Here is a 262,563-nt window from a genome sequence, read left to right as displayed (position 1 = left end):
TGTTCGAGGTTCGAGGTTCGAGGTGTTCGAGGTTCGAGGTGTTCGAGGTTCGAGGTGTTCGAGGTTCGAGGTGTTCGAGGTTCGAGGTGTTCGAGGTTCGAGGTGTTCGAGGTTTGAGGTTCAAGGTGTTCGAGGTGTTCGAGGTTCGAGGTGTTCGAGGTTCGAGGTGTTCGAGGTTCGAGGTGCTCGAGGTTTGAGGTTCGAGGTGTTCGAGGTTCGAGGTGTTCGAGGTGTTCGAGGTTCGAGGTTCGAGGTTCGAGGTGTTCGAGGTTCGAGGTGTTCGAGGTTCGAGGTTCGAGGTGTTCGAGGTTCGAGGTGTTCGAGGTTCGAGGTGTTCGAGGTTCGAGGTGTTCGAGGTTTGAGGTTTGAGGTTCGAGGTGTTCGAGGTTCGAGGTTCGAGGTTCGAGGTGTTCGAGGTGTTCGAGGTTCGAGGTTCGAGGTTTGAGGTTCGAGGTGTTCGAGGTTCGAGGTTCGAGGTGTTCGAGGTTCGAGGTGTTCGAGGTTCGAGGTGTTCGAGGTTCGAGGTGTTCGAGGTTCGAGGTGTTCGAGGTTCGAGGTGTTCGAGGTTCGAGGTGCTCGAGGTTTGAGGTTCGAGGTGTTCGAGGTTCGAGGTGTTCGAGGTGTTCGAGGTTCGAGGTTCGAGGTTCGAGGTGTTCGAGGTTCGAGGTGTTCGAGGTTCGAGGTTCGAGGTGTTCGAGGTTCGAGGTGTTCGAGGTTCGAGGTGTTCGAGGTTCGAGGTGTTCGAGGTTTGAGGTTTGAGGTTCGAGGTGTTCGAGGTTCGAGGTTCGAGGTTCGAGGTGTTCGAGGTGTTCGAGGTTCGAGGTTCGAGGTTTGAGGTTCGAGGTGTTCGAGGTTCGAGGTTCGAGGTGTTCGAGGTTCGAGGTGTTCGAGGTTCGAGGTGTTCGAGGTTCGAGGTGTTCGAGGTTCGAGGTGTTCGAGGTTCGAGGTGTTCGAGGTTCGAGGTGTTCGAAGTTCGAGGTGTTCGAGGTTCGAGGTTCGAGGTGTTCGAGGTGTTCGAGGTTCGAGGTGTTCGAGGTTCGAGGTGTTCGAGGTTCGAGGTTCGAGGTGTTCGAGGTGTTCGAGGTTTGAGGTTCGAGGTGTTCGAGGTTCGAGGTTCGAGGTTCGAGGTGTTCGAGGTGTTCGAGGTGTTCGAGGTGTTCGAGGTTCGAGGTGTTCGAGGTTCGAGGTGTTCGAGGTTCGAGGTTCGAGGTTCGAGGTGTTCGAGGTTCGAGGTTCGAGGTTCGAGGTTCGAGGTGTTCGAGGTGTTCGAGGTTCGAGGTTCGAGGTTCGAGGTGTTCGAGGTTCGAGGTTCGAGGTGTTCGAGGTTCGAGGTGTTCGAGGTTTGAGGTTTGAGGTTTGAGGTTCGAGGTGTTCGAGGTTCGAGGTTCGAGGTTCGAGGTGTTCGAGGTTCGAGGTTCGAGGTTCGAGGTTTGAGGTGTTCGAGGTTCGAGGTGTTCGAGGTTCGAGGTGTTCGAGGTTCGAGGTGTTCGAGGTTCGAGGTGTTCGAGATTCGAGGTGTTCGAGGTTTGAGATTCGAGGTGTTCGAGGTTCGAGGTTCGAGGTGTTCGAGGTGTTCGAGGTGTTCGAGGTGTTCGAGGTTCGAGGTGTTCGAGGTTCGAGGTTCGAGGTTCGAGGTGTTCAAGGTTCGAGGTTCGAGGTTCGAGGTTCGAGGTGTTCGAGGTTCGAGGTGTTCGAGGTTTGAGGTTCGAGGTGTTCGAGGTTCGAGGTGTTCGAGGTTCGAGGTTCGAGGTCCGAGGTTCGAGGTTCGAGGTTCGAGGTGTTCGAGGTTCGAGGTTCGAGGTGTTCGAGGTTCGAGGTGTTCGAGGTTCGAGGTTCGAAGTTCGAGGTTTGAGGTTTGAGGTTCGAGGTGTTCGAGGTTCGAGGTTCGAGGTTCGAGGTGTTCGAGGTGTTCGAGGTGTTCGAGGTTCCAGGTTCGAGGTTCGAGGTTCGAGGTTTGAGGTTCGAGGTGTTCGAGGTTCGAGGTTCGAGGTGTTCGAGGTTCGAGGTGTTCGAGGTTCGAGGTGTTCGAGGTTCGAGGTGTTCGAGGTTCGAGGTGCTCGAGGTTTGAGGTTCGAGGTGTTCGAGGTTCGAGGTGTTCGAGGTGTTCGAGGTTCGAGGTTCGAGGTTCGAGGTGTTCGAGGTTCGAGGTGTTCGAGGTTCGAGGTTCGAGGTGTTCGAGGTTCGAGGTGTTCGAGGTTCGAGGTGTTCGAGGTTCGAGGTGTTCGAGGTTTGAGGTTTGAGGTTCGAGGTGTTCGAGGTTCGAGGTTCGAGGTTCGAGGTGTTCGAGGTGTTCGAGGTTCGAGGTTCGAGGTTTGAGGTTCGAGGTGTTCGAGGTTCGAGGTTCGAGGTGTTCGAGGTTCGAGGTGTTCGAGGTTCGAGGTGTTCGAGGTTCGAGGTGTTCGAGGTTCGAGGTGTTCGAGGTTCGAGGTGTTCGAGGTTTGAGGTTCGAGGTGTTCGAGGTTCGAGGTGTTCGAGGTTCGAGGTGTTCGAGGTTCGAGGTGTTCGAGGTTCGAGGTGTTCGAGGTGTTCGAGGTTCGAGGTGTTCGAGGTTCGAGGTGTTCGAGGTTCGAGGTGTTCGAGGTTCGAGGTTCGAGGTGTTCGAGGTTCGAGGTGTTCGAGGTTCGAGGTTCGAGGTGTTCGAGGTTCGAGGTGTTCGAGGTTCGAGGTGTTCGAGGTTCGAGGTGTTCGAGGTGTTCGAGGTTCGAGGTGTTCGAGGTTCGAGGTGTTCGAGGTTCGAGGTGTTCGAGGTTTGAGGTTCGAGGTGTTCGAGGTTCGAGGTGTTCGAGGTGTTCGAGGTTCGAGGTTCGAGGTTCGAGGTGTTCGAGGTTCGAGGTGTTCGAGGTTCGAGGTGTTCGAGGTTCGAGGTGTTCGAGGTTCGAGGTTCGAAGTGTTCGAGGTTCGAGGTGTGCGAGGTTCGAGGTGTTCGAGGTTTGAGGTTCGAGGTGTTCGAGGTTCGAGGTTCGAGGTGTTCGAGGTATTCGAGGTTCGAGGTGTTCGAGGTGTTCGAGGTTCGAGGTTCGAGGTTCGAGGTTCGAGGTTTTCGAGGTGTTCGAGGTTCGAGGTTCGAGGTGTTCGAGGTTCGAGGTTCGAGGTGTTCGAGGTTCGAGGTGTTCGAGGTTTGAGGTTTGAGGTTTGAGGTTCGAGGTTCGAGGTTCGAGGTGTTCGAGGTGTTCGAGGTGTTCGAGGTTCGAGGTTCGAGGTTCGAGGTTCGAGGTGTTCGAGGTTCGAGGTGTTCGAGGTTCGAGGTGTTCGAGGTTCGAGGTGTTCGAGGTTCGAGGTGTTCGAGGTGTTCGAGGTTCGAGGTGTTCGAGGTTCGAGGTGTTCGAGGTTCGAGGTGTTCGAGGTTTGAGGTTCGAGGTGTTCGAGGTTCGAGGTGTTCGAGGTGTTCGAGGTTCGAGGTTCGAGGTTCGAGGTGTTCGAGGTTCGAGGTGTTCGAGGTTCGAGGTGTTCGAGGTTCGAGGTGTTCGAGGTTCGAGGTTCGAAGTGTTCGAGGTTCGAGGTGTGCGAGGTTCGAGGTGTTCGAGGTTTGAGGTTCGAGGTGTTCGAGGTTCGAGGTTCGAGGTGTTCGAGGTATTCGAGGTTCGAGGTGTTCGAGGTGTTCGAGGTTCGAGGTTCGAGGTTCGAGGTTCGAGGTTTTCGAGGTGTTCGAGGTTCGAGGTTCGAGGTGTTCGAGGTTCGAGGTTCGAGGTGTTCGAGGTTCGAGGTGTTCGAGGTTTGAGGTTTGAGGTTTGAGGTTCGAGGTTCGAGGTTCGAGGTGTTCGAGGTGTTCGAGGTGTTCGAGGTTCGAGGTTCGAGGTTCGAGGTTCGAGGTGTTCGAGGTTCGAGGTGTTCGAGGTTCGAGGTGTTCGAGGTTCGAGGTGTTCGAGGTTCGAGGTGTTCGAGGTTCGAGGTTCGAGGTTCGAGGTGTTCGAGGTGTTCGAGGTGTTCGAGGTGTTCGAGGTTCGAGGTGTTCGAGGTTCGAGGTTCGAGGTGTTCGAGGTTCGAGGTTCGAGGTGTTCAAGGTGTTCGAGGTTCGAGGTGTTCGAGGTTCGAGGTGTTCGAGGTTCGAGGTGTTCGAGGTTTGAGGTTCGAGGTGTTCGAGGTTCGAGGTGTTCGAGGTTCGAGGTGTTCGAGGTTTGAGGTTCGAGGTGTTCGAGGTTCGAGGTGTTCGAGGTGTTCGAGGTTCGAGGTGTTCGAGGTTCGAGGTTCGAGGTGTTCGAGGTTCGAGGTTCGAGGTGTTCGAGGTTCGAGGTGTTCGAGGTTTGAGGTTTGAGGTTTGAGGTTCGAGGTGTTCGAGGTTCGAGGTTCGAGGTGTTCGAGGTGTTCGAGGTGTTCGAGGTTCGAGGTTCGAGGTTTGAGGTTTGAGGTTCGAGGTGTTCGAGGTTCGAGGTTCGAGGTTCGAGGTGTTCGAGGTTCGAGGTGTTCGAAGTTCGAGGTGTTCGAGGTTCGAGGTGTTCGAGGTTCGAGGTGTTCGAGGTTCGAGGTGTTCGAGGTTCGAGGTTCGAGGTGTTCGAGGTTCGAGGTGTTCGATGTGTTCGAGGTTCGAGGTGTTCGAGGTTCGAGGTGTTCGAGGTTCGAGGTGTTCGAGGTTCGAGGTGTTCGAGGTTCGAGGTGTTTGAGGTTCGAGGTGTTCGAGGTGTTCGAGGTTCGAGGTGTTCGAGGTTCGAGGTGTTCAAGGTTCGAGGTGTTCGAGGTGTTCGAGGTTCGAGGTGTTCGAGGTTCGAGGTGTTCGAGGTTCGAGGTGTTCGAGGTTCGAGGTGTTCGAGGTGTTCGAGGTTCGAGGTGTTCGAGGTGTTCGAGGTTCGAGGTGTTCGAGGTGTTCGAGGTTCGAGGTTCGAGGTATTCGAGGTTCGAGGTGTTCGAGGTTCGAGGTGTTCGAGGTTTGAGGTTCGAGGTGTTCGAGGTTCGAGGTTCGAGGTTCGAGGTGTTCGAGGTGTTCGAGGTGTTCGAGGTGTTCGAGGTTCGAGGTGTTCGAGGTTCGAGGTTCGAGGTTCGAGGTGTTCGAGGTTCGAGGTTCGAGGTTTTCGAGGTGTTCGAGGTGTTCGAGGTTCGAGGTTCGAGGTTCGAGGTTCGAGGTTCGAGGTTTGAGGTTTGAGGTTTGAGGTTCGAGGTGTTCGAGGTTCGAGGTTCGAGGTTCGAGGTTCGAGGTTCGAGGTGTTCGAGGTGTTCGAGGTGTTCGAGGTTCGAGGTTCGAGGTTCGAGGTTCGAGGTTTGAGGTTCGAGGTGTTCGAGGTTCGAGGTTCGAGGTTCGAGGTTCGAGGTGTTCGAGGTTCGAGGTGTTCGAGGTTCGAGGTGTTCGAGGTTCGAGGTGTTCGAGGTTCGAGGTTCGAGGTGTTCGAGGTTCGAGGTGTTCGAGGTTCGAGGTGTTCGAGGTTTGAGGTTCGAGGTGTTCGAGGTGTTCGAGGTTCGAGGTGTTCGAGGTTCGAGGTTCGAGGTTCGAGGTGTTCGAGGTTCGAGGTTCGAGGTTCGAGGTTCGAGGTGTTCGAGGTGTTCGAGGTTCGAGGTGTTCGAGGTTCGAGGTTCGAGGTGTTCAAGGTGTTCGAGGTTCGAGGTGTTCGAGGTTCGAGGTGTTCGAGGTTCGAGGTGTTCGAGGTTCGAGGTGTTCGAGGTTCGAGGTGTTCGAGGTGTTCGAGGTTCGAGGTGTTCGAGGTGTTCGAGGTTCGAGGTGTTCGAGGTGTTCGAGGTTCGAGGTTCGAGGTATTCGAGGTTCGAGGTGTTCGAGGTTCGAGGTGTTCGAGGTTTGAGGTTCGAGGTGTTCGAGGTTCGAGGTTCGAGGTTCGAGGTGTTCGAGGTGTTCGAGGTGTTCGAGGTTCGAGGTGTTCGAGGTTCGAGGTTCGAGGTTCGAGGTGTTCGAGGTTCGAGGTTCGAGGTTTTCGAGGTGTTCGAGGTGTTCGAGGTTCGAGGTTCGAGGTTCGAGGTTCGAGGTTCGAGGTTTGAGGTTTGAGGTTTGAGGTTCGAGGTGTTCGAGGTTCGAGGTTCGAGGTTCGAGGTTCGAGGTTCGAGGTGTTCGAGGTGTTCGAGGTGTTCGAGGTTCGAGGTTCGAGGTTCGAGGTTCGAGGTTTGAGGTTCGAGGTGTTCGAGGTTCGAGGTTCGAGGTTCGAGGTTCGAGGTGTTCGAGGTTCGAGGTGTTCGAGGTTCGAGGTGTTCGAGGTTCGAGGTGTTCGAGGTTCGAGGTTCGAGGTGTTCGAGGTTCGAGGTGTTCGAGGTTCGAGGTGTTCGAGGTTTGAGGTTCGAGGTGTTCGAGGTGTTCGAGGTTCGAGGTGTTCGAGGTTCGAGGTTCGAGGTTCGAGGTGTTCGAGGTTCGAGGTTCGAGGTTCGAGGTTCGAGGTGTTCGAGGTGTTCGAGGTTCGAGGTGTTCGAGGTTCGAGGTTCGAGGTGTTCAAGGTGTTCGAGGTTCGAGGTGTTCGAGGTTCGAGGTGTTCGAGGTTCGAGGTGTTCGAGGTTTGAGGTTCGAGGTGTTCGAGGTTCGAGGTGTTCGAGGTTCGAGGTGTTCGAGGTTTGAGGTTCGAGGTGTTCGAGGTTCGAGGTGTTCGAGGTGTTCGAGGTTCGAGGTGTTCGAGGTTCGAGGTTCGAGGTGTTCGAGGTTCGAGGTTCGAGGTGTTCGAGGTTCGAGGTGTTCGAGGTTTGAGGTTTGAGGTTTGAGGTTCGAGGTGTTCGAGGTTCGAGGTTCGAGGTGTTCGAGGTGTTCGAGGTGTTCGAGGTTCGAGGTTCGAGGTTTGAGGTTTGAGGTTCGAGGTGTTCGAGGTTCGAGGTTCGAGGTTCGAGGTGTTCGAGGTTCGAGGTGTTCGAAGTTCGAGGTGTTCGAGGTTCGAGGTGTTCGAGGTTCGAGGTGTTCGAGGTTCGAGGTGTTCGAGGTTCGAGGTTCGAGGTGTTCGAGGTTCGAGGTGTTCGATGTGTTCGAGGTTCGAGGTGTTCGAGGTTCGAGGTGTTCGAGGTTCGAGGTGTTCGAGGTTCGAGGTGTTCGAGGTTCGAGGTGTTTGAGGTTCGAGGTGTTCGAGGTGTTCGAGGTTCGAGGTGTTCGAGGTTCGAGGTGTTCAAGGTTCGAGGTGTTCGAGGTGTTCGAGGTTCGAGGTGTTCGAGGTTCGAGGTGTTCGAGGTTCGAGGTGTTCGAGGTTCGAGGTGTTCGAGGTGTTCGAGGTTCGAGGTGTTCGAGGTGTTCGAGGTTCGAGGTGTTCGAGGTGTTCGAGGTTCGAGGTTCGAGGTATTCGAGGTTCGAGGTGTTCGAGGTTCGAGGTGTTCGAGGTTTGAGGTTCGAGGTGTTCGAGGTTCGAGGTTCGAGGTTCGAGGTGTTCGAGGTGTTCGAGGTGTTCGAGGTTCGAGGTGTTCGAGGTTCGAGGTTCGAGGTTCGAGGTGTTCGAGGTTCGAGGTTCGAGGTTTTCGAGGTGTTCGAGGTGTTCGAGGTTCGAGGTTCGAGGTTCGAGGTTCGAGGTTCGAGGTTTGAGGTTTGAGGTTTGAGGTTCGAGGTGTTCGAGGTTCGAGGTTCGAGGTTCGAGGTTCGAGGTTCGAGGTGTTCGAGGTGTTCGAGGTGTTCGAGGTTCGAGGTTCGAGGTTCGAGGTTCGAGGTTTGAGGTTCGAGGTGTTCGAGGTTCGAGGTTCGAGGTTCGAGGTTCGAGGTGTTCGAGGTTCGAGGTGTTCGAGGTTCGAGGTGTTCGAGGTTCGAGGTGTTCGAGGTTCGAGGTTCGAGGTGTTCGAGGTTCGAGGTGTTCGAGGTTCGAGGTGTTCGAGGTTTGAGGTTCGAGGTGTTCGAGGTGTTCGAGGTTCGAGGTGTTCGAGGTTCGAGGTTCGAGGTTCGAGGTGTTCGAGGTTCGAGGTTCGAGGTTCGAGGTTCGAGGTGTTCGAGGTGTTCGAGGTTCGAGGTGTTCGAGGTTCGAGGTGTTCGAGGTTCGAGGTGTTCGAGGTTCGAGGTTCGAGGTTCGAGGTGTTCGAGGTTCGAGGTTCGAGGTGTTCGAGGTTCGAGGTGTTCGAGGTTCGAGGTTTGAGGTTTGAGGTTTGAGGTTTGAGGTTCGAGGTGTTCGAGGTTCGAGGTTTGAGGTTCGAGGTGTTCGAGGTGTTCGAGGTGTTCGAGGTGTTCGAGGTTCGAGGTTCGAGGTTCGAGGTTTGAGGTTCGAGGTGTTCGAGGTTCGAGGTGTTCGAGGTTCGAGGTTCGAGGTGTTCGAGGTGTTCGAGGTTCGAGGTGTTCGAGGTTCGAGGTGTTCGAGGTTCGAGGTGTTCGAGGTTCGAGGTTCGAGGTTTGAGGTTCGAGGTGTTCGAGGTTCGAGGTTTTCGAGGTGTTCGAGGTGTTCGAGGTGTTCGAGGTTCGAGGTGTTCGAGGTTCGAGGTTCGAGGTTCGAGGTGTTCGAGGTTCGAGGTTCGAGGTTCGAGGTTCGAGGTTCGAGGTGTTCGAGGTGTTCGAGGTTCGAGGTTCGAGGTTCGAGGTTCGAGGTGTTCGAGGTTCGAGGTTCGAGGTGTTCGAGGTTCGAGGTGTTCGAGGTTCGAGGTTCGAGGTTTGAGGTTCGAGGTGTTCGAGGTTTGAGGTTCGAGGTGTTCGAGGTTCGAGGTGTTCGAGGTGTTCGAGGTTCGAGGTTCGAGGTTCGAGGTGTTCGAGGTTCGAGGTGTTCGAGGTGTTCGAGGTTCGAGGTGTTCGAGGTTCGAGGTGTTCGAGGTTCGAGGTGTTCGAGGTTCGAGGTGTTCGAGGTTCGAGTGTTCGAGGTTTGAGGTTCGAGGTGTTCGAGGTTCGAGGTTCGAGGTTCGAGGTTCGAGGTGTTCGAGGTGTTCGAGGTGTTCGAGGTTCGAGGTGTTCGAGGTTCGAGGTTCGAGGTTCGAGGTTCGAGGTGTTCGAGGTTCGAGGTTCGAGGTTCGAGGTTTTCGAGGTGTTCGAGGTGTTCGAGGTTCGAGGTTCGAGGTTCGAGGTTCGAGGTGTTCGAGGTTCGAGGTGTTCGAGGTTCGAGGTGTTCGAGGTTTCGAGGTTGAGGTTTCGAGGTTCGAGGTTCGAGGTTCGAGGTTCGAGGTTCGAGGTGTTCGAGGTGTTCGAGGTGTTCGAGGTGTTCGAGGTTCGAGGTTCGAGGTTCGAGGTTTGAGGTTCGAGGTGTTCGAGGTTCGAGGTTCGAGGTGTTCGAGGTTCGAGGTGTTCGAGGTTCGAGGTGTTCGAGGTTCGAGGTGTTCGAGGTTCGAGGTGTTCGAGGTTCGAGGTGTTCGAGGTTCGAGGTTCGAGGTGTTCGAGGTTCGAGGTGTTCGAGGTTCGAGGTGTTCGAGGTTTGAGGTTCGAGGTGTTCGAGGTTCGAGGTTCGAGGTGTTCGAGGTGTTCGAGGTGTTCGAGGTTCGAGGTGTTCGAGGTTCGAGGTTCGAGGTTCGAGGTTAAGGTGTTCGAGGTTCGAGGTTCGAGGTTCGAGGTTCGAGGTGTTCGAGGTGTTCGAGGTTCGAGGTGTTCGAGGTTCAAGGTGTTCGAGGTTCGAGGTGTTCGAGGTTCGAGGTGTTCGAGGTTTGAGGTTCGAGGTGTTCGAGGTTCGAGGTGTTCGAGGTTCGAGGTTCGAGGTTCGAGGTTCGAGGTGTTCGAGGTTCGAGGTGTTCGAGGTTCGAGGTTTGAGGTTTGAGGTTGAGGTTTGAGGTTCGAGGTGTTCGAGGTTCGAGGTTCGAGGTGTTCGAGGTGTTCGAGGTTCGAGGTTCGAGGTTTGAGGTTCGAGGTGTTCGAGGTTCGAGGTTCGAGGTGTTCGAGGTTCGAGGTGTTCGAGGTTCGAGGTGTTCGAGGTTCGAGGTGTTCGAGGTTCGAGGTTCGAGGTGTTCGAGGTTCGAGGTGTTCGAGGTTTGAGGTTCGAGGTGTTCGAGGTTCGAGGTGTTCGAGGTTCGAGGTGTTCGAGGTTCGAGGTGTTCGAGGTTCGAGGTGTTCGAGGTGTTCGAGGTTCGAGGTGTTCGAGGTTCGAGGTGTTCGAGGTTCGAGGTGTTCGAGGTTCGAGGTTCGAGGTTCGAGGTGTTCGAGGTTCGAAGTTCGAGGTGTTCGATGTTCGAGGTGTTCGAGGTTCGAGGTGTTCGAGGTTCGAGGTGTTCGAGGTTCGAGGTGTTCGAGGTTCGAGGTTCGAGGTGTTCGAGGTTCGAGGTGTTCGAGGTTCGAGGTGTTCGAGGTTCGAGGTGTTCGAGGTTCGAGGTGTTCGAGGTTCGAGGTGTTCGAGGTTCGAGGTTCGAGGTGTTCGAGGTTCGAGGTGTTCGAGGTTTGAGGTTCGAGGTATTCGAGGTTCGAGGTGTTCGAGGTGTTCGAGGTTCGAGGTTCGAGGTTCGAGGTTCGAGGTTCGAGGTTCGAGGTGTTCGAGGTTCGAGGTGTTCGAGGTTCGAGGTGTTCGAGGTTCGAGGTGTTCGAGGTTCGAGGTGTTCGAGGTTTGAGGTTCGAGGTGTTCGAGGTTCGAGGTTCGAGGTGTTCGAGGTGTTCGAGGTGTTTGAGGTGTTCGAGGTTCGAGGTGTTCGAGGTTCGAGGTTCGAGGTTCGAGGTTCGAGGTTCGAGGTTCGAGGTGTTCGAGGTTCGAGGTGTTCGAGGTTCGAGGTGTTCGAGGTTCGAGGTGTTCGAGGTTCGAGGTGTTCGAGGTTCGAGGTTCGAGGTTCGAGGTGTTCGAGGTGTTCGAGGTGTTCGAGGTGTTCGAGGTTCGAGGTGTTCGAGGTTCGAGGTTCGAGGTGTTCGAGGTTCGAGGTTCGAGGTGTTCAAGGTGTTCGAGGTTCGAGGTGTTCGAGGTTCGAGGTGTTCGAGGTTCGAGGTGTTCGAGGTTTGAGGTTCGAGGTGTTCGAGGTTCGAGGTGTTCGAGGTTCGAGGTGTTCGAGGTTTGAGGTTCGAGGTGTTCGAGGTTCGAGGTGTTCGAGGTGTTCGAGGTTCGAGGTGTTCGAGGTTCGAGGTTCGAGGTGTTCGAGGTTCGAGGTTCGAGGTGTTCGAGGTTCGAGGTGTTCGAGGTTTGAGGTTTGAGGTTTGAGGTTCGAGGTGTTCGAGGTTCGAGGTTCGAGGTGTTCGAGGTGTTCGAGGTGTTCGAGGTTCGAGGTTCGAGGTTTGAGGTTTGAGGTTCGAGGTGTTCGAGGTTCGAGGTTCGAGGTTCGAGGTGTTCGAGGTTCGAGGTGTTCGAAGTTCGAGGTGTTCGAGGTTCGAGGTGTTCGAGGTTCGAGGTGTTCGAGGTTCGAGGTGTTCGAGGTTCGAGGTTCGAGGTGTTCGAGGTTCGAGGTGTTCGATGTGTTCGAGGTTCGAGGTGTTCGAGGTTCGAGGTGTTCGAGGTTCGAGGTGTTCGAGGTTCGAGGTGTTCGAGGTTCGAGGTGTTTGAGGTTCGAGGTGTTCGAGGTGTTCGAGGTTCGAGGTGTTCGAGGTTCGAGGTGTTCAAGGTTCGAGGTGTTCGAGGTGTTCGAGGTTCGAGGTGTTCGAGGTTCGAGGTGTTCGAGGTTCGAGGTGTTCGAGGTTCGAGGTGTTCGAGGTGTTCGAGGTTCGAGGTGTTCGAGGTGTTCGAGGTTCGAGGTGTTCGAGGTGTTCGAGGTTCGAGGTTCGAGGTATTCGAGGTTCGAGGTGTTCGAGGTTCGAGGTGTTCGAGGTTTGAGGTTCGAGGTGTTCGAGGTTCGAGGTTCGAGGTTCGAGGTGTTCGAGGTGTTCGAGGTGTTCGAGGTTCGAGGTGTTCGAGGTTCGAGGTTCGAGGTTCGAGGTGTTCGAGGTTCGAGGTTCGAGGTTTTCGAGGTGTTCGAGGTGTTCGAGGTTCGAGGTTCGAGGTTCGAGGTTCGAGGTTCGAGGTTTGAGGTTTGAGGTTTGAGGTTCGAGGTGTTCGAGGTTCGAGGTTCGAGGTTCGAGGTTCGAGGTTCGAGGTGTTCGAGGTGTTCGAGGTGTTCGAGGTTCGAGGTTCGAGGTTCGAGGTTCGAGGTTTGAGGTTCGAGGTGTTCGAGGTTCGAGGTTCGAGGTTCGAGGTTCGAGGTGTTCGAGGTTCGAGGTGTTCGAGGTTCGAGGTGTTCGAGGTTCGAGGTGTTCGAGGTTCGAGGTTCGAGGTGTTCGAGGTTCGAGGTGTTCGAGGTTCGAGGTGTTCGAGGTTTGAGGTTCGAGGTGTTCGAGGTGTTCGAGGTTCGAGGTGTTCGAGGTTCGAGGTTCGAGGTTCGAGGTGTTCGAGGTTCGAGGTTCGAGGTTCGAGGTTCGAGGTGTTCGAGGTGTTCGAGGTTCGAGGTGTTCGAGGTTCGAGGTTCGAGGTGTTCAAGGTGTTCGAGGTTCGAGGTGTTCGAGGTTCGAGGTGTTCGAGGTTCGAGGTGTTCGAGGTTTGAGGTTCGAGGTGTTCGAGGTTCGAGGTGTTCGAGGTTCGAGGTGTTCGAGGTTTGAGGTTCGAGGTGTTCGAGGTTCGAGGTGTTCGAGGTGTTCGAGGTTCGAGGTGTTCGAGGTTCGAGGTTCGAGGTGTTCGAGGTTCGAGGTTCGAGGTGTTCGAGGTTCGAGGTGTTCGAGGTTTGAGGTTTGAGGTTTGAGGTTCGAGGTGTTCGAGGTTCGAGGTTCGAGGTGTTCGAGGTGTTCGAGGTGTTCGAGGTTCGAGGTTCGAGGTTTGAGGTTTGAGGTTCGAGGTGTTCGAGGTTCGAGGTTCGAGGTTCGAGGTGTTCGAGGTTCGAGGTGTTCGAAGTTCGAGGTGTTCGAGGTTCGAGGTGTTCGAGGTTCGAGGTGTTCGAGGTTCGAGGTGTTCGAGGTTCGAGGTTCGAGGTGTTCGAGGTTCGAGGTGTTCGATGTGTTCGAGGTTCGAGGTGTTCGAGGTTCGAGGTGTTCGAGGTTCGAGGTGTTCGAGGTTCGAGGTGTTCGAGGTTCGAGGTGTTTGAGGTTCGAGGTGTTCGAGGTGTTCGAGGTTCGAGGTGTTCGAGGTTCGAGGTGTTCAAGGTTCGAGGTGTTCGAGGTGTTCGAGGTTCGAGGTGTTCGAGGTTCGAGGTGTTCGAGGTTCGAGGTGTTCGAGGTTCGAGGTGTTCGAGGTGTTCGAGGTTCGAGGTGTTCGAGGTGTTCGAGGTTCGAGGTGTTCGAGGTGTTCGAGGTTCGAGGTTCGAGGTATTCGAGGTTCGAGGTGTTCGAGGTTCGAGGTGTTCGAGGTTTGAGGTTCGAGGTGTTCGAGGTTCGAGGTTCGAGGTTCGAGGTGTTCGAGGTGTTCGAGGTGTTCGAGGTTCGAGGTGTTCGAGGTTCGAGGTTCGAGGTTCGAGGTGTTCGAGGTTCGAGGTTCGAGGTTTTCGAGGTGTTCGAGGTGTTCGAGGTTCGAGGTTCGAGGTTCGAGGTTCGAGGTTCGAGGTTTGAGGTTTGAGGTTTGAGGTTCGAGGTGTTCGAGGTTCGAGGTTCGAGGTTCGAGGTTCGAGGTGTTCGAGGTGTTCGAGGTGTTCGAGGTTCGAGGTTCGAGGTTCGAGGTTCGAGGTTTGAGGTTCGAGGTGTTCGAGGTTCGAGGTTCGAGGTTCGAGGTTCGAGGTGTTCGAGGTTCGAGGTGTTCGAGGTTCGAGGTGTTCGAGGTTCGAGGTGTTCGAGGTTCGAGGTTCGAGGTGTTCGAGGTTCGAGGTGTTCGAGGTTCGAGGTGTTCGAGGTTTGAGGTTCGAGGTGTTCGAGGTGTTCGAGGTTCGAGGTGTTCGAGGTTCGAGGTTCGAGGTTCGAGGTGTTCGAGGTTCGAGGTTCGAGGTTCGAGGTTCGAGGTGTTCGAGGTGTTCGAGGTTCGAGGTGTTCGAGGTTCGAGGTGTTCGAGGTTCGAGGTGTTCGAGGTTCGAGGTTCGAGGTTCGAGGTGTTCGAGGTTCGAGGTTCGAGGTGTTCGAGGTTCGAGGTGTTCGAGGTTCGAGGTTTGAGGTTTGAGGTTTGAGGTTTGAGGTTCGAGGTGTTCGAGGTTCGAGGTTTGAGGTTCGAGGTGTTCGAGGTGTTCGAGGTGTTCGAGGTGTTCGAGGTTCGAGGTTCGAGGTTCGAGGTTTGAGGTTCGAGGTGTTCGAGGTTCGAGGTGTTCGAGGTTCGAGGTTCGAGGTGTTCGAGGTGTTCGAGGTTCGAGGTGTTCGAGGTTCGAGGTGTTCGAGGTTCGAGGTGTTCGAGGTTCGAGGTTCGAGGTTTGAGGTTCGAGGTGTTCGAGGTTCGAGGTTCGAGGTTCGAGGTTCGAGGTGTTCGAGGTGTTCGAGGTGTTCGAGGTTCGAGGTGTTCGAGGTTCGAGGTTCGAGGTTCGAGGTGTTCGAGGTTCGAGGTTCGAGGTTCGAGGTTCGAGGTGTTCGAGGTGTTCGAGGTTCGAGGTTCGAGGTTCGAGGTTCGAGGTGTTCGAGGTTCGAGGTTCGAGGTGTTCGAGGTTCGAGGTGTTCGAGGTTTGAGGTTTGAGGTTTGAGGTTCGAGGTGTTCGAGGTTTGAGGTTCGAGGTGTTCGAGGTTCGAGGTGTTCGAGGTGTTCGAGGTTCGAGGTTCGAGGTTCGAGGTGTTCGAGGTTCGAGGTGTTCGAGGTGTTCGAGGTTCGAGGTGTTCGAGGTTCGAGGTGTTCGAGGTTCGAGGTGTTCGAGGTTCGAGGTGTTCGAGGTTCGACGTGTTCGAGGTTTGAGGTTCGAGGTGTTCGAGGTTCGAGGTTCGAGGTTCGAGGTTCGAGGTGTTCGAGGTGTTCGAGGTGTTCGAGGTTCGAGGTGTTCGAGGTTCGAGGTTCGAGGTTCGAGGTTCGAGGTGTTCGAGGTTCGAGGTTCGAGGTTCGAGGTTTTCGAGGTGTTCGAGGTGTTCGAGGTTCGAGGTTCGAGGTTCGAGGTTCGAGGTGTTCGAGGTTCGAGGTGTTCGAGGTTCGAGGTGTTCGAGGTTTGAGGTTTGAGGTTTGAGGTTTGAGGTTCGAGGTTCGAGGTTCGAGGTTCGAGGTGTTCGAGGTGTTCGAGGTGTTCGAGGTGTTCGAGGTTCGAGGTTCGAGGTTCGAGGTTTGAGGTTCGAGGTGTTCGAGGTTCGAGGTTCGAGGTGTTCGAGGTTCGAGGTGTTCGAGGTTCGAGGTGTTCGAGGTTCGAGGTGTTCGAGGTTCGAGGTGTTCGAGGTTCGAGGTGTTCGAGGTTCGAGGTTCGAGGTGTTCGAGGTTCGAGGTGTTCGAGGTTCGAGGTGTTCGAGGTTTGAGGTTCGAGGTGTTCGAGGTTCGAGGTTCGAGGTGTTCGAGGTGTTCGAGGTGTTCGAGGTTCGAGGTGTTCGAGGTTCGAGGTTCGAGGTTCGAGGTTAAAGGTGTTCGAGGTTCGAGGTTCGAGGTTCGAGGTTCGAGGTGTTCGAGGTGTTCGAGGTTCGAGGTGTTCGAGGTTCAAGGTGTTCGAGGTTCGAGGTGTTCGAGGTTCGAGGTGTTCGAGGTTTGAGGTTCGAGGTGTTCGAGGTTCGAGGTGTTCGAGGTTCGAGGTTCGAGGTTCGAGGTTCGAGGTGTTCGAGGTTCGAGGTGTTCGAGGTTCGAGGTTTGAGGTTTGAGGTTTGAGGTTTGAGGTTCGAGGTGTTCGAGGTTCGAGGTTCGAGGTGTTCGAGGTGTTCGAGGTTCGAGGTTCGAGGTTTGAGGTTCGAGGTGTTCGAGGTTCGAGGTTCGAGGTGTTCGAGGTTCGAGGTGTTCGAGGTTCGAGGTGTTCGAGGTTCGAGGTGTTCGAGGTTCGAGGTTCGAGGTGTTCGAGGTTCGAGGTGTTCGAGGTTTGAGGTTCGAGGTGTTCGAGGTTCGAGGTGTTCGAGGTTCGAGGTGTTCGAGGTTCGAGGTGTTCGAGGTTCGAGGTGTTCGAGGTGTTCGAGGTTCGAGGTGTTCGAGGTTCGAGGTGTTCGAGGTTCGAGGTGTTCGAGGTTCGAGGTGTTCGAGGTTCGAAGTTCGAGGTGTTCGATGTTCGAGGTGTTCGAGGTTCGAGGTGTTCGAGGTTCGAGGTGTTCGAGGTTCGAGGTGTTCGAGGTTCGAGGTTCGAGGTGTTCGAGGTTCGAGGTGTTCGAGGTTCGAGGTGTTCGAGGTTCGAGGTGTTCGAGGTTCGAGGTGTTCGAGGTTCGAGGTGTTCGAGGTTCGAGGTTCGAGGTGTTCGAGGTTCGAGGTGTTCGAGGTTTGAGGTTCGAGGTATTCGAGGTTCGAGGTGTTCGAGGTGTTCGAGGTTCGAGGTTCGAGGTTCGAGGTTCGAGGTTCGAGGTTCGAGGTGTTCGAGGTTCGAGGTGTTCGAGGTTCGAGGTGTTCGAGGTTCGAGGTGTTCGAGGTTCGAGGTGTTCGAGGTTTGAGGTTCGAGGTGTTCGAGGTTCGAGGTTCGAGGTGTTCGAGGTGTTCGAGGTGTTTGAGGTGTTCGAGGTTCGAGGTGTTCGAGGTTCGAGGTTCGAGGTTCGAGGTTCGAGGTTCGAGGTTCGAGGTGTTCGAGGTTCGAGGTGTTCGAGGTTCGAGGTGTTCGAGGTTCGAGGTGTTCGAGGTTCGAGGTGTTCGAGGTTCGAGGTTCGAGGTTCGAGGTGTTCGAGGTGTTCGAGGTGTTCGAGGTGTTCGAGGTTCGAGGTGTTCGAGGTTCGAGGTTCGAGGTGTTCGAGGTTCGAGGTTCGAGGTGTTCAAGGTGTTCGAGGTTCGAGGTGTTCGAGGTTCGAGGTGTTCGAGGTTCGAGGTGTTCGAGGTTTGAGGTTCGAGGTGTTCGAGGTTCGAGGTGTTCGAGGTTCGAGGTGTTCGAGGTTTGAGGTTCGAGGTGTTCGAGGTTCGAGGTGTTCGAGGTGTTCGAGGTTCGAGGTGTTCGAGGTTCGAGGTTCGAGGTGTTCGAGGTTCGAGGTTCGAGGTGTTCGAGGTTCGAGGTGTTCGAGGTTTGAGGTTTGAGGTTTGAGGTTCGAGGTGTTCGAGGTTCGAGGTTCGAGGTGTTCGAGGTGTTCGAGGTGTTCGAGGTTCGAGGTTCGAGGTTTGAGGTTTGAGGTTCGAGGTGTTCGAGGTTCGAGGTTCGAGGTTCGAGGTGTTCGAGGTTCGAGGTGTTCGAAGTTCGAGGTGTTCGAGGTTCGAGGTGTTCGAGGTTCGAGGTGTTCGAGGTTCGAGGTGTTCGAGGTTCGAGGTTCGAGGTGTTCGAGGTTCGAGGTGTTCGATGTGTTCGAGGTTCGAGGTGTTCGAGGTTCGAGGTGTTCGAGGTTCGAGGTGTTCGAGGTTCGAGGTGTTCGAGGTTCGAGGTGTTTGAGGTTCGAGGTGTTCGAGGTGTTCGAGGTTCGAGGTGTTCGAGGTTCGAGGTGTTCAAGGTTCGAGGTGTTCGAGGTGTTCGAGGTTCGAGGTGTTCGAGGTTCGAGGTGTTCGAGGTTCGAGGTGTTCGAGGTTCGAGGTGTTCGAGGTGTTCGAGGTTCGAGGTGTTCGAGGTGTTCGAGGTTCGAGGTGTTCGAGGTGTTCGAGGTTCGAGGTTCGAGGTATTCGAGGTTCGAGGTGTTCGAGGTTCGAGGTGTTCGAGGTTTGAGGTTCGAGGTGTTCGAGGTTCGAGGTTCGAGGTTCGAGGTGTTCGAGGTGTTCGAGGTGTTCGAGGTTCGAGGTGTTCGAGGTTCGAGGTTCGAGGTTCGAGGTGTTCGAGGTTCGAGGTTCGAGGTTTTCGAGGTGTTCGAGGTGTTCGAGGTTCGAGGTTCGAGGTTCGAGGTTCGAGGTTCGAGGTTTGAGGTTTGAGGTTTGAGGTTCGAGGTGTTCGAGGTTCGAGGTTCGAGGTTCGAGGTTCGAGGTTCGAGGTGTTCGAGGTGTTCGAGGTGTTCGAGGTTCGAGGTTCGAGGTTCGAGGTTCGAGGTTTGAGGTTCGAGGTGTTCGAGGTTCGAGGTTCGAGGTTCGAGGTTCGAGGTGTTCGAGGTTCGAGGTGTTCGAGGTTCGAGGTGTTCGAGGTTCGAGGTGTTCGAGGTTCGAGGTTCGAGGTGTTCGAGGTTCGAGGTGTTCGAGGTTCGAGGTGTTCGAGGTTTGAGGTTCGAGGTGTTCGAGGTGTTCGAGGTTCGAGGTGTTCGAGGTTCGAGGTTCGAGGTTCGAGGTGTTCGAGGTTCGAGGTTCGAGGTTCGAGGTTCGAGGTGTTCGAGGTGTTCGAGGTTCGAGGTGTTCGAGGTTCGAGGTTCGAGGTGTTCAAGGTGTTCGAGGTTCGAGGTGTTCGAGGTTCGAGGTGTTCGAGGTTCGAGGTGTTCGAGGTTTGAGGTTCGAGGTGTTCGAGGTTCGAGGTGTTCGAGGTTCGAGGTGTTCGAGGTTTGAGGTTCGAGGTGTTCGAGGTTCGAGGTGTTCGAGGTGTTCGAGGTTCGAGGTGTTCGAGGTTCGAGGTTCGAGGTGTTCGAGGTTCGAGGTTCGAGGTGTTCGAGGTTCGAGGTGTTCGAGGTTTGAGGTTTGAGGTTTGAGGTTCGAGGTGTTCGAGGTTCGAGGTTCGAGGTGTTCGAGGTGTTCGAGGTGTTCGAGGTTCGAGGTTCGAGGTTTGAGGTTTGAGGTTCGAGGTGTTCGAGGTTCGAGGTTCGAGGTTCGAGGTGTTCGAGGTTCGAGGTGTTCGAAGTTCGAGGTGTTCGAGGTTCGAGGTGTTCGAGGTTCGAGGTGTTCGAGGTTCGAGGTGTTCGAGGTTCGAGGTTCGAGGTGTTCGAGGTTCGAGGTGTTCGATGTGTTCGAGGTTCGAGGTGTTCGAGGTTCGAGGTGTTCGAGGTTCGAGGTGTTCGAGGTTCGAGGTGTTCGAGGTTCGAGGTGTTTGAGGTTCGAGGTGTTCGAGGTGTTCGAGGTTCGAGGTGTTCGAGGTTCGAGGTGTTCAAGGTTCGAGGTGTTCGAGGTGTTCGAGGTTCGAGGTGTTCGAGGTTCGAGGTGTTCGAGGTTCGAGGTGTTCGAGGTTCGAGGTGTTCGAGGTGTTCGAGGTTCGAGGTGTTCGAGGTGTTCGAGGTTCGAGGTGTTCGAGGTGTTCGAGGTTCGAGGTTCGAGGTATTCGAGGTTCGAGGTGTTCGAGGTTCGAGGTGTTCGAGGTTTGAGGTTCGAGGTGTTCGAGGTTCGAGGTTCGAGGTTCGAGGTGTTCGAGGTGTTCGAGGTGTTCGAGGTTCGAGGTGTTCGAGGTTCGAGGTTCGAGGTTCGAGGTGTTCGAGGTTCGAGGTTCGAGGTTTTCGAGGTGTTCGAGGTGTTCGAGGTTCGAGGTTCGAGGTTCGAGGTTCGAGGTTCGAGGTTTGAGGTTTGAGGTTTGAGGTTCGAGGTGTTCGAGGTTCGAGGTTCGAGGTTCGAGGTTCGAGGTGTTCGAGGTGTTCGAGGTGTTCGAGGTTCGAGGTTCGAGGTTCGAGGTTCGAGGTTTGAGGTTCGAGGTGTTCGAGGTTCGAGGTTCGAGGTTCGAGGTTCGAGGTGTTCGAGGTTCGAGGTGTTCGAGGTTCGAGGTGTTCGAGGTTCGAGGTGTTCGAGGTTCGAGGTTCGAGGTGTTCGAGGTTCGAGGTGTTCGAGGTTCGAGGTGTTCGAGGTTTGAGGTTCGAGGTGTTCGAGGTGTTCGAGGTTCGAGGTGTTCGAGGTTCGAGGTTCGAGGTTCGAGGTGTTCGAGGTTCGAGGTTCGAGGTTCGAGGTTCGAGGTGTTCGAGGTGTTCGAGGTTCGAGGTGTTCGAGGTTCGAGGTGTTCGAGGTTCGAGGTGTTCGAGGTTCGAGGTTCGAGGTTCGAGGTGTTCGAGGTTCGAGGTTCGAGGTGTTCGAGGTTCGAGGTGTTCGAGGTTCGAGGTTTGAGGTTTGAGGTTTGAGGTTTGAGGTTCGAGGTGTTCGAGGTTCGAGGTTTGAGGTTCGAGGTGTTCGAGGTGTTCGAGGTGTTCGAGGTGTTCGAGGTTCGAGGTTCGAGGTTCGAGGTTTGAGGTTCGAGGTGTTCGAGGTTCGAGGTGTTCGAGGTTCGAGGTTCGAGGTGTTCGAGGTGTTCGAGGTTCGAGGTGTTCGAGGTTCGAGGTGTTCGAGGTTCGAGGTGTTCGAGGTTCGAGGTTCGAGGTTTGAGGTTCGAGGTGTTCGAGGTTCGAGGTTCGAGGTTCGAGGTTCGAGGTGTTCGAGGTGTTCGAGGTGTTCGAGGTTCGAGGTGTTCGAGGTTCGAGGTTCGAGGTTCGAGGTGTTCGAGGTTCGAGGTTCGAGGTTCGAGGTTCGAGGTTCGAGGTGTTCGAGGTGTTCGAGGTTCGAGGTTCGAGGTTCGAGGTTCGAGGTGTTCGAGGTTCGAGGTTCGAGGTGTTCGAGGTTCGAGGTGTTCGAGGTTTGAGGTTTGAGGTTTGAGGTTCGAGGTGTTCGAGGTTTGAGGTTCGAGGTGTTCGAGGTTCGAGGTGTTCGAGGTGTTCGAGGTTCGAGGTTCGAGGTTCGAGGTGTTCGAGGTTCGAGGTGTTCGAGGTGTTCGAGGTTCGAGGTGTTCGAGGTTCGAGGTGTTCGAGGTTCGAGGTGTTCGAGGTTCGAGGTGTTCGAGGTTCGACGTGTTCGAGGTTTGAGGTTCGAGGTGTTCGAGGTTCGAGGTTCGAGGTTCGAGGTTCGAGGTGTTCGAGGTGTTCGAGGTGTTCGAGGTTCGAGGTGTTCGAGGTTCGAGGTTCGAGGTTCGAGGTTCGAGGTGTTCGAGGTTCGAGGTTCGAGGTTCGAGGTTTTCGAGGTGTTCGAGGTGTTCGAGGTTCGAGGTTCGAGGTTCGAGGTGTTCGAGGTTCGAGGTGTTCGAGGTTCGAGGTGTTCGAGGTTTGAGGTTTGAGGTTTGAGGTTTGAGGTTCGAGGTTCGAGGTTCGAGGTTCGAGGTTCGAGGTGTTCGAGGTGTTCGAGGTGTTCGAGGTGTTCGAGGTTCGAGGTTCGAGGTTCGAGGTTTGAGGTTCGAGGTGTTCGAGGTTCGAGGTTCGAGGTGTTCGAGGTTCGAGGTGTTCGAGGTTCGAGGTGTTCGAGGTTCGAGGTGTTCGAGGTTCGAGGTGTTCGAGGTTCGAGGTGTTCGAGGTTCGAGGTTCGAGGTGTTCGAGGTTCGAGGTGTTCGAGGTTCGAGGTGTTCGAGGTTTGAGGTTCGAGGTGTTCGAGGTTCGAGGTTCGAGGTGTTCGAGGTGTTCGAGGTGTTCGAGGTTCGAGGTGTTCGAGGTTCGAGGTTCGAGGTTCGAGGTTAAAGGTGTTCGAGGTTCGAGGTTCGAGGTTCGAGGTTCGAGGTGTTCGAGGTGTTCGAGGTTCGAGGTGTTCGAGGTTCGAGGTGTTCGAGGTTCGAGGTGTTCGAGGTTCGAGGTGTTCGAGGTTTGAGGTTCGAGGTGTTCGAGGTTCGAGGTGTTCGAGGTTCGAGGTTCGAGGTTCGAGGTTCGAGGTGTTCGAGGTTCGAGGTGTTCGAGGTTCGAGGTTTGAGGTTTGAGGTTTGAGGTTTGAGGTTCGAGGTGTTCGAGGTTCGAGGTTCGAGGTGTTCGAGGTGTTCGAGGTTCGAGGTTCGAGGTTTGAGGTTCGAGGTGTTCGAGGTTCGAGGTTCGAGGTGTTCGAGGTTCGAGGTGTTCGAGGTTCGAGGTGTTCGAGGTTCGAGGTGTTCGAGGTTCGAGGTTCGAGGTGTTCGAGGTTCGAGGTGTTCGAGGTTTGAGGTTCGAGGTGTTCGAGGTTCGAGGTGTTCGAGGTTCGAGGTGTTCGAGGTTCGAGGTGTTCGAGGTTCGAGGTGTTCGAGGTGTTCGAGGTTCGAGGTGTTCGAGGTTCGAGGTGTTCGAGGTTCGAGGTGTTCGAGGTTCGAGGTGTTCGAGGTTCGAAGTTCGAGGTGTTCGATGTTCGAGGTGTTCGAGGTTCGAGGTGTTCGAGGTTCGAGGTGTTCGAGGTTCGAGGTGTTCGAGGTTCGAGGTTCGAGGTGTTCGAGGTTCGAGGTGTTCGAGGTTCGAGGTGTTCGAGGTTCGAGGTGTTCGAGGTTCGAGGTGTTCGAGGTTCGAGGTGTTCGAGGTTCGAGGTTCGAGGTGTTCGAGGTTCGAGGTGTTCGAGGTTTGAGGTTCGAGGTATTCGAGGTTCGAGGTGTTCGAGGTGTTCGAGGTTCGAGGTTCGAGGTTCGAGGTTCGAGGTTCGAGGTTCGAGGTGTTCGAGGTTCGAGGTGTTCGAGGTTCGAGGTGTTCGAGGTTCGAGGTGTTCGAGGTTCGAGGTGTTCGAGGTTTGAGGTTCGAGGTGTTCGAGGTTCGAGGTTCGAGGTGTTCGAGGTGTTCGAGGTGTTTGAGGTGTTCGAGGTTCGAGGTGTTCGAGGTTCGAGGTTCGAGGTTCGAGGTTCGAGGTGTTCGAGGTTCGAGGTTCGAGGTTCGAGGTTCGAGGTTTTCGAGGTGTTCGAGGTTCGAGGTTCGAGGTGTTCGAGGTTCGAGGTTCGAGGCGTTCGAGGTTCGAGGTGTTCGAGGTTTGAGGTTTGAGGTTCGAGGTGTTCGAGGTTCGAGGTTCGAGGTTCGAGGTGTTCGAGGTGTTCGAGGTGTTCGAGGTTCCAGGTGTTCGAGGTTCGAGGTGTTCGAGGTTCGAGGTGTTCGAGGTTCGAGGTGTTCGAGGTTTGAGGTTCGAGGTGTTCGAGGTTCGAGGTGTTCGAGGTTCGAGGTGTTCGAGGTTTGAGGTTCGAGGTGTTCGAGGTGTTCGAGGTTCGAGGTTCGAGGTTCGAGGTGTTCGAGGTTCGAGGTGTTCGAGGTTCGAGGTGTTCGAGGTTCGAGGTGTTCGAGGTTCGAGGTGTTCGAGGTTCGAGGTTCGAGGTTTGAGGTTCGAGGTGTTCGAGGTTCGAGGTTCGAGGTTCGAGGTTCGAGGTGTTCGAGGTGTTCGAGGTGTTCGAGGTTCGAGGTGTTCGAGGTTCGAGGTTCGAGGTTCGAGGTGTTCGAGGTTCGAGGTTCGAGGTTCGAGGTTCGAGGTGTTCGAGGTGTTCGAGGTGTTCGAGGTTCGAGGTTCGAGGTTCGAGGTTCGAGGTGTTCGAGGTTCGAGGTTCGAGGTGTTCGAGGTTCGAGGTGTTCGAGGTTTGAGGTTTCAGGTTCGAGGTGTTCGAGGTTCGAGGTTCGAGGTTCGAGGTTCGAGGTGTTCGAGGTGTTCGAGGTGTTCGAGGTTCGAGGTTCGAGGTTCGAGGTTTGAGGTTCGAGGTTCGAGGTTCGAGGTTCGAGGTGTTCGAGGTTCGAGGTGTTCGAGGTTCGAGGTGTTCGAGGTTCGAGGTGTTCGAGGTTCGAGGTGTTCGAGGTTCGAGGTGTTCGAGGTTTGAGGTTTGAGGTGTTCGAGGTTTGAGGTTCGAGGTGTTCGAGGTGTTCGAGGTGTTCGAGGTGTTCGAGGTTCGAGTTGTTCGAGGTTCGAGGTTCGAGGTTCGAGGTGTTCGAGGTTCGAGGTTCGAGGTTCGAGGTGTTCGAGGTGTTCGAGGTTCGAGGTGTTCGAGATTCGAGGTGTTCGAGGTTCGAGGTGTTCGAGGTTTGAGGTGTTCGAGGTTTGAGGTTCGAGGTGTTCGAGGTTCGAGGTGTTCGAGGTTCGAGGTTCGAGGTTCGAGGTTCGAGGTTCGAGGTGTTCGAGGTTCGAGGTTCGAGGTGTTCGAGGTTCGAGGTGTTCGAGGTTCGAGGTTTGAGGTTTGAGGTTTGAGGTTTGAGGTTCGAGGTGTTCGAGGTTCGATGTTCGAGGTTCGAGGTTCGAGGTGTTCGAGGTGTTCGAGGTGTTCGAGGTTCGAGGTTCGAGGTTCGAGGTTTGAGGTTCGAGGTGTTCGAGGTTCGAGGTTCGAGGTTCGAGGTTTGAGGTGTTCGAGGTTCGAGGTGTTCGAGGTTCGAGGTGTTCGAGGTTCGAGGTGTTCGAGGTTCGAGGTGTTCGAGGTTCGAGGTTCGAGGTTCGAGGTGTTCGAGGTTCGAGGTGTTCGAGGTTTGAGGTTCGAGGTGTTCGAGGTTCGAGGTGTTCGAGGTTCGAGGTGTTCGAGGTTCGTGGTGTTCGAGGTTCGAGGTGTTTGAGGTGTTCGAGGTTCGAGGTGTTCGAGGTTCGAGGTGTTCGAGGTTCGAGGTGTTCGAGGTTCGAGGTGTTCGAGGTTCGAGGTTCGAGGTTAACCTTTGTAAAACAAAAAAAACAGACCAGCATGTCAGGTTTTGTCTTTAAAAAACATCATTGAGGACTGCCTGTTTTTTTTCCATTCATGAAGCATTTTAGTCACCTGCGCTTGCCACTGAAAATTGGTGAAGCTAGCTGGTTCCCGACCCAGAGAAAGCCGAGGCGCTAAACAGCAGCGCCTCCACGCTGGTCTGCGTGGTGTTAATGCACAATGTCAGCCGTCTGCTCCACTGAAGACGCAGAAAAAGGCAAGCGGGCCTGCAGGCGCCGAGGTCTTTCCTAACCTTTTCTCAGGAAACAAGCGTCTCCTTAGCTGATGTGCGCTTTGATGCCGGCTTTAGCCTTTGGAAAACGTCACCCCTAATTACCTGGGAAATCCATCTGCGCCCACCCCGACCCAGCGCCACCTACTGGAACTCCTCGTGTTTCGTCAAGTCCTGTTCTTCCTCTATCACGCTCAACTGGCTGCTCACATTCTTTGTGAGACGACGACGACGACGACGACGACAGTTCAAAGGACGTCATTGCGGCTAGCGAGTGAAGCTAACGTAGCAGTCTCCCTCGTCACTCCTTCCCACTGAAATATTCCCAAAGAGTAAATCTTTGCTTGCTGAAAAGAGTTCGCGGTCATATTAGTCCCCGCCCCCACCTTTAATTAAAACCAAGGCAATGAAACTTTATTCGTCAGGCTCTCATTTGCAAGAATTGAAAGTAATGAAAAATAAGATGTCTCCATTCCAGTCATTTGAAGTAAATTATCTTTTTTTTCCTTCCCACAATTTATGGGAGCAACTAATTAACATGTTTTAAAGGGATAAGGCATAAAAGCTTTCTTCATAATTAAAGGCAATGAAAAAAAACCCATAAACACTGACACTCAATTAAGCCTGAATTAAATTACATCAAGGTTATTTTGGCACATTTCACAACATCATATTTGTTCACAGCCACTTGCATTAAACTTGTCAAATTTCCATCCTGTGTATTGCCCAAAAAGATGCTTCAAAAGAAAGTTGGCCATTTTTGTCATTTTGGCCATTTCCAGTGAGAACAAGCTCATCCAAAATATTTGATCCAATTGCAACCAAATTTGAAACATGTATACCAGACAGAAGACTCATACTAAATAGGAAGAATTTCACCTTAATTTGGTTATCGCACGTTTGCAGAGCAAGACGTCACATTTTCATGATTCACCATATGACTCATTTGTTAATCATCTGCACGAGGTCAGAAGTTGAGCAAACGTCTTGGACCTGAACAGACATCAGCCTCTTGGGTCTGTCAATGGGAAGGCCCTGATTCCTCCTTGGGGTGGTCCAACAAGATGCCCAACTCTCCTTTTTCCGGACTTGTTTTTTTTTTAATCCAGGGTGGTTATCATGAGTCGACACAAAAAACACAAATTGGCCCATTGCTGCCGAATTAGAACCATGTATACTACAAAGAAGGTCAACATAAAACAGTGATTTTTTTGGGGGGGGTCATTGTGAGGGCGTAGCATAGTGGCAATGTTTGATGACTTGCCTTAAAGACACAAAAACCCCTCAGTGTCAGAGCTTGACAAAATGTCTGACCAGCCAAGGCAACATGAAATAAATAATACATTTATATCATGACTTGACCAGCAGTCCATTTATAAAAAGAAAAGGGTTTGGGGTTTGGGGTTTGGGGTTTGAGGTTTGAGGTTTGAGGTTTCGAGGGTTCGAGGTTTCGAGGTTTCGAGGTGTTCGAGGTTTCGAGGTGTTCGAGTTTCGAGGTGTTCGAGTTTCGAGGTGTTCGAGTTCCGAGGTGTTCGAGTTTCGAGGTGTTCGAGGTTCGAGGTGTTCGAGGTTCGAGGTGTTCGAGGTTCGAGGTGTTCGATTTTCGAGGTGTTCGAGGTTCGAGGTGTTCGAGGTTCGAGGTGTTCGAGGTTCGAGGTGTTCGAGTTTCGAGGTGTTCGAGTTTCGAGGTGTTCGAGGTTCGAGGTGTTCGAGGTTCGAGGTGTTCGAGGTGTTCGAGGTTCGAGGTGTTCGAGTTTCGAGGTGTTCGAGGTTCGAGGTGTTCGAGGTTCGAGGTGTTCGAGGTTCGAGGTGTTCGAGTTTCGAGGTGTTCGAGTTTCGAGGTGTTCGAGTTTCGAGGTGTTCGAGTTTCGAGGTGTTCGACTTTCGAGGTGTTCGAGTTTCGAGGTGTTCGAGTTTCGAGGTGTTCGAGTTTCGAGGTGTTCGAGTTTCGAGGTGTTCGAGTTTCGAGGTGTTCGAGGTTCGAGGTGTTCGAGGTTCGAGGTGTTCGAGTTTCGAGGTGTTCGAGTTTCGAGGTGTTCGAGTTTCGAGGTGTTCGCGGTTTGAGGTGTTCGAGTTTCGAGGTGTTCGAGTTTCGAGGTGTTCGAGTTTCGAGGTGTTCGAGGTTCGAGGTTCGAGGTGTTCGAGGTTCGAGGTGTTCGAGGTTCGAGGTGTTCGAGGTTTGAGGTTCGAGGTGTTCGAGGTTCGAGGTTCGAGGTTCGAGGTTCGAGGTGTTCGAGGTGTTCGAGGTGTTCGAGGTTCGAGGTGTTCGAGGTTCGAGGTTCGAGGTTCGAGGTGTTCGAGGTTCGAGGTTCGAGGTTTTCGAGGTGTTCGAGGTGTTCGAGGTTCGAGGTTCGAGGTTCGAGGTTCGAGGTGTTCGAGGTTCGAGGTTTGAGGTTTGAGGTTTGAGGTTCGAGGTGTTCGAGGTTCGAGGTTCGAGGTTCGAGGTTCGAGGTGTTCGAGGTGTTCGAGGTGTTCGAGGTGTTCGAGGTTCGAGGTTCGAGGTCCGAGGTTTGAGGTTCGAGGTGTTCGAGGTTCGAGGTTCGAGGTTCGAGGTTCGAGGTGTTCGAGGTTCGAGGTGTTCGAGGTTCGAGGTGTTCGAGGTTCGAGGTGTTCGAGGTTCGAGGTTCGAGGTGTTCGAGGTTCGAGGTGTTCGAGGTTCGAGGTGTTCGAGGTTTGAGGTTCGAGGTGTTCGAGGTGTTCGAGGTGTTCGAGGTTCGAGGTGTTCGAGGTTCGAGGTTCGAGGTTCGAGGTGTTCGAGGTTCGAGGTTCGAGGTTCGAGGTTCGAGGTGTTCGAGGTGTTCGAGGTTCGAGGTGTTCGAGGTTCGAGGTGTTCGAGGTTCGAGGTGTTCGGTGTTCGAGGTTCGAGGTTCGAGGTTCGAGGTGTTCGAGGTTCGAGGTGTTCGAGGTTCGAGGTGTTCGAGGTTCGAGGTTTGAGGTTTGAGGTTTGAGGTTTGAGGTTCGAGGTGTTCGAGGTTCGAGGTTCGAGGTTCGAGGTGTTCGAGGTGTTCGAGGTGTTCGAGGTGTTCGAGGTTCGAGGTTCGAGGTTCGAGGTTTGAGGTTCGAGGTGTTCGAGGTTCGAGGTGTTCGAGGTTCGAGGTGTTCGAGGTTCGAGGTGTTCGAGGTTCGAGGTGTTCGAGGTTCGAGGTTCGAGGTGTTCGAGGTTTGAGGTTCGAGGTGTTCGAGGTTTGAGGTTCGAGGTGTTCGAGGTTCGAGGTGTTCGAGGTTCGAGGTGTTCGAGGTTCGAGGTGTTCGAGGTGTTCGAGGTTCGAGGTGTTCGAGGTTCGAGGTGTTCGAGGTTCGAGGTGTTCGAGGTTCGAGGTGTTCGAGGTGTTCGAGGTTCGAGGTTCGAGGTGTTCGAGGTTCGAGGTGTTCGAGGTTCGAGGTGTTCGAGGTTCGAGGTGTTCGAGGTTCGAGGTTTGAGGTTTGAGGTTTGAGGTTCGAGGTGTTCGAGGTTCGAGGTTCGAGGTTCGAGGTTCGAGGTGTTCGAGGTGTTCGAGGTGTTCGAGGTGTTCGAGGTTCGAGGTTCGAGGTTCGAGGTTTGAGGTTCGAGGTGTTCGAGGTTCGAGGTTCGAGGTTCGAGGTTCGAGGTGTTCGAGGTTCGAGGTGTTCGAGGTTCGAGGTGTTCGAGGTTCGAGGTGTTCGAGGTTCGAGGTGTTCGAGGTTCGAGGTGTTCGAGGTTCGAGGTTCGAGGTGTTCGAGGTTCGAGGTGTTCGAGGTTCGAGGTGTTCGAGGTTTGAGGTTCGAGGTGTTCGAGGTGTTCGAGGTGTTCGAGGTTCGAGGTGTTCGAGGTTCGAGGTTCGAGGTGTTCGAGGTTCGAGGTTCGAGGCGTTCGAGGTTCGAGGTGTTCGAGGTTTGAGGTTTGAGGTTCGAGGTGTTCGAGGTTCGAGGTTCGAGGTTCGAGGTGTTCGAGGTGTTCGAGGTGTTCGAGGTTCCAGGTGTTCGAGGTTCGAGGTGTTCGAGGTTCGAGGTGTTCGAGGTTCGAGGTGTTCGAGGTTTGAGGTTCGAGGTGTTCGAGGTTCGAGGTGTTCGAGGTTCGAGGTGTTCGAGGTTTGAGGTTCGAGGTGTTCGAGGTGTTCGAGGTTCGAGGTTCGAGGTTCGAGGTGTTCGAGGTTCGAGGTGTTCGAGGTTCGAGGTGTTCGAGGTTCGAGGTGTTCGAGGTTCGAGGTGTTCGAGGTTCGAGGTTCGAGGTTTGAGGTTCGAGGTGTTCGAGGTTCGAGGTTCGAGGTTCGAGGTTCGAGGTGTTCGAGGTGTTCGAGGTGTTCGAGGTTCGAGGTGTTCGAGGTTCGAGGTTCGAGGTTCGAGGTGTTCGAGGTTCGAGGTTCGAGGTTCGAGGTTCGAGGTGTTCGAGGTGTTCGAGGTGTTCGAGGTTCGAGGTTCGAGGTTCGAGGTTCGAGGTGTTCGAGGTTCGAGGTTCGAGGTGTTCGAGGTTCGAGGTGTTCGAGGTTTGAGGTTTCAGGTTCGAGGTGTTCGAGGTTCGAGGTTCGAGGTTCGAGGTGTTCGAGGTGTTCGAGGTGTTCGAGGTTCGAGGTTCGAGGTTCGAGGTTTGAGGTTCGAGGTTCGAGGTTCGAGGTGTTCGAGGTTCGAGGTGTTCGAGGTTCGAGGTGTTCGAGGTTCGAGGTGTTCGAGGTTCGAGGTGTTCGAGGTTCGAGGTGTTCGAGGTTTGAGGTTCGAGGTGTTCGAGGTTTGAGGTTCGAGGTGTTCGAGGTGTTCGAGGTGTTCGAGGTGTTCGAGGTTCGAGTTGTTCGAGGTTCGAGGTTCGAGGTTCGAGGTGTTCGAGGTTCGAGGTTCGAGGTTCGAGGTGTTCGAGGTGTTCGAGGTTCGAGGTGTTCGAGATTCGAGGTGTTCGAGGTTCGAGGTGTTCGAGGTTTGAGGTGTTCGAGGTTTGAGGTTCGAGGTGTTCGAGGTTCGAGGTGTTCGAGGTTCGAGGTTCGAGGTTCGAGGTTCGAGGTTCGAGGTGTTCGAGGTTCGAGGTTCGAGGTGTTCGAGGTTCGAGGTGTTCGAGGTTCGAGGTTTGAGGTTTGAGGTTTGAGGTTTGAGGTTCGAGGTGTTCGAGGTTCGATGTTCGAGGTTCGAGGTTCGAGGTGTTCGAGGTGTTCGAGGTGTTCGAGGTTCGAGGTTCGAGGTTCGAGGTTTGAGGTTCGAGGTGTTCGAGGTTCGAGGTTCGAGGTTCGAGGTTTGAGGTGTTCGAGGTTCGAGGTGTTCGAGGTTCGAGGTGTTCGAGGTTCGAGGTGTTCGAGGTTCGAGGTGTTCGAGGTTCGAGGTTCGAGGTTCGAGGTGTTCGAGGTTCGAGGTGTTCGAGGTTTGAGGTTCGAGGTGTTCGAGGTTCGAGGTGTTCGAGGTTCGAGGTGTTCGAGGTTCGTGGTGTTCGAGGTTCGAGGTGTTTGAGGTGTTCGAGGTTCGAGGTGTTCGAGGTTCGAGGTGTTCGAGGTTCGAGGTGTTCGAGGTTCGAGGTGTTCGAGGTTCGAGGTTCGAGGTTAACCTTTGTAAAACAAAAAAAACAGACCAGCATGTCAGGTTTTGTCTTTAAAAAACATCATTGAGGACTGCCTGTTTTTTTTCCATTCATGAAGCATTTTAGTCACCTGCGCTTGCCACTGAAAATTGGTGAAGCTAGCTGGTTCCCGACCCAGAGAAAGCCGAGGCGCTAAACAGCAGCGCCTCCACGCTGGTCTGCGTGGTGTTAATGCACAATGTCAGCCGTCTGCTCCACTGAAGACGCAGAAAAAGGCAAGCGGGCCTGCAGGCGCCGAGGTCTTTCCTAACCTTTTCTCAGGAAACAAGCGTCTCCTTAGCTGATGTGCGCTTTGATGCCGGCTTTAGCCTTTGGAAAACGTCACCCCTAATTACCTGGGAAATCCATCTGCGCCCACCCCGACCCAGCGCCACCTACTGGAACTCCTCGTGTTTCGTCAAGTCCTGTTCTTCCTCTATCACGCTCAACTGGCTGCTCACATTCTTTGTGAGACGACGACGACGACGACGACGACAGTTCAAAGGACGTCATTGCGGCTAGCGAGTGAAGCTAACGTAGCAGTCTCCCTCGTCACTCCTTCCCACTGAAATATTCCCAAAGAGTAAATCTTTGCTTGCTGAAAAGAGTTCGCGGTCATATTAGTCCCCGCCCCCACCTTTAATTAAAACCAAGGCAATGAAACTTTATTCGTCAGGCTCTCATTTGCAAGAATTGAAAGTAATGAAAAATAAGATGTCTCCATTCCAGTCATTTGAAGTAAATTATCTTTTTTTTCCTTCCCACAATTTATGGGAGCAACTAATTAACATGTTTTAAAGGGATAAGGCATAAAAGCTTTCTTCATAATTAAAGGCAATGAAAAAAAACCCATAAACACTGACACTCAATTAAGCCTGAATTAAATTACATCAAGGTTATTTTGGCACATTTCACAACATCATATTTGTTCACAGCCACTTGCATTAAACTTGTCAAATTTCCATCCTGTGTATTGCCCAAAAAGATGCTTCAAAAGAAAGTTGGCCATTTTTGTCATTTTGGCCATTTCCAGTGAGAACAAGCTCATCCAAAATATTTGATCCAATTGCAACCAAATTTGAAACATGTATACCAGACAGAAGACTCATACTAAATAGGAAGAATTTCACCTTAATTTGGTTATCGCACGTTTGCAGAGCAAGACGTCACATTTTCATGATTCACCATATGACTCATTTGTTAATCATCTGCACGAGGTCAGAAGTTGAGCAAACGTCTTGGACCTGAACAGACATCAGCCTCTTGGGTCTGTCAATGGGAAGGCCCTGATTCCTCCTTGGGGTGGTCCAACAAGATGCCCAACTCTCCTTTTTCCGGACTTGTTTTTTTTTTAATCCAGGGTGGTTATCATGAGTCGACACAAAAAACACAAATTGGCCCATTGCTGCCGAATTAGAACCATGTATACTACAAAGAAGGTCAACATAAAACAGTGATTTTTTTGGGGGGGGTCATTGTGAGGGCGTAGCATAGTGGCAATGTTTGATGACTTGCCTTAAAGACACAAAAACCCCTCAGTGTCAGAGCTTGACAAAATGTCTGACCAGCCAAGGCAACATGAAATAAATAATACATTTATATCATGACTTGACCAGCAGTCCATTTATAAAAAGAAAAGGGTTTGGGGTTTGGGGTTTGGGGTTTGAGGTTTGAGGTTTGAGGTTTCGAGGGTTCGAGGTTTCGAGGTTTCGAGGTGTTCGAGGTTTCGAGGTGTTCGAGTTTCGAGGTGTTCGAGTTTCGAGGTGTTCGAGTTCCGAGGTGTTCGAGTTTCGAGGTGTTCGAGTTTCGAGGTGTTCGAGTTTCGAGGTGTTCGAGTTTCGAGGTGTTCGAGGTTCGAGGTGTTCGAGGTTCGAGGTGTTCGAGTTTCGAGGTGTTCGAGTTTCGAGGTGTTCGAGTTTCGAGGTGTTCGCGGTTTGAGGTGTTCGAGTTTCGAGGTGTTCGAGTTTCGAGGTGTTCGAGTTTCGAGGTGTTCGAGGTTCGAGGTTCGAGGTGTTCGAGGTTCGAGGTGTTCGAGGTTCGAGGTGTTCGAGGTTTGAGGTTCGAGGTGTTCGAGGTTCGAGGTTCGAGGTTCGAGGTTCGAGGTGTTCGAGGTGTTCGAGGTGTTCGAGGTTCGAGGTGTTCGAGGTTCGAGGTTCGAGGTTCGAGGTGTTCGAGGTTCGAGGTTCGAGGTTTTCGAGGTGTTCGAGGTGTTCGAGGTTCGAGGTTCGAGGTTCGAGGTTCGAGGTGTTCGAGGTTCGAGGTTTGAGGTTTGAGGTTTGAGGTTCGAGGTGTTCGAGGTTCGAGGTTCGAGGTTCGAGGTTCGAGGTGTTCGAGGTGTTCGAGGTGTTCGAGGTGTTCGAGGTTCGAGGTTCGAGGTCCGAGGTTTGAGGTTCGAGGTGTTCGAGGTTCGAGGTTCGAGGTTCGAGGTTCGAGGTGTTCGAGGTTCGAGGTGTTCGAGGTTCGAGGTGTTCGAGGTTCGAGGTGTTCGAGGTTCGAGGTGTTCGAGGTTCGAGGTGTTCGAGGTTCGAGGTGTTCGAGGTTTGAGGTTCGAGGTGTTCGAGGTGTTCGAGGTGTTCGAGGTTCGAGGTGTTCGAGGTTCGAGGTTCGAGGTTCGAGGTGTTCGAGGTTCGAGGTTCGAGGTTCGAGGTTCGAGGTGTTCGAGGTGTTCGAGGTTCGAGGTGTTCGAGGTTCGAGGTGTTCGAGGTTCGAGGTGTTCGGTGTTCGAGGTTCGAGGTTCGAGGTTCGAGGTGTTCGAGGTTCGAGGTGTTCGAGGTTCGAGGTGTTCGAGGTTCGAGGTTTGAGGTTTGAGGTTTGAGGTTTGAGGTTCGAGGTGTTCGAGGTTCGAGGTTCGAGGTTCGAGGTGTTCGAGGTGTTCGAGGTGTTCGAGGTGTTCGAGGTTCGAGGTTCGAGGTTCGAGGTTTGAGGTTCGAGGTGTTCGAGGTTCGAGGTGTTCGAGGTTCGAGGTGTTCGAGGTTCGAGGTGTTCGAGGTTCGAGGTGTTCGAGGTTCGAGGTTCGAGGTGTTCGAGGTTTGAGGTTCGAGGTGTTCGAGGTTTGAGGTTCGAGGTGTTCGAGGTTCGAGGTGTTCGAGGTTCGAGGTGTTCGAGGTTCGAGGTGTTCGAGGTGTTCGAGGTTCGAGGTGTTCGAGGTTCGAGGTGTTCGAGGTTCGAGGTGTTCGAGGTTCGAGGTGTTCGAGGTGTTCGAGGTTCGAGGTTCGAGGTGTTCGAGGTTCGAGGTGTTCGAGGTTCGAGGTGTTCGAGGTTCGAGGTGTTCGAGGTTCGAGGTTTGAGGTTTGAGGTTTGAGGTTCGAGGTGTTCGAGGTTCGAGGTTCGAGGTTCGAGGTTCGAGGTGTTCGAGGTGTTCGAGGTGTTCGAGGTGTTCGAGGTTCGAGGTTCGAGGTTCGAGGTTTGAGGTTCGAGGTGTTCGAGGTTCGAGGTTCGAGGTTCGAGGTTCGAGGTGTTCGAGGTTCGAGGTGTTCGAGGTTCGAGGTGTTCGAGGTTCGAGGTGTTCGAGGTTCGAGGTGTTCGAGGTTCGAGGTGTTCGAGGTTCGAGGTTCGAGGTGTTCGAGGTTCGAGGTGTTCGAGGTTCGAGGTGTTCGAGGTTTGAGGTTCGAGGTGTTCGAGGTGTTCGAGGTGTTCGAGGTTCGAGGTGTTCGAGGTTCGAGGTTCGAGGTTCGAGGTGTTCGAGGTTCGAGGTTCGAGGTTCGAGGTTCGAGGTGTTCGAGGTGTTCGAGGTTCGAGGTGTTCGAGGTTCGAGGTGTTCGAGGTTCGAGGTGTTCGGTGTTCGAGGTTCGAGGTTCGAGGTTCGAGGTTCGAGGTGTTCGAGGTTCGAGGTGTTCGAGGTTCGAGGTGTTCGAGGTTCGAGGTTTGAGGTTTGAGGTTTGAGGTTTGAGGTTCGAGGTGTTCGAGGTTCGAGGTTCGAGGTTCGAGGTGTTCGAGGTGTTCGAGGTGTTCGAGGTGTTCGAGGTTCGAGGTTCGAGGTTCGAGGTTTGAGGTTCGAGGTGTTCGAGGTTCGAGGTGTTCGAGGTTCGAGGTGTTCGAGGTTCGAGGTGTTCGAGGTTCGAGGTGTTCGAGGTTCGAGGTTCGAGGTGTTCGAGGTTTGAGGTTCGAGGTGTTCGAGGTTTGAGGTTCGAGGTGTTCGAGGTTCGAGGTGTTCGAGGTTCGAGGTGTTCGAGGTTCGAGGTGTTCGAGGTGTTCGAGGTTCGAGGTGTTCGAGGTTCGAGGTGTTCGAGGTTCGAGGTGTTCGAGGTTCGAGGTGTTCGAGGTGTTCGAGGTTCGAGGTTCGAGGTGTTCGAGGTTCGAGGTGTTCGAGGTTCGAGGTGTTCGAGGTTCGAGGTTCGAGGTGTTCGAGGTTCGAGGTGTTCGAGGTTCGAGGTGTTCGAGGTTTGAGGTTCGAGGTGTTCGAGGTTCGAGGTTCGAGGTTCGAGGTTCGAGGTGTTCGAGGTGTTCGAGGTGTTCGAGGTTCGAGGTGTTCGAGGTTCGAGGTTCGAGGTTCGAGGTTCGAGGTGTTCGAGGTTCGAGGTGTTCGAGGTTCGAGGTTTTCGAGGTGTTCGAGGTGTTCGAGGTTCGAGGTTCGAGGTTCGAGGTTCGAGGTGTTCGAGGTTCGAGGTTTGAGGTTTGAGGTTTGAGGTTCGAGGTGTTCGAGGTTCGAGGTTCGAGGTTCGAGGTGTTCGAGGTGTTCGAGGTGTTCGAGGTGTTCGAGGTTCGAGGTTCGAGGTTCGAGGTTTGAGGTTTGAGGTTCGAGGTGTTCGAGGTTCGAGGTTCGAGGTTCGAGGTTCGAGGTGTTCGAGGTGTTCGAGGTTCGAGGTGTTCGAGGTTCGAGGTGTTCGAGGTTCGAGGTGTTCGGTGTTCGAGGTTCGAGGTTCGAGGTTCGAGGTTCGAGGTGTTCGAGGTTCGAGGTGTTCGAGGTTCGAGGTGTTCGAGGTTCGAGGTTTGAGGTTTGAGGTTTGAGGTTCGAGGTGTTCGAGGTTCGAGGTTCGAGGTTCGAGGTGTTCGAGGTGTTCGAGGTGTTCGAGGTGTTCGAGGTTCGAGGTTCGAGGTTCGAGGTTTGAGGTTCGAGGTGTTCGAGGTTCGAGGTGTTCGAGGTTCGAGGTGTTCGAGGTTCGAGGTGTTCGAGGTTCGAGGTGTTCGAGGTTCGAGGTTCGAGGTGTTCGAGGTTCGAGGTGTTCGAGGTTTGAGGTTCGAGGTGTTCGAGGTTCGAGGTGTTCGAGGTTCGAGGTGTTCGAGGTTCGAGGTGTTCGAGGTGTTCGAGGTTCGAGGTGTTCGAGGTTCGAGGTGTTCGAGGTTCGAGGTGTTCGAGGTTCGAGGTGTTCGAGGTGTTCGAGGTTCGAGGTTCGAGGTGTTCGAGGTTCGAGGTGTTCGAGGTTCGAGGTGTTCGAGGTTCGAGGTGTTCGAGGTTCGAGGTTCGAGGTGTTCGAGGTTCGAGGTGTTCGAGGTTCGAGGTGTTCGAGGTTTGAGGTTCGAGGTGTTCGAGGTTCGAGGTTCGAGGTGTTCGAGGTGTTCGAGGTTCGAGGTGTTCGAGGTTCGAGGTTCGAGGTTCGAGGTTCGAGGTGTTCGAGGTTCGAGGTTCGAGGTTCGAGGTTTTCGAGGTGTTCGAGGTGTTCGAGGTTCGAGGTTCGAGGTTCGAGGTTCGAGGTGTTCGAGGTTCGAGGTTTGAGGTTTGAGGTTTGAGGTTCGAGGTGTTCGAGGTTCGAGGTTCGAGGTTCGAGGTTCGAGGTGTTCGAGGTGTTCGAGGTGTTCGAGGTGTTCGAGGTTCGAGGTTCGAGGTTCGAGGTTCGAGGTTTGAGGTTCGAGGTGTTCGAGGTTCGAGGTTCGAGGTTCGAGGTGTTCGAGGTTCGAGGTGTTCGAGGTTCGAGGTGTTCGAGGTTCGAGGTGTTCGAGGTTCGAGGTTCGAGGTGTTCGAGGTTCGAGGTGTTCGAGGTTCGAGGTGTTCGAGGTTTGAGGTTCGAGGTGTTCGAGGTGTTCGAGGTGTTCGAGGTTCGAGGTGTTCGAGGTTCGAGGTTCGAGGTTCGAGGTGTTCGAGGTTCGAGGTTCGAGGTTCGAGGTTCGAGGTGTTCGAGGTGTTCGAGGTTCGAGGTGTTCGAGGTTCGAGGTGTTCGAGGTTCGAGGTGTTCGAGTTTCGAGGTTCGAGGTTCGAGGTTCGAGGTGTTCGAGGTTCGAGGTTCGAGGTGTTCGAGGTTCGAGGTGTTCGAGGTTCGAGGTTTGAGGTTTGAGGTTTGAGGTTTGAGGTTCGAGGTGTTCGAGGTTCGAGGTTCGAGGTTCGAGGTTCGAGGTGTTCGAGGTGTTCGAGGTGTTCGAGGTTCGAGGTTCGAGGTTCGAGGTTTGAGGTTCGAGGTGTTCGAGGTTCGAGGTGTTCGAGGTTCGAGGTGTTCGAGGTTCGAGGTGTTCGAGGTTCGAGGTGTTCGAGGTTCGAGGTTCGAGGTGTTCGAGGTTCGAGGTGTTCGAGGTTTGAGGTTCGAGGTGTTCGAGGTTCGAGGTGTTCGAGGTTCGAGGTGTTCGAGGTTCGAGGTGTTCGAGGTGTTCGAGGTTCGAGGTGTTCGAGGTTCGAGGTGTTCGAGGTTCGAGGTGTTCGAGGTTCGAGGTGTTCGAGGTTCGAGGTGTTCGAGGTTCGAGGTGTTCGAGGTTCGAGGTTCGAGGTGTTCGAGGTTCGAGGTGTTCGAGGTTCGAGGTGTTCGAGGTTCGAGGTTCGAGGTGTTCGAGGTTCGAGGTGTTCGAGGTTTGAGGTGTTCGAGGTTCGAGGTGTTCGAGGTTCGAGGTGTTCGAGGTTTGAGTTTCGAGGTGTTCGAGGTTCGAGGTGTTCGAGGTTCGAGGTGTTCGAGGTTCGAGGTGTTCGAGGTGTTCGAGGTTCGAGGTGTTCGAGGTGTTCGAGGTTCGAGGTTCGAGGTTCGAGGTTCGAGGTGTTCGAGGTTCGAGGTGTTCGAGGTTCGAGGTGTTCGAGGTTCGAGGTGTTCGAGGTTCGAGGTTCGAGGTGTTCGAGGTTCGAGGTGTTCGAGGTTCGAGGTGTTCGAGGTTTGAGGTTCGAGGTGTTCGAGGTTCGAGGTGTTCGAGGTGTTCGAGGTGTTCGAGGTGTTCGAGGTGTTCGAGGTTCGAGGTGTTCGAGGTTCGAGGTGTTCGAGGTTCGAGGTTCGAGGTTCGAGGTTTTCGAGGTGTTCGAGGTTCGAGGTTCGAGGTTCGAGGTGTTCGAGGTTCGAGGTGTTCGAGGTTCGAGGTGTTCGAGGTTTGAGGTTTGAGGTTCGAGGTGTTCGAGGTTCGAGGTTCGAGGTTCGAGGTTCGAGGTGTTCGAGGTGTTCGAGGTGTTCGAGGTTCGAGGTGTTCGAGGTTCGAGGTGTTCGAGGTTCGAGGTGTTCGAGGTTTGAGGTTCGAGGTGTTCGAGGTTCGAGGTGTTCGAGGTTCGAGGTTCGAGGTTCGAGGTTCGAGGTGTTCGAGGTTCGAGGTTCGAGGTGTTCGAGGTTCGAGGTGTTCGAGGTTCGAGGTTCGAGGTTCGAGGTTTGAGGTTTGAGGTTCGAGGTGTTCGAGGTTCGAGGTTCGAGGTTCGAGGTGTTCGAGGTGTTCGAGGTTCGAGGTTCGAGGTTCGAGGTTTGAGGTTCGAGGTGTTCGAGGTTCGAGGTTCGAGGTTCGAGGTTTGAGGTGTTCGAGGTTCGAGGTGTTCGAGGTTCGAGGTGTTCGAGGTTCGAGGTGTTCGAGGTTCGAGGTTCGAGGTGTTCGAGGTTCGAGGTGTTCGAGGTTTGAGGTTCGAGGTGTTCGAGGTTCGAGGTGTTCGAGGTTCGAGGTGTTCGAGGTTCGAGGTGTTCGAGGTTCGAGGTGTTCGAGGTGTTCGAGGTTCGAGGTGTTCGAGGTTCGAGGTGTTCGAGGTTCGAGGTGTTCGAGGTTCGAGGTGTTCGAGGTTCGAGGTGTTCGAGGTTCGAGGTTCGAGGTGTTCGAGGTTCGAGGTGTTCGAGGTTTGAGGTTTGAGGTTCGAGGTGTTCGAGGTTCGAGTTTCGAGGTTCGAGGTTCGAGGTGTTCGAGGTGTTCGAGGTGTTCGAGGTTCGAGGTGTTCGAGGTTCGAGGTGTTCGAGGTTCGAGGTGTTCGAGGTTCGAGGTGTTCGAGGTTTGAGGTTCGAGGTGTTCGAGGTTCGAGGTGTTCGAGGTTCGAGGTGTTCGAGGTTCGAGGTGTTCGAGGTTTGAGGTTCGAGGTGTTCGAGGTGTTCGAGGTTCGAGGTTCGAGGTTCGAGGTTTGAGGTGTTCGAGGTTCGAGGTGTTCGAGGTTCGAGGTGTTCGAGGTTCGAGGTGTTCGAGGTTCGAGGTGTTCGAGGTTCGAGGTGTTCGAGGTTCGAGGTTCGAGGTGTTCGAGGTGTTCGAGGTTCGAGGTGTTCGAGGTTCGAGGTGTTCGAGGTTCGAGGTTCGAGGTGTTCGAGGTGTTCGAGGTTTGAGGTTCGAGGTGTTCGAGGTTCGAGGTTCGAGGTTTGAGGTGTTCGAGGTGTTCGAGGTGTTCGAGGTGTTCGAGGTTCGAGGTGTTCGAGGTTCGAGGTTCGAGGTTCGAGGTGTTCGAGGTTCGAGGTTCGAGGTTCGAGGTTCGAGGTGTTCGAGGTGTTCGAGGTGTTCGAGGTTCGAGGTTCGAGGTTCGAGGTGTTCGAGGTTCGAGGTTCGAGGTGTTCGAGGTTCGAGGTGTTCGAGGTTTGAGGTTTGAGGTTCGAGGTGTTCGAGGTTCGAGGTTCGAGGTTCGAGGTGTTCGAGGTTCGAGGTTCGAGGTTTGAGGTGTTCGAGGTTCGAGGTGTTCGAGGTTCGAGGTGTTCGAGGTTCGAGGTGTTCGAGGTTCGAGGTGTTCGAGATTCGAGGTGTTCGAGGTTTGAGATTCGAGGTGTTCGAGGTTCGAGGTGTTCGAGGTGTTCGAGGTGTTCGAGGTGTTCGAGGTTCGAGGTGTTCGAGGTTCGAGGTTCGAGGTTCGAGGTGTTCAAGGTTCGAGGTTCGAGGTTCGAGGTTCGAGGTGTTCGAGGTTCGAGGTGTTCGAGGTTTGAGGTTCGAGGTGTTCGAGGTTCGAGGTGTTCGAGGTTCGAGGTTCGAGGTCCGAGGTTCGAGGTTCGAGGTTCGAGGTGTTCGAGGTTCGAGGTTCGAGGTGTTCGAGGTTCGAGGTGTTCGAGGTTCGAGGTTCGAAGTTCGAGGTTTGAGGTTTGAGGTTCGAGGTGTTCGAGGTTCGAGGTTCGAGGTTCGAGGTGTTCGAGGTGTTCGAGGTGTTCGAGGTTCCAGGTTCCAGGTTCGAGGTTCGAGGTTTGAGGTTCGAGGTGTTCGAGGTTCGAGGTTCGAGGTGTTCGAGGTTCGAGGTGTTCGAGGTTCGAGGTGTTCGAGGTTCGAGGTGTTCGAGGTTCGAGGTGTTCGAGGTTCGAGGTGTTCGAGGTTCGAGGTTCGAGGTGTTCGAGGTTTGAGGTTCGAGGTGTTCGAGGTTCGAGGTGTTCGAGGTTCGAGGTGTTCGAGGTTCGAGGTGTTCGAGGTTCGAGGTGTTCGAGGTGTTCGAGGTTCGAGGTGTTCGAGGTTCGAGGTGTTCGAGGTTCGAGGTGTTCGAGGTTCGAGGAATCGAGGTATTCGAGGTTCGAGGTGTTCGAGGTTCGAGGTGTTCGAGGTTCGAGGTGTTCGAGGTTCGAGGTTCGAGGTGTTCGAGGTTCGAGGTGTTCGAGGTTCGAGGTGTTCGAGGTTCGAGGTTCGAGGTGTTCGAGGTTCGAGGTGTTCGAGGTTCGAGGTGTTCGAGGTTCGAGGTGTTCGAGGTTCGAGGTGTTCGAGGTTCGAGGTGTTCGAGGTTTGAGGTTCAAGGTGTTCGAGGTGTTCGAGGTTCGAGGTGTTCGAGGTTCGAGGTGTTCGAGGTTCGAGGTGCTCGAGGTTTGAGGTTCGAGGTGTTCGAGGTTCGAGGTGTTCGAGGTTCGAGGTTCGAAGTTCGAGGTGTTCGAGGTTCGAGGTGTTCGAGGTTCGAGGTTCGAGGTGTTCGAGGTTCGAGGTGTTCGAGGTTCGAGGTGTTCGAGGTTCGAGGTGTTCGAGGTTTGAGGTTTGAGGTTCGAGGTGTTCGAGGTTCGAGGTTCGAGGTTCGAGGTGTTCGAGGTGTTCGAGGTTCGAGGTTTGAGGTTCGAGGTGTTCGAGGTTCGAGGTTCGAGGTGTTCGAGGTTCGAGGTGTTCGAGGTTCGAGGTGTTCGAGGTTCGAGGTGTTCGAGGTTCGAGGTGTTCGAGGTTCGAGGTGTTCGAGGTTTGAGGTTCGAGGTGTTCGAGGTTCGAGGTGTTCGAGGTTCGAGGTGTTCGAGGTTCGAGGTGTTCGAGGTTCGAGGTGTTCGAGGTGTTCGAGGTTCGAGGTGTTCGAGGTTCGAGGTGTTCGAGGTTCGAGGTGTTCGAGGTTCGAGGTTCGAGGTGTTCGAGGTTCGAGGTGTTCGAGGTTCGAGGTGTTCGAGGTTCGAGGTGTTCGAGGTTCGAGGTGTTCGAGGTTCGAGGTTCGAGGTGTTCGAGGTTCGAGGTGTTCGAGGTTCGAGGTGTTCGAGGTTCGAGGTGTTCGAGGTGTTCGAGGTTCGAGGTGTTCGAGGTTCGAGGTGTTCGAGGTTCGAGGTGTTCGAGGTTTGAGGTTCGAGGTGTTCGAGGTTCGAGGTGTTCGAGGTGTTCGAGGTTCGAGGTTCGAGGTTCGAGGTGTTCGAGGTTCGAGGTGTTCGAGGTTCGAGGTGTTCGAGGTTCGAGGTGTTCGAGGTTCGAGGTTCGAGGTGTTCGAGGTTCGAGGTGTTCGAGGTTCGAGGTGTTCGAGGTTTGAGGTTCGAGGTGTTCGAGGTTCGAGGTTCGAGGTGTTCGAGGTATTCGAGGTTCGAGGTGTTCGAGGTGTTCGAGGTTCGAGGTTCGAGGTTCGAGGTTCGAGGTTTTCGAGGTGTTCGAGGTTCGAGGTTCGAGGTGTTCAAGGTTCGAGGTTCGAGGTGTTCGAGGTTCGAGGTGTTCGAGGTTTGAGGTTTGAGGTTTGAGGTTCGAGGTTCGAGGTTCGAGGTGTTCGAGGTGTTCGAGGTTCGAGGTTCGAGGTTCGAGGTGTTTGAGGTTCGAGGTGTTCGAGGTTCGAGGTGTTCGAGGTTCGAGGTGTTCGAGGTTCGAGGTGTTCGAGGTTCGAGGTTCGAGGTTCGAGGTGTTCGAGGTGTTCGAGGTGTTCGAGGTGTTCGAGGTTCGAGGTGTTCGAGGTTCGAGGTTCGAGGTGTTCGAGGTTCGAGGTTCGAGGTGTTCAAGGTGTTCGAGGTTCGAGGTGTTCGAGGTTCGAGGTGTTCGAGGTTCGAGGTGTTCGAGGTTTGAGGTTCGAGGTGTTCGAGGTTCGAGGTGTTCGAGGTTCGAGGTGTTCGAGGTTTGAGGTTCGAGGTGTTCGAGGTTCGAGGTGTTCGAGGTGTTCGAGGTTCGAGGTGTTCGAGGTTCGAGGTTCGAGGTGTTCGAGGTTCGAGGTTCGAGGTGTTCGAGGTTCGAGGTGTTCGAGGTTTGAGGTTTGAGGTTTGAGGTTCGAGGTGTTCGAGGTTCGAGGTTCGAGGTGTTCGAGGTGTTCGAGGTGTTCGAGGTTCGAGGTTCGAGGTTCGAGGTTTGAGGTTTGAGGTTCGAGGTGTTCGAGGTTCGAGGTTCGAGGTTCGAGGTGTTCGAGGTTCGAGGTGTTCGAAGTTCGAGGTGTTCGAGGTTCGAGGTGTTCGAGGTTCGAGGTGTTCGAGGTTCGAGGTGTTCGAGGTTCGAGGTTCGAGGTGTTCGAGGTTCGAGGTGTTCGATGTGTTCGAGGTTCGAGGTGTTCGAGGTTCGAGGTTCGAGGTGTTCGAGGTTCGAGGTGTTCGAGGTTCGAGGTGTTCGAGGTTCGAGGTGTTTGAGGTTCGAGGTGTTCGAGGTGTTCGAGGTTCGAGGTGTTCGAGGTTCGAGGTGTTCAAGGTTCGAGGTGTTCAAGGTGTTCGAGGTTCGAGGTGTTCGAGGTTCGAGGTGTTCGAGGTGTTCGAGGTTCGAGGTGTTCGAGGTGTTCGAGGTTCGAGGTGTTCGAGGTTCGAGGTGTTCGAGGTTCGAGGTGTTCGAGGTTCGAGGTGTTCGAGGTTCGAGGTGTTCGAGGTTCGAGGTGTTCGAGGTTTGAGGTTCGAGGTGTTCGAGGTTCGAGGTGTTCGAGGTGTTCGAGGTTCGAGGTGTTCGAGGTTCGAGGTGTTCGAGGTTCGAGGTGTTCGAGGTGTTCGAGGTTCGAGGTGTTCGAGGTTCGAGGTTCGAGGTGTTCGAGGTTCGAGGTGTTCGAGGTTCGAGGTGTTCGAGGTTTGAGGTTCGAGGTGTTCGAAGTTCGAGGTTCGAGGTTCGAGGTTCGAGGTGTTCGAGGTGTTCGAGGTGTTCGAGGTTCGAGGTGTTCGAGGTTCGAGGTTCGAGGTGTTCGAGGTTCGAGGTTCGAGGTTCGAGGTGTTCGAGGTTCGAGGTTCGAGGTTCGAGGTGTTCGAGGTTCGAGGTTCGAGGTGTTCGAGGTTCGAGGTTCGAGGTTCGAGGTGTTCGAGGTTCGAGGTGTTCGAGGTTCGAGGTGTTCGAGGTTCGAGGTGTTCGAGGTTCGAGGTGTTCGAGGTTCGAGGTTCGAGGTGTTCGAGGTTCGAGGTGTTCGAGGTTCGAGGTGTTCGAGGTTCGAGGTGTTCGAGGTTCGAGGTGTTCGAGGTTTGAGGTTCGAGGTGTTCGAGGTTCGAGGTGTTCGAGGTTCGAGGTGTTCGAGGTTCGAGGTGTTCGAGGTTTGAGGTTCGAGGTGTTCGAGGTTCGAGGTGTTCGAGGTGTTCGAGGTTCGAGGTTCGAGGTTCGAGGTGTTCGAGGTTCGAGGTGTTCGAGGTTCGAGGTGTTCGAGGTTCGAGGTGTTCGAGGTTCGAGGTTCGAGGTGTTCGAGGTTCGAGGTGTTCGAGGTTCGAGGTGTTCGAGGTTCGAGGTGTTCGAGGTTCGAGGTGTTCGAGGTTCGAGGTGTTCGAGGTTCGAGGTGTTCGAGGTTCGAGGTGTTCGAGGTTCGAGGTGTTCGAGGTGTTCGAGGTTCGAGGTTCGAGGTTCGAGGTGTTCGAGGTTCGAGGTGTTCGAGGTTCGAGGTGTTCGAGGTTCGAGGTGTTCGAGGTTCGAGGTGTTCGAGGTTCGAGGTTCGAGGTGTTCGAGGTTCGAGGTGTTCGAGGTTCGAGGTGTTCGAGGTTTGAGGTTCGAGGTGTTCGAGGTTCGAGGTTTGAGGTTCGAGGTGTTCGAGGTTCGAGGTTCGATGTTCGAGGTTCGAGGTGCTCGAGGTTCGAGGTTCGAGGTGTTCGAGGTTCGAGGTGTTCGAGGTTCGAGGTGTTCGAGGTTTGAGGTTCGAGGTGTTCGAGGTTCGAGGTTCGAGGTTCGAGGTGTTCGAGGTGTTCGAGGTTCGAGGTGTTCGAGGTTCGAGGTTCGAGGTTCGAGGTGTTCGAGGTGTTCGAGGTGTTCGAGGTGTTCGAGGTTCGAGGTTCGAGGTTCGAGGTTTGAGGTTCGAGGTGTTCGAGGTTCGAGGTTCGAGGTTCGAGGTGTTCGAGGTTCGAGGTGTTCGAGGTTCGAGGTGTTCGAGGTTCGAGGTGTTCGAGGTTCGAGGTGTTCGAGGTTCGAGGTTCGAGGTGTTCGAGGTTCGAGGTGTTCGAGGTTCGAGGTGTTCGAGGTTTGAGGTTCAAGGTGTTCGAGGTTCGAGGTTCGAGGTTCGAGGTGTTCGAGGTGTTCGAGGTGTTCGAGGTTCGAGGTTCGAGGTTCGACGTGTTCGAGGTTCGAGGTTCGAGGTTCGAGGTTCGAGGTTCGAGGTTCGAGGTGTTCGAGGTGTTCGAGGTTCGAGGTGTTCGAGGTTCGAGGTTCGAGGTTCGAGGTGTTCGAGGTTCGAGGTTCGAGGTGTTCGAGGTTCGAGGTGTTCGAGGTTTGAGGTTTGAGGTTCGAGGTGTTCGAGGTTCGAGGTTCGAGGTGTTCGAGGTTCGAGGTTCGAGGTTCGAGGTGTTCGAGGTTCGAGGTTCGAGGTTCGAGGTGTTCGAGGTTCGAGGTTCGAGGTTCGAGGTTCGAGGTTTGAGGTTCGAGGTGTTCGAGGTTCGAGGTTCGAGGTTCGAGGTTCGAGGTGTTCGAGGTTCGAGGTGTTCGAGGTTCGAGGTGTTCGAGGTTCGAGGTGTTTGAGGTTCGAGGTGTTCGAGGTGTTCGAGGTTCGAGGTGTTCGAGGTTCGAGGTGTTCGAGGTTCGAGGTGTTCGAGGTGTTCGAGGTTCGAGGTTCGAGGTTCGAGGTGTTCGAGGTGTTCGAGGTTCGAGGTTCGAGGTTCGAGGTGTTCGAGGTTCGAGGGTCGAGGTTCGAGGTGTTCGAGGTGTTCGAGGTGTTCGAAGTTCGAGGTGTTCGAGGTTCGAGGTTCGAGGTTCGAGGTTCGAGGTTCGAGGTTCGAGGTGTTCGAGGTTCGAGGTTCGAGGTTCGAGGTGTTCGAGGTTCGAGGTGTTCGAGGTTTGAGGTTTGAGGTTTGAGGTTCGAGGTGTTCGAGGTTCGAGGTGTTCGAGGTTCGAGGTTCGAGGTGTTCGAGGTTCGAGGTTCGAGGTTCGAGGTTCGAGGTTTGAGGTTTGAGGTTCGAGGTGTTTGAGGTTCGAGGTGTTCGAGGTTTGAGGTTCGAGGTGTTCGAGGTTCGAGGTTCGAGGTTCGAGGTTCGAGGTTCGAGGTTCGAGGTTCGGGTTAGGGTTAGGGTTAGGGTTAGGGTTAGGGACGACATTTAAGCTTGGACTACAAAAATGGCCGTTCCATGTCTCTTTGGTTTAGGACAGCATTCTGGGTTCGTACACAAGTCCATAAATAACTATAATATAATAAGTAGCAAGTGATTAAGTTTGAAAAACTCTTCTGGGCCATTAAGTTGAGTCAAATGAAAAACAGTCAGAATGGCGGTAACCAAGCGTGCCTTCTTGAGCTGCTCCCCGGCTACACAAATTAGTTCCAACAGCGGCATTGCACGGTGTTGATGGTGAGAACGCCAGATTAGAATTTAAGTCCTAAACACAATTTCCCCGACACGACCGGCGCTGTGGTTACGACGCAGATTTCCCCACATGCACTTGCTAACCATAATGCTATCACACCGTTTACTTTCATGTGAAATGAGCTGCTGACGCAGTTTTAAAAAAAAGCTCCTTTTGAACAACTTCTCACCGCCTGCGCCGCCTCCCCTCCGGGACCTGTTACAGAGTCGCATTCGAAGAATACTGCCGCACCATTAAGTCCGCCAAAAAACGAGAGGGTGTATTTTTAGCTATTAAAAAAAAGGGAAAACAAATTCTCTCTTCCTGTATTTTCCCTCCTCCTCACCTTCACCAAGCTCCATTAACTTCATATATACAGTATATGGATGAAGCGCACCGAGCCCAAGGAATTCCATCTCACGCCCTCGGCCGCAATTCTGAGGATTTGCATTCCGTGGACTCGTGAAACACGCTAGTGAAATATTCTCCCAGCTCCGCTATAAATATATTACGTCTGCACCAAGACGCTGGTTGAAAAAAAAGCATCTATAAAGGGCGCAAGGCTAGGACGTTTTCACTTTATTTGCGCTTTCTCCACGAGCAGAGGTGATAAGGTCGCGTTGTGACATTGTGAAAAGTTTAGCGTCACCTCGAAAAATAAATAAATAAATAAAAGGAGTTAAAGCAACACTTGGCAAAGTGGGCCGTTTTGTTGGGCGCTGCTAAATTAACAACTGGCACCCAACAGGGGACAAATGTGTCGTCGCTGGCACGACCGCTTGAAAATTTTAATCAGCTTCCCACTGAACTGACAATTAGCGGCTAATGCGCGTTTACTAATTTTTGGCTGGGAGGGAAAGGGGGCGGGGGGGGGGGGGGGAACCGCACTGAATGACGTTGCTAAAATACGCTCCAGTTGAGTTTGCTTTTAGGCACGCACAGACGTTCATTTCTGGTTACGGCTTTTTATTGCAGACGTTTACGTCATGCAGCTCGAGATGGATGTTGCGAATTAGAGCCCAGCCGTTTTCAACTTTAACACTTTGTTTCGTCATGTTGCGCAATTCACCTTAACCCATCTGTCTAATATTGCCGGCTCAAATTTGCCTCTCAAGGTCGAGTTCATCGAGGAAATGGGCACAATGAGCCTCTAATGGCTTTTTCAAAACTAATTATGAGACTTTCTGGGAACTTCTCGGGAATTGCTTCACTCTTTCCTTTTCGAGACCACTTTTTCTGTTCAGGTCAGGCGTGCGAAACCCTGGACTGGTCGCCTGTCAGTTGCAGGGCACATAAAGAGACGGCCAGCCCTGTGCACTCACTTTCACACCATCAACTATCAAATGTCATGTTTCTAAGTGAAAGGTTTGTGTTTCTGTCATTGAACTCCGCCGCATGCAATGACAAAAAAACATTACACAAGATAGCACTCACACGTGAATAGTGGAGTTGCATTGTATAGTTTTAAGTTGTAATATCACCATCCGCCACTAGGTGGCAAATACAGCTTACTTAATGGCTCTTGTCCCTGGTCTTACACTACACTACAACATTAGTGGCTCTAATAATTAGTTCGTTTTTTTGCAGATTTGGAATGACACGCAGGACAAACAGCAGCTCAACAATATTCAACTGCCATTGACGGGTAGAGAAGCCAAAAAGCGCATTCATTTTACCTGGGCTGGTAGTGAATGAGTTCACATTTTTAGTGAGTTGATTTTTGTGGAAAGAAAATGCACAAAAATGCTCATTTGCATGCTTGCAACCAAAAAGTAAATTTGTATCATACCCTCCAAAGTCAGAGTTGAATGAAATTGGTTGTTTGCTATGGCGTGAAAATAATGATTTTGAGTCACGTTTAAAGTAAGAAACAAATGTTCTTTACCGGAGGCAGATTATTTTGAAAGTTTGTGAACTGATTAATTGAAAAGTCACACACATCAATATCTTCCTTGTTGTTGGGGTGGCCAAAAAATAAACGGGGGTGGCCACGCCCCCGCCTTAATGACCAGTTATCTCCGACCCTGCTTATGGAAATTTCCTTTTTGAGTCTTTGTTGCATGATTGACATGCGCACCAATTTCCCTATTCTTCTTCTTAAGTGAAACAAGCTACGGGAGATGAATTTTCTCTAAAATTCCAGGAGGTGCTATTGAGACATTTTTTAGGAGGGTAATCACACTTTGAAGCACTGAAGTTGCTACAATCATTTGTAGCAAAGAACCATAATAGAGTTAAGTCAAGTGCAGAGACAAATAACATCTTAAGCAAACACTATTTTTAATGCATTAGCGTGTCAGCCAAATAAGTGCGCGAGCGAGCTCGTAAAGAAATAAGGTCTGACAGGCCCAATGAGCATTTGAATTGGTAAGAAAATCACTGGTGAGGACTACAAAATGTCAGCGGGAGGCAAAACAAGCCTGCAGTCATTTGTATTGATCAAGCACCTCGATCTGCTCCCACACATATCCAATTACGTTGCGTTCCGCTGTCTGCACTAGACGCCTCAAACCCAACGACTTCGCCTTTTAATAAAGACCAAAAAAAATGCACAGTTCTTCTACTGCTATTTGACTTAAGACTTATCAATAACCCTCGAAGGACTGCACCTCGGCCACACAAAAATAGATCGGTAGAAAATTATACGCTTCCACGCATACGCAAAGCACTGCCCCAAAGCAGTTCACTTGTATTTAACTTTTTAGTATGATAGATTTGCATTTCATTTGGATGATTTTTAAATTTCGGACTTATTTTAGAGGGGTCAACATCAATCAATTAATCAACGAATAACCGTTTAGGAAATTAACGGACAACTTTTGATGCGACGTAGTCCAACGATGTTCCTTAACGACCCAAGCGACGATGTAGCGCCATGATGTGGCGCAACAATGTTGAGACAGTAATGAGCAAATTTCATTGACATCGCACTCGTCGCAGGGTACTGAAAGAAAAGCTGCTCGATTGTGAAAAAAAATAACCACGATTATTTTTCTAATAATGGAAATCGCGATTATTCTAATGATTATTTTTGGGAGTACTAAACAAAAACAAAATGCACAAATAGAAGCAATATTAAGACATTACATTTATTTTATCTTAAAATTAAAAAAAAAAATGTGTGAATGTAGCATTTTTAGTATGGGTTCCTTGTATAAACAGACAAAGTGCATTGGAGTATACTTGCTAACATTTATAAATTGCCATAGAACAGTTGTAAGATCTAAATAAATAATTTCAATAGAAGGCTCAGATTTTGAACTCAAGTATACTCATTTTAGTTAGTATCTGACATTGTAAAATGAGGAATTTTAACGATGTTTTATGTATAATAATATATACTGTGTGTAATAATCGTTTCTTACAATTATGCCAATTCTGTAATCATTGTGAGTAATAATCATAATCTTTATTGAATTTTGATTAATTGCACAGTCCGAACACAATGCGTTGTTAATTAAAAATGAAAGAGACGTGATCAAGACTTTTTTCACAGTCATATTAGAATAGGAAGTATTTGTTCCCTCTCAGTAGATTGTGTGATTAAAAAAAAAAAATCCATGTGTTTGTCTGTCGCACGTAATTCTTGAAGGTTTATTGAAAGCAGACTCTGTGACCAGGCAACCGCTTCCCCGGGACACACTTTTTGACAAAGAAAAACGAGTCAATTAAAAAGCCACCGCTTGCCGCTTTGTAATGCCGTTAATGTGCGCTGACCTATGAATGTTTGCTGGGTTAAGTGAATATTTGCTCGAGAGGGACACAGGCCAGACGGGGAGTCTGAGTCGGTTGAAAACATGCAGCGTGCTCGTGGGTCGCACAACAACAGTTGAATGAAACGTAACCTTGAGTAACAGCTTTTTTTTTTTTTTTAAAACACATATGAGGGCATATTAACTAAAAACTAAAGATCCGAAAATCCCCATTACGAGGTGCATAAATTGACAATGTGGTTCAATGATTTAGTGGTCATCACAAAGTGAAAGGTTGGATTTGGTGACACTTTCAGGAAAGTCAAAGAAATGTTTTTTTTTCGATCATTACATTATCATATAAGAGTATTTTTTCTTGAGATTTGAGATGCGACTCAAATTGGTTCGTTATCAACTGATTTCAAAATAGTTATTTGTGGTCGCTACACGAGAGGTGGCATGATAGTTTCAATGGGACAACTTGTTCTTCAGTCAGTGTGGATATTGACTTAAAAGAGATAAATATCGTTTATTGGAGGTGAGACTTTGCATTTTTTGTTGTTGCCAATTGGTTTTAAAAGCCCGACGACTTTTAGCGAAATAACCGAGTCACAGTTTCAAGGGGATTTTATTTGATTCATTTTCTTAAAACATACAAACAGATGACCAAATTAGCTTGATTATAATGCGCAGCCCCAAAAGAACAAGTCTATTTTTGGAAGATTTTCACATATAGGGCGTACCGGATTATTTGACGCACTGGATTAGAAGGCTCATTGCTGCACATTAACAGAAACAAGCTAGTACAGCAAATAAGTCAAACTTTATTCCACTTCCATAAATAAAGTGCACCAGATTATAAGGCTCATTGTCGATTTTTGAGAAAATTTAATGTAGTCGGAAAAATACGGTATGTTAATTTGAGGAAAACAAAACAATTACAAACCGTAGTTAAGAAATGTTACAGTTCAAATGGTTGTAGATGTCTTGATAAAGACTTTCCATGAAGAAAAAACTAAATATTGTGCCCCATTTGTGCTTCGGCACAATATAACATTTGCAAATTTTTGCAGACACTTGACAACATAAACCCGAATGTTCTTATGGACAATTATTTATTAACACTTACATGAAGAGAAGCTTGAGTCCGTTATTTCATTGCGCTGAAACAAATATTGCAAACAAACAAAACCATAAAATGACATTTGGAGTCTTGCTTGCAAGATGATAATGTTCCATCGCTGAGTAGTGTCCGTACAATGCTCGCCATTCTTGTGGGCATATTTTATATTTATGAAACAAGTCACATTACGAATACAAATAGCAGAGGGACATACCGCGAGACCAACGACGTTTCCCCGGCGATGCTTATCTTTACGAGCTCATTATTACGACGTGCAAAGGCGGCAGGAGCTGATCCGCGGCATTTATCTGGCCGCGAATAAACAGCCAATTAGCGAGTGCTTATCTGGCAGTGGATACGGAGGTGCAATAAAGAATTAAACGGCTCCATAAATTTCATACGCTGACGCAGATGCAAATCAGATGACTAAATGTAAACAGTACGGCTGCGGTTCAGGGAAAATTTGGAACGCTACATAGATTGCGAGAACTGGATTTTTACCATGTTAGTGCGAATAGTGGCAGTCCGACTATTAGACTCCAAAATTAGACTGCGGGTCCATCATCATCCACTTAAGACAAATAAATGCCTCCTTCAAATAAACGTGTGCCGATCGGAATTAAACAAGAGAAGTCACTAATTTTAAGTTCACAATTCATGTTCAGGGCAAAAAGAGAACAAAATGCTTCAACTACATCTGTTCCCTTTTACATGAACTTAGCCATTTTATATTTAAAAGGTGTCTCCGGTTTCATTTAAAATCCACGTTCATTTCACAGGAGTTGTAAACTCCTGCTGAAATAGTTTAATATTCCAAAAACGTATAATGAAGGCCTCCCGCCATCTGCGCTCTGAGTTAATGAAAGTCCCCGGCCACTATTATTTTGTGTGTAACATTACATTCCCTCTCATCTCCATAACCGTTCTAATAATGAGCACTCGTCCATGAAGAAGCCATGATGGCACTCATAAAAATAAAGACACATTTAGTATCTCTTATTACAAGTATAGTTTAGTGCCTTTTGTGTTACATGTAAATAAAAACAAGGAATCTGTTCGGGCAAACTGGAGACAGAGTATTCCTGGAAGTAGCTTATTGTGGAATTTCACCATAAGATGAGGGGAAAATCTAAAATTCGGAGGTAGACTCCGCTGCTAGCGAGCAACTTCAGTGGGGTGACACAACATCTCCGTGGCCAAGGGTGCAAGGTGATCAGTGCATGTGCGAGCATGGAGGCGGATGTACCTGCAGGGCAAGATTGCGATATTTTATATTTTTATATTTAATTTCATCAAAGCATGACTGTAGGTGGTATGATTAACAATGACTTCTTTTTCGCTTCCTATGGTGCGAAAGTAATGATTTTGATATTGATTGTAAGAATGAAAAGATTTTTTTCTTAAAGGGGAAGTAAACCCCAAAACTTTTTTGGCGATAAAATGTTCTTTGCGGCTTCACTAGTCTAAAAGTTCAGCAAGAAAATACACCCCGTTTTTAGCAACCTCAGAGGGCGATATTGCATGTGCCGTTGCATGTTAATAAATATCTACTTTTTTGTTTAGGATTATGCTGCTCTAATATGTAACTTAAAAAAACTTTTTTTTTTTACCGCTCAGAAAGTTGGTAGTTGCGCCCCGGGCCAAAAAAAAAATTTTTTTTCCCAGCAGTTGTAATGTGTCAGCTCAACACATGATTCGGTGGAAAACCAAGGAGGGACAGTGAGAATATTAACTTTTGTTTTTATTTTAAAGGAACTAAACGGAGATAAGGAGTAAACGAATATGTAAAAAGTCGAAAATTTCTAAAGGATGCAAATTCTTATCATTTAGTCTAATTTTCAAAAGTAGGGGCAGGCAGCACATGGTGTTTTTCCAGTGTTCAAGTTTTATTTTAGATTAGAAATTTGGCAAACCTATTTGCTGGATTTACCCCAAAGGCATTTTAAACTTGGTTTTACAGACAATGGTGATTGTTATTTTAACTATAAAAGTTCTTCCAGTGCTAAAACAAAGACTACATACCGGCTTAAGGGTCTATTTTGTCGCTCGCTATTAACACGCTGAATTTCTGCGAATCCTCCAGGGCGAGTTTTTAATTATTCAGCGTCTCCTCATGTGTTAGGACTCGTCACGTCTGGGGACAAGGAGGGAGCCAGCAGCTGCTAATAGGTGATGTGATGAATTTCACAGTCTAGAACAGCTGGAAATTGAGACGGTGAGGCTGTTATAAAGTTTAAGGAGACATAATCCACTGTAAGATAAAATAAAATAAAACTACTCACTCATGACGAGAAACACAAAAAAGCCAGAGAAAAAGCAAAACATGTGCCATTCATAATTTGACTCAACCAACTTTATTAATACCAAAAATAAAGTAATTGATGGCATAACAAAAAGCTTATAATTGTCTATCGATATTAAAACACGGCGCCAAAGCACTACTTTTCTATTGGACAGAGCTTTGGTCTGTCTAATTGAAGCTCTCACCTCAACTTAATGTAGTTCATTGGTAACAAGATGCCACATACAGCAACTGCACCAAAGCACTATGTTTGTTCAAGCATCGTTTGTTCAAGCGTCCTCTCAGGACATTTCAGAGAGAGCACAGCAATAGCAAATCAGAAAATTTTGGAGTATATAACAGAGATTTGGATTGATGAATTCACAATTAGAAAAAAACTAAAAGGTAGGGGAGGTAACATGCTATATATATATATATATGTATATATATATATATATATATATATATATATATATATATGTATATATACACATTTATATAGCCGCAGTTATTATAATAGTGCTGTATAAATAAAGATTTATTGTACTTGAACATACTAGGAATGCACCTTATTTATTTTACCGGACATCAGGCCTATGGAGTTAAAAAAAAAAAAAAAAAAAAAAGAAAAATTACTTTAAAAAAAAAAAAAGATTTTTTTTCATTATGCATGATGTATTGTTTGCCCTTGCAGTTGAAAGCAGTAAAGAAATTAATGGCACCGAGGAGGAGAAAGGTAATGAGTGCTGTGCAAAATGTGTTGTAGTGTAGATGAATGCAAATGATGCTCTAATACCCGACTTGGCTTAATATGTAAATAAATCTCACTGTATGCAAATGTTTCCTGCCGTTCTGACTTTCAACACAATCAGATAGTTGGTGGACAAAAGCGACTCCAAGTCAATGTGAACTTGGAGACGCAATGTAGCTCATCAGAACAGCAATCACATACGTGATCCGTTCTTTTACGTCAAACAGGAAATGTTTTATTCGCATTTTAACTGTCATACATTTATAAAGACTATTTAACACAAATTAAGTCAAACTGGTCATCCCTTTTGACAATGTCCAAGAGGGAACAAGATGATGTTCGTATTAAATTTCAATTTGCAAAATTCCGAACGACACTGTTCTTTGTAAGCATCACTTTTGGAACTGCTCTAAAAATAGAGTGTCAGAAAAGCTCCAGGACTGATGTCACACAATTTCCAAATTTAACTACAATCTGCGAATTTCACCCTTCAAAGTGGGCCAGAAAATCTACAACGAGATGCTGCGGCAGGAAAATTCATGGTTGTGTCAGCCAATTCAGAATGTCCTGGAAACATTTTTGACACACCTTTTGTGCATTTAAAATAAAATGCATCACCGAGTCGGAAACGGAACATAAACGGCAGGTTGCAAAAGGCCCAAATTGTGGTGCTTTTTTTTCCCCCCAAAAATCTGATTTGAAGCCGATTTGATATTGTGAGATATATTGAAATTCTAAAGCGTTTTGAGCTACATGCAAATTATTTGCCTCTTTGCACTTTTAAGAGAGGAACCCAACCTCAGTTTTCTCGGCTATTTTACGTTCTCAGGCCAAATCCATGTTTAATATCAAAAATATTGCTTTGGCGCCATCTGCTGGCATTTAAAAGCAATTACAAATCCCACAGATTTTCACTAGTGGCTGCATTTTGAGCGGGTGAAGTCCATTTGTGAAATTGGTTCACTGTATGCTTCTATTGAAAGGGAAAAACAAACTCACCAAAAAAATAAATAGAAAAAGCGGCGTCATTTGTGGCAGGAAGTCGTCATCACTGTCAGCACGTGCAAAAGTCAATTTGATTTTCCCTGGATGAGCGTCATTCTGATTGGATCCAGCCCTCAGGCGGCGGCGCATCCTCTCCTATCTCAACCTCACGGGCGCGTGTGAAAATATTCGCTCCGAGAGGGGCCGGGGGGAAATCCCGCGGAATGATTTCTGAAGCGGCGGACGGACACCAATGAAAGCCTTTGCCATCTCATTCACATTCAGCCGCGATTCATTTAGCCGCGCTTTCATCACGGGGGTGTCTCACAAGGCTTTGAGAGGAGATAAAGAACAACGGAGGAAAATGAAGTGAGATGCTGCGTGTGCTCGGCTGATGAGGTGATAATTAACTGGCAGGGGGCTTCTTTGAGGGGAGACGCGATGTTATTCCCGCCAACTGCAACATCACCTTTGATAAGATGTCAACATGGGGTTCGGTGTTGGTGCGTGCGATAGGTGATGTTGCTCCCATTAACTCTCGGCCTGAAAGGGTCCTGAAGGTTGCATTCACACCGTTGGCACTCCAAGTGGCTTAACATTAATTGAATGCCGACCTAAGATTGACACGTAACAATTTAACACCGGAATTAAGTGCGTGAGTGATTGAGAACATTTTTCACAGACGTCTGGCTGGAACGTCATCAACTTTGAACAGCAAAATGGTAGGCAAATTAATAAATGTCTGGACTACGGAGAGAAAATCTACTCGGACAACCAGAACCAGATATTAATTATGAAAATGATCATTAGAATTTTTTTTAGCTAGAAAGACACAAGCCATTCAGTTTGAACTGAAATTTAGATGCCTTTGAAATTTCCAATCTGAAAATGTTTTTAGACAGAAAAAAAACAGTTAAAACAGTTGATTATGTACATTAAAAAAAACATTCATTTGTTGTATTTTTATTGTTTAATAAAACTTTTGTTTCAGGTCACTGAGATTAAGCGGCCCAAAAATTTGCTCTCAAAATTAGAAGGTTGTTCTTCAAATTAAATCATTGATTGCCAAAAGAAATAAAAATATATTTCACGCCGTGGTGTTCAACACACTTTTTTTTTTTTTTTAAATGTACTTCACTGATTTTCCAGTGACATTTTGAACTTTCGAGTAACTCCAATGAGAGGCCCTTTGAGGGTTAAAGTCAATCGAATTCTTGCTGTAAATGAGAGCGAATCCATCTTCCGCTCTGAGCCGCTCCGACACGGCGCTGACGGAGCGACCATCGGCGGCTTTAATTAAAGTTTAATTGGTATTAACAGCACAAGCGTTTGCAAGGTGGAGAGCGGCACGACTTATTCCAAGACACCTTTGAAGGAACCAAGCTCTCATGCGAGGAGAGAAAAAGGCAGCAAATTAGCAATTTTGGAGCCAATCTGTAAGAAAGCGGTGGGAAACTTATCCACACAGCGAGCCTAATTAGTTTCCCAAAACGATGAAAAAAAAAACTCATTTCAAAGAGGCTAATTAGTGCAGATCCAGCACGCAGGCCGATGCATGCTGTCCCAATCCGATAAATAACATGAGCCATAAAGCACGTCATGCATCGCCAATAAGCAGCAAAAGAGGTCATGATGTTCAGCTCCAAACAAAAATGCAGAATGATTGAAGTTATTTAAACTGATGATGTGAGGGGCGGGGGGTGTACTTGGAATTGTAGGTGGCAAAAATGGAGCAGGCAAAATGGTTGCTAACTGCCACACATTGAAACCTTTATTTCCCATCACTGCCACCAATGCAAGCGGACTGTAAAAAAAAAATGTAATTAAATCCCTCAGTTCACATCACTTCTGAGGTCCCAATTCAGATAAATTGTTGCCCGTATGGTTGACGTTAAAAACGGGCAAAATTTGATTTTCATGCCAGCGCAAGTGTAGTCAAGTGTGTTTGGGGCCGTCTTACGTTTGTCTGGGTGAGGCAGCACCTGATAATTTGGTGACAGAAAATAGTCTAGCAAAGACAGTAAAAACGGGAAAAACGGGAAAATTTGTGGTGGGCAGATTTTTGGATTGTTGGGCCACAATGGGTTCTAAAATTTGACAGAGGGGCCAGGCCAGGAGCAGATGGATCGGAGAAAAAAAATACATATACTATATAGAGAAAATATACGCTTTTGTATAAAAGGAAATGAACAAAAGCTTTACTACAAAATATCTGTCTTTGACACACCACAGTATTTAGACAATAAAACATTAACAAGATTTATTCTTTTCATTTTTTGCAAATTTGGCGGGCCGGATTAAAACATTTAACGGGGCCGCATGTGGCCCCCGGGCCGTAGTTTGCCCACGCCTGCATCATCCTATTCATGTCGGGGGAATGGTGTACTTCAGCGTTTTTGTGAATTCAGAAGACATGCGACGCCTCACTGGGCATTCTTGTCGCGCATCTCGCAGTGAGGTGAAAAAAAATGTAGACTACCTCAAAGGTGGTCTAAGCACTCTATTTGCTTAGAATCTTTGCTTTAACAATGGAAGCACAAAACTGGTTTTCAGCGTGTTTTTTTTTTTGCTGTAATTAAGATGATTTAATTTGCAGATCTGATCAATGATGTAGTTGATCAATCGGATCGCCAACCAATCATCGATTTTGCATAGAATGCAAATGATCTCACCAGTCGATTTGATTTGTGTTGTAATTAACAAGAAAGGATATCAAAGCTGCAAACATGTCAGTTGTGTCCTCTAAAAGTGCAGCGTCACTCCATCGTTGCCAACTCAATTGTTCCGTTTGGGACTGTTCAAACAGTTGAAGCCCCATCTGCCTCACATTGCGAGTATGCGCCCGCGAGGGTAATTAGAGAACAGGCCAAAGTCGAGCATCTCCCTCGAGGCCGCCGCGTCTGTGGCGGGCTGATAACATTGACGCGCGTCCTCGCGCACAGCGCCACAGACAATGGCGGGAGGACCGAGGATGGATGAAAAGAAGGGTTGACCTTCCTCAATCTGCAAACGTGGGTCACTCACATCGACACATACAAACTGACACTTCACAGTTACGTGACGTTTAGGTTGGTGGGTTTTCGGAGTGAGCGGGAGACCATTGCAGTTGACTTTGCCTGACTGGACAAAAATACTGTAGCGGCAAAAATGGAAAAATATTGAAAACAAATATCGATGTCATCGGATCCTTTTGATGATTTTGAGAAAAAAATTACATTAATGCAAATTACTGTACATGCTTTTCATCAGCAATGCCTTAATTGTTTTGATTTTACTTTTCCAGCTCCAAATACAATCTAGAGAAACTGGAGCGCCACGCCTTTTTGGGGATGGCAACATCTTTGATAGTCACAACATTTTCGGAGCTGTTAATGTTTGTTTTGATTTTGGAATTTGTTTAAAAGTCACAACATGTGGTGTTGCGCGTTTTTGGGGGGGACAGTAACAAAATGTTCCTGTCTCAGATCTGAGTTGGAAGGCGGTGCACATTGCCAGGAAGTGCAAAGAAGTGACACTCACTGACATCACCTCATCAAGTGACGCCGTCTGAACCTTTAGACTTCTCAACTTGAACTTTGGACTACCACAAACTTGAGCTACCCTTAAATGTGGTGAACCTTGGACTTTTTTTTTTTTTTTTGCTGAACTTTCCACCTCTTTTTCTTCTTCCAGTACACCTCCTACTAATGAGGCCCGACTGCGCTCCTTCATCTAGAGAAACATTCAGACATCCATACAGCCAGCGCCACGGGGGGGGGAAGCTGTCAGCCGGTCCAAGTCAAGTCAAAGCCAAGAAAAAAGGCAACGCAGCGCAAGAACTAACGGCCTCCATTACTCACACAAAAATAACATATAATGGAACGCCTTCGTAATGGCCTCAAACTGAGTGGAAAAAAAAAAAAAAAACGCTAGCAAATGTCCATCCAGTACTGTCCCTAACTTTGACGGAGCACTTTTAATGAGCCACCTCACATTACCAACAACCATTTAAATTATTTCTAAAAGTTGACAATTAAGAAAGTTAAACGTTCATTTGATCTGCGGGATGCAGGCACTGACTGCTATTAATTCCATTTTTCATTTACTCGGTATTCGTCTGAACAAGGAGCTGACAAAAGCATTGTGGGGGGGGTTCTTGATTTCTCAAAGAATAAACATAAAAAACAAAAAAATGCATTGCAAATTAAACACCCATTTAAGACCGCTGGGCTGCTTCAGAGTTACAAATTTGATTATGTCAGGTTAACAACCATGAGCAGTATTTCCTGTAATGAATCACAAAGAAAGTGAGAGAAATGGAAATGTTCCAATGAATATGGGTAACAACGCAACAAAAGCCCACCTTGATGTATGTAATTGCCGCATTGCCTCATGGGAGCACGCTGCAAGTGTGCAATAATTGAATGAAAATGCACACAATCCGTGTTGAAGTCAAGACAAACAACAACAGCGAGTCGCTGATTGCTCGCAAAATATGTCAACAATATGTCATCCTCCACCACATGAGCTTTGTAGAAGCACTTCAACTGAATAAATACACACATGTTATTAAATACACAACTTCTGGCACAGGTTGGTGTTATTAGTCACTCACCCCTGTGTTTTTCTACTTGCTTGTCAGCCACGCCCAACGATTGAAGGTCGTCTTGATTATTGGCAAGACTCGCCAGCGCGTCTGATCTTCGGCCAATTCCGCCTCCTGGACTCCCAAATCGTATAAAAATGAAAATGTCTGGACTGTGACATGCCCCGGGTGCCATATTGAAGCCAGGCTTGATATAGCGCATGTGTAAGGGATATAGTCCACAAGAACTTTATAATAAATATATTTTATGGCTGCTAATTTGACATTATCAACAGCTAGGTAGAAAACTGAAAGAGAAATAGGCTCGGATTTAAAAAAAAAAACGTTTTGTGTGTCAGGTGTTCCTCATTGGAAGAGTTTAGTTTAGACAGTTTAGTTTAGAGTTTAGACATTTAGTTCCCTGCTTCTTTTCCAGGTTTTGTTGGATCATGTTTTTTTGCGTCGTGCCTTTAGTTGTCACGTCATGTCAGTGTCTTAGTGAGATTAGTGTGATTGTTTGTTACTTTGTTGCTGCTTTTTGGACTCATGTTGATTTAGTAGTTTTGATTGATTCCAAGAGGGGTTTTTTTGCCTTTATTTATTTTTTTAATAAATACATTTTTTGACTGATTCCAAGTAACTTTTTTGCCTTTATTTTATCATTATTTTTTTTAAATAAATTGTTGTCGTTTTTTTTTACTGATTCCAAGTCCCTTTTTTGCCGTTATTTTAATATTTTTCAAAATTTTTTTTTTCACTGATTCCAAAAATCTTTTTTGACAATTTCTTTTAAAAATGAATTCTTTTTTGGACTGATTCTAAGTGTCTTTTTGGCTTTATTTTATTATTTTTTAAAAATACAATATTTTTTTGACAGCATCCTGCACTCCTATCACCTTGTTTTTCTGATTCCCTGCAATTGGGTCCTCAACCCCACGCTAATCCTAACAAATATTTGATTAATATTCGTGTTTACCTTCCACAGGCGCCGTCTTCCTGGGCTTCTTGTCTGAGATGAATCTGGACAGTCTATAGGCACACAGCAAACATTTCCAAAAAATCCACTTACAAAGAAAAAAAAACAAAAAAAAAACGTGTACTTTTCACTCACCTAATCAGTATTTGTTTGTCCGCCATCTTGTTGGTGGAGATCAGGAGCCTTCTCAGTTGAAAACTTCAACGAACACCAGAATAAAATAATGAGTCAACCTCCAATATAGCCGCAAGATAGAACATTAATAACAAAATGTATTTAAGTTTTGGTGACTTAGCACCAAAATGAACCTCCTCTTTGGTACAGTGGCCTCATTCATAGAATTGTTCAGAACTATTTGAATGAAGCCCAATATGTTGTCAGTCTCCATCACCCCTGCCCCCCAAAAAACGTTTAAAATGCATTAGCATGAATCCATAAAAAAACAAATCAAGTCTGAGGGAGTTAACGTGGACAGATTAGCTGTTAGTTTCGAACTACGGATGTGACTTACTAACAAAAGTTCCCTTTTTTCTGTAAAACATTGACAAATTGTTTAAACTAATAACCGTAATAGACGTATTATCAGACGAGCCGATAATCGGCACCAATGTTCTGCAATTTGATATAATCATCATATCAGTATCTGATTGTTTTTTTTTATAAATTATTGTTTATTGAAATGTGCTCTGAGATTCAGTGACTAGTCGAGGGTGTTAGCCGGAAGAGGCTCACCCGTCACCTTCATGAAAATATACGGCAGGAGCCTTCAATCCTGTTCCTCGAGAGCCGCTGTCCTGTTTTCCATCTCTCCTTGATTCAAACGATCTCGATCGTTAGCCATCTTCTGTAGACCTTGCTGATCATCAGATCATTTCAATCAGACGTTTTGCACCAGGGAAGCTAGAAAACAGGCAGGACAGCGGACCTCGAGGAACAGGATTGAAGACCCCAGGTACATGAGCGATGTAGAAAAGGTTAAGGTTTTCATTGGAAAGCAGTAAACTGTGCGCCTCAACATCACTTTGCTCTCTATCTTTTCTATTGGAATACCTTGATGAAAACTATTACTTCCTCTGAGGCTTCTCTCTTGACGGCAACCATCTAGTCAGCTCACTTCAGGTCCGGCAGGCCCAAGCTCACTCCCATTGAGAATGTCAGACCTTCAGACGGTTTGTAAAAAAAAAAAAAAAAAAAAAAAAAAAAAAAAAAAAGAATAATTTTTAAAAACCCACCATTTAATAAGCACACACATATATTTAGAACCCACGAAATAAACATTTAACACACACGCATTTAGCATACACACGAGTCGCGTGTGCGTGTCTTTACACATTCTTACAAACATTTAAAACATACAATTCCTATCACAAGCCTTTACGGGACTGCTAATGACATCGCAGACCCGCTCGCATCCAGATTTAACGTACGATCACGCACACCCGCCGCCTGTTGATAAGCATCACCTTTAATAATTATTTCGTGGATAATGGCGTCCCCTGGAGGCCGAGCAGGCACACGACACAATTTTTCCTCTAATTGGCCAGCAAAGTGTTGGTTTGCTCAGCCATGCCGGTGTCACCCACACTTATCAGTCCCGTGTAGGGACTAAGTGTGTTTAAGTCACTTTCTTTTTCAGACGATTTATCCCAATTAAAAGAAAAACTAAATGTGTCAATTTCTCTACACGGAAATTGGACCCAAGGGGGCATTCTATGAGAACGTTTCCGGTGTGACACCACAAGGATCAGGAATCAGACATTTTCCCAGAATATTTCTTGTAACGGTGAAATAGTCCGCTTTTCTGTCGTACTGGGATAATTGCTTTATTTTCCACGTCAACAAGATTGTTTTGTTAATTGCCACCATTTTGCCCAATCAAGTCAGCACATGCACAGAAAAAAAATGAATGGAATAGTTCATCGCATGAAGGGGGAAAGCGAGCTCTCAAAACGATCACGGCAGAGTTAGCATTTTTAAGCGTGTGATTCATTTTACAAATATTCATTGCATGAAAACAAAGAAAATGTTGATTGTCAGTCTCGGCAAGTTGACTCTTGTGAGCTTTTTTTCCCTCTGAAAATGTTCAAAAATAACTTGTGCATTTTTTTTCCAAGTTAATTTAACAATCAAAACAAACTCAGTGACTGTACTCTGTATGCAGTATTTATTGATTCCCAGCTTCATACAAACTGGATGTTGAGGCATAAACATAATACATTTGAACAAAAATAGAACCAATATTTACAATTATTGTATTAAAAATACAAAAAAAAGAAACAAAAAAAACGAACGACGTATACTCCACCGACTGTCTTTGTAAAAGACATACAAGTGCAAGTTGTAATAGAGGGAAGGAGAACATCACCGGCTAAAATGTACACAATGTCATCATCATGATCATCATCATCATCGTCATCATCACCACAACAGTAGCAGTTCTACCCACGACATCAAACCGACACGTTTTGTGCAACGTTACGTCTTCAAATGCGGCCCGTACAAAACTGAACAAAAATGTTTAGCACAATAATGAAAACAAAACAAAACTTTTTTTTTTTAGTGTTGTCGCAGTGGAAAACACTTTTCCCCTCTTCAGTCGAGTTTATTCTATTACCTTTTTTTTTTTTTTAACCAAACTGATCAATGTGATCAGCAGGATTCTGTGATTGGAGGACCAAAGAGAATACATCATTCGCCCGAGGAGTCTTAGCACAACACTCAAAAGAAAACTAAAGACAAATCTTTATTAGCATGGGAAGAAAAGTTAGGACATAATTTCATATTACCAGTTAAATTAGAATTTGACCAGAAAAGTAAAAATTCTCACAATATATATAATTTTCTCTTTTTTTTCTTGCATTATTCACATTTTTTTTCATTAAAAGTATTTTTTTTCTGGTAATATTCCGATTGTATTCTGGTAAGATGTTTCTTCACATTCTGGACTGTTTTTCTTCCTTAATTTACAACTTGTCGTAAAATGTCAACTTTATGCCTGTCGTAGAAACTGCAACTTAGTTTCCGGTAAGAGTTGGATTTTATCCTCAAATTAATATAACTATTGTGATCTATGTATTTGATCAAATTTAGAATGTATTCTCAAGTGATTGACTTTTTTCCCCTGAAAATATTCTGGGCTGTAAAACAACTCAAATTTCCCCATCTTCATCTTTAACTACGTCTGAAAAAAAAATCCAACTTATTTGTCCAACAATATTCACATTTTATCCTCAAAAGAAAGGATTTTTCTGGTAACATAACCAGTTTATGCTTGAAAGACGTTCTCCCTCAAATTTAGGATTGTGCAGTGGTCAAATATACACATTTATTTTCAGAAAATGTGCTGCTATTTTATGATATTACGACTTCATTTTTGTAAAATGATTCCGACTTGATTTAATTCAAATTTTGATTCAGACTTTTTTTTTTTCTTATTCGACCTAAATGTAAATATTTCCTCCCAAAACTTTTTTTCCTGGTATTATTCAGATTTTAGACTTGAAATGAATTTTCATTGTAACAACATCCTTACTATGGTAAGATTGCAACTTTAATTAATGAAAAATTTAACCTTTTTTGTTTTAATCTGATTCATTGATTAAATGACAGATTAATCGATGATTAAAATCGTTATTTGTAGCCCTACTTGATTTATTTAGGTTCTCATTCCTGTGTGGCTCTAACACTCCTCGGTGTCAACCCCTTTGGCAGTCTTATTTTACTTTTATTTTATTCCATTCCTTCGCCACCGAAGTCTACAAAAACAACAACAAAAAGTCCTTCAGTCAAGTCCAACTTTTACAGATCGCGGGGATGTTCACTTTAATGTGTGTGTGTGTGTGTGTGCGCGCGTTGGGTACAGGGCAGGGCCACGATGATGTAAAGGTAGCGTTGAGAAATAAGGCATTTGACTCTGTTTGTTGAAGTTGGGGTGCGCGTTGTGTGATGAATGTGCAGTCCTAAGGCGCTTTGGACATTCACACAAATTTGACTGGATGTCAACGAGGGCCGTGATTGACAGCTTGCCAGTCCTCAAGGCGCCACAAGCGGGCTTTTTTTTTTTTTTTTAACTTCCCCTCCACTTTTTGTTATTGTTGTTGTGCTTCTTGGATGCCAACTGGCGTCCCCGCAGAAGATGACACGATCCCGCCCCCTCGTCGTCATCGTTACCCTGGCGTCCACGAGCATGGCGTCCACTAGGATTTGTGCTGAAAGTGCTCGTCAAATGTGTGTGTGTGAAATGTTGTCCTTTTTGTGTGTGCACGTGTTTTAATACTGGCGTCATTGTTCCGATCTCCTGGAGCGGGTCAGGAGTGCAAAAGAGTTTTATTGAAAAGAGTCCCCAAAATGTCTGCTGCTTGTGTTTTTTTCTTCTTCTTTTTTAGTGCAGATGGATGTCAACATTGTTGTTAATATTTTCAAAAATGTCTTTATATCGTCCAAAAAGTGCCAGGCATGTCGTCTTTCACCTCATCATCGTCTTCACAGTATTGTTTTTTTTGCATGCAGGGTCCATCAACCCCCCATGATGCTTTAAGGCGGGGGGGTGGGGAGGAAGGGGAGGAGCCAACGGCAGGATTCCACCAATCAGGAGGCAGAGCAGGCACGTACGTAGCTTGATGATGAGAGTCTATTGGTCGTTTGGAGGGACGGCAAAGAGATTTTTTTTTTTCTTAGACCGCCGACACCTGCTCGTCATCTGCGGGGAGGACAAAACAGTCGAGAGGTTACGATCAGCTCATTTAACGTTTATATTCATTTCCATACTCTCGGACTCATTAACCAATTTTAACTTCTTCCACACGTATCAGTTGGAAAGTCATCTATTGACACAGAACCTGGCACAGGCGACATATGGCTTTTAATCTTTTGTTGTTTTTTTTATTTCTATTTTTTTGGGGGGTAATTGTCTCGTTTTACTCCTGTATCTATGAGATCTTTTTCCCCACTCACAAGATTTATGGATTTTTGGAGCGCAAAATTCTGATAACCAAATAATTTGCCAATTTATTAAAATTATTTCTTAAATATAACCTTTTTAGTTAACAATAATGTTCTATGCAGCCCCGCAAACGGCATTCTGAATTTACTTAATATTGCGTTTGTGGAAAATGATTTCCAATTATGCAGCATAAGCAGCAAAATCCAAGCATTTTCATCCATCCATCTTTTATTCGCCTCTTGCAGTCGACTAAAATTGACATCAAGTGGAATTGCCTACATTTTTTCCCACCCACTTGCTTATTAAAATACTTGAATAAAAATATACTGCAACCCAAATGATACAGAATAGGATATGTTGAGGTCATCCAGAAAAATCATTATTACCAATTTATATTTATTTGTGTTTTAATTTTTAATGCAATTATAAATATTCTCTACAAACATAATCGGACAGACTCCATCCACGATGCCATTGGGAGTGGGGGGTGGCAAACTGTGTGAGTGTGTGTTTGTGTGGGGAAGATGTCTTCTATTCCCATGCATTAAAGTCCAGCGCCTCACAAAAACAATCAATGATAAACCTGGAAGGTTCTGAAGGAATTGGGGGGTGGTGGCTCTAGGGTTGCGCTCCTCCAAAAATTAGCAGGAAGTAGTGAGTGGTGAGGTCTGAGTCCATGTGTGTTGGCATGCATTTAGGTGGGGACAGAGAGTGGGTGGCGCTATCTGATAAATCAGTCTTTACCTGCCATGGACTGGAGGGGGCGCCCCTCCTGCACACACATTGTCACGGCCGGGGGGGCCGGGGTGTACGCTGCGCCCTCGGCTTCCTCAGAGCGACAAGTTTAGGAGACTCACCCTCCTCCTCCTCCTCCTCTGCTGCCACCGCCTCGTCGTCATCGTCGTTGTCCTGGCTGTGCCGGAGGCCACTGCCCCTCTGCTTGGATGCCGCTTGGTGGGCCTGCGAGTCAGGGGACTGCGTGACCATGCGCGAGCGCTGCAGCGCCGTGGTGTAGTCGGGCGGACGCCGGCTCGACGGCGTCGTCGTCGTCGTTGCGGATGTGGCGGGATTGGGGCCGGGAAGGGGTGGCGACTGGCCGTCCGCCAAGTCGGAGATGGTCAGCGCAGTATAGCCGGGTGGCGTCGGGGGAGGCTCGCGATACCGCCCCTCTTTACGTGCTTCATGGACACAACACAATTAGGACTTTTTTCTGGTGATTAAATTCTCATCAAATGACACTTCTTTGTGGCGCTCACATATGAGTCCTTTACAGGCGGCAGTGACGGGTGACGGCGAGGGCCGCCCTGTCAGCTTGGCGTCCTCTGACCCGGTGGACGTGATGCTGCTGGTCTCGGCGTCGGCGTTGACATCCTTCCCACCGCGCCTCTTGATGGTGCCTGTGTCACCCTCCGAGTCCTCGCCCCAGTAGGCAGCGGACGACGATGATGAGGAGCCGGCCGACGCCCAGCTGCCCCGGGCCTGCGCCGCCCACAGCAGGGCCTCCGGACCGCCGGCGGCCGGCAGCCCCCCGCCGAAGGCCAGCGTCTCCCAGCTGCGGCCCTGCTGCATGGTTTGGATGTTGTCGTGGGAACCGGACGAGCAGGACGTCCAAGAGCCGCGCCCGCTGTCGGCCGCGTCCAGGGACACGCGGTCGCCCTGGTCCTGGGTCAGCTCCTCGGAGCTGGGGGACGAGAGAACGGTTGGGCAGCCTGCGTAGATCCCCCGGCAATCCTGCATCGACGAGTACGACCTGCCACCCAAATGACACACGTCACATCCTGTAGTGTAAGAACATCACCAGTATTGTAATTCACACACAGGTATGTCTTTGTTTGTTGTTTGATTTACTGTATTAGGCTTCTTCAATTTAGTTAACTGCTGATTGTGTTTTTTTTGGATGGCTAATAGCTGCTTAGTTAATTAGTCAGCTTGAATAAGTAAGTTGGATTCATGGTTTGTTGGCACATTAGTCGGTTGGTCAATTGGTTAGCTAAATAGGTTTTAGATAACTTGGTTGATCCCTTTATTAAGTTAGCTCATTAGTTAGTTGAATCGGTTGCTCATTGGGTAGTTCATTGCTCGGCTAATTGGTCACGTACCCGAGGCTGTACTGGTCGGGATCAGTGGCGGCCCGCCGTTCTAGGCGCGCTACACCCACATGAGACTCGCCAATACCACCCGAATGCCTCAACCGCCGCTCGTCCTCGAAGGACAAGTTGCTGAGAAGGCTGGAGCGAGACGACATCTCGCTTTGACTGCAGTCTGAGTATGAGTCGCCCATGCGGTTGTAACCTGAAACATGCATGTCAAAAAGTAAGTGACTTTGCTGGAATAATGACAAATTATTGTCATTAAAATAACAGAAATAAAAGTAAAAATGCATAACAATAATTTATCATTCCACATGAAATAAGTGCAACATACATCAATGGGAAAAAATATTAAAGCTAAGTAAAATAAAGTGGAAATGTAATGTATTATTTTATATTAAATAGTTCAGGGGAATAAATCCTTTCAGTAAATTGAAATATACATAAAGTAATCAGAGAGTTTACAAAGGAAAAAAAATACAATATAAATCAGGATTCTCATTGAAAAGTATTCAAATAAAACTAATAGCCGCGCCAAAGCTGACTAAAAATTTTAATAAAATAAAGACATAAATCTAAAATAACTCTTCACTAATTAAAATGAATGCCTGTAGAGGAAATAAACAAAAATCGAAATGACGCCAATGAAAAAAAATGGTGACATAATTCCCATTCTCACAAGGGCAAGAAATTAATGTAAATATCCAAAAGAACCAAGAGCATAAAAATGCTAAAATTATATAGAAGAAATGACAAGTTTACATAACTAATGAGTGGTGAGGATGTGTATTTCCAAGTAATTACATGAACTAAGCTCTATCATGTGAAGTGCACTAGCCAAGCAGCAGGGGGCAGGAGTGCACCACAGTGCCACATCGGTGTGTTTACCCTTCTTAGGGGAGCTCTGCGGGGAGCCCGGCGGTGAGGAGAGCTGCGAGGAGGCGTTGGACGCTGTGGAATCATCAGGATGCCTGCGATGGCGTTCGCTGGCCTCTTCAGACAGAGACAGGATCTTCTTCAGAGACTGCGGGGAGCTTGTGCCTGAAACAAAGATGCCGTTGTTTGTCCCAATACTTTTGTCCACATGCTGATATGCTGAGAATTGATATAGAAATAAACATTTTTACAACTACAAATACAAATAACAGTGATGCAATGCCTTACCAAAGGGAGGCAGGTCCTTGACGGGCACCTTTTTGCGTGATGGGTACAGGGCCACGGCGGGCACCTGCAGGGCGGCCTGGGAGCCTTTGGCCAGTTGCCCCCTCTGCTGGCTGGCCGCTCTGGACACCACGGGGGACGTGTCTGCTCGGCGGACTCCCGAGTTCTTGGGCACTGGATGCACAACAATGTGTGTGTGTTATATAACTATTTAATATTTTTTTTGTAAAATTTTTGAAAAATAATCTTTGAAATGTAATTATTGGGGGGGGTGATTTAGTCGGGGGTGTACGATTAGACTAGGCAGCGGTTTGAAAAGTGTGCATGGTGGTTGTACGCTGCATGACTCACGCGTGCTGACTGAGGGCTCGCACTGCAGTGAGAGCGTCTGCAAGCTTTCCTCGTTGGTCTCCAGGCTGAGGTTGGCCAGATACTGCTTGACCTTGCGCGCCATCTGGGCGTCCTCGTACAGCTTCTTGGCGTTGAGGAAGGAGCTGCGCCGCACGCGCTTCTTGTGGCCGCCCGTCTGGTTCACGTCCAGCACGGCCGCATTGGCGCTGCCTTGACTTAGGGAGCTACACAAAGGACAAACGCAAAAGAAATAGACCAAGTAGACATAACACATATTATTACAGTGCACTCTGGTGTTGCAAACATGCAGAAAAGCATTTTAGGACTTCCTAAGAGAATTCCACAGCATATCAGGCAGAAGAAGCAGCTATGAGTATAGTACTCAACTTCGTAGTTGACATTTTTGTGGTTCGTGTACATGGAATCTGTCTTATCGTGTAAGTACAACCCACATTCCACAAGATTACAAGATGATTATTAACAAGTAATGAGATTTGGATCTAGGGAGATTAAACCCCCTAATTAGAAAACATTCATCGTTACAACAACTTGCCTGACATTAAATGTTGAGTATGTGCTCCACAAAAATGTCAAGAATGATAAAAGGGAAGGTCATATGACAAAAGCCTTATGGAACGCTTAAATAATGAAAAATAGAAAGAAAAGAGGAAATATTTAGTAAGTACAAATTGCCATTTACTTAAAACCATGTTTCTAGAAAATGTAATAAGATTTAAAAAAAGTTCAAATGTGACTCTTTGCAGATACAAAACAAAACAAAACAAAAAAAAAAAAAGGGGGAGATGATATTGATGTTTATTGCGCCATTGTGCATGCACAATCCAGATGTAACCAAGGGGCAATTTTGCCTAAAACACTTATGCACAACAATAATAATAATAATAATAACAATAATAATGACGAATGTTTTTGCTGGTGACAAATGCCTAAAACACTTATGCACAACAATAATAATAATAATAATAACAAATGTAATAAAATATTAAAATGTTGGAACAATGGATTTACAATATTTTGAATTAACATTTTGTCAGCCAAGGTAATAGTGAGCAAAATGACCAATTAGTTGCTGAGAGGTAGTACAGTGAACCCCAGCTAGTCACGAGGATTACGAGCGTTGCCACAAATAGTGAAATAATAGATACTCCGCAAAATGGGATTGTAATTGAGTGTAGATGCCACAAGATGGGAGTAAAGCACTTCTCATGGAGAGTATCGCAACGCATCAACACTATGCATCTAGCATGTCCACACTCAGGAACTCATGGTACATAAACAACTGAAATTCAGTTGTCACCTCTGTCAGCATACCACCTTACCATGAGTCTCTAATTGATGAGGTCTCACAGGGGGCTAACACGTGCCAATTCAAGCAAATTGGCTAGGTTAAAAAATCTGTGACTATGCAAATTGTGAATACCAAACTCTGAATATGCGGAGGTTCACTGTATGTATTATTAGTAACCCGTTCAAAGGAAAGCCAGCAAAGAAATGTGGAAGCACATGTAAAACTTACCCTAAACTTCTCCACTTCTTCTTCCTAGAGGCCATGAACAGACAAGCGTGGGGGGCAGAGGGTGGATGAGCGAGAAGAAGACAAAACAAGCTTTTAAGGACAGGAAAGAGCACCAGAGACCACCAAAGAAAATCAATTGCCACCGCATGAAAAATAAAAGCCACAGGAGAGGAGCTTTAAAACCACTTCATGGAGACACTAGGACACCAGTTTTCACAACAGCAGAGGGCGCTAAGCTTCGTACAGAGCTACAATACATGATGAAAAATAATAGAATGTGGGTTTATTTATTTTATTTAGTATGTATAGTGTGTTTGGGGTTTCTCTAGAGGCTTCTGTACCTTGTCCTGAACATGAGGTTGGGGTCCATGTTGACCGAGGCCATGCGACCCACGTGGCGGATCTCTTTGGCGATCATTCGCAGCTTCTCAAAGTTCACCAGGCCCTCAACTTTGGAGTCGTTACCTGGCACCAGCACAAGACAAATTATTCTCACAAATAAAGAAAAACTATGCTATAAATCAATAAAATAGTTTATTTTTTAGTTCAATTGTGAGCACTTTGAAAACTTATATCTAAAAACTATCAATAAAATATTTTTGGGTGTATGATAAGAAAATGTGCTCCTCGCTTTCAATGGACATATTTACAGCCCATTTCTCTTCTGCCCTACCAAAAAAAATGTTAAAAATATTTTCCCATGTCGTACCTTCGTGCAGGAAGGTGAGGTCCTTCTTGATGACGGGGAAGAGAGGGATGATTGGCGGCTGCAGGTTCTGGTTGTTGAGGACGTTTCGATACTTGGCCATGTTCCTGGAGGGATCGAACAAGTCCTGCAGGTCGCTGAAGAGCTTCTCGTACTTGCCGGGCAGCTTCTCCCACGTTCCTCGAAGGCGAGAGACGGGAGCCAGGTTCAAACCGCTACACCAGAACAAAAAAATTAAATAAATCAGCCATATTAAAGCGGGAAGAAACGAAAGATGTGGCAGTCGAATAACTAAAACAACAAAGCAAACTAACAAAAAGTGACCTACCAACTACATACACAACTGATTGAGTAGCTAAATATTTAACCCTCCAAAAAAAAAAAACTACGGACCAAACAACCAATTACCTATTGACTGATTGACAACTCATCCAAGAACCAGGTAACTAAAAAGCCAGCAAACTAACTAAATTAACAATTAATTAGGTATGTGACCAAGAGACTAACTTAACCAAGTGACTAAATAACTGAAAAAACCTATCCAACCAACCATGAGATTAACTGATAAAATGGCCACCCGACTACATAGCTGATTAAATATTTACCCAACCAACCAACTACTTCGGTGATTAACTAAAAACTGATTGAGCAACTGAGTAACTAACCAACAACCTAGGAGACTGACCAAAACCAAATCAAAAAGACCTCAACAACTAGCTAACTAAGCAACTAGATACCAAAACCAGGCCACAGCGCGTTGTCTAACCTGATGATGGCAAACATGGAGTTGAAGTTCTTGCACTCGCGGCAATGCAGTGCGATCTTGATGAAGTGCTTGACGGTCTTCATGCGCTTGAGCTGGTTGGGCTCCCGCGTGACCTCGCTGGCCACCCAGAAGGTCTCGTGGTTGATGGCCTCCTCGAATCGCTTGAGGCTGGTGGCGGCGCTTGACCTGGGCCGGAGCTTGAACAGGTCGTCAATGTACTCGGTGGGCTCGATGGCGCAGAAGAGTTGGAAGGCGCGCATGGACAGCTGCGTGGCCACCTCCACCGTGCTCAGCTGCAGGAGCGAGATCTGGCCCTCGCGGAGGAGGTCCTGGGCGTCCTCGTCTGAGCACAGCGTCTCCGTCTCCATGTTGCTCTTCAGGTAGTACCTGATCGTTTGCGCAATAAAAAAATAAAAAAAATAACCGGTGAGATATTGTTTCAAACTATGTTACAATTCTGGAAAAAAAACTGAGTAGAAACACACTTTTTGTTTTTTGTATTTCATTTATTTATCCACTATTTTGTATTTCAAAAAATTAATTGTGTGGGGATCTAACTACCAAATAACAGAACATATACACAACGTGTTGCGAAAGTCTATACCTGCCGCTCAGCTGTATCCGGTCCGCCAGCTTGGAAAGCTGATCGGGCAACCGCCTCTGCTTAATGACGCCCTCAGGTGTGACCGACACCTCGCACAGCGAGTACGCCTCGGGCGCCGCGGTCAGCGCAAACTCCCGAATGGCCTGGGCTACCACCTCCTTGGCCGTGGTGTCCTTGCCAATCATGATGTAGCGCGACTGCTGGTCCGCCTTGAACACTCGCAGGACCTGGTCGGACATGTCTGCGAAGAGAGAGATTTGGATTTTTCATCGTCAAAACGCGATTGTTCTAAACACCATGGACGTACGTTAACAGCAGAAAATGAGGTTCATTTTGGCTAGTTGTCAAATGTAAACGGGCTATGGTAGAAATATAAACGTAACACAACATGGAGAAAAACAAAACAAAACAAAGCTGACAAATGTAATGTAAGTGCAATAAAACGTAGATACCAATGCTGCTTAAATGCAACAAAACAACAAAAAACTGTCTAAGGTTTGCCAGTGTAAACTAAAGAAATCCTCCATGAAAAGGTAACACATGACAAAATAGTAAACAAAAACAAAGTGGCGCCAAATAATGCATGAAACGTAACAAAATACGACAACGAGAATGTAGCATAAATATATCATACATTTAAATGTGACCCAATGCAAACATAAATCAAAAATTTTCACGGGGAGGAAAAAAAGAAATTCTCTACATCGCGTATTTAACCAATTGCGTGTGGATCTTGTGTGCGCAACTATCGAAATAAATGAAGACTTTTGGGATTTGTGCTTGTCATTACGACCATCCAAACATTTTTATCCTCCACGAGCATCCCGGCATTCCAAGTGATTCAATTGATTAGTGTGATTAAAAAGACGCAAACAAACACCCACGGGAGAAGGAGGAGGTTGGTGCTTGACTCGATTAGCCCCAGTGAACACGCAGGCTTTACTGTAAATTAGCAACAACCACAAATGGCCGTCAAAGGTGCAATTGTGCCCAAGGTAAAGGAAGGGATCACGGGGTTCACAAAGTACTTACTCAGGTTGACCAGCACTGGAAGAACACAAATAACGTGACGGTAAATATTAGCGCAGATTAGCTGTTTTTAAACGTGGAGCGGGATTAGGGACGATAAGGCTCACCAGGCTGGTTGTTGAAGTCCAGGATGCGGTGGTGCGACTGAAGCAAGTCGGGGTTGGACGATGATAGGTTGCTGCTGACGGGCAGCGCCGGCGGGATCTGCTTGGACTGCTTCATTCCCACGATGCTGTCGTCTTGCGACTGGCCCACGCACACGTCGCTAAGGGGATCAAACGCAAAGTTACATCATGAATTAAATGGTATATAACTTTTTTTTTTAATTGCTATTCTTCCCAACCATAACATAGCACAACCAAAACATCAAACAACAAAACAAATGAAATACAATGTAAACAAAATTTAGCATGACCAAAATGGAATGTAACAAACAACAGTGTAAACGAAAAACACAAAAGAAACGAACAAATTAACGGAATTAAAACATATGGTAAACAAAATGTAATAAATATGTAATAGCATCTGACTAAGACACAGGCTTTCGATTGAGTCTCATTTGTTCATAAAAGTCCACGGCCTGGAAACAAAAATGGCTAACTGGGTCAGTTCTTTTTGCTGTGTCATGTTATTGTAAACATTGGTTGCTGTTTTTGTGTTTTGGATGCTCGGGACACACCCTCAAAAATTCAACAAAAATAAAATAAAAACCCAGCACCATGCCCAACTTACTTGTAAGGTTTGGGGGGCAGGATGCTGGTGAGCGTCTTGTCAAAGATCTTCTTGAGCTTGTTGCGTCCGCCCACTGAGTTGCTCTTGACCTTCTTGCTGGCCTTCTCCAGGCCCATCACTTGCTCCACATCTACCGCCAGGTCGGGTATGGAGTAGCGGCTGGCTTTTTTTATGTCGCCGATCTTGGGCAGATGCGGCGCGCCGTTCTTTCGATCGTGCTCGTCCTCACCGTCCACGTCGCCGTGGAGCTCCTGCTCCGGCCTGGTTAGCAGCTCTTTAAACACTACGTGGGGGTGGGGAGGTCAAATACGTTGTGATTATGCAACTCACATGGCAGCCGGCGCCTAATTATGGGCATCCTGCGTTGGGTGTGTCAGCTGAAATTTTGGTATGCTTCTAGAATGTAGACAATTATGAACTCATGTATGATTTCTTTTTTGTTTTGACGGCATCCTCGAGTGTCTGATATCATAAAATTAGGACATTTTGGCCTGATACCGATACCCTGGTATCGATACTCACTCATCCCTAATAACAGCTATTCATTTAACACAACAGGTTACAGGGTGGGCCCAAAAAGGCTTACACTGGCAGGTTACATTTTATTACAGTAATACCTATGTTTTGGTTAATATAAACATTTTTTGGACAATTACATTTGTGAAGTAGTTAAAATGTCCTCCATGAACATTGCGACATTCCTCAAACCTCTTGAGAACAGTATAATTCACAACATGACCTGTCACCATACTTTTGGCCGGCCCTATTTTTAGCCTAATCATTTTTACTCTTTATTGTCAAAAAACATCCAGACTTTCTATATGGAGGCAGCAAAATGACAAAAGAGAAGAGGCCGAGATTTTACAACTATTCTCAGACAGTCGAGCATTTATGCGATTAAGAGAGTTGTTCCCACACACACTTTAAAATGGTTACTAATGCATTAAAACAACAGACTTAGTAGTAGTATCGATTTGTGAAAAAAAAAAATCTTAAATGGATCATAAATTTGGATGCACGGGGGTTTCCTCCTGAGATAATATGCATTGCAGCTGTCCACAAAGTAGAGGCTGGAAATTTTACAGATGACAGCTATGCAAAAGGCAACAGTAGAAAAAAAGCTAATTTATTCTGTGCGTGTGTTTTACCTAAAAGGTTGGTTTTCACAGTTATGGACAAGTGCGTGTTGTTCCTCAGAATCTCATTGGCTTTGCTGAGTTGGACATTCTCAAAGTTCTGCCCATTCACCTCCAAGATCTTCACATCGGGGAAAACAAGAGAGAGGAGCACTCAAGTTAACACCATGAACTCACAGATTGACATTTTTCTTCGTCTGAATTTAAAGCGCGACTTTCCTCTTGTCTTTCCTGTTACGCATCTGCATATATAAAAATGAAAGGTGACCTACTCCACCTAATTCCCATCAAAGAAGATCCGATGAATCCATTTTTTTTCTGCAACTGCAAACGTGTCTGAACATTCTAGTCTATGACTTGAGAAAAAATCAAAAGCTAAAAGTCATTAATTTATGCAAACGCTCCAGTCATTTATGCAGAGAGATTGGATTTGTGATGCAACAAAACTTTATATTTCATTGTATTTGATTTTTCAAGAACTAAGCGAGTTGGTGGCAGCAGGCGGTTTGTTGGCTTTCTCCTCAAAGCTGGACTTCACAAGCACTTTTCACACTTGCCGATGTTCTGAGCTTCCAGCTAAAGTCTCGTTAATCCTGGAAACCCATCTTGAGAGTGTCTGAATCCGCGTTAAGTCTGGTCCAATCCAAACATCCCCTGCAGCTCTTCTTTCCGTTCTCTCTATTTTTGCTCGCTAACTAACTAACACACTCCATCGGGAGTCGGTCCCGACGTTCTTATTAGTCGGAGGTGAAGTTTAGTCATCCGCTTCTGAGCCCTCGTCCTTGGGCAAGGAGCAGTTGCTGTGTCGGCTAGTTGGCTAATTGCCGTTGTTAGTGTGTTTAAAAAATTCTTTCTATGCTGCTGATATTAGTTCAGGATGTCTATATGTGGCTCAGCCTTTTACATTGTTTAGCGTGAGGGCGTGTGAGGCTGGCAAGCAGTAGAAAAGAAAAAAAAATGACTAGAAAAAAAGAAAGAAAATACTAATGATGTAAATTTAGTTTGTTTATACAAGAAGACTCATGAGTGAGTAGGCGTTTACCTGATCCCCTCTTTTGAGTCCCGCCTCCGCCGCCTTGCTCCCAGCCTCCACGGCATCGATGAAGACCCTGAAGCCTTTGTCTTGTCCTCCCAGAAGGCTGAAGGCGAGGTCAGCCTCCCTGGACGCTTTAGTCAGCGTCACCAAGCGAGGTTTGGCTTTGGCGGCGCACGCGATGTTCAACAGCCGCAGGTGGCCGCACATTTTCTGAAGACAAACGCGACAACGTCAATGACTCGCGCGAGGACAGCGCCTCTCATTTTTTATTATTTCTTTTTTGAAACATACTTCTCTCTCCAGGTTATTTTCAAACTCCTCGAGAAAGTGAGTCATGGCGGCGTCACCCTCAAAGTCGTTGAAGTGGTTGTTCACCCACAGCAAGACCACCCGTGTGACCTGAGCAAAAAAAGATTGCAATAGTTTAAAAACTACACTGCAATAAATAATTCACCAGCTCATTTTTTAAATATATAATTGCCTTTTTTCTGCACCAAAATCGGATTTTCTGGATTTTTGTCTTCAACATGCAGTTCCGCAATCTCCCCTTTTTTATTAACCAACCCAAAAATCTTTTATGCCTATTCATTTACTTTTTGTCGCCCAAAATTGTTGTTCAACTAAGGTCTAATTTAAAAAGAAAAAATTAGATATTCATTTTTCACATCTGGATTAAGTGAGTGTTTTTTGGTTCTGTTGTATATATTTGTATATATTGTATATATTTTTTGTTTAACTTACATTTAAGTACAACTGAAAATGTTTTTTTTTTGGTTCAACTGAACATGCCTTTTAAGATTTTAATTTCCCCCAAATTACTTTCTTCAAAATTTTATTTAAAACAGTATTCTTTTCAGAAATGTGTTTCTTCAACATAGAAAGAAACAATATAAAAGACTATCTCTGGTGCTTTTCCCATTGATATGAAAGGGAAATGCCCATAATCAGTTCCAGCATCCCCAAATAAAAAAAAATAAAAAACAATCACGTGCTTATAATAAGAAAAAAAACCTGATTTTGTATTCTATTAAAACACACTAATGACATAATTATATATAATATTCAACAGTTTGTGAATCTATTATTTCATACTTCAAATTAATTGCCATTGCGCTATTTTTGGTTTGCACACTTTGGCCACCAGGGGGCAGAACAATACATGCGAGCATCATACACGAAGAAGAGTTAGCAACTAGGTGGTACCTCAGTAAGCTGCATTAAGTCGCTTCAGAGGATAAAGCTGACATCTGTGAGTATTGATATATGGTCTCTCTACATGTGTTGCTACAATTTGTGTTCAAATTGCTGCTGCTTCAAAGATTTTGACTAGCTCGTCGTCCATTGCGATTTGCATCGTGTGTTACCATTAGGGTAGCGGACGTTGATCCTTTGGGCATTTTACCACTATATTAGTAGCCGCGAGAAGGCATTGAGATCTTTTGAGATTCCATACCTTGTCCCTGAGACTTGGGTCGTGGAACCACTCCAGCAGCTTCTTGCCCACCACCATGGGGCTGGACAAGAAGGTTCTGTACGTTAAAAGGAAGTCCTCGATGTAGGTAGGGTCCACTACCGAGTGCTCCTCTACCAGGTGCATGGTCAGACGCTCCGAAGTGCCCTGACCGGTGCGCAAGCAAAGTGGTGTTATAACAAAAAATAAATAAATAAAAACTAATCAACAACGAAAATGGTGGTGGCGGTGTTGCTTAGCAGTCACCTTGATGACAATGTGTCCTTTCCTGGTGCCCGTTCGGTCAAGTTCTCGGTGCTCCTTGACCATGACAATCTCGCCTTCTTCCTCCACCTTCTGCATGTTCTTCTCCACCTGGTTCAGGATGCAGCAGTAGTCTTGCTGGGCGATGCACACAAACTACAAAAAGGACATTTTTTTTTATTTTCAATTATGTTGAAGAGGCTGAAAATGGTTGAAAAAGGTGTTTTTTTTTTTTTTTTTTTTTTTACAACTCATCACTCCAAAACAAGTAAGAGGTCATCCCGACCATGCACGAAAACGCTGCCTGAAAACGGCCCATTAATTCAGCTCCCCTGAGAGCATCACAATTGTCAACACCAAGGCCCCTGGGGATGCCTTTATGAGACGCCGGGCCAGAACAATAGCTGCAAACGACCGCCGTCATTAAGCGCCTAACAGCCGTGTAACGGGCGTGTTTGGTGGCATGTGAAGGACACGTTACCTGGCAGTCGTCCACCTTGGTCTTCATGGCCCCCTTCATGTACTCCTTCTCCATCGTGGGCGACACCCCGAAACTGTTACCCATGCACAGGATCTCCGTGCGCCCCTCGGGGTACGTGACCTCCACCGAGCCATTCAAGATCACTGACCAAGAGTCAAGCTGGAGATGCAAACCCACATCACATGATTAGATGCTAAGGCATTGCTAATGTTACATGCTAACCCATTAAAGGAAAAACGTAGCTTTTTTTTTTTTTTATTTGCATCACATGAGACTGACAAGTGGAACGCGGCCTGCGTTGCTATTGAAGACCTTATCATGTTGGTAGTTTGCCCTGGTACGGATCATTTCTATTCTTTCCTATGGTTAAAGCATGTTCAGTGAACCCACTGATTAAAGCGCCCGGTTCTGTTGAGCGGCAAAACTGTGGCCATTGAAAGCCACGTCTCGCTTCAGCCGCCTGCGGAGGTCCACATGGGAGACGAGACGCTCTGCATTCAGCTTTAATAGAGCGTATAATACATAAAACGGGAGCCGAAGAAGAGTCACTTATTTATTTTTTTTTCCTTTTTAAAGCGAAGTCAACGCACCTCCTCGCCGTCATTGAGAACGATGGTACCCGCGCGCTCAACCACGGCGAACACCATGACGGCGCATAGTTCACGCCGTACCGACATGGTCATGTTGGCGAAGGCCGGCAGCTGATGCATGAACTCCAGTAATTGCTCTGTGGGAAGAGGGAGAAAAGAAAACAAAAGTGTTTACAGCAGGGGTTGTTATAACTTTTTAGCGTCAGGGAAAAATTATTCCAAAGACCCCGCTAGCTGCGCTAACTTAATGCTATCACATAAGGAAACTAGCAGCCGTCGTCATGTTATGAGCTTGAAGTGACGGATATTTAAACACAAACGCTGCTGCACCAAACATGGATATATAATATTACTTTGAAGCATATATTCGTTATCATCTGCAAAAACAAGTATTATTGCAGCTTGCTGAGCAGTTGTGACCGTCTTCTTCATGTGCATACACAAGACTATACAATACAATACAGACCCCAAAGTTATATGGCTCCGTTTGAGAACATGTGGTGTTGTGCTTGACATTCCTTCATTAACACAGCGGCTCTCACGTCCACCATCAATGCCATCGACTACTTGAGGTGGGGAGCAGAATAAGTGCTGACGTGTTACCCTCTGTGACCTCACTGCAGACTTCAAATCACCGCATCGTACCATCCACAGACCATCTTTTGGTTTTAAAACGTGGGCTCAGTATAATTACTATACGGAAAGGGTAGGGAACTTCAAAGGCGTTTGAGGGGCGCAAGCAAAAGAAAAAAAAACTCCACTTCAATTACTTTTGTCTTTAAATAAAATCATGTACCATGTCATCTTGGCAACCATGCAACGAGAAAATCCCCCAAAGATTTAACCCACAAATATTCAAAATTGGGAATATTTGTACACGTGGTGACCTGCGGTCGTCACGGCAACGAGCAGGTCTCACGTGTGTGGAAGGAAGCGTTTCAATGTTTGATGCGCTGGGCGAGGTGAGGCTGCACGATGTGCCAGGAGTGACCTAGAAAAAGCCTGCTGGCATGGAGGAGGGGAGGGGCTGGTGGGCAGGCTGCTGCGGGGGAGATTAAACGGTGGAGATGGAGGAGGAAGAGGAGGACGACGAAGAGGGCACTCGCTCTTCCTCTCACTACAACCGACGCATCCACCTCCTCCTATTGTCAACATTAAGCCTCTTCAAACATGGCTAACACAAATTGTGGCGCCCCAGCTTTGATGGCATGATACTGAAAAAGTTCTGTGAGGCTTTGAGATTATAAGGGTATTGGTACTAAAGCATTTTACACAATAATATGAAACGATACCTTATACATAGATTTGTATCAGAAAATGTGAAAATGCAACATCAATAGTTTTTGTCTTTTTTTTTGAACGAGTGACATTCAGTTTGTCTTCTTTTTAGGAAATGGAACATCGACATTCACCGCTTGTTTTTAAGTTAAGTGGAACATTAATAGTAGGGCTGCAACTAACGATTAATCTGTCAGCTATTTTATGATTAATCGATGAAGTGGGAAAATTATTAGTATTTTTTATTTATTTTCATACCTTAATCAAAAAATGGGGTATTATTTCAACTCAGCAATGCAGAAAAGTACACTCTACCAAAGCTCTTCAAGTAATACATTATGATAATATAAAAAAGGTAAAATTGAGCTACAATTACAATAGGCCATGAATCAAGACAAAAAAATATTCAACTGCATGTCAGTCTTACAATAGCCATAAAAAAACAACCTTTTTTTTTTATCATGCTCCGTCATTACACTGCCTGTCTCCTCAGTCACAACTCGCCCATCAAGATTTTGAGGCTTGCGCATAGCCTAAATGAAAACACATCAGATTTTCATGACCATAAGGTGCGCTTTTCATGCGCCACGCGCATTATATGCGCGCAAAGTTCCAAAATCTGTAAATGTGTGACTTAGATGAGCGCTCCACTTGACTGACGAGGAGCTTTTCCAGCCGACAGGCTGCGTATATAGGAAACGGGGGCGTGACTGAGGACACCATGCAGACGTTGAAGGGGGGAAAAGAACGCATGAAAGAGAAAATTCTGTTGAAAACTCTCCATTTGCCTAAGAAAACAGTAAATATATAATGAAAATAATGCAATCCTGTATAATCCTATAATCTTTTTGTCGTGCTGCATTAGCATTGGCGTAATAAAGTTTCAGACTCGTTAACAAGTTTGGCATGCAGTGAAAATGGCTGCTACATTTCCTGCCCATTACCTAGCGTGTTCTGGGTGGGACTAGGTGCCCTGTACTGCTTTGAAAAATATGAATGCATATAGCATTACGCCATTCTGTCAAGTCGTCGGAAACAGCACCGAACACATCTTTGGTTTCTTGGATTTTTTTTTTTTTCCAAACGAATAGCATTCAGTCCGCTTTGTTTGTAGCACAAACATCGGAGCACCGCCTCACCTATGTCGTCATCCGTCCTGTCCATGGGGTCCTTCTCCAGGCAGTCTCGGACGATGTCCCGGCTCATTAGGGGGTCCGACGCTCGTTCGATGTCCTCCTCGTCGTCGTCCTCCTCAGAGTCGACAGCCGTTTCAGGTAGGCCGCTCAGGTCCATGTCACCCGGTTCGTTCTCGGTGGCCTACAAAGGGGGAGAAATCGCCAATAGTTTTAAAGGTTATCTTGGATTTTGGACGAGTGGGCAGTAAATCGCTTTCCTTCCGTCACTACCCAGCAAGCTCACCCAATCTATCCAAAAGTAACAAAAAAATAACCAACAACGCTAAGCTATGACGTACAACCAACCAACAATCCAAGCCAAAGCTAAACTGAGACTGTCCAGAGTACAGCATACTTGAGGGAAAAAAAACACACAAATATTAGCTGAAAATTATTGAAATTGGACAAACATTTCCTTTAATGTTCTGAGCAACATGTTTAGAAAAACCAAAACAAAATAAATGCAAAAAAAAATTTTTAAAAATAAGATGAAGAAAACTGTTACATGAAAAGTGATATTTTAGAAAAAAAAAACATACTTTAGACAAAAATATACATACATTTAAAAAGCTGCTACAAAAACAAAAAATACTTTCACAAATATTAGACAAAAATGCTATTAGCAAAACATTGGACAGAAATCTTAAAAATAGAGAAAAATACAAATATTTGCAAAAATGCAACAATTAAAAAATACGAACATATGAAAAACAGACAAAAATCTAATCTTTGAATAGTCTAACAAATCATATAAAACCTTGGAAAAAATGTTACATTTAATAAGTAAATATTAGCAAGAACAATGGACAAAAGAAGACAATAATGTTGAATAATGCTGAAAAAAAACAAAACAAAAAGAAAAGACAAAAATACTAACTCCGAATCACAAAGCTACGCTCCAGCTTCCGACAAAGCAACAAATCTAAGCCAAAGCACAAGTGTTTTCAGAAACGTGCCCCGTTTCGACCACTTTGTCAGCACACAACCACACGCCGGCTCTAGTGCTGCATGACAAACAGGCTGCTGCGCATAGAAACAAGCTAATTAACTCCCAAGCATTTCCTGAGCCCCCAAGTCAGCGCAAAGCCTCCCGGCAACGTCCCGTTCTTTAAAAGCCCTCACCTCATACGCTAAGGGAGAAAAAGTGTTCTTGGCAAAATGCCTGCAAAATTCCAGCGCTAGACGCATCGTGGGCACAATTCACACTTTTAAAGGTGAAGACTAGCCAAGACCCAACTCATCTTCTCGTGTCATCTTCTCTTCAAATGCGAGCCAAGAGCGGAGCAGATCATTAAAGATTCATCAACACAGGGTTGGTGAGGACATTTGGGCGTGGACCCACCGGTGGGCGGGGCCGGCCCATGTGAGGAGTTTAAAGCGAGTGATTAAAGATAAAAATGTTATATCACGATTAAAGCAAGAACATTGGTTATGGTTGTAATGCGAGGGAATGGCACAAGTCAAAACATTAGGGTCAATAGTGAAAATATGACAAATATATTAAAAAATGAAACAAATATGAATAACAGGAAAAAAATTAAGTGGAAAATTATCCACTTATTACATTGCAATACATACAAAAAATGAAAAACTGTTAAAATATTAAATAATATTAGGAAACATGCTAAAAATGCAATTTCGTGCTAAAGATTAAGGAAAAAATTAGTTCTTAAAAAAAAGGTCAAGAACATTTGAAAAAAATTCTTCTATATTAAAATTCTATTCTAGGACATATGCAACTGCATGATGCAAAATTCAGACCATTTAAGCAAAAACAAAAGCGCAAAAAATACTCACGGGCGAAAAACAAGAAAATAAAAAATATTGTCAGCAAGGAGCACCCTAAGAAATCCGGACAAAAATTACGACAAATATTCTAAAATAATGCTACATAAATAAACAAAAATTACACATCTATTACACAGAAAATATAAAAAATATATGAACTGGAAAAAATTAAATTAGGAAAACAATATTCAAAGATTCGATAAAAAGGTAGAGAAATATTAAGAAAACTATATTTTAAGAGCCATGAAAATCCAACAGTCCAACAAAAGACACAAATCCAAATTAGAAGACGCACACTAAGGAGACAAAAGCGAAAAAGAACGTAAACACAACTTCTATCGGAAAAAAGTCATCTTACAATGCAGACAAATCAGAGCGTAAATGTCAAGTCATTGCTGTCGTTAAACAAAGGCCGCCCGTATTTTGTGTCATCCGAAATCCATACAAACGTGCAGCTGCCATTAAAAGTCAGTTGCTGTTAATATTTCATCATGGCTATTCTTGGATCAATGCTTTCAAAGGCCGCTTCAAGGGCCAGTGTCATCATTTATTCAGGCACACACACACGCAGACACACCAACACATGCACGCACAAAAAACACACAGTCCCGTCGTTTTGTTGATGGCGACCATGAGAATGTGCTCTGGTCGGTAATTAAGCTATTCGGCGCTTCCCATCCAAAAACTTCCAAAGTCAGCACTTCCTGACAAGCTAGGAAGAAAATCGCTTCATGAGCTCCCAAGAGAAACTATTAAAAACCACACTGCACCCAACACATCATTCCAAACGAGTCACGTTTTTATCCGAGGGGAGACTGCGGGCAGATTCATAATGAAAAATGATGCCAATTCTAAAAAGTTCTTAACTTAAGAACAGTATATGTAATGCACACAATTTTAATGTTTTAAAAATATTTTATTTGTATATTTTTTCTATTTCATTTCACATTTGATATTATTTTCAAATATTTCAGCTAACATATGGATATTAAAAAGTGTTTACATCCCCACTCAAACATCCGGTTTTTAAGATTTTTTTTTTTTTTACACCATTAATTTGACTGAGGGGTGAAAAATAATTATGACAATTCTTTTTATTTGCTTGCTATTGCTAACAAAAGCACCATCTTGACTTCTTAGGGGCAGTGGGGTGGATGCATGGAGACACTTGCACAAAGAAAAGTCGTGATTGACCTTAGAACTTGCTTTTCACAGATTAGGAAGAAAATAATTATATACATTTATTGTTTTACAACAAAGGAACTGGCAAATACGCGATGCCATTAGTTTGTCTTCGCTTTTACTATTTTTATCTTGAGAAGCCATAATCGAAATCACAATTAAATTTTGATAACTTCCGTGCCCCGTTATAACCTGTGCAACTCAATTTAAAATATAAAATAAAAAAACAGGGAAATATTTGAGAGGACTGTGCACACCCACTTATCACTGGAATGTGGCTATGTTCAGGATGAATCAATCAAATTCAAGTTCATGATAAATGTGAGTCAGCGCTAGACGGTGACACGGGAGGGATTTTTCTCTCCTGTCTCATCCCACTCCCACAGAAATAATCCTGTATCATCCAGTAGTAAAAAAAACAAAAAAAAAACTATCCTGTCCCGTCTAGTCCCGGTAATAATGGTTCCTATGCCGCCCTGCTCTTATTCAGAATGACTCCCCTCTTCCTCGTGGACTCTCTCACGCTACTGTGAAGTTTTTACCCTATATCGTGCAAGAGTTGACTGCCATGACTTGCGGGATTCAAGAAAAAAATGTCAACCTCTGGTTAGCGCACACCTGCCACCAATTAAAGTATCTGATTAAGTCCAAATAAAGTTCAGGTGTTGGAATGGACTTCCTGGGTGTGTAGTCTTTTCATAGCCGATGTTGCTGTAGACTGGCTGGCTGGCAAAAGTTAACTTGGGCTTATGTTCTTTAAACAACAAGCCGTTGCTTAATCGCGTTTGCTGTGCAAATGCGCAATGGAACCCCCGCCGTGGGCTCTTAAAATAAACCCACCGTGGGGTGAGGGGTCGATTAAGAGCAGCAATTACATGATGTCACCTTGCAATCATTTTTTCACGAAAATAATTTGTAAACTCATTCTCGATATGGTATGCAAAATATTAAGAGGTGAAAACGACACAAATTTTAAGGGCTACAGAAGTCAGGAAATTTTCGAGAAAAAAAAATACAAATATATGAAAGCTAAACAAATGTTCAAAAATATTTGGAATTATTGTACACAACTATAAGGGGGAAAAAAAGGACAGAAATCTTCAGATCTACAAAACTATTGAGAAGCTTGACCATTAAAAGCGTCAGGACATAAAAGGAACTGCAAACTTGTGTGTGTCCGTGTGTGTATGCCAGATGGCCTTAAGATCACCGTCACACACCGGCCTGTCAAAACACGCACACAAACACACACACACAAACATGCACAAGGTTGATGTCGAGTGATGGTGTGGACTCTGAATAGGAGCTCGCAAGGCATGTGACGGCGTTAAGATGCGTAGGCATTAAGAGGATTAGTCGCTGCAAGATTTTTGCGCTCTTTTAAGCTGTTTTATTTACGCCCACGGGGTGAGGATGCTATATTTTTTTGTTCTTTTATTAAAAATACCTTCCGTTAATCCGGCAATTTCAACTACCGCATCAGTTACGCTCACGATTGCCTTTGAAAGTTCACACGTTTGAATGAAGTGGGAAACCATCCATGGCCAAAAAAGCCACCAACAACCCTGGCGAAACTCAACTCCTCCGCAACAATCCTTGACAGCAATCATTACTTTCAAATGGTTTGAAAGTACCAACTTGTGGCTTCTTAGGGCATTATTAACCAAATAACAACACATAGGTGAATTCATTATGAGTGAATTGCAAATAAGCGTGGGTTCACTGTACTTACCGTCATGCCTAGCAATCGAAAAGAAACGACCAACGCATAGCAACATGGCACTTGGGGCCGCTGTCCGAGGGAGGACTTTTTTTTTTTTTTTTTTTGCCCCCGGTGCCTCACCTGATAGATATCGGATAGGCTGCTGCTCCCGGAGTCGCTGGTGATACTACATCCCGAGTGGCTGGAGGACACGTGCGTCACCTGTGGGTGCAAGCCGTCGGCCAGGTGAAGTCGGCTGAAGTCTGCGGGCAGCTGCACACACACACATACACTCGGTCAGTATGGCGACGCTACTGACCGCGAGGGACGCTATGGAGGGAGGGCCCGTGTTTTATAAACATGGTACTACTACTACGAACTGGAATAAAAAATTCAGACAAACACACAAACAGAACTAATCATCACATGAGAGCTGCAAGAGAAAGACGGTGGTCGACCTATTGGTGGTATTTTAGACGTACATGTTCGATAGAGAGTATGGTGAAGTATAAACTTATGTTCCTACCCCTTTATCTTCATTTCATATTTGTAAAAGCTGTGTATAATAACGTTTGATATACCAGCTATTAGTAATAAGGATAGTTAAGTTTTACATAAAAAGACTCAGTTGCTGTCCAAGAGAAGAATGAACATGGCTGGGGTTATTGGGTACATTTCTAAGGCGACGACGTGATGCAAACAATTGTACGCAAGTTGGACTGTGACGTTATTGTTAGAATCAAGTATTCCATTGATCATTCGGACACGACACAATGTATACATGTGAGGTGCGGTATCCACTTGCAGTCGCGATCCTCACATTCTACTGTAGTATCTGTGACTTTGACTGTGTGTGACTTTAAAAAGGTAGGCCCCAGCTTGGGTGAGTGACAAATAGTTCCAGCCTAAAATAATTCATTGCAAATCATGCGTCTCTAAATCATGTTGGATGATTGCTGAAAAAGAACTAAAGAAACATACTCTTTTAAGACAAACTGCAAAACCAAGCTGATTAAGCATGTACCGTAATTTCCGGACTACATTACGCATGTGATTAAAAGCACTAACAGCTAAATTTAGCCATAATAACTCATTTGTACAAACATTAGCCACTTCGGACTGATAGCCACGGGTCTCCACATTATTAAATGCAGTATTATTTCTATCATAAACACCTTTACAATATATTAAACTATTGACATTAAACACTTGACACCTTCCATCTGTTTGTGTGCAGTGACACAGAGGGAAAATTAATTTACAAGAAGTGTAAAAGGGGCTTTAGTACTCTCATGTGTCGTTTATAAAATCAATTGTTTTCAATTTCTCATGGTTTACAATATGACAGATAGTTCAACCCATGTAATAGACATTCCTCACACAAGCACAAAAGTGTCTGGGTGCTAATAACAATAACAACGGCACGCTCGGCCGGAGGCGGTCCGGGTGAAGTGGAGCGGACGAGGAAGATGGTGGCTTGAGGAAAGATTTTGGCCAAGGACGGACTCCTCTGCTCCACCAATTTGGTGAATGCAGTCAGCCAGAAAATGACACCGAGCAATCACACCCAACCTCCAGCGCACCGGAGATGACTCTCTTGATAGTATTCTCATTTTTACCTCGAACAAAAATGCGGGACGATGCTCGTGCCATGTGCACGGAAATGCCAAGTTTGACACATTTTCTGATTTCCCCCCCCCCCAAAAGACAAAGCCACCCTGTCAATTTTCACAGCCAAATAGCATGTTTATAATAAGTATTTACTTCGGGGACGTTCAGAAATTGGCAAAAGGGGGGCGACCTACTTCCTGGTGCGCCGCATTTGGAATGACGGGTGGTGCACAGATGTAATATTGATGGTGCGCCACACTGCAAGATGCGCAGCGGGCCTCCCTACTGGGTATCATCTATAAATCGGGTAAATAGAACATCGGGCAGTGTGAAATATTCATACGCATTGACCCGGTGAACCACTTTTCGACTGTTTGATCACATGATTCTCGTGAACAACATGGCAATTAGATAAACATGATTTATTTTTTTACTTTCAAGTATATAGATGAAATGGTATGGTGGTGTTTTAACCCAGCGTTTTAAATTTCCACAGCTGCGCGTTTTTTTTAAAAAAGTATTTTACATTTTGTAATCATCCTCTTGGGGAAAAAAAACTTGACTAATTAGAGCAGACTTTTTTCACGGCGATGATAGCGTATGTTAGCTTGTTAGCCGCCCGCTGGCTTTAATGAGGGAACGTCCCTAGTGGATGCACAGCGTTTGCAGTGTTGGTAAATTAAAATTCTGTCAAGTTAAGGTGGTATTAAAGTGGGTTTTACGCGCAAAAATGCTTGCAGTTGTGCAACATGAATGCAAAGCAAAGAGCAGCAAATGTTCGGTTCGAAGAATTGTACAGGACATCTGGTAGTCCCGTTGACACGGCCTGTATTACGCTGGTATGAGTATACACCGGGAGGGGAAAAAAATTAGGAAAACTATTGAGATACAATAAGTATCAGTTAAAAAAAAACAAAAAATGAAGCTCTAGAAGACTTCAGTTGGGGTTAGCTTGTGGTACAGGTGTTTAAAAAAGGAAAAAAAAAGTTTAAAATCCTTCAAATGAAACATAGCGATTCAAAGCGATGTCCTAATTAATTGTCGTAAAAAAATGTAACTTGATCTAAATTTAACACATTACTGTAATACAAAAAGTAGTTGTATGTACTTTCAAGTTCAAGCTTTAAAAGTCATAAGTTGGAGTGCCAGCTGCCTGAAATTTAGATGAAAACACAAATTGATGAAAACTCTTGTGGCACAGTACACAATACAAATTGTACGAAACAAAGTTTAACATTGTTTAAAGTAAAATAAATGAACAAGAGTTGAATCAATACTCCTTTTCTTGTGCTTTTTTTAACACAAGTATCTCCCTTCGTACTCTCCCAACTGAGTAGCATCCCTTCAAGTTGTTGGTCATTAGCGGCTAACATCACACAGGAAATAGACGTCTAAACTAGTTAGAAAGACCGGTCGCACGGAGCCTGTCGATTAGAGTTTGTCCGACTGACCAATAATCACATCCCCCTGTGTGGTTTTCACAATCAAAGTGAAAGCCCCACCAACCACGAGACCCTCCCCCCATTGCTTAAAGAGGATAATAAAACATTTAATCCTTTCCCTGCACTCATTTAGGTCATCCGTCTGTGGGTCAATAAGCCGGCGAACGATCGCTCTGTAAGCATGTGCTCCATTGACCTCCTCTCTTGGATGGCACGCGACGGAAACAACGCTGTTCTCGGACAATCGTTAGCCTCGATTGAGCTGAAGCTAACATACAGAAATGATACGAGATGGGCGCCGTACCTTCACGGAGGCTGAAGTGCGCTCTCATAGTTTGTCAGGCAAATGGAAGTGCATGTGTCTAATCAGATGTCACGGGGAGGTTTGGATTAAGACAGGCGCTAATGCTGGAGCCGCCGAGCTCACTCACTAGCTAGCTCGGCCTACATGTGAGCAGATGTGACGTTCCTTAAATCACACTGCAGACCTAATGACCTAGATCAGCGGGCTGGCAAGCACGGGACTGCCTCTCATCTATTTAGCGTACCAGAGAATCACTACGAGACGTCCATTACGGCAACGAGAGCCTAATGCGAGCATCCACTGATGTGTGAGGGCGAGGTGCGGCGAGACCCATTCCCACCAGGCGGGAGAGTACACAACATTATATTTTTATGGTTTGATTGTCAAATTAAAGCCGCAAACAGAAGGGTGGGTGATTTATGGTGAGTCATCAAACTTTGCTATTACACAATGACGGAAATTATGTTTTACAATTTACGTTGCCCATCTGTCAGGTAGATTATTTCCCAACCCATGGCACACATTTTTAGATCAGACCTCAAGGCACATTTCCACAAAAATGACTGAAATAATTAGAATCTTATTTTATTAATCTGGGCCCATTCAGTTGAACACCATTATTTTTGTGTTGTGTGAATGCGACAGGTGGATACACGGATTGCTCTCAGTGTCACTATAGTTCGCTGCAAAAGGATAGAAGAACAAAGATAAGTTAATAACAAATATCTTTTGTAATGAGATACACACGATGATCCCCTGTGGGAGATTATTGAGGTTGGGAATCATTCAAAATGCCAAGAAATGTTTATTGTTGAAGGGCCGCTGTAAAAACCAAAAGCAATCAAAGCTAGCCCGGCTTTAATATAAAATGGTTTATTTCTTGGTTACAGCAGACAAGTCATCAAATTCAGCCGCCAACTTACACTGGCATGCAATGACATACACTAAAACATTTTGCAATTGAACGTTGTCCATCTGTGTAGTGCATGTGGTCCAAATTTGGGAGCAAAGACAGAATCTATTGAACACGTTGAAGGGCCCTGGTTATTGGATAAAATGACCTTAAAATTGCCGCTTCACACCTACTATAAATGACAGGTTCATTTTGTGAATCTACATGGTTGCCTATTGAGACAACATCTCTTGGAAAAGTTTATCTTAGAAGGAACCTAGGAAATGTTGAATTGCTGAATGCAAAAGTTTCAGTGATGAAGGACGCCGGGGCCAGCCAGAGTTGTCTTGACCGTGTGGTCGGCTGTCTTGAGCCTCAGGGATCAAGAGATTAACGCCTCTTTTGGCAGTATGTCTGATTAAATAGGCCTGATATGCAAACAGGGCATCCTCCCTACGCGCTGGCTGGTCGGCAGGTAGTCAAAAAGTGACCTTATGTGTCAGCTACACTACACTATGCATGTTGCTAAAGTTTGCCTGACTAAACATGATGCCTTTAGTGGTCATACATACTTTTACTGTGTGGGGGAGGAAGGAGGGTGGCCCAACTCTATTTGCAATATTGAAGAAGGTGGCTGTTGGTTAAAGTCCGATTCACGATTAACTCATTCAATACCATTGACGGATAAATACGTCAAAATCCATTTTTTTTTACTGGGCTGGTTGTGAATGAGTTAAGCAGAATCCAACACAAAACCCACACAACAAGGCTTAAAGTACAAATCAGATTTTATGCATACTTGACCTCTTCGGACTAGGAGAATTAATACATAAACCTAACCCGTAACATAAACCTCAACGCGAAATCTAATTACATGAATCTTAAACTTAATCCATCTTCCAAGCTAAAATCAAAATACGAACCATCCCTGAATCTTTAACCTTACCTGTAACCACCAATCCAACCCTAAATCATCACCCCAAACCTAACTGTAAACCTACAAATAACCACCTCCACGCAAACCCTCAAAAAAGAGCCAACCCTAAAAACGCAACTCTAATGCTAATTACCAACCATAAAGACATTTTTAAATATCCCTAAAACCTAACAATAACCACTTTTAATCTAACTTCGTACCAAACCAACCCAGTTCGCAAAACAACAGTAAGCACCCGAAAGCCAAAGTCAACCGTAACTATAAAATTTGATCCCAACGCCTTACACTAACCAAATCCAAAAATGTAACACTAACCACCCAAACCCTGAATCCTAATCAGAACATTAACCATCCCAAACCTAAACTGTAACCCATCAAAACTGCAATATGTTGACACAGTTAGATTAAGAAAAGCTTCAATGTTTGCAGCTGTGCACCCCTTGGCCCAGCACCGTTCCTGCTGGGATGAGTGAATATTTACACACGGCGAAATAAATATGCTAACGACATAGGGAGACAATCAAATGAAGGGAGTGTGACAGCAGATAAGGGGGCAACCCAGTAAACAAGAGACGCAGAGAAGAAGCCATTACAAGTGTGCAGCCACTGTGCATTATGCGCCCAATATTGTTTTTACACCAAGATAAATGTTACGGCAGTGCACACTTTTACAGTTCCCCTGAAAAAGTGTCACGTCAGCATTCAAGAGTCCAGTAGAACAAAGGGAAATGACGCCAGACTTTGTCTTGTGGATCTAAAGCAGTCAATGTGTCCCCACTGGCTAGTAAAAGAAAAAAAAGTCACCCCTAAAATCCTACTATTAAAGCTAACCTTAACCTGCAAATCAAACCCTGAACCTAAATCCTAATGCTATCCTGCCCCAACCACAAAAACTAACATACTTCTAAACCTACCAGTCAACCATTTGGTCTAACCCTTAAACTAAACATAAGACCAAAACGCTAAATCCAAATCCTAATTCTAAATCTAACCCAACTCTAAACCTAAGACACTATTATACCCAAACCCTAAATACTAACTCTTACTCTTACCGTTCAAAACCCGAACATGTATAAGGCTCGGCAGCCTAAACATCACCATTAATACTAACCATAACCCACTTCATAACGCTCCGTCACCACCTAGTAGATTGCTCAGCTTGCCCTCAGTCATCAACAAGACAACATAACATTCACTGCAGATGATTAAAAACAGGTTATGTTCATACAAGACGTTTTTGTGGCGCCATAAAGCCTCTAAAACACACAAACTGCAGAGACGATGATGTGTCCGCCACCATTACAGTGATTTGTTGTCAATTGTGAGCATGAAAAAACGGAGGCGGGGTGCTTGATTTACGTGCCTGCGTGAGCACTTGGGTGTGAGGAATACCGGCCGTGTTGACGGGAGATCAATCCCGTCAAGTGTGCATGGTCTCATGGCTTGGGACCAGATAGTGTTCAGCACCAAGGATAGCGACAACACAGACCCTGATGGGAAGAAAACCGCGATCCACTGGAACCACTTTAAATCCGCATGAGTGTTAGGAAGAGATATCACCCTTATGTGTTGTAGCGTCAAAAAACACAACTCTATATTTTAACCCCAAATGTAAAACTAATCCTAATTTTTATCTTTAACGTAATTCCTTATAATTACCCTAATCTGGCTATGACCAGTCTACCCCTAAAACTGACGAACACTAACCTTCTATTGAAATTGTTTTAGATGTCACAACAGTTCTGTGGCAATACAAGTTTATATAGCAAGTAAACTCAATCCAGTTTGTTTATACATGGAAAATAATCGAGCAGCCCAACTATGAAACCCTAAATTAAACCCCAGACCCTCTCAATACAACCCTACCTAACGCTCAAAATCAAAAAGATAATACCAAAAGATAGATAGTTTGCTAAATTGGTTCGAAATGTCCATTTTAGGCTGACTTTTTCCACTCCTCCACAAGGACACAGTCAGTTTTACTTAATTTTTTGCAGTCAAGAGCAGACCTAGAAAAAAAAAAATCTCTAAACCCAGAAAAGGCATAGGAGGGTTTGCCATTTTGGTCACGTAAAGAGTCACTACTGCACTTATAGAGAAATAACTTATCACTTGCGGTAGTCTTTAACATTTCTGCTTTCTGACACCAGCCATACTGGCGAATCTAAAAACTGTTACCTTGGAGTAAAAACAATTAACCTTACCGTAGCTGTATTTACAACCTGTCAAAGTGAATGCCGCCAATACACGATCATAGCGTCTAAATTTAGCATGTCTACCGCCGGCACTTAGGTCAGCTACGTACGTTCCTTAAAACAGATGATGAGTGTATGTGCGCGGAGAAGAAAAAGCACATGGTGTCCATTTCTACTACAACACACTGACACACATCTCAGTCTACAACTGCCTCTACCTTTAAAATTGTGCCCCGGGAGCCAGTTTCACCAAGCAACATGATATTTGGTCGACATGTCTATTACGAGCAGACTTGCGAAGGAATGCCTGAAAAAACACAATGTCTGCTATTTTTGTTTGAATTGGCTGGTTTAGGGACTTTTTAGGCATATTTGGGAATCCCTCGAGACAAACTTGGAGAACACATTTTGTGCACTGCTACCAAAATGTAATCTAGTGGACAAATGGGTGACACCAAATTGTGAAGGATTTTAGTTGGCGTCGTTGCCTGTAGTGTGATGTCAAAATTTGATGCCTCACCATTAAACACAAAACAATAATGTAGCACTTGCAGGAATTTTTTTGGTCACTTAAAATGAGCAAAACTATTCTGGGTAGGCATGTCTATTATGAGTAGACCCTCCAAAAATGACACAAGGAAGTCTCAATTGAGTCTGCCATTTTAAGATTATTATATGTATTTCCAGGGGTAGTTCAATAATAAAATTGTCCAATAAATGTTGTCCTCTTACTAACAAATTGTATCCACTGTCACTTTGCTCTGTCACAAGTAGAGGGAGAATATATATTTTTTTTTTACCAAGATTAACAAGATTTTACCTTCAGGTGAGAAACGCCTTGTCACTTGGGGTGGCGTCTTTGAAGGTTGCTTTTTTTTTCCCCCCCTGCTGATTTTTCACACCTTAGCTACCTTCTTTGCGCTAGGTACCATATTAAGAGTGAAATAATTAGCTTTAATGGGTACGGACACTTACAGTAGATCTATTTATGACCTGACAAAATGTACATTACGAATACAGTATCATATCAGCATTTAGATTTAGCGTCTTGCATTCCTGCTACCTCCATTAAAAGCTGCTATGAATGACGTGTGTGGCCGCGTAACGGAAAAGCACATGGCGTCCGTTTCTACTACAACACACTGACACACATCCCAGGCTACACCGGCCTCGTCCCCAAACGAGGGGAGGGTCAAGGACGCGGCCGGACGTTGGCGACGCGCTGCTACTCACCGGTGTTTTATCCTGTTGGCTCGGGACTCCATTGCTGTCTACTGCTGCTGCCGCTAACGGTTTCATGGTGATAACAGTCCTCTCCGAGGCTCAGAATGAACCAAAATTTAACATCTTCCGTGTTTCCCAACCCCTCCTCCCTGAAGGGAGTATCCGCTAGGTTAGATGCTCCGAATTGACAGCTTAAGAATCCAGTCCAGAGAAAATGCCCCCCAAAAATTGAGGAGTGGGAAGCATTGAGAATAAAAAAATTAAAAAATGACTATTCAGTCACAGCTTCGCCTCCGCCACCTAACCTCCATGGCGTCGGGAGAGCGGAGCATCTTCTGAGAGAGAGAGAGAGTGAGAGAGAGAGAGAGAGAGAGAGAGAGAGAGGGAGAGAGAGAGAGGGAGCGGGGGGGAAAAAAAGCCAGCGGTTTGTTTGCCAGCGCGGGGGGTGGGTGGTTGGGTGGGTGCATGTGTGTCACGGGTGGAGGAGGGGATGGCGGCTGTGGTGAAGTGGGAAAGAGGAGGAGGGGTGTTGGGGTTAGTATTGTAAGCGCCTCCTTCCTTACGGACGCCCCCAGACAGAAGGGATGGAAAGAGGAGCCGATACGGAAGAAGGAGAAAGGCGAGAGGCTCCATTAAGTCTCCTGGCTGGAGACGGTTGTCATGGCAACAGTGACGGAGAGAGAGAAAAAAGTCGAGCTAAAAAGGACTTCGGTATAAAATAATTTTCACAAGGAGCAATGATGTCACTCTGCCTCTCAGCTGGGGTCGCCCTAGCAACCGGCCCCTCCCGTCACTGGTTTGCACACCCTGTGGGAGACATGTTGCCGTGGCGACGGAAACAGCCAAGTTGGGGGGGTGGGGGGGTCGGCTGAGAGAAAAGTGTCATCTTGCTTCTTCTGTTAGCAGCATCGCCGCCTCCTCTGACCCGGGACGCGATTGCTCCCCATCAACTTGTGCTACTGTAGAGATTTTGTGGGTACCAAATTGATGAGTATGAGTACTAGACAAATAGGTGTCAACAAATTGCAAAAATAGAAAGTTTTCATCATTGCGTATGGCAACAAAAATATAATACTCTAAACTCCGATTTAGCACTCTTTGGAATTTCGGATTTTTTGGGGGAAAATCCAGCTCCTAAAGCCAGTGTTAATGAAGAACATGAAATTTTGTAAACAGCGCTATCATAAATAGACTCACAGAAAACTTGCAAGAAACCATGTCTGAAAACACAGAAAATTTGCCATTTTTGTTTCAAGAGGCCATTTTAGGTTGCGTTAAGACTTTTGCATGGGTGCTTCCAAGACGTCCCAGAAATTCCAATAGCTTCCACATTCGAATTAAGCACACTCAACACATGAGTGATGCTACATTTACGTTGCCACATTTAGGCATTATATGGCGGTGACGTAAACAACCATAAAATTTGCAATTATAAATAAGTAACTCCAGCTTTTTGAAAATTCATGGCATACCTATCATGTATACGAAGACCCACTAAAGTCTCAAGTACCATTCTGCCACTTTTATTCAAAACGGCCATTTTAGAGTCCTTCAAAAACATGTCAAAACATTTTTCTTTTTGCCATCAAGTCAGAAAAAAGAGACATGAAGACAGACTACATGCACTCGACATATGCGCAACAATGTCTTTTTACGACATTGTGAATGATAACGAGCTCTTCGAGACGGCCACTCAGTAGAGCGCAGACCTCCGCCAAGGCCAAGCAATCCCAATTTGGATTGCCACCAAATTATTTTTTTAGCGAGTAAACAAGGCACATCTCTCAATGTTAACAAAAGTCAAAAACTTTCTGGATGTGCAACAAAATTGAATGGATTTTTCCTTGGCAGACGTCCCACCCATCCGTTTCATGGAAATGAGTTTTTTCACCAAACAAACAGCCACTGGCAGAGTAACAAAATGGTGGCAAGGCCAAACAAGACCGAGCAGACACTTCATCATAAGAGCAAGGATAAACATAAACCTCATGGATGCCAAACACCGAAGTTCGTAGCCTATTTTATTAACATCAAACGTGAAAGCTTTTTGAAAACGGGTCAGGATTAGTTTTCAAGAAGAATAAATCCCAATTTAAAAAAAAAAAGCCCATCTCGTCATAGTACAATGTCCAAAATGACAAGAATACAATGTGACAGAAAACCAGCCACGATCACGCAATGCCACATCAATTTAGCATATTTAGCATCAAAATCTGTCCCTTTAAAAAAACAAACCAAAAAAAATACAAGATTGTCACTATCAGCCTCAGAAAAGAAACAATGTAAGTTTTCAAGCACCGGAAAAACTGGTGAAAACGTATCCGAGAAAATGACGTTACGTAAAACCAGCCACATAAACGCAGCGTCACACAAACATTCCACATTTTGTATCCAACTAAATTGCAATTTTCAAAAATTTAATTGATCACTTTTTCAATTAATCACTGATCCCAGTCCAAGTGTCAAGCGTACGATGTGACGTGAACCAACCTCAGTCACTAGCCAGGATTGCGTAATACCTGCAACATTTGGCAAAAATTGGCAAAAACATTGACCATTGTTTTCCAAAGTAAAAGCAGATTATTCCAAATATATTTTAGAAAAACCACAAAAAACATTCTACTTTATTTACAGAAATATGAGAATATTTACTGCTGAGGTTTTTGACAAGTTCTCATTTGAGTGTTCGTTAGTTGTCAATTATTGCAATTCTCAGCACATTTAATTTTTTTAATAGGCAGTCTAAAAGGCTAGCTGCGTGTGTAACAATATATGCGACACAAAACAAGTAAAATTCTTTTTTGTAATACCAGGAAATCAAATTTAAAGGAATAACACATTCTGTAGGAACAGGTACAATATGTATAAGCAAACAATTAGAAAGACGTTGATCATTTTCATTCATTGCACTGTAAATGTTAATTACAATGAGCTGTCAATTGTATCAAATTGAAAACCTCTTCAGAAACAAAAAAAAAATGGCCTGCTCTGTGCTCTGTGTCTCTTCCAGTCAGAAAGACTGGAGCTTGTCATGGCAGACAAAGCCCCGCTAGCTGATAATTGGAGGTGGTTGGGGGGTAGGGACCCCTCGCCATCCTCCACATCCCCCCTACCCTGCCATGATGTCATGCTTCACAACCATAACAAAAAAGAGCTCAGGTGTTCAAATGTGTGTGTGTGTGTGTGTGGGGGTGGGCGTGTGTGTGTGAGGGGGGTTGCTAGCCAAGCATATCATTACATCACCACCACGACAACAACAAGGGGGGGGGGGGGTTGGAGGGGGGTCATGTCTAGGGAATATCAAAACCTCCTGCTGCTCCTCCCCCTCCATTTTTCCAATGCTAAATAAGCCAATTAATCATTTTTCCGTTGACTAACCACCAGTTAAATGTGAAGAGAGGCAAAGTGATGAAAAAAAAAAAATCTAATAAATTGACACTTGTGCTAATGTAGTCAGAGGTGTGATCATGCGTGGCTGTTTTTGTAGCGTTCTGGCCATGGTGTGCGAAATGATTTCATCACACTGACAGTCATGCAGGACAAAGACAATGCGAGAAAAGAAACAACAATTTTAGGTTGATTTGGGCAATTTCAAGGAGTTCTTGAAATTCACGATTTTTTTGGACCTTTTGATACCAAAATTTGAGCCAAGCATACTCTAGACATGTCAACAAGAAATTGTGACTGATTTGAGTTTTTGTCTTTGAATATGATTGGAGAATGGCAACAAAGATTGAGGACTTGCAATAAAAAAAAAGAGAGAAATTCCAATAAAACCACATTTGAGAGAATTCAGCGCCTGAAACCAGTTTTACTTAAATATGAAATTTGGTCAGTGTGTCTATCATGAGTAGACGCCCCGAGAAAAAGTCTTAATAAGCCACGCCGGAAAAAACACAAAAAGTGTGCCATTTTGTTTTGAAATCTTTTTGGCCATTTCCAAGGGTCCTTTCATTACTGCTGCTTGAGATTTTGTCTTTCAATGACGCATCTACTAAACAGATATTCAATCCTAAATTTGATGCTAAATATTTCAGCTCACAGCAGTGTGTTTGGGCAGATCAAACAAAAAAGTTTAATGACTCAAAATTAACCTTGAGACAAACTTTGGTAGGTATGCCTAACATTAGTACAGACCCCCCTTTTCATCATATAGTAATTAATATCGCCATACACCACGTGTCTGGTGTCTTTAAGCAGTGTTCTAGAGCATAAGCAGTGCAAGTGAGAAAGTGTCATTACCTCCAGATGCGGTTTATTGGTTTATACGGAATAAGACCCGAGTCCCAAAGCAGCGTCTGCGTAAAACGGGGTTTTAATTTTAATACAAAATCTAACCGAGACGCGTGAATCACTTTAATGTTTAGAAAGTAAAGAAATAATATTCCCACAAGCGCTAGTTTGCATTACATCTCTCTCCCTACCTTGAACGTTTACAGCTAGTTTTGTCTTTGTACATTACTTGACTTAGCGTAAGCTTCCTAACTGACGAATTAAGAAAATTCATTTTAGGATATTGAAGTCCAATTGGGGCTCATTTGGGTGAAATCCTTCAAAGGAGTTTATCATGTATTCTGTTGCAAGTAGCAACAACAATGACATCTATGACATGTCCACAAAAGAATTCTCAAGAAACCTTCCCAGAAAGTATGGCATTTTGCTTTGGCTTAATCACACAGTCGACAGCATGGGAAAATAATATTTGCAATTTAGCATGGCCAATTTGACAAGACGACCTATTTTGATTGGGTCTCATTCGGGTGAATTCCAGAGGAGGAGTCCATCAAAGCCCTGGAATTCACCCAAAGGGGCTGTTTCAAACCAAACTGGCCTGACTTCCTGTTCAATTTGCAGCACTGATTCCCCCCCCTCCCCCCTCGAACGTTCCAGAAAATCCAATTCTCACTAAAATACCTATGCCAATTTTACTCAGGATAAGCAAACATTCCAAACATTTATGGGCATTTTGAGGCCCCAAAAAGAAAATATTTGCGGTTATGTAACTCTTCCAAGTACACATCTAAATAGTGCCGTTAGCACAAGACAGACGACGTAATAACCAGGCTGCGTCCCGTCCTCCGGGGACCACTTCATTCATCACACTGCCATCGCCTGGAAATAATTCAGCACGTAGACAGCCAACCTTTTTTTCCCACCCCCTTCGCAAGTTGACGGCGGGGGCAAACGTGCGTCCCGACCCGCACACCCGCCGCCTGATATTATAAATCATCCACGCCGCAGTTAGTTCCAAGCCGCCGCGTTTGAGGTTAACGTGTAGCTAGCAGCTTCCGATTGGGGTTGTGGAACGAGGTGCGCTTAGGTCATTAAGCGGATGTCGTTTAGCTTTGCTACGGGCCAAAATGTTCCGGCCTTAACTGAGACGTCTTTTAACTATTGGGGTTAAACATATGCGGCGGGCTAAATGAAGCACAACAACCCAAGACAACATGCTAACAATAGAAATGTGCACAAACTCATGAATATGCTGTAACCTGCTCGAGTTTATTTAAATCTCGACTCTTTATCTATAGACTACTTATTGGTAAATTCAATTTTATCTTTTAATGCATGTTTATCAATGACTACACCGCTGAGACTGCTCTATGTATCGAAATAGTCGATACATGTACAGGTTTTATGCTGCCGATTATTCTTGCTACTGTTCACATTCACAGCTCTTTATACAGTTTAATACTGCTGGCGTTCATTTCTTTCTCAATCGTCTCGAGACTATTTATTGATACATTTATAGTTTTATGAGCACATATATTACACGCTGCTGACTATTCTTGCCCCATGTGTCGTTGTCACTGCACTGCTGATAGCACAGCTGGTGTTAAAAAAATTCAATAAATTCTCAATTTGATAGACTATTGATATGTGACAGGTATTATTTTTAGCTACATACAATCCTGCTGACTACTCCTCCTGGAGTTTGAATACATGGTGCCCTGCTAATACAGTATGCATAGTGTTTCACTACATCTATTCTCATTCACCACCGTATATATTGTAACTATTTATTCACATAGTTTGTCGCTATCATCTAACATTCATGAATGGTTGCCACATGCACTGCAGCTCAGTGCCTGATGATGGAAATACATTTTTTAATGTTCTTATTCCGTGAGCAATATGACACAGTTTCTGTCCAAACGTACCTAACAATTGAAAACAGTGTGATTGTTACCCATCCCCCCAACACTGAGCCGACTCAATAAATGACATCCGTCAAGCCTTTTGAAAATACATCGCTGTATTAAAAAAAACATACAAAACAAACTGCTGAATGTCAACGGCAACATGAAACACATCAAATGTCAGGCCGGCGCGGCAGGATAAGAAATGGGCACTGAATCACAGTTGCACACCGTGTCCTCATTTGCATTTTTGGCACTCATCCAAAAATAGCTGTTCTATTTCTATCCTGGCGTTAACGTTTGATCATGTGCTATAAATAAGCACAAATGGAGGTAAGGGTGTGGAGCAGCATCTGCATAGTTTAGTGAGTTTTACATGAAGAAATATGGATACTACAGTACAGAAGGCACCCGTTATATTTTTAGCCTGACGAAAAGCACAAATCAATCACTCTGCTTTTCACAGCCAAGCACTTTGTCCGTCGTTCATCCAGACCTGCGGCGGCTTTTGTATGCGAGCCATGCCCACGTTGGTCACAAAGGACGGCTCTAAAAATAGAGCGGCGGTGGATTTGTCGTCGGCTGTCTCGCGGCAGGTGTAAGACACCTCTTGAAACGACGGCGTGAGACGTGATAGCGATGTATTTATAGAAGTCATAATCATGGGTTTTGGGCAATTTAGCCTTGAACATCTGTCGAGGATGCTTCTGATTGGGGCTGAGTTCAGAAAAGGCCAGAAAATGTGCCCAAAATGGCAGCTTCAAACTAAAATGGCAGATCTGTTCAATTTCAGGCATGGTTCCGTGAGACAATTTTGTTCATCCTATAATTGCCCAATTTTGAGTGGGACTAGAGTGGGTGCTTTTTTTTGTAGAATACTCAAAATGATCATCAAACTTTGGCACCAAGAAACCAAATCGGACGGTTTAGGCCAAAAAAAAAAATAAAAATCTTTTGATACTTTCTTCAGACTTGGGTGACTTCCAAAGTCTGACTTTATCAACAGGTCATTTGAAATTCCAGAAATTTGCTCAAAATAGCTAGCATAAACCTAGATGACTGATTACTTGTTCATTTTCAGGCATCGGTACTTCAGACTTCTTCACATCCTGTTAGGATCAATGTTTCCACAAATGTTTGAGTCGGTGTGTAAAACTTGTCACAATGATAGGAACTCGGCAACACACTACAACGGCCAACTTCCTGTTCCATTTTATGCATTGGTCCTATCTTACTATCATGACAGCCGTGACTCAAAACCAATCAATTTTGCGTCAGTCCTGAGTCTGTGTCAGTTCATCTGTCGTGAGCTAATTTTGCTTACCTTTTTAACTAATCGTCAAAATGAACCAACATCCTAAAGTACTTGAGTTTTGGGGGTGGGCCCGTATTCGTGACGTCTAAAACACAAACATTTTCACACTTGAGTGTTTTCCGACATTAAAAACCAACCATAAAAGCGACCATGAAACAGCTGCGTCAAGTATGGATCCCCACCATTACCCGCCATGGATAACCACACCCACACACGGCAAACAACACTAACAGCCTGAAGACATCAAAAACAATTGAGACGTATTCCAATCAGCTAAACGGCCGCCATTATCTCCCCGTTAGAAGGCCTTCACGAGCCATACAGGCATATCGTTGCCATCCGTTCTCATAGTCGAACCATCGGTGCGGATGAAAAAGCGGCAAAGACAAATGGGCACAATAGAAGCCAAGTGCTGGCTTACCTTGCTGGATGGAATGGAAGGCATTTAATAAAGGTGCTATAGGTGCTAAGAACACACAGCTAAGAAACACACACAGGGCATGATTAATAGTGACATGTGTGGGTACCTTATTGCATTCCTGGGAGCCATGAAAAGAAGAGAGGGGAGATCAAAGTTATCAAAACGTTCCAAGTGAGCTCAAGCTTTGGAAGCAGCGTCAACAGAAAACTATGCATGGAAGAATAGGAAAATGTGGAATTTTATGATTCAATCACCAAGAAAAAAAATCACATTGGAAAACGCAAAAGTCTCTCAGGTTATTCTCTTATTTATTTTTTTATGAAGTAATGTTTTCCCTTATATTTATAAATAAATAGATAAATAAATAAATAAAGGAAATGAAAACAAATAATATAATCGAGCTAAAGCAAAGATATTAATCTATAAACTTGGTCGTCACAGTCTCAGCTGCCTTTTTTTCATTTTAGTCAGAATGCTTAGCTGAAGCAGTAGCGTTGATGCTAATACTAAATTATAACTGAAGGTTAGCATTAAAAATTAGAATAAAATACAAATATACAAACAAACGTAATGCAAATTTAAAAAAAAAAGTCTAAGGAAAATTACATTACGATTATCATCTGCCTTCAGCAGATTTTTTATACTTAAAAAAAAAAACGACAGAATAAAAGTGACAAAATTATAGGTAGCACAATTTAAAGGTGAACTGAAAAATATACTAGATTCAAAGTAAAAAAAAAAATAATAATAAAAAATGTATATTAAAAAAATCTATAAAAATCCTCAAACGACAGCGGCAATTCATCACAACGTATTGCTGCTGCATTTTTTTTTTTAAGTGAGACCATTATGTAATTTTAAGGCGCACTTAACTAGACATTTCATTTTAGGGGGGTTAAGCACATTGTGGATTCCCAGCTGCCTACTTTGAACGACACCACTAAGACTTCTGAGCTTGCATTCCAAAACGCCGCAGATTAGCCGGCAACGTCAGATTAGCGTCCGCCGAGTTTTCTCCCTGTCATCGTTTGGTTGCCATGGCGCCCTCCCTCCTTCCATCCCTCTCCTCCCTCGAGTGCAGTGCGCGACGGTTGACAAGTGACCATGAGAAAGTTGAGTGCAGACCTTTTTCAGGACCAAAAATGCTGCTCTAAATTTAGGAAGCAGGGCGCGGCCTCCCAGCCCTTTGCCGCATTCTTTGCTTTTTTTTTTCCCTGAGTTTCACAGCGTTCCAGGGGGATCGGGTACACGCCGGGAATGTACGGAATGCAGTGAAATTGTGCAGAACAGGAAAGGCACTGTGCACAGGCCTAACACTGTGAGAACACTTCACTTCCCATTCCCAAGAAGGAAAGACGGCTCTTCAAAACAATGTTTTCGCCACACAGCACTGCACAGTAAAATGCAGATTGCTGTGTGAATATGTTGACAGATGAATAAGCAACATTTCCACAGGTCCTGTGGCATATACGGATAAACGGTGGGCTTCAAAAGGCTTGAAAAAGTGGTTGGAATAGTGAAGAAAATACAATCACTAAAATTTCTGACTCTGCCTGAAAAATACACCGAAATCAAAATATTACGGATGGATGGATTAGGAAAGTATTTATTTAGATTTTCAGTGAAGGCAACTCAGAAATGACTATTTGGCAAATCAACTAGTCACCAATAGTAGTCACGATTAATTGAACAACACGATTATAGGCAAATGACAGCATACAGTTGCTTTTTTTTATAACCATCATGAGCTTACATCTTGAATACGGGAAGGTATGTGCTACTTAGAAATAACAACAATTAGGATAATACCACATTCAAATTTTATTAATTTTTGCAGCTTGAGCCAACATTCTTCACATGTAAATGAGGGTGCGGCTCAAACTAAAGGAGTTACTGAGTTTGGAATTTACAATTTTAATTGTACATGTTTAGTGTATTATAAAATGGGACCACAAACTATACACTGTGCAGAGTTGCAATTTGAATACTATGTAAATGTAAATATACATAAATAGTTTCAAAGAATATTGTAAATAAAGTATTTCATTCTTGTCAAGCATAGAAAAGCACTTGAATGTAGAAGATAAATAAAACAACTACATTAGAATAAAAAAGATGAAAGTTTTTATTTCAGATTGTAGCTGAAGGCAACATCCGGCATTTTGGGATAGGTGGTTAGATGAAGAGACAGATGTACAGGATATTCTATCATGGATGTTGAGGAAAGATATGGTTCAAACTGACCCTGAAAGCAATACTCAACTCGATTAGATTCTATGGATAGATGGATGGGTGTGTAAGTAGGAGATAGGTTAGAAAAGATAGATTAATTCTTGTAAGGAAAGCTATGATTCCAGATTTTCCCTGAAGGCACCACCTAACCATTTCATTCTACAGACAGACAGATGAGTAAGTTTTAAGGAGGAAGGCAGGTTATTATTTACGTCTATGTAGCGTGTATTTCAAGTGCTCAATAACCGTAAACCCAGTGATAGCAGATAAGGTGCACTTGAAAAGACATGACAGCAGACATTCATTTAGACTGCTCATTCACTATATATAGCAACAACAAGACATGATGACATAGTCGCACAATCTTAGACAAACACACTTCAGAACAAAAACTACAGGGAAAGCTGACAACACGGATAGTTAAGACACTTGAAACAACCACACGGATCATCTGGCAAGGAAGACCAAACAACTACGACAACAAACTACTAGGGTGAGCTGAGCTACTTCCAAAAACCTCCACAACAGCACAAACAACAACAGAGCAACAGCAGCGGTGATCCAGCAAAGCGTGGGTTAAAAGCGGATAACAACCAGCAGCGCAACACCCTCCCCAAACTCACCGTGTGGTACCCCCGGGCTATGGGCGGTTTCCCAGCAGGGTATGGATCCACCGTGTCGATGATGGTCTGCCGCTCCCCTTTCTGGTTGATCTTCCGGAAGCGGCGGCGGGACTGGCGGTGCGAGGCTTGTCTCTGGAAATACTCTTCATTCTCATCCATATAGTCCACCTGGGAAACATGCAGAGGAGAGGGTTAAGGGAGACGCCAGGGTGGGGGTCGAGGATGTCACACACAAAAACATGTCCCCTGCTATTTTCTTTCTGTCATTTTTGCGGAAAGTGCTCAACAAAATGTCAACGATAATTTTGAGTTTTCAATGTCCATTTTTTTGGAAAATGACCTTCAAAGAAATTTATTAAAACTCCATCCACTATAACAATTTTGGCCAATCTTTTTGTGACACGCATGCGCACACACAAAACATGGCATCACGTGGCGCCGGCTGTTTATGTGAATTAAACATATCCTGAGCAAAATTGTTCAGTTCACTTTGACATAAAATATAGGCACAACTGACATGCAAAATGAACCTGTCCTATTTTTGAACGACTAGCATACACTTTAGTAAACATAAAAAACAATTAGAACAAAGGCGGTTCAGATAATGGATGATGGATCGATTACAACTTAATTGTCATCTGTCATAGAGATCAGTCAGAAAATCAATATATTCTTCAATGAAGATGAATAGTATTCCATTATTCCATACGTATAAAGACAAGGCAGGCCGTGAAGATTAAAAACTGAAGACAGTGACTGTAGTTGCAAGTGGCAAATTGTAAAAGGTTAAGAGAGAAAATTCTGACTATAAAAGTGAGCCAGTCATCTTCTCGTCATGTTTTCTGTCTTCTTTTTGCGTTTTTCTTTTGATTCCTTGCCACTTCAAATTCCGACAGCGACCGGGATTACGCCACTGAAATCTCCCTCTTCCGCTACCATGACAACCGTCTCCGGTTGCAAATCTCCATGCATGCAAATCGAGAGCATTTTTTTCCCTGGTTTTTGCGCGCACATTCCAAAGTTAGGGATCATCTGTAGCTTTTGCAGTAGCATAGCACACGCGTCCTGCAACAGTAATTGTAGGGCTGGACGGCACCGATTGCAGAAAATGGCAGAGTCTGCAGCAGTGAGTGTTATTTTTACAAGAGCGGGGGAGGGGGAGGTACGCTTGGTGTGGGGGTGCGCTCAGTCAGTGTGAATGCTCAGTCAACACACATGCCGCACAGCAATTACGGCATGTGAAAGGGAGATTAGCGGGATCCGCTGCAATCTGACTCGCTGCCGGGCAGCTGTTATTCGGTAGCATTGCACGCCAATGCTTGGAGGGAAGCAACTCGACCGACTCCCATGACATGAATATGACAACAACAAGTAAGGAGAAGAACGTTGGTTTGGAAAAGTCATGCAAACTCAATGTACAGTCGAAGCTTTGGTATTTTCAAGTCTTACATAACTCATAATTACTTTCTTGTAAAGAGCAAAGATAATTTATCATCTCACGCAAGCCTCATGAACAATTGGGTAAAAGCACGTGTGCCAGTGTCTTCAACAAACCTAGCGTACACCTTTGTCAACTTCGACCAGACAGGTTTTTTTCTTTCCAAAAGACAATTTTGAGTTTTCAATGAACCTACCGTCATTTTTTTGTAAAAAAAAAAAAAAAAAAAAAAAAAAAAAAAAAAAGCCAATTTCATCTTCACTCTAATAAACATGTTTTGCAAACATCTTCAATGAACTAACATGTATTTTGTAAACATTAAAGAACGTTTCATTTTCAAAGACCGACATTTTTTTTTTCTCAGACAATAGAATGTTTCAGTTCAGCAATTGTAGTAAAGATTTTCTCAACATCAACAATTCCTTTTCAGTAACCAAAACAAAAGCATCGGTAAACAAATTGTTTAATCTTCACCAAAGGTAACGAACTTATTTTTTTTTTAGTAAACAGCAAGAACAAGGATGATTTCTTACACATACTAAAAAACAAACAAACATATATTTTACTCTCTTGTAACTTCCCACCCAAGTAAAGACAGAAAGAAATAACCTAGCAAACAAAAAGAGTCTTTCTACCTAACAAAGTCACATGAGTATCTTAGTATAGAACCTGAGTGACCACAAACAGCAAACGCATTCCAGCATATATAGCGTTGAATTTGTTTTGACCACAGACATTTTGGGTCAGGGAGACTCACCACAATCATCTCTGAGGGTTCCAGGACGATGCACTCACATCCACGCCTCAGGCTGCCTGCCGATCTCTTGCCAAAACTGCCCAAAAAAAAATAAATAAACAACAACATGAAATGATTAATGACTCTTCTTATTTGGGATTTGCTTGGCTAAAAAGACTTGACTTGAATTTACTTTTTTTCAAATTACAAAAACATTTCACAGTAATAGATTATAGAGCTGTAATCGCAATACTGTCGTACTCCAATATTTTTGTTCACAGTAAACCCACGCCTATGTGTGTTATGAATTGCGATGAAGCAAGATTGTACGACTTGACTTGTGACTTGCATCACCAAATTAATGACTTGTGGTAACTCTCTCCTTGGCTAATTTTTACCACAGTAATTTGCGACTTGCTTGAAACTTGAAGGTTAAGACTTCCTTATTACTTGCACATGTTACTCCCACCTGTGGAAATGTTGAGGCCGACTTTCCCTTCTCACTTTTTAGAGATTTGCTACGGAATTTCTGTATCAAGACACTCAAAGAGCAGCATTGAAGTCGGAGATCATTCCCCCAAATGGGAACACCCGCCTCTGGAAAAGTCCACTCATGCAACGTCACAATCTGTACTCACAGCCCATAACGTATAAGAAGACCCAAAAATATCCCAAAGCAGAGCAGCAGCGCTGGCTGTGGAAATTCTGGGGTGGGTTTGAGGAAGAAGGCAGCCTTTGTCAGGACACAAGGACGTCCTTGTTTGCCGCTTTTAAGATGCGTCTTCATCAAGAATGTGAGCAGCGTATCGTCAATTAGCCGATCGCCTCGTTAGATAAACTTGAGCGACTCAATTACTGATGAATCCATTTTTCTCCTTAACTTGCATCCACTTACAATGTATCCCAGCCTATATTGAGGCGGGGTACATATTTTAGGTGAAAATTTACAGTGCACCACCAATCAAAAATATCAACATGACAAATATCTCAAGGGAAACCACCAATAAGAATGTCACAAAAGTATATAACCAAAGAATAATGGAATTCAGGAGATAGCAGGGCTGGTTAAAAGGTTATTTAGCAGGAATTGTACAATTAGATAAAATGGGGCAGCATACTTCAGAAAAAACATGGCTTGTGGTGTACCCCAGGGCACTGTGTTGAGCCCACAATTTATATATATATATATATATATATATATATATATATATATATATATATATATATATATATATACACATACATATATATATATATATATATATATATTCTATCTTCAGTGAATCGCAACGATTAAAATTAATACTTTTTGCTGACGATACAACTATATTCCATCATAATGATAATTATAAAGACCTAGTAAATACTCTGAATAATGAATGGAAACTAAAAGAATGGATGGACATTAATAAATTATCTAAACCCAAAGCAATGATTTTCATTATGAACAGTCAAAATTATTGATGGTATTCAAATTAAAAATTTAAACGAGAACAAGCTCTTGGGAGTTAGATTTGATAGCAAATAGACATGGAAGGCTCATGCCAGACACATAAAACGAAAATCTCTATAGACAAAGTCAAACAAAACCTTGATAAAGACTGGACTGCATACTTTATGCTCTATCTTGGTACTCCCGTACCACAGGTATTGTGTTGGAATTGTGTCTCAACACTTAACTGTGCACAACAGCATTAGTTATGTCACAGAAACGAGCCACACGTACAATTCGCAAGGTAGGATATGTCAAATATTCTCACAATCTTTTTATCCACTCAGAGCTGTTAAAATTCAATGATCTTGTAAAATACAACCAAACATCAAATGCTGGCATGTTATCATCTATCAATTGTATAAGTAGTACCTAAGGAGATTTAAAACCGCATTAATCTACCTTGGTGTTTTTTGACTCAGGTTGCCATCCTACTAGTTCATAGCACAAAGATTTTACATTTTAGTAATTCTAATTGGAAATGAAGTACCTGAGTACAATACCAGATGTAATGCCATTATGAATCCGTTTTTAATCTGGTTGCTACCTTGCTATATGTTAGAATTCAATCAGTCATCAAATACAGGGCATACTGCCTCAGCACTTTTTGTACTCAGGCAACCTTGCTGCGTTGGTATACAATTTATTGGCATCTTATCTTTTTAGCAGTTCAGAATATACCCGGAATCTCCTCAGAAGTCATTCTCTGGTTTCTGCAGCGAGCACAACATACGTAATAATATTTTTTTTTTTCGGTTTATGACACCATTTGCATTTATTTGCCACGTATCGGTATGTTCTGCACCGATGCGAGAGCGGATAAGAGGATGACAACAATAAGTAAGGTGCCAGATGCTGGTGCGGATCATAACTCTTTGAGAAGCGTGCAATACTGTGCAAAAAGATTAAACCGCTATTGTCACGCATCACCAGCCGACATTCAGATGCAAAACTTCCTTAACCCCAACAACATTATGTGTTTTACGCCATGGGAATAGCGCCAGTGGCAGCACAGATGGACAAAAAAATAATATCTCACCACATTGGGAATTAAGGTTTTTTTTGTCCTTGGTAGATTGCAGATTTAAATCTTATAAGTGCAGGAAACTTTAAAACAATGACCTTGGCTGTCTTTGCACGTGCTCAGCGTCGACATTCAAATCAGACCTGGAAACTCTTGAGAAAGTGACTCCGTTGTAGAAGTCCTGAATATCGTGAATATAATTTAGTCACTGTTACGTACCAAAAAAGTACTTTATTGTACTTTAGTATATTTTTCCTCAGGGTTGAGATGGTAACATCATTAAGTTTTATTTACATTAACAGTGATCACAATGCAATCTCACTAATACTATACTGCAAGACGACCAATATAAACAAACCAAAACCTCAACCCCTAACCTGACCTTAATTCCAAACACCTAACCGCAAATGCCTAAATCGAACCCTGACCTTCCCCCCAAACCACAACCCTGAGGCTAAATGCCGAGCAACCCCAAAGCTCTTAAACCTATTCAAAGCCTTACACCAACCACTCCACCAAATGTCACAACAACTATGAATATTATTGATTATCTTGTATCAATATAGTTCAAAAACAAAAAACAAAACCAAACATCTTGGTATGAAATCTGGTCCTGTTGAGCTGACCACAAAACTATTATTATGCTGTGCGACCGGTATATAACCAGTTTATTGTACATTCTGCCATCAATTGAAAGATCATTTAATAGCTCTGCTTGTCACCGTAAGTCACTGGCATAGTTGAACTGAGCTAGTCGTGGAAAAAAATAAAATAAAATAAACTAATCATTTCAGATATGGAAAAATTAAGGGAAATTTAATTTCCTGTGGCTCCTCCGATGATCTCTCACGGGACACTATTGTGACACAGCACCCTGGCTGGGAATCACTGATCTAGGGCATGAGCAAGGAGTAATACAGAACCTTCATCTGTTTCCTCACTATCATCAGACTGCGTCATTCCTGTCGACACATCCGGCATCGTATCTGTATACGAGTTCACGGCTCGATCAGGTGACCGGCACCCCTTTGGCGGCCTTGTACCCCCACCGACCTTCTGTTATACAACACGCCTGGGGTGTCTGGAATGTCACAGCACATACATCAGCCGTCTTTTCAGTCTGTGAGCCCGGCGGCCCACCGCCAAAGCCTCAAATCCATTCTGCTGTCGGCGACTCGACCAGTGCACCGCCTAATCCCGGCTGGAAGAGGTCGGACGGAAAGGGAGGAGTGAGGGTCTAGGCTTTTCCACAAAGCTGTTTAGCTGTGCAGTGAGAGGGTACGCCAGCTTTTTTTAACCCACCCTGTCCTTTAAGAAGGACAAAGATTAATCCCTGTTGGGTTATGCAAGATGAAGAGGAGAATAAAAACTCAGATTGCATACCACTGCAACCCCCTCCCTCCCTCAGTTTAGCAGCTGACCACCTAACTGCCTTTCAGCTTTGTAAACAATTCCTCCAGGCACGTGGATGCAGATAACTCACGCTTTGTACCATCGGGAATAGATGCTGACACCCCACTGGCGAGAATTTACAACGGATGTGTGACTACTTTCAGCTCCTCAAAATGGGCCAGTAACAAAGATTATTTAAGATGCTTTTGCTTTTTGCTCCCTTACTGTACTAAATGCAAATCGTCATACTGTTAAACATCCTTATTCATTTTAGTATTTTTAAAAAAATAAGTAGTGATGGTCCACTTAGCTGCAACATCTTATTAAATTAATTTTTGTTTTACCTGATTTGTATTATTGTTCCTCCAAAGACTCAACTCTGCTGTATTAAGAAAGCACTTAATGACAACTAGACAAAGTAGTAATGATGCGCTTTCACAAAAAGAAGACAAACTACTGATGTTGCACTGTCCTAAAATTTTAAGCAAGGTAATGATGATGATGCAGTCATTAATGCTGCACTTTGTTAAAAAGAAGAAAAATTCATGTTATACTTTTCGGAAAAGAAAACAAAAAAGGCAAATTATTGAAATTAAAATATTTCCAATGATTTTATATTTATTCACAATTAATGATGCAATTTCCCTTAAAAGGATACAAATTAAACTGAAAAAATAAATGAATAAGATGCATGCCAGTTTTTTTGTATTGTATGTGCACAATTTGTGTATGTGTGACTCAAGTCAGGTACGAGCTGTGAATTTTCTTATGCGGAAAAAAACCCCGTGAATTTTAGGATTATAGAAAAAAAAAAATCAATCAAAAACAAAAGACAGAAAAAGAGTTTAGAAACTTTTCTAGACACTATCAGTCAACCGTCACTGCACCTTGAATTCCCCGCAGCAAGGAACCCCGTCTTCTGACGTTTGGCTTCAAAAGTGCGCTCGATTCCAGATCCAAAATAGCTCCCGCTGCGCATTCCACACCCTTGAAGACTTTACCCGCTCTCGGCTCACATTTTAACATCACAACCAAAACAAGCCACTTTTTCCGCGGCATGGGGGACTTAATTGACGCTTACCCACCCGCCACCACTCTGCTGCTGTAGTGACGCCGACACCTGATAAGATTAGACGATCCACCTTCCTCCTCCGGAAATATCCCGCAAGATTAGCCGCTCAGTTAAGTCCGGCGAGCATGTTCCAGGTCTGGAGATTGCGGCGTATATCCCACTGCGCGCACTGTCGCCACTACTGTGAGAATGAGAGTGTGTGGCTGGTGGATCAGCCCCCGTCCAATGGCTCGGCCCCCTTTACGCCACCCCCCCTTCACCCTTGTAATGCGCTACGCAGCCGGCATTCCAGCATACTACTCACTTCCTGCTATGAAGGAGTCAAGAGGGTGGAGTGTGTAAAATGTGAACGGGGTGGGTGGACGAGGGAGTTAGGCGGGTAGGAATTCTCCCGCTATTCCGCAGAAGTTACTCATGAATACGATGTTGTAAAAACAGTCAATCACCCGGAATAATGATGCCTTGTGAAGTAAGAGCCGTTCCCGAGCTTTTGAAGCCACTCATCCATGTTAACGTTCCCAATGTCAGCGCCCCAAATAAAACTCTAACCAAAGCATGTGACAAACACTGTCGTTGCACTCTGAGGTTAAAAAGTTCCACATGAGATCCTAGTAGTTGGTCAAACCCCTCCTTACGCAAAAAGGTCCAAAACGGAAAGAAAAATGTCAACATGACCACGTGACAAATGCACTCCCACACTTCACTATGTGGCTAAAAAGTTCAGCTAAATACAGAACTGGAATGTTCATCAAAACTAAAGAAAAAGTCAAACCAATGTCTATTTCACGCCGACATATGTTTAATCACGTCGACATGACCAAGACGTTACTAAATCATGGCAAAGTATTTATTCTCACGTGTCTTTATATTACTGAAAAAGTTAGGCGCAGCATCCTGGCACATGTGGCGCACCCCCATATTCCAACAATTTGTCTCCCTGCACTTAAAAAGTGAATTTGTTGAAACGCAAATGACTAAGATTGAGCAATGAGAGAATAAAAGTGAGAAAAAAAATGAAGAGTTTTCCTGGCTGGTCGAACCACGACTGACAAGAATCAGTTTGAACTATGCTAACCTTTACCGCAGCAGGTCGTGGCGTAACATTCCTTGCCTGAGTTCCCAAAATGCTGTTGATTCGCTGTTACTCGCCTAGACAGGAAGTGATGTATTCTCCACGAAAGAGCAGACCAGCGCCAGTCAGCTGATAAAAGTCAATAAATGTAGGAAGTGAAACCACATTGAGAATGAGTGGAATGCTTTTCATCAATGCTACTTCTTTTAGATAAAAGAAGAAGCTTTTAAAAATGTTGTGTACATGCAATGTCTTTGGAAAATGTTACATAAGTTTATACTGGTGCTAACTGAGGCTATAACGGTTAGTCAATGTAAAAAAAAAAATGATTTTGCGATTTTTTTTTCTACACAAAACAATTAGAAACTTTCTTAAAAAGGAGACAATATACTAATGATCTTAATTCTGAAAAAGGAAAAAGAAACTATTGATTTTCCTTTTAAAAAAAAAAAACCTGCAGATGTGGCACTTCTCGAAAAAACAAGACAAACTGCTGATGTCGCACTATCCTAAAAATAAGAAATGACTGATGCTGCAGTTTCCTAAAAAGAAGAAATGTCTTAACGATACACTTTCCTAAACAGAAGAAATGTCTATTTCTTCAACAGAAGACAAGAAATTATTATTAACTACTGATGTCGAACGTTACGGAAAAGAAAAACTTTTCACATTGCACTTTCTTAAATAAAAGTAAAACCATCGATGACGCACTTCCCCATAAACCAGTGCTTCTCAATCATGGTTTGTCACTACACCTCAAGAAGAACAACACTCAACTCTCTGCTGCGACTATAAATTGCCGACTTTTTCCATAAACCTGTTACAAGTACACTTCTGCGCGGAAGCTAAAACTCATTGCGCGCACTCTCGACAATGAGACCAGTACTGTCAACATTTGGAAAAACATTCATTTATCCACTGTGAAAGCCACTTGTCCTCACGAGGGTGCTTGAGCCTATCACAGTTGTCTTCGGGGTAGGCGGGGTACACCCTGAACTGGTTACTAGGCCAGCCAATCGAAATGACACTTTATTCGGGTATGGCAACAAGTTTCCCGAGGTCACATGCACCCCATCAGCATCGCACCACGACCACGCCCCTCTATTTGAGAAGGTCTGCCATTAGAGCAACCAATGACCCGACACTTTCCTGAAAAGAAAACTGATTTAGTAGTTTCCCAAAAAGACAAAATAATGACTTTACACTTTCCTTAAATGAAGACAAACTCTTACTGTTGCAATTTCCTGAAAAGAAATGGCTAAACAAGACAAATTACAGATTTTTTACACTTTCCTAAAAAGAAGACAAACTACCGATGTTGTCTTATGCCATAAAGAGAAACGAATGGATGGATTTGTCACAATAATTCAGAGAGCCATGTTCTTTGGTTTACCGTATCAGAGTATAACTAGGCCTTGACATTAACTTATGTAGTCCGTTAAATGTGACAATTGCCCCTCTGTTAGTGTAGCGCATGCGTAATCGCGTTGGGAATGTGCGTCACCCACTTGTCAGGCTTGGCTTATCTGGGTTACGTTTGATGTCGCGCTAGCCTCTGGGATAAACAAACTTCTTCGCTTAATGAGTCATTCATTGTTGGCCGGCTCTGCTGAGAGACGCTGATTGAAGGCGGATGAAGAAGAAACCAAATCAAAAACCCAATGCCACAGTGTCGTTAAAAGCTGCAGGAAGATGTTCCACTGGACTCCCTTTTTTTGTCACCTCAAAAAAATATTTCACGTTCACTAGTTGAGGCGTTTTTTTAAAAAGAAATTTCCGGAGTTGTCAGAGGTTGCGAATTCCAGTTAAATACGCAATTTGGGCTAAAACTTCAAAAGACTGCGTTTCTACTGCTTACTTATTATTAAAACTTTGATTTTCAGATAAAACATTTTGAACTGCCTTCGGGTATCACGAGCATGGCTTTTTGCAGATACACACTTGAAACCCTCTTTACCTTATTTAGGGGTGTGCATCTTTCTACAAAAGACGATTCGATATGGTTAATGATACGTGGGGTGTGAAACGAATCAAGGACGATTCCATTTGAAAGCGGAATGAGTTGATTCATTTTGACTGAGGGATTACAATTCGATATGGTACGGCTCAATTTGCGAGAGTAAGATGCAAAGACTGTTGTCATTTTACATACATTTGAAATAACCTGACAGAATTGTAAATGTGCCATTTCCTTCGAAGATGTATCTATCCAATAAAGGACAATTTGATGCGTATCTCGATATATTTCAAAATGGAATCATTTGATGTTTTTTTTTAACGCATTTACAGCCATTGACGGCTAAAAACGTCAAAGATCCATTTTTTTTTTTTTTTACTTGGCTGGTAGTAAATGAGTTAAACACTTTGTTACATGGGGTACCACTAGAAGGATAATAAGCTAAAAAAATATTATTTAAGGTAAAAGTAGTAGCATCCACTTGATTCCTCATCCCGATTACATCAGTTTGTTATCTCTTTTGAATGCACCCAACCAAATCAAACCCCCACCGCCCCCAACGCCGTTCATGTGAATCGAGCGATTGACCGGAGAGTGACTTCCGCCCTGTCACGGCACCGCGACCCGGCTGCCGAATGCTCTTTTGTGTGTTACGCAATACAGAATAAAGACCGCCCACATTGGTCAGTTCAACAAAAGCAGCACGTTTTCCCAACAAATAAGAAAAGACAACCACTTTAAAAGAAACACTCAATGAGCCCCTCAAAACAAAATACTGGACAATTTACCTGCTTCTCGGCAAGAACATGGACTCCTTGATGAACACGGAACCTGACAAAAGGATGTACCAGCAGCTTCCAATGTCGTCAGGGCTGCGAGAAGAGATTAAAAAAAAAAAAAAGGATTAGTGCAAATTCAGACACAGGATTAAATATATACATATTCATTTCCGGTGACCACAATTAAGTACAATGGTTTAACTCAATTGAAAATGTAATTAAAAAAAAAATAATACTACTAAAACCGGGGGAAAACGTATTGTCGGGAAAATATATGTAAATAAAAGATGAAAAAAAACTATGAACTATGAAGAAAAATCTAAAAAAAAATCTCAATATAAAAACAGTAAAATAGTAGGAATAAAATATTTAAATATGAGGATTGTCCGTCCTAAAGACGATTAAACAAGGTTACGATTCAAGGACAGTTCAATTAGAAAGTGGAATGACTCCATTAGGACGCCGATAAGTGTCATCCTCTGCCGTCTTCTCCAATCCATTTGCAAGTTAGCTACAAAATTTTGAGCCAGTAACGCAAAGGGTGTCCATTTTTCAATAAGTAGGTGAAAACCGTGTCATGGAGTGCAGACGGGAGAACTGTGAATGAACCGCAGAGCGCATCGCCACCCGCCCACATCCATTACAGCGCCCGAGGAGATGAGGAAGCACAGACGGGAGTAAACTCGCGGTGACCCGGCGTAGATGACGCCGCCGACGCCACTGTTGGCTGGCGCAGCGTTTTGCAGCTAATTATTGCCAAACAAATGCGCACGCACTCTCCCAGCGGGAACATTTTGACAAGTTAATCTCCAGACTTTTCCAGTTCAAAAGCAGATCCTACGGTGAACAACTACATTATTATTAGGGAGACACCCAATAAGCAACTTGGACTGCGTCTATGGAAGTGTGTGTGCAGAGTGTGTGTGCGAAGTGTGATAAGGAATTTGCATGGCAATGATTTCTTTGTGCCTTTTACAAAGCTTAACTGAATTGACCATGACTCAAAAACAATGGGAAACTTCGCAGAACTAAGTAGTGAAAGTGGGCTGAACAAATATAAAAATGGACAAATATTGAAAGATTTTAAACATTCGGCACAAAAATATGCAAAAAGAATTGAAGATAAATAAATAAATCACAAAAACTGGATGGAAAAACATTTCATATGCTGCAAAATATCACAAAAATATTAGATAAGAGCAAAAACTGGTGAAAATGGGTGATTGTATTATAAACATACAAAAATTAAATTAACAAATTAGGGAAAATATATATGCAGAAAAAATCAATCGTTTGAAAAAAATACAAATATATAAAAATTCACAAACGAAAAATATTTGAAATCCAAAGTATTTGGGAAAAATAATGACAATGTATATAATATATATATATATAACAATATAAACTCCACATTATTTTCATTGAAAAATATATAAGCACATTCATGATAAAATACAAAAATGTCGGACAAGCACTCCACAAAAATGAAACAGAAATATTCTGAAACAAATAAGACATGACAAATGTCATTTTCATGTATGGAAAAGCCACAATATGACAAACATTGTCATTTTCATGTATGGAAAAGCCACAATATGACAAACAAAATGTTATTTGATTTATTTTTTTTAAACAACATTTTTGATGCACAAAAAAATGTTAGAAATCTTTTTTTTTTAAAGAAAAATAGTATGAAAAGAATACCAAAATATCTGATAAAAATGATATACAATGGAAAAAATAATTTTGGGAGGAAAATAATTCTGTGAGGCACTCAGGAGGAGACATTTGCACAGATTGGGAAAGTCAACCAGGCAACAGTCTGCTATCAGAGTCGTAATGCGATGTCCGCCTTTGTGGAAGGGTGTTCCGTGATGCGGATACACCGTTGTGAAGTTTGCTAAGCTGACATTCACTTCTCAAACATGTTGCGTTGAAAGCAATTGTCGCAAGCGAACAAGGCGACACCTTGACTGAATTGGGACACGTGTACGGGAAGAGGCGGCCAATGCGGAACGTCGGGTGGGGATGCTCAGCTTTCTTTCAACCGTCACGATTGTTCATTGCCTGCTTGGCGACAGGAGTGCTTCTCCAGTTCCAAACATGTCATCACAAATATTTTTGGGGACGTGAGGAACAATAAATGTGTTGTCTTTTTTAAAGCATAACGTCAATAGTCTTCCTTTTGGGACAGAATGAAAATAATACATTTTTGTTTTTGGAAAGCATAACATCAATAGTTTTTCTTCTTTTTTTACAAAACTGCCAATGTTAGTTGTCTTTAGGAAAGTGCAATAAGAGTATTTTGTCAGAGCAACTAGCTATCATTTATCTCTTTAGGAAGCAAATGCACGTCTCAGCATTTTCGAACTATAATAAATTGGAAGAAATATGAAGTAAACAAAGCGTCAACAAACATTGACGTCTCTGTTTTGTTTGGACTGACAAGATGGTGAAATGTTTGACAGGATCGCTCCGGCGTCCGATGTAAACCAAGCGCTAAAAATATAACAAGGTAAAAACTTTTCAATGCACATGGGGGAGTCTCGGAGTGGAAACGCTGTCATCAAACTAACTTTTGAGTCTTCCACGGCATCCACAAAAAGAAAAGCCGTTCGAGTAATGTTTGTTTGGAAGCACTTTGAAGGCATTGCAGCTACTTTTTCCTGTTATTCCGTTTTGTGGCATTTTTGGAACAAGACCACACAGACCTTCGCGAAGGCAAACTTTATTAAATCCTCATTCGGTACGTACCATCTTGTGACGGTCAAACTCACATTGGATACAGTAAGGGAGCAAAATCAAACAACTTTTTTGGTGTGCAAACAGGGAAATAACGACATCCTAAACAGAAACAAAAACATCTACATGTGTAATAATTAAAAAATGTAAGTACAGAAAAGTTTTTTGTTTGCAACTGTAACTGTCGAGCAATGATTGGTCGTTACCTGAGCTCTGAGCAACTGTGATGTTATTTTTAGTCGACAGCAAATGGCAAAATGGCCTCCCGCTAAGATGTACAAAAATGGATGAATGTAATTATTTAACCCATATTCCAAAAACGCAATATTAAATCGGCGTGCGGCGTCTCAACTGGGTGGGACTGCGTAGAAAATATTCTTGTAAATATTGACGTCCCCTTTATGAAGTTGGTGGTTTTCACCCAACTACTCTTGCGAAACAAAACAAAGCAAGCAAGCAAGCAACACAAGCGCTGCTGCACTTGTAAATGGCGTTAAGAGGTTAAAAGAGTGATCAGTGAAGATAGCAACCTTGAGTAAAAATGTGTCAGGTCAGCCTCTCATCTATGAGAGCACTGTAACCTGTGGACGGTAAATCCTGCAGGGTTCGGGCTTTTTCGCCGTATAGGCACTTTCTCATAAGCTTCGGATTGTGTAAGTGTGTATACGTGTGTGTGTGTGTGTGTGCGTGTGTAAAATGAGCCGTTTTCAAACAACTAGGGTTGTTAACTGGGTCATATGTGCATGTCATCCCGCGTTATGTGATCTGTATATAAAAAAACAAAAACAAGTCAGACTAAAGAAAGGATCGCACAGTTACATTTCATCAAGAATATTTACCGCTTAACGGTTATTGTTGCAGTCCATTGTGTACAGGAAAAGGATACGAATTAAGCACACGGTTCAAATGCACAACACAATCACAGTCCTAATTGTTAATAAATTATGGTTTCAGTATATGTCATTGGAATGTATTTAGTTTGGAATGGTACATGCAGTTGCAGTCTGAATCGCCTGTATTACTCAATTGATGAATGAGCCTTTACCGATTGTGTTTTCGTCAATAGCAAACCAATACAGCATTGTGGCCGGAATGAGTTGGAATTTGGTTATTTATATATAAATACGGACAAGCTGTAACATTTGGTAGCTTTGGTGACCGCCTACGAATACAAATGATTTGTAGCGCCATCCCACTATTTGTGGGAGTCCGCCACAAAATGCAGGCTGTTTGAGAAAAGTAAAATAGGGTCCATTTCAAAACTCTGAATGAAAAAAAAAAGGTTACAACATACAATTGAATATTGACATTAACTATCAAAGGGCTTTATTAATAAGGTAAAAAGGGGTTTAAATTAATACAAATCATTGAGAAAATACAAATATAGGTGAATTAATATGAAACATTTCAATTAAAATATCAAACAAATTGGAAGAATCTCTGCAAAAATAGAAAGTACGTGGAAATACGAACATAAAAATACTAAATAAATGGAAAATGTAATAAAAAAATATATTAAACAATAAATAGAAAAACAAAAAACTGGGTTAAAAACTAAATAAATGAAAAAATGAAAGGCTTTAAAATTGAAGAATCATTCATGAATAAATCAATAAACTCAAAATTAGTAAGAATAACATTCATTTAAAAACATGAAAGTGAATTAAATATACAAAAAATAAACAACAAAAAGAACACATACGTAAAATAATCAAAACCTCCAACAATTGATAAAACTAAATTCCATTAAAACACGATAGTAACAGTACTTTCTAGATTAAAAAGAATGTTCATAAATCAAACATATATCTAATAAGATGGAAACTAATTAAAACTACGCTGAATTGAAAATCATACACACAGTCACAAACTAAAACGATCAAAATAGAAATAAGCCACAATTTTTTTTTATGCTTTGGCTTGACGAATAAACTCAATTTTCCTTTCATATTTCAAACCAAAATCATTGCATAACGCCAAACATTTTCAACACAAAGCAAAAGCAAAACTAAAATTCTGCTTTATGGTTGTCAGTGAAATGCAGCCAGACAGGAAAATGCGCATAACCATTTTTAAACTTATTAAATCATACCTGGCCGCAAATGGCTTGTGCGTCAATGTTATCAGTATCCATTCAAACAACAAGACAGTATCATAGTCAAAGTTGTACTTACTAGTAGAGCACTTCGTTGGCTTCGTGTCTCTCGTAGCGCACCGTCTCGCACATGATCCTGCAGGGGCAAAACATGATTTCAAAAGGCACTACTCATGGGTTTTCCTGCATAAACAAATTAGACGTGGCCGATTCCACCTAATTACGAGTCACCTCCGTCTCTACCACAATATTCAACGCTTATTGTTTGACCAGCATTGCAAAATCAAAGAGTTGCAAGTCACTCTCGTAACACATGGAGAGCCACAAACCGAAGATTTTTTCTGGTCAAGGAGGCAGAGTGAGGGTATTTGGTAGAAAAGTTGAAACGCAAAGCATGAGTAGTAAATTTGGCAAAAAGTCATGTTGAGATCAATGTAAATCACGTCAAACAAGTCACCATACTGCGTACATATTGGCTTGTTTTTGTTTTTTTACATAGCTCCAGATTTTCTCAAAACACAAAAAGTTCTCCAGGCTCCGACATACTAAAAAAAAAAAAAATTGTTTACATTAACAAAATTCCCACTTTTAATATCCCAATTTTTCCAAGTCAAAAATTTTAAACCATAAAATCTGCATTCTTGGGTTACTATCAAATAAACATAAACCCCGTCATTAATATTGGGTCTAATAAGACGGTGTGCCTAATGGTGCGCAAAATACGGTGTACGTCATTTCCTCCATTTCATCTAATTTGCCGGCCTTTCCGCTCAGCGTCAGCTCTGACACATTCACAAGCAATTTTGACAGTGAACAAATGTCATTCCTCAGTGATTAAAATGCTTAATTAAAAACAATTGTTATGTAAAAACATTGATTGCAACTGCTTTCACTGTGGGAGACTGAATTCCCATATTTAGTAATCCTAAGGCTAACCCCTCACCCACACCACAAGTCCCAAGAATATCATCTGCATTAGGACCCCCTCGCCCCCGACCCTGTGTAGCCTCTAGAAAGGACTGTGCAACACAATCACACACTGTGCAGTAACCTACAGTAGCACATCAAAACACAGCTGAGGGGCACATGCAAACAAAAACATGCCAGTGTGTGGGAGGGAAAAAAGATCTTTAACATAATCCTTTGGTTTGTGCGGTGTCTGACTGGAAAGTGAGTGCTGGGAAGGGGTCAGTCACTGCATGGAATGTTCCAGCTCACAGTTCATGTACTTTACATTGTTCGCGCAACGGGATAATCCACATGTATGCACACACACGAGGCACGCGGAAAATGCAGTCGGGAAAGTCACGTTTACTTCCCACAAGGGTATTTTGTTGGTTACTGTATGTGACTATACGTACCAATGTTTTTTATAAATATAATTTGGGTGGTCCTGTGATTTGATAGGTACACACATATGTTTTTGTTGTAATAATAAAAGAAATGGAACAAAATTCATGTGACCATTGGAATTCAGAGCAGCAAAATGCTACGCCCACCTGAGCTGGTGCTCCCGCAGGTTGGACAAGGCCTCCATGCCGTGGAGGTAAGAGTAGACGATCTCCAGGTCCTGAGGAACACACAGAAAATTCACATTAAAACTTGACATGTCATATTGTGAAGATGCACCCGTAAAATTGAAAATAACGCCTTTAAGATGAGGGCTCATTTGTGTTACATTTCTAATGACAAACTCAGCAAGGCGAAGCGCCTCTGCAGCGCCCCCAAGTGGACAAAAGCACATTCAGACAGCTACGAAGCCAACAAGCCATTGACCCATACAGACATTTACAAGTGAAGGAACTGTATGGTGAACACTAGATTGTAGTGTGCGTGTGCACGTTGGTGGGGTGGGGTGGTTGTTGCGAATAAAACTCCCCATTCAATGTCTTTATAAAGTGAACCAGTGAGTTCTGGTGGCGGTTTTTGGGATTGGATCCAAATGAGAGGTCAAACACTGCACTGTGTGTGTTGATAAACACTGAGGCACTGACCTGGCTTGTGTGAGCGTGTGTATGTGTGTGTGTGTGTTTGGCGGCAAGTAAGTGAGCTGTACAGAGTTGCAGCCATTGAATATTTTGGAATCAAGCGTTCTACAAATTGTGCCACCGATTAACGTTGTGTGACTCGGCGTGAGTCGCGGCTATCAGCACGTCCGGTATGAATTTGGTGGTTCTATGTTTTTGTTTCTTAACTATTTGTTTAATAAAGTGATTGCAACATATTTGTGTACTTATTCGTATTTCGCTATTCACATTTTTTTTTTCCTGTCGAATGTATTGGCAGCTCTTTGTGGGTAAAACGGAACCATTTTTGTGCTGTTTCCGTAACAGCCCGAAGATGCCGGCAAAAGCCGGCGCCTAAAAGCAAAGTAGTAATGGTGTAAAGAAAGTGTTGAAGTGTTACATCCCTCAGATGGAAAAAACACTTGGCACAAAAACTATGGAATGCATTATTGAATTTGAATTAATTTAAGGTCAAATTTATATCATACTTGATATATCATTCATTCCGTAATTACACAAAGCATATTGTATAAATAATATCCTCTTGAGTTCTTTGCAAAAGGCAAAAGCAGATAAATGTTGATATCTTCTGGGACAGCTCAGCTGCGGTTATTTTAGCAGAATCTCTGTGCAATTCCTATCCATGAGATGATATCCAATCATGTTGCAAGCATTTAATGTTGTAATATTCTTCAAAAGGTAAAGTCCCGCCAAAATGGGTTTGGCTGTGAAGAAATCTACAATGTGAGAAATTCCTTCATTCCGGGGGGCTTGCTTGCATGACCCACTCCCAACATTCCCACTACTAAGCTAAACCTTATAATCCACAAGGCAGCTCATCAGGAGCGAGGTTTAGTCCGCTCCTGCCATCTGGTGGCACACAGAGAAAATTCACTAATGAATGAGACTCGGGGTTGATCATTTTCCTCTATAAATATTGATTGTTTGAAAGGATTTCATGCCAAGCATGTAACTTAACGAAATTTGTTACATTTCCAGTGCCACCACACAATGTGTTATCATCTTTCTGAGTGCTAAAAGACTGCAAAATCATGTAAGATTTTAAACGTTTGTCCCGTAATCAGAAGATCTCCAATTGACCGAGGTTCAATGAGTCGTAGCTCTGGGGTCGGCAAAATATTAAATTATTTTTTCAGCCATTATTAAATTAATCTATAATTATTTTTGATAATTTAAATACCTTTTTTTTCCCAATTTGAAATTATCCAAATGTTGTGAATTTCAGGTTCTCAACAGTAAATATCAAATTTTTGTAATGCTCCTTGTTGAGTTGATTCTAAATAAAACGTTTACTTTTACTTAATTCAAATTTAAAGGAAGCTGTTTAAATAATGTGCAATGTAATTGTAAACTTAAAAAAATACACATACCAATATAAAATGTAATCCCTTTTTTTTTTTTTACAAAATAAAGGAATATTTTTCAAATAAAAATGCCTACCATGACACGTACAAAGTTGTGTTCTCGAAATGAACATGATTTTCTTCCCTTGTTGAAATGTAACTGTAGCATCATAATATTCTATCAAGGAAAAACAACTTTATTTTTGCACAATAAGGACTTTTTGCCCAATCTTTTTTCTTGGGACACTCGTGACTTCAGCATAACATTTATTAGTCCTTCTATGGGGAAATTAGCCATTTCTCTTTCTTTCTTGCACTTCTTTATCCTTATAAATTAAAATGTTTTCCTTAAAAAAATAATATACTATGTTGTCACTTTATTGTGCAAAAATTGGGGGAAAAAAACGTGGAATAGTACACACATTTTTGTTTAATTGTGGAGTCACTGGACGAAAAAAGATTGAGAACCCCTGCATTAAAGTACGAGTCAAATAGACTTAATCCCCAATCCCAGGGGTGTAACTAGACCTAGAGTCCACTAGATGGCAGGCTCGCCCAGTTACATGAGAATAACTCGGCCTCCACCAGCACTCAAGCAAGCTAAGACAGCAGAAATATGTCAAACCATCAATTATGGCTTAGCTCTCCAATAGTTTGGAGATTGCCTGTATGGAAAGAATGTAAAGGAGATCAGCTTTTCCACTGCCAACATTGCCATTTATGTATTTTTTATCTTAGCTGAAAGAGTGACAAAATCGCCGCAAAAACGCTTGTAAATATTTGCTGTGGTGAGGGCGCATGAATGCAGCCAGGATGTGGGTATGAGTAGGAAAACTTCTATCAAACTACTACAAAAGACCATCACAAATACGAACATGTCGCTTCTTGTCAAAACTACGCAGGTAGTAAGACAAAAGATCAAATTCCACATCAGTTGTTGACGAAAGTTGGTCAACACCAGCTCAGTCAATAAAAATGGGAGCTAACTAGAAGCTGATGGAGCACACTCAGAACTTCAACATGCAGTCAATTTAAAAATAATAATAATAATAACAACAACGATAAGTTTGTCCACAAGAAGTTGGTCAATACCAGCCAGCAAAGAGGGTTGAGGGCAAGAATGTCGTCAGTGACCTAAAACTCTAAAACACATCTAATCCCCCTTCCCCCTTTGCTTCCTTTCCCAAACTAATCCTTCCAGGAATACAGGTGGTCCCCACGAGAGGAAAAGAACATTCCAGGATGCCGATGCGGATAATGGTTCGACGCTGACATGAATCAGGCATCAGTGGATGCAATGTTCAACTAAAATACAAAATAATCGGCCAAATGGTCGATGTGTACAGGTTGTTTTTACCTTTATGTACTCTCTCACAAGTAACACATTTGTTATTACTCATTAAATACATGTTTCTTTACATACATATCATGAAATTTGTTGATACAGTCGTTCTAGGGACCTGTCATTCAAAACAAGGCAATTCTTAATTTTTCACAAAGTCACGGTTTGTTAAAAAAATAATACATGGTGCAACATACACCAACCAAATTTGTTAAATATGACACATATCTGCTGGTAACAAACACACGACAAGGATTAATGTCCTCATGACTTCATATATTAAATGCAGGGCGCCACACAACGCATTGACGGAAACAAAAAGGAAGGTTATTGTTCTGAACCATGTAATTGCAGTTCATCCCAACTATTCAGAGGTAATGGGTAACAAGCAGGCCTGCGAGTAGCGAAAATCTGCATATAATTGACACCCATTGAAATGCATTGCCATTTTTTGGGGGGGTTAATTGTCACATTTTATCGGTAATCCGTATTTTATTTTAATGCCAAAAATCAACATCAGCATTTAAAAAAATAAATAAATAACGCCCATATTGGTTGGGCCCTAGACTTTCCTTAGTCAGTCGCTCACTGAAATGAATAAAAATGCAACTCACCCATTCCAACACCCCGAAAAATAGCCGAAACTTGTTGTAAAAGGTTTCTGGGGAGAAAACTTGCGATCAACAAACAGCACTCTACCGTATAAAAACACACTGGAATAGCAAATACTCTCCACATAACCAGTCAACAGGGGAAAAACATCAAACACAAAACACAATTGGACCTAAACCATCTTAACGGTGCAGAGTGTGGTCGGATTTTATTTATTTTTTTTTTTACCAACAAAAACGCATGTAAATAAATGTTTTGGTCTTATAATCATACACATACACACAAGGGTAAAATAAAGGCAAATGAATCATGGATTAATACGTCTATTTCAATTCGATTTGTTCACAATTTGATTTGATTTTCAGTTCCCGATTTTGTTTCAATTAGATTATTTTTTTTTTTTTTTTAAAAGAGCAGCCAGGCTATGTCTGTGCACTGTGGAGCTGCTGCAGCCATCCACAAACGCGCTATGCATTGATGTTTGCTCCAATCATATGAATGTTTAGTGCATTTTAAATGGAACCAAAAACTACACACTATGCTGAGTTGGACTAATACTATGAAACTACATATAAACACTAAAAGAAATACTTGTAATTTAACACGTTTTACACCTTTCTTAGGCTGCAATTAATTTTTCTTAAGGGACTGAAAACATTTGAATAAAATTATGGAAATGCACTGAGACGCTGCTTTTTTTCTAGGTCCTTGTCAATTTGTGCCAATACGACACCACGTGTCATCAGTTATCACAGGTACCATTGTGTGTGGGGGTGCGCGGGTGTGTGGGTGTGTGTGTGTGTGCGCGTGTGTGTGTTGCATTGCAGCATTTCCTCTCGAGGGTGCAAACAATGGAAGGCGTCCGCCTCCATGTTGAGAAGGTCCGCACACGGAACACACGAGTATTGTGCGATCCATTTTCCAGACATTATATAAGAATGCAGCATCGTTCCTGGTGCCCGAACGTTGAGCGGCAAAGTATTCAAAGGCAGGGGAAAATTCATGAGACGTAGGAACCAGTGCGGAGAAAAGGTGGTGATAACCGTAGAGCAGGACATGGAACGTGCCATGACATAGAAAAGTGTGGCTTACACAATGATATTTTTTTTTTTATTTTATGAAAGAGGTGCTAATGCACATTAATTGGCTCTGTATCCACAAAATGCCACGAGATGACAGTATCGTTTTGTTTCGGGTATCTTTTGAGGTTGAGTGATTTGACTTTGGATTGTATTTGCGTTAAGATTTGTTCTACATTGGTTAAGACATTTGTACACACTTTGCTGACATTTACGTGAGCTTAAATCACTGCTGGGCTAAGTATGTGTTATTTGCATACGATGTATTTTAATTTTTCTAAATTTGACACATTTAAAGAAATTGACCATGTACTTGTTGTAAATAATGTTAAAATATCACAAAATAATTTTAAATAGAGTAAATTAAAAAAATAATTTCATTATATAATTGGTTAACCAACTACAATAAATTATTTGAGTTGTTGGCTCACTAGTTTAAATTAACATCTGTACAGTAAAAAAATATTTTAAAATAATATGCTTTACAATATTCAAAATCCTTGGTTTCATAACGACTCGGTTGACACAGGAACATTTTCATAAACTGCATTTTAACCCTTTTTTCTGCAATTTTGATACATTTGGGTGCATTTTTTTTTTCCCCATTTAAAATTGATGAACATTCACATCCCTTTTTAAGTCTGATGAACCACTCATTTGGCGGACTTACTTGGGTAAACCAACTTCAAAAGATATTAAAGGTATATAAGGTAAGTAGTGTAACAGATACTTTGCCATCTTCGCCAATCAATACCGAAAAGGCTCATTTGCTCTATTGTGCGTGTCAAATGAACAGCCGACCTCTCCTCCACTATAGGTGAAAAACTGCTGGTGTTATCTGGGACCACCACGGGGGTCTGCCGGCATAGATTACACAAGGCTTCCTATTCACTGCGGCCCTGATGGTGAATCTGCGCATTCATTAAGGCTTAAGGCTGAGTGGCGATAGCAAGCAGCTCCCCATGCATCTTTTAGCCAACAGAGACAAGAATCGCACAAAGGCTTTCAACAAGAAAGGAGCCGTTGAGCCTCAGGGTTACAATTTGTAATGTATACTTAGATACTTGTCTTATGCTTAGACTGATTACTACGGCTTCTGGTATCTAGTTTGAATTGAAATGACACCGGTACAGTCTCTAAATCAAACAATGTTACCGTCAAGTTACAATCAATATTCACTTTGAGCTAATTACTAAAAGGTCAATTATGTATTCAAACGAGGGGTGATTTGGTCAGGGGGGGGGGTTTACGCTGACGTTTCCGATACATATCATCCATGAGTGAGATCAACTGATCCAGATGCAGATTGTGATATCAATCGCATGGATTAGAGCACAATTTTCAATTTTAGAGATGTTCACTGATAATTATTTTAATAATTGATTCATCGGAATCCAGAGTTCCATTTACAGATCACTCTTCACTAATTAACGTATTTCCTAATATTGTACAGATGCCGCCAAAGCTTTTAGGGAAGCAGACATTTCTGGAGGAGTCCGGTTTAGCCCGGGTTGTTAGCGAAGGTTTCAGACAGCCTTTACTGAAATTGTGTTTTTGCTTTACTGTCTGGCTGCATTCATTAACTGTACAGCGTTTTTGCAAGTCTGTGAAATTGGGATTGATGTGAAACTTTGCTGCAGTTATCATGAAAACACTTTGTACTTTGTAGAGCTTTTATCTCACCAAGCGTAAATACAGTCTGCGCTAAAAGAGGAAACTTCTAATGGGAAATCAGAAGACGAGAGGGGAAGAGGCAGAACACCCCACAGCGAGGCAAACTTGTAAATTAACAATTTATGAAGGGTGAAAACGTGTTAATTGCGCAGTGTGAAAGTTTTCTTGCGCGAAATAAGTTTGCCCTTTATCAATCACGGGTTTGAAAACAAAAAGCTAACCCAGGGCAATGCATCCGAACAAGTGTGAGGAGAAACACTTGAGTAAGCTTTTTGAGAGGGAAATATCTCTGTCTTAAGGCGCTTATGGCGTTGAATCCTGCCGCTGGAAAGGCGTTAAGGGACGCTGTGAATGCGCCACTTGTGAGGATTTGTTTCTTTTTGGAAGGGAAACAAATTGCTGGGAAAAGCACAAATTAATCCCGAGCAAGGACGGCCTAGTTTGTGTGACAATTGCTCGCTTGTCAACCAAAGAGGTAGGAGATTGGCTTTTTACACCATTCCCAGTCACACTCAACCTTTGCAAAGAAGGAAAAAGGGAAAAAAAACGGGCTGGGCAAAATTGATCATTTTTTATAATTAATTTGTCAACTTTATCACACAATTTTTTGTAATGGTTAGTATTGTTTGTTTTTTAACCTCATATTCTTACAAATTGACATTTGAATTTGTCAGTTATGTTTCCATGCCATATGTGGACCATAGCAAATTGACCGAGTGATTTTGAGTATGCCACGAGTTTTATTTAGGAAATGACAAAAATCCTACCAATGACATGTGACCTGTCCTTGGTAAAGGCACTGAAAACAAAACAAAACAATCTAATACCCTCAAATGACCAAAAGGGACATTCCTTTGAAGTGTTGACCTCCTCCATGGTTGCTTTGACAGCCTCTCCAGTTCAAAGTTGCTGTGGTATTCTTGGTAGGATCCTGTTACGAGGGACAGCGGAGAGAGGCCATTTTGGGTGCTGAGGCTGACATTCCTCACATGACAGCGGGCCAGATAACGTCTTAAAAGTGTCCAACTGTGGGGGGGGCGACCCACACAACCACACGCGGGACCACCTCAGCGACTCGTAAAAACACAAGTCAGCAAGTCGTGTCACGCAAATCATGCCGCGCTGCTGAGATGGGTTGATTCAAACCGGAGTCAGCGTATTTGAGTGCAAATCAAAAAAGAAATAATAACAAAACAAATGACGAACTATGAAAACGTGAACTGCGTGCTCAACTGTCTTTCATTCTAACATCAAATTAAACTTAAAATACTGGCGATGAAAGGACAATGACAACCAGGCTTTATTCCGTTTGTGACATCAAATTTTACTCAATTAGTGATGTGCCGCATTTGTTTGAGTTCATCAGAAGTCTCAGCATATAACGGTTTTATTCTCGTAACATTAAAAGACAAAGTCTTAATCTTGCAGAAAAAAAAAAAACAACAACACTGTTACGCAAATAGAGACGACCAACCGTCAGAGAATGATGAGATTAAATCAAGACGTCCCGCTGCAAGGCAAAAAGACGCACGTTTCTTAAATGCATTTTCTGGTCTTCTGGCACGGAATGAAACGTCCCGTCGATATCAATGCAATTAGCAGCTTTTAACGGCCTCCGCTGGAGCCATCTTAACGAGGTAAACGGACTGGTGGGCTGCCAGACGGTCGGCGTTGAGGGTCTGAAGGTCATCCGCTAATGACAATATATGGCAGTAAATTGTCAGCTCAGCGCACCGAGTGCAGCGACGGCACTTTATTCCAAATGTCATACACCTCCAGTCACCGCACCGTATGTGTGCATGAGTGTCTTTGTTTGTGCATTCCCCCGTTAGCAGCTGCCCTTGAGTCTCTATTGACAAGATGGTGTCGGGTATTTTTATCCATTAGAGCAGGTGGAGGCGAGGCAGGCGGTGGCAAGGTCACGACGTGACAATATCTGCGGTGTTTAAGGACATGTGGCGAGGTTTGCAAGTCAGTTGCGCTATCAGCGACGGATAAAGGGTTTATCTACGTAAGCGCATGATTGTTGTCAAACTAAATTTTTTCCCTTGCAGAAAGTCAAAATCATTCACTGGGATTGACCTTGAACAACTATTATTTTGCACGCTATGTTTACAAACAATTTGAAAAGGACGATTAAAGGCGGGCAAAAAAATAAATACGACAAACTGTGTAATGCTTGAATACAAACAACACTGTTAAACAAACTGAGAATTAAGTTGTAACCTTTGCAAGAAAAAGCTCATGTTAGGAGAATAAAGTCGTAATATTATGAGAATTAAGTGATAACACTGTAAGAATAAAGTTATAACATGAGAAGGAAAATGCCATGTTACGAGAATTAAGTTGTAAATTTAAAAGAAAAATGTCAGATTTAGAAAATTAAGTCGAATTTAATCGTCTTGTCATGTGATGAGAATAAAGTCACAACATTGGGAAAATGTGATATCCACAAAAATCACCTTGACACAAAAACGTATGCCTCGAAACTAAAATCAATCATTTTAAAACCAGATTTACGATGCACAAAACCAATGTTCCATGCGGATGCTACGGGCCCACGTCCCGCTCTCCTGGCAACAAAATGGCCATCAATGGATTATGCCCAACATTTGGGGTTGTATTTTTCCCCTTAAAATTGGAAAAATTAAAATGTTATGCCATTGCTGTGAAGTACAGTTGAGGAGGCCTGGAAACGAGAACTTAGGGTTGTAAACAATTAAAGTGGAGCCGGTGGCTGAGTCGCCTGAGCGGCGTCGTGCCAAAGTAGCACTACAAAGGGTAAAATGTAGGATGTTTTCTCCTTTTTTATTTTTTTAACTCATTATGTAATGTAATCTCTTCTACCATCCCAAGTTAGAACGCACTCTGTGGTATTTGTATATTATATTCATTGCTTGCTCTAAAATGCGTCAAAGTGGCTAACCAGCAATCACGTTACAGTGTAGCGCTACATGATTATTAGGTGTAAGGAAAATAAATAAGGACCAGACGAGAGTGACTGTTACCGCTGCTGATTCCTTTTTATTTTATTTTTTAAGTGCTCACATCCGCTAGCAGCAGAGCAGCCAATAATGGCCGTGACAGGCGCTTGTGATTGTTAACGATAAGACCATGGCTCATTTAAAAAGCAATATTAAAATGAGCTTTATATTGAAGGTATTATAGTGTTCAAATGTTACTACGGGTGAGAGATGAGTCTCCAAATAATCGATCCGATAATCGACCCCAAAACGATATGCTCAGACAACACTAGTGTTTTGCTTCCATTGTGTTGCGGCAGCCTTTTTATTCGACTGTGGCCTCCTTCCCAGTTGTGCTAATTGGTCAGAAGAAGGGGGGTGGCCGGGAATAAAGCACATCCGAGTCCGCTTTTACCACTCCCCCACACCGCTTTATTTGTGGCTATTTTTGCTCTGCATTGATCTTCATAGGTCACTGTGTAACTTTTGTGACGATGGCGCGTCACCTCTTTGAGGCTTTTGTTTGAGCTAGATGGAGCGAGTCTCATCAGGCCGGACGGTTTGGCTTTGTTCTCCTGCGACGACGACTACGTTCAGTTGATGATGGCTGGCTGCGAGATCCCCTTTTGTGTCCAATACTGAAGCTCCATCCACCACGCTTGACACAATGAATTTGGTCATCTTTGGAAGAAACCAAAATTAAGAAGCTCCAGTAAGAAAGTTCATGTCCATTTTTTTTCTTGGTTGTGTTAAATGCCCTGAAATGTCTTCAATGACTTTTTTCCTTGTATTCCTTCCAGCATATGCTGATTATACGCTATTAGCTGTAGCCATGTTCAGCACATGTGGTTTGTGCAGAAACCAGAGTTGGGGTCTGGGGTCCGGCAGTCTGCGTTGAATGAGGCTGTGGTCTGAGTGGTGGGTCTATGGCGCGACACTTTGGTTTCACGGCGTCTACATAAGTGCTATCAGCGTATGAAAATGCTCACAGTCACAGTCGATGGGTTTTATGTAAAGGCTTTAGCTGTTAGCTATTAGCCACGTTCCAAGGCCGCGGATGGTTTTCTGGGAGAAGCCCAAGTAGGTGCTGCTGTTAAGCTCATTCACATGCCTCCCTGATTCCTGCACCAGGCCATCGCCATGCCGACCAGCTGCTTCGCTTCACTGGGAATTAATCAACAACACCCACCCACCCAGTGCCATTACATTGCGTTAGCGGAAGCTAAGTTATTCCACTAGCTGTCATTTACTTCCTGTTACTACAACAACTGCGTGTTGTCTGGTTGAACAGGTGCGAGTGTAATTCAAGATTTCGGCAGGACCAGTGAGAGCTAAACCCGTTGAGTTGGGACTTAAGCGCTTAATGTCAATAAGGAGGCTAATTAGCTTTGTGTACCACGCGCCAGCTCCATTTGACCTAATACCAGACCTGACCAACATTAGAGGACTTTTTTGTTTTTTTTAAGTTGTATTAATGCCAAAAAGACGACCATGACCAAAAAGTGGAAATATTAAGGCAAAAAGTCATGTTTGTAGTAATTTGACTAGTTACGAAATTCATACATCAGATATGAATATATGCACACATATGGTGCATATTTCCACATCAATTAGGTAATTTGCGAGGAATGTAAGCTACGTTTGAAATGATATTTAAGTGTTTTACGGTTGAAATTAGCGCGTTAAATGAGGCAAAATGGTGCCTAAGCAATAATTTTAAATTACGCAAGTGAGTTTTTCAGAAAATAAGAGTGTGTTAAAAGGAAGTAGAGGCAAATTTGTGAGGGGAGAATCATGATTATGCAGAGGAAGTGTACATTCGTTCTCGTGGTTAAATATTGATCCAACTTCGGTTATCAATTTTGATATTGTTACCACACGCAGTACGATGCTTAAACCTTGTATCGTCATCTCCCATTGTTAATATGCATTGAGACTATATCTACCCAAAATGGGTACAGTGATACTGCAATATCCTTTTATTTAAAAAAAAAAGGTCAGAAAATGTTCAGTAACGATATCAATGAAAGATAGACATTATAATACAGATTTCTGTAACATACAGAAAAGAACTACAGTGGCACCTTCAGATACAAACGTCCTAATATACGATTTTTTTGAGATACGAAAGGAAATATTCATGAATTTATGTCCTAACATACGACGGAAATTTTTGAGATACGAACGCGCCTGCCTGCTCAGTCTGTGGTGACGTCACACTGTCCGACTCTGTTTGGTTGCTGACGCCTCAATGTTTACACACACGTCTTGTGATTCGTAGTGTTTTGTGCTGGTTTTTGTATTATTTTGGTTAATAATATGCTATTTTGTTATTAACCATGGGTCCCAAAGATAAAGGTGGTGAGAAGAAAAAAAAAAAACGAAGAAAATTATCACAATGGAAATTAAACACGAAATTATCTCCAGGCATGAACGTGGGATTCGTATCGTCAATTTGGCAAAGGAATATGGTCGTAATCCTTCCACTATATCTACGATCATCAAACAGAAGGAAGACATCAAGAAGCCGCAACCATCAAAAGGCGTCGCCATTATTTCTAAATTACGTACTGAAATACATGACGAGATGGAACGGCTACTGTTAATATGGATAAAGGAGAAGGAATTGGCTGGCGACACCATTTCGGAAGCGATCATCTGTGAGAAAGCCAGCGACTTTTTCAAAGACCTTAAGCGTGAAGCAGCCGAGACGGAGGGGGAATCATCGCGAGGGAGTGAAGTGTTCAAAGCCAGTCGTGGATGGTTTGACAACTTTAAGAAACTAAGTGGTATTCATTCTGTTATCCGGCATGGAGAAAAGCTGCCAAAAAAAAGATTAGAATAAGTTTAGATTTTGTATACTGTACATATGTAGAAATAAGTGTTTAAATGTTTTTGGGTTACGCAAGTAGAAACAAGTGTTGTAGTGTTTACGTATTAGTCCTCCTCCTCCTCCTGCACGCTGCAGCTCACTGTCACTGAGGTAAATAAATTTTGTTTTTCTATTGATTTTATTAACATTATCTTATGTTTTTTTTTATAATTATGTGTGTTATTACTCACTTATTTCTATACAAATTGTTTATATTAAATGTTATTTAACTGATTTCTGGGGTGGTTTTATAGCGCTGGAACGCATGAATACATATTACATGTATTAATATGGGAAAATTTGATTTGACATAATTTTTTTGACATACAACGATTGTTCTGGGACGAATTAAAATTGTATCTCAAGGTACCACTGTACTGCATCATTACAGCTCACTGTATGATCGCAACATGACGGCATCATATAGCGATGATGTTACAGAGTTCCATCAGCTGTCGTGGTTCAATATCATTACAACTATGAATTGTATCGCCGCCTCTTGCGGTGCGATATGTATACGGCAACATCAGATGTCCTGATTTGCCCTTGCCGTATAAAATATTCACGCTATTCTACCATTTATCTTTTAAATCTATGCCGCCTCGGCTGTGCGCTCTCCACTAATAATTAATTCTATCATTACAATGCGACTCCTGGGGGTTGCTAGGCAACAAGCTGCTTTCACTATGGCATAGGGCCAGCCGCATTCCATTTGTTGGCACATATACATGATTGGATTCACACTTGTTCATTCACAAAAAAAGTCGCTAACATTTGGCTAGTTTTCCACACAGTAAAGTTTCCCAATCAGGGGTAGAAAAATAAGTTTGAAAGACGACAAACTAATAGGCGTATAAATATAGTTGGCAACTTCAAAGATTTTATTAACCATCCGCCTGCACACTCACATGACAATTATGTTGGTGGTTTTTAATTGCACACTGCCGTCTCCCAATGGGGGCGACAAACTGACACTCACCGTAAAAAAATGAATTTTTCAAAATCTTTCAATGGGCTACACAAAAATAGCCATTAGTTCTGTTTTTGTAGTTTATTAACAGGAGGATTTAATAACATGTATGCATTCATAAATATTGGTTTAAACATATCATTAGTCTAACAGCATAATTGCCAATGTCATTAAAAAAAATTGTAACGTGCTTATTAAACTGTTTGAGTTTTCCTCTGTGTACTTTTTTTTCATCCAGGTCATGATAATCCGAACTGGTTGAATAAAGGCAACTGAACTCTTGTTTGTTGAATGTTTTGTTTTTTGGGGGGGGGGGCATTGCGGTCAATTGACGTGTTTACAAAACATTCAAATATGACTTGCTTCTCTTTGCACTGAACGCGTAGCGAAGCGAGGTCAGCTGCTGCTTTCAACACTAAGGGGGCATGGAGCAGTGACTGCCAGGTATTAACCTGAAAAACATTTGCGGGTGAATCAAATAGTTTCATTTTGAAATACATCGAGATACGTCTACGACGTCAAAAGCCAAATTCGACTCCTCCATTCTATGACAGTACCTTACACGCAGGACAGGAAAAGCCATCTTAGATTGTCAGCGACAAAGGGGCTTGTGATTTGGTTCGTCATGCAACACACCATGTTGCCACAAGGGGGCAGAATCAAATTTTTAAACCAGCATTTGTAATATCCGACGGCAATCCCTGAGCATTCGGTTTCTGCTGGATTTTCAGTTTCTTAGTTTTCAACGATGTGCTAAATTCCTTGTCATTTCCTTGCGTTGGGGCTTCTGCCGTTCCTCAGCAAAGTTTCCTGTTTACAGAGTTGCACACATCCCGCTCGGGGGGCCTTCCCGTCCCGGCTCGGGAAAACAAGAATGCCTGGGCCGCAGACGGACGAGGGGTTTGAGGCTACATCCTCAGGATGTTGCACAAAGGGATTGCAAGGGGAAGGTGGGGCCATTGCGGTTAATTAGCTGGATTTTTTATGGATACTTCGTTCCTTCCCAAAGTGATTGCTACCGTTTGGTACAACATTTGACTTGGCGCAATATGTACTCTAAAACTAAATTTGATTTTAATCTCTCTTTTTGCGATTTAAGAAAAAAGAAAATGCCAATGACAGTCAAACCAAGATTCAAATTATTTTCTCCCTGGGATTAGCAATTTACAACACAACTAAATCATCCTGACTAAGGAACTTGAAGTGATCGATAAAATTAATCAGCCATCTGAAACCGCTGCTTCCACAAATTAGTTCTTTTTTTCCAAGTGCTAATGCCATACAGTATATTAATCTTGAGGCTTTATTTAAGCATAAGTTACCGCAGCTGACACATTTTCAGAGGAAACGCTATTATTGCTGGCATAGCTGCCGTATAATTGGCGTGAGCTTAAGTGGTTATGACGAGCAGAAGCTGGCCGCAACAGGGGCGTCATTGTGTCGGGTGCGCATCGCGCAGGCTGGTGGATTCAACGCGTCTTTCCCTCCATTTTCACTCACATTTCAGATGGCCATTTAGCTCCTCGGAGGCGCCTCCATTTTTCCACTCTGTCAATACCTTTGTTCATGAAATATTAGTGAGTGTATATTTTTTTTGCTTGGTTAAAGAACAATTCTGAATACAGATGAGAAAAAATAACACATTTCACTTAATAATGAATGACTAACTTTTTTTATGTTAAGCTAATCGATATTTTTTACGTAAATTTAAACTGTTTATGGCAGCAAGCTGTACTTTCTTCTCCAAAACCAGTGAGAATTCGGGCTTTGAGACAAAGCGACATATGGACAACAGTAGGAATTTGTGGGTTAAAACACCACATTTGAGTAAGCCGGGTTTGTTTAAAAAATAAATACATAAAAATTAGGAACTTCAACAGTGCCAGACTGCAACAAAATTTTCACCTATTAACCCAGCCTACATGGGGCACTCGCTAAACGGCTAGGTGGCAGCCACAGGCGCCGCATGTCAATGTCAGCACACTTTTTTGAAGCACCCTTTATAGAGCTGAACGACTTTGGAAAATAATCTAATTGCAATGTTGTTTCCCCTCAAAATTGCAATTACGTTTTGTGTTTTTCTAATCCTTTTCTAATGTCTTTTTAACAACCAACCAATTCAACTTTATTTAAACAAACAATATCAGAGGCCATGAAGATCAAACATGTTAAATATTCACCTGAAGTTCTCGTAATACGCAAAACGCAACGAAAACTACGCTTGACTTGTGTGGCAGGCTTTAATTCCAGAGTTGCCATCAATGTCTGTTCAGAAGCTCTACGCTCCGCTCCCAATGACCAATCAAATTGCAGCCATTGCAATTGCAATTGCAGGATGACGTGAGCTTGCTATTGATGGTACGCACTGCTGGGAACAACTTCAAAATAAAAGTGTACCTAAGCATTGTTGTCCATGTATTCTTTGTAAGCTATTCATTTCACCCATTCTGCCGAGTTCTTGTCATTTCTTCATTATATTTTTATTGCGTTTGGATCGCCACTTCAGCTTGATACAACTTACTTATAATACAATGCTCTGTATGTGTACAGCACCTAATAAACGCCTCCACCTGTGTGCAGTTGAGAAAGTAAACTGAGAAAGATGCTAAAGTAAGTTACAAATGTATTTGGATTAAAATGGATTAAATAGAATACTTCGTCGATGTCCTATGAAAAACACATCTCCATTTTTCGTCCCTATTTCTTATTATAACATAAATGGTGTTTCTGTGTTACACACATTGCATTAAAATGATGACAAAATATGATAGACATGATTTTCACAGCGACAATTTGCAGAATGCATCACGTTAAAAAAGTGGCAACTTCGATTCTTCCCCATTACGCCGCTTATTGGTGGAATATCAAGTCCACGTCGGTGCTGATCCTTTTTCCTTCCAAACAAAACACTGACCACATGATTGAATGGCGGAGGGAAAGGCTGTGCACACACTTCCGCTTTTATATCACACACGTTCTTGAAAGAAAAGTGCTAATATGGCATTATGCAAGTCTCTTCTTGATACTTAGTGGTACATCGTGTACACTCGCATTGTATACGACTGGAGATCGTGATGATTAATGAGAATGGGTTAGGTGCAGCAGGAACAGGTTAAGTGAGGAGGAAACAAGAAGCCAGATGGGAGAAAGGAAGGTCAACCGAGGCAAATGTCATTTAGAGTGTTCAAGACGGAGCTGAGCAAATAAATTGCGCGTAATGGGGAAGAGACAGCACAACTGCAAGGACGAGGTTGGTCATATGAGGTGAAAAATTTGAAAAAAAATAATTGCAATCCCTGAACTTTTAGCTTTATGAGTGGGGACTTAACACAACTCTGCATAGCCAGCATATTAGAGCAAAGCGGAAAATGTGTCGTCCGTCAACTGACAACCAGTTTGGTTTAAAAGGAAAACAGGACTCTGATCATCGTATCTTACATAATTTAATATAATTTAAATGTTCTCATATTTTAGTTAATGTCTATATGGATGACTTATCATCAATTTCAGTTAAATGGGTCCAATACAGGTTGTCTCGTGGGTAATATAATCGTAAATCATTTAATGTATGCGGTTGACCTTGTTCTTGTTAGCCCATATAGTGCTGATTTGCAACAGATGCTGAATATGGCATAAGTCATGATATATATGTATATATATATATATATATATATATATATATATATATATATATATATATATATATATATATAATGCTAAGCCAAAGTCATACAATATGACAGTTAAATGTGCTGGAGATAAGCAATGCTGTTTCCCAACATTTGATTTATCAAACAGTCCTCTTGCTATGTGTGAAAAATCAAAATATCAGGGTCAAGTCATATCTGAGGACTGGATGAATGACAAAAATATCTTTTGTCAACAGCTTAAAATATACGCTCGGGATAATTTGTGTGCTGTTTTTTTTTTTTGCAGAACTCTATACTGCTCAGTTATGGTTCAACTAAAAGAAGTCAAGTTTACAGAGGCCAAAGGTGGCCTATAATGATGCACTGAGGCGCCTTCTTCTCGACAGACGACTTTTACCTTCTTTTGTTGGTTGGACACGCCAGAGAACCATGTAATTGAAGCCCTCGTCGGCCCAGTGAAAAGTTGTTGTTATAAGTTTGCATTTTTTTTTTCTTTCTCTTTTATGGATCTCTGACTGCAAATAAAAAATAAAGAACTATTGCTGGGTATAACGGGTACTCACCAGAGGCCGAGCTACACTGTGTTTGTTTACCAAGTAAGTGTATGGCTGCAGTGCAAGACTGTCATTTTCTGTCTTTTGCTAGATATGTTGGCAACTTGGGGCCGAGGCAGATCATTTTTTTTAATCCGGAGCTAGGAAAATACCAGCGCACACGTGGAAATGGCCGTAGTGGTGCCAAGTCTTCCCAACAAGCAGGAAGAATCCGGTCACGTTGAGTCATTGTCCATTTTCCCCCATTTCCTTTTGTGCAATGGAAGACTACAGCGTACAAAAAAACGTGACCAAGCAAACCTTGAAAGATCAATTACCTAGATAAAGTTTCAACGCGACAGATCTCGTCAAGCTATCTGCTCCGCTGCACAAAGAAAGCGGAACAACACCATTTCTCTTACAAGACAACAGCTTTATTTTTACCCTTTTTCCTTGTAGCGTTTAAAGGCGACCAGCTGGGTTTGGTATCTGTCGCTTGGTTTTGGCCGCATGCGGTGAGTCATCACCTGGCGAGCATGACGCGACTAGGTTGCTCACTTATGTCAACTTTTCGACTTATGTAAGTGGATATCCGTCTTCACACAAAGCTGGCAATTGTTTACAGCAGAAGGCGAGTTTTCAACTTTTCATATGATTTACGTGCACTTTACAAGACTTTCTTACATCATCTGCGTCTACTTTACTATATGACGTGATATGTTCACCTTTTGTGCATGATCTACAGCTGCTTTTTCATGATCTACTTTCTATGTAAATTACGTAGACTTTTGAGATATACATCCACTTACGTGAGCACAGATTATAGGTTTGAAGCAACCGAAACATGGTGGACTAACACATGGATGCTGCAATTAATTTCAGTTCTTACAGAATAACCCGTTCCCTTTTTGAAAGAAGAACAGAAAGAGGCGCTTTGTGCATTTATAGCAGGGAAAGATGTTTGCGCTTTTTTCCAGACTGGATTTGGTAAGATTTTGACATGCAAGCTGGCTCCACTTGTAATTTAATTTTATCATTATTATTGTTATTATTATTATGTTATCGAGTGTTTGTAATGCCCCAATATATTGTTCACCTATTAGATAGCGATGAGTGTTGAAGGTTACATCTGGCTGGTCAAATTCAGATAAAAGGATACAACTTCATATGCAACTTATTATACATCTTTAAGATACGCATATTGCACGTGCCATTGCTGTGAGGACGATATTTTTGCGATATACGGTGTTCCTCACTACTTCTAACTTAATCTTTTGCAGTTTTATTTCGCTATTCTGGCACATTTTCCGGCTAGTTTTCTTTTAAGTCGGACCAGTAAAAAAAAAATAGATTAAAAAAGGCAATTTATATTTTGGAGAGGAAATTTGTTGGAACACAAGAAGTGAGGGAGCACTGTAATGTGCAACCCTACTATCGACCTAGTTTGCGTCTCTCAGTTGTGAGCAGCGCTGTAAACAAGCATTAGAGGCATGCAGGAGCCATATTCTGGGATTTAGGGACCTCTAATCACACTAAATTAATCAGCTCGCCATCTGATGCGCGTCATGTCTGAGCAGTTTGCCAAGACGCAGATTATACTGCAGATTATGCGGCGGAGTGCAAGGCTGAAGCTAAAATACCACTAACTAGTCATTGACAACACAAAAAGAACATCTGATTTACACCTTGAATTTCTGGTGTCCGGAGACTGGATGGCGGTGGTTGAGACCATTCTCTGTCCAGCAATATTTAGATAGCCTCCAACCACATTTCCATTAGGATGAGCAATTTACCATGATACAGTTAAGAACGGTAAATGCATATTTGTCTTTCGGTAGACTGGATGGGGATGGACAGCTCCGAGCATTCTCCGACCAACAATTTACATCCCCTATGTACCGAAACCACATTTCCATTAAGTGGTCCAGTTCACTGTGGTACAATTTAGAGCGGTAAATCCCGATCCACTTTGATTTTCTGGAGTCTGCAACCTCAACGGCGGTAGCTAGAACCATTATCTGTCTGGTAACTCAACAGATTGCAGTGTGTCAAACCGTCCTTCGAGTACCCAACTACTAGGGCTGCAATTATTGAATAGTTTAAGAATTTTAAGAGACTTAAAATGGCCGGGCCTGGCCTGGTGAGTGACGTGTGTCAGCAAATAAAAGTGTAGTTGGCTGTTGATAGCTCAGGTTAGCGGCCGGCTTTTAATTGGCTAACCAAACGCCAGTTTTCATGTTGAGAGTCTGAACGGCAATTGCCAGACTTTGATTGCTGATCAATTAGGATAATTGATATATTGGAACGTTCCGAACTCCTCTTTCCGTGGCTGTTACGTTTATGAAATGCCTTGTTTCCATCTGCGCTGAGGACTTAATTTCTCCGAATGGCGAGGTTCCCAAAACCTCAACTAAGAGCTCCCCGTACGTTCATGACAAGCTTTACAGCGTAACTCAATCGCATCCGTGTAAACAGCACACGTCAGAAAGGGTTTATCCTCCTCGGTCTGGCGGGTCTTCAGGCTAAGTATGCTAAGATTGCGGTTCCCCCACCGTGGTCACGAACGGAGCTTGGGCTGCCACTTTCCGCTACAAAGGCCAATGGAATTTCTGGCGCCTCCGACTGCCGAGCTGTTTTTTCTTCTTCCTACTTTATAAATATCTTAAGGAATGTGAACAAAAGCAACTGGAGCATACCTTTGAAACCATTCTGTACATATGCGTGTGTGAATGTGTAAGGGGGGGGGGGGGTTAGGACCAAAACGCACAGCGTGACTCTGAAGGTGACAAGATAACTGAAAGGCAGCATTCAGACTTACAAAACGAGCACAAGGTCGAGGGTGAAAATAATCACATGAGAAGAAGGCGACACACATCAAACAAGAGGCTATTTGACCTACATATACATAACTTGGGAGGCGGCAAAGTCCCTCCGTTGAAGGCCCGGATTTTACAGAACAGTGGGGAGATGAACGTAAATGTGAGCATGTAATAATTTCCTTACAAAAATGGGGGCGTTTGTTAAATATCAACATGGCGAATGAGACGTCTTGCGCAGTGCGTTTGAAAGAGTTTTGTTCCACTTAAATCCTGTTGGCCAGTGGTTCGCAACCTGGGGTCACCGAGCCATAACTTGGAGGGTTTGCAAAATAAAATCAACACAATAAAGCCCTCCTTCTCCCGACCATAGCTTTGCAACACTTAAAGCCTGTATGATTCTGACCGGTCACGCAAACATATTATTTAGCGAATAAATGTCAATTGTCAAAACAAATCAAGACGACGACTATTCGGCCATCTGTACTAAACCATTCAACGCTAACAAAAACTGAAATGGCACCCCTGCCATCTTTCTATGATATCATAAATAACCTCTGATTTTAACGGGCTAGGAACACAAAGATGTAATGTTAGCAACCTTTCCAAACATGATTTTAAGCCATTAACTGTGAAATTTTCAAGCTCTAAGTGAACAGCAGAAAGTTGAGTCGTTGTGCAGCATATAGGAGCTTCGTTTCCCTCTGCACGACTTATGACGCCCTGACTGGAAATCGACGCAGTCACACTTAAAAACAGTTGGTGTTGGTCACACACTGCAAACTGTTGCCGAGTGAATCTAGAATAATTATCCCTACCTTTCATAGATTTCTAATCCCACAAACAACAAAGACATGAATAAGAAACGCTACATCAACTGCGCAAGATCACTGTTGACATTCCAGGAATGCCAGAAATTCAAGTTTGTGGTATGGATGTGTCCGATTGTTCCACCTTTTAAATGAAAGGCCAACCAGACTTGAAGTCGTTCAATTTGAATTCTAACTGTTCCTCTTAAGACATGTACAGGTTGGTGTCGATTGCAAAGTTTCGCCATAGTTAATATAATGCTAAATACATTTTAAACCTCAAAACTATGATGTAACATCCAGTCCTAAGTGTCAACTTAAGTGTTTGGGGCACACTACAACACTCAACTGACTTGACAATCATCCCTAATTCAAAAGTGAGTCAGCCTACTTGGAATGAAACTTGAAAAGTCACACAGTTCAAAAAGTAACAAAGACAAGAAGAATAAGCCAAGAATCACATCGAAAATGTGTCTGCACAACGCATTCCTGAAGTAACATTTCACTGGGGAGTGTAAATCACACGTTTTATCACCTACTCCGACAAATGTGCAACACTCGCATAACTCAGGGAATCCGTTGCATATCAACTCGCGGGATTGGAAGGCTAGCAAGTCTCGAGAGAGACTTTTTAAATCACTTCATCGTGACGTAACCAATCGGCCCGCGTGGAGAAACGATGAGCTCATGAGCACATTTTTTCAAGTCTCACTGGACGGGCTTGCAGTGCTTTGCTCACATGTTGCGCAGACGAGCATGTTTGCTCAGAAGTCACAAGTAACTGATGAAGATCGGCATATAACACGTTAAAAGAAGTTAAAAAGGAGCCTTTGTGAGACCAATTTTTAAAAAAGGAAAAGATTAAATAGAACTTTGGCTTCAATTATTTTACACATTTTTTGTGCATTGAAAAAATAATAAACTGCTAATCTCTAATATGGCCGTCTATGATTGAAGAACACAATTCAAATCAATAGGCAGGATAAATTCTTATTTTATACACAGTACACTGTATTTTTAAAGAGATACTTTATTCATTTTGCCATTTTCAGGGTTGGAAAAATTTAAAGGCGTTAATTCTGAATTAAAAATATTGAAGTGATCAAATTCATTATATAAAAAAAATTTACTGCTGAAAATTGCAAATATTATAACGTATCCCATTAAGGATGTGTGGGAAAAGTGGTGCAAACTGTTTAAAAACCACTTTTCAAAATTTATTTTCACAATTCAAAATGAACCAACGTCCAAAAGATTTTGTGCAGTTCTGTGCTTCAGTCGATGCATTGTCCGCTTCAAACTCAGTTTAAACATAAACTAGTGTATATTTGTCTTGTCTTGTGTGTGGACTTTTGAGCACAAAGAACTATACAGTGGTGTTTGAAAAGCTGCAGACAGCATAAATGTGGTCTCTGGCCACACTTGTGAACACATTTGACATATCCGCAAAGCTATCTTTGCAACATTTGTCGGAAAACTGTACAATCAATCATTTTAATAGAATAATCGTTATGCTTTACGCATCCACGGCGCGTCGGGTGATGTTTTACGAGCAGACAACGATCCTGGATGAGACTGGCCAACATGCTTTATACAAGAATTGTCTGAAAGCATGCCCCCCTATATTTAAACACGGCGGGAATACGTCAGCGTGACGACCGCGGCATGCAGAAGCGCAACGGTGCCAAAAAGAATAACATGTGACATCACTCTAGGACCGACTGGCAGTTTGAAAAACTCCCTTGTCGTCCCGGGCGGGATTTGAGTGCCTAAAAATCTTGACACCGTCACAAAACCGGGCGAGGAAGGAAGTAACAAACCCACACCCACATCCAGAAAAAAAATTGTATAATCAGGGGGAAATGGTGTTCTGTTTTAGTGGCAGTTCATCCTGTTTGACTTCCAAATGCATCGTGACACTTTTCCCTGTTTCTCGAAATGATTCTACAACCTGCAGCAACCACTTCCAGTTGTTTTGTTTGTTTGCTGCCCATATGCAAGTATTGCAAGAATGCCACCACCCCGGTAGATGACACCACTTTTGGCCTTTAGCTTTGGCCACCTGGCTGAAGACAAATTGACGTGACCAGCGCCGGGTCAAGGTGAGTACGGGACAGACCGGCTGTGCCCGTATCATTGCTCAAGACTCTTTTAGCCTTCCCAGTTCCAATAAATTAGAGACATAGCTGGGATTATCGGCACCGATATTCTGCATTTTTCAGTTTATCACCTGCCAAGCGTCACCTGTACGAGACTACGGGTCAACCGGGGCCAGACTTGATCCTTCTTACGGTTCACTAATCCTGCCAAAGGGATGTCGTCAACACCTTAAGGATAAGGCGGCGAGCGCGGCAGCTCCAATAGTAGGAAAGGTGCTTCTATTCACAGGGAAGCAAGGTTCTGCACTTTGACTTGACTAACAATGGAAATGGAGAAGTGAGAGGAACACTTTCCAGCTGTGAACGACACCTTTTTTTGGTCATGAAATTCAATTTAACACCAGCCAAGATTAGTGTTAATTGACTTTCTAATTGAATTGACAATCTGTCTTGATAAGTGAGGGAACAAAAGCTTTTTGCATGGAGTGTTTGCTTTGTACACGCTCAAAAAAGTCATTGTTTTAATAAGAATTTTAACAATTATACAAGATAGCTGGATGAAATGATTTGGTCATTAACAGTCATTAACAGTTCACATTTTAATTATTGTTAATGTCGTATTTAGCGCATCTCATAACAGTAGTTTGTCAGCTTCTCCCACCAGTTTTCATCAAATATTTTCAATGTTTTAAAATGTTTTTGTTTTCCAATGTCTCTCATGTTTGGTATTTTGCATCTGATTTTTGATTACCTTGCACATTATTTTGTTTTGTAATTATTTGGTAACATTTATTCATTTTTCATCAACATTTTTGTCTTTGTTTGTCTAATAGTTGGGTATAGTTTATCAAATTATATTTTCTAATACTTTAGTATACTATTTTTTATAAGACTTGGAGCAGTGGCTTTGGAGATTTCAACCTAATGTATGGAATATACGATTGTATGAATGCCTGGTGTATTTATTTTAGCGTTATCATATTGCTGGCTTTAATTGTGGTATTAAATTTCATCTCCAACTTGTGTCCAGTCCTAATGAAGTGACCAAAATGCAATTACTCTGTCTATTGCTTTCCAATCCAAGCAGCCACAAGGGCCTCCGTAGCAATTATTTCAGACATAACACAGCGAGGCAAACCTCGGTTTAGTTTACAAGCGGGCACTGTTGCTTCTGAAAGCTTTGCCGCCCGCCGCTGTGCCCCGCTGCTTCAAGCGGTGGCCTATTGATCGTCTATTGTATGCAAGAGCAACATTCATTTGCAGAGCAAGCGGCGCTCGAGCAGAAAGGAAGAACGCATGCATGTGCATACGTATAGTTGTTGTACTACGAAAATGCAACCTTTTGCACGTTTTGAGTGTTTCTCCTTTTTGTATGATTTTTTTTTTTTACAACATGAAAGTTAGAGACACGGTAAATCCTGGTTAGCATGTCTACTCTGAATAGCATCAGTGCTAGTATTACTGTCCACCATTTACATATTTTTCATATACTTTAAAATGTTTTAATGCATTTAAATTTTTTGTTAAGTTTTTCGTCATTGAATGTTCCTTTAATAGCTTTGGTCAAGTACTTTTCTATTCTCTGCGTCTGAATGGCATGTGAAGCACATTGAGTTGCCTTCTATATGTAACGTGTAGCATAAATAAAGTTGCCTTGCCTTGCAAGTGTATTCACATATTTAAAATTATCCTGATTTCATCCAGTTTATTTCTTTGTCTAAAATGTGTCCATGCGTGTTTATCTTCCAAGTAATATTTTTAGTAATTTTTATTTTATTGCTTTTTTTTACATTTAGAATGTTTATTTTCCATTTATTGTACTACTATAGTTTTTGGCTATTATATTTTCCATTAATATTTGTTAAAAAAAATGTTAAAATTTAAAAATTGGTCATCTAAATTGGGGATAATTATACATTATGTATTGGCTCACATTTTTCAAGTGTTTCAATATATTTGAGTTTTTTGCCTCATAATTACGTTGTACAGCTGTCTGATATTTTCCTCAATCCCTGTTACAAGTGCTACAAAAATATTCAATCTTTGATTTTGGATTCAACTGTATTATATCTTGAAGGTTGGGATTTTCCAACTTCCTGTTTTTTGGGGGGAACATAGTGTTCTAAAAAATCCATTGATCGTCACAGAGACAATGACATCACAGCCACGCCAATGATGCTGTTCCATCTTTTCAGGGGAAAACGGCTGCACTAAAATCAATTCTCCTTAAATCTGTACTCTACAAAGGTTCAATCAAGACAACTGGACTAGTTTAGGATTTAGTTTAATTTGTTGTGCGACTTGTCTTCTGAACATGTTCAAATGTGACATTGGCAACCATGATATTCGGCAAACTAAGTGATTGACCAACGCAAACTTTGTTTTACACACTATCAATTTAATATAGAACTTGCCCTCGTTAGAGGGCAGAAACCAATCCCAGTTGAAATCGGGTAAAAAGTGGGGCACCTGCCAGGACTGGTTGATTCCCATTCACATGCACACCTAGTGAGAATTTAGTCTTAACTGAACTTTACTTGAATGTGGGAGTAAACCGAAGGTAATGCAAAACGCCACACAGTGAGCCCAGATTCGAACGCATAGCCTCAAAACTGTCAGCCAGAGTTCCAAAGCACTTCTGCACCTTGTTGCTTTTCCAGAATATCTAAATAGAGGAAGCAAAGCTGCACTGGCATCAAAGCCAGGGGGTAGGAAACTGACATTAGAAGACAAAATCCCGACAAAAGAGGCCAATGTTATCTGTTTAACGATCTTGTTAGCACAAGATTAGCATTTAGAATGCTACTATGACAACTTTTTGTTGTTGTGGGCAGCATGTTTACACGTCTTGCTATGCTAAGTAGCCGCCGATTATCTCCCCTGATAGGCGTCTTATGCGGGATGGAGCCGTGCTCGACCAGACATAAACACATAAAAGCACACACGAAATGCTTTTTTGAGGGGTGTTTCAATTGCTATTTTTATAAAAAGATAAAAGGTCAAACCTGTTGCGTCCTGTCCGCCGGGTTCATCATCACCGCCTCCCGAAAGCTGTTATCCACATAGGACGCCATTTTCATCGTGTTGGAAGAGGACGGTGTGTTTTAATCCTGTTCAAAATGTTAATTTAGCTCCAAAAAGAAGACAGGGCGAGAAGAAAGATAAAGAAAGGCCCCTTCCTCCTCCTCTGGGATCCGAGAGCCGCTTGGCCGTCTGCCCGAACAGGCGAGCGGGGCTGGAGGCTTTGGGAGTGCCCCGGAGCCCCTGGCCCACGGACCCTGCTTGAACCCCCGTGCGAGGACTGTCCCCCGGCTTGGACTACTGGCTTCTGCCTGGTGCTGGACCGAGCGACAACCGAGGTTCCCCGAACTTGCTCTTGACTCAGTTCGCCTCCCCTTTTATGTACTGTACACCACCGCCATTCTGCTAGTTGCGACCAAAAAAGACAAAACGGGAGGGGGCAGTGGGGCTAGAAAAGTCTAACCCGCCGACAATAACGCGGTGCCCATGTTTTGTTTTTCCTTTTTTTCTTTCAAGAAGCCGGGCCACTTACGGACGAAACATGGTGCTCGGCTTTCGGACTCCCAGAAAAGTACGTCGCACGTTAGCTCCACTGCCGCTCCCACTGTGCAGATCTGTTGTATGCCACCATGGTGACTGAACGGTGACGGCCGAGACGATGAAAACTAAGACTTATTCCTGCGTGTCTTTTCAAAATAAACGCATATCTATGAGGCACGTGTTTGAGTTTGGGATAACTATAACAATAATAAGATTCAAACGCTGTACGGGTCCTAAAATTTGGTTAAAGTCTGTATTTTAATCATAGGTGGAGAGCGCTTTCATTCGGGAACATGGGACGTCTTGTCGGAATTTTACTCTGAAGAAGCCTTCTTGCACTTCCCGTTTTGGGATTTGCCGGTCCTCATCTTTCCTTTAGCTTCACACATGTGGATCGTCTGGTGGGCTGCTGCGTCAAGGTGTGAGGGGGATACCATTCGGGTTACCCATTTACTAGAAACATTTAGTTTAATGAATGAATAAATAAATAAATAAAATACAAAAATAAAAGGGACAATTACTATATAAATGCATAAAAAAGGAAGAACCTCACGTCTGGGTCGTTTTGATTTTTACATCATAAAGTAATGAATAAAAGCAGATGCATAATACTGTATCATAACCCCTCATAAAATAACGGATGAAAAAAATACGGAATAAATTGTATGAGTGTATAATATTAATCACATCTACTAGTTAATTAATACATCCATCCACCATCTGTTCCACTTCTCCTCATGAGGGTCGCAGGCGTGCTGGAGCCTATCCCAGCTATCTTGAGGCAGTCGGTGGGGTACACCCTGAACCGGTTGCCAGCCAATTGCAGGGCACACAAAGACAAACAACTATCCGCGCTCACACTCAGTTCGGGACAATTTAGAATGTTCAATCAACCCGCCATGCATGTTTTTGGAACGTGGGAGGAAACCGGAGTGCCCGGAGAAAACCCACGCATGCACAGGGAGAACATGCAAACTCCACACAGGGAGGCCACAGCGGAAATCTATCCCACGACCTCTGCACTGTGAGGCCATCATGCTAACCAGTCGTCCACCACGCAGTGCATTGAAATGAAAATGAATAAAGATGGCCTCGAGTTGCGATACCAATTGGTTCCTTTACTCTGAAAGAAACCTCCTCTCATTTTCCGTTTGGTGGTCGGCGCATTTCTTCTAACCTCACAAAGGCAAGTCACGAAGGGAGGCTCATGGGTGAGTCCAAGTGACAAGAAGAGGGGTACGTTTCAAAGCAGGAAAAACGATGCTTTAGCTCTATCTAGCGGCAAGATTCAGAACCAATTAATTATATTATTCATGATATTTATTACTTTTACGTTCTGTGGTCTCTACCCACACGCCGTTTTCTTGTAATTAATCATAAAAATGTAATTTGAAGTTAAAACGGTGCGTTTTTACGTCATTTACTGTTTACCAATGCTGCTTCGTTACGTTTACTAATTCTGATATGAGGTCTACCCACAGTCATCTCCGTCGTCACAAAGTAAACTAGGCCACCAGCAGTCCGGTTCCCATGGCAACCGGCCATGACCCATGGACACAGGGAAGGTATCCGCACACGTCATCTCCCAGCGGGCCCAGTCCTGCACCTGAGACCAACTTCATGAGGAGGAGGACATCATGCAAACCAGACAGAGAACAGCAGCAGGACAAAGGATTATTTTTACAGGTAACACACAGAGGTGATTGAGTTTATTTCAAAACGTCGTCATTATGTAACAGGATTATCATTAACTACTCTTTGGCTCTCTTTATAGAACTTTACAGGGACTTTTTAAAACGTTTTTGGTTTGCTCCTAAATTTATTTTTCAATTTGTTGTATAGTACGTCATTAGTAAGTTAGTTCTCAATATTATTCTAAATCCAAATGTTTTACATTTCATAATTCTAACAGCAATAACGTTTATTTGAGAGTTGTTCCATTTGTTTAAATGTTAAACATTGTCAAGCTGTTTTATATTTTTGACTGACTATTAGAGAGGAGGCCTTTATTCGTCAAATATATTTACTCATTTAGTAGAGGTACGTTTTTTTTGGTCAAGAGGAGGCTTTAATTCATCAAAATGTATTTATTAGTACTGAGTCATTTATTGGAGAAGAGGCGTTTTCAAACGTTTAAATAACTCGAATTAACAATTTGTAATTACAATGCATTCAATGCTTTCATTTAAAAAATGTAAAATCGAATTTAACAGTTTCAGTTCTTAAATCCGAATTTGATTGCTTTATTAGAGCTAAGTCATTCATTCGAGAAGTTGCCTTTATTTGTGGAAAAGCTATTCAGATAAAGATATTGCATGTAATAATGACTTTATGAATCCATATTTTGGTCCCCAAAACCTGATTTTGGCACAAATATTAGCAGTAGAGGAGGCCCTTGTTAGTTATTTCATGTGTAGGGCAATACCATTTACAGGAGAGAGGTATTTGTCAAAATTTATTTTTTGAAAGTTTAAATTATATAAATTACTACTTAAAAATGTTTTAGCCACAAATAGATTGTACTTATATTACATTAGAAATAAATATTTATTACAGAGAAGGCTTTTTAAAATTATTTTCTTTTCATGACTACTGTGCTCAGAACCATTCACTATCAATCTAATACGAAAACATTCAGGCTCCTAAATAAGAAACTTGTATTACACAGTGTTTTCTCACGTCCATTAAGGTCCAGACGGTATCGGCGACTACCGCCCGAGATCCGATTGTTCCCCATACGTGGGGGTGGGCACTTTATCCCCTGAGGCCACGAGCGACCTGTCATACCTGTGGAGGGCGGCCCCACATGCTCCCCCGCCTTTACCCAAGCAGGCCTACGTGGGCGAGGTGGGCTGGTGTTGGCAGTACAGCTCCATGTTGAACGACAGCACGCTGCACAGCGGCAAGCAAATCAGGGTAAGACTACACAGCATGTAGTTGATCAACACGTTTCATTAAATCCAAATGACAGTACACTAATTAATTTTACAAAATTTTATCGTACGTCTACATGTGTTGGTGCAATTTTACATCATGTGTCAGCATTAAGCTCTTGATTTTTTTTAATATATGAATTATGTGGTTTGGCGTTATGGAGTCTAAAAACTGCTGGCAAAATTTGAATCTAGCCTCCTGCCGCATGCACACCAAGGCTGCTACTTTGCTAGTATGACTTATTCATGGAGTACTCCCTAAAACGAAATGTTACCGGTTTGTTGTTGTGTGTTCTGTGGAATGTACAATTAATTACAACAAAAGAGAGATGATCAACCTGCCTGATGATGCATTGAGAGCATTCACGTTAGTACCAGTGGTTGCAGCCGTCCAGCAGTCATCGCCATTCGTAAATTACCGGTCCATCGTTCGCCAGTAAAACGCGAGTCCATTAGGACGGGCCTCCCATCACTTTTGATGGAATGCCCACCTCTGCGTTTTCCTGTTGTGCTACATTATGGGTGCACCACATTATTTTTAAACTTTACTTTTCACATTTTTCACTTTTACAGTATAACATTTATTTTAAATATATATTTTCTTTCAGAAAAGCATGATACGAATGGAAGTGGAGGACACAGCAAGCCACAAGTTTCTACAGCAATGGTAAAACAACAAAGACCTCATGTTTTTTTGGGCCACTGCTGTACGGAATCACATGACACGCCGTGTGGCAAGAGTGTTGAGTGTTGTTCGCTCACCTCATCCATAATTCAACACTTAGACTTGTGCATGCACACACACGCAGAGCATCAGATAAGAACACTAGAGTAGATAGCCATGTTTCCTCCTTCAGCAAGATCTCGTCCGTTTCCTGTTTTTGTTCCGTTTTGTAAGAGGTTATAACGTAGCAATAAATCAGAAGCTTATTTACAGTCAAGTGGAGCTGATGACAATAAGCATTATCATGCGGAATATTCATTGTCAAGTATTTGTCCTCCGTGAAAGATTAATGGTTTAAAAAAGATTACAAAAAGAAAAAAATGATTAAATGTGGCAGCAACATCTTAAAATGTTTAATGGAATTTGTAAAATAAAGTATAAAATACAAATGTTTCAAACATTTAAAATACAAACTGAAAGGGAGCATGTTTGGGAATCAATATATATATATATATATTTAAATCCAGATTAATATACAAATGTGTCAGAGATGTATGTCTGAAGAAGTAAACTGTGATTTAATTTTCTTTTTTTTTCCTGATGGCAGAAAGAAGATCCCCACACAGAAACCCCAGAACACAGTCCGACAGCAAAATGGCATCTACCAGCAGGACCAGCAGACACTGGACTGTTACAATTAAATCCTTCTTACGTTAACACCAATTTATATTGACATATGGACCAGTTTAGTGACTGATTTTATGACGCTAAAAGTCTTAATTTATTAAGGAACATGTTTTGACTAAAGGAGGTGGGGGTCTTTTCACCTTATGTGTATATAAAAAAATAGGGTTATTATTTCTGAGTTGTTGCCAGTTAATGTGATCACGGATACATTATCATGTCTATTCACCCAAGTCAATAAATTGTGTTGACACCTTCAAAATAAAGTCGAGGTTTTCTAAAGAATATTGAGAATGTCCAGGACGACCGCGACCCTCGTGAGGAAAAGCAAATGGGAAAAAGGATGGATGTTTTTTTATTGCTTTCATTTTGAAACAACGACTAGCTCTTGTTTTGACGTGCTCTACCGGATCTGCCGTCACTTCCGGCGTATTTCCAGCACTTTCCAATTCCCGACAGACGCAAACCCGCCGGCTGCCGTGTGGCTAACTTAGCTCAGGCTAACGGTTGAATAAAGTATCGCAAAATGTCTAACCCGGTTCCCACTAACAAGCCATCCAACCCCGGAAACACTCGCGTTTTCTTTGATGTCGACATCGACGGCGTTAGAGGTAAGGAAATATTTTAAAATTTAATTGAAAATAGATGGAAATGTCGCAGTTGCTGCTAGCTTAGCATTGTAAATACTCATCGATTAATAATCTTGATTGTCAAAAAAATATTAATGAAATACCTATTATAAAGTAGTATTTATATTACATTGATTTAATTGGTTTTTAATATTTGCATATAGCTTTATTGTAGTAACTATTCAATTACCAGCATTTCGTGCACACGCCATGTGCGTTACTTAACGTAGCATGCAATATATGCACAATCTTTTTGTCTTTTTTAAGAATTGCACTTAGTGATACTGTTTAATTGATTGCATGCATTTATGTCCACGTATTATTTTTATAAGTATATACTCCCCGACTACAATATTAACAGTCTAAGTAGGTCCATTACGAGAGTTGCGGTAAAAATGGTTTTGTACAAAAAATAGAATAAAGCTCAGTTATTACTCACTAGCCGAATGCATGTGTTCACCAAAGGTAACAACAGTTAATAAAAATGTTATTAAATACGTACAAGAGTGTGTTGAAGTCTAAATTGGGATATTTTTCAATGCAGCTTTGCAGTGTTTGACTTTTCATTTGTTTTCTTCTTTTTCTCAGCTGGCCGAATTGTTCTGGAGCTGTTTGTTGATGTCACACCCAAGACCGCAGAGAACTTCCGAGCCCTCTGCACAGGAGAGAAAGGCCTGGGGAAATCCACAGGAAAACCTCTGCACTTCAAAGGATGCCCCTTCCACAGAAGTGTGTGGCATGACTGTATTCACCGTTGTGTCTTAGATGATTGTGTTTTTATGTTTGGACTGTTCGTTAACTTTTCTCGACAGTTATTAAGAAGTTCATGATCCAGGGTGGTGACTTCTCTAACCAGAATGGCACTGGCGGTGAGAGCATCTATGGGGAGAAGTTTGAGGATGAAAACTTTCACTACAAGGTAAAGGAAAAGCACACGGCACTACCTGTAAATATTTAAAGCACAAACTTTTTTTTCCAGCCACAAAATATACAAACAGCATTTCATTTAGTGTTGTAATGTAATTTTCTTTAGCATTGTGCACACAGCAAGAAAATAAATGGTTTAGCTTTTATATTAAAAAAAAAATCACTTTTGTTAGTTAAACATAAAAAAGTCATGGATTATAATAATCCTTGTATTGTTCTGGCCACAGCGCATAAACATTACTAACTATATATTTGTAAAACATCTGTTAAAAATGTAAAGTTTTAAAAATATACGCAATTTTATATTGTAATTCAACATTCTGTGCATGTTGTTGTCAGCACGACCAAGTGGGCCTACTGAGCATGGCCAACGCGGGGCCCAACACCAACGGTTCGCAGTTTTTCATCACCACGGTGCCCACGCCGCACCTGGACGGCAAGCACGTAGTCTTTGGACAGGTGCTCAAGGGCATGGGCGTGGTCAAAATGCTGGAGGCCATTGACATCAATGATGACACTCCCGTCAAGGTAAATGAAGAGCCACGCTATTGAGACTGTCGCGAAACGCCAGAAGAGCAATCTATGACGTTTCTCCTTTCAGCCTTGCGTGATTGCCGACTGCGGCGAGCACAAGGACGGCGACAGCTGGGGCGCTGCCCCCTGCGACAGCACGGGCGACGCCCACCACGACTTCCCCGAGGACTCGGATGTTGACTTCAAAGATGTATGTTTTTGTTTTCTTATTTTGCTTTCTAGGGAAATACATATTTTTAAAATACATTTTCAATGTTTAATAAAACATTTTAAATAAAAAATTTCCACTTGTAAAATAAAATTAATATTTACGGTATCAAATGAGCATTTGAGTTTAAAAATTAAATTATAGTAAATTACATTACATGTTTTAGTGCGTAAAATATATTTTAAAAGCATTTTAGACCTTAAAAAGACATTACATTATAATTCATAATATATACTAACTTATGTATTATTCAAGGTTTTAGTTTACATTTTAAAGTTAAGTCTGAGTCTTATTTCAACCATTTTTGTGTCTTGTTTTGGAAGAATGGTGCAGATTGCACATAGATATTTTGGTAAATTTTGTTGTTTGTTTATAACATTTCAGTGGCACATGAGTAGATTGCCAATTCTCAATGTATATTTTTTTATTTAGCATTTAATTTCAACCAATAGATTGCTCTTTTAAAATATTTTATTTCACATTGAATTTCAACCTACTTAAAAAAAACAGCTTTCTATAAATTCAATTTATTTTTAATTTATTACTATTTTTTTAAATCCATTAAATTTTGTAGCACAAGCACATAGCCAATATTAATCATATAAAACAAAATGGTGCAGTTTGATTGAGTTTCTCGAAAAAAAAAATTTTTCCCCTAGGTGGACAAAGTTGTGTCAGTGGCTGAGGACATTAAGAAGATTGGAAACAACCTCTTTAAGAGTCAGGACTGGAATGCCGCCATCAATAAATACAGCAAAGCTCTAAGGTTCAAGTCTTACTATAAAGCACCACTTGTCTTATCATAGAAGACAATCTGGTATCGAGTCCATGTCTCCTCCCACAGGTATTTGGAAGTGTGTGGCGAGGTGATGGAGGACGAGGGTGAGGAGTCTCCGGCGCAAAAGAAGCTGGAGCCCGCTGTGCTCAGCTGCTACCTCAACACGGCAGCCTGCAAGCTAAAGCTGCAGATGTGGCAGGAGGCCGTTGACAGCTGTAACGAGGTCCAGTGTGGACAAACCTCCCCACTAGATGGAGCTATTATACCATGATTGTGCTCACTTACGAGGCCTTTCGTATTTGTAGGCTCTGGAGCTGGATAAAGGGAATACCAAGGCTCTTTTCCGCAGGGCTCAGGCCTGGCAGGGCCTCAAGGAGTACAACCAAGCCATGGTAATGTATTGTATACTTAAAGCATCACAATTAGCGGCGACAAATGCTACGTGCTATGCTAAGTTTTCAATTTTGTTTGCAGTCTGACCTGAAGACAGCTCAGGGAATAGCTCCAGAGGACAAAGGTGAGCGCCTTTGTCCTTGTTGACAAACTGCAAAATAAATAGATCACATTGAACGCAGCAGTCATAAGAAGTTGGTCTTCCTCTAATTGACCCTATTTAACGATCCAAGCACCTCTAATTTAACATATTTTCACCTCATTAAATGGTCTGCAGACCTCGACGATATACGATCCATATTTAATGCCCGGTAACAGCAAAGTGGAGACCGTACAGCGTGACTGCTACCCTCAAGGACAACAACTTTTTTCTTTTTCCGACAGCCATCAGCAATGAGATGAAGCGTGTGCAGATTCAAGTCCAGCAGGAGAAGGAAAGAGAGAAGAAAATCTACGCCAAAATGTTTGCCTAAATGGTCGACCCGCCTCCTCATGTAACAAACCTCATCATGAAGTCGTTTTTCTACACTGAACGCCGATGCCGTTTTGTAGCAGTGTGCTTGGAACACAACACTAGGCCCTCAGCACGTGCAGAACAGTCAGATAGTTTATTCACTGATGTGACATTATGTGCAGTACAACAAATTGTACCTGGAATAAATGTTAACTTATCAAAAACGATTACTGGATGTCCATATTTAACATACTTGAAGGCCACTTTATGCAAATAACATGTTCAAACAACACTTTTTTTGTTTTGGTAGCTGTGGTGTCACTCACATAAATTAATAAAATCCAGGCTCTTAAAACATGATTTGTGTTCTAGTTATTACAGTACATACACTACCAGTCAAAAGTTTGAACACACCCCTTTACTCAATGACAAATCATATCCAAACTTTTGACTGCATACCGGCAACGATAGGCACATTTTTAGTGGCAAGAGGCCCTGAATATTCATTCATTCGTTTGTGGTTCAAGTTTACCGTATATTCCTCAAATAGTTGCCGGGCCGCTTTATTTACATTCCGTTGTAGGCCGGTCCGCCTCCGCCCTCCGGGACCACCCAGTTGATGTTCTGGCTGGGGTCCTTGATGTCGCACGTCTTGCAGTGTACGCAGTTCTGAGCGTTGATCTGCAGCCGCATGCCGTCGCCCGATTCCACGGGGACGTACTCGTACACGCCTGAGAAAAGACATGGGTTGCGAAATACGGGATTAAGACATTTAATCGAATGTACTACATTTATACTATATTGATATGTGCACCGATATATATATATATATATGTGTGTACACTATACAATATAATACTATACTATATAAATATACATATTTAATGGTCTGTGCGCTTCTACCCTACCCTATTCAGACCAAATTTCATGGTAGGTGAAGCATATTTAACATCAAATTCAACGGCCGGTGCATCTCCTGATATACCATAATCAACGGTTCATGCAACTTGTATTTACCACATTTACATATTTTATAATCTGTGCACTTTGTATTGTACCATCTTTACATATTTAATGGTCCCCACACCTCTACTTTGATGTATCTAGATAACATCTAATGGTCTGTCCATCTCTAATGTGGTCCATATTTACACCCGATTAATGGCCATGCACCTCTAATGTACCACATTTAATGGTCCATGTCGCAAATGTAAAATTAACGTCGCATTTGATGGCACGTAGCTTTTTTCGATCACATTTAATGGTCTGTGCACCTCTAATTTACTATAATTAGATCACTTTTAAAGGACCGTGTACATTTCATGGTCTGCATTGTAATGTACCGCGTACTTAAATATTTCATGGTTTGTGCACCCCGTCATGCATATTGAAACAATATTTAATGTACCACATTCACAAAACTGGTCTGCACATCATTGTGTATTGAGTTTATATTTATTGATCTTCTGCCCTGATGTACCTACCACATTTGCACCAAATTTAATGGTCTGTGCATCGGTAATGTACCTTATTGACACCGTGTGTCAGGGTTTGTGAATAGCAAATTTACCTGCTGGACAGAAGCGCTGCTCGGGCCCGTCGTAGATGGCGAGATTCCTGTCGACGGGCACGCTGTCATCCATGAGGGTAAGGTGCGCGGGCTGGTCTCCTTCATGGTTGGTGCCACTTAGTGCCACGGAGGACAGCAGGTCAAAGCTGATCTTTCCGTCAGGCTTGGGGTACTCGATGGGCGTGCAGTCCTTGGCCGGCTTCAGCTGGTCGGCGTCGCGGCCTGACGCATACCAAAACCAGATGAGATGAGCCTGTAGGGTATTCTGCAAATCTTGACGTACCGCAGTGTTTGAGTGTCCATGGCTCTTTGCCCCTCAGGATCCAGTAGAACAGTCCCGTGTAGACCATGCCACCGTACAGACCAAAGTAGTTGTGGAAGGACGGACGGATGTTCCTAACGGCGTGGAGTTCCTTCCACACCCACGATGCCTTCAGAGCCTCGGCGTAATCGGGAACGTGCAGACCTAATGGACCAAATTTCAACCCATTCAACAGTCCGTGCACTTCTAATGTCACATTTACATCTCATCAGCCTTGCACCTCTTACACCCCATATTTGCAACACAATTAATGTTTTGCACTATCGTATATTAACACGAGCTTTAAATGCCCCGTGTACCTGTAATGTATCATAATAACAATATTCAACAGCCCCTAGATCTGATGTACATTCTTCAATGGTTTGTGCACCGCTATTTTACTGTATTTCATACCTGCCGTCTCCGACTCGCCAGCCTCAGCCACCACTCGTGGGAAAATAGCCTCCGCAGCCAGCATGCCGCTCTTCATGGCTGTGTGCGTACCTTTAATCTTTGGCACATTCATGAAGCCGGGACTGCAGCCAATCAGAAGGCCGCCCGGGAACGTCAGTTTGGGAACAGACTGAACCGGAAAAGAGGAGAGAAACGTTTCCAGGGAGTTCATCTTTGTCATTTCCCGAGGTTCCTTCAATGATAGACTGGCCCAAAATAATTAATTCATTGTCTTATGCTGATGATGTATCCATCTCACTATTTGTTCAGATATGTTACAATAAAACGTATGATATTTATGATATTTTTTAGTTTCCGTCCTTGCTTGTGGGTGCAGCATGGCAAGACGTGTATCTTTTAGAACACCTAAAAATAGCACCTAAGAACTCAATCAGTAGCCCCCCCTGGAAAGTTAGGGGAGAAAAATACCCCCCAAAATTGAGTTTTTACCACTGATGGTGAACCATCACACCAATGTGGTTGGTCGGACCTTGGCGTCAACATTTGATGATCATTTTGAAATCTGGCCATGAAAACATCCACGATCACTCTTGCCTTTCAATGAGTTTTTTTATGGACCAAAGCTTACCTGGAAGCCGCCCTCGTTCAGGGCGCGAGCTCCGTATGCGATCCTGTTGCCTCCCTCCAGCGTGGGGGCCACGAAGGGGTGATGCTTCCACCGCTGGAACTCCCGGAAGGGGCTTAAGTAAGGGTTGGAGTAATCCAGACCCACCTGTGCACGACCATCAGGACCATTTACAAAATCCCTCGTGTTGGGAAATATTTCAAGATTTTTTTTCTGAAAAGTCTAACATCCCTCTTGAAAAGATTTCTTCTTTTTTTCTCGTCCATATGACTTGTACAGGTTATAGGTAACATTAATGGTGTCAAATATTTTGAAAGGATTTATCTTGGCCTCATTTTTAACAAACACAAAACATGACACTTGGGTTGTGTAGATTTTTTTTTTTTATATCTACAACTCACCACAAAGCCCAGAGCCACCAGAGGCTCTCCTTCATTGAGGTGATACAGGAAGGAACCGCCATACGTGTTCCTGTTGAGAGGCCAGCCCACCGAATGCTCCACTCGGCCAGGACGCCACTTCTTCTCGTCGATGGTCCACACCTAAAATAAACACACACGCGCACACACGCAAACAAAAATAACAAACATCATTCAAAGGATGAATTTATTGCTGAGAAGGCAATGTACATGTAAGGCACTGTTGTGAGGAGACCACATTGCAATAAATCATACACCATAACGTGGCTTTTTTTTTCAGCAGTGTGCAGTTGCACTCCACTTAGTTGATATTGCATAACACCCAATAAGTGTTGCATTGCATCAGCCATAGATATTTATAATCTCTACATCTATAGATAGTCACTGTCCAATGGAAAGTTTGTATCAGCAAGTTTTTTGGCTGTGTTTTTTTTACCCATTTTTCTCCAAATACTTTCTGAACAAATCAGAGGTCGTGTCAGTGAACCCTTCCCCTCTGCCAACATAATAAATCCACGACAGAGGTGTGGATTATGAAGAGCCTGATTCGACAGCAACATTATTGCACCGGTGCGCCTTTGGCCTCCGACAATAAAAGGTCAATGTAAAATGGGCAGTCTTCCTGTATTGAGTGGGTTGGTTGGGAGTTAAGTCTGGTGTGACTACCAGTTTCCTCATGCAGTGTAACAGATTTATTGTGCCTTGGGCTTCCCACGATGAAAGGCCACTGTTAGATATGCTCTTTTACTGTTTAAAAAACAGATAAGAGAGATAGAACAACACATTAAAAATATATATTGCGAGAGAAAAATAGCAATGATGAACAAAAAATGTTTCACAAAAAAAATTAGTAACTATAACACAAAAATATCAGTGATATTGCAGGACTGCAAAAATTAACCACAATACTGCAAAAATTATTTGTTGATTTTTTTTATATTTATCAACAAGAATATTTCTTGTAAAACACAAATATAGAGGAAACGAGAACATTAAATTTGTCATTTTATGCCTAAAAGTTTTAATGTTAAAGTACTTTACTCTGTAAATCACAATGCCTTTGTATGAATGGTGTTACACAAATAAACTTCACTTGCCGTAAAAAGAATTTATTTTTCCCTTCATCCATAAAAGAAAACATCTGCAATGCTTTCCACTGCGCTGATATAAACTGTATATTTAGATTTGAGAATGGCAGTTACTATAACCACTAATCTGCGGAGGTGTCAGTTACCTCCTTGAGGCCGATGGCATACGTCTGCGGCTCGCAGTTTTCACGTAGGTTGAAGTGCTTGTAGAGCTGCTTGGCAAGATGGCCGTGACATCCCTCCCCGAACAACGTCACCTTAGCGTGGAGCTCCATCCCCCGCTCAAAGACGTCCTGACCGCACATGCGAATTGACCACAATTCCAGTCACAGCCAATAGAATTTGGGGCGTGTGTCGATGGTACCTTTGGTGAGCCGTCTTTGGCGATGCCGACGTCGTTGGTGGCGATTCCTTTGACGCTTCCGTCTTCGTGGAACAAAACCTTCAACGTATAAGAGAGACAAAGTAAAAAAAAAAGGGTGAAAAATATACAGACGACTACGTGGTAAACACGAGTAACGTGATTGTTGAATGAGAGAACATGTGCAAGTGTAAAATGTTAAGTGTTATCATTGTGACCTCGGAGGCAGCATAACCAGGATATAACTCCACTCCGAGCTCCTCGGCCTGCTCGCCCAACCAGCGGACAAAGTTGCCCAAACGCACTATGTAGTTGCCATGGTTCCTCATGGGCAGTCCTGTCACACACGCACCAATCATATTTTGACTTTTAAAACAAAACTTAATATCTGTTGGCACAATTCGTACATGACATTTGCTGATGAGCTGTACCTGGCAACATGGGAACGGGGATCCTGTGCTTCTCTGTCAAAATGCTAAAGACATCCTCAGTCACTGGTGTGTTGAGAGGAGCCTGAGGCAAAACACAGAGAGGAGACACACTGACATTTCTCTCAAAATGATGATCATATGAATGAACAGGCTCGGCTCCAGGTCAATAGATGAGTAGTGAAACGTTCAATGGAGCTGCAGCTCATTCTTTTGACGAATTTAACTCAAGAACCACCAGACAGAATGCATTTTTAATCTTTTTAAGGGTTAAAATTGCTAAATTAAAAGTTAAATATTACAATACATAGTTCCTATATTTTTCTGTACTTTTTTCCCCCACCACCTTACTTGGAAAAAAAAGGGGGGTTTCAAGCCGGGGTAGGGTTTCAAGTCAGTGTGTGAATCAATGGTTAGGATTCCAAAGTAAGGTTTTTAGCCAGAGTCATGGATCAAAGTATGGTTATAACCAGAGTTACAAACTCAGGTGAAGGTTTGAAAGTAGGGTTTAAAGCCAGAGTTTACGGCTTTCAATGTACCAAATTGTGTTCTGTTCAAGCAGAATTCCAATGGCAGCAGTGTTTTTTCATTTTTAATCAAAGCTGGAAGAGCCACCAACAGACCTTAACGCTCAAAGTTGCATGAAAGAATCAGCGTGTGAACCTCACCCCTCGTTCCTTCCAGTCGGGGAAGAGTTCGTAGAGCGCGCTGGGCTCCAGGCAGGCCCCCGACAGCGTGTGCGCCCCCATCTGAGACGCTTTCTCCACCAGGCACACGCGCAGCTCCTTCTCCTGCTCGTTAGCCAGCTGCTTGAGGCGAATGGCGGCCGACAGACCGGCGGGACCTCCGCCCACGATCACCACGTCCGCCTCGTCCGCAAACCTTTCCATTTCCACGCCTGAGGATGACCCGTGCGTCACTCGAAGTTCTTTAGCTCTCGCGGCGCTTATGCGGAATGACTGACAGCTCATTACATCAACTTGGCCACAGGCTTGTGTTAAATTATCCTCATATGATAAGGAATGTGGGGTGCAATGCTGCGATAAAACAGAAAACTCTTCATAGTTGGCGAATTTTAGGAAACTTTTCACCCTGAATTGACAGCTACGACGTTAGAATAAAATAGTCTCTTCCCAAACGTTTAAAACAGAGTTCATGCAACTTGTACTACGCAAGTGCAGTAGTGACTTGAAAAATTAGTTGAATTTATTCACTAACTCAAATCATCTTTGACCATTGAAATTAATTGAAATTAGGTCTGAAACAGTTTGAAATTATTGCGATTTAATGTGGGATTATTTATCAAAGATCTCTTTACATGTATTTTTAACAAAGACAAATTATACAGTAATCTGTATTACAATTAATTATGCATATAACTGAATACTGTTTATAATTTCTTGTAACCGAACAGATTTCTGGAAAAAAATGCTGATAAACATTCAAAATGCATTTTCCATATGGAGGGCAAATGATGGGCAAAAGCAAAAAAATAAATAATAATAATAAAATAAAATAAATAAAAATATTCAAGTAATTTTTGGTGAATATACAAATCCAAAAAATGTTGACGCACGAGTATGCGGGGGTCGAATGATATATGAGCGATGAATCAATATGAAAAACAATTTATCTATTTTGATCAGAATTGTTAACTAACTAAACACTTAAGCTTTCACTACGACAACGACACAAAATATATCAAACAAGTGCGATGCGGACGTCAATGAGCCATAAATCAGATTACAATAATAATCCAAACAAATGTGTGGCTTTATCACTTCAACTTTTCACATTTCAAGAACCAATATGTAAATTTGGACTTCACTTCTTAAAAGGGAAGTCAACCCAAAAATGTTCTTTACAAGATTATGTTCTATGCTGGTGCACTAGTTTAAACATGGCATTCTGATTAATATTGCGTTTGCGGAATAATAGTAGAAAAATCAGCAATAAAATCCACTTGGGGGGGGCATTTTGTCACGTCTGTCGATTGAAATGGATATCACAGTTGCTCAGGTAATCACAAATCACGGCTCACCTGTTTTCTGAAACTGGGCCATGATCGGTCGTGACCTGAGCCCTAAGCAACTGTGATGTCATTTTCAGTTGACGCACGTGACAGAAGATTGTACATCAAACCCCCTTCTACATACCGGCACAGTTTGCAGACCACCTCTCCTCTGTACACATTCTCAAAGGACCCAAACACAGTAACTGACCTTCCCATCTTGGATCTTTGTCCCGGGGGTGTACGGTGTAGTGTGTTGTGATGCGAGGCGTGGATGCTGAGGAGCTGCTCCGTCTGTGTAACGTTGTGTACAGCTGAGGTGACGCGTGGTCTACTTGCACCCTCTTCAAAGCCCTGATACATCTGTGGGCTGCAGGAGAAGGAGAGCAGTCAAGATCAAGAGCATATCGAGCATCATGCCAATTGGACCACGACTTGCCGTTTTATGATCAGGGGCCATTTTAGGTGTCGTAAAGTCCCCCCGAGGGCACTGGATTAACCCCCCCAAAATGACGCAACAATCCAAACACCACAACCAAGATCAGCACAACACGTGGACATTGATACACGACTGTGAGATAAAATACTAGATCAGGGGCATTCATCACATCTATATGTCTTGAGTAACATTGTTGACTTAGCCTTCGATTTAATTTTTCAAATCATTGGAAACACGACGCATAACGTTGACATTAGTGGGGATTCAGCTACACAAAACGTTCATTTATTACGCATGGGATTGACGTGTAATCATCTTATATGAAGAGATCAAAAAGCGTAATATGATTTCCTCCAAATAGTTCTACCTCCTCCCGCATCATTTCTCTGTCCAATATAAGATAAAATGATCAGCCCCTGTACGCAGGACCATATTTACTTCTGTAAACACAGCCCCATTATGTCATCTTTTGTACATGTCACTAGATGTCAATGCACATTATAAGTCACATTTGGTTTTGTAATGTGAAAGAGTACATAAAATGATTGGATTTAACACAATTAAAAATAAATCTGAATTTGGGCATCACACTGTAGTGTGAACATATCTTTAGTTCCTCCGCCACTATAAAACCTTAACATTAACTTCTCACAGGTTAAATATTGAGTTTGAAGAAGAAAATACCTGACAATATAAAAAAAAAACAGGTCTGGGACCTTGAAAAAAAACTGTCATTGTGAATGTTGTAATACAACTAACTGACACAAACAAATACAGACCGAGGGCAAAGTGGACAACGTTGGGAATGAAAAGGATTGTTATGATTTATCTGACTTGCTTGAAATTTTAGAGGGAAATTCCACTTCACTTGGGGCATGCTAGAAAATAAAAGTTCACGACTAAAAACTTGCACACATATGTGACTTCTATCATTAGATGACACAGGGCACCATCACAAGCAATGCATTCGATAACTGTGCAGCTGCCACTTGGCAACCCCCCATATTCGTAATTTTGTGTAAACAAAAAACAAAACAACAAACGAATTTTATTGGTTACACAAGGATATTTCAATAGCAAAAAAAATACATAACTATATGTGTGTATATGACAGCAATGCCGTGAAAAAGTGACCTATATTCCCAACGAACTTTGCCCGACATTTGATTTTAGCTTGCTGCTAAAATAGACGCTAAGGCTAAAACGGAATGCAGTTTGCAGACTGTGAGTGTCACACACAATGATACAACTTAAGCTAAATATTATTACGTGTACGGCAGTGGTTTAAGCGTCTTAAACTGATGTTTCGGCGAATTAGCAACGAATTATTCGCTAAACTTGCGGCTAGCCAGATGTACCTTTACTGGAGTATCTGCTAGCTGGGAACATCTCGTCACAGCTGGTCAGTTTCTGCTAATGTCTCCTCGTCGTGGACACGAGAAACTAAAGCAATCTGTTGTCTCGTAGTGACCGACGATGAGGTTATGTAAGCGGCTACCGTCAACACGCTGCAACCTGAGGGAACACTCGTGTCATAACACAGCCATTAGGGAGGAAGGGGGGTGGCAGAGTGGGGGGCATAACTCGAATAAACTGCGCATGCGCAAATCTAGGAACTTGACTCAACAGCGCCACGAGGCAAACCTGTGGAGGACTGAAAGTGTCAAATTGAATGAATAAATACACCATGAAATGTTTAATTAAAATTGTCATTAATTATTTTTTTATTCATGCATTCATTAACTATTTAATTAAATAAATAAGATACAGACATGGGCATGCAATATTAAATAAAAGTGTCATTGATTAAATGTTTCATGTATTAATTAAATGGGGAATTAAATAAATGAATATCATTAATGAATTAAATTACCAATGATTATATGTATAAAAATATACACATAATTATTTAATTATAAAAAAAATCACAATTTATCTGATATATTTAATTTCATATTTAATGAATGAATTAAACAATTTATAAATTAAGGATAATTAAAATAAAACATTTCATGGTGAATTTCTTTTTTAATTTTGGCACTTTCAGTCCTCCTTCCAGACCTAGTGGTGGAGTTCTTCACATGTGTGTACAGGGAAGGGTTTGACTTAAAGTGTGAATTTTAGAAAATCGCCCTATTTCCGGAGCTAAAAAAAAAATAGTGATTTCAATAATGTGTTTGTAAATACATTAAATAGGTGTGTGACAACAAAATTAAAATCTCTTTTTTTTAACCAGCAAGACCAATGTCACCAGAAAGAGTTTGAATAAAGGAACAAATGCCAATATGTCATGAATTAAGAAAGTTATCTTTTAAAGATTTCAACAGTGGGTAAAAAAAAATACCCAATTTTTCCGATTCAAAACTATGGAATGGTCTGTTACCAAAGTCTTCAGGGAAGATTTTGAATCAAAGAGAGAATTTTAGAAAATCCGTTACGTTAATTAAATGACTTGTAAAGCGACTTCACTATATTTTTATAAAAACACTAACTAGGTGCGTGACACCAAAATTGTGTTTTTGCCAATCCCATTTCAGATAAAAAAAGAGATAACGTAAACGAATTGACTGGAATTATAGGACATTTTATTCATCACTTGACCAAGATAGAATGATTGAAAAAAAAAATGGTTTAATGCTGTTTTTAGCCTTTTTCTCCACCACCAGTTTCAACAGCTAAATGTGTTCAGAAATAGACTTAGTGGAAATTCAAACATAGTTCACATGATCATTGAGGTACTGCCTATTAATTTCAGGAGATCGAAATAAATGAAATCCCTTAACCTCCGGCATGGTAGATTAAGCCTGAAGACTCGTGTTCTATCATCATCATTTGTAAATGAGCCTATCCTACCACGGAACTGATGCTGAGAAAATGTTTTCCACAAACCCTATGATAGATTAATTTTGAATGAAGACACAATTTCTTATTACTCTTAAGTTATTTCATATCAAAGATGATAAATGAAGCCATAATACACATTAAATAAATCCATCAACAATCCCCACAAATACTAACGTTAATTCAAGAAATAGCATATAAACAATCATACAAGCACATACAGTAAAATGGCGATCCTCATACATGAGAAAACATCAGTAACAAATGTTTCTATTTACAAAATGATTTCCATAGGAATTCATACAAACACAGTATGCTGAGAGAGAAGCATCTAATGTCATGAGTGGTGAAAAAATACATTGTTGTGTTTATGAGTCCATAGTCAACACTCAGACCAGCTGAGGAATGTAACCAAAAATCTCATAAAAATGTCAGAAAATTAAATTAAGACATTTTGAAAGCGTTAAGAAATTAAGTGTAGAAAATAAATCATACCTGGAGGGTTATTTAAAATAAGTTGTTTACCTTATTTTAATTCATAGCTGGTTTTATACCAGTTGAAAATTGGGATACTTTGAAATAACTTAGCTAGCTCTTTTTTTAACTTTTGAATTATTGTAATGTACTTTCAGGAAATTAATATTTATTCAGATGTTACATTCGATTAATTGATATTTAGAAGTTGTTAGTTTTTAAGTAAAATTTGATTTTTGTTGCTAGCTAATAATCCAATTATGGGTATCATTTTTTGTATGGTTGATTTCCAACAAAACAAAAAAAAACAACAACAGATACTTTTCAAAATCCATAGTGATCTCGCGCTATGGTTCACGCGATCCCTGAAAAGTTTGAGGAAAATCCTGGTTGACAACATGACCAACATAGAGAATCACCAATGATACATTTTCAATTCATTTTAATTTGACAAGCTATTTTAATAATTTTGGACCTGTACTTTTATTATGAAGTGTATTAGCGTGACTCTAGTTTTAACACCACCAAAATGAGTTGCTTTATTTTGAAAATGTCACTTTCTGGGTCTGGAAAAAGCCGATGTTCTGAAGACGTAGCTGCTGCTTGAATTGTGAAACAACTCAGAAATGGATTCAATTAATAATGAGTGTAAAAATCAATCCAAGTCAAAATGGAATTTGCCGGTGGCATTTTGTGGATAAAATGGGCCAGATGTAATTTGATGACTTTTTTTTCGTCAGGTGGCGACGTTAGTGTTACCACATGAGCGCATAAGCAATATTAATGTTCGTTTGAGAGTAGTCTTACTTTATTTTAATTGTGTTTGACAGTATTGAACTTCTCAGTATGTTTGTATGACAGTTGAGGATATTAAAATCATTTTTATTTTTAATGAGCTAAACCCTCCTTTATGTATTGTCTCTTAGGATGACCAAAGATGTCCATGGGTCAATGTGACCCGCTTCACGTGTTATAATTTTAATAAATAATTTAAATAAATCAAAGAAAAAAATGAGGATACAGAAGAAGTTTTATCTTATTTTTTTCCAAATAAAATTTTGCAGTGGAATTAAAAAAAAAAAAAGGGTCAATTTTGGGACAACACACCAAAAATGCCTATTAGTAATAAGGCCAGTATTTATGAATATGTTTTTTAAAGGGCCAATTTTGGCAGACCAAAAAAATATCTATGGATCAATGTGAGCCACTGTGTATCAAAACTTATATAAAGAAATGCAATAAAAAGGAGAAAAACAATATAGACCACCTAAATGGATTTTAATCCCATTAAAAAAATATTGAAAAAAATATCATCTTAAAATGGGTCAATGTTTGGGACATATCCATGGGTCAATGTGACCTGTTACGCATTTAGTTATTTTAGAACTTTAAATGCAAACACAGTTTAAAAATATCTAATAAAACAGAACAACAAAAATAAGACGCTTTATCCATCGGTTTGTCAATTTGTCAGCCAATTAACGCACGGTCTTAAACCATTGCCTTTATAGTTGACAGAGACTCTGTGAGTCTGGAACAAACTCATCCTCTTTTCTTATTCACCTAATGTAACCCTAAGGAAGGAGATTGCAAGGTAACTCAAAGTTTTTTTTCTTCCATGTCACCTAAGTGCCTTTGCAGTAACAATTTATGTGAATGCTTTATGTAAAAAAAAAAAAAAAAAAAGTTTGATTGAGTTTTTTGTTGTAATGTTGACTCCAAAGCAAAATCCACCAAGGTAAAATCCAGCAAGCAAACCAGTGACCAGATGTACAACTTTGCTGAGTTGTTTAGCTTGCTATTCTTAGGTTCAGTGTTGCTGCGCAAACCAATCATGTTTAAAACATCCTTCCTGTCCAAGGCCACAGTGAACTGAATGGAAATCACATTTTCTTTCTGCTACTTACTCTTTCATTACTGCGCTGTGAAAAATAAGATGTCCAAAAAAAATCAGACGATGAAATAACTGTGCCGGGATTGGAGTCCATAAAAAGACTCATTTCACACTGGCCATTGAAGCCGGCTTTTTCCCCTGACATTTTCCTGACTTGCGGTCATGCATGAAAGGTATCAATGCGGATGATGTGTTCAAGTCGACCTGGATATTTGCCACAAGGTCAGAATTGTTCAATCTTGGCGGAGGTCTGTGCTCCCCTAGTTCATTTGCGATGGAACGCACTGCCCCTGACTCTGTAGCGGGTTCACACAGGAACGCCGGTGTTATTTTCCGAGAGTACGGCTAGCTTAGCGGGGGGTGCTTTGGACCCATCCCGACGGCCCCCAATCGCCGGGCTGGAATCCTGCAGGGGCCACATTTCCTGCCAGGTGAGCGAGGGCTGATGGATGGGGTGGCTGGCCACCGCCGGCCTGCGCTGCCTATAGTTGGCCCACACCTGCATCAGGGTCTCCTTGAAGGGGCGGGTGGTCAGTGTGTAAAGGATGGGGTTGAGAGCACTGTTGATGGGTAGGATAAATATGACCACCCATGAGGTAATGGTGCCTGCAGGGGGAAAAAAAGACAAATGAGGTAGCACGAAAACCTAATGAGGGAGAATAAATATGAATTTAGCCTTCACCCCATGTGGTTATTACGCTGTTTGTTTAGGAGAGTACCTTTACCGAAGCACTTGACTCAAAGGCAATTTAGCGACCAAATGAATCCCTCATCCCAACAGAGTTCTCATTAGGAAGCATGCCAGGTAATAAATTAGCACTTCAGCTTACGCAAACCCATGAAAACACAATGAAAGTAGCTCTTGAAAGGAAAAGAGGCCCTTCAGGACAATGACGACGCATGAAACACGAAACAGCACTCACACTAATCCTTAAAAAACATGACCAAAACACTTAAAACCCCAACACTAATCCTTCAAATAAACGTGACATGTACCCTTTCAGGCCTAACCTGAACCCTCAAAACACTAAATTATTCTTAAACCCTTACCGTATCTCCTAAAACCCCAACATTAATCCTGTAAAACACAACCAAGCATGAATATCGAAAACCCTAACATGAACCCGTAGAACCCGAAAACCCTAATCATGTGCTTCTAAATTATTTTCTGTTACGCCCCTCATAGCAAGAAGAAAATAATTCGCACCCCCACACCACCCACTCTCCACCACAACTATAAATAATAGCAATTTTTGTTGCAAAACAAACCGACACCGTAGAGTTAATACTCACTACGCACAATGGGCAAGGAGATCGCCACTGCCAACTACTGGAGTGGATGTGCAATTACACTGTATTGTAGTACAGCTGAAAAAAAAGCATGTTCCCCAGGTTCACACGTGCCCCCCTCAGCATCGCACCGCGCTACCCCAGGGGGGCCAGCCCCACTATTTCAGAAGCACTGCCCTAATCCTTGAAAATCTCCAAAAACCCCCTGCTTGAAAGGTGACAAAAAAGATGACTCCAACTGTAATGCGAATTACAGCCACTTATAGGACCACAGTTAAACAGTAAGATACGTAAAGCGAGCGGTACCTGGAATCTCCACCTGCAGCAGGGACAGGATCTTGAGGATGAAAATGGGGATCCAGCAAAGTGAGTCTGTGATGACGATGGAGAAGAAGCGTTTGGCGATGGTCACCTCCTTTTTGATGTGGTTGCTATACTTGGTGGTCTGCGTACCCGTGCGCTGGATATTGTAGAACATGCTGGCATACGCCAGCACAATGATCAGGAATGCCACCAGGTTCAGACCTGGAGGGGGCAGTCAAGACAGGGACATCCCATAAAATCACGTGGGAACTCAGCCAAATCTAGTCAAACCCCGCTGATTGGCGGGAAGTGTTATAGTGACAATAAGACAGAAACTGGATCAGTAAAAGCCAGATGACAATCTCTTCATACCAAAATAAGCCTCTTAAATTGTGTTTAATTTGAGCAAAGGGATGAAGTGCAATAAAGACAGCCATCTCTACAGAGTGTGACAAAGGTTCCGGTACGCTCCGTAGCAGCGTCCGTCGTTGTTGGAGGTTATTTGGAGGAGATTATTTTTTGAATAAAGACGGAGGGACGATGACTGAAGGATGCCCAGGTTCCGGATGGCGGAAGGACAGGCAAAATATGTTAAGGTGCCCATATCTACATGAATCTCTAATCTTAATCATAACAACTCCTTAAACCACAGTTAATGGCCTAATATTTAAAATATGATCCCTAATTTATCAGAACCTAAGTATGAAACACTACAACACAGCCCTCACCAATCCCCTAAATGAATCTTAAAACTAACCCATGGTCTTAAAACAATAACCTTTTAACTCCGAACCCTAACCTTAACCACACTCACCCAGGAAGATGACGATGGAGTAAATGTGAGCCGAGATTGTCTCGGGCTGCTCGGAGTGCAGTGGGAAGCACACGCCGTTGGTACCGTAGAAGTTCCGGAAGAGGCCCTTAAAGGCCAGGGGAAGGAAGGCCACCATAAAGCCAAACACCCAGATGCCAAGGAGCACCGTCACGGTACGGCGCCAACCTGGAGTCAGGTAGCGGAAGGGGTACACGATGCAGATGTACTTCTCCAGAGTCAGGTAGGTGAGGAGCAGGACCGACACTTCGGTGGACAGCATGGCAAGGGAGCCGATCACCTGGCACTGGCCGCTGTCCATCCAGGCCTGGGCGTGCCGGTTGTACTCGCCGCGGAACTTCAAGTCATACGCCCCGATTACGAACAGGTAGATGCCCATCAACCCGTCTGCACCTGACAAGAGATCGCAACATGAGTGTTCACCAGTAATATTCAAAATATACAACAGTGGTCGTAGTAGTGGGCGGCACAGTGGAAGACTGGTTAGCACGATGGCTTCACAGTGCAGAGATTGTGGGTTTGATTCCTGCTCCAGCCTTCCTGTGTGGAGTTTGCAGTTCTCCCCGAGCCTGCGTGGGTTTCCTCCGGGTACTCCGGTTTCCTGCCACATTCCCAAAACATGCTTGGCAGGTTGATAGGACACTCTAAATTGTCTGCAGATGCGAGTGTGAGCGCGAATGGTTATTCGTCTACGTGTGCCCTGCAATTGGCTGGCAACCAGTTCAGGGTGTACCCCGCCTACTGCCCGAAGACAGCTGGGATTGGCTCCAGCAAGCGACCCTTGTGAGGAGAAGCGACTCCGATAATGGATGGATTATAGTAGTAGTCATAGTTATAACGATATAATTACATAATTGGTTGTTCTACGACTTACTTTTTTGTTCCATGTACAGCACTTTGCATACAGCAGTGGTTGTCTTAAAGTGCTTTATAAATACAGTTGAATTAATTGTCCACAGTCCGAGTGTGTTCTTTGTCTTCACAAGTATGACAGTTCAGCACACTAGTAGAACGACGGTCTTAAAATACCTGATGTGCACAATTAGACCACACTTAAGCGCTAGTCATGACAATTGAGCCCCATGTCTTAGCGGTGAAATAGCTTCCATAGCAACATTCTACTTTGCAGTACTGTATGACTCATAGAATCTTAAGTCACAGTTTAGAGACAGTTTCAAAATTCAGCCCCCGAAGCCAATTTAACCTGGCAACATGAAATTTGGAATGAATGTCTACGATGATAGCGTCACAACAAAATGTCAAGAACATATGCCCTAATACACAAGGGAAGGTGGCCGTCTTAGTTTTTAGCAGCCATTTTAAGCTAATTTTGAGCATTTGCAGGCCTCCCTTAAAAGCAAGGTTGTCCTCGAGATTTTCTCTTATTGCTGCCAAATTTGAAACACGAACACTAGACACTAAATGGTGAGACATTCGACTTTTCATTATTATATGTGGGCGGGGCATGGCGGCAAAGTTTGATGATCAACGCCATAAGGTTAGAACATGAACAAATGACGGTCCGTCTGGATTAAAAGCAAAGCTAAATTGTCGGGAATTTGTGAGGCATTTAAAAATGGAGCTCCTGCTACGTGATTACTAGAATAATGGTATTAAAAGTGCAAAGGTTAAAAAATGTAGCAACACAAAGGAAACTAATTTTATGCAAAGTGCTGAAGGTAAGAAAGAGGATTTTAAGTTGAATATCGGAGTCAGTGGTAAAAGACAAAAGGATTGAATTGATGTAAGTCGGCAGCTCAAAGAATGCTTTGTCTGCGTTTTTTTTTTTTTTTTGGTCGGCAGATGGTCGAAAAGACCCTCTATGAGGAATGCGCTGCCGTTATCAACCGGCAATGGGCTGACGTTTCTCCCCTAGTGACAATACATCAAAACCTCATCTAGAGTTTCATGCAGGAAGAAACTTCAAGGAAAATTGCTGAGATAATGAAATGGCTCAAGATGGAGGGATGTGCTAAAACTGGCCCTTTTTTTTTTTTTCCAAAGACACAAAGAGAACAAGCTGGGAGATTTCATGATGGTTTGGTACATATAATTTGCATATGCATTGAAAGTTAAAAGTTATGGACTTGTATGAACTGGTCCGCGGCGGAAAAAGGTTCTGTAACGGTGGCCTAAGTGATCAATATGGCTTTCAGGTTTCACGTGTTTTTGTGCAAGATGATCCGAATATTATGATGCACCGAGGGAGTCCATTTTCTCAGCGACAGTGGAACAAACAATTATCAGAAGTCATCTTTTATTTATTTATTTTCCAGCACTTTCTCCTTTTTAATTGAAATGAATCATTCGTGCTGTGATTTGTGCCTCTGCAATTTATGTGCGGCAATTGTTTCTTGCGTATGAAATTTAAATCACCAAATTATACATTCCTATAAATGTATTGCAGATAAATACAAACATTGGTGTAATTGCATTATTTTAATCCAGAATTGAAATGGTCTTGATTTGAGACTGAATAAGAAAGATTGAGATCGAGGTAATTTCCTTTGAAAGGTTACGAAATGATAAAAAAAGAAAAGTGTAAAAAATAAAAAAAAGATGTAAATGCCAAACTGAATTTTTCTGTTGCTGTGGACACAAATGTTTCCTCATTCTAGTATCTACATTATTGAAGGCTGAACAAATCACAGAGTGTTTTTCTGTGCTGTAATCGTACAAATCTCGTGTAAAAAAATAGACAGTTGTGGGTGTAACTGCAAAATTTTAAAAACATTAGCGCAAATGGATGTTTTTGAAAAGTCTTCCCTAGAAGTCAGTTGAACATAGCCCCCGCGAGGATAATCAGTTCGGATAATGGATGATATGTGTATGATATGATATTTTTAAATGGCTCTCTGCAGTGTGCACTGCCCCACACACCCCCACCTTCCTCTTTCATGTACAGAGGCGGGAGGGGCCAGAAGAGACACTTCAGCACTCGTAAACAACCTTGGAAGAAGCAAAAATGAAGAAATGTTTTGTAAAAATAAGAAACAGTGGCTCAGTAATTTGGTAATGGTTCGGTTTTAAAGTATCAGATGAGCAAACAAATGTTAAATGGAATGTCACTTGTATAGCGCTTTTCTACTTTCGGCACTCAAAGTGCTTCACGCTATTACCTCAGCTACCGACTGGTGACATACCATCAGAAGCAACGGGGGGGTTCAGTATCTTGTTCAAGGAAGCTTTGGCATGGTCACAATGGCCATCCTCGAGAGGCCTAAAAAATACGGGGAGCTTTCAAATTGGGTTGAAGTGAAGTGGCTATTGTCGGGTCATTTCAGTGTTTTTTTCTTCAAGACAGATTTTACCTAAAAATTTAGCCCGATTGTTACCAAATCTGAACCACCTATACGAGAAAATAAATTATTATATATCATTATTATAAAAATATACTTTTTAATTCATCGAGGGAGCACTCAGAGTGATGCCCACCCCTGTTCTAGATAGACGGCTGCCATTATATTGTGAATAATTTTCGTCATTGCGCATGTGTGGAGCATGGCAGCCAAATTTGATGACTTACCAAAAAAACAGAAAACTCCCACACAGTAACTTTGCAATTTGGAAAATTCAGCCCCCAAAGCCACTATAACATCCATCCAACCATTATCAGAGTCGCTTTGCCTCATAAGGGTAACAGGGGGTGCTGGAGCCTACCCCAGCTATCTTTGGGCAGTAGGCGGGGCACACCCTGAACTGGTTGCCAGCCAATTGCAGGGCACACAGAGACTCGCTCTCATACCTAGGGGCCATTTGGAGTGTCCCATTAACCTGCTAATCATGTCTTTGGAATGTGGGAGGAAACCGGAGTACCCGGAGAAAACCCACACAGGCACGGGCAGAACATGCAAACTTCACACAGGAAGGCCAGAGCTGCAATTGAACCCTGCACCTCGGAACTGTGAGGCAGACGTGCTTACCAGTTCCCACCGTGCCGTCCACAACCATTTCATGGTCAAATTTGATAAACATGTTATCATAAATTCCCCAAAAAAGTCTCAAGAAGTCATGCCTGTGAAAACACAGGAGGTCGGCCATTTCGGTTTAGATGGAAGATATAATGTTCCCGGATTACTTATAGCGCAGATTTATCATCATCCATAATTAACAAGCCGACTCACAACAGAGGGAGATGATGCACATGGCGTGCAGCTTGTTCTCCGATCGAATATACGAGCGCATGCAGATGACGAAGATGTTGCCAAAGCAGGTCGTGGCCGAGACCACCCAGACAAAAACCCTCAGCACGATGTTGGCCAGCAGGTCCTCGAAGGACGAGATGCCGTCCGTGTTGGGCTTGCAGCTGCGCACGTGAGGTGCATAGCCACAGTACTGGAACTTTTTGAAGTAGCTGCCAAACACACACCCGCGCACACACACACACGTGCACACCCCCGCATTCACGCACACACACAGGCTCCAATTAATTTTAAAAATAAAAGGCAATTAAAAATGATAAGACAGCTTGATTGCAGGAGTAGATTCATTTCCTAAGATGAGATTTTGAGAGACATGCTGTATTAAGCACCTGCGTTTGAATTAGTTTTTCAGCAACTAGTGATTATAAATATCACAAATGTTAACCTATGGAGCACTAGCTCAAATAGTTCCATGACATTTAATTATGAATGTATCTATGACAGGCTCTCATTAAAATACATTTTCAGTAAGGAATTATAGTAGTCGAGGTGAACAAACTGTAATGCTCAAAGCCAATATATGATTTTAAATCAGAGCGATGGGCAAGGACAATTGTTGATGAGGTAAAAAAACTTACTCAATAAAAATGAATGTATATAAAATGTAATAATAATAATAATAATAATGCCTTTATTAGTCCCACAATGGGGAAATTCGAGATTCAAACCCAGGCCTCCTGGGGAGACTGGGTCCTGAACGCGGCGCCTTAGACCACTCGGCCATCCTGGCAGCCACGAGATTCGAACCCAGGCCTCCTGGGGAGACTTGGTCCGGAACGCGGCGCCTTAGACCACTCGGCCATCGTGGCAGCAAATTCCATCAGACAATTAAACATTCATCCTTATTTATAGTTAATTTAATTAAAATTAAGTAATCATTTATTTAATATAAATTGAATGAATTTTACACCCCGCAACCCTAAACAGTACAAGCGGTATTGAGATTTATTTATCAGTGCATTTTAATTTTAGTTTAATTTTAGTATTTACGACAAATCAATGAACAAATAATTTAATGAGCTGAACCAATTAAGAAACATATTTATATATCTGTGCATGTGGCGCATGCAACACACAAACACTTTGTCAACACTTTCTAGAACAAAAGTATTTGTTGCTTATCAGATGCTCAGGCTGCTAATGCTAATCAGCGCCAACATTGCAGCTGTGCTCAGCTTTAAGCTTTGATATGAAAAGGTTTTAGAAATCAGCCTGTTTTCTGGGGGCAGCCCTATCAAATTCATATTTAATTACGGGATCTGTCAACATGCGAATGGCTTTTTGTTAGCATGACAACTAAATAAAAGAAAAAAAAGAAAAATACACAAGTGAACTGCATCCATAAGAACAATAAAAGCACGCTTTGTATTTTCACCTTTGGAGGCAGCACTTCAGACACTTGTCAATTAGTGATGCGGATTTTGGCATGTGGCACATAGTGCGGACACAAATACCATGTGAACAACTTTGCGGGGCAAAACCAAATGCGTTGCTGATCAGATGCTAACGTAGCCTATGCTAATCTGTGATAGCATTTCAGACACCTTAGACTGATCATGGCTTGAAAGTGCCGATGGATCTTGACCCGTCTTATCTTTCATGTCTAAGGCAAAGTAAATTGTGTAGGTGCAAGAATATGTAAATTAGCCCCACTGTGACATCACAATCTGGCAAAATTCAGAAAGAAATGGAAAAGATTGCCATGGCTATGATTTAACTATTTCTATACAAGTAATTTTCCTTGTAAAATTTTGAAAATTCACTTCCTATTGGGAAAACTCCCATTCACTTTTTTCCCCTTCCTCGTCAACCGATTGGTAGAAATGCTTGAATGATGAAGGAATTATGACATATTCGTACTCACATGTGAGTTAAGTATTTAAGAGGCTCGAACATCCGTCGTTGGATGTTGGTAATTTCGATGCCTTCGATACTTCTGGAGATAAGAAAGAGACATGGGGAACATGATTTAGAGGCAGACAATGGGACGCAAAAGCGAGCATTAGAAGGAATTAAACTATATATATGTGTGTGTGTGTGTGCGTGTGTGTAGACAAAGCACAATAATCATACTCACAACGACTTCAGTTTATGCAGTTTATCAAAGTGGTCCACCTGCAGCTCCCTAATGGGATTGTATGAAATGTTTCTGCAAATTAAAAAAAAAAAAAAAAAAGGTCACCAGATCCAGCAAAGAGTGCTGCGTTCTGTGCGTCTTGATAAGACATATTTAATATTTAATAGAGACTAGTTAATCAGTTGGTGTTGTAATCATTTCTTCAGAGAGACTCGCTCTAAAATAGGGATTATATATTTAGATGTGAATGAACGCGTGTCAGATAAATTAATAAATATATGGTGGATGGAACTCACAGTTGAAGCAAATCCCCCAGAAGGAAGAAGAGATTAGGTGGAATCTTCATCAGTCTGTTGCTGGAGAGATCCCTGCATTAAAAAAAAAAAAAAAAAAGTCAAAGATAATTATCAATACAAACTCAATGATACGTCAAACACTCACAACTCTCCAAGCTTTTGGAGGACCGAGAAGGCTTGCTCGTGTATGTGGCTGATCCGGTTACGCTGAAGAACTCTTGGGAAAATACATGAATAATAAAATGAGATTAAAGATGATTCATCTTATTGAATTTAAAAAAAATAAATCAAACACAGTTCCAATATAACAAGCGCTTGTAAAATAAATAAATAAATAAATGAAAAGGTGTATTGATTTTCCAAGTGAAGTAAATACAATTTGCCTCATATCATATTAATATTCCAGTAGGGCATAGTGGGTAGTATATTACAGTGCTATACATGCATATTAATATTACATTTTACAACAGTCAAGTTAAGTCAAATGAATGATATAGCCCTTAATCCCCAAAAAAGATTTAAATGGCTTTGCAGGCCCACATGTAATAAATGTCCATTGGGATATACCGTAAATGTGCATTCATAATGAACACGAAGGTGGGATTACGTACAAGACTGTCAGCATACTGCACGAATAGAACGACACGTTCTCCAAGGTCTCGATCAGATTTCCCTCCAAATCCCTGAAAGAATATAATATGGATGTTTCAAAATGGGTGTCATGTGTCATCATCAACAGCGCTCATCCTGTACAGGGTCGCTGGGGCAGATCGCAGCTGACACCGGGCGAAAGGCGGACGACAGCCTGAACTGGTCGCCAGCCAGTCGCAGGGCAGACACAGGCATCGCCGCTGAGTGGGAACGTCACATTTATAGGAGTATAAGTTTATTCATATTGTGAATGAAAATGACAACACAGCCGTTCCACATCAAATCGTAATCCCACTGAACCAAAACTGAATAAAATCGTGCAACTTTAGAATAAAAAAAATCACTGAATCGACACGTACCTCATGCATCGATGTACGTATCGAAGCGTTTTGTTTTTATTAGAGAGATGCACAGCCCTTGTTGTGTGCGCGTGTGTAAGGCTCAAAATAATTTATTTTCTTGCGGGCCAGTGGCTTCATGAGAGAAACATTATGATATTGTGAAGCAATTTGTTTTGATTTTTGCAGGTTAATCCCAGCAATACGAAACAAGAATCACAAGATATCAAATGAACAGTTATTGTGTTGTTTTAATAATACACATTGCATCGTGAAGCAAAGGGAAATTGATTGAAAGTAAAAAATAAAAAAAGAACGCCTGTAATTTGCAGAAATTATTTTGTGCGGACCACCAAAATGAAAACTCAGGACTCTCGTGAAAACGAACAAACAAACAAACACCAAAATACATTAGGCGTGGGCAAACTACGGCCCGGGGCCACTTGCGGCCCATTAAACGTTTTAATCCGGCCGGCCGAATTTGAAAAAAAAAATTAATGAATAAACCTTGTTAATGTTTTATTTTCTAAATACTGTGGTTTTTCAAAGTCATATATATTGTTGTAATGCTTTCGTTCACTTTCATTTAAAATTAAATGTATTTTTTTCTCCGATGAGGTGAGGTTACCCAAACACTCCATCCATCTGCTCCTGGTCTGGCCTCGCTGTCAAATTTTAGAACCCATCCTATTTTCGCTCCACAAATGGATGTTCACCTCTTTAATACCAATCCAGCCAGACATCTGTGAAAAGTGGGCTCAATCACGCCAAGCGCTTAATTCCGATGTTCAATGCACTTGCTATGTCAATCGTAGGTTAGCTTAACGATTAGCTCTTTCCTCGTCATTCATTCTTAAGAACGACACTTGTCAGAACAGAAGTGTGGCTTGTTCACCTCTCCGGAAGCCATGATTATTAACTTAGAAGCGACTGCAACAAATTAAAGCTCTGCAGCCACCATCTGAAGCGCGACATAAATAGCATCGAGGCACTCGAGCCACGGCCTACAATTGACACGTTGCTCCACTTAAAAACTTGTCTGCGTCCACACCAGAGAAGCTTTTTGGGACCGTCCAGGTGGCATGAGACATAAATTCTCATTTTACTTCACAAACTGCGATGCACAACCCGTCATTTCAAACCTTGATATTGATCTTCCGGGATTCAGCCATCAGATGACTAATCTGGGTTGGTTTTGATTTTTACCAAATTTAACTGATAAAGCGATCGGCCACTTGGCTTTCACCCAGAACCTGCATTCACTGCATTTGATTTATTTGTGATTTTCCAGGGATTCAGCTGACTGCGTTATCTGCTAGTGTGGCAGCTTAGCGAAAAAGTCCATTTTCTCCCCAACTTGTGACATGTGTAACATCTTCCTGTACTTACAACCAGTTGAGCCTGGCCATCTCGCGACAGATGTCATCGAGCTTTGTCAGAGTGTTGTTCAACAAAGCCCTGTCAATCAAAGTGGGAACACACACAAGCACACAAATCAAACATGTCATGAAAAAGAACATCGTCAAGTGGCAGAACAAAAGAAAAACACTCACAGCAAGACCAGCGAGTTCAGTCCGGAAAAGGCTTTGGACGAGATGCGATGAATGTTATTGTTCTCCAAAATCCTGTAACACAAAATTTGTCTGTCTGGTGGTATTGTTGAGTGTGTCAAGAAAGTATGATCTTTATATTAGAAGAAATTTAATAGACATACAACCACTCCAGCTTATGCAGATCCCTGAATACGCCGGGCATCAGCACGGAAATCCGGTTGTAATTCAGATAGCTATAAAGAAAAAAAAAAAATCTGAAAAAAATATTAGGCAGCGATAAAGTGCTGAAAGAAATAAAAGCAATAGTATTCTTTGTTTTATTTTTGTTGGTCATCATTTGTTTTGTGAGAGAAAAGCCTTGTTGTTGATCTTTTAAATTAATTTGTAAAACACAATTACGTGCAACATTAATTTTGCTTTATCTCAAAAGTAGTGTTCCAACATACGGAAAATTAATTGAAAATTAAAACAAGCTCTCGCACCCGCTTTTTTAGCAGCTTATCTAAAACTTAAACTTAAACTTTTTTTTAGCCGGGAATGGGACGAGTGGGCTCACATTTTCTCACCGGCGTACACATGCTTTAAAAAAATTGGCATTGGGGCATAGTGAGGCCTCTCAAAAAGGTTTGTTCTTCGAAACAAAATCACAGACTTATTGTTCGATTTCATGAATGGGTCCTTGAGATTTTCATCGATTTTTATTGATTTTTAATGATTTTTATCTGTTTATCATAGACTAATGTCAGAGGAGTTACATTTTCTTTTCCTCTCGGAGGAGTTCATCAAAGTATGATTGCTGGAATTCACCCGAATTGACTACTTCAAACTAAACTTGCAAACTTTCTGTTCAAGTTTTAGTAATGGTTCCTAGAGACTGCACCTTTTTATGATTCACATGCATACCTAATTTTGTCTGCATCAGAGAAAGAGGCATACAGGGATGAATTTTAACACAACTTTTAAGTTCTCAACATGGTGCCCGGAATTTTATGTAACATTTTCAGACTTACAGCCTGGTGAGATTGTACAATCCTCGGAAAGCAGCCGGACTCACATCTTCGATCTCATTGTGTTGCAGGTACCTACACACACACACACACACATACACACACACAATTACATGATAGAGCTCATAAAATATCGGAAAACCTGTTTCACACTTGTTTACATCAGTGCATCCAGAAAGTATTCACGGTGCTTCACTTTTTCCGTATTTTGTTCCACAATTGAATAAATTCATTTTTTAATGAAGGACACTCAGATCATGAGAAAGAAAATGCTCTGGTGTGATCAGACAAAGATTGCACTCTTTGGTGTGACATGACGTTTGGAGGCAACTGTGCACCACTTAGCACCCGACCAATACCGCTCCTACAATGAAGCATGAAGTGGGGATGATTAAAGGAACGGGGAAACTCGTCTGGATTGAGAGAAAGATGAATGCAGCAATGTACAGAGACATTCTGAATAAAAAACCTGCTCCAGAGTGCGGACCTCAGACAAAGTTTGACCTTCCAACAGGTCAAAGACCCTGAGCACACAACAGCGATAACGAAGGAGTGACTTTAGGACAACTGAGTCCAGACTTGGGCTGTGAATACTTAGGTATGTCGGGTTTTTTTTTTTTTTAATACATTTGTAAAAATATTTTTTTTTCCATTTTTGTATGTGGCTGGAACATGAGGAAAAAATGAAACACAATGAATATGTTTTCTATCAACCAATTCTCAAATCCGGAAGGTCTGGCGACCATGGCTGCCCTGGCCTTTCTGGAACAATCTTTGCAGTGCATCAGCGAGTCAAATGATAAACTCACAGTTTCTGCAGGCTCTGGTACGTGAAGAAAGTGTTTGCTTTCAGCCTCTGCAAATGGTTCCTCTGCAAGGACCTGATAGTGTGAGAAGCGCACACATCACTGTACCTACACACCGTGACTGTCATATCGCAAACACTGCACATCGTCACAAATGTCATGAATATTGACAGCGTGCTTGAAGGTGAGTTTATCAAAAGCAAAGCGGAAAATTTGACGGGTCAAACTGATATTTGTGGATGGGGAATGACTCGAGCCTTTTTATAACATATCAAGTTCAATTTTGTGATTACTTTTTTTTTTTAAAAACTAATCGCAAAAAATTCCGATTAATCACCTTTTTCAACTACTTTTTTTTTTTTTTTGTGAAGCTTTTGACGAGTATTCACTTGAATACTGCCCAGCGATTGGCTGGCAACCAGTCCAGGGTGTACCCCGCCTACTGCCTGAAGACAGCTGGGATAGACTCCAGCACCTCCCGTGACCCTCGTGAGGAGAAGCGGTATCGATAATGGATGGATTTACTTGAATACAATCTTGTAATTAATGTAAAATCACCAAATACGAAGTTTATTTTAAACCAAAGACTGTTCTAATCGCTTTCTTCGATTCTTGATTACGATCTAAATGGAGTCAACTTTAAAAGGATTTTTCCTTAGGAACAATTCTCAAAACTTATACATTTAGTTTGACCAACAAGCACCACACTCAGCGTAGGTTTGAAAGGCCCACTGGTAACTTAAGCACCGTATTTTGTTCTGGGATGATGAGCTAAAGATGTGTTTGAATTTGGCTTTGCAAGATATGCAAATTATTTCTGAAATAAATAAAACTGAGATAAATTATTTAATCGCATGAATAAATTTTTTTTTAATTAATCTTGAGTTAACGCTTTAATTTTGACAGCCCTAATTACAAGACATTCATGTTTCATTCTCTTTTCCTGTATATCTCATTTTTGGGAAGGAGCTCATGACTTCGATTGTTTTTTCTATTGCATTTGGGCTAAAGTGATTTTATACCTTCAGTGGTATGTCTATCTTTCAACAAACAACAGTTATTGGCCGCAAATATCAGTCACTATTGATGCAGTCGATTGTCAGTCTATGCACGCATCACCAGTGATTGGTTGTTTCAGTCTGTCTTTTAGACACAAGTCGACATCTTTCCAAATTAGGTAAGTGTTCTCTTCAAAGCATTAACAGCGATCGCTGCTTACTCACATCATGGTCACGTTCACAGCCACCACCGGCACCTCCCGAAGTTGCGCGCCGTCACAGTCCAGCTCCAGGTCGCGACACTGGCACAGGTCAGGAATGAGGCCAAGCACTGATGGGAGGGCGAATTGGGCCCAGATCAACCACATGAAGATGTTTGAGTTTGAGTTGCATGTGATAAAAGTGATACATTTCTGGGTGGGAGCCAAGTTTAGCCTGGGTTGTTCGTAGTTATGGAGAGTCTTCATTGCATTTGCATGGACAGATTCGATCCCCCAATGTGTTCTTTTGTAGCCAACTGGTCTACCTCGCGATTCTCCGCCGTGACTTTATGGCTCTGGAAACATCTGATAACTACCAGAGGACTGTTTTACAATACACGTTGAAATGCTTGTTGGCTGACACTACGAGACCCCACGTGCGTCATAGTTAAGTGAAGGGAACTAATACAATATTAGTATTAGTCTATAGAAAAATATACCCCAACATAATTACCACAATCACCACGGGAATTTAAAATGTTCCTGTTTTTGAGAAAAAAAACCTCTCAAAGTTACGATAACAGATTCAGATGATATCATATTTTTAGAAAAAAAGTGTAATGGTAATAGAATAAATTCATTTATTTTCCAAGAAAAAAAAAAAATCAAGAACGACGTATTTTGACTGGATATAATGTCGTTATCTTAAATTGTAAAGGCACACTTTAACAAGGGAATTTCAACAATGCAAATTTATTCTCTACTACGGCTTCTCTTCTGGAAAAGATGCTTTTATTGTTAAAAAACATCGGACTGTATTTCTTGACAAAATTATTACTTAATTATTTTATACACCCTTAATTTTGTGAAAAAATGAACTGTAATAATGAAATAAAAAACATTCACATTTTGAGCTTTAATTTGACATACTGTCCGCAGTTATGCACTTACAAAAAAATATATATATATATTTTATGGATCCCCAAGATGCAGCTCACAAACCGCAGGAGTGCTGGTGACCCCAGTTTGAGAGCTGCTGTGTCAAAACACTGTTAAGAGACGGATTCTCGTTATTTTAGGACTTTGAGTGATGAAAAATCTTTGTCCATTCAGGGAAAAATTATGTACATTCCATTTTCTGCGGTGTTGACATTAATGATCAGCTCGTTTGCATCAACCTTCTCTCACGTAGTCTTTCTCAACCTTGATTGAGCGAAGCCACATAATTCACATCGGGGAAAAAAAAAAATCACAGCACACCACTTAGCAAAATGATTCACAGTATGCGTATAGACTGGTCCATGATGTATTTTTAGTCATCTTTGATGACATTTGATGGTTTTCCCAGTTACTCTGCGTGGTTTACATACATAAATTAACACCAAAAAATGATGAGAAAATATTTTTCGTTAAAATAATTGACTGATTCCATGGCAAACCTGATGATCTCTCACAGATGCGCCATGGCACATTGGGTGAGAATCACTGCTCGAACTAATAGCACACAAACATCAGGATACGTCATATCAAGAAACACCGTTAGCACGACACGCTTTGCCTCATTTCGCTACCTGTGATTGCAACAGATGGCAAAAGCAGACAATTCAATTGATAAAAGCAAGAAAAAAAAAGAACCCACGGCACATGTTGGACTTCGTCCTGGAATTGTGGCTCGGCATTCCAAAGTACTTGTCGAAAAGGTGCGGCCATCCATTATTATCTCCTGAGGAAAGACAAGAGAAGAATTCCATTGAGTTCAATTTTCAAAAGTCTTGAATTGAACACAAAGCCATTATTTTGCTGTACAAATGCATGCGCAGGTTATACAATTCTCCAAGTGCATTTCTTTGTCACACTTTTCAGAAGCTTAACCCTTTCGCAGCTCTTTTGTGTTGCGTTCAATCGCCTGCGCTTTGACAAGAGCGCCTTGAATTTCAAGCAAGCATTCTGCGAAAGAAACAATCTTTGGAGCGAGCCATCATAATAAGAAACCAAACTGTATAATGAGCAGGGGCTGAAAGCCTTCGGCTCGGTACTAAGAATTAAGCATGCTTGACAACCCTGGCCTTGCTACCACAGATAACCCGCAGACATGTTTTCAACCATGACGCAAGGGATGCATAATGATTGCATTGAAAAATACTGTAAATGAGGTGAAAAAACAATGCGTTCAACGTTACAATTTGCCGCCGTTAAGATTTCTTCCCTGGAGTCGTGAGGCTCCTTATTTATCACCGTGGTGACATGCATACTAAGTTGTTTGTACTCGTACTCATCGCACGAGACTGATCAAAGCATGCAAATGTACGGACTAACTGAATGAGCCTTGATGTTTCTAAAAACATGTTAGGTTCATTTGAAGCCGGGAAATGGCGATTAAAAGTGTCTTGTATCAAACTACGGGTTACTCTGGGTAGCACCGGGTTATACAAACGGATAAATAATTTTGCGTGAACATACGGTAACGGAATGGAATCACTTCACGAATTGATTCGTTCCATTGTAATAAACAAAAATGGCATGATACCAAACAGTTCATAATTTGAAAAACTCGCAAGTTGTGACATGCGCTGTATAAATAAAGTAGTATTGTATTCATTTGTAATAAATCTGACTGATATTGTTCATTTTAATTTCTTTATCATTTAAAAAAAAATCATGGGAAGAGGACCTTGAAAAAAAATAATCGTCTATGGCAGGCGTGGGCAAACTACGGCGTTAAACGTTTTAATCTGGCCCGCCAAACTTGAAAAAAATTAACTGAATAAACCTTGTTAATGTTTTATTTTCTAAATAGTGCGGTTTTTCAAAGACATATATATTGTTGTAATGCTTTTGTTCACTTTCCCACGCCTGGTCTATGGTATAGCAATCCCAATATTGAGGAGAAAAAAAAAATCTAAAACGTTCAGCCCTAATGCTAATCTCCGCACATCCACTGTACAAGCACCAAGAGATTGAGTAGCATGCAAGTGCAAGTGATTAAGATATATTTTTGAAGTGAGCTCTGCTGAGCTGCTTTCCGACAAGAACTGCATTAAGCGCCATGAGAAGGAACTTTCCAGATGTATTCCCGATCCGCCGCCTTTAATGACATGCGAGAGCGCAATAGCCACGATGCCCATCTTCATTACCATATTCATGGACCGTGAGGGTGCGGTGACGCGAAAACACAATTGCCTGGCGTGTCGAATGCAGGCGTGATGAAAAGGTAGAGCCATAAAGCAGCATCAAAGAACAGCGATAACAAAGACACGTTTTATTTTATTTTTTTCTGAGAGGTTCTAATGCAAATGTCGGTATATTGATAGGTTGCTGGGCTTTAATTACATACCATACGTTGTTGCTTTTATCTACATTAAGCATCTTTGTGCTTGTATCTCTTTAATTGAATCCCCCCCCCCAACTTTTCTTCAAAGGAAAATGCAATACGGATTTCTATACCGGAGATATGAGGAAGCTGAAATGGTAATGGTGTTCGGCAGGCTTTTTTTTTATTGTCAGATGTATTGTAATTGTGAGGTGAACTTGTGTGTCTCAATATATGTGCAAAGGAAGAGAGAGAAAAAAAGAACTACAACAGAAACGACATCATCTATCCAATTCTGGGTTTCCCACACTTTTTCAGCAAGCAGGCTATTTGTAAAATGACTAATGTGGAAATGAGTCAGGCTGTAGGATGTTGAGTTCACAGATCTTTAATGTGCGCTCGGGCAACAGCATCAACAGCATTCAACGTGTCTTCGGCATAGTGTCAGCGAGGAGGAGTCCAAAGTACGGTAGACATTTGGGTGGGTAAGCGAGGAGCAGATGTTGGTTGCTCATTGGTGGAGTGGCGGGTAGACGGCCGAGAGATGGGTGGTCGGGTTTCCGGACTGGTTGGAAGAGGGTTCGATGAAACTGTGCCGCTCTCTCTTCTGCCCCCCAGTTCCCCGGCTTGGGAATTGCATGAAGGTGACTGATGCGGATGTTTCGATTCTACATCAACTGATCAAAGACTGACCACATTCTCTGAGGTGCTGCAATGGAGATTACGGCTCTGATCAACGGGGCGAGGACCCGCTCCACTGAAGTCATCTTCCTGGAATGCTCCATTTGATTGACTCTCATATTATTACAATGTGTCAAATGTTGCCCACTTGGCATCCAGTGCAGCCTGTTCATCCTGGAAGGGGGACCCCCCCCACCCATCAGTGGTACCTTCTCAAGGTTTCTCATTTTTCCCCAGATGGAGTTTTGAGGTTTTCCTTGACCTCTTGTGGGTTGAGCTCAGGGAACGTCGACTGTGCGTATGTGAAGCCTGTTGAGACTTTCTCTGATTAAGGGTGATGCAAATAAATATGACTTGAATTGAAACTGCTTGATGAGACCAAGAGTCATTGGACTCGATGTGTGGAGGTGGTGGTTCAGCAACAGGAACGATATGGCGGCAATTCCTCCTATAGATGTCCGGATTCAACGATGTAGGAGCACGGGTCCTTGCAAGCCGGTACCTCTCATCCAAGGTGGTTGATCTGTAACTGGACAACTTGTCATTTTACAAGTGGCAGTAGTGTGTGACTTTATAGTCTTGTTTTTGGACAAGTCTTCTCCTTTGAATTTGTGTCGCAACCTGTTTTGAGGTTGAGCGTGTCGGACGAGACATGAGACATTGTGCAGGTGATCCAAGCGTATTGTTGCGAGAGATGTTCCTGAGGTTAAGAAGACTGAGAAAAACATCTGTTCTATTGGTGTGTCTTTCCCATGAGCTGTTTAGCGCTGCGGACTCCGCGTTCGACTAATCCATTGGAATGTGGCTACTCTGGACTGCTGGTGACATAAACAAAGTCCCACTGCTTGAAAACGGCTCGTGTTCTCTCTGGCATTATCAGAGATCAGGGTAACCTGGCCGACCTCTGTGCATGATCAGAATGTACTCCTGTTGCACTGAGATTGGAATGATTGGTCTGGGTCCTTCAACAACAATACCATTTTCCATTAGAAACTCATCTCTGTATGGAAAGTATGGTTGGACAGAGAGGGGTAACTGTCGCCCTTTGCCAGGCCATCCATTCTGGATCACGTTGCTTCGAGTTTGAAGCACTTGGTCATTGGCTGTTTGAGTTCTCAGCTCTTCGAGTCTAGCTGTTGATAGAAAACTGATTGACTTGACCTCAAATGAGCTGTGAGCACTTGACATTTGGGAAACTGTTGATTGGGGCTCGCGACAGGGAATCGGCATGGTGCATGTGCTTGCCCTTTTTGTAAACCAGAGCAATGCCGAAGGCTTGTAAGCGTAGTAGCAGCTATTGCAAATGAGCTGGAGCTGCGTGAATCGGCTTTGTGTCATAGATGTAGTCTTTAACCTTAGTGCATGCAAAACAACTACAAGGAGCTCTTTTTCAATATGTGCAAATATGTGACATGCTTTTCATCTCGTAAACATGCTGCACCTAATTCGTAAAAAGATGCATCACAAGTTAATGTCACTGGCTTCTTGAAGTTAAAATATGACAGGATAGCTGGATAGAGAGGACTTAAGTTTCGTTAAATTCTTGTTGGTATCGCGAGAGCCAGCACCATGCAGTGTTTTTGTGATTAGGCTGCCTGAGTGGCTTAAATTCGCAATGAACGTCCCCAGGTAGTTAACGATGCCAAGGTGAGAGTGTCTTTGAGATAGCTTCAGTCTTTGTTGGGTCCAGCTTTGGACCTTCCTTTGTGAACATGTGACCTCCGTAGCAGACTCGGTTGAGACAGAACTTACACTTCTGCGGCTTTCTTTAGATTAGCATCGTGCTCCGTAGCATTGTGACCGCCCATGATTGTGTCATTAACTGTAATAGCACATGGGTAGCCAGCAAACAATTATTCCATTGAGCGCTGGAACACTTGGCTTGCTGAGTTTATGCCACTTAGCTTTATTTGCCAAAAGGAGTTCTTGGCATCTAGCACTGAAAACAGAGTGGCACCTGATATTTACTGACAACTTCTTCCACGCTTCGCATCAGATAGTGGGGTCTCTGTAAAGTAGTGTTCAAGTCTTTGGGGTATTTCTTCTTTGTCTCTCTTGTGTGCGGCGACCATTGATGAAACCCAGTCCGTGGGCTCAGAGACGGGGGGAAGCTGGATCCAGTGACATGGAGTAAGTTATTGGCAGTTCTCCTAGTTCATCACTGAACACATCGTTGTTTTCCTCTTTGATATTTTTCACAAAGTCTGAATTGAATTCTTTTTTGTCAAATAAAAGACAAGTCAGGGTCTTGAACTCATTGAGCGGTATTTCATTTGTAGAACAGTTGACAATTTTTGTTCTGCCGAGGCCCACAGAATATTGCGTTTGATGGCTATAATGACATGGAACCTACCGAAAGAAAGATTCGACTCTCTTCTCTCAGGAGAAAATAAGGTTACTATAGAAGCACCCAAAAAAGGATGCACACCGTATTATTCTACACCCCAATAAATGGTGAGTTTATTGGTTTTTGAGGGTTTTTTTCGCGCCAACCCAGTGATACAAGTCACTTCCAAAAATGTTTGGAGTTCATTCACCGAGAGGGGGCATTATTCCAGTCAACATGACGCCTTCCAGGTTCATCCAGACGTCTGCTCCCTGCATGACCTGTAAAATATAGAAATAATGTGTGGACATTACAAAATACTGAATGTTAGTTGTAGTCACACACATGACATTTTCTGTACTTCAGACTTCCATTTATACTCGTTTACACCAACTATTTGTTCTTTATTGAACAGCATCCAAACTGATTCTGTGGTTCTAGCTTTCGTGTGCACTGCCGTCTACAACTCCGCATTTACATAATTTATATGTACAGTACACACGAGTACTGGAAGTAGACGTTATGCAAGTCACGTGAGCTTGATGGGAGTGTGAAATTAGTTATCTTCAGTTTACGACACTTAGCAAAGCATCAAAATGGCCCTTACCTCATTGGCATGGTACAGTCAAGTCAAAAGGGGAAATATTCCTCAAAACATAGTGAAATAGTCGCTTGAGTCCTTTGGATCGATGGTGCCGCGCCCCACCTCCCGCTCCTCGACGTGTCAGACACGTAGGTCTCGGTCGCATTGTCTTGGCGTCATTGATATTCACAAAAATCGCACATTTCGAGTTGCGCTATATGGTTTGATTATAAAAAATTAGTTAACACGAGGTGGGCATTAAATGAGTTAATACATTCTATTTTGTAAACTTCTGATACTTTTGTCTTCCTAATGTATTTTATTTTAAACACCAAAGACAAATTACAGTGGTCTCTCGGCTCAATCAGTTGTCCCTCCTATCCTGATTGTGTCAAAGGATTCATTAATCCTCCAATTTAGATGGATCAGACCACCATGGTAACCAGCACCACTCAACCCTGATCTGTCGCCAGAAGGACACATTTAAAAAAAAAAAAAAAGTTTTACCTCCGACAGACAGATGCGTTTGACATGCACGGGCTGCCTATTTTTCAAAGACGCCATCATTTTTAGCATTCATAAAAATGTCAGACATATCGAAAAGTTTCATCAATGAGACTTCTAGCTGATTTCCTATCGCCATCTGATTGATGAGCTACGTGGAATTTTTCTTCAAATTTCCACTTTTAAACTTAGCTCACAGATTCATCAGCGACGGCTGTATTAAAGTGATGAAAGACCAAAGCACAAAGAGGCTCACGCACAAAACCAATAACTGAACAAAGAAAAGGGCAACAGCGGGTGGATAATCTGTGGAAGCGCTGGTACGAAACCACAATTTGTGAATTGCACAAAAACTAATTTCGTTTGATAATAACACCCCTGAACACACACACACGCACACGCACACAAACAATATGACTACGGTGACCCATTTGTCTTAAAAAATAATAACAGAGAAGAAGGCAGCAGCAGTATTCCATTTGTGACCTGAAACTTGAAAGCGTTCAAAATGAGTGCAGATGAAACATTCATGGCTTCCTTGCCCACCACCTGCCCCTGCCGCTGTTATCTCATCATTCCTCCCGCTGTGGATAATCAAATGTAATGTCTGCTTCTTCATCATTGATTTCCTTTTGACTTTTGCCATCTATTTCAAAAACCCAGCTGCCCAACGTCTCGGTAGCCGTGCGCCACATGTCGTCGGCCGGTGAATTTTAATATAAGTACTTTGTGGGGTTTAGCGGATGAACATTTAATAGAACAATCACAGCAGGGATGTTCCAAATGGCAAAGCAGTTGTCAGCTCAGCCCGTCCACGAACTTGACCGAGAGGTTTTAAGTGGAAAATAAATATCAAAGACACATCAACAATTCTGTGATTTGCCTTTGCTGACAATGTTGATGGACAAAAAGTAATCTGTCCCTAAAACTTGAAAAAAAATGAAAGACCTTTTTTTTTTAATTTTTTTAAATTAAAATACTTTGAAACAGCTAAGACACCTTAAAGAGATTAGGCTTTGATGGTTAACGTCTTTGGGACAAATTTACTGTCATCGTCTTTGATGTTTTGAAAGATGCCCATTGTCTTTTAACATGCAATATTTTTTTTATTAGAATTAGAAATCCCTTTATTGTCATTGTACTCAAGTGTGCAAGGAGATTAGAGAAGATTTCCTTTATTAGTCCCATAATGGGGAAATTCGAGGTTCGAACCCAGGCCTCCTGGGGAGACTGGGACCGGAACGCGGCGCCTTAGACCACTCGGCCATCCTGGCAGCAATACGATTCAATACAACTTTAATTATATAGCGCATTTTACAACAGCTGGAGCTGTAACAAAGCGATTTCCATATGGAGTAATAGTTTGGGTAGGATAGACTCAGTCCAACGTGAGCGGTAGTCGCAGCGCGTTAGGTCAAAACAACACAGGTGGGATACAAATAAGTGACAGAACGCAACTGGAGACTTTGAAGGCACACAAATGGAGCACTTACGAATGGTCTGATTTAAACCCAATAGTGCAAGCACTTCACTTATGGACTACAAACGTGAATTCAGTAAATACACAAAGAAGCATCAAGTAAAGACTTTTTGAATACATATAAATATTCGTGCTGTCAAGTGATTGCATTTTTAAACTAATTAATCGCGAAAAATCCATAATTTATTGCAATTAATAATGTTTGTCTATTATCTTCGTTTTTTATTTTATTAATTTTTTTATTTTATTTATTGTGAAGCTTTTAACAGGTATTTATTTACATGATTAATATCTAGTAATTAATGTACTAATGTCTCCAAATATGAAGTGTATTTCAATTAAAGAACGTTCTGATGGCTTTTTTTTGGTCCTTGAATATCCCATAAAAAAAGAAATTAAATTATCTGATTTTAAAATATTTTCACTCACTGGAGATGAAAGTATAGGCGGTAAGATCAAAAAACAAGTAGGCTTGTAAATACATTTTGACATATTGGGGCGTGTGAAAATATCAAACCAAAACTGCTACATAGTAAATCGTTTTTTTTTCATTAACAAATAATTGCTTATCCTGACACAATCTATGCATCTGTGCTTAGATTGCAGGAGCAAACTTGAGTGTACACGACACTACACTGCAAACATTAATCATCGTCATCATCACCATCACTTAAAGGTCATTGGGGAAAAAAAACAACACCCCCTTCTTATTTGGGAGATATAATTAGCCTAACATGCCAACACACGGAATTAATTTGATACACTGACTTTCTAAGTAAAGAGAATAAAAATCTGCCTCTGGTGCCTTTTTTTAGGAATGCCTGTTGAAACTTTTTTTGGTGGTATGTTGCATGATAGACATGCCTGCCAAATTTAATCTTGATAAATAAAATTGGTTTGCTGGCGGAATTTTCCACATTGTCAAAGTGACCGATAAGAGAGTTTCAAAATGTGCCTAAAATGGCTGCTTCATACTGAAAAGGCAGACTTCTATTTTTTTTTCTTGGCATGGCTTCCTGAGAATTATTGGGGGTCTACTCATTTGAGACAGGCCTACTAAATTTTACATTGCCCAGTGACGCTTGTTTTGGGGGGTGAATTATCAAAATTGTAGAGTTACATGATTAAGAGTTCCAACAAGACTAAAATGGCTGCTTCAAACTAAAATGGCAGATTTCTCATGTGATTTTGGGCATAGCTTGTTGACATTTTTATTATATGGGTGTACTCATGATTGACATTCCCACCAAATTTAATGTTAAGTAAAACTGGTTCGGGTTGTAGTACTGCATTAAGACTATAAAAGTGAGCCTAAAATAGCTGCTTCAGACCAAAATGGCAGACTTGAGTTTTTTTTAGGCACTTATATTTGGGACTTTTTTTGTGGGTCTATATCATGATAAACATTCTCACCAAAATTTCATGTAGCAAAGTCAACCAATTTATGGGGTCTGAAGTTTAAAAATTGTGGATTTACTGGGCTGAGAGATCTGTAGTTATATGAATACACATTCCGTCACTTGTCTTCACCTCTCAGACGTGTGAAAACACATCCAAAAAAAGAAAGACGACTGCAGTTTGCTGTTGTCAAGGCAATGCCACCAACCCTCAACCCCAACCCAACCTTGACACTGTGTAATATAGTTGTACAGGCCCCCTGATACTTCTGGTGCGGTGTTCCTGCTAATATTGTTCAGTGTGTGCACAGCAAACTTTGCAGGCAATGTCTATTTAAAGACATGATGATAAAAAGTCCACACATGTTGCAATATTAGACTCCACAGTCTCCACTTCGCCTGCAGCAAAACCCCAATCTCCTCAGCATGCAGATATAGTATGTACCTATTGACCATCTTTGCCGACCTATCTTCGTTTTCCCTGGTAAGCGCGTTGCATCGCGAAATGCCCGGATGTTCAGAATTGTCAATACGGTCGTAAGAGAGGTGAAAGTGGGAGGCTTAAAAATGTCTCTCCGTGTTTATAGTATAGATTATTTTATTTAAGAGGTTAAAAAAATGTTTGATTTTAAAAAGTGACCGTCTTCTTCGCCCAACTATGATCGACTCTTGACACAAGATGCCAAATGCCTCAGCGGCATTGTAGCCGCACCAAACTGTCCCTGCACGATTTGCGACTCACGCGCGGACGCAGTCATGCGTGTGAGTCAATTCCCTACACGCCAACAAATGTTTTTCCATTCAGCGTCCCGGAAGAGTAGCGTGAACCAGCGAACCAATCAGCAACCCGGAAGGCTGACCAATAAGCGCGCTCAGAAGGCTTGGCGTCGTACATGACCGCTTGGAGACGTTTACTTCTCTCACGTACGCTTCATCGCCACAAAGGTAATGACGGCTGCTTAATGAAGTTAGCGATAGTATGGCTCTCGACTTGCTTGCTTCATCTCTTTACAGAATTACACTAATATTAAACCATAAAGCTAACACAATAAGTAAAAAAAGTGTTATAGGGAGGAACACCCCCCTTTTTTTTTATTTCGGTCCTGGATTTATTAGAAGTTAAATAACACATCTGAACCAAGGGAGCCAATAATTCTGGCATCCAATGTACCTATCAACCACAGAAAAACACTGTTCAACATTTTAGTCAAAATCAGAAGCGCTATTACATGGTAGAAATTGCTTTGCAAACTCCAGAGAGAAGGTTGAACGTTGTGTTGTTTTGCTGCTGCCACAAACCAAACACACCGCCACAAGCGCATCTCTTGAACACAGAGAAGGACAATTATAGCGGCGAACAATAGCTTTTTATGCTCCTGTTAGCAAAAAGCAGAAGATAATGCACAGCTGTGACATTCTGCGAAGGGAAGCCTTTTTAGTTTTGTGCCACAGACAGGAGAAGGTAAAGACAGAGGCTCTGACTGTCAGTATGACCTGCATGTAGGCTTGCCGCTCAATAACATTCGCCATTACACAAAACAAGCAGTGTGTCCCACTCCTGTGAAGACTTCCAGAATGACAAGATTAAGCCTATTATGTGTGAAGAGGACAAGGGCGGATCGAAAGCTTTGGCCTGGTTCATTCTCTTTCAATCAAAATGGATGCTAATGCTGGCATTCTACTCGACAGTTTCTATTTGGCTGCAACAGGCCATCAGTCTTCTCCCAGGTACAGTTTGTCTCTTTCCGACAGCCTCTTTCTCCCCAATTACATTACTTCGACCCAACAACCTACCAAACTATTGTATATTTTCCCTCTTACTACCCTAACTAACCTACCTCATAACTATTTCTATAACTGGCAACCTACCTCTGACCTACTTATTGTCTACTCTCCAACTTATCACTTAAGAACCTGCCTGCTACCAATTATGTATTTACCTACCTCCTTACTGACCTCCCTACCTATACACCTCTAAAACAACTACCTATTAATCCGATTATAAAAATGTAAAATCTGCTCCTAGCAACCAACGAATCTCATACGTATTTATCTGCCTACCGACCTAACTACAACATATTTACGGATCTACTAACTACCAGCATACCCCTTACCATTACATATTTACCTACCAAGTCACCGACCTTCTAACTACCATAATACTGACCTCGCATTCACCTATTTACCAACCTCCTACCGATTTACCTTGCTACCAGTCAGTCCCACCTACCTACAAAGCGACCTTGCTCACACCTACAAACCTATCAACTTGCTTCCAACTACGAACAATCTACTAACCTAATGTACAGTAAATCTTACCTACCTACCTATTCACATTCACCAACCTCACACAACTAATTTTATTCTAACTTAATTTGCTATCCTTTTCATAATTTGCACCCTACCTATCATTCGACATCTTACCTACCTCTTACCTAAGACGTAATTGCCTACTTAGCAACCCATCCGGACACTTTGTGCAGCGTGTAGCATGTTGCACTCATTCAGAGACTGCCAGATAGAGAACTGATGCTCGTGAAAGAGGGATCAAAAGCTTTGGCTGAGTTGATTCCGGTTGAATCCAAATCCAAACGCACAGATGGAACTTGATGACACACGCGCGCACGCACAAACACACACACAGAAAAAAAAAAAGGTTGGCTGGCCGGTCAGCTGGCTCACCGCAATTCTCCTCATCCGCTTGGTTCCCGCAGTCATCAGCACCGTTGCAGTGTAGCACTTGAGGCAGGCACATGCTCAGGTTGCCGCATGGAAAGAATCCAAGGGGGCACGAGGGCGACACTTCTTCGGTCAAGTTGGCAGCTACAAAAGATGGATGACGCTAGGTTGGTAAGAGGCAGGCGGGTATGTGCAGATGCAGGCAGGGGTTTTCACCATATTACACACAAATGTGTTCTATGTGTTGTCTTGGTGTCAGGTTGTGAGGTTTGATTTTGTATGATGGAGCTCCTCTAAAATGAGATGGATCATCTCAAGGGGTAGAGCCCAAAAAACTGATGCATTTTTCATTTGAATTTTTTTCCCAGTCATCCTAATTCAGTTCTGGTTTGTTTCCGGCGGTTTCGCACTTCAGTCTCCTCTTCAGGAGGAGAATTGCATGTTCTATTAGGTTACGGTCTGGTTATTGTCTTGTTGCATGATGAAGTTTCTCCCGATTCGTTGGATGCATTTTTCTGTAATTTGCCAAACAAAATTATTCGATAGAATTCAGAATTCATCCTGTACCTACCATCAAGAGTTACATCTTGATAAAGATTAGTGATCCCGTTCCAAAAGCAGTCATGCAGGCCCGAGCCATAACAATACCTCAACCATGCTGCTCACATGAGCTTGTGTGGTTTGGATTATTAGAAGGGCCTTTCTTTCCTTCTCCACACCTTGGCCTTTTTCATCACTTAATTTTAGTCTCATTTCGTTCCAAAACTTCGGGGCTCACCGAGGTACTTCTTTGTAAAATCCAATCTGACCTTCTGATTGTTTTTGCTGATGAGTGGCTTCATCGTGTGGTATGGCATATGTATTTCGTTCTTTATGAAGTCAATTGTGATGGGGTCAGGAGAATGAATTTGAAAGTATACTTTTGCTCACTTGAAAAAAAAATGGTGAATTGTTAAACACATCTAGATGCAAATACCGCAAAATAAAAGCTGCAATTCAAAACCCAAATATCTTCAGTAGACAATAAAAAAAAATGCAGTGATCTTGTAGTTCCAAAACCTTTGGAGGGGACTGCATATCTGCCCACCTGCCTACCAGTTCTTGTGAACCTCCAGCAAAGGGAAAAAATACAAAGCCATAATATTATAAACACTCCACAGACATCAATAATAAAAACGAGGGAATTAAAATGGTTTAATAAATCACATTTTAAAAGACGCCGTGAGACTGATGGCTTTTGCTATTACGGCTGTAGTCGTGCAGAACTGCGATTGATTTGCTTGCCGCACTATTTTTCACACTTTATTTAGTTCTACACCACTGCCATTATTCCACTTCACATTGCACTTCCCTAAGGTAGTTTTACTGATAATGAGGATGGAAGATAGTAGCTTGAAGGTAGGTCAGTCGGTTCTATCTGTAGGTCAGGAGCCAGATCGTTCGAAAGGAAGGTAGGCGCATAGGATGGGAGAAATAAGTAGGTAGTTAAGAGGTAGGTTGAGAAAAAAAAAAAGAAAATTCTGGTGTTTCCCTGGAGGAGTCCAAGCTATAAAGCTGCAAAAAAAGCGGTACGACTCGTATTGGTGTGAACCAGAACATTCCATTTGTGTGCTTTAAGAAGCCCCCCAAGAGCTTAACCTTTGAGAAAAAAAAAGAAAAAATCGTTGTTGTCCCCCCCCCAATTGTTGGCAGACTGCCAATGCAGCCCCGCAGAAAAGATATTACCTGTGTACGTCACCTCCCTTTCTAGCGTGCGCCCACACTTAAAAAGTCCGTTGGGTATTGACTCAAATTGGAGCGCACTCTGTTCTCAGCAAAAGCAGCGGCGATTGCCTTCATATCTCCCAAAGTGGATACACTTCTCAAGGTTTTCAGGCCATTTTGTAATGAATGTCGCTCTTGGCCCTTAGGATAAAAAAGCCGCACTTTTTAAACGTGTATTGATTGCTGTGTGTATCCATCGACAATATATATTCATTCTTGTGCTGCGTCAAGATGACCCGAGGGCAAATAATGTATTTAAAATGTCACAATGAGACAAGAAAACGGATAAAAACTCCTTCTGTCGGCCTTCTTCTTTTCCTCCTGCTATGATTTTAGAATAGATTTTTTTTAAATCCAAAAAAAAAAAAATCCTGTCCAGCATTAAGTGTCGTCGTGCTGTCCTACGTTTTTAAATGTTTCATTACTTTTCATTTAGACTTTTAAATTGTAATATATATACAAAATAAATGATGGGATGATAAAAAGCAAAGCACAAGAATCATGAAAAAGTTGTATCCAAAATGTACACGTTTTCCTTTCCCAGAAACATTGAAATGTGTAAAAAAAAAAAATAATAAAAAATAAAATAATGCAATCATTTTACATGTTAAACAATTTCCAAGAAAACATCTGCAGACCTCATTCTTTTCTTTTGTTTTTCTTTTTGAAAAATTGATATTTTAATTTACACGCTGTATTTAAAAATATCGCTCAATGAAGTTTTTTTTTTTTCATGAAAGAAAATAAGCCAAGTAAACTATTTAGTACGGCATCTGAATTGTAAAAACTAATAAATAATGCTATAATAAATCAAATACAAATTTGATTTATTTTAACCTACGTTCTTTTTTTCCCTCCACAATTCCAAAATAAAATAAAATGGAACATTTTCTGCTGGCATTGTTCCTTTCTTTTTTATTTCCCCGTCCTTAGTATTTCTTCTCATAATTGTTTTTCATTTACCTGCCATATTAAATATAATGAACCTGTCTGGAACAATGTGGAAGTCAAAACAAGTGAGTGATTGTAGTAATTGGACTAAATATTGACTGAATTTGAAATGGACTCAAGTCAATTTAATCATCTCCCCTTGCTTGCCGCACGTGGCTGACTCAAAACAGTCACTCACACACGCCTACACACGCACACGCGCACACTCAATATGGCAACAGTATTACTCACTCCTTCCTCCAAAGCCAAGGTGTCACTTGAGTGACAGCTTCAGTTCATGCTGCTGCCCCCCCCCATTTCACGGCACGTCATTTATATTCCTAACCAAATTACATTCATTCTGCATTATTCAAATTCTTAATAACACATCCAGGAATAGTGTGTAGATAAAAAAAAAAAGATTACACAAGTACATTAACAGCTCACTACTAATATTTATCATCATTTTTTTTTAAATGATTTTTTAAAAATCCCTGAAATCTCAAAGAGAAAGACTGAATTTCTTTATTTTTATTTTGGTTATTATTTTATTTTTCTGCTGTCTTTATGCTCACTAACAAAATCATCAAGTCAACACCTCACTTTCAGTCATTTCTCTTTCGGTATTTATTTTACGTGTTTAAAAAGAGCAAAAACAAAAATTTAAAGATTATAAATTGCAAAAAAATTGTAAAAAAGCAAAGCAATCCTTGATAGGTCAAAGGTTGGTGGATAATTTAAATGGAATGTAGGTTTTTTTTTTTCTGCTGGATATTCTGTGACAAAATCCTCAACGGGTAAATTAAACACCTCACTAACAATATTTTCTCAATTATTAGAACCTTTTTCTGTATTTTACAAGTTTTTGAAAGCTTGAAGATTGGTTGGAACATTTGCCTGAAAGGTGACTTGTTTTTTTTCTCCTCTATAACCTGTGACAAAATAAGACTCGGGTAAATTTCACATGACTACCAATATACACGTCACTACCGTTATATTCGTATATTTTAGCACCTCTCTTTGAATTTTACGGGTTTAAAAGGAGCCCGATTTTTTGGGGGGGTTCAAATAAAAAGATTGAAAATCCTATTTATCACAATCTTGTACATTTTTATTTTATACTCCCCTAAGAAAAAAGTACACTAAATACCTCACTGTCGTTCTTTTCTCTTGTACTTTTTTAAAGCATTTATTTCTGTATTTTATGGGGTTAAAGGAGTGTAGAAATAATCTTTGCAATCTTAAAGATTAGTGTGAAATTGCAGTGAGAAGTCATTTGCTCTCTTTTTTGCTCATTCCTACTCTACAAAATTATTAACTGGCAAATGACACACCTCATTAGCATTATTGTTTTCAGTTTTCGACACCGGTATCTTTTATTATTATTTTTTTTTTTTACAGATTTAATAGAAAAATCCCTAAAAGCACGATTTTATTGCGCTCCACCCCATAGCAAAATCCTCAACAGGCCAATTACGTGTCTCACTATGATTACGATGTCAGTTCTTTAGTGCCCTTTTCTTCTTTTTGATGAAAAGAAAAATCATAATAAACCCCTGAAAGCTCAAAGATTGGTTGAAAATTACACTGAGAAGTACGTCCTCCCCTTCTCTGTTGACACATGCAGACAAACCAATTTTTAGGGAAACTAAAGGCCGCAGCACGATTCATTTAGCCACTTTTCAACAGCCCGGAACCTCGATGATGGTTTGGCCTTTCCAACACTCAACGACAAACTTATCAACAAGCTCAATACCACCTCACTATTCATCTTTTTCTCCCGCTTTCATGCTTAAAGCAGCCGAAGATAACAGCGCTCGGAGACGAGCTAGGAAGAAATCTTTCGGCCACCCTGCTGCTTGTGCCATATAGGCGGTATTGCCGCTTCAAAGATGGACTTTCTCTGCAGCTTTATATGCAAAGTTGAATTGCCCGTCTTTTTTTTACAGCTGCATTAACGGGATATCAAAGCGACTTTGTCTGTGTGAAAGTGCCAGAAAGGTGATCGTTTGCAGTAATGCAAATGCCGGCGTTCATTACATACCATCCTCTTGTAAAAACACAATAAGTAATAACGAAAATATGCAATCAAATCTCGAAGTAGGCGTAGAAGTCGCAATCATTTCAGATAAGAGGGCGCTTCAGAAAGCCACCACAAAATGGCAGCAGCAAACATTTATCAATTCACATTGATTTCCTTGCTGGAGAAGGACAAGGGGGATCTGGACTGGATCAGATCAAACAAACCCAAATCTCCAGGCAAAACGTACTTTTATCAAAATGACATTCCTCAATTCACTTCAACACAGTTGATTGACAACAAAATGCCACCAGACGGTGCCAAAACAGTACTTTTGCCAAAATGGAGCGCCTCAATTCATTTCAACATAGTTCCTTAACACCAGGAAACCTTGAGATAGTGGCAAAGCACTACTTTTGTCTAAATAAGGCTCATCAATTCACTGGAGTGGTTTGCAGCTGAGGGTGAAGCGGTTGGGATGAAAATCAGCAACTCCCAATCTGAAAATCCAAGTTCGCTCTCCAGGGTAGGGGATGAGATCCTGCCCCGAGTGGAGGAGTTGAACTATCTCGGGATCTAATTCATGAGTGAGGATAGGATGGAGCATGGTGCAGCGTTTGCTGTGATGCACACTCTGTATTTGTCTGTCGTGGTGAAGAAGGAGCTGAGCCGAATTTACCAGTCGATCAACTTTCCAACCTTTTCCTATGGTCACGACCGGGCGGGTCGTGACAGAAAGAAATCAATCCTGCATACTCGCAGGGTGTCCGGGCTCTCTATTAGAGATAAGGTGAGAAACTCCGTAATGTGGGGGGGGCTCATCTCATAGTCAAGCCGCTGCGCCTCCACATTGAGAGGCACCAGATGAGGTGGCTTGGGCATCTTGTCAGAATTCCACCTAGATGACTCTCTGGTGAGGTGTTCCAGGCATGTCGCAGCGGCATGAGGCCCCGAGGACGACCCAAGACACTCTGGAGAGATTATGTCTTCCGGCCGGCCTGGGAACACCTTGAGATCTTTCCGGAAGAGGTGGAAGATGTGGCTGGGGACAGGGAAGTCTGGGCTTCCTGGCTGAAGCTGTTACCTCCGCGACCTGACCCCTGATAACCGGCGGATAATGGATGGATGGATAGTGCCTTGGCAACAACATTCCACAAGTTGGCGGCAAAGCACTACTTTTATTTAAATGGCCCTCCCCAACTGACTTGACTCATTTACCAAGGTGCCACGTGAAGGCAGGAATGCGCCATTTTTGTCAAAATGAATCACCTCAACTCACTTCAACATGGTGCATTGGCATTAAAATGCCAGGAGATGGCAGCAAGACACATTTTATTGCTTTAGCATGAGCCAAAAAGTATTTATTGAGGTTTGGATTCTGTTGCAGTGTCCAAATCACATTACTTCCAACAATGATTAGATGTCCTACTTGTCACTAATTGAGTGACATCAGAAGTGAGACATGGAGGTGATGGAATCATTGTTTCTAAATACCAATTCAGGACTCATGGGAGCTTTTTCCTCATAGTTTCTCTCAATGGAGGTGGTCGTCGTGAATTGAGAAGCATTAGGGTCGCATTATCATGAGAGGCTTTTAGTGCCATTAGAAAGACAATTTTCAAAACAATTTAGCATCGACAATTTGGGGATTCACTGGTGCCATTTAGTCAGTGGAGAAGTTCTTAACGTGATTGAGTGGAATCGAAATAATAAAATAACTGTGCTGCATGTTCAAAATCAATGGGACATCCGAAGTGGTATTAAAAGTTCAGCATTCAGCATTACGCTATTAAAATCAATCGATTTGTAAAGAGGAACTCATGTTGTCAGACCCCGTGTGTTGCCTGCAAGTCATTTTAATGCAAGCAGTCCTCACACGTTACAGTACAATTGCTGTTTTTCAAAAGGCTTAGAAAGGCATTATTTTCAAAACCATGAGAGGTTTTAAGTGGGATTACAGTTACAATTTAGTTCAAAGCAACAGAAGTCTAGGTGGCACATTCTAGTTATTTAATCAAAGGAAATCAAAATCACTCGAGGAAAATAATCTTGAATAGCACAAAATATTTCCCTCCCGCTTGAAAATGAGTATGTAGTCCCCACAGTACATGAGCAATACATCAAGTGAAAAGTTGAACTGACCCGACACCACACAGGTCACCACGAAGAGCACGTAAACTTGCGCTACGCCACGTGAACATCCCGCGGGAAAAAAGATCGTCACCATCATCGACCTCCCTCCCTCCCCCCTCCCAAAAAAAGTGGAGGGAGCAAGTGAGCGTGACTCCGAGGTGGGAAGCGACACGGCTGCCGGCACAGCAACCTGCTGTCTGAGCTCATCAGCAGATGCGCACACGAGAAAGAGGCTGAGATGGAGCGATGACGCATGGGAGGAGGCGCGAAGCAGGTTGGGTGGGGGCGTGCGAGCTTATTGCGGGAGGGGCGTGCATAGAAGCGCCTCAATGCTGCAGTTGTTAATGCTGCTCACCGTGTGTGTTTCAAATTTACAAGAATTTCAATTTGATGTGTCAATTAGCTGCAATTCAAAAAAAAAAATACATCTCAAATAGATGCTTCCATTTTTCCTGGAATGAGGACAATAAAAACAGATGTTAATTATTTTACCTCATAGACGCTTCTGATTACACATGAACAGTAGATGACAACTATAGTGCACTAAAAATAAAAACCTTGCTCAAATAGATACTATTGGGGAAAAGCATGCGACTTGAACAAGGTGAGTTCATGAGCAATCGTCAACTGCGGTGTCTGAAAAATATATACCCTCTTCAAATAGATTAGTTTCATTTCTCTGTCCATCATGAAAAGAAACAAAGCCAACAACTGCAATTATCTCAGTTCACACAATTGATCAAACATGGACATTTAATAACAAATCTACTGATTCTGAAAAATGGAGGCCTCCCTTAAATACACAAAACCGGGTAAATTGAGCCCAAAAAAAATAATAACCACCAACATCAAATCGAAGAGGGGGGCGGGGGGGTATTAATTTATAACTTTAATGAGCTGAGTTCATAGTTGCTATTGTTTACGCATGTCAGTTAACAGCTGAGCCCTCCAAATAAATGCCTCTTTTTTCCTCAGCCAGTAAAATAAAATTAAAAAAAAAGGATAATCCTGCACAGCAGGCTGTAGCTGTGACATTCTTTAGAATCAATATAATGCGATTCTCATTCAGATATAGAAAACTATCACAGAGGAAGCTTTCATTCTGACACCCGATTTGTGAGAAAATAAACACCTCACTCAAATGCTGTAGACACGAACCACCAATCAATGGAAAGCAGTTTCTTGGAAAACTGTCGTTTCTGCATGTTCTAAAAACATTCCAATAGCGTCAGCATTTTTTACAAACCCATTTAGTCATCGACTTATGGAAAATAAATGCCGCCCTCAAATGTCATCCAGTTCCCAAATTACAAAAATATTAAAGTTGTAATAATACACGTTGACTTTTCGAGCGATGATATTATGTGTACAGTATTTGTAAGAAGTTTAAAATTAACCTCTCCAGTCAGTAAGTCATTCACTAAAAAATAAATGCCATCCTTTGATGCCTCCTTTTTCCCAATTGGGAAAATAAATGTGGAGCGACGCATTTTCTGAAGGATTTTAGGATTACCAAGAGTCTTTGGAGGGATGTTACATCTTCACCCCAAATTTGTGAGGAAAAATAAATTCCTCCCTCAAAAACCGTAAAAATCGACCAACATACTTGGAAATCTGAAGCAAAATGTGTCCATGTCGTTTATACCTGTTCCCCAATCAGGAAAATAAGAACGGGTAATAAGGTACCGTATTTTCCGGACTATAAGCCACTACTTTTTCCTAGATTTTGAACCATGCAGCTAATTCAACGGTGCAGCTTTTCTGTGGATTTTTCTTTCACCACTAGGGGCACTCTATAGTTCAGAAAATACGCTAAATAAATCTCCATTTTTTTCCTCTTGGGTCTGTTCTGTTTTAATTAGCAAAGTTGTTGCCGTGTTAAATGGCACAGTTTTAACAATCGGTCTATGTGCATTTGCAGTATAAAATCGTTGTGTACATGCTGGAAACAACTCATTTTTTTTCAACATAAAAAAACTGCGGCTTATATACAAGTGCGCCTTATAGTCCAGAAAGTGTGGTATGTTGGAAAAATGACTTTCTGGAGGTGTGAAATTATCAATAATAGGAGGTTAAAATTGTCATCCCTAAAGTTAAAAATAAACGCCTTCAAGATCAGTCCCTCAGAAAAGTGTGAAAAGTGGATTCTTAGTTTACACGCGCTTCTCCCGCAACTTCATGACAAGAACTTTCCGTGTTTGTGTGTTGTCACTGCAAAATCCCGCCTTCACTGGGTTCTGCATGAAAGGCATACAAAATGCAATATCTTCTTTTATGATTTTGACATGACAAATATTGCAGGATCTCCAAAAATACTGACAAGAACAAAATAGTCACAGATATCTGTTGCCGGCCCGCGGCGACGTTTCATTCAAGTCGGGCGGAACGAGCCGAGCCTCGTACCCGTGTTAGCTTTTCAATTAGCTTTCATCCTCCGCCCATGTCGGAACAAAGCTGACGCTTTGAAGGACGTCTAAATCTGATGGCTTCTTTTTTTTTTTTTTTTTGTTTACCCTCAGTTGGAGATAAGCCGTCGTGCGGTTTCTTAAAAAGACGTTTCACAGTCCGTCACTGCAAATTAGAAGAGCCAACGGGCTCAGTTTGACAGCAACCAACTGGAGTTTATTATTTTCATAATCCATCGCATGCTGGAGAAGACTGGCAAAATCTCTGGCAGTCAGCACTTGTTATTAATGAGTATTATTTGTTATCTCACCATATTCACAGAATAGATTACCGAGGCACTTACCTGTGTGGGAACAGCAACAATGTATCTGTTGACCTTGGAGTTGGCGAATGTGATTTTAAAACGACGACAACGACGACACTTTTATTTATCACGACACAACCAGCCCGTTTCTAAACCCTCTGCTTCGAATAACAACTTGTTCATTCGACGTACCACCCCAATGTCCTTGGCTTAGTGAAACGGGTGTAGGAGGGCCACTTTCTTATCGCCCATCTACGGAATCTGCTTCGGTTGCTTCAAACCAGAATGATAATCTGAATTTCCATCAGCTCTCCTTAAAACTTTTTTTTTCATGTCATGCTATGATGAACATGTGCAACCAATTTCCTGTGGATTAGTGAAAATGGTGTCAGGGGATGATGTCTTCTTTTTTCTTTTTTTTTTAAATCTCCAACACTCAAAACGAGCATCAATCTTTGACATCATGCTACACCAACATTAGATGACCAAGAGAAAAAAAATAAGTTTCATGATTTAGCATTACCGATCTTTCTACGATTTCTTCTTCCGATTGGGGCAAATTCTTTGTCGGAATCTGGCCAAGTATGAGCTTTGCAAATTTGTCCGGAAATTTCTGCTTCAAATCAAAATGACTGAATTCTTGGTCAGTTTCTGACATGGATCTTTTTCGTCATCTTATATTTGACATGTCTTCTCATTTTACTGTAGACAACTAAAAGTGGCATAAGGGGCTAATTTAATTCCCCGACTGAATTAGTTTTAATCTATGTTGGTCTAATAAAAGTGTTTAGTCGGCAAAAAAAATCAGTAGAGCCGAAATAAGCTTTATATGAAATACCCAGAATTATTTATATATTAATATATAATTAAAATATTTATGCGCAGTCGCTAATCACATTTGAATGAAAATAGGAAATCCTCAATAGATTAAAGGCGAGCGTCTGTGTAAAGAACGCCTGCTGTGATGTTTAAGACGTCACCCACTAGGCTTATTATTATTATTTCAGTGGAAAGCGTCGAGTGATTATGTAGACATTTGAACGTTGAAATAACAGCACATCACTTCCCAGAATAGTGCGTCTGCCGTTGCCATGGCCATAGCCGATTGGCTACTTTTGCTGCCCTTTTGCCGTCTCCTGCTCTGAGATCAAATGTGAGGAGAGGCAGGAAAAGCAATTTTGGAAGTAACGTTACTAAGATAGAAAACATTGACAGCATCGATTTAAAAAAACGGCATACATTTAAAACTTTACTGCAATTTAACATACACATATAACATGTTGGCATCTTGTCGACCAATTAGCGTATTTACCGAAGACTTTCAGCCTTCCTGCCTGCTGCTGTCGCCAGATTTTAAATGTTCTCTGAGGCAAAAAAAATGTTCGACCAACCAAGCGGCTGCAGAGTCCAAAAGTACGGCGGTTAGCAGTTTTGCAAGAGCATAGCAATTAGCGTTGAAAGCTTTGGCTACGTTGATCAACGCTAGTCTTAAAAATTCAGAACAGCTGTACCTAATTAGACAACAGCTGTATGCTAATGAGAACCTTATTCATCATCCATGCATCAATTTTCTGTACTGCTTCATCGTCACGACGGTCGCGAGCATGCTGGAGCCCATCCCAGTTAATCGCAGACCTTATTCAACAAAAATTGGAAAGTTACGCTAAAAACGAGACAACGCAGTAATAATAAAATAATAAAAAATACAATTTTAGTAATAAGGATGAAATCGTAATTTATTATCTGGATTAAAAGTTATTTCCTCCAGAGTTCTCCTCCCCCGCGGAGTCCTTCAGGGTTCCGTCCTTGAGCCAATTCTGTTTCCATCAGGCTCCGTTTTTTTCGGCCTCTGTCATTCCACTGCTATGCTCATCCATTTCTCGCCTTGTTTATCTGCTACCATAGAATGAGCTTTTTGTTTTGTTTTTTATGGTCCTGAAATCTTTGTTACTGCTGCTACTCATCTTATTGACTGCTAACGATCATGATATCATCTTTGATCGGTTTAAGATTTGACCATCATATCACAAAAGATGTCTCGTCCAACGTTCAGTTATTAACTCATTTTCCATGTGTATGAGTGAAATGCTCTTTGTAAATTCATCTTTTAAAAAGTGCTATATAAATATAACCTCGCGAGCGTACGACAAAAACAGTGAAACAAAGAAATACGGTCTTTTGTTACTATCCCCGGGAATTGAATGGCTGACTTCCTATTCAATTCAGAGTCTTCCCACACACAGGCGACTGTGAACACGTTACAATCACAGCTGGGCGTGCACTGAATGCACTTGTTGCTCCTGTCGTCGCTGTCTTCGACACTTTGACACAAAATTGAAGTCCCCTCACAACGCGAGACACTTCCTTTCAACACTCAAGAGCGATTGATTGGACGAGGATTCTGGAAAATTAATAAAATATATTTTCAAGAGCCGAGGGGGACTATTACGAAGACGGGGATGGATGTGCGGGACGAATATTTCTGTATGAACACAAAGATTCGCTGTCAAGTGAACTTTAATACAACACATGGAAGGTGCCGGGGAAAAGAGTGATTAAGGGCTGACCCGGCTTTCAGTTACAGAACTAACTGTCAATCAACAACCGAGGCTTTTTATGAAGGGGAATTTGAACTACAGTACGGAGCGGGAACCCTTCTGGGATTTGGCTTACACTGCTCCTGGGAATGTACAAAGTACGACGAACGATGGAGAGAAATAAGCACAAGCTCATTTCTCGTGGCAATTTTTTTTCATTGGCCGAAAATAAAATCCTTGTATTCTTTTAATCAGCATCAAATCAAGTGCAGTTGTGGATTTCAAAGGAAGATAATCAAGATCAAAGTCAAATCCGGATAAAGTTACTTTTGATCACATGTTCATTTACCAATCACAGTCAAAAGAACTTCGTGGATTATTTCAAATCACTTCTGATTTGAAAGTGTGGTAATCCAAAATTGTTGCATTCTATTAAAGAAAAAAAAAACCTCACTATGGTTACGAAAGATAACTGAATAAAAATGTAAAACGCAATCGTCTTCAGCTGCAATTTTAGCTTTTCTTCGCGGAGGATAAAAAATACATGCCGGCGAGTATCATTATATCAACCATCTACGCACGTCCTACCGTTTGTTTTCAAATAATCGTTTCTCCGCTATAGTGTTATAACACAAATGCCAATCTTTAATTTATTGTTATTGATTGATCGTTAGCATCGAGCTGAAAGGATTTATTGAACGCAAATCTTTGTGGTTGCTTTTCAAGACACACCCCAGAACATAAACGAGCCTCTTCCATCTTTCACAGCTGAATAAATGTACCTCCAGTGAAACATGCAAGAAGCTTTGCGTTCTGGGGCTGCTTTGCTAAATCCGGCACTGGACGTCTTGAACCCGTGTGCATCCCACATCAAAATCTCACGTCTCACACTTCAGTGACCACGGTGGGCTTTATCGGAAGGCTCTCAACAATTTTGTCCTTGTTTTTTTTTTCCGCTGTGGACTTAAAGTACTTTATCAAATCCTGTGTGCTTGCATTTGTTTTGTTTTTTTTGTAGCCTCGGTTTGCCAGATGCAAAAACGCCCCGAGGAAGAAGAGGAGGAGGGGATGGAGATGGGGGGGTGGGGGATTTATCAGACAAGCTGCAATAGCTTCCTCTTGAATTAAGACTTTTACCAAATCCCCTCACTGATCTTGGCAAAGCAGATTGCGTTGTTTTGTTTTTTTTGTTTTTTTTTAACCTCACGATTGCTTACAATGCAAATTCCTCCTTGTGTTGTTGTTTGTTCGCCGGCTGGATTGGAGGAGGAAGTAGAACTCCTACGCGACACTTTTAGGCATGAACAAAACTCATTTTGAGATTTAAATTTTTTTATTTCCTTTGTTTACTGCTGTAATATATTTGGACTATATTTTGTTATTATTTGATAATAATAAATAATCGTAATCAAGCTTAGTTTGCAAATGTTGTTTTGCAACACGCTGGTTTTGATTTGAGTAGCCTCTGAGAAAAGGGAGAAAATGTCTTCAAGTGAAGCGTACGGCAGCTGTGTGACCGATGACGACGGCAACTTCAAATGACTTTTGAAACTTTCCAAAGGTTTCATGTGTCAATCAAACTTTCGCTGGATAAACAACATCTCAAAGCCTTGCCCGGTTTTGATGTGATGTATTGCACTCGTGAGTGTGTGTTTTAATGGACTCAATTTAAAAGCTGAAGTTGACTTTTAGCAAGCTGATTATTTTTGGACTTTGTCATTTTTTTTTAATGCGCTTTCTGCAGTTCTTTGTGACAGTGAGTCCAATTTTGAAGTTTTGGTTTGGTTTTTTTTTTTTTTCCAATTCTGTTATAGTTTTTGCAATCTCTCATTGGGAAGTCATCTTGTACTCTGCTGTAAATTTGGAAATTGCCGCAAGTTTTGCATGATTTTTTTTTTTTGGGGGGGGGTTATGATTTCCGCTTGTCTTTTTTTTTTGGTATCATTTTGTACGAAGTTGAGACCAAGTGACGAGTGTGACATCAAAGGATAATTTAAACTGCTCTTTCGCTAGGCCGTTAGATGGCATTATTAACTTGAACACTTACAGACAAGGTTCTGTGGTTGTTTTAACTCAGAATTTTGTTTCACCAGTAAACTTCAACTAGACATTGGCTTTAAATTTAAAATGGAAACAAATCATAATCAGCATTTTTTTCACACACTTTTACTCATAATGAGCATTTCTTTTCGAGTGGTGAAGAGAAAGTGAATTAGCCACTACAAATTCTTATTAAACAGATTACTCATGAAATCACCAAGTGGTGTGCATAAACAGAATTTGAACAAGCCAGTCCTTATGGTTGTAGCACTCAGAGGAGGTTATTTTCTGACCTGATGCATGAAGCTGTATTTTAAGCTCCAGTGATGGGTTCCGTTTCTTTTTTTAATGAGAGCCCACTAATTAATTAAATATATATATATATATATGCATGTATATGTATATATGATGTGTTTTTATATATCCTATTCAGTATTATTTTCCATTGCACTAACTATTCGCTTATTTATCTAATTTATATATTTATCTGAATTATTGTTGTATTGCACTGGAGAGGGGAGCTTTCTAATCTCGTTGCACACTTGAGTACAATGACAATAAAGGGATTTCTGATTCTGAGATATATATATATATATGTAAAGCAACAATCCCTCGGTTGGGAAACGACCACGCTACCGCTGAGCTACTTTGGATCTAGAGATAGGTACTGCGATACATATAGATATATATAAGCTTGCGTGGCCACTCTTCCATAGCAACCAGCATGTTAGGAGCTGTTTGTTCCCTTCATTGACTGGAGAGCACTTCCCAACTGTTTTTGTCATATTTGAATTTCAAGTGTTTAAATGGAGATAATTACTAATCTGCTTTGGGCCTGCCTGCCGATGACTCATGCTAGTGCCACCCCCGGCACGGCAGGATGCACGTTCACAGCCTTTAATAATGCAGCACAGTGTCTAAAATTATGCAGTTTCAAATTTCAGTGATATAAACAACACAATTTGTTACTGTGCCGAAGCTGACAAAGCATTCTAGAAGGTTAGGAAATGTATTTAACACATACTAAAAAAAAAAAAAAAAACGGACCTCCAACTAAGTAACATATCTGGAAAAGCCTACTTGAATCTCTGAATCTCAGGTCAATCAAAGTCACTGCTATTTGAAATGAATTTAATTTTGGTTAGTTCATTCTGAATGCACCCACCTTACATTATAGAAGGGTGCCCGCACTTTTGCAACCACATCACATTTTTTTTCAACTGAGCTGCACAGATGTTGCAAAGATAGAATCCTAAACAGGTTTTTTTTTTATGTTGGTCTCTTTTTCTATACATTTTTAAAATAGGAGTTTCTAGACACTATTATCAATTCATACCACACCAGAGTTTCACAAGTGTTTTGATTCTTTTAAATGTGCTATACCGAATTTTAAGCTTCAAATAGTTAAAAAAAAATGATGTCTCTCTATAGAGGCTTCAGAGGAGAGTCAAAATAGCGCAGAGGATTATTGGCTGCCCTACATCACCCGGTGCCGCAGCAGAGCTCACAAGATCATCCAGGACAATACTCACCCGAGCTCACACCTCTTCGACCTGTTGCCCTCTGGCTGGCGCTACAGGTGCATCAAAACAAACAAGACAAAGAGACTGAAAAACAGTCGCTTCGCGAGAGGCTGAACTCTCTCACACAATTACTTTGTTTGTTTTACAACTTATTCTTTATTATTTATATTTGCACTGGAGAGGGGAAGCTTTCCAATCTCGTTGTACACTGCGTATAATGATAAAGGGCATTCTGATTTTGATTGGTTAGGGAACACATTTCTTCTGGCAAATGCATGGCATTTTTTTAAATTTATTGTGCATTTACGTGTATTATAATCGTAATACGTGGATATGGAAAGTATTCAGCACCCTTGAAATTTGAGTCATTTGCCAAAATCAAATACATTCATTTTATTTCTCAATGTAGACTCAGCACCCCATCTTGACCCCAAAAAAATGAAACGTATAAAAAAATAAAAGTATTCTTGTTGGGAATGACGCAACAAGTTTTTTTCACACCTGGATTTGGGGATCCTCTGCCCTTCTTCCTCCTGATGTGTCAGGTTGAGTGGTGAACGTTGGTGAAAATCCAAATTCAGGTTTCTCCAGAGATGCGCAATCAGGTTTAGGTCAGGGCTCTGGCTTGTTCTCAACTCACTCCTTGGCTATTTTAGTGTGCTTTAGGTCATTGTCCTGTTGAAAGGTGAACCTTCAGCCCAGTCTGAGGTCCTGCGCACTCTGGAAGAGGTTTTCCCGCCACGGGATGGTACCGGGCAGGTAATGAGCAGTGCCTGGTTTTCACCACACATACTGTTTAGAATTGACACCAAAATATTCAATCTTGGCGTCATCAGACCGGAGAATCTTATTTTTCATTTCATGGTCGATGCCGGCCTTCAAAATGCCATAAAGCCATCATCCAAAAGCCCCGACACGTGGCGAGCCGCAGTGATCGTTGACTTTGTAAAACTTTCTCCCGATGACATTTCTGGAGCTCAGCCACAGTGAGATTTGGTTCCTTTGCCTCCCTCAACAAGGCTCTTCTTTAAAGACTGTTCAGTTTGGCGACAAGGCCAGGTCTCGGAAGAGTTGCGGTCGTCTCTAACGTCTTCCATTTGAGGATTATGGAGGCCACTGTGCTCTTATAAACCTTGAATGCTGCAGAAATTCTTTTGGAACCGTGGCCAGACCTGAGGCTTGCGACAATTCTCTCTCTGATATCCTTGAGCAGTTCATTCCCACTCACGATTCTGATTGGCTGTGACATGCACTGTGAGGTCATACGTGCACAGGTGCGTGCCTTTGCTAATCAAGTCCAATCAGTTTAATTGAAAACATCTGCACTCCAATAAAAGGGACTGAACCATCTTCAAGAGGAAAAGACAGACAGAAAGCGAGTTGTCACTGCAAATGGTCTGAATAGATTTTTTTCATAAATTTTCAAAACAATTCTACATTAGTTTTTTTTTTTTTCAAGATGGGGTGCAGAGTGTACATAAAATAAACTTTTCTTTTTGGCAAATGGCTGAAATGACCAAGTGAAACATTTTAAGGGGTCTTAATACTTTCCACACCCACCGTATATATTACGTAAAAGTAGATCAAAATAAGTACTGTAGATACAAATACTTTTGAAATTATAGATATTTTTGCATATTTCTATTTTGAGTCTGAAGGCTCAAACATTCACCAAAATAGGTTACTATCCCAGAATTTGAACAGAATGGCCGCTTCAGACCAAAATGGCCGACGTCCTGTTCGGTTTCAGGTATGAGTCCTTGACTTTTTACTTTTTCGTGCGCCTGGTTATGATTAACATGTCCACGTCCAAATATGGATCGGTCAAACTGGGTGGAGGATTTCTGCTGTATTTCCGAGAGTCCTCAAAATAAATTTTGGTGCCAAGCTCCACTCACATTGGATGTCATTGGGGGAAAAAAAAAAAAAAAAAAGAAAAAAAAAAATCAACATCACCCATCTCATGTTCATGTATTCCTGTCTGCAATTATGCCTAATTTGGGGGAATACAAAATGTAAAAAAAAAAAAATTTTAATTAAAGACCAGCAACCTGCCACAATTTTTATCCTCAACCTAAAATGGCTGACTTTCAAATCATTTCATTTAAACCGTTTAATTGTGGGCATCGATCTCTGGGACTTGTGCATCCTGTCATGACCGACACATTCATGTTGATCAGTGAAACTGGTGTACACCCCAGTTTCAAAATATGCTACCACTTCAAAACAAATAAAACATCATCCTAATATTAAGAGAACCAATGAGTGTATAAACTGACGCTTAATAGATTCACAGTCTGACGTCTCTGTGTAAATATTGACAGATATTTTTCTCTCCGCAGAATCGATGCAAGCGCACGACAATTTCCATATTCATTCGAGAGATTTGTTGATGTTTATTAGTCAGAAGCTGATTCAAAACATGTCACTTGCTTGCAGTGGATCAAAAAAAAGGAAAGTGTTGTACTGTTCATACAAGCCATGTATTCATGTATAAATCACAAAGTGGACATGGCTGTCAACAAGGAGCCCGCCAGCACCACACAGGATGCCAGCAAAAAGACGACGCAGTTCACCAACCCCTGAAGAGAAGAGAAAAACAACAGTGATGTTATTTGTACACCTGTTTGAAGGAAGAAAGAAGACAAAGAAAAAGACGACAAGGATTTATGGGATCAATGAAATGAAGAAGGGACATTTATGGAAGGAAGGATGAAGGTAGGAAACACCAATTCAAGGAAGGAAGGCAACAAGGAGAGTATGCAAGGAAAGAAGGAAGACAGGAAAAGAAAAAAGAATTTATGGGGGAAATGAAGGAGCAAAAAAGGATGCAAGGAAGGAGTCAAGGACATTTGGCAGGAAGAAAACGCAAGGTTAACAAGGCTTTATGAAAGGAAGTAAGGATAGGGGGAAAAATGGTGAGAGGTGATGAGAAAGGAATGAAAGGCAACAAGGATGGTATGAAAAAGGAAGAAATGAGGCGATCGTGGTTCTTATGAAAGGAAGTTCAGCTGGTGTAATCACAGAAGGCATAAAGGAAAGAAGCAGCGGCGTACACAGAATACTTGTGGCTGACATATATAGACAAGCGTCTTTATATACAATTTTTCTCACCTTAATCTCGCCGAACAGGAGGCTTCCCCAGAGTGCCGCAACCAGCCCGTTTCCCTGTAGAGGACATTGAGAAAAATCAAAATATTATCAGCACAGCACAGCGAGCCTAAGCGAAAGATTTGCTTTTAATCAAGTTATTACGAAGGACGGCGGTGTCTGTGGAGTAAAAAGAAAAAAGGAAAAGAAATAAGGCATTTATACGAGCCAAGTGTGACTGTTCAGGTTGCTTGAGTTTGAGCAAAAACAGGATCGGAGTCGCTGGTGGATTGAGATAGTAGCGCTGGACGGCTGGCAGGAGGTTGGAAAGAATGCAACTAATGCAGATAAATAAGCATGGGCGCTATTTTTGATGTTACTTCGGAATGGGTGGCTCGTCGGGTTGCAGCCTGCCACACTCACAGGAAAAAAAAATAATTAAGGTTCAAAAAAATAAATAAAGCTGTACATAAATGACTAGAATTAAACAAATTTTAAATGCAAATGAATGCAATTCATTTTTCAGTATAACCCACAATACAGTGCAACCACGCATTGAATGAAAAATGTACAACCATGATAAGATTTATCTATCTCTGATCATAAACAAGAAAAAACCTTGATAATTAAAATGAGCAATGTTAGAGTGCAAATGTAAAACAATCATGTTAAAATCTATAAATGAAAAAGCTTGAAAATACGACAGTCATTACATAAAAAAATAACATGTTAAACCACAAATAAAAACACATAAGCATTTAATAGTAATGAAAAATTGTTCATATCAAGCGCAAGCCAATTAAAAAAAAATGCAATGCATGCAATGTAATGTTACATGATGATCGTTACGTTGCTAAATTATTCAAGACAAACCACCTTCGCAGGACTCTCATTCAGCGTATTAAGCTAACATAATAGCCTCAATAACATGCTAGCATGAACTGACAAAGCATCACACATGGGCAAACAGAAATATACGCACAAATTTTAAGAAACTAACAGTCGACATCATTTCAACTGCACTTGAGATGCATTCAAGGACCACGAACAAAACAGGAAATCTCAAAAGCAGATAAATGAAAATTAATTTTGCCAAAGTAGCACCATCTGGTGCCAAAGTAAGAGCTATTGCTGTGGCCTGAGCACAAAAAGAGCGATTCGCAAAAAAAATTGAGGCGACTGGTGACATGATCAATTGAACACGACTATCAGAGTTGACTCGTAACACCAAAACGTGACTAAGGAGTGTCCGTCTGAATGGCTCGTAAGCGTACTCACTGCTGTCGCCATGGGAAAGGTGACCACGGCGCTCAAGTAGTTGTTGGCCAGGGCCCAGCAGTATGTAGCCAAGGACCACATCAACCCCGACAGCAGGCCTGCAAGCAATGCAATTTGCATCATTTGAACAAAAAAAATTAAGACACTTGAAGATTTTTTTTTTTTTTTTTTAACTATTGCATCCCATGAAAATTAAAATGGAGGGTTTTCTTTTGTTTTAGAGTTTAATTTTAAACTTGGATGGCCACAAAGGAAATAATGTGAACATAAGAGAAATTAAGAGTGAATCAGGTTTCAAAAGTTTAAAAAAAAAAAAAACAACAATTTTGGATTTGAACGGCAAAATTGTAACCATTTTCAAACTTAAATTACAATGAATGTTGTTAATCGAGATTTAAATTAAAAGGATAGAGATCGACTCAATTTATGATGAATTCCAAAAAGATTGTATGAATAAAAAAAATAAATAGGTAATCTAATCAGCCCAAATAATTTGAATTAAAAATATGGGAAATAATTGGACTCTTGCTTGACAGAAAATAAAAAACTTGAAATGTGAATGTCCAAAAGAAACTTATAATGGATTAAAAAGTAAAAATGTTTCAACAAGAAAATTCAGGCAATGTGCCAAAATAGGTCAAATGTGAGTGACAATCTGAGAACATTCAAACGTTCACCGAATACAAAGTGAAATTGGGACACTTTCATTCGTAAACGTCATATTGTTTCTTTTGAATAACGACAAAGCAGGAAGTACGGCAAGACGGGCGCCCCGTTGGCAGTTAAAATAGTCCTTATAAGTGATGATCACTGTGAGACACAAGGTCAACTGACTCATAGCTTTGTCGCCTGATGAGTCTTGGGGAAATAAAAAGTCAGCGATCAAACGAAACGCATCAAGTTTGTCTCACCACTCAAAGCATTAGTTTCCATGAAATTTTGTGTGTGTGTGCACTTCGCTTCCACTGTGAAAAACACATCCATCTTTTTTCAGGGTTAATGGAGTGTCTATTGTTAAAATTACCCTACCATTATTTACAGTTCCTCAGGACCACAAAAGTCGCATCACATGACCAGCACTTAAAGTAGAAAAGAAATGCCTAAAAGCATCTTTGTCAGTAAATTGCTCTAGCCATTGATTTAAGAGCTTAAGCAATTCCGGACAAAGAAATCCATGGAAAACGGCTCGATACCAACTGAGAATATTTTTCTCACCATTATATTTCCAAAGAAAATGTACCGCGAGTTGCACCAGCCATTTAAAATAATCAAGAAACTGAACAAAGAGTGGTCTAATTATTTGCTCCATGGCTGTCTATAAAACAAGTTTGGACATTTAATGCGTAGTGCTGAGGACAGTAATTTATGGATGAGATCCACATGGAAATGCATGGAAAAGACGGATAAAGCCACTCAACGTGGTCTGGGACTTAAGTGGAAACTCATCCCGCAATTATCAGACTGACCCGGCAGAACAGCTCTGGAGTAGATCCTCGGCCTGCTCTTCATGGCAACACAATAGATGACGAAGTAGATCGTGCTGCCCGCAAATATCCCACAACACTCGGTGTAGATATAATCCAGCTCTGCGGGGAGCAAAACAAAACACGTTTTGGGACATATTTGCACTCCGTGTCCAATGATACGCACCGTAAACGCTGGCGCCGTGGAAAATGCTTTCGCGGCATGACGAATGACTCTTGATGTAGAGCATTGGTGTGAAGGAGGAGCCGAAGAAGATGCCCGCCAGCACTGCCAGCAGGTAGCCTCTGAAGACGGTGACAAGTAGGCCATGATGGAGGCGTCAAACATTGCCAGCTACAATGTGCATCTCATACTAAAATCATATTTGATAGGCACCTTCATTCTGGTGATAATTTCGCTTTGGAAATCATCATTAAGTGCACAATTTTGAAAATTCAAACCCCATAAACTCTTTCCACCTCTTAACTCATTCACTGCCATTGACGGCTATAGAAGACAAAAAGTGCATTTAGCTGGACGAGTAGTAAATGAGTTAAGATGAAAATCTGTTGCTGTTGGCCATTTTGGATTAAAGTAGCCATTTTGGAGCTCTAATAGTGCACGATTGTGAAAAAAAAAACATTTTCAATTTGCAAGACGAAATTTGTTGACAATGTCTGTCAAAAGTAGATCAACAAAAACTTCAAGAAGCCATCCACTAAAACAAACAGAAAGGTGGCCATTTTGGTTCAAAGTGGACCTCTTTGGGTCATTTTGGAAATCTAAAGGCACATTTTTGAAAATTCAGCCCCTGTCAGCAGATTCACTGGTTGTGAAATTTGGTGGGCCAATCTAACCTTGAGTCGAGCCCCGAAAATGTCTCGAGGACCAATGCCTGAAAAGACACGGGAAGTCTGCCACTGGGGCTCACTTCCAGGTATCTTTCAAAAATGGACTCAACCTTGAGATTTTGTGCGAGTTTGTGGCGTCAAAGCGTAACGACTTGTCATAAAACCCCAACCTCGAATAAACTAGGTCAACAAGGTTGAGAGCTTGATCAAGCATCCTCTCGCCCTCACCGAAGTGGGGGTGCAAGGAATCCGTTCACCCCTGCTTTCAGCTTTTATTGAGTTTGTGCTCACATAGCTTGCATTCCCCACAGACACAAATAATTGACAATTTTTGAAACAACACACCTAAGAGAGATAATTAAGAGGCAAGAAAGCATGTTCAATTTCAACCTTTGACATTTACCGACAATACACCTTTCGCTAACAGCCTCCCCAGATAATGACGCAAACGTGAGGCCCACTTGCTGTCCGTGGCTCAAGCGCGTATCGCCCATTAACGTCTAACTGAGTCTTTGTAACGCTTGTGAAGTCACGTGCCAAAAATTAGGACATTGTTTTTTTTTGTCAGCTGTTCTAACTTTAATGGCTGTCTGGAACTATTGTAGGGCAGGGGTGGGGGGCTACCACAGTGGGTCGCCAATTTGCGCCTTATTGGAGAACAGCAAGCTGGGCAAAACGTGCACTGCTGAATCATTGATTAGTTGAACATTTGCATTTGAGAGTTTAGAGAAGGTCAAGTTGGAAGGATAGAGTTGATTTTAGGTCCATCTTGAAGTTTGACCCATAAGTCCAATATCCAAAACTCTACATTTTTTAAGTTACTTATGAATGATAGTGCATTGATGTTTCAGACTCAATTGAAGTAGACAGATGATGGGGGGGGGGAAAAGTAGGAGACCCAAAACTGAACCTTGAGGGACACCACACATGTAACAAAGGGGAGGAACTGAATATGCGAAATGAGATGGTGAGGAATCTAGTAGTGTTGATCGATCTTAGCCAAGTACACCCAGGGCTTGTGTGTGTGCTGCACTGAGATTGGGGCTATTGTCGTTTCTGGGCTGTTGAATAGATGGAGTTTAGCTCACATGAAGCGTCTGCGCTGGGGTCCGACAAAATCGATCCAGAATTTGGATGATGTCGAGCCGCAGGTGTCGGATGTTCGCTGCAAGAGACACAAAATAACGACAACAAAAAAAATGTTCACCCTTGATGCTTGTGGGAATGTCATGAGCAACAGGTACCTACCCTGTCAATGAGTAATGGAACAATTTCAGCATCGGGATGCAGTTGCACATCCGTTTTCACGAAGAAAAAGATGATGCCACTGGAAGGAAAAACACTAGTCAGAAAAAAACCCTTATTCGTCTTGAATTTGTCTGGACAAGAATTCAATTTGAAGATGTCTTGTATTTGCTTGTTGCAGGGTACTTGAAAAAGTCAATAGTTTACCTGAGAAAACACAATCCTGCGCCACAGCAATTCAACACTGGCTGCGAAACATCCTCGGGGGTGATCCCGAACCAGCCGAACCTTAAGCCGTACGACGGCAAATCAGATACAACTCAAGCAGCGGCGTATGAATTCAAAATAAATGAAATCACCTTGAAGTGGCCCAGCCAATCAGCAAACTGGAGGAGCCCCAGATTAAAATTCCCAAGCTCAGGCCGATGGCTTTGACGATGGTGACAATCATCACGCTGCCTGAAAATTACACACAAGGACAAAATTTTCAGGCTGACCGTCATCGTCGTCATCTTGTGCATTTACAATATACGAGCAACGAAGCAATTCATCACGGCAGCTTTTCAAAATACTGTCTCTTTTTATGAACACTGTTGGACTTCACGCTCAAAAAGTCGAAATTATTGATGAACACATTATGGACTCCGGTGTGCTCACCTTAGCTTCCCTGTAAAGCAGAGGACCGTGAGTAACAAGCTCAATTTGATTTCCCATGGCTACCGATTGCAAGCAAGATGTGGGGCTCATCTGGAAGGAGACGATATTAAATCTGGATCCATCCAGATTTGACGACTACAAAAATCGTAATCAACACATTCCGGTCCATCTTTCACACCAAGTTGAATGTGATGGGTTAATTCTGAATAGAACAATGCCTACAGTTACAGTAGGAGGGTGTGCACACTTTTGTTTTGCTTCTTTATTTTGATTTCTATTCAGATTCACAGGTTATCGGTCACATTAACAGAATTTTCGTTTTTTTACATTAAGGATCGCTCTTTTTCTCTCTTTTTTAATGTTTAAAAAAAAAAAAAAAACAGGGGTGGGTCGACTTTCTACATCCACTGTTCACTCAGATATACACTATCAATCTCATACCTGTGGCCCAGATGACACCCCCGAGCATCACAAAAGGATGGAATTTGGGAGAGCGGAGCATCACGTCTCCGACCATGGCCGCTGACCAGATGCCTATGCAGTACACCCACTGGAAAAACATTCCTGTCCAAAAGAATACAACAAACGTCTTGAGGCAATTGTGAGGAGACAAACAACAATCTTACAGCCACATGGTCCACACATGCAATTATATCGAAGGACCAAGTGTGCTGTAATCATTTAATAGGGACTCTTTCTACCTTGTGGTGCAGTTTTTCTTCTGTCATTGTTAACAACCTATAATGGAGTCCATGAGAACTCGAGTGGGCCAATTGAATTTTGGTCAAAGAGATCAGAATACATTAGCCCTAAAGGTTTGAAGATGTGGAATAGATTTTAAAATTCTGCAATTGCTCTATAAATGGCATAATGGATTGGGCCCTGAATATTTTAAGAAAATAATGACTGGATATAAACCAATTTTTTTTAAGGTCTTTATGGGCATTTTTTAATTTTTTTTAGCATAAATCATCTCCAAAATCATGTTCTTGTACTGTTCATTTTGTTCGTAATTTTAATAAGATGTTTTCAACTCTTTTGTGAGGGAAAGCAGTTCAGATAATGGATGAATGTCAAGTGCTTTTAAGTGTTGCACTTTTAAATATGTGCAGTATGAAACGTGCTTTAAAAAAAGATGCCTTCCATGACTCATATAGGGGGCAGTATATTACAACCAGCGATTATTGATTCAGCAATGTAACACCAAAGTTTTTTTTTTTTCCCCCAGCCAGTGGAGATGACACTAACCAGGACACTGAGGGAAATGACAGTCCTTCAGTTGAGGATAGAAATGGAAGCAATGTGTTCTGATCTAAATATCCAATATGATTGCAGTCCAAAATTGCAAGTTTGAGGAAATCCTTTCTGTAAATTGCCATATCACAAAGACATAACTAAACCACTGTAATTCAAAGAGACATTAATGGAGAGAGTCCTCACTAGTCGTCAATTTTGAAGGAATATTGGACAAGGTGGAAGGACTTTCAAATCTTTCAGCAAGAAAAGTATTGAGGTTGAATCAGTCATATCTGGTGTTGTAGTTTTTTTTTTTAATGATCGTAAATACAATTTAAATAAATTTGTTACTTCAGGAATGTTACTCAAACTTGTAGCCCTTGGAATTAATCAATAGCCAATAGTCAGTTCCCAAAATGTTTGGTGACCTCGGACCTAGAATATTGCATCATCAAACATTGTGGCAACAGGAAACATTTATTTTGAGTTGCATTCAACAAGAAGACCAAGACAAAACCTCATTTGGTCATTTTAATTGCAATTTTTGATACCAAACAATATTTTATTTGACATGATGGCGGTATCTCCTGCCAACATATTTGCAACACAAGAAACCGATTGATTTTGAATAATATACACAGTTCCCATTTTCAGGGGGGGGGGGGGGGGGGGTTAAATACTTGTTTTGGATAATGTCATTAAGAATTTGCTTTTTACAAGAAAAATGGGGGGGAGGGGACAAAACATTTCAATTGTCAATTTAAGGCCTTTGTGCCTCGCCCTTCCCACACAGCAAGTAAAGAAATCCAAATCAATGGCACTCACCATCCCCCGTCTCGATCCGTTTAACCGGGACAAAACTGCTTCCATACAGCAGCACAGAAGCCAAATTTGCGATGATTCCGCAGGTGAAACGCGTCATATTAGTGGTGGAGTTCAAAGAAACGCTTCTCCCCTTTGCTTCGACTTCTTCATCTCCAAAGCCACCTTCAAAGGGGAAGACCAAAAAGACATTATCAGAGAATAGAAAATCTCCATGTTTAACAATTACTTTCGGCTCTTTCAAACCTGTTGCGTTTGCTTGTTTGCCATGGCAACAGGCGATCAAAAGTGGGATGACAAGTAAAGCACATTCGGCCGCAAGCATGTTCCAAAATTCAACGTGACACCCAGGCCAGTCGATTCGACCGGGGTTCAAGTCCACAGGAGGTGAGCGTGATGGAGTGGGTTTTTCAGCAGGTGCTATCAATCAACCAATTACAGCGCGAATAGCGCCAGCAGGGGGCAGCGCTAAATTAATCTTGTCCCCCTCTCCCTGCAGTGTTAATTGGGTTTTATGAAACAAAAAGTCAGCAGGAGGGTGGTCTAATTATATTGACCCAGGTAATTCAGGTTGTTAAAAAAGCCCGGAACCTAAAATTAAATGTGTTATGCGGAGACAGCAGCTGTAATCAAATTGAATCTGGATCGACTGCAGATTGTTGATTAAACTCAGTAAGGAAAATTCCCATTGAAAATGTTCATGTTGATTTTAGTACACAAGCAATGCAGTTGTACTGTCACCTGATTAAAATCAAAATGTTGCAAGAAAAAATGTTGTAGTATTGTCATTATCTTATAAATAATGTTGCAAAATTGTGGGGGGAGTCACAATGTTATGAGGAAAGAAATGCAATATCATAAAATTATGTTGCAGACAAGTCACAATGTAATATAATTAATGGAAGTTTCAATTTTACCAACTTGAGTGTAACCACAGAATTATGAGGAAATGGTTGGAAAACACAATTGCAATAGTAAAAAGAAGTTGCATTTCTATAATATTAGAAAGCAACATTAGGATAAATATGCTGTGTAAAAAGAAATTACTAAGTCATAATACAATGCAGGAAAAAAATCTGTATGTTATGACAATGGAAATTATGTTTTAAAAAAAGATGTCATGTTATGAAAATGTTTAGAATATAATGAGGAAGAAAACTTCCATTATAAGAATATAAATGCAAGCATTTGTGTAAAGAAAAGAAAATCCATGCTGTGTTGTAATATTACGAGCAAAAAAATGGGCTTTTACCAGAAAAATGTAACCGCGCCACAAAAGGGGCAACCCTGAACTGCAAGATTTGTGCCCACCCTTGTGCTAACAAGTTTTCATTATCCTTTTTCAACAGTGTATAGAGTTGATGAGAAGGCGTTGCCACGGCAACAGGAGCTATCATCACATGGACAATTGCCAGTTTACCGTCACCTTCTTGATTTCAGAGAGAAGACAATTTGCCAATCAAAGCGATGCTTTCTTTATTACTGATGTATGCAGCATGTTGAGAGGAGAATCCATCCACAGCCGGGTGGCACAAAAACAATGGGTCTATATATAAGCCAGTTTGCATCCACTTCAGGAAATCCTGTCAAAGTGTTGCGCCAACCTTTCCTCCCTCGTGAACTCGAGTTATTTTTCCAGCATGTTGAAATATTTGCCACTTTTTTTGTCATTAATTCAACATCCACCAGTAGATGTCGCCTTTGGTTTCTATTGACGCTTACTCGTGGGTTGGCATTTTAAATTTAGAATAAATCAAAAGATATGCAAATGAGTGCCATTCAGCTACGACCAACCAGTTACAATGACATGGAACATGAGCAAACGTAACATTATTTTTAAGTCAGTGAACCCGTTAGAAGGCAAAAAGCAAACATTTGTAAATTATGTTGCCCTCCTTAAAATGTATAATAAAGTACATAGATACATACATTACATAAAGTCACAATATAAGAACAATAATGTGGTATTACAGAAAAACACCGAAAATAGCACAATATTAATATTAATGCAATATTTAAAAAAATCGAGACAACTTATATTAATATTGTCACAATAATAAAGTCACAACAATATGAGAAGGAACAGCAAGATTATAAGGGGAAAATAATGAGGTGTTGTGAGAAAATTGCAACAACAAAAGTTGCAATATTACAGAATAAAATTACAACATGGACGTGTTCTTGTTGCCGTTTAAAAAAAAAAAAATCATTTTGTTTTTTTATTGAACTGAAACATTCAGTGTGCTGACACGACACAGAACTGTAAAACAAAATGAAAATGAAGTAAAGTAAATGTCTATTGGATGTTTCATCCGCCGAAAGGGGACCATACGTATTCTGTTGGGTGGGAATAAGAAGTATAAAAAAAAAGTTCTGGTTGGTCCATGTGGGTCAGGAGTGAGTTTCCAGTGCGCAGTTGCATCCGGTCAGCCCAACACTCCCAAACCTCCCTCAGTTGGAGTTCGGCTCGGTCCACCATGCCAAGAACATAAATGGCTCGGAAGAATCGCTTCCACCGCCTCTGCGTCGATCTCCCGTCTGGACTCTGGTTGCGGAGGTGCCTTCTTCCCAAAAGAACTTTAACAGCCGCACTTGTTTGCGCCCTATATCTGTTTTTCACCCAAGATGACCTCTCTCTACGGAGCCCCACCTGGACTACAGCCGGATCAAACCAAGTCACGCCAAGGGGTGTGTTGAATGTGGATTTGTTGGACCAGGACTCAGCGGTTCCGACCCGCTCCAACGTGGTGTACATCACCCTCAAATCCAAGCGCCTCAAGCCGGCCAACATTCGCGGCACGGTTCGACCCAAACTGCGGAGGAAAGTGAAACGAACTATACTTCCGCTTTTGAACTCGCAGAATGGATCCGAAACGGAGCCTACCGTGAGTTCGATCCGGATCTACAGCCGCTCTCCTCCGCCGTGGCTGAGCGCGCACGACGTCGGCACCATGCGCGCTCTCGCCGGTGCCAAAGTTTTACGCGTCGAACAACCACAAGGTGCTCCTTGGCCGCACTTGATCTTCGAGGGAACCCGCTCGGAGGAGCCGAACGTGGCGTTCGGACTCTCCCTCGGCCCGGGGGACTCCGTGGAGGTGTTCGCCTTCCATTTGGACCGAGTGCTCGGACTCAACAGAACTTTGCCGGCCGTGAGCCGGAAGTTGGCCTTCTTACACGGTGGGCCATTAAATTAAATTAAATGATAGTAAAATAATCAGAGGTGGTGAAAGTACTAAGAGCAGAAATAGAAGTACAGATACTTCAGTTACTTAACAATTGGTAAAAGTCAAAGTATTCTATACATCACTTTTGGCAGGCAGCACACAGTAACCTATCCACATTCCACACTCACATTTAAGGACAATTTGGTTTGCTCAAGAAACCCAACAAGCATGTTTTTGGAATGTGATGAGAACTCCACATAAGAAGGGTGGAGCTGAAATTCGAAGCTCCGGGTCCGGAACTGTGAGACGGATGTCCTAAGTTGCAACACAAAGCAAAATAAGAAAAACATCATCTAGCATCAATAAAGTTTCATTTTCATTAGCAAACATACCTACCCACCTGGCTTTGGAACATCTGAGCAGCTAATTGTCCCATTATTAATTATTATTATTATTATTATCATCATCAATACTATTATTATTTTATACCTAGATAGGTATGTCGGTGACAATTAAGCTCAATTGGTAGCCAGCTGAACAGTTAAATTTGTTTGAGGAGTAGTAATAGACCGATTATCGTCCGATTTGGCTTCTGGTGCACATCGACATCGGCCATTTTTAAAAATCCAGTTGCCGATAAGTGATCAATTAAAAACGGGCTTGTTTTGAGCTGTAAAGTTTTAGTGACCTGCTGGTCAGTCGCTAATTTAAGATTAAGATAACAAATGAAGGCTTTAACTCTTCAATTGTATTGAATTTTGCAAAATTCCACAGCTTGAGAGAGCTTTTTGTTGACATTTTCATTTCCCTTTATCAGACGTCGCTTTCACCAACGAGCTCCCTGTGCTTTTTTAGAATACAAAAAACAAAGATGTTCATATTCTAAGATTGATTTTTTTTTTTTAATGAGTAGTTCAGAGCATTGCTGAATGTTGCAAATCTGAAAAGTTGATAATAAACATGTCCTTAAAGGCATTTAAACAAAAATCACGTGTTGGGGTTTGTATTACTCCAACTTTTTACGCCAATACTTTCACTTTTACCACAAATAAGTGTTTGATAGATAAATAAATAGCTAAATAGCAATCTAAGCTGTTAATGAGATAGTTATGTCAGTGGCTAGTAAGAAGGATCACAAACTGAAAAGGTAACTTGGCGGGTGACTCGACATTAAAGTCAATAGCGAAATAATGGCTGTTAATATAAATGTAAAATTAAAAATATAAATAGCTATTTAGGTAGTAAGTTAAGTAGATGCAGCAAACACAGTATGGTGTTAAAGTATTCATTCTGTTGTCTTCCCTGTCAAGATGGCCAGCCCAGTCCAGTGATGGCGTCGGAGGCATCGCTCGACCCGGATGGGGTGAGCCTAACATGGGCCCAGTACCAGAGGTCGCTAAAACAGAGGTGCTGGGTTCAGAACGTGGCCCCGAAGCCTGAGTCAGGCTGCTCCGCCGTCCACCACTACGAGTGGAGCAAACTGGCACTTTTCGATTTTCTCTTACAGGTAACTGAACGATGCATGCTATTTAAAAAAAAAAAAGCTAAAGAAAAAGAACAATTCTATATACCAAAGCTAATCTGATCATCTCTGATTGTGAAGAGATGAACCATCTTCTGCAAATACTCAGATAAGTCTTCTCATAATCGAGCAACATCAGGTCAAGCAAATTGGACGTTTAATGGAAAAGTGTCATTTCATTCACTTTCTTGACAGAACGGCAACAATGCCTTGAGAGCTCAACTGAAAGGGGATTATTTTTTTGTAACCTTCCGGGTGGTGCCACTGAGTGAACATTGACGTGTAGTGTTAGGCGATTAATTAATTGTAAAAAGAATGATAAATGGCAACTTTTATATAAAGTGCTGTACATGATTAGAAATTACGCCAAAAAATCTTACGACAATCAAACATATTTCAAAGTAGTAAAAACAATAACAAAGCTAAAACAATGAAAACAAGTAAAACACTCAGATAAGGGCTCAAGTCTCATGTGTTGAATGTGAAGGAATAAAATTAGTTTTAAAGCAGATTTTAAAAATGGACAGCAAAGGAACTTTTTTTCAGATAATAGTTACAGTATGTGCTCTCTCTTACTTGAGACAATTAAATTAAGTGGACGGCATCATTTAGAACTGACTGAAGACGTTTGACCGAGGACTGGCTGACTCCAAAGCACAGTAGATTACAGGAATCTGGCTAGGATGTGATGAAGGAATGGATGTGTGTTCAAAGTGCAGCTGTGTTAGAAAAGGCTTTCGTCCTGCCGGTTGCCTGAGGTAAAATAAGCCAGACTTAACTACTGGACCAATTTGTCGATCCAATTACAAGTCACTGTCCAATTTAAAGCCCAAGTTACAGACCGTTGGGTTTGCAAGCTGCGCCGCAAATCAACGGGTTCACTCCAACCTTGATCGTCTTATAGGTTTTAATTGGATCTTCCACGGATTCAAAAGCAAAGAAAATAGAGCATCGGTTTTCACAGTACCGATTGTTACTTTCTGGCACCTGTCCTCAACCTTCTATCTCGTATCCCTGCTCCAGAGTAGTCTGTCTGTGCGTGTATGTCGCGGGCGTCATGCTGCTACCAAGTTTGCCGGCGTGTCCAAATAAACCCTCTTCTCCATTTTAGAACAAAGAGGGTCTATATACTGTTTATATATATGGTGGTCAAGTCCAATCTGATGTTCCGTTTTGGTGGGGAAATCATTAATAGCCATCAATTGTCAAGTGATTATTAGTGGAAGCGAGTGGAGCACGTTTCATAAAAACTGGGATACAATACAATGCCTGTTAGTTTTGGGTTTTATTAAAACAAACAGGCACAGGCTGATAGTGTTTGCCGCTCCGCATCGTAATCATCTGCCAAAATACAGAGGTGGCAAAAGTGCTTTCTCTGTACTTAAGGAGAAATGCAGATACTTGTTTGAAAAAAAATACTGGTTGGAGCAGCAGTCTTGATTCAAGCCATTTACTTAAAAAATTTAACAATCAATAAAGTTCTCAACCATGGTTGAGTTAACCACTCTCTGTTTACATCATTTTAGGTTGTCGTCGTCAGCAGAGGTTTAAAAAAGTACTGTGCCAAAAGAGTAGGAAATAATCCAAATGTCAGGAACAAAAGTAAAAAGTTGTGGGAAAATATGTATACTCAAGTAAAGTACTAATACCCGAAAAAGCTACTCAAGTACAATTAGCAAGTATTTGTACTTTCTTAGTTGCCACCACATGAAATGTACAAGAAGTATGTAATTATACAATATGGTGTTCCACAGGGTTCAATTTTGGGGCCCCTGCTGTTTTCATTGTATTTGCTGCCCCTGGATTCAATCTTAAGAAAACAGGAAAGGAGGATTTCTTCTTCAGGCCACATTTCTCCTGTTTAGAGCAAATCAAGGCTTGGAAGGCTGAACATCTTGAATTTCAGTAAAAAGAAACCATGAGCGCCATGGCTCCTTATCTAAAACCAACACTCGCACTTGGGTTTTAAATTCGACAGTGATTTGAAATTGGTCCGGCAAATGTATTCTGTTGTCAAATCCAGCGTTCTCATCCTGGGCTAAGGAAAAGCCTCTCGTTTTTCAATACCTGTTAAAAACAATAATCCATGCCTTCGTTACAGCTTGGCTGTAATGCACTTTATTTTGGAGTCAGCCAGTCCTCCCTAAAGCGTTTCCAGTTGGTCCAAAGCGCTGCCACATTTGTTTGTGCTTGCGTGATTTTGCTCCATGTGCAGCAAGCCCTTCTTCATATACAGCGATGATTGATTTTAAAGTGCTCTATAACTCGAATTGAGTTGAGGAAGCGTTAACAAACTGGATCTTCCACTTCCTTCCCTCGCTGCAGATTCATAAGCGTCTGGATCCCAACTGCTGCGGATTCAAACCCCGGCAACAGGATGGGTGCCCGGAACCCGGCCGCCATTTTGAATGCGTGCAGCGCGACGGCATCCGACTGACTGATACGTTCCAGAGACGTCACAACCCGCGCCATCTGGTATTCACCGTCAACAAGGGTTACTTTGACCACAACGAGGACAATCTGGACTTCATGCTGCTGGAGGGGATCAAGGAGTAAGTGGATTGGATTGGTTTCTTGTGGCGTTTTGGATTTAAAAATGATTTTTACTCGAGGGAAATGGGCGAACGATTTTATATCTAATAATGAGTTCCACCCCCCTCTGTCTCACATTGAACCAGGAAGAACCCTGGCCAGTCAGAATTCATTCAATTCTGAAATCTTTTCTAGATTGATTACAGCAATTTGCAAAACTGACAATTAATTAATCAGTTGTTTTCTATTTTTTCATACAGGAAAAGCAATGCGTTAACGAGCTGATAGTGATCTTTTCCCACCCTTATTATCATTATTTTTTTAGACTGCTAATGAGAAACAGAATGCTAATGTGCTTCCAATGTGTATCTCTGCCCGGAATTATTTTTTTTTTTTTCTTGAACGAGGTTCTGCTTATTTGCAGTCACTAATTAGAACTAATTAGCAGTGAATCCAACGTGGTTTTCGAAAACAACCAAAAAAAACCATAATCTCATTATTTTTTTTGTTGCATGGAAAGCCTTTTTACATCATGTAGAGCTTAGTTTTTTCAATGTTGACAATCCAGAGTAGCAGTCAACTTTTTCATTTAAAAAAAATGCAAAAATAAAAGGTGTCCAGTTGCCTACAGATGCCACAATATGGCAGCAAAGCACTACTTTTGTCCAAATGAAGCTCACTTCAATATAGTATTTCAGTGAATAATGGAGAATACAGTATGTTAACATTTTTTGATTGGTCGCATGTCCCATTGTTTTTGTCCAGGTTGCCCGATGGTGCCGTTTCGGTGCTGAGGAGCGGCGGACTGCGGCAGAAGTTGCTGCAGTCGCTCTTTTTAGATCAAATTTACTGGGAGAGTCGAGGGGGGCGGCCCGGCATCGACAAGCTCATCGACGTCATCGAGCGGAGAGCCCAGGTTCTCCTTACATACGCTAATGCTCACGGCGTCCAAGTCGTCAACATGACCGAGTGACAGCGTGGGACAGACGGTAACTTTGAATAGAATGTAACTTTTGGACCAAATGGCTTCTCGCATAATTTATAAAAACAAAACAAAATGTGTTGTGTTCATCAACATTCACTCATTTATTACTCCCAATAACTATTTTGGGATTTTTATGTACGGGTAGAGTACCATATACAGTACGTACATATGTACCGTAGTTCACTTATCAGACAGATTCAGTCAATTGACAGATTTGTCACAAGTGGATTAATTCAACCCCAGGAGGAATAAAGCAGAAATAATTCATGTTAGAATGCATTTAAAATGAGTTTGTGTGCACACCTGCCACATTAGGTACACCCACACCTTTCTATCAAGAGTTCCAATACAAAAACGGTGTAATATATATAAATTTACAGTTAAATTAAATGTATAGTGTTTTTTAGGACCAACGCTCAGTATTATTAAAACATATATTTTATATGTATGTGTCTATGTATGTACTGTAATATTATGCATAAAAATAAAAAAAAATGGAAATAAATATTGGGATTAAATTTTAAAAATGGACATAAGTGTTTTTCACAGGACAGCGACAAATGTCTCATAGTGGTTAGGCAGCGAAATCCAAGTCTTAAGTGAAGCGTACGCTACTGTTGTGTGCTCTGGGAGTCAAAAGGGGCTTTACGGGATATTTTCTAGTGGCGGTGACGCTCATTCATGCGGTTGTTATTCTAACCTCTTTGCACCCGCATTAGTGAACCAGCATGGTCCCAGCTCCTACGTGTTTGTATTACAAAAGAAACCATCCAGTTCCCATAGCGCTGCCTATATAATTATTCAGCTACTGTACATCTATGTGGATGCACAAAGCCAAACATATATATGGTGGTGTCCCGATCCGATATTTGTATTTTTCGGATTGCGGTCCGCTTTCAGCTAAAAATAAATAATAATAATAATAATAATAATAGTTTGCTCAACTTATTTTCGCTAGCGGACACACAGACATGATTGTCTGTGATTTGGAGGTTGGGTCATGTAAGACTCAGCATTGGTACTGTGTCATTACAGCTGATTGAAAACTTTGTGGTGGTGACCGTGCGAACTGAGGATGTTTTTCAGAGCACAACCTGCCAAACCCTTCCAAGTTACCGAAAACTAAGGTCGGGCACATTTATGTCACCACATTAAATTTTTCTAAAGCAGGCGTAGGTAAACTACGGCCCGGGGGCCACATGCGGCCCGTTAAACGTTTTAATCCGGCCCGCCGAACTTGAAAAAAATGAAATGAATAAACCTTGTTAATGTTTTATTTTCTAAATATTGTGGTGTGTCAAAGACAGATATTTTGTTGTCATGCTTTTGTTCATTTTGATTTAAAATTAAATGGGTTTTTTTCTCTGACGAGGTGAGGTTACCAAAACACTCCATACATCTGCTCCTGGTCCGGCCCCTCTTTCATATTTTAGAACCCATTGTGGCCCGCCAATCAAAAAGTTTGCTCACCCCTGTTCTAAAGGGACTCATGGGTCAAGCTATTTGTACATAAGGTAAAGGGAAAAAAACTGTTAAAAAAGAAATAAATAAATACAATTTCAATCATAAAATAATCCACAATGCTCATGTTTGTTTCCTATGCATTTAATTTATTACGATTAAGGAACCAATAATTTAATACAACGAAATATTTTCTTTTAGTAACTACAATAAATAGATTACGCAATTATTTAATAACTCATAGAACAACAAACAAAACTAATTAATAATGATGTATTACACTAATAATATTTTAGTACAACCAATTATTTAACATCTTTATAGGATGAATACTGAAAATGTGCAAAAACATGCATGTTGGATTCATTGAAGACAAATGAGATGAGGAAAGAAAAACTTAATGCAACAAATGTTACAGCATTCTTGATAATGTAAATACTCGCAGGGCCGGATTCAAGAACGGAGTGGGTTTACTTTCATTAATATTATATCGTAACATAACAGGGCGCACCCTCGCACATAAATGAAGCCAACTGAATCATCAGTGACAGAGTGATCAGAAAGCTTTGCTATAAAAGAAAAAAAATACCTGAAGCTGCAAAAAAACGCGACCTGGCCGCGAGGGAATTTTCCTTTTGAAGGTTTTTGGCAAAGTTGAAAATATTGTAGGATGGATGTGCCTTTGGGGTGGGTGAACTGATGTCTGAAGTTTGATATTAATTCGTCTCCGTCCCGACATGTTCATTCTTCCTTTTTCTCTGCGTGGCCCACTTCTCTTTATCCCGGTGTCGTCCCGCTCGCTGCTTTATTGTTTGTCAAAGCCAACTTGGCACGCTTCAACGAGCAAAGTGAAATATTTGGTGCGCTACTGAACCTTTGAGTCATCTCCGTTTGAAGGTAAGCAAAGGAAGCTAAAATAACAGCAGGTTTCGCAATATGCCATGTCCGTGGATCAAACGCGGTTGTGCACCGTCTGAGCCTTGAGGGCCTTCTGGGAATGCATCAGTGTTACCTTTGTTCACAGTACATTACTGAATACCAAAGCAACCAGTGGTTTTATTTTATATGATAAGATGGTCGGGCATCAAACAAATGCAATAGGCCCATCACACTCACAAAGCAATTTTTTCGCTCTTCTTTTTTTTTTGTTTTTACTAGAAATGTAACTCATGCCTTTGTCTTCATGGATTTTACTGAATGAAGCCATCTTCAGTGCAATCCATCTTTCATTTTTATTGGCTGGTCTCGTCAAGCACATTGGGCCGCTATCTTGCGTGTGACTTTCATCATGAAACATACAGTGTACACCAAGCCTTACAAGCTTTGACCATTACTTGTTTGATTTGCTGGGAAAAAAATGGATGATTATCCCATCCCCATACACCCCCAGGGCGACGTGTGTTTTCAGGTCACAGAACGAATTTGTTTCCATTAAATGCCACCTGGTAAATAAATCAATCAATGGAGAGGAATGGCATGACGGCTGTGACCCAGCATGCTGACATCTGAACAAATCTTGTTTCCTCAATCTGTATGTGTCAGGAAAAACAATGTCTATGTCTGATGAAAAATTCCCCCGGCCACATAAGTGAGGGAAGTGAACAATGTATTGTTAGCATGTACATCGCCGCCAGGCTGTGATTGAAATTCCGCGTGTCGCTCAAGGGCGATGCGGGTCGAGCCGGTTACGGTTTTCGGCCTATTTCCGAGTCTCTTTAATTCATTTACATGTCACGGGATGGTTTACTTGGGCAATTTCTGCCCGTTTAATCCTTTTAGTGGGTGACCCACGAAGCTCAAGTTCTATTTATTTGACGCATCTTATTGAAGAAAAAACACGCAAACTGTATTACGTCTGTTTGAAGATTAATGGAAACAATTTATATTTGCAGGGAGCTATGACATAATCGTACCACAATGTACAAATGGCATCGTCCGATAAAACATTGTTTAGTTACAGAAATAAAATCTGACAATTACCAAAACAATGCTTAATTTCTGTATTTAAAATGTATTTATTATATGTCATGGGGTCAAGCAAACATTTGAGAAAGCATGATTTCATTTTCTTCACATACACACTAACAAGTTTGTTTGCTATCATCTTCCTGAAGCATGTCTACTCTAAACATCTGCAGTAAGACAAAGGAATAGTCGATTGCAGTAGTGACATATTTGCAGCTCCAGTGTGTCCCAACTGGCTCCCTAAATCTTATCACATGCAAACTACCATCGTGCTGTAAATTGGCCGACTAAACGGATAGTGGCTTGAAATTGAAAAGTGACTGGCCCACATTTGTTGGCCGGTAGTGCCGGAAAGATCTGCAAATTCCAATTTTCCCCTCACGTGTTCCTGTATGGATGCTGCTTTTGAACCGTGATGGAAAATCTTAGCACAGCTACAAAATGTCCTCCATCCATGGCAGCTCATGTATAGAGACAGGAACACAATGAGAGGAATATTCCGGTGAATGTGAACCGGAATAAAATAACAACAAAAAAAAAAAACTAGAAACAGGAAATGAGGGATTCCCGGCTAGTCCTCTGGGTGTGGCATGCTTCCACACGAGTCCACTGACTACTTGTAGTTGTGAGCTGTGGAGCTACTTTGTGCCATACTGAGAGATGTTCTTAATGTTTCGAACCATTTGGCCAAACCATTAGGAACACGTGATGAATCAAGTAGAGCAGATGATTAAAATGTATTTATTCCCATTCGTCGATTCATTTTTATTCATTTACATAAATTACCCAGTTGATTTATCAAATAAAAAAATAAAACTATTACAAAACATTTTTACATATACATATAGCATTTTTATTAATTTGATCAAATAATTGGTTATTTTTATTAATAGCGATAGTAGAATTTAAAAAGAATGATTTAGCATATATGATCAAAATTGTACATTACCAGTTAAACTATATGCAAACCTTTTAAACCGTTTTTTCCCATCAATATATCTCATTAAATGAAAAGTGATTGATAATTTAAGTAATTTTTAAAAAATATTGGTAAAATAATCGTCTCAATGATTGGAAAAATTAATTATTCATTACATTAGTTGCTATTAATTTACTAATTGGATGATTTTTATTTGCTTAGTGCTACATATTAAAATTTGCAGTTTTATTTATTTATTTTTTTAAATCAACCCCAAGCTACGCTTGTAGTATAAATGTAAAAATGTATTAAAACGAATTGTTATTTTATTGAATAGTTGTCAATTATAATTCGTATATAATTGTGACCCAGAGCAGTTCTACATTGAAACAGCGCCATCTAGTGCTGAGGCCCCAGCATGAGAACTAAATACAATCGATGGAGCCATTTTGAAAGTTACTCTGCTGCCCTCTTGTGGTTAAATGAGGGGGCGCATGTTGGCCCGGACACACTGGGCTGCTGCGATTGCAAGTGGAACCCATTTTATTTTTCTCGGCCACTCTAAGGTCATATTTTTTTATATCTGCTGTTGTTGTTTTCAAATGATAAAAACTAGCAAGAAGCAACCCAAATTGTAACAATCTCGCTTACTTGAAATAACCAAACTTAGAGTCAGAGTCAGTTTCACTTAGCAACATGAAAGGTTCAGTGTACGTACGTATCATGACTTGACTGAAAAAAAGTCTCAAAACCCCTAATTTAAAACATAATTTCTAAACGCTAAACATAATTGAACGATGCAGTATATACTAAACAAGAAATTCTGAAATTAAACATTTGGAGTATCTATTTAATAATATATACGTATCATGTCTCGACAAAAAAAAAAAAAAAAGTCTCAAAATCCCTAATTTAAAAACTTCATATGGCAACTCCACAAATTCAGGCCCCAAAGTCAGTGCCACTAACAAACACAAAACTTGGTAAGCTCGTTCATGAGTAGATCCACAAAAAAAGTCTCAAAAACTCATCCCCAAAAAGCAGGAAAGTGGTCAGCCGTTTTTTAAATTCTTCACACTTGTCTGCTGTAGTCGTTTCAAAAGCGACACGTGATGAAAAATGCATGGTCGACAACCCCTGGCGGCGTCCCCTATCGCTCTCCTTTGACACGACCTCCCGACATGACGCTTCCTCCTGCTCGGGGGAGTCGAGACAACTGAAATATCTTGACTTCTTTATGTCGACCTGCCCCCTTGATCTCTCTGTCTCTGACAAACTTACTGCATATTTCTGGAGAATGTACAGTTGCAATGACTAGAAACGTTACTTGTAGACAGGAAGTTATTAATTTAACGATATGTTTCGAGCACCAGTCAGTGCCAAGGCCCTTTTAGAGCTTTTTGGGGTCATCGACAAATAAATTCCAATTTCATCAATCAACATTAAATTGGGTGCGCAATTCAATCATGCGCGAAATTAACAGATCGTCCATGTAGGTTTGAAACAGCACATTTCAGGTGAAATTCCTGGTTTGCACTTGAACAAACTTTGCACCATTGAATTCAAATTGAAATCAAGTACGGCTGTTCGAGACAGATGAGTGATGCTAAATCGTGAAGCTTTTTTGCACGTCGGCGGCAGTTTGATGTAAAGTACCAGGATTCTCGTAAAGTTTAGAAAAAGAATTATTGTCAGGATGGCCGAGTGGTCTAAGGCGCCGCGTTCAGGACCCAGTCTCCCCAGGAGGGCTGGGTTTGAATCTCGAATTTCCGCATTGTGGGACTAATAAAGGGAATATTAATTAAATTAACCCCTGACTATCAATTTTGCCAATCAACACGAAATTCTGCGCTCATGTCTACGCAGTAAATTTCATAGCATACATTTTATCCAAAATATAACATTTTATCCCAGTAATCCGAGTAAAATTGAGGAGTAATACATTCCGGGTAAAATTTGCCCTGAAAATTTTATTAGGACCAAATAGTCTTTTTAGAATACATTTTACTCGTAAATTTACTGTGCATGATTAAGAGACAAAAGTCAAAGCAAAGAGGAAGTCTGCCATTTTCGTTTCAACGTATTCCATCTGAGGCATTTACCTCCAATTGCAGCATTAATTAATGTGATTGCAGTTTGCATTTTTAGCACCTGGTTGTCACCACCCATCATCTAATTTTTTTCTAACTCGTTGCCAGAGGAGAAGAGGCGCTAAAAAAAAGGAATAATAATCCTGATAAAAATGAGTCATTGGTGCGTCGTGTGTTACCTTCCTCTATCAGGCTTGTGTCAGTATTCTCAGCTCCAAACCGTGGTGGGGGCGAAGTGACTGCAGTCAGCGTGGTGGACGCGACTCGGACGACGAGGGGTCAATTCGCGAAGCTAAAACGGATTCCTCTTATTGTCATCTATCCTTTTTTTTTACCTTTCAGATTCAACACGACCTTCTCTTCCGGGTCTCTCCTCCCGCCACTAACACACGTCACACGTCACACGCCACTTTGCTGTGCCAAGCTAAACATGTAACACGTGTCAAAGTGACAGCCGCTGTTAATCTATTAAATATCCACACTAGAATGAGACAAAACTAGCAAAAAGTCTTAAAAAAACATGGGAATTAAAGTGAACCATAATGTGGTTAAATGGGGCCTGTGAGAGGGAATTGATTTTTCTTTATAACTATTTTTATTTGATCGCGGACAGAGAGTAGAGAGCACTAATGAGTAGCTAAACAGGCGATAGTGCCAAAGATGGTCGCTAGATAGCGCTGTTGCACTTCAGAAAAAAAGAGGGTAACTCATAGATGAGGATTTGCAAGATGGGGGGGAGGAGGACTCCAGCTGACAAAGCAGTAGCTGCATGACGAAAAAGACAGACAGTGCACGCATGTTGTGTGGGATACAACTCGACATTTACATGCGGAAGAGTGACTCAGCATTTTTCCTAAAAAACGCCATGTTGAAAAAGCTAACTGATAATCATTTGGCACTCCAGTCAAGACAGGAAACCTTTAATTCTCACGCTGCAGCTTGTAGCAGTTTTTTAATCAGTGCTTGGAGGGTGAAAGCTAATCTGGGATATCAAAGAACAAGATTTAATGTAGCATGTTGAATCCTCAAAATGAGTATCAAATTTTGGCGCCCACATTGGCATAGGCAAATTTAGCATCACCCAAGCTGTTTGGTTTTCAGGCTTCTGATCGGGGCGCTTTTTGGTATGCCCAGGAATTTGCTCAAAATGGCTGACTCGCGCGTCCTGTTGGACATTCGCACAAAATTTTGTGTCAATCAATGAAACTGGTGGGAACATCCCCAAAAAAAAGAAAAAATCATCATCATCATCATCATAAAAGGTCGCTTCAAACCAACATAACAGACTGTGTTTTTTCGGACATTGCTGCTTGAGACTTTTTAGTTTGTCCACTTGTGATAGAAATGCTTACCAATTTTAAGCTTGCTAAGTTAAACTGGTTTCGTCGCTGAATTTCTTTGGAGTACCCCTCGGTTATAAAAAAAAAATAAATAAAATAAATAAATATACTTACAAACGGTCACTTAGAACCAAAATGGCAGACTTCATATGGGTTTGGGGTTTTAAATGGGAATAATTTCCATTGAAGGGCTGATGGAAGCATCCAAAATGACACTAAAATTGCTGTTCCAACCAAAATGACAGAACTCATGTGCCACATTTGGCATGGGTTCTGGGGATTTTTACACAAAGACCCTTGGAATTTACCCAAAATGGCCACCTCAAACCAACATGGCCGGCCGGTTGCTGGGTGAAACTGCCTGCTTCCTCTCCAATGACAGGCTTGGGTCCTTTAAACTTTTTCATGCATCTTCTTATGGCAGGCATGCCCACCCAATCTCATGTCAACTAATGAAACTGGAGTCCTCGGTGGATTTTCTTTTTTGACTTTTCTGTGGGCGATAGCCAATGAATTCTGTGCTTTAATGTGGATGGATGTGAGTCACCTGCATTGCCGCGTAAAAGTACCACACAAGATTTATAATGGGGATGATATTCCGCTAGCATTCACAGTCACTTAAGTGTCTCCGAGGCTGCACACACAAATACACACACAGGCATGCACACACACAATTAAGGAACTGACAGCGTCTTGCACAGTGCAGCATTGTGGGAGATGTAGGAAATCAATACGCATCATGCATTGCGACATAACTTTGACACCTAATGAGATGCAATAAAAGAGCTGTTTAAAAAAGTTGACCTTTATAAAGCTATTAATACTCATCCTATTGAAAATGTATGACTGTGTAAAAAAAAAACAGCCCTCAAAGGCAATTTCACTCAACAACATGAAATATGGTCAATCATGAGTAGACCCACAAAAAAAGTCGTAAGGTGTCATGCTTGATAAGGCACAGGACAGCTGCCATTTTGGTTCAAAGTAGCCTTTGTTTAGTTATTTTTGGTCATTTCAAATTTAGCTCCCAAAATGACCAACATGAAATTTGGTACGCAAGTATGTCACGAGTTAGACCCATAAAAAGTCTTAAGAAGCCATGCTCGAAGGTCACAGGAAGTCTGCCATTTCGTTCCAATGTGGCCCTCGTTAAGGTCTTTTGGATCATTTTCGGTGGTTCTTCAAAGAAGATTTTGACCCCAGAGCCAGTTTCATTTTGCGAGATTAAATCAAGAAAAATGAATAGACCCACAAAAAAACGCCTCAAGAAGCCACGCATGATTACGTACGGACAGCTTGCCATTTTTGTTTGAAAAGATGATTAAATGGGGCAAGCTGTTTGTTTCCAAGGGTCTTTACAAGAAAATCCAGCCCCAAAAACTTGTTTGAACAAGAAAAAGTAATTTTGGTTGGTGTGTCCGTCATAAGAGGACCCACGAAAAAGTCTCAAGAAGTCAATTTTTAGCTTAGTTGGATCATTTCCAGGGTTCCTTCCAAGGAAGAAAATAAGTTTCACATCGCAGTTTCATGCAAAATTTGGTGGATATCTCTTTCTATTACAAGTACATCTATCAAATCATCATATGAAGATACAGTATACCCGAAAAGGTCTGCCATTTTGATTTAAAGTGAACATTTTAAGAATGGATAATGTATATCCATTGTGAGCGCCATAGATGGATTTGGTAGCCCATGCTGCCAAATTTGAAGTACATACACTAGAATTTGCGAAAATGTTTTATTTTTCATTTTTGAGCGTGGGCATGGTGGCAAAGTTCCATGACTCACCCATAAAGCACAAACTCCAATTCAACTCACTTCCACAAGGTCAGAGCCTGACCAAAACGATGGCTGCCATCCCATAATAATATCACCCCCCCACCTAGCCGCTCCCCGCCCTCGATGCAAACATGGCCGCCAGCCAGCATTCGACACACACCACAGGGAGGTGAATGAAAGCGCCGAGAGTCGAGAGAGGTGATCTCTAGAGACGCAAAGCTGATACAATCAACTCTGCCTGTCAAGCTCAACCATCACACGCACACACACGCACACACACATTGTCATGCACACACGCGCGCACACGAACACGCGCACACACCCAGCAGGCGTGAGTGAGTGAGCGAGTGGATTGTCGAAGAAGATGACTGCCTTACCCGAGCTTGATACTGATTTTATTAAATGTCAGCAAGACGTAGCACTCTACTGGACAAACCCAATGAAGATTCAATAAAATCACATAGGAGCTTGAATTTTAACACCATTTTGGGGGGGTGAGTGTTTTTTTTCTGAGTGTTTTTTCGTTGGCTTTTTAAAAATATTGAGTATAATATTTTATTTTATTTTACAATTATTGTCTTTTTTTAAAATAAAAGTTCTTCAAAACATTAAAAAAGAAAGCACATTGAAATTGTTAACTTTTAAATTCTACTTTAATTCATTAGTCTTTTTAAAAAAACAATTTTTTAAAATTCAGAAATTCCAAATATATAATTGAATATAAAATCAATAAAAAACTAAAAACAATAATATATAATATAGAAACAGTTATTTTAAAACAGTGTTTTAGATTTAAAAAAATAAAAAATACATTTTAACATCTAAATTTTATATAATGAAAAAAACAAATTTCAAATACATTTGGATCGCAAATTAAAATGAATGAAAATGAAATGAGGATAAACACATTTTTTTGTATTATTTTTTTTATTTTTACATAACTATTTGAATTTAAAAGATAAAAAAAAAAGTTAAAATATTGGTTGGAAATATAATCTTTTAAATAAAAATATGGATTTTAAATATATTCATTTAAAATAAATTAGAATAGAAAAGGAAAAAATAAGCAAGCATTAATTTTAAACGGTCTTTTAAACTAATTTTTTAAAACTGAAATTTTATACAAAAGAAATAAAAATTTTTAACATGACTTAAAACCAACATTTTCCTATAAATTGAATTGGAATAAAGTTTGACAAGTGCGAAATAGTCAAGACTATTGACACACCAGAAACACATTTTGATCAACATTTTTCAGGGTTTGTTTTGCTTTTTCATTTGGCCTCCCCCCCACAATCCTCTCAAAAGAAGCTTCAAAGAATCACTAATCAATCATTTATCGTACTTTGGAAAACATTGCTATTTTAGAATAGTGATGTCTGGACCAGATTATTTCTCATTTCAATGCTTATAAAAAATATTTGGACTGCTATGCGGGAAAAATGTTTCCTCATTTGTCCTGCTCTTGGACGAGTATGTATTTGAAGAGTGTAAACATTTTATGTGGTCGGTATCCTCGCCGGTGTCATTTTGCCTGAAGATTGCTAAACATATGATTCATGAGGAAATACTGCGCAGTGTGTGTGTGTGTGTTGATGATACGCTGGGATCAGTGTGTCACAGCCCACTCGGTGCATTCATGACGGGAATGTGAAGCTTGTTTTTTTTTTCCTTTTTCATGCCTCCATTCTGTTTCAATGAAACACACAAACTGAACACGACATTAGCTCCAGACAATCATTTCTCTTAAAAGGTGACTATAGTTGACTGTTACTGAAATCAAGGCTTTATATTTAAAAAAAATAATAAAATAAAATAGCAACATAAATTCATGAATTTGACTCTTTATAGCATCTACGCAGAAACAAGGTAACATTTTGAAAGAAAATGTAAATGTTAATTAACACTTTGGGCTTCGTCTTTATTATCTCAACGGGAGGACTAAAGTGACAGAGGAGAGTTGCGTCGTCCCGTTGGATCGGATCTGAAGTGGCAAATTGTTTTTGTGTCTTCTTCATCTGTCAGAGAACAAAGTGTAAGCGCGTGAATGCACAATGTGCCGGCCGCCACTTTTTCAAATGTCAGTTTGGATCAGCACCTTTGCTCGCCACCTAAGCCTGTCCGCCGGGCCAAAGCGCACCCATGTGACATTTGGGTGTCCTCCTCTGCCGGATAAATAAAGCTGCAGTTTTTACGGGGATAGACGAACTAAACGAGAAATGAGAACACGTGAGTCTTCAAACTAAGAAGTTGGGAGTTAGCCAAGCGTGAGGTGAGCCACATGCAATGAAATGTAGTTTTCCCATCAAAAGGCCATTTGCTTGAAACCCTAACGCAATCTTAAAACCCCAAATTGAAACCCTATAGTTGTCTTTAAACAATTTTAAAGTCAAACCTCTGGATTAAAACGACTTCTAAACTGTTTGAAGGCTTCCCCTTCATCCTTTAATCGTAATACTGATGAGCATTCATGTTTTAAGTGAGCGTTTTCTCCGAGAACAGAGAACTCTGACATCTAGTGCGACGTATTTGTCGAGATGCGCAAATATTAATTAACAACTAATCGATTATCATAATAATCGATGATTATTTTTGGCCTTGTTTAATTTAAAAGGCTCCAAATCCGAGAGAAGTACAGCCTCAGATGACTAAATATCGTCAAATATCTGTAGTGCTTCAGACTTATCTTAGTGTCTAATTAAAAATGAAGCATTTGCAAATTTATGCTTTTACTTTGAGAATAATGATCACAATTTCTACCTATTTTTCGTCATGTTACGAACCAAACCGGTAAGTGAGTCTTAAATAATTGGTTTGTGCATTTTCTACATCGTCAATTGGAAATGATTTCCTGTTTTTTAATATAGAGCTGGAAATTAAAACTTGTTTTTTAAAAGTCTGATTCATCAATTAATCGACAAAATATCCAATAATTTTAAAAAAAAATCATTAGTTGCATCCCTATTTTTGTCTTAACAGTACACTTTTGGGAGAATCCTTCCCCAAGGCCCAGGCTTTTGATCCTGGCTCAGGACGGTTCTGATGTTGTCGGTGATTCTGAGTGGGACCACTTTGAAAAGTCTGGTTCTCATCCATCGCGCTTTGCTCCTCCATGAAGCGTGCAGCAAACCTGGTTTTCAGCTTAATGTACTTTGCATCCTTAGACTTAAGTCTTAAGGCATTGGAGGACCGGGAGAGGCTTCTTTCAGCAGCAGCTTGTTTGACTTGATTGGCGCGGTTGTCGTCTTCACTTTTTAGTCTTTTAGGGGGACTGCATGTTGCATCATGGGACTTCTTGTGGAGTCTTGTGGTGGAGAGCTTCTTCTTCTGGCTGCTTTTTGAGGAAGTTCTCTGCAAGGCTGAAGAAGATTTCCTTTTGCTCACGTGAGATGTTTCCTTCTCGCAGTAGGACATCAACTCATAGCACGACTTTGCGCTGCAAGACAAAGGGATGTTAATGTTCCAGGCTGGAAACCAGAATCCAGAAACTGTCAATGTAATCCTGCTTTAAAAACAGCGTTCGAAGCCCCATTTCGCTCGGCTACCAACGTACTGCTGGCTGACGTCACGATGAGGCTTCAGGTGGCTCATTGTGACGAACTGATGCGCGAGGACTTGACGCGGGGTCAGTCGCTGAGATGCGTTGAGGTGGAGCATTCCCTTGAGCACGTCCACGAACATCTGCTTGTCGTCTGCGTGCAAATCTTTGTCAGCTGGGTACTTGGCATCGAAAACCCAAGGCTGGAGCTGAAACAAACCGAAACAATGACGTGATCAGTGGCAGTTTTTCGCTCTCCACGACTCGGCTCAGTCCCAATCCGGCTGTCTGGGGTTTTCTGTACTTTTCTGACATACTTGTTGAAGGTGATTGAGAGAAGTCAGCTTGATCTTTCGGGTGTCTCTTGCTGTGAATCCTGTCTCTTGTTGGTAATATTCCGGCGTCTGGGGAGACATGCTCATGGTTAGCTTAAAGCTTTTCTTTAGCTTTTGACCTCCAAAATTCACTTTAAATTGAAGTTGCCTTCAGTCTCCAGGAACTGGTTTTGTTGTCCCTCTGGAAATAATCCCCGGTCTTCTCTCCAGAGACTAATATGTCCTCAGGAAACGGACCTTGAGTCTCCATAATATACTTTATCTGAAGACACAAGACAGAGAGCATCATTAAGAACAATTTAGGAGGTCTTGCTTTGATGGGAAATGTAATCTGGTAGTTTACAGTTTCGTATTCCTTCTTGCCAGGGTACAGGTGTGCGCCGATGTAGAGGAAAGCCGCCACGCAGCCGACAGCCCACATGTCTGTAGCCTCGGTGTACGGAGCCCCAAGTAAGACCTCTGGAGACCTGTGGGGAGATAAATGTTCATTTCCTGCTAGCTATCAAATCTAGATTTGGTGTTAGCAATACAGTGAAGAAGGGTGAAAATCCTTCAAGGAAAATGGTGATGGCAAGTATTGAAACCGAAAACCAAGGGAAGACTGACTTTTTGCCTTCAAATAAGAGGGATACCGAGGATCCACTCTCTTTGGTTTTCCAGTTCCTTACCTGCATGTGTGGCTCTGACCGTTGGAGTTCTGTTTGGAGGCCGAAGTGCCGTGGGCCAAGCCCAGGTCACTGATTTTGATTCTGTACGGTTGTCGCTGGTGATCGATCAGCATGACATTTTCCAACCTGATGTCAGCATGAATCATATGAGCGCGCTTCAAGTGGTCCAGAGCGCTGGCCAGCTGGGGTGACAAAGGACACGGTTTGTCAATAGTCTTCATGTTGGTGCTCAAGCTGCAAACATACCTGATGGACCACGGGTCGAATCTCTTTCACTTGAAGATGTTTGAATTGTCGTTCTCTCATGAGGTCATAAAGACTCTTGTCCAGGTACTCAAACTCCAGACAAATGTGCCCCATGTCGCTGAAGACGCGTTTCAACAGAACCAGATGTCTTTTAGAGTTTTGAAGCATTTTTACTTTCTGCAGCGAATCAATCTGGATATAGAACATGTCAAATGGTGAGCGTAGCAAGGTGAAAACAATCAACTCGGATTTTCACAGACTACCAGTGGACTTGGAACATTTCCCCAACAACAAACAGAGGTTCACTGTACCTCGATCTTGGCTTGTTCCGCAAAGCTGCCTTGATTCCTAATCATCTTCACCGCCACCGTCTTGTCGCTATCCATCTTGCGGCATTTGGCCACTTTTCCGAAGGTACCGCTGCTGAGCAACGACAGCACCTTGTAGCTGGTGGACGCCGAGTACAGCCGGGCGCCGGGGACCAAGCGGTCGCCAAATATGCCATAAGAGTCCATCTCCGCTGCCTTACCTGTGCACCTGGAGTACGGGATGTCTGACTGCCTTACCCGTCCGTCAATGAAGAGACGCAACAAAAACGTGCGGCGGTGGTGGATACCTTTGAGGGCGCCATGATGCTACGTGACATCACAATCACATAAGCACACAGCTCATGGAATAGGTCGTTTGACTGGGATGATGTCTACAAGTGGCATCATCTTGAAAGCTGTTGAGATGCAGCACATAGTGGTAGGGAAAACCGATGAGGTGCTGTCAGGGACGTTTTCATTCGGGCTTACCTCGACGACGCACGACTGAAATTCTTTTACATATGTAAGTGTACATAATTTGCAGAAATTAATGTGTAGTGCGGGCGGCATGGTGGACGACTGGTTAGCATGATGGCCTCACAGTGCAAAGGTCGTGGGATCGATTCCAGCTCTGGCCTTCCTGTGTGGAGTTTGCATGTTCTCCCTGTGTCTGCGTGGGTTTTCTCCAGGTACTCCGGTTTCCTCCCACATTCCAACAACATGCACACTCTAAATTGCCCCTAGGTATGAGTGTGAGGGTGAATGGTTGTTTGTCTTTGTGTGCCCTGCTTGTCTTTGTGTGCCCTGCGATTGGCTGGCAACCAGTCCAGGGTGTACCCTGCGTACTGTCCGAAGATAGCTGGGATAGGCTCCGGCACCCCCGTGAGCCTCGTGAGGAGAAGCAGCTCAGATAATGGATGGATAATATTTAGGGAGTGAGAGCATTTCTTTCGGGTGTGACAGAATTTCAGTTGTGTGTGAGCATTTGATAAGTGAGCACATGAGGTAATACTAAATTATCGTATGTTAGTAGTATGTGTGAGATGATGAGAGGATTTAATTTGTGTGTACGAGTGTGTTTCATCCTAATTTTGTTTGGAATTGGCTAAATCGGAGGTTCACCAACATAGAAATAAAATTCCGATAACCGATTAAGAAAAAACAAGTGGCCATTTTCGAGGGATTTTGTGATCTGGAACATTACCGTTGTCTTTAATGTTTACAATTTTTTTTCCCCCCAGATTTTTGACCATTGACCATTTGTCCCGATTTTTTTTTTTTTTTTTTTTTTTTAAAGAGCTAGAATCGATTGATTAAATAGGTCAGACCCTAATACTACAAATTTTAAAGTTAATTTGAATATTTATATATTTCAGAAATGCGTAACAAACTGATAGCCCTTCACATGAATCATTTCCCAAGAAGTGGCGCTCTGCTTCAGAAAGGTTGGTGACCCCCGGCCTCAATTAATAGTTTTAACAAGGTGTTTCTTTTGGATCCAGGGACTTTACAAAAGAGGAAAAAAAAATGTCTTCTTTTGACAATAAAGTCACAATAGTAAGTTATTAAAATCCAGTTGTTGGGTAAGAAGTCATATTTTAACAAGTACATTTTGAAAAAATAAAACTTGATTTTCATGATATCACGCCTTTTATTTTGGAAGAGCTGTCTTTATTCTATATAAAAAAGGACTATGTTCTGGGAATAAAATCTTTTGTTGAAAAAAAATCATGATTTCTGTTTGGTGTTTAAATCACAACTGGCAGATTTGAGCTTGTTTAAAATGTTTTGATCATCCTTCAGGCGACACCCTGAGTACGAGACGAATATTATGCACCAAAATATGGCATCTAATGCTCAATATGTCAGTACCCGCAGTTCCTTTGAAGGGAGATTTGAGTTAAAAAAAAAAAACTGTCTACATTATTTATTCTGATATTCGTGTGTGCGTGTGTGAGAGAGAGATGCAAAGAGCTTTACGCGTCCCTCGAGATGCTGTATGTATCAATTAATGTATGTAAATCTGCAACTTGAGGCGTTTTAAGGCCTAAACATCAGCTCCAGAGGAAGAAATGTCTCAATCACAGTAAATCCACCCCATACAATGGATAGAAAAAGTCTACACACCCCTGTCTTTTTGAGCTGTAAACTAGGGCAAGTCAGCTTAGTCAAGGTGGAAGGAATTATGACCACTTCAAAAATAGCAGTCAGTGTTCGCACAAAACCTTTAGGCTTCTGCTAGAAAGCATAAAAAATAAATAAATTCTGAACAAGCCTACTAAAATAGCGGAACTTTAGTTAGGGTTAATCAAACGAAACGTTTAGATATTAAACCTGGAATTTGAAGAGGGGTGTGTCGATTTTGTATAACCACTGTATTCACCACCAAATACTGGCACGTTAATAATTAAAATAGCCTTAAATCACTTTTTTCTGTTTTACTTTACTTAATTTTTATTTTATTTCTGTGTGATAACAACAGCTTATTGACGGCGTTTTGTAATGGACTCGCTGCTTAATAACAAGCAGCCTTTTTATTACCTCGCTGCTACGTTTCATTAAATGAGGAATGGGGACACCGAGCTCATATATTTCAGTCTGCCGTGTCTCCTACAAATGGGATTATCTTTTTCTAATATGTTCTTATGAGAATGTGTGGCACGCCTATTTGAGTGCAGGCAAAGACGGTGTGCAGTGTGACGGCAATGCGTGGTGAATGTGATAGCATTTCATTAGTGTGTGAGAACGTGACTAACGCGCATACTCGAATACAAAAAACGTGCGTAGGACAGTGCTTGATTAGTTTGTGAGAGTGTTTCAGTTGTGGATATGAAACTGTTTAAGCATTGAGTATGACGTTTCAATTGTGTTTGAGAACATTTCATTTGTGTAAATTTGCCGCCGGGCTTGTTGGTCACGTTTCTGTCACAGTCCGCAACTTAGTAGTCAAGTTCGATTTGTTGTGTAACTAGAATTTTGGTTGGGAGACATATCTTGTGTCCCAACTGCGTAATAGAAGCCTAAAAAAAACACCTCAAAACAAAAAAGTCGAATGGCAAAAAAAAAAACACAAAAAAAAGTATTAATAATGAGAGAGACAGAGACACACACACACACACACAGAGAGAGCGAGAGCGTGAGAGAGAGAGAGAGAGAGAGAGAGCCACAGTTGTTGGATGGTTGCAAGTAGGAGGCCCTAGGACACAGGTGTCAAACTCAAGGCCCGGGGGCCAGATCTGGCCCGCAACCTCATTTTATGTGGCTCGCGAAGGGCAAATCATGTGCGTCAACTTCCCGTTTCTTCACTTTTAACAACATTGAGATATGATATTTGGCATTTATTTGTCACCAATCCTCCCCTTTTAAAATAAATTGAAAAATTGTTGAACAAACAATTACTTCTGATTTGGCTTTCCATCAATTTGTTCTGTGTATGTGATAACGCAAAGTGATTATACCTTTATATGGGTTCACAGTCATACCGGCCCTCTGAGGGAAACCATAACTATGATGTGGCCCTCCACAAAAATGAGTTTGACACCCCTGCCCTAGGAGATGTTCAATACTGGTCCATATCAAGAATAAAAACTGAATTTTGGAATGTCCCCAATGGAGCCTCCTACTAGCATTTGTGTTGATTTAAAGCAGACTTTGTCTTCATCAGTCATTTAACAAAAGCTGTCTTTGCTTACCCACATCCAACGGTCCTCCTCACCTGGGTGTCAGCGGGATGTTCGAATCGGACATTGAGGGCAAATGACCACGCGCGTCCCGCTCAAACAAACATGAGCAGAGTAAAAGCAAACACCTGGCCCGGGTCGGTACGTGGTGTTTGTATATGCGACCGTTTTGAACGCTTGATTAGCTTTGATGCGCTCAATGTTAGTTAGTTCACAATTGAATGCCTCGGAAGGCAACACGGCACATTTTTCTGCTTTTCATTTAGTTTCTATTTGTGCTAATTACTGTTTTTTAAACATATTTTATCTATTTTCTTTTTTTTTTTAACATATCACATTTAGATCGATTTTTCTATTATCTAGATTTAGTTTTTAATCATGCAGGTGGAGATGGTATTCCACGGAAAAAAAAAATCCATCTTGCCGCGAAAGCAGAGACACCAAATCTCCATTAATAACGCCGCTCCCCACCCCCCCTCCCTTCCTCCTAACCCTCTAAATATTTCACAGCACAATTTATTTTTAATCTACCGTCCGTCTGCAAATCAGAGTGATTCAGTTCCATATTGTTGCCTCTCTTGGGGTGGCGGTGCTGGCGCTCATGCCTTTTTAATGACCACCATGTGGAAACTCAACCGGGACATTTGAAATGAATAATTGTTCACGTTTACGAAGAGTATACTTTTTTTTTTCTTACTTTCTTTCTTCCATTTTTGTGGCCGGGATTAATTCTGAGCATGTTGGTAGCCTCAAGGGGGAGAGATATTGCATGACTCCTCACGGGAATTGTTAATGCCGTAGAATGACAAACGTATCCTTGTGGTGATATTTAAAAGGACACATCTTCCGCATGCTTTATTCACAGTGGATATAAAAAGTCTACACACCCTGCGTCTGTGACATAAATGAATAGGAATGAGATAAATCATTATAAAATGCTTCCACCATAAATATGATGTATATCTTACAATCTGAGGTCATGTGGTTGCACAAGTGTACACACCCTCTTATAACTGGGGACGCGGCTACGGTCAGACTGATCTAATCACATTCAAATTAAACGGGAGGTATCACATTCCTGTTACCTCTGATTAACACAAACAAAAGTCATATGTTTCAGGAGGCTTTCCTTGGCATTTTTCTGAAAAAAATAAATAAATAAAACATTGGTCAAGCCCTACATTATACATCATAAAATTGATCATATTTGGGGAAGTGCCAAAATCAGACCAAATATCTGTAAAAAGAAACGTCTAAAAGAACTGATCATTATTTAATAATTATATATTATAACTCAAGAAGGTATGATAAGCCCCTTCCACAAACTTAGTCGGCCTACTCTCAATCTCAGTGGCTTGACGGCAAGCAAAGGAGCAATATTACAAGCGCGTCAGCTTGTGAGCCCGTAAATATTTCAATATTTCCCTTCCGTAAAAAGATAAATTATTAAGAGGCAGCGTGCCCACAATGGCTTTTTTAAGTCAGGACTGAAAAGTTTTCAATATTAATATCATTCTCCAAAGCCGTCCATCACGTAATAAACAAAAGAGGCTTTTTAATTGAACGCAATGCAGCAAATTTGCCGGCATGCAACGTGGCGTGACGACGGCAAAAGCAGAGTTGCATGCGGACGAACTGGTTTATTGGCGATAAATTGTTGCATGAGAAAAATTCCACTGTTTGTCATTTTGGGAACTTTTCTTTGAACTCAAAAATCTAATGTGTATTTTGGTGCCAATTGATCACAGTTTTTGGACGTTATAAGCAATGAAAGTACAATCATTTCCAATGGAGAGTTTGTAATCGGTCCCTTTAGTGATTCTTGTAGTACCTGGGAGAGAGCGCAGGCGGGCGTGGCCGTTTTCCTCATTAAAAGTTGCCGTTTTTCAAGTCATCACTTATTCCCTAATTTCTACAAAATGAATACATAAAAAAGAAAATGATAACTAATTTCAGTGTCCTGATCAAAATATATATCAACTGAGCTTGTTCATGAAAAATGGGCCATCTTTGGATCTTTTCCTCCTTTAATAATTGATCAGTTGGCACTTTGAAAGCGTCGTCAACTTGGAGCAACTCTCTCACAGCTCTTTCTTGCATCTCAGGCCTTTCAAAGGAAAAATATGGCAGAATCAATTGCAGTGGTGCCGCGTACCATTGGTTTTATTTCGTCAGATAAGAGATCTGCTTATTGAACAGAAACTTGTTTTGAGCACGGTGGCTTCAATCCAAAATGGCCGACTTCCTGTTCAGATTTGTGCAACAGAACATTTGTTGAGGCTAAAGTGATTGCTTTCTAATGAAATCATCACATATACGGCAAACACATTCTGAACATGTGAAAGAATGCTTTACATCTTAACACAATCTGCAGGAGTGGCGGGAATTACTTCAGAGTACACGCGTGCACTGCACGCCGCCATCAACATCAAGGCCTGAGCGCGCCGCATGAAAATGTCCCCGATCAATAAATAATGAGCGTTGTGCTAAGAGCGGGGGAGCGCGCTGGGACGCCGCTACTAAGGTGTGTTAGGTAACAAGCTGCATGCTGATGTGTGGCTTTAAACATGAACGACACCAAGGAAGTTCAAATTAGGAACAGGAAGTGGGGGAACATGACAATGGAAACTCCCATGGGAAGAATCAGAAGTGGGAGTTTTATTTTAAAATTGTTACAATGTTTCTGACTGGTATACGCGCTTCTAATTAGGGCTTATTTTGGAGAATTCACAAGGAGAATTTGTCAAAGTACAAGCCCTGGCATTTGCTCACAATGGCTGCTTCAAACCAAAATGGCCGACTAACTGTTAAGATTTGGGCATGGGTCATTTTCATGCATAATGTTATAATGGACATGGCCACCCAATGTCATGTTCATCGATGAAACTGCTGCCCAGTGTTGTTTTTGGCAGGCATGTTAGATTTAGTCTTAGTCCTTTGGAGGAAAATGCTTTTTAGTTTTCGTCACATTTAGTCATTCCTATTCGTGATAGTTTTAGTCTAGTTTTAGTCGACAGAAACTCAAGAAGGTTTTTAGTCTAGTTTTAGATGACAAAACCCACAAAAGGTTGACGGAAACTAAAAAAAAAAGTCTTAATTTAGTTTTCGTAAATGTAGTCGACGAAAACTCAAGAAGGTTTTAGTCTAGTTTTAGATGACAAAACCCACAAAAGGTTTTGGTCTAGATTTAGTTGACGGAAACTAAAAAAAAAAGTCTTAATTTAGTTTTCGTAAATGTAGTCGACGAAAACTCAAAATGGTTTTTTCGTGTTTTGGTTAAAAATAGGCATACTAGGTTTCCACCCAATGGCAAAGACTTTCTTATCCACTACTAAGGATTATGCATTACAAACAGATAAAAGTGGTAACAGTGAAACGAATGCTCCAAAATAAGCCGAGCACCAAAACATTTCACTGAAAGCAACATAAATAAACAAATTAAAAACGTGTTAACAACAGACTTGAAGTGGACTTGTGCTAATGCAGTGGCACAAGTACAAACTCAATCAAATATATGTCTTGTCTACTTGTAACAGCTTGCTGTTATCACAACGAAGTGGCCTACCGAGTGTCACTGTCGCCATGGTCCGTCAAACGAAAGCGTGTCAAAATGTGTGAGCCGAGACGAATTACCGCGGATGTGTTAGTGTTTTGTTATGCAGGTGCGAGCATGTGCGGCGCATGCGCCCTGCGTGCAGTCCCGGTGGTGGGCGTGCCCAAAGAAGGATAGGTTGCACCAGCATCGCAATTGTTGAATGGGATGTCATGAATTTTGAGCGTCTGATGAACCGCACGCTAACAATTTCGTCCATTCTCGTCAACGAAAATTGATTTACGTCACGTCATGTTTTCGTCATCAAAGAGCCGCGTTTAGCTCGTCATCGTCTCGTGATCGTCATGAAAAAAAGGGGCGTTAGCGAAATATTTTCGTCATCATCGTTGACGAAAACAACACTGCTGCTGTCGGGGGCTAATTAAAAAAATGAAAATTTCTCTTTTTTTAATCAGGAAAATTATATAACCTTGCATTTTCCTTTTATATACATTTTTTTGTATGTTTTGCTTGTAAAAAGATAAAATAGGAAAGTTAGTACAATGATGTGAATGTAACTTTTCTGCCTTTGTCGCTTGCATAGCTTGATGAAGAAAGCTGCATTATTAGTAAGAAATAAATAATCATTTTTGCCCCAAATGGAAAATCAAATCATTTCCTGTGACACAGTGGTTGGGAATCACTGACTTAGATGAAGATCGAATCGCATTTTAGGATTTAGATCTACATTGCATTTTACATGTACATTTTCACACCAATTTATGCTGAATTTCAGGCCATTTTAAAGGCTTCACATACTTTTTCCTCTAACTTTTTTGTCCGCACTTCGGTGCTGTGCAACAATCTGCGAGTTGACGTATATGAGGGTGAGGTGTCAAGATGAAAAATGTAATCTGGACACAAAAGATCCATCTTTGCAGACGAGAAGGTCCCCGGACGTGACCGCCACGTTTGGCAGCAAGACCGGTGAAGGCAGATGCTACCTAGACGGGGAGCCCACTCCCATTTCCTCCAGTTAACGAGTCATTTGACTACTTTCGGAAAGACGGGTGTATAATACATGCATGTTTTAGTTTTGGGCTTTTTTTTTTAGCTTCACAGATGGCAACTGACTCGGAGACGCCCCCAAACATCTGTTGCGTCATTTCTCACCTGCAATGTTGTTGACTAACATCATTAAGTTGGCAGACGTCCAGCACAGCGGTGCCAAGGCATGAAGTTTGGTGGGTACGTCCATCAAGTGTAGACTCACAAAAAAGTCCAAGAAACCATGCTGAAAAGACGCAAGAGGTCCACCATTTTAGTTTATAGCAGTCATTTTAGCAACACCTTGTCTGTTCCTCCCCAAAAATCAGTCCCCGGAGCCAGACTCACATATCAACTTGATCTTTGTAGGCACATCCATCATGAGAAGAGCCACAAAAAAAGTTTCAAGAAGCCACGCCTGGAAAGACACAGGAAGTCTACCATTTTGTTTTTCATGCGGCTATTCTCGACTTCTTTCGCAACTTCCTACAGAAAAGCCCCCATAACTAGTTTCACATGTGATAGGCCACAAAAAATTCAGGCTGAAATTGTGTTTTACATGAGCAATTTTAGGCTTATTTTGGTCACTTCGCGGGTCTTGAAAAACGGAACTTGTCCTAGAATTTTTTTAAACACTTTTATCATCCGATTTGTAACACAGATCAAGGAAATCTGAATGGCAATAAATTGACATTTTTGTGGAGTTTGATCCATCATAGAGAATTTTTCTGACTTCTACCAAATTTAAACAAGGTTTACTAAACAGTATGATGCTGGCAAATTGTGAGAGATGTTTTTGTCATCGTGTGTAGGCGGAGCATGGTGGCAAGGTTTGATAGCCTTGCATATAGTACCACGAAACCTCTCACTCTGCTCCACAAAGTCAGTTTCACTTGGCAACATTTATGTGCGTCATCGCCAGTGCGGAAACAGCTACTTGAGATTATTACCATTATTAATTGCATCCGTGACATTTCTGGAAGAAATGCCAGCCCCGGCGCGAGCATCTGTCCGCAGGCAAAAGACAACACGGCAACATCGCTCCATGCTCTGTTGTCATGGCGACGCAAACTCGTTTCCGCTGAATTACATAATCTGCCCGTCGATGTTTTTGTTCTCGGGCGACTTTCAAATGTATGCATGGAAGAGCAACACCACCCCCACCTTTTATCCTTTTCATCCATCCGTTTCTCTATGTGGAAGCAGCTGTTGCCATGACAACCCAGACTTGGGGATAACCGTTTGCAAGCACCCGCCAAACCGAAGACTGCGTCTGAGCCACGTTGTAATTTGGATTCGCTAAACAAGAGGAGCCAACCATGTTGTAGACAAGCAAAATCGTCTGTTCGATTTCAAGAAGTATCAGCGGCGTAAAATCGAAAGGATGACCACCTGTGTAGCCTCTTTCGGACAGAGATCTTCAACTTTACACCCCTGGTGTCGAACCTCTGACACCGCCAATTAAAAAAATTAACAAATTGAGTTTGTGCTCCTATTTAGAGTCTGAAGTACTGAAGATGACTCCTGCCCACACTCCATTCGAGGAGTTCTATTCCCCTTTTTTGTTCCCAAAGTCAGCACTACTTTTAGTAGATCTTTTCAATTTGGATCTCTCTACAACAGGGGTCTTCAATCCCGTTCATCGAGGCTCGGCGTCCTGCCTGCTTTCCATCTCACCTGATTCAGATGATCAGATTGTTATTTAGCTTCTGCACACCTTGCTGATCATCTGATCGTTTCAATCAGGTGAGATGGAAAACAAGCAGGACACCGGGCCTCGAGGAACAGGATTGAAGACCCCGGCTCTACAATAAATAATACAATTTACCTCACTCATCACATGTTTAAATGTTGTCTTCCCACTCCGATCCTTCCTCAGAATCCACAAATTTGCCAATTTTGTCCAAGTCCAACTTTGTTGAAAAGCTGCAAAACGACTTTGAGAGGCATCGTAAAAGGGGCCTTGAATTCAGCTCTTGTATTGGATCCCCATTAGATTCCAGTAAACCCGCAGCGTCACAGTCCTGCTGGAGTTGACTGCTCATGCGGGAGCAGAGATTAATTTTGTTTAATCATCCCCGACCGAGCAAACAGCCCATAAGGACCCTTGATTACATGAAAGTGCCCGTGGCTGACTGGTGGAATGACGATGATGGTGTCTCTCCTGGGGGAACGAACGTCAATAAGTCATTTCCACAACAAACGCCGAAGCATTGCTAAGGTTGTCTTTTCTAAATCAGACACCAAAACAGGAACTTTATTTAATTTGTCTTTTTCTTGGGCTTTGACTCAATCAAATTAGAAGAATTCTCACAAGATTTGAAGAAGTCTGGTAGGATTTAGTGGAATTCTTAAAAGATTTGCGTAACATTTGCCTGATTTAGTGGAAAATCCCCCAAAAGTAAGTCTTGCAAATGAGATTCATGAATTAACTGTAGCCCAGATCTTTTGAGATTTGAAGATGTTTTGTGAGTTTACCAGATCTGAGGAAGTCCCACGTCATTTGTTGAACGTTCCACAAGATTTTAAGATAAGCAGAATTCTCACAAGATGTGAAGAGGACATGCGTGATTTAACAGAATTTACGAGAGTAAGTTTTGAGGATGTACCAGGAAATTTACCTGGTCGTCTCACAATTGCATAATTTAGGAAGTAGCTCAGGATTGATGAGTTGATGGAATTGAGTGGGGTGCGAGGCAAATCCATGCGCCGGAACGCCCACAGAGACGTAACACGGTGCCAAACACGGTATGCTAGCCTCATGATGGCATGAAAATGAAGTAACGTCTTTTTTTTTTTCGTGTATCGCCCGGGTCAGAGTCTACCAAAATAGGACCCGTAGTCTTGCAAGATTTGAGGAAGTCTTGCGTGATTCAGCAAAACTCTCGTGAGATTTTAGTAGGTTCCATCTGACTTGCCATAAATCTCGCAAGAACAATGAAATCCCATCAAATTTGCGCAGTCATCGTTTTCAATCTGAGAACATTTGACCAAGTCTTGCAATATTTTCCAAAAAGTTAAACGATTGTGAGGAAGTCTTACATAAATTAACTGGAAGTTTCATAAGATTTTAGTGTCGAATTTTAGTTGGTTTGAATTTGCCCCAGGTCTGAGGAAGTCTCGTGATTTAGCAGAATTCTCGCAAGATTTAAGGGACACCCATGCGAATCGAAAGGATCGCAGACATTTCATGGTAATTCATACGTAATTCTTACAAGAATTGAACAAGTGTTGCGTTGTTTAAGGAAGTCTCGCCCCTTGTGATTTTGCGGAAGCGTCATGAGATTTGACGACTTGTTTGAGCTCGGTCTTTAAAAATTTAAAAAGATTTAAAAATTAGTCTTGCCACGCTACTTCAAAGAGTGAGTGCTTAACATCAGATAAAACTTTTTGATTTGACTTTGTTGCACCACAAACAAGACCTGACGAGTCACAGCAGTTTTTTTTTTCCAATTTATTTAAGAAAGAGTCCCAAAAATAAACAAGTTAGCACACATTCCATAATACAAAATGTCAGTGAGAATAGCCTGAATTTACGCCATATGGAACTTAGAAGCGACTACAAGTATATGCGTGTTATCTATTTGTCAGAATACAAAAAAACAACAGCCATAGTAGTAATAATAATGATAATAATAATACAGATAATTAGCCCGTATGTATCATACATGGGGGGCTTCTTTACAGGTCATAAAAGAGATAAAGTGAGTCTTATGAGTTTAGAAGTGCTTGTCTTTAGATAAAAAAAAAACAAAAAAGAAAATCTTGTTCTGACGTTTCTGTTTAAGTAGCTTTGACACTATCATCGAAATGGGGCTAGGCTTTTTTCAAATTTCACCTTTTTATACAAAATATAAGTATATATGTATGTATATATATATATATATCGTATGTATGATTTTTCAGAAAATTTCAAACACCGCCACGACTTCTACATTAAAATGTAAACGCTGTTTTGTGTATGTTTTTTTTTTGTTGTTGGCAGTAACGAAAACAAACAAAAAAAAACGTCTGGTCACAACGGCGGCAAACAACATGCAGAAACCGTTGCTACGTCATCGTCGGGTGGATGCAAAAATACATGAAAACCAACAACCAAAACAACCCCGAAAAAAAAAAGGCTATTTATTTATCGTTTTTAAGCAGTGTCATCACCACTGGCTGTACATCTATAGTTTACAAAAAAAAAAAAGTAATTTACATTCACTGAAATGACAGTGATTGATTATATTAAGACTCTATATTCATCATCTACTGGCACTAAGATTTGGCACCTGTCACTTATTTGGCATTTGGGCATTTTCCCGCGTGGTGGATACTGATGCCTTTTGAACGCCCTTTTCCATATATATTTTTTTAATTTTTTTTTTTTTAATATATATATTTTGCATTCATGGCGTGTAAACAAGTTCACTTCCTCCTGAAAGCGCAACAAACAACCCTGGTCCTCGGCAGAAAAAAACCCAAAACAAAACAGCGGGCAGGGGGAAAGGAAATCACGGAAGTTGAAAACCATGAGCGAAAAACGTAGATTCCAAAAGTGTCAAGCATTGACATATAGTTCGTATCAACACCAAATGTTAACGAATAAAATATACAGGAATTTTCTTACATGATCTCTGTTGCTGTTTCCCATTTTTTTTTCTTTCATCTCCAAACACGCGCCGGTGAGTTTCTTTAAAAGCTATTTTGTGAAAATACATAAAAATAGTTTCTTTGTTTCTATTTTCTTGGGATTTTCTAAGAAAAACTTCAAAGGACTATTTCACATTTTTATAACGCGGATGTGCTTCCTGTTTGGCATGTGGCGGTGGCGACCGATTTAACACACACGCACGCACACACAGTTCAGATGACGTGGGAGAAGCAGCTGTCAACCAATCTCTCGCTTTCACGCTTTAATAATGGAAAAAAAATCCAAGATTTTCCAGGATCACTTTTCCTTTTTTTTTTTTTTTTAAACGTTGGGGAAAATAGTGACCAGGGACCAAGTCTTTGTGATCTCCAACGTTCCCATTCAAGAAAAAAAGTGCCAGAACAGCGAGCAAGAGTAGGGAGCGTTGGGGAAAAAAAAAAAAAAAAAAATTTGGAAGAAAAAAAAAGAACAAAAGCGCTCTTTTTTTTCTTTTCCTTTTGAAACCATGGTAAGGCACTCGGAAGTTGGTCTGGGATCAGGACAGGTCTGTCAGGCTGACGTTGAGGCCCATGTCGGGCCTGACGTACGGGACGGCGTGGACGGCCTTCGGGAACTCCGGAGTCATCACCCGACCATTCTCCCCAGTGCTCCCGGTGACCGAAAGTCTCGCTTTGTTTCTCATGGCGTCCCCGAAAGTCATCTGCAGGGTGGAGGGGGAAGAAAGGAGGGAGGGCACATTCCCACAAACAAGGACGTTAGGAAAGTCTTTTCCCAAGTGCGCAAGTGTGAACGATTAATATTTATATATGGATAAATATGTATGGAGATGAGAACTAAAGGATGTGTGTGTTGGGGGGGTGGCGACACGACGCAAGGATGAGCATGTGCGTATGGTATGGCGGCAAGCATTAATTTAGAATGACAATACGTTTTTTTTTGTTTGTTTTACTAGAGGTGTTGACAAGCGTGGCCATCAACAGTCATACATGAGCATGGTCTCAAGGGAACTTAAATGGACAGACGACGTACGAAGCAGAGTCAGCGCCACAGCTCAAAGGAAAAAAAATGACAGTGGTTGCTTGGCAGTTGAAAACAATCCCGCCAAAAATTTCTGATACACTCAATGAAAAGAAAAATGCCCACATTTGGTTTTCGGGTGCTATCTTCACTTTTAATTGGATAGGTACCTAGCTGGCTAGCTTCCCACCTATCTACCTGGCTCATTAGCTAGATAGCTAGCTAGCTACCTAGCTGGCTAGCCAAGTATTTAGCTAGCTACCGACCAAGCTGGCTAGCTAACTATTTAGCTCGCTACCTACCTAGTTGGCTAGCTATCTATTTAGCTAAGTACCATCTCTCAACGATTCATGATAATCATGATCCGAATCAATTCAACCCTGACAATACCTTTCCCGATACAATACTACTAAGTGCAATTACAATTCGATTCACTCCAATGACGATTCCTTTCAACAATAGGCAGTAATTTTAACTACATATGACAACTATTGATTCCAATTACGACAAGCTTCGGGCTATAATATGATTCATCTACAATGCAACTGATGATTCATTCCAGATACCACAAATACAATTAACTCTAATTGGGATGCAATGGGATTCACTCCACTGACTTGATGTACTCCAATTCCAATACATTACAATTTCTCCTCCAATTCCAATTACATTGCAAGTCACAATTCACTTATAATAAGATTAACCCCAATTAGGATGATTCAATTGAAATACAACTTCAACTTTCCATGTATTTGTCCTTTTACAATTGAATAAAATATGATTAAATTCCCTCCAATTACAATCTGATTTACTCCAATTACAATAAAATTGACTCCAATTAGAATAGGATTAAATTATACAAATTTCTTCAATTACAGCAGGATTAAAAATATATGATTTTGTTCAATTGCATTACAATTCACAATAATTACAAGATTAATCCGTTACAATACAAACTAAAATACTCCAATTATAATACGCTTCACTCAAATAATGACGTGCTTCACAAACAATTACGTCCTGATTCACTCTTATTACAATATGTCTCATTTCAATTACAAGACGAATCGATTACGATATGATTTTTGGCCAATTCCGAGACAATTCGCTCTACTTTTGGTACGAGTCACTTCAATTGTAATCTGATTCATTCCAGTTCAGATGTGTTACGATGCACACTACAATGTGTGTGTTATGGCGTGATTACGCTATGTCTCACTCTAATTACAATTGACTCCAATTATATTATTCACTTACTACAATGCAATTTGATCCAAATACGATGCAATTTACTCCTATTGTGATTAAGATCCACAAGATACATTCGAGTAATGTTCGAGACTGTTTTTTTTTTTCTCCTTTTCAGCATGGCACTGACACTCCTTATTCCAAACACGATCATTATGCTTTAACAAAAGAGTGTGTGTGTGGCTGGTATGTCTTTCTCTCAATAAATCATAAGTCACCAGTACATACGATCCTTTGGCCAACCTCTTCATTCACTAACACTGAAGGATGAAACGGAGGATGGAGCCAAAAAAGCGTGCAGTTTGGGGGAATTTATGAAAACCTCGTGTCCCTACCCCCTAAATTTTTACACTTTCGATCCCATATACGTTGTAACCTTCCTTATAAGTTGCAAAATTCTGTGAATTCTGCGAGGAAGTTGGGTTAATATTCTGTGCATTCTTTGCCACCTTCATTCGTTTGGCCTCGGCTCGGGACTTGTAACAGAACTCGATCAAGGCCACCAGCATGGCCAAGCCGAGTCCTCCGACCAGAATGTAGAAGACCCCAGCCACGTTGCTCAGGCTGAGGGCGCTGGTCTTCTCCTGCGTGGGGGGGGGGACGCATACGACACAGCAGTCAGAGGAGAAGCAACGGCGGCCAAAAGAAAAAAAATGAAAATACACAAATACAACATACAAATGCACATTGAATCATTTACTGTTTTCTTATACGATAGCATCCAATAATCACAACAAAAACAAGACAGAAACGTGATTGGTCACTTGGGGTAAGATTGAAAGCAGTAGTAGTATCGTAGGTTGAGGTTAGTCAAAATGGGATGTTGCAGCGTTTATTTATTTCACGGCTGGATTTACACCACATGGATCAAGGGACAAAATTCCTACGATACAGATGTTAGGGTTAAACCCGAAAGCCTGACCACAATTAACCGGAACCGCAACATTAAGAACCAACTGTCAAGTCTCACTCTTTTGGAAGATGTCAGTTCCCTCGCTCCAATCCTAAATGCTTGCCAAACTCTATTTATTTATCAATGTGTCATTTTTCGAACCCTAACCCGTTCTTAAATCAAATTGGGTGGTCACTGTTGGTGCGTTTTTTTGGTAGCTATGCTTTGTTCTATGGCTTTCGACACACAAAATTTAAGAGCGCAAAATAAGTTCAAAATGAAATTTAAAGAGATGGATTTGGAAGTGTTAGTGGCAAAGGCAAAGAAAAATATTGCTGAGTTATAGAAAATAAATTAATAGCCCCGATAACTTATAATCAATAGAATAAAAGCCCAGAGTGTGCGGCAATTGGATCGACAGGTTATACGCCGTTTAAAACTGGGACAGCATCTGGAAAACTGTTCGGAGAAAGGCCAACACCAATTGTTACCATGCGCTGAAATGCACCG

At 42.4% G+C, this 262,563-nt stretch overlaps 9 protein-coding genes and 1 long non-coding RNA gene across 26 annotated transcripts in view; 3 read left to right on the top strand and 7 right to left on the bottom strand.

Moving 5' to 3' along the window:
* Positions 1 to 60,927: 60,927 nt before the first annotated feature.
* On the bottom strand, positions 60,928 to 148,359 carry rapgef2b (Rap guanine nucleotide exchange factor 2b). Of its 11 annotated transcripts, none has more exons than XM_088293233.1 (30): positions 148,260 to 148,359; positions 147,712 to 148,129; positions 121,417 to 121,487; positions 119,997 to 120,053; positions 115,090 to 115,173; positions 106,314 to 106,389; positions 104,119 to 104,286; positions 84,924 to 85,055; positions 80,075 to 80,252; positions 77,658 to 77,794; positions 77,068 to 77,226; positions 76,590 to 76,742; positions 76,326 to 76,490; positions 75,164 to 75,271; positions 74,879 to 75,082; positions 73,849 to 73,957; positions 72,701 to 72,983; positions 72,076 to 72,233; positions 71,972 to 71,986; positions 70,940 to 71,180; positions 70,336 to 70,722; positions 69,573 to 69,784; positions 69,205 to 69,328; positions 68,864 to 68,887; positions 67,327 to 67,550; positions 66,979 to 67,149; positions 66,703 to 66,855; positions 65,824 to 66,016; positions 64,981 to 65,474; positions 60,928 to 64,902 (listed from the first exon to the last, which is right to left on the bottom strand). In XM_088293233.1, exons 2-30 carry the CDS (start codon positions 147,784 to 147,786, stop codon positions 64,511 to 64,513), a joined length of 4,947 nt encoding a protein of 1,648 aa, XP_088149359.1. In that variant the 5' UTR covers positions 147,787 to 148,129; positions 148,260 to 148,359; the 3' UTR covers positions 60,928 to 64,510. The 11 variants fall into 11 exon arrangements, with proteins under 11 accessions (XP_088149359.1, XP_088149358.1, XP_088149364.1 ...); XM_088293232.1 differs by having other exon boundaries at positions 60,928 to 63,481; positions 64,469 to 64,902; positions 147,712 to 148,358; XM_088293238.1 differs by having other exon boundaries at positions 60,928 to 63,481; positions 64,582 to 64,902; positions 147,712 to 148,358.
* A 973-nt stretch (positions 148,360 to 149,332) lies between these two features.
* spmip2 (sperm microtubule inner protein 2) lies at positions 149,333 to 152,787 on the top strand. 2 transcript variants are annotated; one of them, XM_088292467.1, is made up of 5 exons: positions 149,333 to 149,503; positions 149,749 to 149,953; positions 150,957 to 151,183; positions 151,809 to 151,867; positions 152,472 to 152,787. In XM_088292467.1, coding segments are annotated over exons 2-5 (336 nt in total). In that variant the 5' UTR covers positions 149,333 to 149,503; positions 149,749 to 149,904; the 3' UTR covers positions 152,473 to 152,787. The 2 variants fall into 2 exon arrangements, with proteins under 2 accessions (XP_088148593.1, XP_088148592.1); XM_088292466.1 differs by lacking the exon at positions 149,333 to 149,503 and adding an exon at positions 149,555 to 149,670.
* A 161-nt stretch (positions 152,788 to 152,948) lies between these two features.
* On the top strand, positions 152,949 to 156,831 carry ppid (peptidylprolyl isomerase D). Its single transcript, XM_088292465.1, has 10 exons — positions 152,949 to 153,159; positions 153,766 to 153,906; positions 153,990 to 154,096; positions 154,444 to 154,632; positions 154,706 to 154,828; positions 155,506 to 155,612; positions 155,691 to 155,847; positions 155,930 to 156,016; positions 156,099 to 156,141; positions 156,402 to 156,831. The coding sequence occupies exons 1-10, from the start codon at positions 153,075 to 153,077 to the stop codon at positions 156,488 to 156,490; spliced, it is 1,128 nt and encodes a 375-aa protein (XP_088148591.1). The 5' UTR covers positions 152,949 to 153,074; the 3' UTR covers positions 156,491 to 156,831.
* On the bottom strand, positions 156,607 to 165,700 carry etfdh (electron transfer flavoprotein dehydrogenase). Its single transcript, XM_088292464.1, has 13 exons — positions 165,486 to 165,700; positions 163,900 to 164,058; positions 162,346 to 162,575; positions 161,681 to 161,762; positions 161,468 to 161,586; positions 161,253 to 161,330; positions 161,035 to 161,181; positions 159,783 to 159,923; positions 159,385 to 159,528; positions 158,757 to 158,925; positions 158,325 to 158,507; positions 158,042 to 158,263; positions 156,607 to 157,202 (listed from the first exon to the last, which is right to left on the bottom strand). Exons 1-13 carry the CDS (start codon positions 165,514 to 165,516, stop codon positions 157,039 to 157,041), a joined length of 1,869 nt encoding a protein of 622 aa, XP_088148590.1. The 5' UTR covers positions 165,517 to 165,700; the 3' UTR covers positions 156,607 to 157,038.
* A 990-nt stretch (positions 165,701 to 166,690) lies between these two features.
* rxfp1 (relaxin family peptide receptor 1) lies at positions 166,691 to 203,877 on the bottom strand. 2 transcript variants are annotated; one of them, XM_088292461.1, is made up of 18 exons: positions 203,706 to 203,877; positions 196,853 to 196,993; positions 185,529 to 185,612; positions 183,915 to 184,020; positions 182,695 to 182,766; positions 181,889 to 181,960; positions 181,040 to 181,111; positions 180,879 to 180,950; positions 180,715 to 180,783; positions 178,948 to 179,019; positions 178,482 to 178,553; positions 178,337 to 178,408; positions 178,041 to 178,112; positions 177,828 to 177,899; positions 175,886 to 176,115; positions 171,744 to 172,154; positions 170,933 to 171,151; positions 166,691 to 169,942 (listed from the first exon to the last, which is right to left on the bottom strand). In XM_088292461.1, exons 1-18 carry the CDS (start codon positions 203,791 to 203,793, stop codon positions 169,644 to 169,646), a joined length of 2,295 nt encoding a protein of 764 aa, XP_088148587.1. In that variant the 5' UTR covers positions 203,794 to 203,877; the 3' UTR covers positions 166,691 to 169,643. The 2 variants fall into 2 exon arrangements, with proteins under 2 accessions (XP_088148587.1, XP_088148589.1); XM_088292463.1 differs by lacking the exon at positions 203,706 to 203,877 and adding an exon at positions 190,418 to 190,487 and having other exon boundaries at positions 196,853 to 196,994.
* An 11,001-nt stretch (positions 203,878 to 214,878) lies between these two features.
* LOC148338490 (transmembrane protein 144-like) lies at positions 214,879 to 223,583 on the bottom strand. Its single transcript, XM_088294031.1, has 12 exons — positions 223,396 to 223,583; positions 223,153 to 223,314; positions 221,533 to 221,655; positions 220,794 to 220,893; positions 220,642 to 220,722; positions 220,438 to 220,516; positions 220,278 to 220,354; positions 218,525 to 218,643; positions 218,341 to 218,460; positions 216,875 to 216,972; positions 215,621 to 215,674; positions 214,879 to 215,088 (listed from the first exon to the last, which is right to left on the bottom strand). The coding sequence occupies exons 1-12, from the start codon at positions 223,472 to 223,474 to the stop codon at positions 215,005 to 215,007; spliced, it is 1,176 nt and encodes a 391-aa protein (XP_088150157.1). The 5' UTR covers positions 223,475 to 223,583; the 3' UTR covers positions 214,879 to 215,004.
* A 1,274-nt stretch (positions 223,584 to 224,857) lies between these two features.
* LOC148338488 (uncharacterized) lies at positions 224,858 to 238,214 on the bottom strand. The gene is made up of 3 exons (XR_015842897.1): positions 237,967 to 238,214; positions 226,034 to 226,628; positions 224,858 to 225,962 (listed from the first exon to the last, which is right to left on the bottom strand). It is a non-coding gene; the product is annotated as an uncharacterized LOC148338488 (long non-coding RNA).
* gask1b (golgi associated kinase 1B) lies at positions 225,550 to 231,703 on the top strand. Its single transcript, XM_088294133.1, has 4 exons — positions 225,550 to 226,326; positions 227,624 to 227,820; positions 230,161 to 230,387; positions 231,133 to 231,703. Exons 1-4 carry the CDS (start codon positions 225,642 to 225,644, stop codon positions 231,338 to 231,340), a joined length of 1,317 nt encoding a protein of 438 aa, XP_088150259.1. The 5' UTR covers positions 225,550 to 225,641; the 3' UTR covers positions 231,341 to 231,703.
* Positions 238,215 to 243,867: 5,653 nt separating the features above from the next.
* Positions 243,868 to 246,408, bottom strand: LOC148338487 (homeodomain-interacting protein kinase 1-like). The gene is made up of 9 exons (XM_088293497.1): positions 246,310 to 246,408; positions 246,005 to 246,222; positions 245,694 to 245,885; positions 245,448 to 245,629; positions 245,123 to 245,246; positions 244,928 to 245,041; positions 244,762 to 244,848; positions 244,460 to 244,653; positions 243,868 to 244,342 (listed from the first exon to the last, which is right to left on the bottom strand). The coding sequence occupies exons 2-9, from the start codon at positions 246,206 to 246,208 to the stop codon at positions 243,868 to 243,870; spliced, it is 1,572 nt and encodes a 523-aa protein (XP_088149623.1). The 5' UTR covers positions 246,209 to 246,222; positions 246,310 to 246,408.
* An 11,287-nt stretch (positions 246,409 to 257,695) lies between these two features.
* The window catches only part of gria2b (glutamate receptor, ionotropic, AMPA 2b), a 43,676-nt gene continuing 38,808 nt past the window's right edge, over positions 257,696 to 262,563 (bottom strand). For 2 of the 5 annotated variants that reach the window (XM_088293947.1, XM_088293948.1), the window contains 2 exons: positions 261,611 to 261,745; positions 257,696 to 259,596 (listed from right to left, as the gene is read on the bottom strand). In XM_088293947.1, coding sequence (XP_088150073.1) covers positions 259,432 to 259,596; positions 261,611 to 261,745 — 300 coding nt within the window. In that variant the 3' untranslated portion in view covers positions 257,696 to 259,431. Of the gene's footprint in view, positions 259,597 to 261,496; positions 261,746 to 262,563 lie in introns of those variants that run through there. The other 3 variants (XM_088293951.1, XM_088293950.1, XR_015842879.1) reach the window with 2 other exon arrangements.

This window comes from Idiotropiscis lumnitzeri, chromosome 4, assembly GCF_059441095.1.
Source record: "Idiotropiscis lumnitzeri isolate Australia: NSW breed Sydney's pygmy pipehorse chromosome 4, RoL_Ilum_1.0, whole genome shotgun sequence".
Taxonomy (NCBI): domain Eukaryota; kingdom Metazoa; phylum Chordata; class Actinopteri; order Syngnathiformes; family Syngnathidae; genus Idiotropiscis; species Idiotropiscis lumnitzeri.
Note: the sequence above shows the minus strand (reverse complement) of the source record. Positions and strands in the feature narration are given on the sequence as shown.

Coding starts and splice junctions, on each gene's coding strand:
- ppid (XM_088292465.1), top strand. CDS start 153,075: ATGTCTAACCCGGTTCCCACTAACAAGCCATCCAACCCCGGAAACACT. Junction 153,907..153,989: donor AGGATGCCCCTTCCACAGAA/GTGTGTGGCATG, acceptor TTTTCTCGACAG/TTATTAAGAAGTTCATGATC. Junction 154,097..154,443: donor ATGAAAACTTTCACTACAAG/GTAAAGGAAAAG, acceptor TGTTGTTGTCAG/CACGACCAAGTGGGCCTACT.
- gask1b (XM_088294133.1), top strand. CDS start 225,642: ATGGCTCGGAAGAATCGCTTCCACCGCCTCTGCGTCGATCTCCCGTCT. Junction 227,821..230,160: donor TTTTCGATTTTCTCTTACAG/GTAACTGAACGA, acceptor CCCTCGCTGCAG/ATTCATAAGCGTCTGGATCC. Junction 230,388..231,132: donor CTGCTGGAGGGGATCAAGGA/GTAAGTGGATTG, acceptor GTTTTTGTCCAG/GTTGCCCGATGGTGCCGTTT.
- LOC148338487 (XM_088293497.1), bottom strand. CDS start 246,208: ATGGACTCTTATGGCATATTTGGCGACCGCTTGGTCCCCGGCGCCCGG. Junction 244,849..244,927: donor CCAGTTCCTGGAGACTGAAG/GCAACTTCAATT, acceptor ATGTCTCCCCAG/ACGCCGGAATATTACCAACA. Junction 244,654..244,761: donor CTCTCAATCACCTTCAACAA/GTATGTCAGAAA, acceptor GGTTTGTTTCAG/CTCCAGCCTTGGGTTTTCGA.
- LOC148338490 (XM_088294031.1), bottom strand. CDS start 223,474: ATGCTTGCGGCCGAATGTGCTTTACTTGTCATCCCACTTTTGATCGCC. Junction 221,656..223,152: donor ACGGATCGAGACGGGGGATG/GTGAGTGCCATT, acceptor TCTTTTGGACAG/GAATGTTTTTCCAGTGGGTG. Junction 220,355..220,437: donor TTCCATTACTCATTGACAGG/GTAGGTACCTGT, acceptor TGTCTCTTGCAG/CGAACATCCGACACCTGCGG.
- rapgef2b (XM_088293233.1), bottom strand. CDS start 147,786: ATGAAAATGGCGTCCTATGTGGATAACAGCTTTCGGGAGGCGGTGATG. Junction 85,056..104,118: donor TAGCCCGGGGGTACCACACG/GTGAGTTTGGGG, acceptor GTGTGTGTGCAG/CTGCCCGCAGACTTCAGCCG. Junction 64,903..64,980: donor CGCCTGTAAAGGACTCATAT/GTGAGCGCCACA, acceptor GTGTCCATGAAG/CACGTAAAGAGGGGCGGTAT.
- rxfp1 (XM_088292461.1), bottom strand. CDS start 203,793: ATGATGGTGACGATCTTTTTTCCCGCGGGATGTTCACGTGGCGTAGCG. Junction 184,021..185,528: donor GACGAAGTCCAACATGTGCC/GTGGGTTCTTTT, acceptor CCCTCCCATCAG/TGCTTGGCCTCATTCCTGAC. Junction 181,112..181,888: donor TTGTACAATCTCACCAGGCT/GTAAGTCTGAAA, acceptor TTTTCTTTATAG/CTATCTGAATTACAACCGGA.
- etfdh (XM_088292464.1), bottom strand. CDS start 165,516: ATGTTCCCAGCTAGCAGATACTCCAGTAAAG. Junction 164,059..165,485: donor TAGCAGATACTCCAGTAAAG/GTACATCTGGCT, acceptor CTTCTCCTGCAG/CCCACAGATGTATCAGGGCT. Junction 159,924..161,034: donor ATGCCATCGGCCTCAAGGAG/GTAACTGACACC, acceptor TGTTTATTTTAG/GTGTGGACCATCGACGAGAA.
- spmip2 (XM_088292467.1), top strand. CDS start 149,905: ATGCAAACCAGACAGAGAACAGCAGCAGGACAAAGGATTATTTTTACA. Junction 149,954..150,956: donor ACAAAGGATTATTTTTACAG/GTAACACACAGA, acceptor ACGTCCATTAAG/GTCCAGACGGTATCGGCGAC. Junction 151,184..151,808: donor ACAGCGGCAAGCAAATCAGG/GTAAGACTACAC, acceptor ATTTTCTTTCAG/AAAAGCATGATACGAATGGA.